Genomic DNA, 250033 nt, shown 5'->3' on the forward strand with positions numbered 1-250033 from the left:
TTAAATCTAGAGAGACAACTCTAGTGCAATGCCAAGGAGAATTGTTATGTTCAACATTTTTATCAATAACTTAAACAAAAAAGCACAGATGGCATGCTTGTGAAATTTGTGAATGATAAAAATCTAAGAGGAACAGATAAACATTTGAATGGCAGAATTTGGATCCAAAGAGTTTTTGGCAGTCTGGAAATGTTGGGCTATATCTAAACTTTCTCAGTAAGCAGAGTGAGGGGAAGTGTGAGGGGACCAGAGTATACTTGGAAGAATCAAAAGTTCTCCTGTGATGCTTGGTTGTTTTTGTTTTTATCATTTTAAAGAAAATTCCATTTATTCCTATGCTCGCTAGTGTTTTTAAAATTTTTTTTTAAGTTTTTTATTTTCAAAATATATACATAGTTTTCAGCATTCACTCTTGCAAAACTATGTGTTCCAAATTTTTTCTTCTTCCCTTCTCCTTCCCCCTCTCCTAGATGGCAAGTAATCCAATATATGCTAAACATGTGCAATTCTTCTATACATATTTCCACAATTACGCTACACAAGAAAAATCAGATCAAAAAAGGAAAAAAAAATGAAAAAGAAAACAAACAACAACAATAAAGGTGAAAATACTAGTGATCCACACTCAGTCCTTACAGTCCTCTCTCTGGGTGTAGATGGCTCTTTCCATCAGAAGATCATTGGAACTGGCCTGAATCACCTCATTGTTGAAAAGAACCATGTTCATCAGAATTGGATCATTGTATAATCTTGTTGTTGCCTTGTATAATGGTCTCCTGGTTCTGCTCATTTTACTTAGCATTAGTTCATGTGAGTCTCCTCAGGCCTCTCTGAAATCATCCTGCTGGTCGTTTGTAACAGAACAATAATATTCCATTATATTCATGTACCACAACTCATTCAACCATTCTCCAACTGATGGGCGTCCACTCAGGTTCCAGTTTCTTGCAACTACAAAAAGGGCTGCTACAAACATTTTTTCACATGTGGATCCTTTTCCCTTCTTCAAGATTTCTTTGGGATACAGACCAAGTATAGACACTGCTGAATCAAAGGGGATGCACATTTGATAGCCCTTTGGGCATAGTTCCATATTGTTCTCCAGAATGGCTGGATCAGTTCACAACTCCACTAACAATGTATTAGTACTGAGATGCTTGTCTTGAACCATGAGACTGGGGACTACTGACCTAGAAGGCCCAGTACTCTATCCCTCTGTGACTTTGGGGAGGCCCAACTTCAGCTACCTCAGAGCCCTGAATTGGGAATCAGGAGAAATAGGTTCTCTTCCCTTTTCTAAAGAGAAAACTGAACTTTGTCTCTCTTTTTCCTCCTTTGTAAAAGGAGGTAAGTAAACAAGTTGCTCATCCCCTGGCAGAGAGGTAATTGACTGGAATAAGACACATCTTTAGGACTTAGATCAGATGATCTTCAAGGGACCAGCTCTGACATGATCTTTGAAGAGTTTTCCCCCCTAAACAGACTTCTTAAATTTCAAATGTGAAGAAACCACTAATTTTAGCACTTAGTGAGAATAGTTAATTTAAATAAGAAGCCACCAAATGTCCCACTTCTTAACAATGGAGGCAGCTTCCTCATTATAATCTAGTTTGTCTCCTCAGAGTGATACAATAGTAATAACTTAATTATTAATGATATCTACCACCCCTCCATGCCCATCTTCCATTCCTAGCAATTTAGCAATGCCTTTCAAATCACTTGCCCCAACTACAGTTTGTAGTGCTTATTCTGGGTGCAAATATTAATGATTATGTACATCAGCCATCCCAACAGCTGTACTTTGTTCCATCTTGGCTATGCTTCCTTATTGTAATGCCCTAGGTCTCCCTTCTTTCCTTACTCCATCCCCCTCAAATAGGAAAATGCATGGTTCAGGTAAGTTGTTTCTGACAAAGTCTGATTAATAACTTCTCTTTCGCTCTTTAGATCATAGAGGGTGAAGATGGGAGTGGAGATGGGGAGGAAGAAGGCACTACTGACCCAGGTCGTCAAATCACCCCTCTCCACAATCCTTGCCAATGAGCTCTGTCCATCTCTGTCTCCCTTTCTTGATCTGTGTCTGTTTCTCTTTCTCCCTCTACTTCTTCCCTTCTTTCTCTCCCCTCTTTTTCTCTCACTTTATCTCTTCCTTCCTTCCTATCACTTCTTCCCTCTTCCTTTCTTTTTCTTCCTCCCTTCTTCCTCTTCCTTGCAGACTCATTAAGATAATTATTACTGAATTGTTGAATTTCTTTTTGCCCAAGGTGACATAGCAGGTGACGTTACTAAGTTATCCTATAGGCACAGAATCTCAGAGTTGGATGGGGACCTCATGCCCACCTTTTCTAATCCTTGGGTAATATGACCCACATAAAATCAAAGAACCTCAAAGTTGTAAAGGAATCTCAAATACTATCTAGTTTGAACTGTTAACTGAGCAAAAATCCCCTGAACAAAAGTCCAGATAGTCATCCAGTCTCCCCTTAAAAAACCTAGTGATGGAGAATATATTACCTCCACTAATGATCTGTAGGCTTAATAGAAGGCCTGTATGGCCTTAGAGGGTCCCTGATCAATTTTTTTTAGTCTTAGTGACACTAGAATACATAGGTATACTAAGTAGATCAAAAACGAATGTGAAATTGAGCTTATGTGAATTAAGAGACTGAGACAGGAAACAAAATGCCTTGAGAGTAAGGTTACAGGGAAAGACAACAAGTCTTCAGGAAAAAAGTGCACACCTGAAGAAAAATTTTGAAAAAAAAAAAAAAAAAAAGGGACGAATAAAGGCCTGAGAACAGACAGCAAGCTGATGGGAAGAGACTATGGACTCTGGAAGTGGGAAATTGTCTCAGTATTCTGGAAATATTAACTAAAATAGGGGTAGAAAGTGAGAGGGATTAGGGAATAGGTGCAGGGGACAATAAAGGAGGGAGACAACGGGGAAAAATTGGAGAAATTCTAAAAAATAGAAAGGATCGAAGATAGTAACTTGGACAAACACAGAGGAAAAACCTTATAATGAAGATCTGTAGAGACAGAGAAAAAAAGAGATTAAAATGTGACTGGCACTTTCTGTGAGGGAAAGCAAGCTTGGGGCCAGTAATCAAGGCAAATAAGACAATGGGCAGTGTGTGAGGTCTGAGCATGAGACTGATGAGGTTAAGGACCTTGACGTTCAATATTCTTACCTGCTGTTTTCTGCAAAAGGTTGATTGTTTCAAGGGAGCTTGAACAGAATAGGGGAATAAATAGCTAGGAACTCAGCTTTCCAGTTGCGATTGTGGTTTTTCCATTGTTACTACCAGTTCAAAGCATTTGTCTCTGTGCTGTATTCTAAAGGTAGGCTCAAGTTCTCTTACATTATTTAAATTGTGATGACAAAATGCATATACTTATATCTTTTCTCCAAGGATGAAATATCTTGAAAAGAAGTGAGTTTCTTGATAGAAAATGAAAAGCTAGAAACTCCCAAGGGTGCCTTAGATGGTCTAGGATCTTAGAGGTCATCTAATTTATCATAAGATCATAGATCTATAGGTAAAGGGATCCCAAAAGCTATCTACCTCAATCCCTTCATTTTACAAATGAAGAAACATCCATTTGGATTAAGTAAATGCCCCAAGATTATACAGGTGGCATAAGGTAGGACTTAAATTCTGGAGTTAGTGCTGCTTCCATAGTACCAGACTAACTCCCAAATTCTTTCATTTTAGAAATGGAGAAACTGAGATCCATAGAGTTGACTCATTCCTGGTCACGTAATGATAGAACTCGGATTATCTCCTAATCTAAGAATTTTTCCAGTATCACAGAATGCCCATCAGAGCAAGGATTTTATGAGATAATTCACCCTCCCATTATAAATGGTTAGTTCTGATTCTAGCCATGATTGTAACACTCCTCTTACTTGCTCAGAGTGAGTAATAATTTACTTCTTATTTCATTAATTATACTACCATGGGATGGGATCAATAGTAATAGTAACTGGCATTTACATAATTTTCTAAGCTTTAAAAAGCACTTTACCAATATTTTATTCTCAAAATAATCTGGCAGGTGGGTGTTATTATTCCCCCATTTTATAAATGGGGAAAGTGAGGCAGATTGACATTAATTGCTCAATATCAGCAATAAGTGTCTGAGGCCAGATTTGTGCTCAAGTTTTCTTCATTCCAGTCCGGCTACATGCACTGAGCTACCTATTTTCTTTTTTTCTAATTACATGTAAAGACAATTATCAACATTTTTCTATAAAATTCAAAATTTAAATACAAAATGAGAAAAGAAAAAACCCTGCTATATACACAGAAGAACACGAGAGGATTCAATATAAAGCAATTAATTTCCCTTTTGAGAAAATCTATATAATAAATACTACACATTGTTTTCAGAGCTGCCCAGCTTTTCTTTTCTTGCCTTTAACATTCATTTTCAAAAATTTTTGAGGCCCAAATTTTTTTCCCTTCTTTCCTTCCCTCCCCCTCCCTAAAATATTAAGCAATTTGATATAGATTATATGTGTAGAATCATGTAACACTCATTTCAATATTAGTCATGTTTTGAAAGAAACAGAAAAAGGGGAAAAAAAAACCCAAAAATTAAAATGAAAACAGTATGCTTCAATCTACATTCAGACTCTATCAGTTCTTTCTATGGTCCTAGGTAGCCTTTCTCATCATGAATCTTTTGAATTCGTTGTCTTGGATCATTGTCAAGCTAAGTAAGTCATTCATAGTTAATCACCACATAGTATTGCTGTTACTATGTACAATGTTCAGATTCTGCTCATTTTACTCTGTATTAGTTTATGTAAGGCTTTCCAGATCTCCGATTGATGGTATCTTCTAAATTTCCAATTTTTTGCTACCACAAAAAAAACAAAAAAAACAAAAAAAAACCTGCTACAAATATTTTTGTACATGTAGGTGTTTTTCCTTTTTTTATGCTCTGTTTGGGATACAGACTTACGTAGTACTGGTATTTCTGCATCAAAGGATACACACAGTTTGATTAAACTTTGGACATAGTTCAATATTTGAGCCATCTATTTTCAAAAAGAGGATCAGATGTATGGTAAGTGTTTGAGAAGCCAGTGGTAGTTAGTTACTGTAGCTGCTATAATTGAGAGTCTTAAACTAAAACAAGACTAAAACTAGACTTTCCATTTTGAGAGAAGTGATGATGAAATGATAGTTTTTGCCTCTTCTTTTTCCTCCCACTGTCCTGAAAAAATCAATTCACATTAATTTGTTCAATTAATATTGAAGAGTCAGCTTAAGATAAAAGCATGGTAGACTACAACAATTTCTGATTTGCAGTTGTTTCATTATTGGAAATAAATGGTATCATATAGAGGAGGCCACTGACTGACACAGTATATACAAAGAAAGAAAACTAAGGTAATGGGCTCCCTGTTAGAGAGTTCTTCTATCTGAGGGCTCTGGAGCAAAATGAAAAAAAAATCTTAATTGATTTATATTCCATAATTTCCCAAAACAGAGTAATAGCATAAATTTAGTTTTTCCCTTAGGCAAAAACAATGATCTTGAAAGTAGTTTCTGTCTAGAATGGGGGTGGGAGAGCTAAAAAAAGTGACATCTGGGTCATAAGTACTCCATTGTTCTACTCTAGGGAGTCTAGAAGGTGCCCCAAAATGGGAAGGTGGGCACTAGAGAGTAATTCATAATCAGTGGGAGGGGAAAGGGAGTGGCTAGAAATAAATTGCAATACCCATATTCCAGAGAGAGAGAGAGAGAGAATAAAAATTCTAATCCTTCTCAGAAGGATCCTTTCTTCACTTTATACAAATAACTTTTCACAAACACACTGGTGCATTCACATCTAGAATACCTTACTAATACCATATTCTAAATTCTCTTAAAAATAGATCCCAAATATCTAGTAATAACATGAGCTCTCTGTGTGTCTCTGCTCTGTCTGTCTCTGTCTCTTATCTCTCTCTCTGTCTCTCTCTCTTACAATATGTAGGTTTAAGTGTATGAGCAGCATTTTTTAAAAATTCATTTTAAAGCATTTCATTTGTTTCCCTGTACAATGCAAACTCCTCAAAAACAGACAATTTTGTTTTTTCTTTTTGTATTTCCCAGAGCCTGTCATATAGTAGAGACTTAAGGAAAGCATGCTGAAAAAAAATATGAGAAGGTTCTTCTCTTCCTCTCTTTCCATCTCAGCCCCCAACACCGAACACTGCTCCCAATCTTCTCTATAGAGGTGAAATATCATAGTACGCAATCTTTCATATAATGGCAGACTTTCCAATATGTTGGTTAATCATATTCAATTTTTTTATCATAAAAGATTACTCTATGAGGGAAGTTACATTGGGAAATGCAAGTGATAAAAAACAAGATCACAATGAAAAACATTTTTTAAAACACAAAAGAATTTGAAAAAAAAGGGGGGAAATTCTTATTGAATTAAGTTTCCCTTTCTTTTACTTATATTTTGTTATCAGTTGAATTTTCTACAAAAGAGATCCCAGATGACCAGATCTGCTACCAGCACAATCATCTCAACTTGAATCTCTGGGGGAATCCTAGAAACCAACCAGTTACCTTGGTGTCCTTGGGGCTCTATAGAACTCCTTGTTATCTTCTTTTTTTCTTATTTTCTATTCAGGGTCTGAGTTTTCTCAATTCCTTTCAGTCATCATTCTGAAGAAGGATAAAAAACTGTAACTTTGGGATCAGTATTTTGAGCCACAGAAAGGCCATTATTAATTTTATGCCTTTCTAATTTTTGAATAAGCCATTTTTCTCATCAGTTTTTCCTTTTCTCCAGATGATTCCCCCTGAATATGCCTTTCTCTGTAGTTCTCTTCTTCCAATCTGTAATGGAGGATCTATTTCTTTCTCACAGAATCCTCCATCAGCCAAGCAGCCTCCTTTTTTTCCCTTATATTTCTCCTCTCAGCTTTTTCTTTGAATCTATGAAACTCATTTTATATTCTGAACATCAATCATCATATTGCCTTGCAATTTTCACCCTTTCTTTTCAGAAGGCCTCCTGATATTGAAGTGTGTAGTTTCATGGAGCATTGAACATCCATCTTTTATGGGCCCTGATTCTTCCTCTAATATAAATCAGTAGAGGCCACCCAAACATTATTAGGCACAGGTCCTTCTACAAACAACCTTCCTCTGCTAAGTTTCAGATCCGGAAGGCATTGGGCTCAGCTAATAGTGACAATTTTTTTACAGATTTGGGAACATTAATGCAACATCATAACATATGAGAGACACTGTAGAGATACACATGTCTTTTTATGATGAACAAGCTACTTCTCTATGATATGTAGACTTTTATAATTTTTAGGAATTTCCCAATCAATTTATCAATAAGTACTTATTAAATACCTGATATGATATTATATCATATATGCCAGGCACTATACTAAGTTTTGGGAATAAAAGGACAAAAATGAAATATCTCTAACATTAAGGAGCTTATATTCTATTGTGTGCATAAATAAGTACATATAAAATAATTTAATTTGGGGGAGTGCGCCAGCAATTGGCAGCCTCTGTTGTCAGAAGTATAGATATCCAATGGATCTGTGGATGCATTTCTGAGGATCTGTGAAGTTGGATGGGAAATTATTACATCTTCATTTCACTAACATCTAACTGAATTTTAGCGTTTTCTTCCATTTTTTGAAAACATTTTTCTGAGAAGTCAATAAGTCTTAACAGGGTGCCAGAGGGTTCTGTGACACAGGAAAAAACTTAAACATACCTGTATCAATCTACACTAAAGAATTTTTATTAATTAGATAGCATGAAGTCTGCAGACCAAGATCTTTGGTCTTTAAATTCTCCAAAATCTGCCTTCTTCTATACTATATGGGCAGCTTTGTGACCCAGTATATAAAGTGCTGGGGTGAGAGTCAGGAAGACTTGAGTTCCTAACCTGTCTTAAGCACTCACTAGCTATGTATATTAACCTCTGTTTTCTTCGGTTTTCTCATCTGTAAAATGGAGATAATAACAAGCAGCTACCTCTCAGGGTTGCTGTGAGAATGAAATGAGATAATATTTGTAAAATGTTTGGCATACTACTTGTTATATAATATGCTAGGTGGTGCCATGGATAGAGTTCTGGGCCTGGAGTCAGGAATACTCATGTTTGTGAATTCAAATCTAACTTCAGATACTTCCTAATTATGTGACCCTGGACAAGTCACTTAACCCTTTTTGCCTCAGTTTCCTCATCTGTAAAAGGAGCTGGAGAAGGAAATGTCAAACAATTTCAGTGTCCTTGCCAAGAAAATCACAAAAGAAGTCATGAAGAATCAGACATGACTGAAAAATGACTGAATATTTTTAATTTTTTGTTTATTTAATGTTATATAATATAATAATATTTGTTATTATTTGCCTGTATTAATTGTTGAGATACTAATTGCCTATATATAGCTCTTTTTCTATGAGAATGAGGACCAAGAATGATTTAACTTATTTTCCAAAAAGGAGACAGATGAATTTGTTGGACATGGCTTCAAAAAAGCTATGTTGATTTTTTCTGAGGTAAGTTCAAAGACTAAATTTGACCCAGTTGGAAAATCATTCTAGTTTTTGGTCATTGTTACAAATGTTGCTTTATATTTTACTGAAAATTGAAAAATGAGTTTATTTTTTAAGAACTTCTTTTCCTCTTCCCCTCATCTCATGTCAGCTGAATGGCTTCTATCACTATCTCCTTCTTCATTTGTGTCTTATATAATGAAGTGATCCTTCTTCTTGCCAAGGCAAACTTTTTTACAATCATTCACAAGCAATCCCATTTTATCCTTCTTCTCCACAGACTGCCAGCTATATCATCCCCACTCTGTCACTTACCTTCAGTTTCTCTGTCTATTGGTTCCTTGCTTACTTGCCAACAAACATACCCATGTTTTCCCTCCTCAAAAATCCCATCTAACCCAACTAGCTATCATCTAGTTTCTCTCCTCTCTTTTGGGGGTCACCACCTTGAGAAAGCCATCTACAATCAGCGCCTCCACTTCCTTTTCTCTCATTTTCTTAACTCTCTATGGTCTGGGTCCTGATCTCATCATTCAATCAAAAGTGCTCTTTTCAAAGTTATTAGCATTCTCTTATCAAATGCCTTTTCTTCCACCTTCATCCTTGGCTTCTTAAGCCCTTAATAGTCATTCTCTTTAGTGACACTATTCTCTCCTGGCTCTTCTACCAATAAGACCATTCCTTCTTATTTTTCCTTGCTGGATCTTCATCTAGATGTCACTAACCATAAATGTTCCACAGGGCTTTGCCCTAGACCTTTTCCTCTTTTTATATTTTTTCATAACAATGTAAAACATAAATACAAATAAAACCTTTTCTCCTTTTGTATTTTTCACTTGGTGATCTCAACAACTTCCATGAATTCTATAATCTTCTCCATGCTGATGACATTCACACCTATGTATCCATAATGTCTGCTGACCAGTAAGTATTAAATGTCTGAGGCCTGGATGTAAACTCAGGTTCTCTTAATTCCAGGGCTGGTGATCTATCCATTGTGCCATCTAGCTGCCTCTGATCTCTATTCTCTCATCTCTTACAAGGAGAAGGATCACTCCATTATATGAAACATATCTAAAAATGGATGTCCCATAGACATGTTCAACTTAACATGTCCAAAATTGATTAATTAATATATTTTATTCCTTGACTGATTGCCTCATCTCATTAAAAAAACAATAGTTAAAGCTTTTCATTGTCCTATCTGCAATCTTTGTGTTAATGGAAAGGAGGACCTGTGCATGAACTTCAAAGCACATGACTTGAATATAGATTTTTATGCTGTGAATAAATTTCCAGAGTTGCTAATAAAAAAACATTGCTAATATTGTATTTAAGCTTTGTGGTAGATGAAATTGTAGTTTTCAATGACATTAAATTGGGTGATGTTTTAGAAATTCTACTTTTTAATTTGTATCTAAACAATTTTGAGAGGCAGCATTATGTAACGGACAGAAATCTAGCCTAAAATTTAGAAAGCATTGGGTTCCTGTCCTGCTTCCAATACATAGTGGTTCTGTGACTCTGGGCAAGTTCCTTAACTCTCTGTATACTAAGCAACTCTGAGACTATAATTTGTATAATATTTATCTCCATAGGTAGAATGATTTTCCTTACTAGGAGTTACCTGTTAAAATCACATGTCAAATAAAAAACTAAATAATTTGATGCTTGTATTAGAAGAATTAGATACATGTCCTCTTGCAAGTAGAAATGTTAATATTATTCTTTGTGCTTTGGCTTTGTACTTTGTTCATTATCTTTTGCTAGGGATAGGTTTAAAGAGAACTTAGATTTGTTGATTAGTTATTGCCATACGGACCAGTTCAGGATCAATTATTGGGCAAGTGTCCACTAACACTTAGTTGATCAATTGCATTAAATAAGCAAAACTATTCAGTCATTTTTATATTATTAAAAATTATTTTTTATTTTAGCCAATTCATTCTGGTAGGCCCAAGGAGATGAATTTTTTTGTGTAACCAGCAGGTGTCTCTATGGGACAAAGTTTAACTGGACAAAGTTTTTTTTTTTTTTTTTTTTTCCTTAAAAAAAAATTCTTTCCTCCCAATAAAAATAGCAAAGAGTAGTGGGTTCTACATTTTCAAAAGCTTCATGGAATGGGGAGAAGGTGAAGTCATCTACCCCAAAATGTTAAAAAGCAAAGTCATCTCTTTCAAGTAAAGTAAAATAAACCTTTGGGATTTGATCCATCACTTGAATAAAAATTTCAGAAGATTAAGAGTTCTTTCTGGGGAAAAAAATACTGCTTCTCCCTATAGATACCCTTCTGCCCATGCTCATGCAAAAATATATGGGCCTTGTGGGACAAGAATTCATTTCCAGTGCATAAACTTCTGTAGCAGAAAGTCAGTGCTAACTCTTCTTACAGTGGTTCTCACTAGAATCAATAGCATAGAATGTCTGCCCTATTCTGTGGGTCCTGATTGGGAACTGAATGGGAGTCTGACACTTGTCCAAAACTTGCTTAAGACTTCTGATATTTGAAGTGGAAAGTTTAAAGGCCTTGAGAACCATCTGTTTATTTTGCTTCTCCATATTCTATCCCTGCTTTAAATGAAACCAACAGAAGGCTAAAGAACTAGCCAGACCACATTTTCATAGCCCTTTACAGAAGGACCTTCTGGGAGACCCAATTTAAAGTTGGCTTTCTGCCTACATGGAGAGTCATTACAGAACTACCTACTTAAACAGAATCTCTGTATTTTTAATAGAACTTCAGTAATGCTATCCAGATCTTATCACAATAAATTCCCAATAGAATTTACTTCCAAGAAAAAGTTTGAATCTGCAGATAAATTTGCATGCTTTCTGTCTGTCATCAGAAAATGAAAACAATGTAATGTAAAAGTTTAAATTGTTAGAGCTGATAAAAAGTCTAGAATCTCATTTTTTTTTGTAGTTAAAGACCTTAAGAACACCTATTTTACTTCTTCCAAATGGACTCTGTCCTGCTCTGTTTTTAAATGTTTGACATTTAAAATGATCTAGCTGCTCAATTTCAAAACTAGGGTGACCTGGGTAATATTGTTAAGTTGAATTTGCGGATTAATTTTAGAATGGGTTACTTGTATACTTTTCCTTTTACCTATTATCTATTGTTGAGAGAGTAGCAGCCTTATCAAACTAACTTGATCTAATAGGTAGAGGATTGGACCAGATGTATCAGAAAGCCACCTCTGACACTTTTTAGCTGTGAGACCTTAGACACTTAAAAATAGAGATGAATTTGCATTAAATTTTTAAAAATTAGAACTATGATTTCATCATTGTGGGAAGGTTTTGGTGAAGAACTTTCTCTATTCTAAAATTTATAGCCTTAGAGAATGGCTCAAGGGTCTTAAACCCAAGGCTGGTGGGATGTATGTGGTCTACAACATTCCCCAATATGACTTGAACCCAATTAAAATGTAATCAGGAAATATTTAACAAATTATTTTAAAAATAAATTAAAATTTCTAAATCAGTATGTGGCTTTTAGAGATCCTTATAAATGTTTTAGTGGCTCTCTGTTTCTATTTGAGTTTGATCCCACTAGTCTCCAAGACATTCCATGTTTAAAGGATTATCTGTCCAGGGTCAGATAGCCAGTTAGCATGCAGAATAGATGAGATTCAAACTCAGGTCTCCTGCACTCTGATGTCATTCTCTACCATCTTATGTTGTTTCTTCATAGTTCTAGAAGTAGAAGGAAACTCAGAGGCCAATAAATGTATCATGTTATAGATGAAGAAATTGAGATTAGGTCTTCTTATTCTTCCCTCAACCCTGCCTTACTATGTTGCCAGTAAATCAGGAAAGTGGAATTTGAGCTATGGTTCTTGACTCAAGAGCCAGGGTTGTTTCTATTATATACCACCTTTATTAGCCTGAGTTCTTTTACCTGTAAGATAGGAACAACAACACTTCCAGAGTTATTGTTAGGTTCAGGTAAACTAATGTATGTAAAGTGCTTTGGGGAGACAGAGACAGAGACAGAGACAGAGAGGTAGCACACATACAGAAATACAAACACACACAGAGTACAACAGAGACAGAGACAGAGAGAAACAGAAAGAGACAGAAAAAAGTGGAAGCATTTTTAAAAATGCACAGAGGGATACAGAAGGAAGCACAAACAAACAAGGAAATTTTTAAAGTAATGGGTCCAATTTATCATACATATATATGTATATTTAAAGCAAGTTTTATGGGAGGAGAAACTCATGGTTTCATATATAATCCTCTTTTGTGTTTTACTTGGCATATGGAAATGTCCAGTGGTTTTTGGTATTTGTTAAGTTCAAATTTTAAAACTAAAAAACCCCACCCCTAATAGCCTTTGTAAATGTTGAAGTAAAAGATAAATGTCAGTGATTATTTTTATGATTGTTTGGAACACATGAGACATTGGATCAGAGATCAGTAATGACATGCTGGGTGCTAATATATGTTCCCAGAGGGCAGGATCACTGTGGTCCTGCTGGCTCCCAGCTCACCATGAGTCTTGGGGTACAAAGTAACCTGGAGTCAAATGAGCATATTTGAGGTCAACCCCATACTGTGTTTTGCATCATTAACAAGCTTAACCATAAGGGAGAAGGACGGACTGCAAGACAGAGCTTCAATGCTAACTGTTAAAACTACAAACACTTTATTCCATTTTCTTTATTATTTTAACTAAATTGCCTAGTGAGGGAACATTGCTTTGATTTCTTTATTGTCTTAATTTTATTTATTTTACATCTAGTATAAAGCAAACTCCTTTAGAGCAAAGATGGTCATTTTGTAAACAGTCTCTACCTCTAGGTAGATATTTTAGAAAAAAGGGTGAATTAGGTTCCTAGGGAAGCTACAGTTTGTCCAAAAATCCCTCCAGGATTACCCTGTGGTTCTGGCGCATTGTCATACCAATTTCTGAGTCTGAATCCTGAGGGAGTAGGGTGGTTTTGCCTAAAATGTTCTTAGAGGAGTGGACAGAGTGCCAATTTGGAACCAGATCTAAATCAGAATCCTGCCTCAGGCATCTTAAATTTTTAAGTCACTTATGACTTCTATCAGGTTCAGCTTTTCCTTGTCTGTAAAATGGGAATAATAATGGGAATAATAATATTTGCTTTATAGGATGCTATAAGGGTCAAATGAGATTATTCCTATGTGTGTATATGTATGTAAACATATATATGTATATGTGTGTGTGTGTATGAGAGAGAGATCACTTTGAAAATCTTAAAGAATTATATAAATACTAACCACTATTATGTTACTTTTCAGAAAGTTTGTCAGTTCTTATCTTCCATCCTTTCTCTACAAGACTTTGCAAAGACAAGAAAGAGGAAGGGAGATGTAATTAATTTGGTTTATCTATGGTAATGGAAGATAACAAAATTCCAAAGCTAGAAGATCCATTAGAGAAAATCTAGCTTGAATCCCTTTATAATCAGGAATATTTTAAACCCACAATTAATCTTTTGGTTTCTTTGTTAGCCAAAAGTTTCACTTTCCTTTCTTACCAAGCCCCTTTCCCTCCACCAACAAGAGAGACTATCACAAAGAATAATTTGAATATATTCCCTTTAGGCTGTCCCTCCCCACCACTATAGTTTGGTGCTGAGAGCAGTGGCCAAAAAGTGCCCATTTCTTCTCCTCAGTACAATATCAAAAATTCAACCTACTTTTGTGTCTAGGGTTTCTTAGGAATAGTAGACAAGAGACATTGTATTTGAGAATTAAGACAGTTTATTGTTTGATTGACCAACATGCTAAGTCTTCATTTTTTTTTTACACAGTTTTATGGAAAGTCAATATGGCCACTTGTACCTCCTGAGCCAGTAAGAGACGGACATACCACCATCAGAGCTTCCAACGGCCAGCCACGTTACAGGGGAGGATTGGGAGGAAGGAAATGAGGGAAGGAGGCAAGAGGATAGTGAAGGAAAAAGATGACTCAAAGCTCCTCAGTACACACATCAAGATGTAGACTAATGTCCATGCTATGGAAACGATGACTTGATGCTTATGTAGCACTACCCAGATGGTGCCCTGGCTCCCTCTCCTGAGGCTGACTTAGTGAGACTCAGCCACATTAATTTGCTTAAAGTGGGTTCAGAGTCGGGTGAATTTGTACATCAAGACCCAAGATGGCTGGAATCTAGAAGTATCTTACTAGAAAACAAATTTATCCAAATCTTAGACATCCACACGCTTCAAGGTTGCTTTTCATTTGGATACCATTAAGAAATTTCGGTCATTGGCCAATACTGAGGGTCCGCTAATCTTTTTATCCACCTTCAGGGATATCAGAATGATCATGGAAAGCCATCTTCTTTTGGAGTGGAGTCCAAATCTCTCTTGTATTATCTCCCAACTTATGAACATACTGGGTATAATCTGTTTCCTACTTATCAAGTTGAATAAAGAAATGACTATAAGACTTTATTTCCACCTATTACCCCAAGCATAAAGGCTCTAAAATATGTATTCTATAAATAATCCACATGTAGACATACCATCTATATATAAATGTAGAGCCCCAATTATACACATATAAATGGGCCCTGGATGAAGAATAAGGAGCCCTGGCTTTTGAGACCAGAACAATATCTGACTTATATAACTTTGGGCAGGTCACTTTATTCTTCTTAATTTTCCTATCTGTGAAATAGGGAGAATTAAAATTCCTATCTCCTCTTATCTTGTAGAAATGCATCAAGAATAATTAAGAGACAGGAAAACATTTTCATTCTTTGGGGAAAAGGTAGTCTAGAAATCTAAGATTTTGTGGCTACCATTTAGCTATTCTTAGAGACTATGTATTGACATTGTGTCTTTTGATAATATCCTTCTCCTATTTTCCTAGCCTAGTTTTCAATGTTTTAGTCAGTCATTTAAGATGATACTACTTTCTTTTCCCCTCTACTTCTCATCTTATAGGATAAGACATAAAAGGTCTGTCTATTACATAATAAAACCTTTCAATGGATGAAGTTTCTTTCTTTATGGTATGCTTTTAACTTAACTATTTAGAAATCATCTGTTTTTAATTCCAGGCCAGTGTGGATGAACTACAAGGAGAATATCATTCAAAGACTTAATAGTTCTGAGTTTTTTTTGTTTTTTTTTTCCTGGAGTCTCATTTCATTTCCCATACATGTCCTGGAACGATGGAATCTCAGTGTAGGAAGGTACCTTAGAGAATACTGAGCATCCTACCTGAAGGTTGAATCTCCTCTTTGGGGTCTGATTTATATTGAATACATCAGAGTGAGGAGATGTATGTTAGCATAAGCATTTATGTGGCTTTATGCCCTGGGGTGGTGCTAAGATAGGAATTTCTGCTTAATGTTCATTAAAGAATCTTGTGACATGATGGAGGGAACAGAGTGGCTGGCTTAGGGGTGAAAATGATGGTGGTGAAGCCATTCAAAGAAAAGGTTATAAGCTTACTGGATACCCGAGGTGATCAGGTGCTCCCCAGTTGGAGTACATGACTGTAGTTTTGATGTTTGGACTACTGACTCACTTTCTGATGCTACCTTCGACAGGTTTCCCCAACTATGCTCTCTTGTATGTTCCATTAGATAATCTGATTTTGATTCTGGTTTGGTCCCCCAAAACACTTCTTTAAACCTTGCAATCTTGGAACTATTGTTGATCCTGATTCCCTGTGAAGTTCAACTTAGCCATCCTGGAACCCAAATATTGAGGACCAGCTGAAGACCCTGTCCAACCTGGAACTTCTTTTCTCAGTCCTTATGAGGGGCAATCACTGCAATCACTAACTCGATTGAGGTCATCTCTACAAAGGTATCAACTTTGCCCTTCTCTATCCTATTTGGATTTAGCATTTGTAAACCATTCTTTCTCGGGATATTGCGGGGTTTCTCCTGAGGCTTTCTTCTGGGGAACAGATCCACTTTCTTCTTGAACCAAGTATGGTCCAGATCCCGAGATAAAGTCAAGAGATCACTGAGGTAGAATTAAACCCCAGGGTGTTCTCAATCAAGGATCCACTCTGGTTCTCCAAGCAAGAGCATGGTGATGCTACCTGGTTAGGATGGGAGAAGAAGGAGAAATGCACTTTTGTGAAGGAGGTTTGATTGCTGGAATAGTCCATGAGAAAGGAATTATGCAAGGAGGGTGTAGAGAAAGGAAAAGGTCATGGAATGGCAATCCATAAGACAGGAAGAAATAAAGGCCCTAACCTTTAAAGGAGCATTCAAATAGGAGTTAGGAATTAGGGAGGGAGAGAAGGGAAGGGTACAGGAAAGAGAAAGGGAATTGCTGTGTACACACCTGGAAAACCATGGCTGGCTGCAGGCAACACTAAGACAAGCTATATCTTCCACTGTGCACCAAGCATAGTTCCTCTATGGCTACTAATGGAAACAGGTTCCCGTTTCCTTGATTTTGTGCACGCGTGAAGGGAAGTGTCTTTTTCTCGGCTTGTTTTACAGGAATGTCACAAGAGAAAAAAATGCTACTCTAAGATGCAAAAAGAATCCATACATTCATTCATTGAACACACAGTGGAGATCACTGCAAATCTGTCCGAGACAGAGGTCACAAGTACTTCACTGCAAATAAAAGACCATACATTGTAACCCAGGGACATGAACTCCTTTAAGGTATTGTGAGGTAACTAAGCGATCTTCCACCAAGCACCACTGTAAAGTGTGCGGCATGCGTATGCATGGAGCCACATCCACACACGTGCATCCACACACACATATGTACATATTATATATATATGCATATATAATGTGGAGATATTCTCATGTGCTATATTTTTCCTCTAGTTGAACACATCGATGCATTGGTTTATTGATGGCAAGACAATTCACAAGTTATCTGACAACTATTAATTACCTCTTATTTTGACAGCAGTAGCACTTTTCATTTTCCAAGACTGTCATCACAAAGCAAATCCAACTTGATAACAGTAGGAGAAACAAAAATATACATTGTGTGTGCACGCATGCACACGTGCATGTACGTGTGTGGGGCATATACACAATCTAACTATGTATATATACTTATGTACACACATATATAAAAATTAAGCACGTGACACATCTTATTTTGGTGAGCACATTGATCTTTGTCCTTTGGGGAGAGGAACTCATGGGAAGTCTGTGAACCCTCCTCCTCACCGGAAGGGAAATTTCGCTTCCAAGATCAGCCCCTATGCACCAGTACCGAACGCTGAAATGATGGGGGCAGACCTCTCAGGACAAATGTTAGAGGGTCCTCCAGAGTTCTCCTCTGCTTGGTAACTGTTGGGTGCCATTTTGGATTGGTTTCTGAGAAGTTCATTTCACATATGTTTTCATTCAGACATCTAACTCTTCTGGAGGGATTCTTAAAGAAATCCAATTAGCCCGCCTAAAAGGTTGCCATGATGTTTTCCCTCTTTTTCCCATCTCCCAGTGAAAATGCCTGAAGTGATTCTACATCAGGACCGTTTGGGGGGGTTACAGTTTCTAGTTTTGTATACAGTCAGATTTCTTTAAGGCTGAATTTTCATTTTTCCTTGGCCTTGGTTTCATGGGCCCATCTCTAGTGGGCATGGCTGGCCCAAGGGGTAATATTAGTTAGCTTATAAAAGACATTTCCGAAGGTGTTACGATGGTCTTGGGGACTAAGCCTTTCTCAGGAGTGAATCGAAAATGGCAAGCACAGCTCTCCCTGACATCTTGGTGGATGTCACCAGCACCACTCCCCCTACGCAGGCCACCTGAGGACCCTGCAGCTCAACCATACCATAAAGTGACAACAGTGTAAAACCTTGATATTCATGACAGTGTGTGCGTATAGCTCATGTTTATACTACACAAGTGGAATGAAAAAACATCAAGAAATAATGTTTTTGTAGAACTGTACCCAACAATATTAGCAACTAAAGGTCTAAAAACATTTATTCCTATAGTAGTTCTGCAGATACCATGCCCTCCCCACCCCCCCCACCCCAAAATTATGTATGGAATAATACTGTATGATACACAATAATGAGCTTGGGACACACTTCATCCCACTGATCTTGAGTTCACCAATCATCCAGAACTCACATAGAAAGCAAGTGTTGTACACTGCTCAACATCAAACATTTTCTTTTCTTTCTGCACATCCCTTAGAATGGATCCGAATATACATGTATATCAGTTTGGCAGCTAGGTCAGGAAAATGTTCAGGCTCGTGGAGATTTTCTGCGGCCTGTAAAATTTACATTGGTCCCACCCACATTTGCCAAGATAACTGCTTTCTCCCAGTGTCCACCTACTCCTTAAATCCAACCTGTGTCCCATTTAACAATATATACTCCAGACTCCCCCGGTAGGTTTTCAGGGGGGTGGAATGGAGGGGCAATAGAAAGTTGATTTTGATCCTGTTAGGCCTGCTGCCAGATTTCCCATGGACCATCAAAGCAGCTTTTCCTCAAGGCTCAGGGCTTAGAGCCCAGGCCCCTTTCAATAGCTGATATACATGTATATAAATATATATGGCCACAGAAGAGGAGTAAAGACATAATTACAGCTGTACTTGGCAGCATGCTTTTTTTAGAGTCAGTGTTTGGTTTTAACCACTTGAAGTCTGTACTAAGGGGACATGTTCTGGGTCAGATTGCCCGGGGTCAGAGCTTAATCAAGTTGCCTGGTTTTATTTATTTATAATGGATAGGATGGGGTGGGGAGGGAGGGAGGGAGGGAAGGAAGGAGAGGTTAAGGAGTTTGGGAAGAAGTAAGATGTTGGGGGCAGGGAGAAGAAGTCAAGTGATATAGGAAGGATAAAATGTGGAAGGGGGAAAATCTTCTCTATAAGTTTACAAATATACAAAAACAAAAGGCCCAACCTCTTTCAAATAAAAATGACTACATTTTCATCTGGCAAAAAGTTGTATACACATGATTTAAATTTTTTTAATTTTAACAGTTTTTGGCAATCTTAATAAAGTACAATATATTACAACCAAACCAAAAAACAGTTGTTTAAGTAACAGCTGTTAAGAGTGACATGAGCCCAAACCCCTCCCCTCCCCCTCCCCAATCCCACCCCACCCACAATTGACAGAGAGAAAAAAAAAATCCTCCCATCTTGATAAACTTTTTTTTTTTTTCTTTTAGGAAGCTAACCAATAGGAAGCAACACAACAAGCGGGTAGTGTCAAATGAAGCTGACCAATCCAGGGCTGTGTATTAGCAGGAGCATCCGCCTTCACTAGCTGGGGGCTCTTGTGGTTTGTCCAACTTGATGTCAATCACTGTGGGTGATTCCATGCTAAGGAAGAATGTATCTCACCAAAAAGAAACTACATCATTTCACCCTGCATCTTGAAAATAACGATCCATTCCCATCTTCCCCAGAGACTTGTTTCTAATGACGTCTTGCTTTGCAAATATTTTTCTTTGGAAATACACTTACCTTCTTTGCAATTAATAGATTAGTACATAATTAAACATAATTCATACATGAAAGAAGGGCCTTATAACACGAGTAGGGAGGGCTAGAAGGCACCTCAGCAGTCACCTAACCCCTGGTGCGGGAGAAAGAAATCCTCACCACACACCTTCTTTCTTTTCTGTTTTTTGCTGAGGCAATTGGGGTTAAGTGACTTGCCCAAGGTCATATAGCCAGGAAATGCTAAGTGTCTGAGGCCAGATTTGAACTCGGGTCCTCCTGACTCCGGGGCTGGTGTTCGAGCCACTGAGCCACCCAGCTGTCCCACACCTTCTTTCTAAGGAAACTCAGCAACATTGAAACAAATAGATACAAGTATTTTGTACTCTTGTTTTTCCTCCTACTTTTCTGAATGTTCTTTTCTGTCTTGTTTGCTAGATTATTATCCATTTTTCATACCTAAAAGTGAATATTTCTCTAGCACTCTGTCCTAGGACTGGATGGTTCTCAGTCCACATTCTTTCTCATAATGATCTAATCTGATCTCTCTCCTTCCTTCCTTTCTTTCTTCCTTCCTCCTTTTTTCTTTCCTTCCTTCCTTTTTCCTTCCTTCCTTTTTCCTTCCTTCCTTCCTCCTTTCCTTCCTTTTTCCTTCCTCCTTTCCTTCCTTCCTCCTTTCCTTCTTTCCTTCCTTCCTCCTTTTTTTTCCTTTCTTCCTTCCTTCTTCCTTCCTCCCTCCCTCCTTCCTTCCTTCCTTCCTTCCTTCCTTCCTTCTTTCCTTCCTTCCTCCCTCCCTTCCTTCTTCCCTCCCTTCCTTCTTCCTTCCTTCCTTCCTTTCTCCCTCCCTCCCTTCCTTCCTTCCTCCCTCCCTCCTTCCTTCCTTCCTTCCTCCCTTCCTTCCTTCCTTCCTCTTTTCCTTCCTCCCTTCCTTCCTTCCTCCCTCCCTTCCTCCTTCCTTCCTTCCTTCCTTCCTTCCTTCCTTCCTTCCTTCCTTCCTTCCTTCCTTCCTTGTGGTAGTAGTAGTGGTAAGTCTCAGTAATCCTATCTATGCAGCTAACACCCAAATCTACATCTCCAATGTTGTGCAATCTCATTTTCACATAGCCAACTGCCTGATGCGCATCTGCATCTGGATGTCTTTTGAGATCTCAAACTCAACATATCCAAAAAGAACTGATTCTTTCTGCTCTCTAGAGTTCTCTAAATTGGAGCTGGAGTACCTCAAATTAAAAGATTCCTGCAGATTGTACTTCAGATTCGAGGACCTCATGTAAATACTAAATGACTTAACCACTTGACCACTCTGGCTTATTATTTAACCAGCCTTCTCCATTCCTAAGGCCTTCATATTCACCCAACCTCAGCCACACACAGGGGGTGGCCATACTTTGATAACTCTTGTCAGCCATAATTGTGCTACCTCTAATCTTGAATTCTGAAATTCCTCTTTTATGATCATAATCTCCAATCCTTTCTTTTCTCTTTCAACTTCAAACCTCCTAAACTCCTCCTTTGCTTCTGATCCCTCCATTCCTCTCTATTCTCCCCATCCATCAAACACATTCTGACTTTACTTTCTTATAATAGACCAATTTAGTACTTAAATTCCTTCTCCCCCATTTTTTCTTTCTTTTTTTTCCTTCCTTCTTTCGTTCTTTTTTTTTTTTAACCACTACAATATTTTACCACCTAGTAAACCAGGCGTTTGCTGGTAAATATTTAATAATGATACACATTATTATAACAGAGAAAATGTGTTCAAGACATACTTTTCAGTTTAATCTGTATTATTAGTATTTTCTTTATCATGTTAAATTTAGACAATCCACAAAACAATATATTAAGTCCTAAAATGTAGCACTGGATAATTTCTGAGGTGTCAATGCTCATACTAAAAATTTAACAATTGCTTTAAAGACCTAGTCTGAGCTGGCTCAGACTAACCTTGAATCCTGATTCATTGCTATTATCTGCTTTCTCCACTCCTATTCCCATATTGCTATACCACACCAGAGGAAGTCATGCAACTGGACCAAGAGGACCCATTACAAATTCATTTTATTCGAATTTCAATGGATCCTCACTGCCACAGGGCCATCCTTTTACTCCCTGTGGTTATATAGTTCTATCACACTCTCTCCCCATGCCTCCTATATTTTCTTCTTCTTTCTCTGCCTCAACAGATGGCTTCACTTCCTATTTTATTGAAAAAAAAATCGAGGTTATTTAATCTTGATTTGCCTTATTTCAAATATTCCACACCTCAAAATCCTCTTATTCTTCAGCTATTTTGAACTTCTCTGTCAATCTCTGAGGAAGAGGTGGGCTCCTTCCCTTGCTTCTTTTTCTTTTCCCTTCTACTTCTACTTGTGTCCTTGATCTCAGTTCTCTTCCATATTCTAAAAAGTTTGCTCAAATAACCTTCCCTTTCTTTTCAATTTCTTCTTTCTCATTGCTTGTGTACAAACAAAGCTCTCATTACTCCATCCTTAAAAATATTTACTTAACCTTTCATTCCCTCTAATCAACATTCTATATCTTTTTTTGTTTGTTTGTTTACATTTTATTGATAAGCTCACAGGAAGACATATCTGCCCTTGTGGCCTCCACTTCTGCACCACCGCTCAGTTCTCAATTATCTGTAAACAAGTTTCTGTTTACTACTTTATCCAAGGTTACCAATGCCAAATTCATTTTTTTTCTAAGACTTTAATCATCTTAGCTTTTTTTTTTTTTTAATTTTTTTGAAAATTGGGGTTAAGGAACTTGCCTAGGATCACACAGATGGTAAATGCCTGAGGCTGCATTTGAATACAAATCCTTCTGACTGCAGCATTCTATTTGCTGTACCACCCAGCTGCCCCTCTTTACTTTTAACAATGATTGCTATCCCTTCTTCCCTCATATTTCCATTTCCCTGAACTGCCAAGACTCTGCTCTCTTTTTTCTTCCTCCTTCTGCTTATCTGACTTACCACTCTCAGTATCCCAGATCATTATCTTCCATTCACTAATCCTGGTTGTCCTTCAAGGCTCTGTTCTTGGCTCTTTTTATGTCTTATTCTATAATCTCTCCTTTGGTGATCTAATTAGTTCCCATGGGTTCACAGATTCTTTCTATTCAGATGACTTTCAAATATGTATATCTAGACAATAATATCATAACTGAAGTTCTCTATTACCGGCTTCCTACTGGACATGTCCATCTGAAGTTCAAGATGGCACCTCAAACTCAATACATTTAAAATGAACCTCATTGTCTTTCCCTTAAGCCCTCTCCTCCTCCAAGGTTTTATATTTCTGCCAAAGAATGGTGGTGTAGTAATGGCCAAAGCTAGGTTGGTTCATGATCTACTGATAAGTAAAACTGGTAGAAACTGAGTTCATCATCCTCTCTTCTCTGATTTTCTCCCTTTATAGTCTTCTTCCCCACAAGACACACCGACACACAATACACACACACCCCTTCTCATCTTCCCAACAAGAAATTATGTTCAGATTGAAATTATCTACCCTCTCCTAAGTCCATATCATTGTTCATCCCTGTCTCTTCTTCCTCATTCTTCCATATTTAATCATTTTGCCAAATCTTGTTGATTTTTGCCTCCATTACAGCTTCCATAATTCATCTTCCTTTCTCTTTAGCCCTAGGCCAAACTAACTAATGCTAGGTATACTCTGAACTTGATACTTCATGCCATTTTAATTAAAGTTAGAAAGCATTTTACAAATAATATCTTATTTGATTTTCACAAAGAACCTGGGAGATCAGTTTTATTATTACTCTAATTTTACAGATGAGTCAACTGAGGCAGGCAAGTGACTTGCTTAGGGTCAGACAGCTAGTAAAGTATCTGAAGTCAGTTTTGAATTCAGTTCCTTCATACTTCAGGTCTGAAGCTCTCTGAACTACGATGTCACCACCCCTCACCAGAGCCACTATAATATATAGTTTTGTAATTCTCCCCTTTCTTTGCCTCCAGCTTCTCCCTTCTTCAATTCCTCTTTCACATCTATGCCAAAATAGTTATCCCAAAGCACAAATACATTCCAATAAAAAGAGCTTTAGATATGGGGTTCCTCTGTTACTCACATTTCACCTCTATAGATCTGAGATCTTCATCTGTCAATTGAAGGGGTTGAACTTGATGGTTCCGAGGTCCTGCTAGTTCCAAATCTATGTTTCTACATAAATCTGACAATATTACTCTTCTTCAAAAGACTCCAGTTCTACCATTCTATTGCTTTGGAGGGGCAGAATATCCTCAATTCTTTAGCCTCTCCTTCCTTTTACAATTGGATTAAACATTCTAGCCAAACTGACAAGTATTAACCTTACCCTGAACTTGACATCTCAAAGTTGAGAGACATTTGCATCAAGCTTCCTAGTCTGGTACACACTTCTTCATCTCTTCCTCTCATGATTCTTACCTGTCTTCAAGACTTGCCTCCTCTGTGAAACCTTCCCTCATCCCTCTCCTCTCTCAGTTACTAAGTGCTCTCTCTTTCATCAAATTATCTTGTTTTTGTTTATTTCTTTATTCCTCTACCTACTTAGTTACCTCTGTATATTTATCATCCCCATATCTATCTTCATCAGCGTCTTTATGTCTGTCTATATCATCATGATCTCTATCATGTCTATGTATCACTATCACATCTGTCTGTCTATCTATCTATGTCTACTTACCTCTATCTAAGCATTTTATCCCTCCAGGAAAACATAAGATCTCTGAGGGCAGGAAATGTTCTGCACTTTTTGATCTTCATATCCCTAGCAAATTGTAGACTCAATGAATATTTGTTGAATTGAATTAAGCATCAAGCCTGCTTGCCCAGCCATGGGACCACAGTACCTGCTTATTTTGTTGTCCAAGGGAGATAATTGAATGCCTCTAATATAGATCTTCTCACAATAATTCACTATAATTCAAGTTTTCTCAATGTATAATAATAGTAATGATAATAGTTATGTAGTGCTTTAAGGTTTGTGAAGCTCCCCAATATGCCTGCAATCCTATTTTGTGAAAAAGTTCAGTCCCGACAGCCTTGCCTGGTTTTTAAAAATATTTCAGTGTAAAGAAAAAAGCTAATTAGGGGTGGGTGGCAGAGATAATTTTTTAGATTCTGTGGAGGTGATTCAGAGTTAGCCTAAAGTCCAATGTATCTTTGGCTTCTCCTAAGGTTCTTTGTTTCTATTGTAGCACAACTTGGAGATCACTAGGATGGGAATAGCTGGGGGCTTTGAAGATGAATAGGTTAATCTAGAGAAGATTTCTTTTCTTGGCGGAAATGAAGATAATAGACTGGCAAATACTTTTCTACTAAGCAGGAACTGAATGATGAACCTTACTAATCATCTAAACTCTGAACTTGAGGAATGTTAATTTTTTTTTTTTTACTTTAATATGAGTAGAATCAAAGCCTTAAAAAACACCACTGGATGGAATCATTTGAACTTGAACAAAGCTAATATATTTTCTGAAAGTTCTGTATTGAATCATTACAAAACTAGAACAAAATATTCCACAAATTGAACCCAAACTAAGCTGATATTGATTTAACTTGAGTCTTTGCTATTAATTCCAACAACCTAGAGGCTATTATAGTACTTAGGTGACAGAATATTTTGCCCTCTTTACTTCCCTCTTTCTCTTCTCCCTCCTCCCATTTCCTACTCAATAATAAAAGGGGTTTCTGATGGAGCAGAAAATCAGGACTTCATTTGGAAAGCCTCACCCTATTTCTCGCCCCCCCTCCTCCCGCCTCCTGCCCATCTATACATTACTTCTTAGTAGGAACAGTAGAAACTAGCTAGCTAGGTTAGGCACTCAATACAATGGAAAGAATAATTCAGGGATTTTTCTATTTTAATGTCTCAGGATTGAGTTTAATGATATTGCACAGAGAAGTGTGAAGTTGGTCATGGGAAATAATGTGCAAATAGTCACACTAAATGATAATGATTTTAATTAATAGGAGAGCTTGGTGCTTCTATTCTTTCTCAGCCCTCTGTATTTTTGTTGTTCAGTTGTGTCCAATTCTTCATGGCCCCATTTGGGGTTTTCTTGCCAAAGTTACAGGAATGGTTTGCCATTTCCTTCTCCTACTCATTTTACAGATGAAGAATTGAGGCAAGCAGGATTAAGTGGCTGGATAAGAACTCAGGAAGAGGAGTTTTTTTTTTTTTTTTTGATTCCGGGGCTGGCACTATATCCAGTGCACCTCTTAGATATTCTACCCAATTTGGTTTAGGGAACTGTGAAAAGCACATTGGAATTGAACAAACTTTTTGTTCACAACCTTCTTCAGTCTCTTACTATTTGTGTGACTCTGAACAAAGTAACTGCACATGTCTGAGCTTTAGCTTTCTCATCTTACAAATGAGATTGATCCTTGGAGGAAACTTACAATTCTAAATTATGATTCTATGATCTTTCTACCATCCTCCTCATCTATCAGTTCGTATGGAAGCAAACAATGTTATTGGTTGATAAATTTTTTAATGGAATAAAATCTTTGACCTAGGAATACCATGGTTTAGGGAAATGGCATCCAACTCAACCAGAAGTGAGGGCCTTTGACTTAGAAAAAGACATACTGGCATCTGTATGCTATTGTATTTTTATTTATTTTGCTACATATTTCAGAATCAATTTTCATCTAGTTCTAGAAATACTTGGGAGTGAAAATACCATGAGGGTGTTTGATAACTCTGGGGTAGCATTGGGGTCCTGGCTCTAGAGGTAGGAAGGTCTCAGTTCAAAACCTGCCTCAGATATGTAATGCCTGAACGACCTTGGGTAACTTACTGGATCTCCCTAAGCCTTAGTTTCCCTCTTGATAAAATGAGGAGGTGGTGTACAGACAGTTTAACATTCCTACCATTCTAGCTCTTATGAGATTTGACCATGAAGGCTGAGCTCAGGCTCTGTTAAATATTACCTATTGTTTTTCTTACCTTGTCCTCATTTCTGGCAAGGAAAAGAATTCCCAATCGTTAAATCTCAGTCCCTTTGTTTCGTTCTCTTATCTCTCTCTCTCTCTCTCTCTCTCTCTCTCTCTCTCTCTCTCTCTCTCTCTCTCTCTCTCTCTCTCTCTCTCTCTCTCTCTCTCTCTCTCTCTCTCTCTCTCTCTCTCTCTCTCTCTCTCTCTCTCTCTCTCTCTCTCTCTCTCTCTCTCTCTCTCTCTCTCTCTCTCTCTCTCTCTCTCTCTCTCTCTCTCTCTCTCTCTCTCTCTCTCTCTCTCTCTCTCTCTCTCTCTCTCTCTCTCTCTCTCTCTCTCTCTCTCTCTCTCTCTCTCTCTCTCTCTCTCTCTCTCTCTCTCTCTCTCTCTCTCTCTCTCTCTCTCTCTCTCTCTCTCTCTCTCTCTCTCTCTCTCTCTCTCTCTCTCTCTCTCTCTCTCTCTCTCTCTCTCTCTCTCTCTCTCTCTCTCTCTCTCTCTCTCTCTCTCTCTCTCTCTCTCTCTTATCTTATAAACTTTAAGCAGCTGTTCACCACCCTACCCTTCAATTATATTTCTTTTCCCTCACTATTCTCTCTTCTGTGCCCATTTAACTATCAGAGAATCTGAGAATATCTACATCAGAAGGGATCAGCTGAGGGCCATTAGTCTGGTGATTCTGCCTCCATATAGACATAATCAAATCTAGTCTGTGCCTAATCTACTATTAAGCAGATGTCACCACTCTCCTTAGCATCCCAAAGGGAGGGAGGCAGTGTGATTTAGTGGATAATGTTGAAGCTAGAATAAAGAACTGAGTTCACATTTTGCCTCAGAAACTCACTAGCTATTCGAACTAGGCAAGTCATTTAACCTCTCCTCTCTGCCTCGATTTCCCTATTTATGAAATAGCACCTAGTTCACTGGGATATGGGAAGGATTGATTAAGATAATATTTGAGGAAGATTTTGAAAACTTTAAAGTGCTATAAAAATGTTAGTTACTATTGCTACTGCTACTACTACTACTATTATTGCTGCTACTACTATTACTATTATTACTATTGCTGCTGTTGCTGTTATTACTACTGTGACTGCTACTGTTATTACTATTGCTGCTGCTGTTGCTACTACTATTACTACCACTGTTGCTACTGCTACTGCTTCTATTACTACTGCTGCTGCTGGCTATTACTACAAGTATTGCAGCTGCTATTATTGCTTCTATTACTACTATTATTACTACTGCTGCTATTATTATTATTGCTGCTTCTGCTGCTACTACTACTGCTAGTATTACTACTGTGGCTTCTACTATTGCTTCTTTTGCTACTCCTCTTCCTCCTCCTACTACTTCTGCTGATGCTATTATTACTATTATTGCTACTTTTGCTGCTGCTACTATTACTATTGTGGCTGCTACTATTGCTTCTATTGTTACTACTATTACTGCTGCTGCTGCTGGCTATTACTACAAGTATTGCAGCTGCTATTATTGCTTCTATTACTACTATTATTACTACTGCTGCTATTATTATTATTGCTGCTTCTGCTGCTACTACTACTGCTACTATTACTACTGTGGCTGCTACTATTGCTTCTATTGCTACTCCTCCTCCTCCTACTACTACTTCTGCTGATGCTATTATTATTATTGCTACTTCTGCTGCTGCTACTATTACTACTATGGCTGCTACTATTGCTTCTATTGCTACTCCTCCTCCTCCTCCTACTTCTTCTGCTGCTATTATTACTATTATTGCTACTTCTGCTGCTGCTACTATTACTATTGTGGCTGCTACTATTGCTTCTATTGCTACTACTACTACTACTACTACTACTACTACTACTACTACTACTTCAGCTGCTGCTATTATTATTACTGCTACTTCTGCTATTGCTGCTACTATTACTACTGTGGCTGCTACTATTGCTTCTATTGCTACTACTATTACTGCTGCTGCTGCTACCATCACTACTGTGTTTGCTGCTATTGCTTCTATTGCTACTACTACTGCTGCTGCTGCTGCTATTATTATTGTTGCTACTTCTGCTGTTGCTACTATTACTACTGTGGCTGCTACTATTGCTACTATTATTACTATTACTGCTGCTGCTGTTGCTGCTCCTATTGCTGCTACTACTACAAAAATACTGGTTTGGGGTCTCAAAGTTCTCATCATTTGGAAGTTCTGTATTATAGATCAAAGACTTTTAGACTAGAAGTGACTCAGGAGTATTTGAACCCACACTCTAAAAAGAACTCCTGTCCCTATTATTACGTATTTGAGAAGTGGTCATCCACCTTGTGTTTGAAGACCTCCAATGAGGTGAGGTCCTCTTCCTCTAAAGGCAGACTACTAGATTTCTGTATAACTCTGTTAAGAGATTTCTCCCTGACAACAAGCATCAGTTGGCCTATTGGAAATGACCATTCCTTGCTCCTGGTTCTCTTCTCTCAGGAGATAAGGAGAACAAACCTAACCCTTGCTCTTTAAGTACTTGAAAAGAGCTATAATATTGATACCCTTGGAGCCATGGTGGGAGAACCACAAAAATTTTCTAAAAAAAATTCCGAGTTCCTTCAACTAATCCTTAATGGCAAGTTCTCAAAGCCCTTCACTGCCCTCCAGTTGATACTGAATCCAAATTCCTCTTGTTATCATTTTAAGCTTCTCCCTTCTCTGCCTAATATATGTCTTTTCCCTCCTTACTCATAGCTGACATATACTGTAGTTTACATTCACCATCTGACTGGAGCTTAAAAATAACTGTTAGGCAGATAGGGGGTAATTTGCCCATTTTATACATGAGGGAAACTAAAGTTCAGAGAGATTTCTCAAGGCCTTAAAGCTACAAAATGTCCAAGATAGGATTCAAACTTAGGTTTTCCAGACTCCAAATCCTACTTTCTATACACTATTATTGTTCAATCATATCTGAATCTTTATGACCCAATTTGGCGTTTTCTTGGCTGAAATACTAGAGTAGTTTGCCACTTCCTTCTCCAGCTCATTTGACAGATGAGGAAACTGAGGCAAACAGGACAAATTGACTTATTCAGGGTCATACAGCTGGGTTTGAACTCAGGTTTTCCTGACTTCAGGCCTGGCCCTCTATTTAATGCATCACCTTGAGGCCCAGATTGATAAGTATGGTAAAATGAAAAGAGTCCTGAACTATCAGCAAAAAGCCTTGGTTACTAATCCCAGTTCTCTCACTAACCAGCTACATGACATTGGTCAAATCACTTTCCCTTTTTCTGGATTTTAATTTCCTCACCTGTAAAATGAGGGGAGGAGATTAGATAATTTTTAAAGTTCCTTTTCAGTCTAAAAATCTATGAATTTATACAACTTCTTTTCTTTAAGAAAAAAATAAAGACCTATGCTTTGACAGCAGCAGCAGCAATTTGCTCATATGCTACTATACTTTATATCCTAGGACTTTCATCTTCTTTGCTTTTTTCTTGATTTTCCCCTATGTCTTTATGGCTCTGGAACCATAGATTAAGGATTCATCACTGCCAATGGTTATAATGGTAAGGCTGCTTTTCATAGATAACTTTGGAACTATAAGATGCTATAGACATGTGAAATAAATGAGTGTAAAGTCCCTACATGCTAGTAGCTTTGAAAATATATGGCTTATAATTTGGTGGGGATGGATAATAGATGGAGAGAAAAGGGTTCTATCCTTCTGATTACATGTAATGTCTCTGATAGAGAGAATAGCCTGCAAACTAAGGCAGATTGGTAGCATAGTGAGTGGATAGATCATTGGATCTGGAAGATCTGAGTTCAAATACAGTTTCAGTTATTTACTAGCTGTGGAACCACTGGAAATTCATTTAACCTTAGTTTCTTCAACCATAAAAAGATAAGATAATAGCACTAGATCCCAAGGTTGTTTTGTTGTAAGATAATATTTGCTTATTCTTCTTCCCTACAAAAGGCTACTTATTAAAAGGAAAGGGGCTTGTGTTCTAAAGATTCTATCTTTTCTACCTGTATTTTTAAAATATGTCCCCTATAGGATACTGTCCAAGGGGCTTTAAGTCCCTGGTAACACAGATAACTTAGAATCAAAGCCATTAAAGTTGGAAGGAACTTCGGAGCTTATCTATTCTAATCTCATTTTATAGATATGAAAATTGAAATTTAGCAGTCAAGTGATTTGCCCCTATGTGTTATGGAAAGGAGGATATTATTGGCATTAAAACTGTGAGCATTCGTTTATTAGAATAGATTAGAGAACCCACAGAAATAAAGACACTGCCTTATTGTAAGATCACAGATTTATTTTTTTTTATTTTTAAGTCTCTCTCATCTCTCTCTCTTCTCTCCCTCTCTCTCTTTCTCCCTCCCTCCCCTCTCTACCTCTTTCTCTCCCTCTCTCTCCTTTTTTCCCTGTCCCTCTCTTTCTTCCTCCCTTTCCCCTCTCTCTTTCCCTCCTTCCACCCTCCCCCCCTCTCTCTCTCGGCTGAAAAGCATACAAAAAGTTTCTTTCCACTGAATATCTCCTGCATGAGACAATTGCGGGGCCAGCTGCCTTTCCTGCCTATTCCTAGTTCTGATTATAAGAATGTGATGCTGTGGGCATCATTATTTACAAATGTACTCCCATATACAACTGCAGATTCATTGAATTGTTCTGTTTTAAAAGACTAGGTTTTCACGAAGTGCTGTCTTTTCCATTTCAGGCATTCTACCCCTCCTCCTCCTACCTGTATGTAGAATTCTAGTTTCCAGCTCACTTAAGGAATTGCTGGAAGCACTTGGCATCTTCCAATCCAATGAGAGCCATGATGGCTAGGTTCAATTAAAAAGACAGTGGCTCCTTTTCAAGAAATCTATTTTAATTAGGAGAGAAACATTAGCTGGCTTTGGGGAAAATGCCACATCAGCATTTCCATTTTTTCCCTCTATTCTTTAAGGGTTGGTTGGCAGAGCCCACAAGTTGAACTGATTCAATATCTTGGGGCTCTTAAGACATTGCAACCCAAAGAAAGGGTTCTAGTACTGTTATATTAGAGATGTAGGAATGACATTCTGGATTTCATGATTCTAAAGGAATAGAAAAGGAGAGCACTTGCTTAACGGTACTACTCCAAAGGCTATTTTGCTCTATTTTTTTGGCAAGGTTGCACTTAAAACTTTCCAAAGAATTCTGCCCTTAAAAAAAGCCACTTTGGGGGATAATTTTTGACTTTTTCAATAACATATATTAAGATTTCTAATATAAGATGCATTTCTAACTCAGCTACTTAACTACATATGTGTCCTTGGGCAATTAAAAGCAGCTTGATTAGTGGAAAGAAGTTAATGAATTTGGAAATGAGAAACTCTGGGCTTGAATCCTGCCTTATATATTAAATTGCTGAGTGAGTAATATATATTACTTCATGGCCAATATTTTGGCCTTTCCAAATTTAACCAGGTTAGTCTCAATATGATACACGGTCCACCGATGAACCCAAACTTAAACTTTTTCCAGCTTGGAAATAATTTCTAGAGTCCCATTTAGCAGAGTCTTCAAGACACCAAGTATCCTCAATACCCAGGTTCTAATCCCACTTCGTCCATTTAGTAGCTATATGATCCTAAGTAAGTCAACCTCACTGGATCTCCATTTCTACATCTATAAAAATAAGGGAGTTAGACTCAATAGCTTCTAAAATTTCTGCTGGTTATAAGTCTATAATTTTATGGTTTATACTGCAATGAAGCAAATATTTAGTACCTCTGAAGAATATAACCAAAGAGAATCATAATTTGCTTCCATCTTAGATCAGACTCCTTGATAACATTGAAAAAGAAAACTCCCAAGGCTCCTTTATTCCTAAATTTGAAATGATTCTTCTAAGCCAGTCCAGCCAGTCCAACCATGTGGAATGATCCTACAGAGAGCAGGAAGACCAAGGAAGAGATCTTGGTTCTTTCAGGCCACTAGATTCCACTAGGGATATTCCTTCCTAGAATGCACTAGGTAGCATTTTTTTATGTACAGCATTTAAGCATCTTTTATTTATGCATTAATGTATTCACTCATCCTTCCAATGTGTAAAAGCCTATAACAGGTCTAAGAGAGAGACAAAGTTGAATAAGAACTGGATCTGGCCTTAGGGAGCTTGAAATTATATTTTCCAAAATGAAATTATTTCCCTTTAACTGGTGGAATTAAAGGGCTTGGAACTGAAAGAAGTTCTAAATTTAGATATTCTCTGGTCCAAGCTTCTCATTTTACAAATAAGCATCATTAGGTCTAACCAGATTCAGTTCAAGGTCACAAAGGTGATAAAATTCATCAAGTCATAAGATCCTAGATCTAGAGTCAGAAGGAATCTTTTGGTCCATCCACATTTTGGTCCGTTCTATATAGTCTACCATCCAATGACACTGGCCTCCTTGTTATTATTCCTACAAAATATACTCCATCTCCATATTCTGGCCATTTTTTCTGGCTATCCATCATATCTGAGATGTTTTCCCTTATCTCTGCCTCCTAACTTCCCTGGCTTCCTTCTTTCAAGTCCCAATCAAAATCTTATCTTTTAAAGAAGATTTTTCCAGATTTCTTTCATGCTAATACATTTCCTTTGAGAGTGTTTCCATTTTTTTTCCTTTTTATATGTTGTTTTTACACATTTATTATCATATTGTTTCTCTCATTAGACTGTGAGCTCCTTGAGGAGAAAAGGTACTGTTTTTTTCTTTTGTTTTGTTCACTTATTTTAGTATTCCCATTGCTTAGCACAATGCCTAGAACATAGTAGATACTTCATAATTGTGTCTTGACTAGTTCCATGCCGCCATTTTATGAATGAGGAGGCTAAAGCCTAAATTGGTTATTGTTTGATTTTCATTCCTGAATGTCATCCCAGACCAGCTAAGTAACTTATTCAGTTACTTACTTAAGCTAGTTACTTAAGTTACAGGACAGAGCTTAGATTATGAATTATGAATTTGTGGCTCTAAGATTTTTTTCCTTACTGCATGCTCCTTATTTTTGTTTGTTGGTTAGTTTTATTTCTTCTTTTTCTTTTTCTTTGCTAGAAGAAATAGCTTGTCAGAAAAAAGCAGAGGAAAAAGTCAGAAATGAAAGTGATATAAAAACAAAAGATAGTAATACAATTTAAAATCTATTTTATAATCTTAAAGCGTTCCCTAGGATCAGGGAGATGCTGAGTCAGATTGGACTAGTTTGGAAGAGTCAATAGTTAAATCTCAGTGTAAGCATTTATACCTCAGAAATTGGTAAAAAGCTACAATTTAGGGCTTGACATATTATTTATTGATTTGCTTTCTTAGGAAAGTGATGGAGAATATAATAATAACACAAATTAAACTTAATAAGTAGGCTTTTTCCTACCTGGAGAGCTGCTTGTTAAAGTATAATTTCAAGCTTCCTAAGGCCAGAACCAGCTTTTATTCAACTTTATATCCCCTTTAGGCCTGTCATAGAATTGGATAATATTGGATGGTTGAATTAATACATTAACACATAAATAAAAGATGCTTAAATGCTGTACATAAAAATGCTACTTAGTACCTTCCAAGAAGGAATAATAATGGTTTGAAAGAACAAGACCTCTTCATTGGTCTTCCTGCTCCCTGTAAAATCATTCCATTCATTATACATTTTATGGTATATTCAAGCATACTTGTTCATGTTCATACAGTCTCATGTGTTGGGGATAAGACTATTCCATAATCAACCCTCTATCCATTGTATCATGCTACCTCTCAACAATGAGCACTACCTTCTCTCTTTGCCCTATTTTGACTGATTATGCCTTATGCCTCACACAGCTGTCAAGTAGAAATATTACTTTTCTTCTAGGATATTATTTAAGTATCCTCTTCCTTATTTTTCTCAACTATTGACTGTCTGTAGAAGGAGTGGATTGATTCATTGGAAGTGTGCATGAAGGATATTTGCAAGCACATCAAAGAATGGCTTTCATAGGCCAGTCCACCCATGCTTTATGCCATTGACAATGATTCCCTCATACCAGAGAATGCACAGCAAAACGAAAGAAGACAGAGAGGAATGGAAAATAAAATAAGGATTTAGAGGTAAAAGCTTGTGTCTTATAACTCCAAATTGATTGTCATTGCACCCCAATAGAGCACAGTAGAGAGTCAAAAAGTAGGACCATGGAGAGTGCCCAGAGGGTGGGGTGTCCATATTCTTATGAAGCAGAGATTTAAAAACACTAGTTTAGGAACATTAGGTGGTATGTCACAGTGGGCAGGTGGTCAAGTGGTTAGAATACTATACTTGGAATCAGGAAGACATGAATTCAAATCTTGCCTAAGACACATGTATAATGTCCTTGGGCTTCAGTTTCTTCATATATAAAATGGAGATAATAGTAGCACCTAGTGTGCTATCTATGATAAAGATAAAAGGAAGTTAGACATCTCGTTTGCAAATCTTGAGATGCTATATAAATATCAGCTATTATTATCACTCAGAGAATCAACCTTTTGATCGATCTGACACTGATTTTGCTTAGGGCAAGTTTCAGGGTATAAAATACAATACAGGGTCAGATGGGGTTGACCACAGGAACACAAGATCACAGATTTAGGGCTGAAGCAGACTTCAGAAGCAATCACTCCAACTCCTTCATTTTGCAGGGGAGGACATGCAGGCTCAAAAAGGGTAAATGATCTGTTCCAGGACTCACAAATAGCAAATATCAGAGGTAAGATCATAAGGCTTTTCTTGTTTCCTGCTAGAGGCTCCTCCCCTCCTGGGAAAATGTAAAATTCCTTTTCCTTCATTCTCTACCCCCTTGTCATACTGATAAGATGGGACAGTTGCTGGCAGTTTCTCCCGAGAGGACCTCTTTCCCTGAAGCTCTTTTGCTCAACCATCAAACACAATGGCTTGGGTCTAGGCCAGAGATCAAAGAGCCCCATGCTAATGGTATTGATCATGCTGCTAAACAGCCAACTTATAAAACTCTCTGTCAGGGAAAGAAGGCTGAAGAAGCTGTGATAACCTTCTAGACCTCATCTGAAACACAAATTCCTAGCCTTAGGTGATTTCTCCAGTGCCAGGCAAATGAGAGGAAGCGCCTTAATGTAAGAGATAGAGGATCAGACTTAGTTGAGTTGCAGGGAAGATCTGAGTCCAAATCTTGACTTGGATAGACATCAGCTACGTGACCATTGAACTTCTCTTGGCTTTAGTTCCCCTACCTCCATCAGTCTCATTTGTCTCATCTGTAAAATGGGATGATAATAGTACCTATCTCAGCCAGATTATCGTGAGGATCAAAGGAATTATATAAAGACTTTTTAAAGGTCAGCAATTATGTTCCATAGGGCTTCTAGTTAGGAATCATAGTAAGACAGTGTGATCTATCAGAAAAGGTTAAACTTGGAATCTATTCTAACTTCTGTCATGAGTGAACTGTGTGGTGGTAGGTAAATCATTTGCTTTCCCTGGGCTTCAGCTTTCTCATCTACAAAGTGTGGGGAGTGGTCTAAAATTCAAGGGTTTCTCATCTCTTTTTTTTGTCCTGGTCTTCCTGGACAGTCTAGTAAAGTCTATGGTCCTCTTCTCAGAATAACACTTTTAAAACATAAAATAAAAACATAGGATTACAAAGGAAACCAAAGATTAGTGAAAGTAAAGATACTAGTTTTCCACATCCAAGTTCACGAATGCTGGTTATTCATGAATTCCAGGTTGAGAATCCTTAGCCTAAATGGTCTTTATGATCCTTTCTAGCCCCAGTATTCTGATTTCTTAATCTCATGAGGAATTCAAATGTTTTTTATTCCTATTCCTTCTTTCTCCAGTGTATTCTCCTATGGAATCTGGAATTTTGAGACTGGAAGTAACTTCTATGGATTATTTAATCCATCCTTTAGACAATTATAATTTTCAAAGCCCATTAGAGGAACAATTTCCATAACTCCTTAAAGAATCCACACTAATATTAACAAACTTGATATGAATCCTGCCTCACACTTATTATCTGTGTGATACTAGACAAGTTATTTTAGCCTCAGTTTGCTCCTCTGTAAAATTGGGATAATAGTAACACATCTCACAAGGTTGTCATGAAGATCAGATGAAATAATGTCTATGAAGTGCTTTTTAAACAAAGAACTATATAAATGCTGGCTATTGTTTTTCATTATTATGTAAGAGCCAATTTCCATTTTTACATGATAATAAAAGAAGAAGAGTCCCAGATAACATGTGCCTTCTTCTTTTCCATCCTTCTTCTTCTTGTACAAGACCTTGGAAATAGCTTTCTGCTGGTTGGCTGAGAAACAATTTATCCCTGGGAAGTAAGTACAAGAGAATGCTTGTTTCATTTATTTTACTAACCATGCATTTCCATGGAGCACTGTGGTTTGACAAAGGCCATCAAAAATTTGATAAATGTTTTGTGATGTACTTAGTGATAAGGCTCTTTGTAGGGAATACCAAGAATGGATTAAAGGGTCTCAGTTTCTTTTCCTTGCAGAAAAAGTCTGAGCTTTCTTCCTGTGCAGACAGATATATTTTAGAGTTATATAGCTCACTCAGGATCCTAGGTTCTGGTTCACAAGCCACTGGGAGGGGGCCTGAGATTGCAAGAAGATCAGTACCATGATTTTGGTATGATTCCTTTGGATATGATAAACAGGCACTACTTTTAACATTTTTATCCTGATTTGTGATTTCTTTGGTGTCCTGAACTCCCCATTAAAGAACCTTCTTCTACAAATAATGAACTAACCTCTGCTCTGTCATATAAATCTTAAGAAAAATTCTTGTGGCATTTTAGAAGATTAAATGATTTGCCCAGGATGACATAGACAGTTTGGATTGGAGGGAAAACTTGAATACAGCTCATCCTAACTCTGCACACTTTTCATTAGCTACTATTTTATATTCCTCTGTATATATTAATAAGACATGAAATTTATAGGGTTATTTGAAAAGAGGAAAGCCCACTAAAACCAAACTCTAGATATATCTGGATTGTTTTGTTCTAAAAGGTTTTTGCTTTAATGAGTACATTGCTAGAAATTGCTTTCCCATTCTACAAGAGTTAGATATAAGAGGGAGACAATCCTAGACTTTCCATAGCTATCTAGCAAAAGAAAAGAAGTTTTAAATCTATTATGAGGAAGAAACAAATCATATTTGTGAGACTGGATTAGATTGGATACCCAAGCCAGGCTTGGGCATTTATGTCTATTTGTATGCCAGTAATTGTTTTGGTGGGCCACTTGGGAGTTTAAGTGGATTTCTATAATGGGAGGTGTCACTTGGAGAGGAACAGGTATGATGATTTAAAGGATTTAAAAGAGATAGTTTTCACATATTAGAACAGGAGAGGATACTTTCCCACCCTCTCTTTGATAGTACAAATGACATACACTTTGGTCCCTTAGTCATTCAGAGTGACTATTACATGGATTAGAATTAGAGAAGGAATTATACAGGATTATTCCTTGTATCAAATTTGTGGCACTTATATCAGCAGGGTACTATTACCATGCTGAGACATATGGTAGCAGGTTATATGGAGATCTCTGTCCAAATAGAATTTTACTAATGTAATAGAATCTTGAATGTGTAGGATTCAAATCCAATCCCTACCCCCAGAAGGACAGAGCTTGCAGTTTTACTCCATTGTCTATGTTTTTTCAACTTTCTCTTTTCCCAATATATCTAGCTTTCATTTTCCAAGAAGACCGACTCACTGGTTCCAGGAAAAGGATACTCCCTTCTTTGCTTTTTTCCTGAACGTTCTCCATTCCAGGTAGAGCTGATGCGACACGTCGGAATAGCTGGGAATTAGGGATAGGGGATAAGGGAGAAACACAACATGAAAGGCATCAGAATGAATGTTGTCTTTTCCTCCTTCCCTTCCTCCCTCCCTCCCTCCCCTTGCCTTCCTCATGGTGTTTTCCATCCACTTTCTGGGAGCTGTAGCCTTTCACAGCAATGTGGGAGATTGGTAGCCAGGGACAACGAGAGGCTTGTCATGGAAATGGGAAACTTGAGAATAAAGAGGGTTATGGTTGCTGAGGTCCATACAAGGGCTGACTCTGTAGTCAGGAAAAAGAATTTGGCAAGACCAGACTCCTTCTCAAAGGACTGTAAATCCCAGGAATAGAGAACTAAAATTCTGTCCTATGTACTGAGGTATTAAATTTGAGTCAGATCCATTGTTATCACAAAGTCTAGTCATGTCTAGAAATATGCATAAACCATGTTATCATATAATTATAGCATGATAAAAATGTGTGCATGTATGTGCATGAACATCTCTAGACCTCAATGTACTGCAAAACTGAATGATGAAAGTACAGGAAGTCCATCAGGAAGGGCACACAGGAGTTCCAATAGGTACCAGAAACATCTTTACTTACTGAAAATTTAAAACAATAACAACAACGAGGAGATATTGATACTCATATAATGATACAAAAGGTTCCTGTTCTCTTTCTGGGGATTTGTGGAGTCTAACACAATAGGATTTTGAAAGACTGCATGGTACAATTAATAGAAAGCTAGCCTTAGAGTATGGAACACTGAAATCCCAATCCTGCCTGTGACACATACTAACTGTGAGATTGACCAAATCACTAACCTTTATAATACCTCCAACCAATTTTGCAGGGTTAGAATTATAGATCAGTTGCTGATCTGTCCTAGTGATGAAATTTTCCACTGTATGAGTTCCTTACCCTGATGGAATCCCAGCTTTTGATTTCCCCCAAATCACAGGATTTAGAGCTAGGAGGGGACCTGAAGCTGGTATTCTTATCCAACTTCTTTAATTTGAGATTCAATACTTTAAAAAAAAATGCTAGGCTGTCTTGCTAGATTAGATTATGGGGTGTATGGGAATGAGTCTTGAACTAGGAGCCAGAAAATCTGCTTCTGGTACTGGCTCCACCTCTTAATATCTATATGATCTTCACTGGGTCACTTAAGATGTTTCAAAACTTCAATGTCCTTGGCTGTCAAAAGGACACAGCAGTACATTAACTTACCACACAAGGGATTTCTAAGTATTGAATGAGATCATAGGATCATAGATTTAGAGCTGAAAGGAATATAGGAAACCATCTGGCCCAAACAGCTCATTTTGCAGATGAAGCAACAGAGTTCTGAGAGTTTATGACTTGCCCCAAATCACAATTAGTAACCAAAAAATCAGGATTTGAACCCAGTTCTTCAACTCCAAATTCAGCACTCATGACTAAACTATGCTGATATCTCTATAGTTTTACTAAACAAAATAAAATTTAGAAGCTTCTTTAAGGAAAGAATGACCAAAAAAATCCATACTAAATTGAATTAAGGAGACTGGTATAGATGTTCTTTTAGTTCCTTTTACCTCTAATGAGTTAACCAAGCTTAGTATAGTTTTTAATAAATTCTTGAATACTAGGAAAGTCCTAAGATGTGGCAGCTGTCTATATCTCTGGAGTTTCCTTGAAAAACTATTTTTTCTTTTAACATAATAAATGGTCAACCTGGAGAAGTACACTTGACCTCTAGTCTAAGTTTTCTTGGATTTATTTTTTTTTTTATTTAGTGAAGAAAACAGCCTTTTTTATCAGCTTTGTCATTTGCTCACATAAATGTTAATTTGTTAGCAAATGCTCACATTTTCTTTTTTAACAATGTTGCTGTTGCATATGGTAAACAATCCTAACTTTATTTGTTTGATATGATAGTTGCATGAGATATAATAAGAGTTTAATTGCTAGACATTAATAGACTAGATTCATAGAGCTGGGAGGAAGCTGGGAAATTCTCTTATCCAAAACTTCCCTGAACTGATGAAGGTGACCATGAAACTAAAAAAGACTTAAAACCCCATGAAGTCTCAGGATGTTTTTAAATGTTTAAAATAAAATACATGAAATTACAAAGGAAATCAACCATATTGAAATATAGTTATTCGATTTTTTAAAAAATCCACTAAGTTTATAGGACTAAAATTAAGAATCCTCCAATTCCCCATCCCCTAACCTCCTTCTGTCAGATATAGATAAGATAACTGATGTTCATTTGGAAGAAACAACTAGAAGTTGCAAATATAGTTAGGAACCAGTATATTTATTATGAATATTTATCATGCCAAGGTTCAGCTCCTGTGTTTAAGAGGACTCTTCTGTATGTTCTGGGAGCTGATATTTTAAATGGCATTTTTCCATTTAAGAAAATGGAGTGATTCTGTTTCTTGACATGATTTATTGTTTCAAGGAGAAGCAGATACTGTTGGAAACTAATGGAAATTATTGACTCCGGGCATACTGCTAAATCATTTGCATAACTGCCAGCACGGAGATGCACAAGTTTTATATTCACACCCATTCTCTTCCTCTCCACCCCACCCCCCACTACTGTCATTGAACAAAATGAAATGTAATGGAGATAAGTATAAAGTCTTACAATTGGGTTCAAAAAATAAACTTCACAAGTACAAGATGAAGGAAAATCTAGCTAGGAATAGTTTGTTTGAAAAAGATCTGGGGGGATTTAATGGATTATAAGCTCAATATGAGATTCAATAGTGTATTGCACAGATCACCTTTCCAAAAAATATTATTTTAGGCTTCATTTAGGAAGGCATACCTTCTAGAAATAAGTAGGTGATAGTCATCCTGTACTCAGCCAGACTGTATCTGATATATTGATTGCCTAGTTCTGGGTACAACACTTTAGGAAGGATACTGGTAAGGTAAAGAGTATCCAGAGAAAGATGGTAGAGGTCTTGAGATCATGTCGTATGAAGACTGGTTCAGGGAAATGGTTCTACTCAGTGGAGGGAGGAAAATTTAGGGAGACATGATCAGCTGGCTCAGTGTGAAGACAAAAACAAAACTATTTTGATTCTCTTTAAAAAACAAAAAGAGAAAATCTTTTCTATTGGTTCCTTTCCTATCTGTAGTTTTAAAATAACTTCCTTGAAACGTAAATGTTCAATGTGAGCACTTATTGTGAAATGCCTTGTAAACACCTCTATAAAGAAGCTGCAAACCAATGTCAATTGCACCAAGAAGTCCTGAAGTACAGGATTTTGTTATCCATTACCAGGATGAAAGCAGCATAGGGGAGTGGAAGAGGAACTAAAATAAGTACTTCACTAAAATAAGTCAGATCAAACAGGATCCAATCCTGGTTCTGACAGTTATTCCTTATCTGATCTTGAACAAAGGAATGGTATTTCCAGCTCTCAGCTTGCTTTTTCTGTAAATGAGGGGTTGGACTTTGGTACTTTTAGTTTTAGGAGCTGATATTTTAAATGGTATGTTTGCACTTAAGAAAATGAATGTTCTGCTGGACACATGATAATGTTTTGGTTTTTGACTTTTATTTTCCTATTCTGTCTTTCTTTTTCTATTTTGTTTTTTCTTATTTTGTATTTAGTTTTAAATAAATAAGAATAAATACATTTTTAAAAGAAAATGGAATGATTCTGTATCTTGAGATACAGAGGTTCCTTCAACACCAATATTCTATGATTCTATAATATTGCCATCATGATAGTGGTATAGTGTGGTATATCTGTCTACAAATCTCAGCTCAGATTTTTATGTTGGGCCTCAGTTTCATTATCTGTAAAAGGGATTTGGACTAAGTGATTTGTAATGTTCCTTCTAGCTTTGTATCTATGATTTGATGAATCAAAAAGGAATTGAGTCTGGTGACATTATTAGGAAGAACAGTTTTAATAGGTATACTGTGAAATAGGATACAGTAAGTGCAAAGTGAGTGTTTGGACCATCTAGTGACAAAGAAAGCTCCTTCTTCTTTTTTCTAATGCATCAATTTAAACCTCTTTTGAGCTGTTAAAGGAACTCAACACTCAATGAAATATCTGAGAGTGCAGTTAGGATGAGCAATTTCGTCTAATGGGGCTTAAGGCTATTTGTTAAATATGGACTGAAGAAGGACCCTAAGTACTATCTAAAAATAGGATGCTGTCTTCTGGAAAAGCATCATAGAAGCTCAGAACGGGACCACAGTCCAACTAGGGGCCATCTAGTCCAACTTATATCCAAGAAAAAAATTTCTTTGACAACTACAACAACAAAAACTCAGGGCCACTGAATCTCTTAAATCTTTTTCTCCAAGCTCTCAATATTTTTCCCCCTCAGTATTTCAATAGTGCTTTCAAACAGAGGTCTCAGAGCCTTGAACCCTGGACAACTGTCCCACTCCTATGAATTTATACCTTATATATTTAAATCACAATTTACTTGAATTCTGAATGGCAATGTCCTTTGTTTCAATAGTATGATTCTTTTCCTATTTTTGACAACTGTCCTTGAGGGCACTGTGTATATGAACAGAAGGTTCAAACCTACCCTGAATGGTGACTTTTGTGACACTCACAAAAGCCTGCATTATTGGGCATGGGATTTTGCCATTACTCACAAAATCACAGGATATGAAGTTGGAAGGGGCCTTTGAGATCTAGTTAAATTCCATAAACTACAACATTACCAATAAAAAGTCCTTAAAATACCACTGATGAAATAACTTTATTTCACTTTTGGCTCTTATAGCATTCCTTGGCTTTCAGTCCTTGAATTCAACCTCTCCATTGTTGAGAGGGTGTAGATAAATTTGACTCCTGGTTAGGGTTAGAATTAGGATTAGGATATGCAGTTAGGGTTAGGGTTAGCATTAGCAAGTCTCTATGCTACTGCTCTAAATATTAGTCAGGTCAATTCTCTGTAGTATTCCCACACTATACCTTCATAATATCTACCTCCCCATCTTTGTTTCCATACCCGCTCCTATTTACTTTTCATCCATATCTAGCTAACTATTTTTTGAGGTTTAAGTAGACTTTCATCCTTTCATGAAGTACCATTCCCCCTTAACTGCTTCAACCCACAGGGATCCTTTTCTTTTATAAACTCCTTATCATGGAATTTAGAGTTTGCACTACTCATTTCAGGCATGCAGTTATAGAATGTTTTGTATGGTTCTCTATCTTATGTGAATTTTTCCCCATTGTGTTAGCTTGGCACAGTAAACAAGAGTGTTAGGTTTGGAATCAGGAAGACCTGAATTCAAATGTCACTTTTGATATAAACTAACCTATGTGCCTCAAAAATCCTATTAAGTTATAAATGATGAAAGGTGTTAACAATTTGCAACTTTTCTATGCTGATGAAATCATAACTCCTTTATGTCTTTTCAAATAGTTCTTCAGTGACAAGGAATTTAACTCATATTTCTTTGTTCCTACTCAAAGAATAGCACAGAATTGAGTACTTAGGAGATAGTCATTGAATTGATTGGAATTGACTGACTTCTTCCTACCTTAGGAAAAAAATTATTTCTAATAAATTCTATCTTCCTCACAGCAAATAAAAATCACTAGGTCAACACCCCTTGAGAGTAAACTCTTGTCAACAGGATCATCTTCAAGCCCAAAGGACAAGTGAATAAAATGGGGTGGATGGAGATATGCCATTGCAATATATGGGCTATGGCTGGCATCTGATATTAGCTGGAAGAGCTCTCATAACAGTTACACCTTCTATCCTGTGATTGTCTTTTCTTTGATCAACCTTGTAAGTTGGATTCATACCTTATATGGATATTTTAGTTTATTTCTGTCATTTGACAGCACTTCTGTCTAATGTATGACATTAGTCCTATAAACCTCAATTGAGTTATATATGTGGTCTAAGTGATTATGTTGGACCTGAAGTCATAGATGTCTTACCTGCTTTACATTGTATCCTGTCTTGGCACTGGTTTCAATAAACATGACACTCAGTTCTTTGGCGCGCTGTTCCCCTTCTTCAATTGTTATCTGCCTACAGACAACATAAGAAAGGGAAATCACATGTGGCCCACCACAGTTCAACATACTGGGGGAAGAATTTGATGTCTCCAGAGGCTATGGCAGGAGACCATTAGAGTGGCAAGTAGCAAAATGGGCAGAGCAGATTGGATACCAATCAGGATTCTTTCATTAAACTAATGGGACAACATCAGAACCTTGGACAGTTATCCTGGTATTGTGAAGCATCTGTTTTATGATGCCATTTTGTGCTAGTCCATGAGTGGAAGATAGTAATAAACTCCTAACCTTCATGCCATCTTTGCATGAGTCTCTTAGTCTCCACAGATTTATCTTTCCTGGTAATCTGATGGACATTTTCACAGCTTGCAGGTAAAGATGGGTGGGACTGTGATTTTAGGTGTTGGAGTTGAATAAATTTCATTTAGCTTGATTGACAAAAATTGGAGATTTTGGGGTGGGAATCTCTATGCTCCCAAGTAAATTTATTCAGATTGTATGCAAATTAGCATTCCACCTTGTAGTAAGAACTCTTTATTTCTTTTCTTCCTTCCTTCCTTCCTTCCTTCCTTCCTTCCTTCCTTCCTTCCTTCCTTTCTTTCTTTCTTCCTTTCTTTCTTCCTTCCTTCTTTTCTTTCTTTCTTTCTTTCTTTTTCTTTCTTTCTTTCTTTCTTTCTTTCTTTCTTTCTTTTTCTTTCTTTCTTTCTTTCTTTCTTTCTTTCTTTCTTTCTTTCTTCCTTCTTCCTTCCTTCCTTCCTTCCTTCCTTCCTTTCTCTGTCTCTCTCTCTCTTTCTTTCTTTCTCTCTATCTCTCTGTTTCTCTCTTTTTCTTTATTTATTTTCTTTCTGTCTGTCTTTCCTTCTTCCTTCCTTCCTTTTTTCTTTTTTTAAAAATGCCTGTGGTGATATTGAGCTTTTCCCAGGAGAACCAATACAGTGCCTTAGAGTCCTTTTTCTGCTGCTACCACATCCTTATTTTCTGACTTTTAAATACAGCTGCTGTTTTTATGAAGCCCTAAGGAAAATGTACACTTGTGATCTCTTGTCAGAGAATGTAGAAACCCCACAATTTAATTCCACTCACAGTTCTCTCCTGGTTTATGGCACACAATTCTATGTTCACACCTGAGTAAGCATTGGTAATGAACATGTCGATTCTGCCTTGAACTAAAGTAGAAGTATCCCATGAAATCCCCTAAGTTGGGATAGATTGGAAAAGGACTACACTTTTGTGTTTTGTAGAGTTAGAAACCTTTCTTCATTTCGAAGGCCTGTGACAGGCAGATGAGTCCAGAAATAAGGTTAGTCAGAAGTTGGAGAAGTCCAATTTGGAACTTTTGGGGGAGCTATTTAGCCAGTCTGGCAACAGAGGAGTTAAGGATACAAGTTTTGGCTTTTACAGAATAAAATTACTACTAGACTGCAAATGCTATGAGGTTTAAAACGTCTTTTATTTAAATTTTGTATCTCCTTTAGTGTCTAGTATAGTGCTTTGCAAATGGCACAGCTGAATAAATAGCCATTGAATGAATGGATTAAGTGAATGAAATCCATTATTTGAAGAATTAAACATACATATATACAGAGCATTAAAGAACTCCTAGTTTTCTAGGAGTATAAGTAAAATAAGGCTAAAGTTAAGTGTGAGCTTGAGTGATGCACATATCTGAGAAGAGTTGATATGCAATAGCCTGGCATACATCAGTCCACACATTGGGAAATGTGGGAAGGAATATGCCAAGTGGATGGAGTGCTGGCATTTATTAGCATCCCATTAAATGTCTGAAAATATCCACAACAACTGCAATAAGGAGGAACACTTCAAATGTTCACGAAGCAGGGCCCCTAGGAATTCTCAAAACAGCAATGTCCAGTCTTGACCCAGAAAATAAACTTATGCTCACAGCAGCCTTCCCTTTTTCTGCTTAGTCATGTGTAGACACCAGGAGCTTCAATTCTGATTCATTTTAGGTGTGATTCCTGAGGTTTCAAGTTTAGTTTAAGTTTCTCCACCTTTTGGAGCTTCTCCCCTCACTCTCTTACCTCTTATCTGCTAGGTCTGTTTTGTTGCCCACCAGCATGATGATGACATCACTTCCTCTTTCTGTCCTAACATCATCAATCCACTTGGAGGTCTGTTGGAAGGAGTTGAGATCTGAGGGTGGAAAGCAGAAACAGAACTGAAGATAAGTATGAAAGAAAGAAAGGAGGGGAAATATCTAAGGAAAGGAAAAAAGAGAATAATACAAAAGAAAGACAGAAACAGAGAAGAAGCACTTGAGGTATAAAGATATTCCAGTAATAGAAGAAAAAATATGTCTTTTTTCAACATGGATGAGAAAGAGAAAAAAGAGAGCAGTATTAAGCAGTACCATTAACCATTAACTACTAATAGTGCATCTTAGATCCTTCCCGAGATCTAAACCTAGTTTACAATGTGGTGATAATAATGAAGTTACAATATGGCAATAAGATGAATTTATCATCCCACCAGCATGAATAAATTTAAGTCTCTTTCAGGGACATTTTGGGTACATTTTTCTGAAATGTTAGTGAATAATTTCACTTTGTCAGAAATGATTAATTTCTCTGGAAGTTATTTTTATTTAACGTTTGCTAGTGAATCACTATTTTTTTGCTTTTATAGACAAGTGATTTCATGGATCCAGATGTGATTATCCATATGATGACTGGGAGTATTAGCTGTTTTAGTAAGTCCCATATTGTGGGTCTTATTTTATTTCTTTGCAAGCTCAAATTTACTAAGAGACCTATTTCTAATCTATTTGCTGTTCCTCATGTTACTTCATCTCCTCTCTCTGGGAATTTGTACTGACAATCCCCCATACCTGGAATACCCTTCCTCCTTATCTCCACCTCACAGAAATCTTGGCTTTTTTTGAAACTTAGCTCAAGTGTCATCTGCTGTAGGAAGGCCTTTCCTGGTTCTTCCAAGCTGCTGTTGTTTTCCTTTCTCTAGATTTTCTATATGTATCTTGTATGTCGATTTATATATATGATATCTCTACTCTTTTGAACTCATAAGCTTCTTAGAGGCAGGGACTGTTGTTTATTTTTTCTTTATAATTTCTTTTTATTCTCAGGTTTAGCACAGTGTTCAGCACACGGTAAGCACTTTATTGGCTGATTGACTAAATGTTGCAAAAAATAACTTGCTTCCAATTCCTTGGTGTTGGACTTGGGCAGCTGCTTTCTCTGCATAACACTGGTGGGTATTTTTGTTCCAATGCCTTACATATTTCCATAAAGAAGGGAAATTCTAGCCTGTGTTCTTCCAGCCTTGACCTAGGTGCTGGCTTTCTTTTTTGTGCACTGTGTATCTTATTTGCAGGAGCAGCTGCAGCTAGGAAAGGTCAGCTCTGTGTGCAGAAACAAAGCCCTTTTCCCTCCATACTCTCTCTCTTTACTTCATTTACTTCCAGATTTACTTCAAGAAGGAAGCCTAATTCAGTGCAAAATAAAGCACCTGCCCACACTCAGTATTTCTATCATCTTCACAAACACCTGTAAAATTATCGATAGCCATCTTTAACATAATGAGTCTTGATAAATCACTTAGAGCAATAGAAAATTCCTCATGGAATTAGGATGAATAAACTCATCTAGAGTTCTTAACCACTTTTATGTTGTAGACCTGGCAGGCTGGTGAAACCTATGAACCTCTTCTCAAAATAATATTTTTAAATGTATGAAATAAAGTACAAAGAAAACCAATTCTATATAAATGCATTCATCAATTTAAAAAAAAATGTTCATGAACCCTAGGTTAAGAATACAAACAAAATATACATATCTATGTTCATGCCCTGAGCATCAAAATATTTCTGAAAAATAATAGTACTAATTTTTTTCATCTACTTCCATCTCTCCCTAATACATCATAAGCAATATGTAACCTGGGCACATGTAGGAAATAAATTGCAATATGTGCTTGGTATTTAAATGCAGTCTCCAGACTCCTACTGCTCAGCAAATGTACCAGGTGTTGCTGAGTGATCCCTAACACTGCCTTCTGCCAGGGTTCCATTCCTTGCAGAAACATAACCATGCAATGCCACAACGACTACATAAAAGCCATGGTCACCCCTAGTTGTGGGAGGCAGAGAATTTAAATTTTCCCCTTCACTATACAGCTAAGACACCATTTTGCCTGAAACACTGGCATGATATCTGCTTTGTAAAATCACCCATGCTGCACTCACTTGTGATGTCATACACCACCACTGCCACAGTGGAGTCACGGATGTAACTGGGGATTAGGCTGCGGAATCTCTCCTGGCCAGCAGTGTCCCAAAGTTGCAATCGAACCTGCCAAGGGGACAGAGACAAAAAAGGAGGGAGGAAAAGGAGAAGAAGCAGAGACAATAGTATTAATTCTTTGTTTCCCCAGTGTCTAACCCAGAGTAGCCTAACCACATAGTAGGGGCTCACTAAACTTCTGGTGGATTCCTGGAAAGGGATTGCATGAAGCATAACTAGCCTGGAAAGGGAATTAACAAAAGTATTATCACTTGTGGTAATACACTTTTGGAAGGGAGAGAAAGATTCCCAACTATTGCCACTGTGACTGCTATAATAGCTAGCACTTGTATTAACACCTTTAGGTCTGCAAAGTCTGCAAAGTACTTTACAATTACTATCCTATTTGATCTTAATAACCTTGTAAAAATGATATGACTGTACTCATTTTATAGATGAGTAAACTGAGGCAAAAAGATTAAGTGACTTGATGGGGTCCTTACAACTAGTAGGTAAATGTCTAAAGCAAGATTTGAATTCAGGTCTTCTGATTCTAAATTCCAATCCCTATTCACTGTGCCCATTCACTCACTATGAAAGGGCAGCAAGAGAAGCTCAGTGCATCTCTTTTCCTCGTTCTATTCTGTCTTAGGAGTCAGTGTGACCGTGCAATCTCATTAACTTGGACACAGACTCCTTTTTCCTAGATTCTTCTGAATTAGGGAGAAAAATTATCTTAGTTCTGAAATGTGGCACTTACCGTACGATCCTCCAAATACATGGTTTTTGATAAGAAGTCAATCCCAATGGTGGCCTGTAAGAAGGTAAAGAAAGGAGCAAGGTGAAAAAGAGCAAAAGCTTTAAAAACCACAAGAGAACTAATTATTGGGCAAAAATTTAGTAGTTATGAATGTGTTGAAGAAAAAAGAAAAAAGGAGGAGGAGAAGGAAGAGAAGAAGAAGGAGGAGAAGATGAAGGAGGAAAAGGAGAAAGAGAAGGAGAAGGAAGAAGAAGAGGAAAAGGAGAAGAAGAAGAAAGAAGAGGAGGAAGAGGAAGAGAAAAAGGAAGAGGAAAGAACCCAGAGATCAGTTGTGGATATTAATATCTCTTTATATTTACAATTTATAGGGAACAGAAGAGAAAATAGCAGTAGCATGCTGTATAGAACAGACAGCAGTCTGAATCCCTCTTTTGCACCATGTGATCTTCATCTGATCACTGATCCTTTAATATTAATTTTCCCCAACTAACAAGCTTTTGTTTTCTTTTAACCCTTATCCTATTTCTGGGGAGGAAAAACAAAACAAAACAAAACTTTAATAAACATGCATAGTCAAGCAAAAGAAATTATTACATTGACCATGTCCATGCCTCATTTTGTAGCTTGAGTCTCTCACTCCTCTAGGACAGAGTTAGCTAATTATATCATTGATCCTCTGGAATCATGGTTGGACATTGTAGTGATCAGAGTTTCTAAAGGTTTTTAAAGGTTGTTTGCCTTTACCATATTGTTATTATTGTAAAAATTGTTCTCCTGGTTCTGCTCACTTCATTCTGCATCATACAAGTCTTCCAAAGTTTTTCCAAAACCAATCTTTTTATCAGTTCTCATAGCACAAAAATATTATATTACATTCAAATACCAAACTTATCCAATCATTCCTCAAGTGACAGGCATGCTCTTATTTTTTGGTAATGTTCCATTACAAAAAAAGTTGCTAAAAACATAAAACTGTGCATGAGTCTTTTTCTAACTTATTTGATCTCTTTAGGAAACATGGACCTAATAATGGTATCACTAAGTCAAAGAATATCATCTTTCCAATTGCTTTGATGAATTCTCTTCTTAATGAACTGGAATTTATTCTCCCCGTCCCCAACAGAATAATAATAGCATTATCAGAATCAATTGAAATGTCTTAGTTGGTCTTTGAGTGTAGACACTGGACTGGGCAGTGTGACAGAGCAAAAAGGACTTGGTAGAAAACTTGGACTTTTCATCTTAGCTCTGCCATTTTTTAATCTAACATATATATTTAATATAACATAATAGATCCCTAAAATTCCCCAAGCCTTAGATTTCCCATCTGTAAAATGGGACTAACAGCATTCACACAAGCATACACACACACAGGGTTTCGATAAGTAAAATACCTTTTACAAACTGTAACGTATTATATAAATAAATTAATATTCCCACTTTCAAAGTATAGACACACACCTGTTATATTTTAAATTCAATGGCCCCAACTTGCAATGACATGAATTTATCCTATTCTGATACTACCTTTAAAAAAAAGTAGAACGAATGACCTTTGTGACAAGTGAATCTCTTCCTCTATTCTCTTCCTTTTTTGGGACCTGAACAGAGAAGAGATACTAATATCCACAACTGATCTCTGGGTCACTCCCTCTCAGTGTCCAAATTTTTCATCTAAAACCTGTGGTGGTCAATGGTAGAGGCCCAGTCTCAACCCAAGAAAGGGCATGTAGAGTCTTCTCATTGATCCCTGCCCACAGAACACTTCATATCATTCTTTTTCCTTTTCTTGGACTGATCTGAATTCCTGCTTTCATTTGATCATAGGCACATATATATAAAGCCATTTTATTTTATTTTATTTTTGCTGAGGCAATTGGAGTTAGTGGCTTGTCCAGGATTACACAGCTAGAAGTGTTAAGTGTCTGAGACCAGATTTGAAATCAGTTCCTCCTGACTTCAGGGCTGGTGAGCTATCCATTGTACCATTTTATTTTAATTACTTAATTAATTATTATTATTTTCTAAAAGCTTTTTATTTTCAAAATATATGCATGGATAATTTTTCAACATTGACCCTTTCATAGCCTTGTGTTTCAGATATTTCCCTCCTTCCCCCAGCCTCTTCCCAGATGGTAAGCAATCCAATATATATTACACATATTAAATATATGTTAAATCCAATATGTATAAACATATTTATATAATTCTCATGTTGCACAAGAAAAATCAGATCAAAAAAGAAAGAAAATGAGTAAGAAAACAAAATGCTAATAAACAACATCAAAAAGAGTGAGAATGATATGTTGTGATCCACATTCAGTTCCCACAGTCTTTCCTCTAGGTTTAGATGTTTCTTCATCACAAGATCATTGGAACTAAGCCATTTGGTTTTTAAACAAAATTTTCTTCAGATGATAAATTGAGATGCACTAACATAAGGGGTCAGAAAATAATTATTCAACACAAAAAACAACTTTATCTTCATTATAAAGCATGCATTATGAAAGTATCAATGGTGAATGACTTACCCAATAGTATAATAGAAGGGAAGGAACATTAGCTTAGAGTCAAAGGACAGAGGCAAATTTAGTGTGCTTTCCTGGGCTTCAATTTTTCCAAGACTAGATGACCTGGACCAAGATCCCTTCCAGCTCTAGATTTATGGTTTTTCATGAGTAGAAACTAAAACTTAACTAAGTGGGATGATGATTCCTAATTACCTCAAAGGCAAGTAGAAAAGGAATAAGCATTTATATGATATTTAATATGTGCATAATTGCAATAGCTCAAAAGAAACATGAGATGTGCAGATTTAGAGACATTTCCACTTCATATGAACTATTTGTACCCAACCTGTGCTAGAGCCTGGCAGCCACAGCTTGGACACACTATACCTTGACCCCAACATAGTAATATCATTTTAGATTTCTTTGAAAACAAAGGACAACAACCAACTACTCTGGGACAGGCACCATGCTAAGTGTTCTAAAATGTCTCCTTTTATCCTCACAATAACTATGCAATATGATTCTGTCATTATCTTTATTTTACAGATGAGTAAAATGAGGCAAACAGCAATTAAGTGACTTGCCCAGAGTCAGAAAACTAGTAAGTGTCTGAGAATGGATTTAAATTCAGATCTTCTTAAAAGCTCTAGCCACTGTATCACTTTGCTGATTCAAGTTTGGCAAGTGTATTTAATTGAACTCTTGAGTTCCACCCAAGAAGCTAGAAGAGGTGGTCCAAAAACCCACACTGAGCAATTCTTTGGGGGGTTCAGTCCAGTAATGGAGCAGATAATGAGGGGCCAACTCTTTTTCCTTGGCTCCTCATGGAAAAAAAATCAATGGAAAAATCAAGCAAGAAGATCTGACAGCTAGATTGATATGTGTGTTAGCAAGCTAAGCTCCAACTTCTATTATATACTTTTAATTAGTTGTCCTTTTATACTATTTACTTTTTCTCTCATAAATAAATAAATAATAGCTAGTGTTTATATAATGTTTTAATGTTTGAAAAGCACTTTACAAATATTTGATCCTATTGACAATTCTGAGAGATTGATGCTATTATTATTTTTATTTTTACAGAAAAAGAGACTAAGGACACAAGTAGACTTACAAGTGTGTCTGGGGCAAGAAGAGAAAGAGTTTTTGTTGTTAGTGTTATTGTTCAATCATGTCTGGCTTTTCATGACCTCATTAGTGTTTTCTGGGAGTGGTTTACTATTTCCTTCTCCGGTTCATTTTACAGATCAGGAACTAGGCAAACGGTTAAGTGACTTACTCAGAGTTATAGAACTAGTAAGTGTCTGAGGCCAGATTTGAACTTGACTCTTCATAACGCCAGACTTGGTGCTCTATCCATTGGGCCACCTAGCTGCCCCATAAGAAAGAGTAGTAGTCTGTTAAGTGACAGAAACATTTCATAGTGGCAGTAGAATGGTGTGTTTAATGAGAAGTGTGTGGCAGAAAACTGCTTCAGTCCAGCCAAGCTGACATAAAGGATAAGGTTTCCAACAGGAAACTATTAGTCAAGACAGTTTTCCCCTTGGGAAGGGATAGAAAGTAGACCATATTTCCTGGGAACTGGAAAATGGTAGGCACAGAATTTCCCCAAAGGGAGTAATTCCATGGAAATGACAATCTAATAGCTTTAGCTCATCTCTGGTCAGTCAGAAGTCAGTAGAATTAGGTGATCTCTGAGAGCTGAAATTCTATTCATCCACAAATCTATGGATTGTTTTATGTCTTCGACTATAGAGTGACAGATAGTTTTAGATATTTTGTCTCTCTGGCAAGGAGATTTTGCTCAGTGTGTGTTAGAATTCTCCCTTTTATCCTACTCAGTCCTGTCCCTTTCCCCCAGAGATCTCTGAGGCATCTCCCTTCCTCTTTCATTTCTTGGTAGATGAATAGAGATGAAGACAATATATTATTCTCAGTTTGCAAAAGAGCCCTGGAGAACAGAATGCTATGACCTTTAAATCACAGAGGCAGCATAGGCTAGTGGATAGAGAAGATATTATTGGGGCCATGTTACAGTATTAACTTTTTTGGAAGTCTGAACCTGTGATTTCTTTTATGTAAGGAATTCTTGATATAGAATCACTGCGAATCAACAACTCTCTAACGTGGATTTAAATCTTATTCAGACATATACTAGTTTATCCCATGAAACCCTGGGTATTTCTCTAAACATAAATATTTTTTTCTCAATAGTATTTTATTTTCCAATTACATGTAAAGATAGTTTTCAACATTCATTTTTGTAAGACATGTTTCAAATTTTTCTCCCTCTCTCCCTTACCTCCCCCCTCCAAGATAGCAAGCAATCTGATATAGGTTAAACATGCGCAATTAGGATATAAATTATATAAGAATGTTAAATCTCTATTGGCAGAGGAAAATTCCTCTGCCAATGAAATCTCAGATTCATAGCATGAGACAGGCTGGGTTTGGAGTTAGGAAGATGAGTTCAAGTCTAGCCTTGGATACATACTAGCTGTGTGATTCTGAGAAAACTAATTTTTCAGTGTTCTAGGGATTCCTCTAGAAATGTCACTTAGAGAGTTGTTGATTTGCAGTTGTTCTGTATCAACAATTCCCAGTTCTTGACAATGTAGAAGAAATGACAGGTTCAGACTTCCAAAAAAGTGAATTCCTTTAGCATGGCCCCAATACTACAAGATAGTCATTTTATCTCTCAGTTTCTGGAATTTTTTCTGGCTGTCCCTCATGCTTTTTTTTTTCTCATCTCTGCCTCTGGTTTCTCTGAACACCTTAAAGTCCAAAATAAAATGACATTTTCCATAAAGAAGTGTTTCCTGATACCTCATAATTCTAGTGCCTTCCCTTTCTTAATCACCTTCTATTTATCCTGCACATGACTTATTTGCACAAATTAGATTATAAGCTTCTCAAAGATAGGGACTGATTTTGGGATTTTTTTCTATTCTTATCACTTAGCACAGTGCTTAGCATATAGCAGTCACTTAATAAATACTTATTGCCTGACTGATGGCCCTTTAGGAAGGACAAGAGACTTCTTCCACACCTTTATTTGTGGGCATTTTTTCTTTTTCTTAAATCTTGTGCCTTGTTCTCTCCTTTTTACTCTGTACCCTACTTTTTGTTTATTTTTTATTAAAGCCTTTAATTTTCTAAACATATGCATACTTTTCAGCATTCACTCTTTTAAAAATTTATTATTATTATTATAACTTTTTATTTGCAAGATATATGCATAGGTAATTTTTCAGCATTGACAACTGCAAATCCTTTTGTTTCAACTTTTTCCCTCCTTCCCCCACCCCTTCCCCAGATGGCAGGTTGACCAATACATGTTAAATATGTTAAAGTATAAGTTAAATACAATATAAGTATACATGTCCAAACAGTTAATTTGCTGCACAAAAAGAGTCAGACTTTGAAATAGTGTACAATTAGCCTGTTAAGGAAATCAAAAATGCAGGTGGATAAAAATAGAGGGATTGGGAATTCTTGAGCATTCACTCTTGCAAAACCTTGTGTTCCATTTTTTTTCTCTCTCCCTTCTTCTCCCTCCCTCCCTTAGATGGCAAGTATTCCAATATATGTTTAATACGTGCAATTCTTCTTTACATGTTTTCACAATTACCATGCTGCACAAGAAAAATCAGATCAAAAAGGAAAAAATGAGAAAGAAAAACAATGTAAGCAAACAACAACAAAAAGTGAAAGTACTAGGTTGTTATTCACATTCAGTCCCTACAATCCTCTCTGTGATATAGATGGCACTCCTTATCACAAGACCACTGGAATTAGCCTGAATCATCTCACTATAGGAAAGAGTCACATCCATCAGAATTGATCACCATATAATTTTGCAGTTGCTTTTGTATACTTCTATCTTCTCCTCCTCCTCTCAGTTTGTCTGATTCTCTTTTCCTGGGATTATAGTCACAAAACTGGCAGCTCCCAGAAGTTTGGCCAAGCCCAACATCACACAAGTGCATCCAGAGATCAGATGCCAAAAAAAACATTCAGAGGCTTTGGTCTTTAGTCTGTGTGCTGGCTGTGAGCCCAAACTCACCCACCGAGTCAGCTTGAGATGAGGAGCAGAAAATGGTCTGAGGGATTTAGAAAGAAAGCAAGAAAACAACTTATTGTCAGTCCCCACCTAGTGATTCTTTAGGGCATTAGTATATTTAAAGACATATAGGTCAGCCTCAGACACTTCTTTCCCAGACTGTATAACAGTGTTTGCTAAGGCAGTTATGTAGTGCAGGAGAAAACAAGCTGTGTTCATGGTTGGAAGAGCCCTGAATCCTGGCTGAACCCCTTGCCATCCATGTGACCTGGCCACCTCATTTCTCTAGTGCTCTGCTTCCTCATTTTTAAAATCAAGAGTTTTGGAAAAGATGGCTGCTGAAGTCCCTTTTATCTCCATCTCTATGATCCTTAGATTTTTTTGTGTGTCACGGTGGCCATCTCTAGGGTGGGATGTGGGAAGGAAAAGAAAAAAAGGGGAAAAAGGGGAAAAATTTACATGATATTATATATTTAAAAAGAAAAATAAATTGTACAAAATAGATTTGTAGTTTCATGTACAATTATCTTTTTTATTATGCTGCGTTTATGAAAATGTTTGTTTTATTCTATAAATTAAAAATAAAATAAAGTTTGAGAGTATTCCCACTTTTTATCACTAGCTCTGTATGCTCATATAAATACATAGTTTAGAACCAAACACAGTATAGTATGCAAATGAGTAGAGTAGTGGATTTGGAGCCAGGAGACTGAGTTCAAATTTGACCTCAGACATTTACTGTTGTTGTTCAGTCTTTTCAATTGTAGCTGATTCTCCATGGTCCTGTTTTGGGTTTTCTTGGCAAAGACATTGGAGATGTTTGTCATTTCCTTCTCCAGCTCATTTTACAGATTAGGAAACTGGACAGGGTCATCGGATTAGGCTTCTTGATCTGGGCAAGTCACTTTGTCTCAGCTTTCTCATATGTAAAATGGGGATAATAATGACTACTTCCCAGTGTTGCTGTGAAGTTCAAATTAGGTAATCTATATGATATGCTTTGCAAACCTTAAAGTGCTACATAGATGTTAGCTATCATCATTATTATTACTGTAATATGAATCTGACCATAAGGCAATATGATGGAGGAGAAAGAATACTGGACTTGAAGGGAGAGGGTAAAAAAAAAAAAACTGAGTTTCTTGGCTCAAAGACCCGAATCCAGGTCTTGGAGCTTCAAATTCAATGCTCCAAATCTACTGACTCATTTATTAGATGTGTGACTTTGGGCAAGTTGTTTAAGGTCTCCAAGTCATCTGTAAAATGGGGACAACATGGCTCGTCATGGAGTCTGGGATGAGAAAGCTATATAAATATGAGATTTATTATTATTGTTATTATCAGGAAGCATAGTAGTTATGGAAGTGATTTCAGAGTCATGAAGAGCTGAGTTCAATGGTTCTATGACAGATCAATTCATCCCACCTTTTTGGCAATTACCTAAGAACTCTATAAGAACAAATAGGGACCAGAGTGCATTTAATTGAGGGAGTTCCCTACATAAATAAAACCACAAATATGAATCCCTTCCCTCACCCCAAATCTGAAAGTGAATTGAAGTTCCTATATACTTCCAACTGGGATTCATGCGGCACCTTGTTCCCAAGGCATTTGAAGCATGCACTCAAAAGCTAAACAACAGTTTCTGCTTCCCCCTCTCCTGCTTGCAATTCCTTAACTTCAGATGCCATCCCCAGACCCTACAGACCAGAAGGCCTGTTCCTTCAGTCCAAGTGCCAGCATGTGTCGATGAATGTGAGAAGAAGCCCACATCCTGCCTGCTTTTTTACTCTGCTAATTCCATGGCTATTAGCCCACAATCTGTCAGCCTGATGATCTTAAGGGGAAGTTCATTTTCATTTTAAAAGAAAAATGTGCTAGCTCTTTATGGCTGGCCTAAGGATGGGAATGTTTTTGCAGGTCACTAGCTGGGTGCTTGGTAACAAGCTAAAGGGTTCTATTCATTTAGTATCATCAACATCCCCAAATCACAGGGAACAAAAACTGCTTCCTGGAAACTGGGCCATGCAGCCCGGAGCTGCAATCATTACTGGGAATGTCAGGGACATTATGGCATGCTCAGAGATTTCACACTACAACTATTAAATCCTCTTCCTTGAAGATTGCAACTCCTCCATGGTTTAACTATCAGTTGGTCTGTTAACAAACATTTATTATAAACATAGGGTCAGTCAAGCACTGTGCTAATCTATAGTGTGGTTAGGAAAAAAAAGGAAAAGAAAAAAGAAAAAAAATCCCTGCCCTGAAGGAGCTTACATTCTTTTTAAAAAAATTATTATTATAGCTTTTTATTTACAAAACATATGCATGAGTAATTTTTCAGCATTGACCCTTGCAAAACCTTCTTTTCCAACTTTTCCCCTCCTTCCCCTCATTCCCTCCCCTAGATGGCAGGTAGTCCAATATATGTTAAAGTATATGTTAAATACAATACATGTGTACATATTTATACAGTTATCTTGCTAGGAGCTTACATTCTAATGGAAATGATGTCTCTACACTTGACTAGGCTGGTCCTTAGCTGTCACACACAGTCTATTTGCTGGGCTCTCCAGTTTGGTGGTGTGAGAAATACTGAGAAATTAGGTTTCTACAGAAAGTTGTAGGTTTCAAGGTAATGTAAGACACCACCTGAAAGTACCATTGACCAAAAGATTTCCAGAATGTGGGAAATTAAGGAAAGTTATACTTCCACAGAACAATTAAGTTTCAATTTCTCAGAAGCCTTGAGCAAACAAGGAATTGGGGAGCTAGAAAGGGACAGATGGACTCAGCCAATCAGAAAATGTCTTAATGGGTTTGAGAAAACCACAAACTTAAAATTATACCAGATTCAACTCAAACTAATTGGGGTCAGTGATCTGACTTGACCAAATTGCTACTGCTTAATAGGCTAGTTGAATATTAAACAATACATCTTGTAGGAGGACTTTTCTGCCATTTTTCAACACCAGATGTATGATGAGGGAGGGGGGACATACTTATATATATTTAGGGGGAAACAATATAGTGGGTGTATCAAAAAGACTGTAACCTGGAAGGGAACAAATCAATCTGGTCTCTGCACCAAAATGTAAAGTTTCTACTATTTCTATGCTCAGGGCTCCCTCTTTCTGAAGAGAAGGGGAGCTCATTTCTGGACAGAAACATTAAGATGATTCCTTAAGATTCTTCTTTAATAAATTTTTTTTAATCTCTTATTTTCCATGTCAAGTGTGTTTCTAAAGTAGGATCCTCTGGAGCTTTATGCCCTGGGTCTTTGAGAACCCAAAGTCAGTTCTATGCCATGGTAAAGCCTTGAGGATAGGGTTTTGGTGAAAGAAAGGTATAAGATTATACAATATAGTATAGATTATGTTAAATATGATAATATAATAAATATAATTAAATGTAACAATACATATATAAACAGTATAATAATATATATTTAATTGAGCAATAACCTGGTATTAGAAAGCTGGCTTCAAGGTCTGGAAGACCTCTGACCTATCCCAGTTCGGTTGCTCAGCTTCAATATCCCAGGCATTGTTTAAGACCATGAAGTTGTAAAGAAAGGGCTGACCTATTTTTGCATAGGGAACTTCCTCACTGGGAATTGCCCACACATATGAAATCACAAGCCCAAACCAAATATATAACATAGAGAAATTATATATAACATATGCAAAAACTTACACAGATATATATCTATAGGAGAAGCAATCTGGTATAGTGTAAATAAGACAATCCACTTCAGAGTAAAAATGACCTATGTTCAAAGTCTCTGATCCTGACCAAATCTCTTTATTGCTGTTGTTCTTCACTCATTTCAGTAGCATCCAGCTCTTTGTGATCTTGTTTGGAGTTTTCTTGGCAGAGACACTGGACTTCTCCAGTTCATTTTACAGATAGGGAAACTGAGACAAACTGGATGAAGTGACCTGGTCAGAAATAAGTGTCTGAGGGGCACTCATGAAAATGAGTCTTTCTGACTCCAGACCTGGCCCTCTATCCACCTAAATGCCAAGTCACTTAATTGGCATTAATGAATTAATTGATTGATTCATGAGTATTTATAGGGCACCTATCAGTATGTGTTAGATGGTAAGGGATACAAGCATAAGGATCTCTAACCTAATGGATCTCACAATCTAATGGGAGAATTGAGTAATGTACAAACATTACTATGTCAGGCAAAATGTAACATATTCTATCAAAAAAGGTTTAAATCAAATGCTCTGAATGTTCAGATGACAGAGAGACCATATATGCATGAGGGAATTATGGAAGGTTTTACAAAGAGATGATATCTGAGCTGGTCTTAAAGGAGAAATAAGATTACAGAAACTGAGGATGTGAGGAAGGTAATGCAGATAAAAGTGGTACTCAGAGAAGCCCACATAAGAAAGAGAATATTAGATTTCTTCTACTTTCTTCTAGATTTCATGTTTGGGACTACAATATGGTTACATTTAGAATCAGAGAATGATAAAGCTGGGAAGGTAATGTGAACCAACGCAAGAAACACCAAAATAAACCATTTCAATTTTATTTGGTAAGCAATGAAGAGTTAAATATTTCCGAGCAGAGTGGCACACTGGATAGAATTTCAGCCCTGGAAGAAGAAGACTCATCTTCCTCAGTTTACATCTAACCTCAGACACTAGCTGTGTGACCCTGGGCAAGTCACTTAACCCAGTCTGCCTCAATTTTCTCATCTGAAAAATGAGCTGGAGAAGAAAGTGGCAAACCACTTCAGTATCTTTGCCAAAAACCCCACATGAGGTCACAAAGAATCAGACATGACTGTGAAATGACTGAGTGAGTGGGATTAGAGCTATGATTTCAGAAGGTGAACAGGAGGGTTTGAAGTGGTGGGGGGGGGAAGAGTGGAGAAACTAGAGATGTGGTGACTGGTTAGGAGGCTGTTTCAACAATCTATGTCAGAGCTAATGGACCAGGAGGAAACAGTAAAAATGGAAAGGAAGAAGGAGATGCAAGAGAAATTTCAAAATTAAGAATCAGCAAGACTTGAGAACTAATTGGACAAGAGAGGCAGGAACAGGAGTGAAGAAGGCATGGAGGAGAAGCAAGGGAAAGAAAAAAGTTTGTAGAATGTTGTTTAACTGGATGGATGGTCATATTACCAGAAAGAGGGAAACAAGAGAAGGAACTGTTAACCCTTTCATGGAGATCCCAAGAAGAGACTTCCTAAAGTAGGGAGAGTTCTATGACTTCCCCATTTGTACAGATGTGGAACAGGAGCACAAAATGATGAAATGACTATGTACGTTACCAGATCAAAGTATTGATCTGGAAATAAGGAGACCCAAGTTTGAATCCTGCCTGTTTCACTTGCTAATTCTGTCTTACTAGCAAAGCTTGATGAACACTGGTCAGGCATGCAGTGGAAAGGGTTTTTGTTCAGATATGGATTGAAATAGATAATCTTTTAAGTCTTTTCCAAATCTGTGATTTTGTATGGCTTCTCAGAGTCTCTGTTTCTCCATCTGTAAAACTGGGATAGCAATACTTGTGCTACCAACTTCACAAGGTTGTTGGGAATAAACTTCTCTCACCTTCCACGGTTACATAAATGCCAGCTATAATTCTAGCTTTTGTATACAATAGCGTAGATTTAGAGCTATAAGAGACTTTGGAGAAAATCTAGTATAACCCCCAGATTTTGTAAATGAGGAACCTGAGGCCCTTAGAGATTAAGTTTTTCATTCAGGGTTACACAGGCAACAAGAAGCAGAGCCACATTTTCCAGCTCCAAATTCAGCGATCTCTCTACGGTTCCATCCTCCTTCTCACTGAACTCAGCAATGTCAAGGATGCTTTTCCCTGATAACATTCTGTAAATCTGAGTGATACAATAAAATGGCAAAGATGAATCTGGAACCTTCTATTCACGATCCCAGTCCTGGACTTCATTCATCTGGTTCTATTGATCTGAAAAGGCAATTAAAAACCCAGAGGCTCTCATGAAGTACTCTGAATGCCAATGAAATCTGGCAAAGAATAGGAAAATCATGCACGGAAGTGATAAAAGTCCTGGAAAAATATCCAGGCAGATAGAATTCCTTCCTATACAAAAGAGGAAACCATTGGCAGGAGCAAATTCCCATAAAACTGGATTTAATTTATGAGAGATGTTCACCCCTTTAGGATATAACATAGACAGTTATGATATTGGAAATTCAGGAAAAGATTTGTGAGTTGATGAGACTACAAGTACATCTCAGTTGAGAAAAAAAGGATAATTAGAGGATGAAGCTGATTCTGAGAGATAACAGATTTTAGCATCACTTTGCAAGAAGCCATTTTCCTAAGACAATAAATGAATGGATAATGAAGAATTTATTAAGTACTTAATGTAGGCAAAGCACTGTGCTAAATAGTGGGGATACCAGAAGAAAAATACACCAAATATTGTTGTGCATTAGAAGGAGTATATGTGTGTGTGTGTCTGCACATGCACGTGTGTGTGCATGTGTTGTGTAGGGCCAGGCTTGCTAGAGCTAGCCTGGCAAAAATAAAAATAAAAATGCTAACCTCAAAACATTTAGAAAGCTGGAAAAATGTTGGTGCTCATGTGAAAAGTTACTTTAATTCTCATAATGGAGAGAGAAAATGGAACAGGGGGTGGAGAGTTGGGAGACTTGAGGAGGAGCTTGTTAGTAAGTAAGAAGAGGTGGTTGGTGGGGAAGAAATTAAGGGAAAAGGTGGTTGAACCCCAGAAAGCTATACCTTGATACAAGATGACATTTTAAAAACTGAAGCAGTTAATTGCCACCTCTTGGGAAGTTCCACAAAAACACTTGTGTTCCCATTAAGTCATTATCTAGCTTACCCACATCTTGAAGGGGTCTATTGGAAATAGAGGGAAGAGGAGGGACTCATTTCTGTGAAGACAGAGCATGGTCTGAAGTATTTAAAATGACAAAGGGCTGGCTGAGCAACTTTAGTAGGGTCAGGAGGCAATCTGAATCCAATGATTCCTTATCATTGCTTGAGCAGATGCCACTGCAAATCCAGGACAAACCATTTATATAAAATAGAGTAGAGATTTATAAAGAAAAAAAAGAATCAAGATCATATATGGATGGATAAAATGAAATAATATTTGTAAAGCAATGAGCAAAACTTAAAATCCTATATAAGCACACACCATTATTATTATTACTATTATTACTGTTACCATTGATGTCATTGCTGTGTGGATGAGTCAAGTTAAAAAAGACTAAGAGAAAAACATACCAGGATAACTCTCCAGCCCTGGTCCCCATTACTTCCATAAGCATGAAAAACATTTTATCTTTGCACTCTCCAGCAAGAGTTCTTCTGATTTAGCTTAATTTAAAAAGCATTTATGGAATGTTCACTATGTAGAGAACCCTGTTTTCAATGTGCATGTATGTATGTGCATGTATGTGTGAGTGTGAGTGAGAACATAGCTCTTTGATCTCATGGAGAAAGAAAAGAAGAAATGTTTACAAGAAACTAAAAACTAAATACGGAAGAGGATAATGAGTTCTATTGTATCTCAGAGGAAGGAGAGGCTCTTCCTAGTAAGGTCTGGTCAGGATGATAGCATTTTAAAAAGATCTTGAGGAATGGATTGGTTTGCAAATGGGAAAGAGAAACCTTGCCTCTGTTTTATGTAAAAGAGTTGACCGATTCTTAGCCCTTTTTAAAAAAAAATATGGACCCCCTTGGAGGCAGTCTGGTGAAGCCTGTGGATGCCTTCTCAGAATAATCTTGTTAAATGCATAAAATAAAATACCTACCATGTTCCAGGCACTGTACTAAATACTCTTTATAAATATTTCATTTGGTCCCCAGAGCCTATGAGAGAAGTACTATTATCATTCCCATTTCTTAGTTGAGGAAACTGAGAGCAAATAATAAAGTGATTTGCTCAGGGTCACATAGTTGGTAAGTACTTGAGGCAGCCTTTAAACTCAGGTCTTCTGCACTCTATCCACTGCATAATTGGATAATTATCAATTTAAAAAATACATGGTCCCCAGAGTAAGAGTCCATATTTCAACAGGAAAAAAGTCTAATTTGACTAAGGTCAAGAACATACAAGAGACAATGGGTATAGAGGAGAGAAGTGAGTCTGGGAGTCAGAAATATGAGTTCAAGTTTCATCTGATACATATTGGCTGTATGGCAATGGAAGTGTGAGATAAAGCTAGATAGATATTGTTGTGAGACTGTGAAAGGTCTAAACTGTAAGGCTGAAGAGGTTGGACTTCATTCAGTGGCTAGAAGGAAGCCTTGGAAGATCTGTAAGCATTTGAGTTAGATATATTATTCATCAGGAAGACTCATCTGGGAACTGTTTGAAAAATGACTTGGAGGGGGAGAGGATACTATTGTCAGGGAGTTGGGTTCAGGGTTTGTAATTGTTTATCCTTCATTTTCAAAGATGACTGTGACATTAGGGAGGTGGTACCGTGACATGCAAATGAAATGGATTTGAGGGAGGGAGGCTGGGCAAAGTCACCTGCCTCACTTATTCCTCCAGAGCCGTCTGGGTCCAATGGCCAGATATGGATCAGAACACCTGGAGATGGCCCTGGATGCAGTGGACTGAGAGGCTATTATAACAACCAAAGGAAAAGCATTCCCAGCTCAAAAGCAGAGTACTTTGCATCCTGAGGTCTTCCAACAAAGGCAGCAGGATACAGAAAATCCATGGTCAGATATACCTACCATTTCAGAAGTCCTGGTTATCAGTTGGCTGGGTGATCCTCTCTGCATCTTTCTCCTCCTATATTCTATAATGAAGAATCTTCCTTGATCTTTTTCATGAGGCTATAAAGGGTCAATTTCTTTAACTCTTAAGGATCAATGATTCCATCAATGTGGCTTCTACCTCCACTGAAACAAATCTCAATCCCTGCTCACTTTAGTAGAGGGTCTTATGTTGCCAATGGAAGAAAAATCATCTCTCTGCAATTAATGTTTTGGGGATAATAACTTTTCCAAATATCACTAAGATGCTTCTGAGATAAGGCACAGTCTGTCCTTGAGTACCTAGGTGGTGTAGTAGATAGAGAGCTAAACCTGAAATTATGAAGATCTAAGTTCAAATGTAGCTTCAGCTATCTTCTAATTGTGTGACCCTGAGCTTATAATTTAACCACCCTCTGTTTCCTTGACTGTTAAAAGGGAATAGTAATAGTATCTACCTTCCAGGGTTGTTGTGAGAATAAAATGAGGAAATGTTTGCAGAAAGAACTTGGCATATAGTCCCTGGCAGATAATAAGTGCTTAGCAAATACTTGTTTTCTTTCTTCCCCAGATTCTGGTTTGAGGAGAAACTTTGAAACCCAGCAATGCTTTTTTTGTCCTTTTTACTTTTTCATGCTTAGAAGGGATATTGAACATGAAAAATGGTAGACATTTAGCTTGAAATAAAATGCAAGGTAGAATTCCAATCCCTCTATTTTTGTCCTCCTGCATTTTAGATTTCCTTCACAGGCTAATTGTACACTATTTCAAAGTCCGATTCTTTTTATACAGTAAAATAACTGTTTGGACATGTATACTTACATTGTATTTAATTTATAATTTAACATATTTAATATGTATTGGTCAACCTGCCATTGGAGGGAGGGGATGGAGGAAGGAGGGGAAAAGATGGAACAAAAGGTTTGGCAATTATCAATGCTGTAAGATTGCCCATGTATATAACTTGTAAATAAAAAGCTATAACAAAAAAAAAGAAATAAAATTCAAGGCATTTTAGCCCGATCATCTGTTTTCCACCTACATATAAATACACACAGGTAAATTTCATTACAGCCTATTAAGCCATCAACAAATTAATTATGCAACACACATGCCAATATGTGCATTATGCCTGTAGAATGTGCATGATGAGGCATATTGGATATATTGCCTATACATGAAAGCCTAAATTAAGCACAAAAATCCCCAAGGAAAAAAAAATCTTTTTGTAAATTATATGACAAAGTCTTCTCTGTAATAAATGTTTGTTATAATGTAATATAATTTTACATCTGTATTCTAAAAAGCCACGGTGATGAAATCTGCAGTGGGAATCTGCATGGCAATTTGCATATATTGATTTTGAATTCTTTCTCCATCAGAAATGAAAACCAATCACAATGTATTTGTTTTGTTTCCACCCCATCCCACTCCCACCCTGGTCCAGAACCTGTCAAATGCTTAGCCAAAGGCACCGGCAAGTGGTTAGAAGCAGACTGCTAGGAACAAACCCATTACAATAAGGTTTCTGTTTGTGCTTTTTGCACAGACCATCAGATGGAAGTATCAGGGCAAATCCATGCAAATTAGCATGCAAATGAGGCTGGCAAAACTTAATAAGGTTTCATATTGGCAAGTGAGCAATTCTGGGGGAGGGGAGAGGAATCTTGGAAAGACTTCACACTCTGTGAGCATGCAGGGACCACGGTTTGTCCTTGCTCTGGGCACTGCTAAAGAGCAGAAGGAAACCTGACATGGGGACAGGAGATGTCAAAGTAATTGGATTCTTTCTCCAACCTTAGGCAGTCATACCATTTGCTTTTCCTGACTCCACCTGTTCCTGGTGGCTAGTAATAAAACCTCTTGCATTCTGTACCGTGCTTGGAGCTGCCTCAACTCATTGAATTTCATTAAAATCCGCTGGAAAGTAGGTGAGGCATTTAGAAATCTTTATCAGTTGATCTTTTATTTCAAGATGGCAGATTGAAGCATAAATCAAACATAAGGTGTATCTTGATGCCCTTTAACAGGGTGCCAAATGTCATAAGCATCCGTCAAAGGTTATCGTGGGGAAAATAGACACACCAAATGCCAAACAGTCTAGACTATTAGCACTTTCCGCCATTTTTATACATAAGGACATAGAAGTACCAAAAGGTCGAGTGCCTTTGGCTCAAAGATGTTTGGAATTCTGGAGCTTGCCGTGGATCCCGCAGGGAGGGACAGCTCTAGCATGAGAAGACAAGCCTTATTTCAGAGTACAGTGCTCTTTGTGAAAGATTAAGAGATGAATGGTGAAGATGAAAAAAAATAGCAATTATTGACTGTCTACTATATACTAAGCATTGTCATAAGGGATTTACACATATTTGTAAATATTGTTCCTCACAACAGCCCTATGAAGTGGGTGTTATTATTATCTGTATTTTATAATTAAGGAAATTGAGACAGAAGTTAAATGACTATCCCAGGATCACACAGCTATTAAGTGTCTGAGGCTGGATTTGAACTCACATCTTCCTGACTATAACCTCAGAGCTCTAGTCACTGTACTATCTAGCTGCCCCCAAATGATCTTGCATCTATTTTATATACAGGTCTCAACTAATAGAATATAAGCTTCTTAAGGATGGGGGCATCCTTAAGTGACTCTGGAGTCACTTTTGTCTCTGTATTCCTAGAACTCCACACAGTACTTGGAATATAGTAAGCACTTAATAAATGCTTGTGGATTACTCAAATTCTGAATCCTTTGTCATTGCATCATTTGAATCCTTCACTATATCCCCTTGTTTTGCCAATGAAACAAAACAATAAATCGTTTTTATTGACCCATCAAAATATTTGGGGATTAAGTACCTTGGCTGCTTTCCCTAAAGGCAAGTCTTTGCTGGCATGCCACAGGACCCTTCCCTGCCATGTCCTGTTCTGTATTTTTTATCAATGATTTCTATGAAGAAATGGATTATATATTTATTAAATTGGCACATGATTCAAAAGTGGGAAGACTAATATTTTGGATAAGTGAGTAAATATTCAAAAAGATCTAAATAAGCAAAAGGTAGAACCTAACAAGATAACATTTAATAAGAGATGAACATAAACTCTTTTATTTATATATTTTAAAAGAGTTGCTAATGATAGGAGAGACCTATTGTAATAATTATTTCATTATTAGAAATTATAGATGTCATTGATTATAAGATTGTTATGAATCATGTAGCGTAATGGCCAAAAGTTTGGGTCTTTTACAGTTTTAACTTTCCTTTCTTAATTTTTCTTATTATTAAAAATAGGTCTTTAAAGCTGTTTATAAATATATGAAGAGTCTTCATAGAGCTCAGGGATTCCATTTTGCTTGGCCCCAGAGGGCAGAGCACTTAATTATACAGTTTCCTGTTACTCTGAGTTTGTGGTTTGAAGTGTGGGGAAATGAACTGGGATGCTATCAATTTGTTGTTGTTGTTCTTTGTCCTTTATTCTCAAAAACAGCCATGACATCAGAGAGATGTTGCTATGACATACAAAAGAACAATTTAAGTGATAGAGGGTTATGCAATGTCACCTGCCTCACTTTCTTCTCTGATCTGGATTCAATGGCAAGATATAGATCAGGATGATTGGAGATGGCTCCGGAGACAGTGAGACCTTGGCCCTTTTGAGCGAAGGTCTTTAGCAGGTCTTAGTTTGACTGGGGCAATTCTCATTCAGTGGTTAAGGCTAGATAAGAAATGAGTCAAAGAATGGCCTTTTTTACTTAGTAAAAAAGTTTTGGGGGGGGCAAACCCTCATAGTTTCTGGTCAATCAATGAGAGCCAGAATGATCTGGGTTTAAGGCACATTCTTTAAGAAAACAATCTAGCCCATGAACCCCAATATATATTGCAAGATTTAAATGATTAAAAATTGTAGAAACAATTAAATAACAAAAGAGATAGAACATTTTTCTTTGAGTCAGTGAGACCCAAGTTCAAATCTGGCCTTAGACAATTATTAGCTGTGTGATCGCTTGCTTCAAGTTCCTCAAATGGAAAAATACAGATAAACAGGCCCTATTTTTCATGATTTTAGTGGAGATGAAATGAGATATTATCTTAAAGCACTTAGCATAGTGTCTGGCATGTAGTAGGTGTTGGCTATACAAATGTTTAATCTGTTTTTTCTCCTCTTGTAAGGCCCTCAATCCAATCTATATCATTCCAAACCATAGTAATGGTAATACTTTTCTTCATCTTTTTTCTGCTTTTGCCATCTTAAGAAGAAGCATATTATAATGGGAAAGATTGCTGGCCTTGCAGTCAGCAGACGAGTTAAAATCCTATCTTAGCCATTTTCTTGCTTTTAAAAATGGGCTAATTACCTAGAATCTCAGAACCCAGCTTTGCTAATTTCTAAAATGAAGATGATAATACTTGTTCTATCTTCATCATGGGGTTATTTTGAGGAAAATGTCATGTAAACCTAGAAATGCTCATAATCACATGTGAGTTGGTTTATTTTTAAACTGTTTTGAGAATGAAAGAAAGAGAGAGAAAGATTTAGAATGAGGATAGAGATAGAAAGCCTTGATGTGACTCAGGGATAGATTAGAGAACTTTCAAAGGGAAGAAAGAGGGCATTTCTTATTTGAATTGTCTTGTAGTGTCTTGTCTTTTCCCCACCCTTCATTTCCCACAGACACAATGTACATGAAATGTAACAAAAAGGTAATTGAGTTTATTATTTACTTTTAACCTGATTGTCTGATTCTTTCAGACTTCTGGAAGATCAATGTGCAGGGCTTAATCTGTAGAGAGGAGGAGAAAATGATCCTTCCTTTTACTAAGAGGTAGGGAGGGTAGGGGCAGAATCTTATATACATTGTCAAATGTGGTCACTGTTATTGAACAATCAGTTCCAGAATGGGGGTAAAAGCTCTAGTTGGGATCTCATTTGGTTTGATTTGGTTTTAGTTTTGCAAAGACACTGGAGTGACTTGCTATTCCCTTCTCTAGCTCAGTTTACAGATGAGGAAATTGAGGCAAATATGATTAAGTGACTTGCCAAGGATCACACATCTAGGACATATCTGAGGCCAGATTTAAAGTAAGATCCTCCTGACTTGAGGACCGGCACTCTATCTAATATGCCATTTAGCTCCTCTAGTTGCAGTAGGAAAAGAAAATGGAGGTATCCAGAAATGATTTTGATTTTAAAACAAAAACAAAATAAAAGGCATCTTATATATCTTACAAGTGTAGCAAGAGAAACTGGAATACTGACTCATCACTCTTCTTGCAGGTTGAAATTCCTTTTAACATGATAAAATATGCCAAAGCATTCTGGGATGCTTTCCTCCATCCTTCTTTCTTCTCTTCTGTTTGGGTGGGGTGATTAGCAGAACTTGGCATCCTCATTTAATTACCCATTTTGCCTGTTCCCAAACTGCCACCATCTGCCAGCAGCCTGAGGTAACACCTTTCTACCACCTGTCTAACAGGAAAGGTACTTAGTGTTAAACCTGTTACATCAAAGAAACCTCAAACTAAACAAAACACAAGGCAAAAAATTTGTTTTCCTCATACTCATCAATCATTGAACAAATAATAATAGTTAATATTTATGTAGCACTTTAAGTCTATTTGACAAATGAGGAAACAGGTCAACAGATATTAAATGACCTGGGCAAGGTCACACAGCTAGTAAGATAGGATTTGAATTCAGGTTCTCCTGAGTCCAGAATCCCCTGTTCTTTCCAGTGAGTCTAAGCAACTACTGTTTACTCCAACTACTGTTTACTGAGCAGACCACTGCTTATGGTAACTTATCACTTAATTGAATTCTACAAGGTTTGTTAACTGCATATTAGCATATTTAATGGATACTGGTAGCTAACCCAATAATATCAATTTCACAAAAAGGAGTCATTTCCTAAAAGCAATATGTTTTTGGGGGGCTGCACTTAAAAAACCAAGAGTCAGGTCATGGCAGAGCTTAGGGAGGGTGGACCTCTCAAAAAGGCAAAATGGTCTTCTCAGTATTTCACCAAATCATTGATAGTATGGCCATCACATGTCAGAAAACTATGGTTAGTATAGATAGGGGTGGAAACTGTCTGCCAAGGTAGCAATTATTCATGCAGATTATTAGGCTGAAAGATCCCAGGGTTGCTACAGAGGTTAAATGAGAAGCAGTGTTAAGTGGTAGATAAGATATTAGACTTGGAATCCAAAAGACACTGTTCAAATCTTACCTAAGATATTTACCATTTGTATTACATTGGGAAAGTAACTTACCTTTATGTATCCTGTTTCCTCATATTGGGGTCAAATAATCATATCATCACATTATGAAATATGAGATTATCATATTATGAAACACAATAGGTAGTACAGTAGATAGAGCATTGGGAATCAGGAAGACTTGAGTTCAAATTCCATCTCAGCTACTAATGTGTGATTCTGGATAAGTCACTTAACCTCTGAAAGTTTCAATTTCCTCATCAATAAAATGAGGATAATAGCACCTACTTCACAGGCTTGTTTTGAAGATCAAAGAAGATAGTATTTGTAAAGCACTTTGCAAACTTTAAAACAGTACATAAACGCTAGCTGCAATTCTTATTCTTGTTGTTGTTTTTGTTGTTACTATTATTCTGAACTGGAAAGAACCTTAGAGATCCCCTACTATAACCTGCTCATTTTGTAGATTAGGAAGCTCAGGTCTCAGACAACTTATGTGACTTGTTCAAACTCACAACTGATAAACAGCAGACCAAAATTCAAACTGAGATCCCTGACTCTAATCCCAGTGCCAGTTATTACACTCTGCTATGAAGGGAGACATAGAAGAGGGAGGATAGGACAAGCCTGGAAGACTTTGCTGATAAAAAAGATGGGGGAGAGAGGTAGGGGAGAAACTCAATGCTTTGATTATAAATGCAGAGAGGAGACTAAATTGGGAAGTGTGAGAAACACCAGTGAGAATCCAAAAATAACCCAGAATATCCCAGAAAGGTTGGCAATTGAACAGGAACCACAAAAGAGGTTTGACCTGGAAATATCTGAGTGATATTCTCTTGGGCAGAGGTAGGGATGGGAGAATTTGAGCTGCAAAAAACCTTTCAAGGTCAGAAAGGCATGAACAAACTGATGACTTAAAACCACAACTTAACTATCTCATGAGAAAAAAGTATGTTTTTAATGTGTACATGATGCATGTATGTGAAGGATAAGAAGTTCTAAATGAGAACTAATTATGAAAGGCCATCAACATCTGTATGTGTAAACTGATTTTTTCGTCATAGAGTTGATTAAGCATAAAATGAAAAGAACAAAGTGGTTATTTCAGTAATACCATTCTCAGACAATGTCTCTATAAGATATCTCTTAATGGCTTGTATCCTAAATCTCTTCTCAATCTCCTCCTAACACCCTGACACATACACACAGTGACAGGAGATCAGGGACAGCTATTTTTATTTCTGCCCTGTTAGAACATGATGATAATAAAGGCCAAGGACACAGTTTTGTTCCTCTATGATCCAGTTAGCCTCACGTAGAGAAAATCTTGTTTTTAATCTGTAGACTGTGCTCATTACCATGGCTGCCCATCACACAAACCCATCAAAAGGTACAAACCAGATGAGCATGTGGAATGCTCAGAACAAATCCACCTGTGACTTAGGGGAAGCCAGTTCTATTATCCTAATCATCTACCATCTATGTTCTAGATCAAGTATCATTTTCATCTACCAAGGGCCATACATCATGACTATATTCTCCCTTGGTAAAGGGAGGCTTGATGAAAACCTATATGATTTGTCTAGGATCTGATAGTCTATAAATAGGCAAGAAATAACAGGACTCTGATTCTCATCTCAGTCTAAGGGTTGTTTTTAATTTTTTTTGGGGGGGGAGAATATTGAAATTACTCTTTATGTATCATATTGTGATATGGTTTATTTTTTCCCCTTTCTTGAAAATGATACTTGTCCTACCAGGATTTTTGCTAATTCTTTTCATCATGATGAATTTTATTGTCTGTGACACAAAACCAGTTATGTACCATTGGTCGTGCTAGATAAGACTACTATCCAGTCTATGCATAAGCTGTAGGTTTTTAGGTATATCAGGAAAGCCTTCTCTCCCAAAATGACTTCTCTCACTGGCTAGCCAATGAGGATTACAATTCCCTCACTAAGGAGAATCTGACTAATTAATGCAAAATTTTGGAGATAAGAGATTATGTCCTATTTTTCTATGGAGTTCTGAGCATAAGGGAACTTCTAAGAGTTAAATATGTGATGATGGAAGAAGCTGGGGAAGGGAATGTAAAAGGGACTAATTTTGAATAAGAGAGATTGAGGAGAACACATAGCACCTTGCTAGGAGGACCTACATCTTTTTTCTCCTGGTGCCTGGGAAGAACAACTCAGACAATTGACAGACTGATGAAGAGAATCTTCACTCCAACTCCTAACATTTCCCTGCTGTGATAATGGGGTAGATACATGAAAAAGCAAATATTTAAGAAAGCTGAAGCCCCCTTAGTTGAACAAATAAGTGTTTGTTATTCCATCAAGGGAATTCTAGCAGCTAGAAATGCAGACATGGATTTTCTAGAGGAGGTTTTGCTGTAAGTAGCAAACCCTAGCAAATGTCTTTGCCAGCTCATTGTGGGTCATGGGGAAGGAGGGATGAAACATGGGAATTCTAGGTTTTTGATTTGCTGAGCCTGAAATAAGGAAGACTGTGTTTGTTGAATGCACTAATGCTATTTGCTTTTATTCATTCCCTGCTAAAGGTGATTTAAGAGTTGTATGTAAGTTTGCCTGTATATAAAGTTCATACAGAAACGTAACAGGAATAAGCCAAAGGGAAGAGGATGGATAATGCCTGAGCCATAATCTAACTGATTAATTCACACTAAACCTTAGATCAAGGGATCTTCATCTGGAGTCCTTGAATTTGGACTTTTTTGAAATTTGAATTTTTAAATTATTTTATTTAAAATTTTTTATTATCATTATTTTCTTTTTATATTTATTATGCAAAATAAATATATTTATAATAATAATAAAATTATTATATTTTAATATAATTAGTTTCCTTTGTTATCTTAGGTTTTTGTGCATTTAAAAATTATTTTGAAAATGGATCTATAGGTTTCATTAGAACTCCTGTCCTAAACTAACATGTGAATTTGGGACACTACTTATAAAGAAGACAAACCACAATAACTTCCACAGAGTCTATGGAAAGAACTGGGAGTTGTAACTGATACCTCAAGAAAGAGACACATTCACACACACACACACACACACACACACACACACACACACACACACAGTCAAAGAGAGATGGAGAGAGAGAAAGACAGAGAAAGAAAAGAGAGGGAGGTGGAGAGACATGGAAAGAGACAAAAGAAAAAGAGAGAAAAGAGATGAAAAGACCAGAGAGACAAAAGAAAGAGTAAGAAGAAACAAGACAGACAAAAGTAGAGAAATAGAGAGAGACGTGGAGACAGAAGAAAAAGAGAGAAAAAAAAGAGAGGAAAAAGAGATAAAGAGAAAGGAGAGACAGAAGAAAAAGGATAGACAGAGAAACAAACAGAGTGAGAGAAACAGAAAAAGAAACACAGATATAAGATGAGAGATGGAGAGAAAGACAGAGAAGAGATAAAGAGACAAGGAAGAAAGAAGAAAGGGAAAGAAGAGACAGAGAGACAAACAGTGTAAGATAGAAACAGAGAGAGAGGGACACATAGACAAAGAGAGATGGAGAGAAAGACAGACAGAGAAAGAGAGATGGAGACAAGAGAAAGAGAGAGAAGAAAAGGAGAGGAAAAAGATAAAGATACAGGAGAGACAGAAGAAAGAAAAAGGAGAGAGAGAAATGAGAAGAAAGAGACAAAAAGACAGACACACAGACAGAGCTTTGGAGAGGAAAACAGAGTTAGAAAAAGGGAGAGAGATGGAGAAAGAGAAGAAGAAAGAGAATAAAAAGAGATAGAAGACAGAAGAAAGAGAAAGAAGAGGAAGAAAGAAAAAAGAGATGAAGGGAGAGAGGAGAGAAAAAGAAAGGAAAAGACATAGAAAGTGACATATAAAAGAAAGAGAGAAAGAAGAGAGAGTTACTTGTGTGAAGAGGAGGGAGGAAAGACTACTGAAATGAGAGGAGTTAGCTAGATAGTTAAATTAAGATAAACTTCACCTTCAGTAATTTGCTTCTGGCCTGCTGCACTTACAGTTCTACCTAGACATTTGATGATAAAAGCAGTTCCAGAAAGAACCCAGATTTCCCGATCCAGAATCCCAGTCTCAAGCTAAATGGACAGAATCATAGTCATAGATCATAAGACCTTAAAGGAGAGAGATGATTGAGCCCAAACTAGGACTTTTACAATGAAACTGAAGCTCAGGGAAGTTGTTATCTCCCCAGTATCGCATAATCATTTAGTGGCAAAGGCAGACACAAGAAAGAACTCAGATCTTCCTGAAGCAGATCTCCAGTACCCAGCTTGGTATTGCTGTACTGGAAAACAGAGGAAGGATGAGTCGACCTTTTTTATTTCAGCAATGCTCCGCCTAATAGAACTCAGCTGCAGGAAATCACTGCAGTGACCAAAGCAGGAATGCTAAAGGGAGAAAAAAGCAAGGCGAGATATTTTTAATAGGAGCTTAGAAGCAATAAGAACTTTAACAATGCAGCACATCAGGACACGGCAATAAACAGAAAGCCTCCCTGATATAGAGACCTGGACATGTACACATCATCCTTGCCTGGGTGATAATAATATCTAGCATTTTTATAGCACTTTATGGTTTGCAGAGTGCTTTACATTTGCTAATTCATTTACAATGATCTTGCCATTGTTATTATCATTATCTCCATTTTACAGATGGAGAAACTGAATCCGGGAGAAGTTTAAGTGCCTCGCCCAGGCTAACACAGCTACTAAGTTGACTGAAGCAGAATTTGGACTCAGGTCTTTCTGACACCAAGTTCTGTGTATTATTCACTCTGCCGCCTAGCTACCTCATCATAAGTTATAGGCTCTCATTGAAATGTAGGATGTGAGAGATTAATCATTTGGATGATGTTACAGAGAATGAAAATTAGACTTAAAGTAGTAGAATAATATACCTCAAGTTTAAAGTAAGTTAGGACAATTGATGTATTTTTCTGAGGCAATGACTTGCCCAGGATCACACAGCAAATGTTTAAGGGCAAATTTGAACTTAGGTCCTCCTGACTCCAGGGACAGTGCTTTATCCATCGTAACCCCTAGCTGCCCTGAAAATTAGTATTCTAAAGAATTTTGGAGTCAGGGGATCTGAATTCAAATTTTACTCTTACTGTTTTTGGGTTCTGTGATCTTAGACAAATTGTTTCATTTTCCTGAACCTTAGTTTGTTCATCTTTGAAATGAAGAGATTGCATTAAATAAGTTGATCTAGAATGAGTACTCTCTCCACTATGGCATGTTGTATCTCTAGGGTAGTCATATCTCCCTCGACAGGCTACTGCACATCTGGGCAGACTAGAGGGACGATCATTGTCTTCCTATCAAGCATAAAGCATGATTCAGGCTGATTTCATTTCTGTTCTTGTTGAGTTTACCTGGAAGAAAAGTATGACTAGATGAAAAGTTTTTGTGGGCAGTACATTTTCTCCCCATTTATCTAGAGAAGATGTTTCTATCTGAACTCAAGTCTTCTCAACTTCCCACTGAATTTTTCCTCAGCTACCCCCATCACAGAGAATGTGGCCAAAGGTGCTTAGAAAGCCAGGAAACAAAAAAAGCACAAAGAATAGAAGAGCTGGTGATGGAGGAAATAATATGGAAACTGAGATTATGGATTATATATGACTTGTTGGTCACAGAGTGAGCTTCATTTTTTGTTTTTTTGTTTTCCCAAAGCCTTATAAACTTATGTAAAAAGGCACCCCCTTTTCTGTGGTTCCTAAGAGAATTCATTAACAGTAGAATACATCATACAGAATTAGAAAAAGAAAACTTCCACACTAATTATGAAGCTAATAGCCTATTATTGAAGGAACTCCATCTGTGACCAAGAAGAAAGATCACACTAGAGCAGAGATTCTTAACCATTTCTGTGTCATAAGCTCCTTGGCAGTTTGGTGAAGTCTATGGATCTCTCCTCAGAAAAATGTTTTCAAAGGTATAAAATAAAATTGATAGGACTTCAAAGGAAACTAATTCTGTTGAAATGCAGTTATTCACTTAATTATTTCTGAATTCTTTTTGGTTTTGTTTTTAATTTTCAAGTTTTTTATTTTTCAAATATATGTAAAAGATAGTTTTCGACATTCATTTTTGTAAGACTTTGTGTTTCAAATTTTTCTCTCTCCCTCCCTTACCTTCCCTCTTCCCAAGATAGCAACCTTCTGATATAAGTTAAACATGTGCAATTCTTTTAAACATATTTCCATTTTTGTCATATTGTACAAGAAAAATCAGATCAAAAAAGAAAAAAAGTATTCACTTATTTGTTTAAAGACAAGTTCATGGGTACCCCTGCAAAAAGAGAAACATTACTTCTCAACTTTCTATCATCAAACAGTAAGCTTATGGATTCTACATTAAGGGACTGTGAAAATAGTGGGACACAGTTTCTCAACTTTGTGACATCAATCAATTAAACAGTAACATTCTTCCATCGACTTCAATTCTCACCACTATGGAAATCTACAGTAAACATCTCCCTTGATAGGCTACTGCACATATGTCCTGCTAGGACCTCAAATATAATTTATCCAATATGTCATCTTATTCATTCTGATCTCCCTAATTTATGTCCATGACCTCACCATTTTCCTACTTATTGAATTTAGAGGAAACTCTGAAGTCACATTTTTTAATTCTTTTCTTTCCCCTAATTATCACATCTATTTACAGAGCCACAGAAATTATGGCCTTATAGGAGTACAAAAACAGTAATATACTGAAGCACAGAAAATTCACATATAATTTTCAGAGTTCTTCAAGTGAATGGAGAGGGGCTCAGAAGGTATTGTCTAACATACAACTGCCACAGACTTTGTGTAAAGTCATTATTGCACAAGATTTTCAGGAATCGCTATTCTCCACTCTATGCCATAATTCTCACCACTCATATCTTTATTTTTCTTGCCTGAAATGCTGCACATCCTTCTAAACATAGCTCTGAGCCAGAAATGAGAGGTAAAGGCCCTTCAATGCCCCAAATAGCTGCTACAAAGTCCCTGAGACAAATGGCAGGCAATTTGCTCCTTAAATCTCTGCTTATAACTTTACTCTTGTTTAGCACAAATGTTTTTATGTACCGGAGAATATGGTTGTCTAGACCATAGCTTATTAAAAGCAGTAACTAGAATACAGGTAGGGCTATTATAGATAGGCAACTGGCATTAGGAAAAGCAATAGCTTGAGCAAGGAAGAAGACAGGAAAAAACTATTATATTTCATGTGTCAAAAATAAGATGTTCTTAATGATCATCCTAAATCTTTAAAAAAAGAATGGAAATTATGTTGGCTCCAAATCACTAATAATTAAAGAAATGCAAATTAAAGCAACTCTGAGATTCTAATTCATATCTCTCCTATAAGCTAATATGACAATTGTTGGAGGAACTATGGGGAAACAGGCATATATTGTTAAATTGATCCAGACATTCTGGAAAGCAATTTGGAATCATGCTTCAAAAGTCACTCAACCATACCCTTTGGCCCAATGATACCACTCCTAGTTTATATCTATCTATCTATCTATCTATCATCTATCTATATCCCAAAGAAATCAAGGAAAGAAGAGGGACCGCTATGCTTAAAATTATTTATAGCAGCTTTTTTTTTTATATAAGAGCAAAGAATTGAAAACTCTATTGAGGAATTACTAAACAAATTATGGCATACAATACAGAAGACTATTGTACCACAAATAAAATAAAATAAAATAAATAGATGGTTATAGAGATATCTGGGAAGACCTGTATGAACTAATGCAGAGTGAAGTAAATAAAACCAGAATAATCATTTATCATAACAAAACATTTTAAAGAAAAACAACTTTGAAAGACTTAACAATGATGATCAGTGCAATGACCAAATGAGTTAATGAGTTGGTTCTGGAGGACTGAGAGTGGAGTGTGTTATCTACCTTTAGAGTGAAGTGATAGAATCAAAGTACAAAATAATATTACTTTTTCAGATACAGCCATTTGTTTTGCTTTACTATGCATACTTGTTACATAGGCTTCCTCCTGACAATGCAGAGTATTAAGAGGATAAGGAAGAAAATAAATATGCTAAAAAATATACATTTTATTAAGTATGAGTTAAGTTCAGAATAAGAATAAATATATGTTTAAAAATATGTTCAGGGTCTTCTGTTTAAAAAATCACTAAAATGTATAAAATATTTTAGAATTTAGAATCCATAATTAAAATAATACATATTTTAGTGTTTCACTTATCTGGAAAATTCACTTCTGTGAATCAGATAAATGCTTGATAAAATATGTAATATTGTATTATAAGAAAGAAGTCTTATAGACCATTGGATAATCATTATGGACCCAAAATGTTCTTCATGAAAACCACTCACTTTAGAGATCACTTCATCCAAACTCATGCCTCAAAACAAGATGACACCTAATCCACTACAGAGAAATATGTGTTTATCTTGGTTTTGAATATCTCTAAGGAAAAAAATTCCACCATTTTCCTTGAGCACATGTTGGGGTTTAAGAAGAAAAGTTTCCTGAATGACAGAGAATTTAGAATTTTTGTTTTTTATTACATAGTAAGAGACAAATCACTTACATACTTATAAATATAAATAATATATAACATATAATTCTATATAATATATATAAATATAAATAACAAAACATAAAAGACTAGCATAGCATCACATGATATATGGCAATATGATTTTGAGCATCATTTAAATGTATTTTTATTCTAATATCATGATATAATATAATTTCTGATAACATGTGATACAATGTAATATAACAGAATGTAATATAATATAATATATGACTTAATATAAGATATAATATGACATAATATGTATAGCATGGTACAATATAAGATATTATGATATGATGAAATGTAATATAACAGTATAATTATGTATATAGTTATTTATAACATAGTATAATTATGTTATAAAAATGATTTAATATGAGATATATTAATATATACATAAGATATATATATAATATACACAATATATTATGAAGTGACATTAACATAATAGAATATTGAGTAATAACGGTTCATGCTCATCTTATACTTCCCAGTGACCAAGTACTTTCCATGCCTTACCTCATTTGAAGGGGGAAAGGACCTTACCTGGTATGTATTGTCAAAGCTGTCATACATGAACCGCGTGATCAGAGATGTCTTCCCAACTGTAAAAGAAGATGACATTTCAGCTAAAGCATTCCAAAGCTAAGTTTTTTTTTTTTTTAAACACCTTTTCAGTCAAAGAAATGTCAGTTCTTGCTGGGACTAAATAGCAGAAAGCACTGAAGTAATGAATCAAAAGATGAAAACCCAAAATATCTATCCCACCTTTGTCACAATTCAGATCATTTAGAGGAAAAACTCTAAAGAGATATCAAATTTTTTCCTAAAAATCTCTACTGACAGAGAAACTCTCATAAGGGAATTGGCCTCCCATTAAAATCTTAACTTTTTTTCCAAAAAAATCCTCAATCTAGAAGAAATTTCAAAGGTTCATGAACATCTAGTTTGACAGCCAACCAAGTCATAGTATTTTTGAGCTCAAAGAATAATTTTACCTTTTCATTTTACAAAAGAGAAAACTCAGTTCTCAAAAAGTGAGATGGTCCTACAGATAGAGAGCTAAGTATCAAAACCAAAATTCAAACCCAGGGCCTTAAACTCCAAAGATAGTGTTACTTCCATTATAACATAGATTCTCCAACTTTTTTTGCCCTTTATACAGTATTCTTTGATGCCAAGAATCGCAGCACACTGAATGTTTAAGTTAATGTCATAGTATATACTTCCCTTCAAAAATATTAACCATTTTATTGAGTTTTTCCATGAGTTTAAAGTATGTGGTATTCTGAGGATAGAGTATGTTGTATAATAGACAAGTTTTGTTTATGTTGTGAATATTATATGTATAATACTATATGTTTTAGGTATATATGATGCATGTTAAGCAAAATTATTGATAAATTTCTCTTATCTAATATAACAAAATATCCTAAATTTCATAAAATATTCCTAATAAAATGCAACACAGCCTTTGGAACCACTTTTAAACAATCACCCACAAACTTGTCCAGAAAAAATAACTGATTTTGGTAGAAATGTGGAAAAGAATTCTGCTTTTATTTAACTTACTTTTATTTAACAACAACAGAACTCAAGTCCACAACTTTTTTCAAGATGGATCCAAATTTTCTTTGTGGGATGGAGTGGGTATTGGAGAAGGGAGGATTGATGTCTTGCTTGACAAAAAAATAGTTCCGTTTCTCAGGGAGCTCACAGACAAAGGGAAACAACATGCAAGCAACTATATACAAATAATATATTTGCAGGAAAAATTGAGGGTAATCTCACAGGGAAAATATAGAGAATTTTCTTCATTTTCTTCCCTCTTCTATCCATTGCTTTATTCTCATTAGTCTCAGGGCCTAAATTCATTTGCACAACACTCTCAAGGTCCACACCAAGCAGGCTGAAGAATAGGGAAAAGGCAAGAATACTGGCTCTGGAATCAAAAGAACTGAGTTCTAATTTGAATCCCATAATTTCTATCTCTGTGACCTTGGACAAATCATCAAATCATTCTAGGCCCATTTCCTTACTTTTAAAATAAATAGGAGCTAATCTAAATCATCTGTAAGGTTCTTGCCAATTTTAAATCGGGTTCTACAAATAAATGCTTTCCTGAAATCTGATTTGAGGGAGTTGTTCAATCATGTCTGACTCTTCATGACCCCATATGGGGTTTTCTTGGCAAAGATACTGAATGGTTTGCCATTTCCTTCTCTAATGCAATTTTATGGATTAATAATCTGAGGCAAACAGGGTTAAGTGACTTGTTCAGGGTCACACAACTAGGAACTGCCTGAGGCCAGATTTGAATTTAGGAAGCCAATTCTAGGCTTGTTGTTTTGTGCATTATGACACCACTTAGCTGCCTACATGGCCTTATCAATGCACTTAATATCACAGTGATCTAGAAAATTTAAGTTATATAGAAGGTGCTTGTCTTTATCATTGGAGGAAGTTTCCCAAACCTGATGAAATCTGGACTAAAAAATGAAATAGACTATTCTTGAAAAATCAACTCAAGTAGTATTTTTAATGTTTATGTATAACACAAATATATGTATACATATGTATATAAAGCTTTTTGTTTGTACAAGGGGGTTCCAAAAGTCTTAGTGAAATTTTATGCTATTAAAGCTTTATGTTATTAACATTTAAAACTGCACTTAGATTTTGGTGACACTATATGATATATTCATATTGGCTTGGAAATATTTTTCCTTAATTGATCATAATGTGGAACCAAGTTTTTTTTTTATTGTTTCATTATTCCAACACTGGAATCTTTAAGGAAGATGCATAGATTTCCCACAAGAAGTCCTCAGTATTCAATGAGAAAAGAAAAAAAAAAGTATGTAGGAAAAATGTTTGCTTTATAGACTACGAATCCATATGAACCAAGATGTCTCTTGGGAAGCCCATAAGGAATTGATTGTCCTATCAAAGTACAGACTATGGTTGGTGGAATTAGATGATGATTTATCTCTGCTGTGCAGGCTGGCTAAGGACCAAGGAGACCAGGAGATGGTTATTGCTGAATTTCTACAGGCCTGGAATGACTCAGCAGGAGAAGGATTATTGTAAATCTCCTGAGACAGATCAGAGCAAGCCTTAGAGGAGAACCTCACTACATCCTGCAGGGACATTTCATGGGGGTGGAAATGGGATATTAGGTCATCTCTCTAAACCCACTCCTAAAGGACAAATGTGGGTTATTAGAATAGTGATTATGCTATGAGGTAACCAGAAGTAATATCTAGGGTCTCCTTCTCTGTCGTAGGGATAATGAAAATTTTTTTTTTTCCCTAGGCTGGAATAAGACTCTAGTTTTATGGCTGACAGATATACTTAATAAAGTCGGAATTACGGCTTGGTGCTTCAGACAATGATCTTGTCTCATCGCTTACCTTTTGTTCTGACTCAAATTCATTTGCATGCTAAACCAGAAAGGATCTTGGGAATTTCTAACCCTAAGTGAGATAGAAAAGGGCTGCTATCTTCACCCAGCCTTGGGTGTAAACTAGAAAAGACTTAATCTTAGCCTGAGGGAACTGTCTGACTTTTGTTAACTAAAAGTGGTGGCTGTCTAAAGAGCCTGCTCTTATCTGCAAGCGGTTTTCTAGCTACTATACCCAGATGGCTGACAGATGGAATTGAACCTCAAAGCTGGATGCCCAGCAGAGACTACCTGCCCAGCAATGCCCACAAGTAACACCAGCTGAGACTAAGCACTCCTCAGTCACCAGTAAAGAAGAAACCATGGGGAGCTTTTATTGTGTATAGCAGAAGCGTCAGTGTGATGACATCACCCAAAACCATCAGTGATCTGTAGCATGACACTGTTTCTCCTCCACAAAAATGTTCTGGTGACACATACATGTACCTTGTATATCATCCCTGTACATGCTTCCTTACGCTTCCCACCGTGGCACATATATCTGTGGAAGAGTGTGCCCCAGGTTTTGGAGGAAGGGGAGCGCTATTACTATTTTTTTTTTACTATGTTATTTCATTAAATATCTATATTTTGAATTAAGTGCAACCCCTTTCTAACTGGGGCAGGGGAGAACAAATTCATCACAAGTGGCTCATGCACTGTGGTTTTGAAGATCTGAGAACCTCTAGAATAGCTTGAACATAGGGGTCACTATTCTGAATTCACTATCCATGTGTGAGAGGGGGCACAGCCTAGATTTTTTATCCACATGCATTTTTTTTTGTCTGACATATCCTCCAGAGATGCTTTCATATAAGGGTATGAATTTCCTTTCAGAAATGATGCCTTGCCTATGAAAATGTCATCGAGTTTAGTATATGAAAATTGCTGCCTTTCATTTACAATGCAATGGCCTGTGGAAACATTTCATGTAATTCTAAAGTGAATCATAAATAGATTATATTTATATAACACCTTAAGGTTCACTAGGCACTTCACGGGCACCATCTCACAATGCCTCAAGGTAGGCAGTATGAGTTTTATTCTTTCTCTTTTATGGATAGAAAAATAGGCTCAAAGAGATTAAGATGCATTCAAAGTCACAGAGTTACTAAGTGGCTGACCCAAGATTAAAGTCCTAAGATTCTAGTGTTTTCTAACATTGAAACCAATGTTTTTTCTACTCTAAGTCTCATTTTCCACATTATATGATTGGCAGGAGATTGGATCTATGCAAGACTAAAAGGGTCTGTTAATCTGTTACCTCCATGTTGCAAAAATAGCACATTATGCTACTAGAATTTTCAGGTCATCTAGGGAACTGATGAAAGTACAAAAGCTGCTGGTAGACCAGTGGTTTGGTGACTGTATACTGATCATTGTTTGGCTCTATAAAGTGGAAAAGCAGAATGTCTTTATTAGAGAATTATTTAAAGGGAGAGATTAATAGTGACTGGGAGACACAGAATGGCAGTATCCACATGACTGGTTGGTATGTTTATTATGGTGTTGAAGGAATTTTTTTCAAGATTTTGGATTGGGTTAGGCTTGTAATTAGGTGGAATAACAGATAGAATGTTATGATGGATAGAGTCAGTCAGTCAACTAGAATTTATTAAGCACCTACTATGTACCAAACACCATGCTAAATCTGGGGATACAAAGGAAAAGAATATAACATAAAGTCCCTGCTTTCCTGTTTATAAACATGAGTTTATAATTTAATGAAGAAGATAATAATGGAAGACCCAATGCAGTCATTTGTAGAAATAAGATATGTGCAGAATAAATTGGGGAGTCTTGGAGAGAAGGAACTAAAACTAAGGGCAATTGGGAAAGTTTCTTGCCGAAGAGTAGGACTTCAGCTGAGACCTAAAAAAACTGAGGAAGCCAAAGGACAGAGATGAGCATTCTAATTAAAGAAAATACTTTGACTAGGGAGTTGCAGTTGTTGTTATTGTTGCTATTATTTGTCCTTCTCAAAGGGGACCATGACATCAGGGAGGTGATGCCATGACCTGCAAGTGAATTGAATTTAAGGGAGGGAGGTTGTGCAAAGTTACTTTATCCTCCAGAGCCATCTGGGTCCAGTAGTGAGATATAGATCAGAATAATTGGGGATGACTATGGTTGTAGTGGAAGACCTTAACCTTTTCAAGCTAAGGTTGGAGTTGGAGTATTATGTGGGAGGAATGACAAGGAGGCTAGTGTCATTAGTAGAGAATGGTAAAATGTAAAAACATTGGAAAAGTAGGAAGGGACCAGGTGACAAAGGCTTTGAATATAGATAAAGAATTTAAATTTAGAATAAGGAAGACCTGAGTTTGAATCCTGCCTCAGACATTTACTAGGTCTATGACCCTAGACATTTTTTTTTTTACTTCTGTTTTCTCATCTATAAAATGGGAGCAATAATAGCATTTACCTCACAATTTGTGAGGTTCAAATTGGCTAAGGTATGTAAAATTCCTTGCAAATTTTAAAGTTTTATCTAAATGTTAACTATAATTATTCTTATTAATCAGGTTGTTTCTTTGTCTACACGTTCAATATGTACTGGTATAGAAAAAAAGCAGAGTGAAGCCATGAAGCCCAAGTCGATCAGCTGCCTTGCTGTCTAGACAGACAGCACTGTCTTTTTGAATGGTAGCAGTCAAGTTTGATCCCAGCTCCCACCCCTAGAGAAGCAGGCTGCTTTCGGAGGCAGCACTAAGTATTTGTAACTCAGACAACAGAAATGGATCTTTCCGCTTGGGAAAGCCAAAATTGGTGAAGGAAGAAACAATAGAAATATTTGCAGATGTATTTAGAAAAATGTTGCATGGAACTGAGATGGATTAAGAATACTTCCCAGACAAATATTCTCTTTGGGGGTGGGGTGGGGTATATATATATATATAAAATAAAACTGTCAAGCTCTTGTACCCCAGAATATCTCATCCACTGGCTTGACACAGTATGAGGTTTTATCACTATAGCTTTATCCCAAAGGAACAAGGCATTATATCTCCAGGGGTCCTCAGTTTAAATGCAAATATGTCTGGAAGAGGTAAGCTATTAAGCCATTATCATCCATTAATACCTTATGATGAATCTATTTATGAGATTGCTTTCCAACAGGACAGCTTAGCTGAGGGCAGGCCTTTGAGAAAACAGGAAATAAAAGAAAGGGGAACTAAGATATAATGCAGAATCCTTAATTTGGAATTGAGAGACCTGAGTTAAAACTCAATCTCTGTCACTTATTACTTCTGTAAACTCAACCAAGTCATGTACCACAGTTTCTTTATTTGAAAAATAAGATTAGGAGGAGGGGAGAGATTGGATTTAATGGCTTATAGGGCCCTTCCAGCTCTAAATCTATGATAACAGAATTCATCATATACAGGTGAAGAAACTGGAGCCAATGGAGATTGTAACTTGCTCAGGGTTCTACAGCCAGTGCCTGGAACTCAATTCTTCCTAACTCCAAGATCAATGTTCTAGAACTACCTACCCATTTCTAATAAAACTCCACTTTGTCAAATAGATTTGCTGTTTATAGGATTTAGAATAAGGAAGACCTGGGTTTGAATCCTGCCTCAAACATTTACTAGGTCTGTGACCCTAGACAAATCTTTTTTTTTTTTGACTTCTGTTTCCTCATCTATAAAATGTGAACAATAATAGCATCTACCTCACAATTTGTGAGGTTCAAATTGATCTATTGCTCTATTATCAAGATCAATGTTCTAGAGCTACCTACCCATTTCTAATAAAACTCTACTTTGTCAAGTAGACTTGATGTTTATAGGATTTTTATAAAGCTTTGAGATATGGAAATCTCACTTGATCAGGAGACTGAGTGTTCCTAATCAACCATTTGGACATGTCCTCGGGAACAACAACTCTGACAAGAAAGTCATCCTCATTTAACATCCACTTAATTCTAAAGGAGTAACAGAATTTTTCTGAAGATTTTTCCTTGGTAAAACTGGAGATAAATGATTAGTGAAAAGTGAAAGGTGTAGCATATAGGATAGAAGGGATGATGAAAGAAAAAAATGAAATTCAACTCAATTCTGGGTGAAGGGGAATGATGAAACCATGAATAGTAAATAAATAGATATAAACTTGGAAGAACTAAATCTATCATAATTGTTCATCACATAACCTCGCTGTTACTATGTACAATGTTCTGATTCTGCTCACTTATTTCAGCACGAGTTCATGTAAATCTTTCTAGACTTTTCTGAAATCAGACTGTTCATCTTTTCTTATTGAATAATAATATTCTATTACATTTACATACCATAACTTATTTTTAGCCATTCCCCAACTGATGGGCATCCACTCAGTTTCTAGTTTCTTGCCCCTACAAAAAGAGCTGCTACAAACATTTTTGCACATGTGGGTCCTTTTCCTCTTTTATGATCTCTTTGGGATACAGGCCCAGTAGTGGTATTCAGAATTAAAGGATATGCAGAGTTTTATATTGCCATCCGCATCTAGAGAGAAAACTATGGACCCTGAATGTGGATCAAAGCAGAGTATTTTCATCTTTTGTTGTTGTTGTTGTCGGTTTGTTTAATTTTTCTTTCTCATGGTTTTTTTTTTCCCTTTTGGTCTGATTTTTCTGCACAGCACAACAAATATGGAAATATGTTTTAAAAAATTGTATATGCATAACCTGTATCAGATTGCTTGATGTCTTGAGGAGAAAAGAGGTGAGAGAAGGAGGGTTAAAAAAATTGGAACATAAAATCTTACAAAAATGAGTGTTGAAGGCTATATTTACATATAATTGGAAAAATAAAATATTATTGAGAAAAAAAGATTTGGGTTTAAAGTATTTGTTAGCAGTATGAACTTCTTTAGGCTCGCAATTTCTCATCTATAAAGTGAGGGGACTGGATTAGATGTTCTCTGAAGGTCTTTCCTATTCTAAATCTATGATTCTTTGGTCCTTCCCTTCCTTAAAGACTTAGCTCAGATGCCCCTTCCTTGGCCTTCCCTACTAAAACTAAGGCCTCCTTTTTCAAATCTCTCATGCCACTTGGTTGGAATTTTTCCTAGTCATATACACACATATTCATACACACACACATACATATGCGTGTGTGCACACACACACAAAGACTAAGACAGAGAGAGAGAGAGAGAGAACGCACTAAATTCATATCATAGTGATTTGGAAATTTGCCTGAACCCTCCTAGTGGGTTGTAAACTCTTAGAAGGCAGAGACCATGTCTTGCTTCATTGCATTTATCTATGCTACTTCATTTATCTTTGCATTCTGAGCACCTGACATTATATATTATACATAGTAAGAGCATGATAAATGTTGCTGAGTTAATTGAATTGAACCAGGATGGGGGAATGAGGATTATAATATAGATTGCAAAATCTCATCCACTAGAAAATATCTACTAGCATTTATAAAATAAAAATCTATTATCAAGAACACATAGTCATAACCTGTGATGTTAACTCCTCAACATTCACTGAATTGGTTATAAAACTACCCATCTATTTATATAATATACATATATGCTGGAACTACATATACACCAGGACTATATATGCACATACATATATACTAGAACTAAATGTATTTGTGTTTAATTATATGTATGTACATGTATACATATATATATAGTAGGAGGCTCAATAGAAACCCAACTAGGCTCAATTAAATTTTTTTCTATGCTCTGCTTTTAAAATAAAGAGTTAAATATCAAGAAAGTGAGTTAACATACAAATCAACAAAATTCAAAGAATATCCGGGAGGCATTGTACAATTAATCCAACACCTCCTGCATCTCTACCTTAGGTTCCAATTGATTATCATTGATACTCAAAAGTACAAACTCCTCAATCAGAAAAAAAGAATTAAATTATTTCTGTTATAGGCAAGAAAGGGAATTTCATGCATTTCTGAAAGAATTTCAACCACAAGTATGAAATGAAAAGGATTTCCTTGGTAATCTTCAGAAAAAATATTGAATTTTCCATTTTTCCCAAATCATTCATATTAACTGAAGTTTTGCTAAAGACACATTAAGTTGCTCTTGTATCATATCATACCTCCCATTTGAAAAGGCCACCTTAGTTTGCATTTGCCAACCAAGTAGAAAGAGACAAAGGTAGTATTTATGAAAGAAATTCAGCAGAGACAATGAATGAGATTAGTCAGGAAACCCCAAATTTTATTAAACATAGAATAGATCTACAGGAACATTGCAAACCCTGTCATTCTCTTCATATTTCTTTCTCGTAGAAGTATGTCTCTTTGGGATTATTGCCAATAACAAATTATTCTGTTACCTTCACTCACAGACATGGGGAAAGAGTGCACATGGCTGCAGATGATTGGGGATGGTCTTTCTATGTAAGAATAGAGCTGATGAACATTTTTATAGCTCAGAAGATTTTTTTAATAGGCCATTTATAAGGTTAAGTGGAGTAGGTTAAGGAACCTGTATTATATATATATATATATATATAATATATATATATATATTATATATATATATAATATATATATATAATTTAAAACAAAACAAAACAAAAACAACCCATTGATATTTAAGCCTAATAAGCTTAAGGCTTTCAAAAGTATACCAGAAACTACTAGAGGTATAACTAGGACAGGGCAGCAAGAGCTCTGTCCCAGGATGGGGAATTTAAGGGCAGTGATAGCTTATACTCCTGTGAGAAAGAAATAAGTAGTAGTATCAGGTGTTATGTGAAAGTGGGGGAGTGAAAAGTGTGGGTGGGAGCATTCTCGTTGGCTAGGGACTACTTCGACTCTGAGCTTGTGAGGTTGAGACAAATGAAAAACATTGAGAAACGGGATTTCTGGGTAATTAATAATAAATTCATTATTTAGGCTAGCTAATACCAAAGACAAAAACATGGAGAGCTTGAAAGCCTCAAATATTTTTTCGAAAGGGAATACCTTTGACAAGTGAAAATCAACCCTAATTGGGATACATTTAATGAGGAGGTGGGCTAGAAGTCTTTAGCTCCTGGGAACATGGTGCAATCATGAAATCCATAAACTTCCAGTCATTTGGCCAAGGACAGTCTTCATTCATATCACTCTGTTTTGTTTTGTTTTTTCTTCATGAGCTGGGACATCCTAAACTCTAATGGATGGGGATAAAGGCAGGATCTCTTTTCTGCAAGGTAATAACAGATCCAGACTAAATTCTGTTTACACTCTAACAGGGGAGATCTGCTAGCTGTATGGGATCCTACCCAAGATTGAACAGCATAGTCCCCAAAGGATAAGGATAATCTCAATTAGCCATGTCCTTCAGAGGCTCACCTTCCATGAGTGCTGAATCTCAATGAGCAAATAGAAAAAGAAAATTCCTGGATTCTAATTTAATAATTTCTTTCAAGGTCCTTCTGGCAGTGGCTAGGAAGAGAAAGCAGATGCTGTAGCTGTTAGAAATCTGATCTCTAGTCTGTAATCAGAGAAAGGGAGGGCTGTCCTGACCTTGGGAACCGGCAATCTGGTCCTCCAAGTAGCTATACCATATATGGGCAGCCCAGATTCCCAGGTGACAATGGTGAGTGAAGGCAGTTAGGAAAAGAGAGTTGGTGGACCATCTATTGCCCATAAATCACTTTAATCTGGTACAGATCCTTGCTCCCCCTAGAAGAGATTGGGGTTGCCCGACCTGGCATAAGTGAGCTTGGAGTCAGAATCAATCAGGAAAGACTGAATGTCATCCCTACCCATCCCCATTCAAGCTGTTGACCTAAATTATGACATTAGGGGTCAGGACAGAACCACAGTGCCCTTTGAATGATCCTGGGCCAAATCTCAGAATATTAGATTTCAACAACCTAGCTGAAATTCTGCTGGCTTGGGCTTCCAAAAATCAGGATTTTAGTTCTTGCTCTGACACTAAGTCCAGTCCTCTTTTCTCCTCTGTAAAATGAGGAGGCTGAGTAAGATAGTATTTACCATCCCATCCAGCTCTAACAGACTGTGGAGTCTCTGTGACTCTACTTCAGCTCAGCCTTCAATAAGAGTTCGAATGAGCCTTCCTTTGTGATCCTGAGCAAGCCATTTCCTTTCTCTAGGAGAAATTTCAGTTTCTTTCTCTATAAAATGAAGACTTGAACTGGATGATCCTAAAGTTCTCTTCTAGATAGAACATTTTGTTATGACACTTCAAAGATTTTAGGAGGGCTGGCTTTAAGTCCTCTCCCAGTCCTCTTCCCCAAAGCAATTGTTTCCTCTTTAGAATGGCTACTAATCTGCAACCCTAACCCTTGGTAATCAAGCTTCTCAAAGCAAGAAGAATTAACTAACCTTTGAATCTACTTATTGGAAATAATTAATGAAAATGGACTACTTCCTTTTCTCTTCCAAAATCTTCAGAGATGGAGATCGATGCCCTAAACATTAAATTCCTGAACAAAACTGTATCCACCTGAGGCTGTCTCTCTTAGTTCATATGCTAAGCTAGGTGTATTGTGATTCAGTCAATTAATCAATCAGTCAATAATCATTTATTCAGGTTTTACTATGAACTAGGAACTACGCTGATGCTAGGGTTACAAATAAAAAAGTGAGACAGTCCCTACCTTCAGGGAGATTACATTCTATCCCAGGCACAAAAAAGTCATGGATCTGAGAAAAGTCTGAGAAAAGTCAACTTATTTTCTCTTAAGTCTGATTTCTAACCCTATCCTGCTATACAAACCAGAACTGGAGAAGCATCTTAAATGATGTGTTATTCCTATGCCTTCATGTCCTTTCTGTTTGTGACTTACTTAGTATTTGCATAATAATCAGTGTGTGCAAAGTACTTCTCAGGCATTGATTATCTTTCACAATATGCCTGTGAGTCACAATTATGATATTATGCCATGTTATTAATATCATCATTAAGGATGCTATTTTACAGAAGGAAAATGACAAGATATGCAGGGTGATAGCAGCTCCAAGACAGATGGATTATTTTCTGGAAGTAGGAAGAAGTAGGGCTTTAGTAGGGGGAACAGGGACCCTTTCCTGAAAATGAACTTTTGTTTCAACTTACAATTATCAGGGAGGACAGTTGAGAGAGACCCATGAGCCCTGGAAGAAGCAGATGGTTGATACAGAAGAACCAGGGAGAGAGACAGAGAAAGAGGGATAGTCAGATGTGAAAAAATAACATATGCTAACTCATCTTTTTCTCTCAAATCCCTCTCTGGCATCTTCACCCAAGAAGGGAGCATCAAAAGTTGCTTTCCTCTCCCTGAATTACTGCCTTTCACAAGCTTATAGATTTAGAGATGAAAAGGACCTCTGTGATCATTCAATTCAACACCCCTCATTTTATAGATGAGAAAAGCAAGTCCCAGAGAAGTTAAATGACTAAACCAAATTCATGCATGTAATGGAAAGCTGATCTGGGATCTGAACATAGATTCTTTGACTTCCAAATCCAACATTCTTCCCACTGTACCATGCTACTTCCCAATCCCTAGGGTTTCTCCAATGGCATTCCTTTCTTTACTACTCTAGTTTAAAATCACAATGAACCAATAAACTTTGTTCCACATGAGGTAATTGTGAAATGTAAAATACACACTGCAACATGTCAAAAATTCAGGACTATTTTCCTACTTACAAAGGCAGAAATCCTTTGAAGCTTAAGTCCATGTTCTTCATGAATTGCTATCAACTCATGTCAAAGCTCATTAGAACTTAGCTGGACTAGGATTCAGATGACAGAACACAGTCTATTCCTGAATTCATATAGAAAGATTTTTCAACATGGTGGGGCCTGCTAATGCTCTCTGGTAAGCTAGATGGTATAGTGAATAGACTTCTCCCCTTAATCAGGAAGATCTGAATTCAAATCTGGACTTTGACATTTACTAGCTGTATGATCCCAAGCAAGTCACTTTACCCTGTTTGCCTCAGTTTCCTCAAATATCAAATGATCTGGAAGAGGAAATGACAAACCACTGTAGAATTTCTGCCAGTAAAACCCCAGATGGGGTCATGAAGAGTTGGACATGACTGAAAATAACTAAACAATAACAAGAAGCTAATGCTCCCACTTTGTTAGCATAAATTTAGAGAATTTGGGGCCACTTTTGCATGAGGAAAGGCAATGGAGCAAGATTTTTAATAGAGAATAAATGATCCATAAAAGAAATGAAGAACCAGTAGAGTAACAGATTCTTTGTCTAGGAGCAGGTCTAAAGACTTAAATAAATACCATTCAAGTGCTCCCTGATACCATCCCTATTTAGCTTGTCCATACGTGGATATCAAGATCACATCAGGACCACATCACATGGTCCCGGGTTGTTATAGCTAGCACCTTTTCCCTGATGCTCTCATTTTTGCTCTCTGAAGAAGTGAAGGAAGTGATTGATTATATCTCTAGTTCTGCTTTCTTGCTTATTATGTAAAAAAAAATAGCATGTAAGATAAATTCTGGAAGGGGTATAGTGGATAAAGAACTGGTCTCAAGTGTCAGGAAGATCTGAATTCTAATCTTGCTACTGACTGAGTGATCCTGTTTTCACTTAACCTTTAAATAATCTAGGAATTTCACTAAGGCTATAGTTGTAGGTCAAGTAGGAAAATACATTGATATAGGGAGTTTTTTCAGCAGGAATTCATTTTAGCAGTAAAATCACATGGTTTTTTATTTTTGTTTTATCACCACTACTATCCCTCCAAAAAAAAAATGAGAGAAAAAATACAGCATATAGCCTTCAATATTATAACAAGGTATAATGGAAAAATCCTTGGACATGGGTCCTTGCTAGATATCTGTGAGACAGTACTTTACTTCTGTATTTTACTTTCTTCTTCTGTAAAATGTGAAAAATAATACTTTCCATATCTATCTTATAGGCTGGTTGTGGTTCTAACCCTGAGAGTATCATATCATGGAATATGAATGATTATTTCTATTAGACTTTGAGAGTCACCTGACCTCTCTGGATGGGTCCAGCATATTTTAGAAGGGAATGTTAATGCCAGTGCATTTCTTCTCTTATCACTTATTTCTCCTATATATAACTTGTTTAGCTTGCCTTATTTATATATACATACATATTTGTTTGCATATTGTCTCCCCACTAGATTGGAAACCCCTTGAGGGTAGACTGTCTTTTTCCTTTTTGTATTCTTAGAATGCCTGGAACAAAATAAGTTCCAATTGATTCCCTTGTGTTTTTCATGGTGATTATCTCTAGCGAAATCTCTACAATTTTTATATTTTTTGGTAGATTTATATCCTTTTCTCTAGGCCAATAATCTTTCTGTTAATTTCCAAGACACCAGGGACTTCTTGTAACCCCAGCCAGCAATATTACAAGGAGTTTTTCACCAGTTGTATCTCAGATATATACTGTGACTTCTCTGATTCCTCATTTCATATAGTATCAAGTCTAACTTCCTTTGCTTGTTTTTTTGGGCCCTCCATAATCTGGATCCACCCTGTAAAATGATTTGAACTCCTCAATCAACAAAGAAAATTTTAATTATGTTTATTACATTGTGTTTACTGGGCAGGGAAATAGGTTCATACCTATTTATAAAGAGTATAACTACAAACATAGACCAAACCAATGTGGTGAGCCAGTTAACACAAATATTCTATGAGCTTTATAGGTGCTCCAGTAAATGGAAGGAATTAGCTTTCCAAGAAGGCCTAATCAGATGTAGCTCTAGCATTCTATAAGCCTTATAGTTCCTCCAATAAGTGATGGAAATGGCTCTAGTTCTTTTAAGCTTCATATTCCCTCTAAAGTGAGAGGAATAGATTTCCCTTGTTTGGATGATACTAGTGAATCTTCAGGCCTGAGGTATTTGAAATTTTTATCTGAACACAAAGGCCAATGTTTAAAGTGTGCTATCTGGGGTCCTCAAACTTTTTAAATAGGGGGCCAGTTCACTGTCCCTCAGACTGTTGGAGAGCCGGACTATAGTAAAAACAAAAACTTTGTTTTGTGGGCCTTTAAATAAAGAAACTTCATAGCCCTGGGTGAGGGGGATAATCGTCCTCAGCTGCTGCATCTGGCCCTTGGGCCGTAGTTTGAGGACCCCTCACTAGCAAATATAGAAGACCAAAAGATATTAGTCAAGATATTTAGATAATTAGTAGATAATTAGTCAAGGAATATATACAATTATTGGAAGAACTAAAAGTAACTAGCTTTTAATTCTTGAAATTTAATTATTTGGAATTCTCCAAATCACTAATGAGATGAGAAATTCAAATCACAACTCTGAGGCTTCTCCTCACACCTAGCAAATTTAGAAAGACGATAAAAGACAGAAATAGGCAATATTGGAGGGGTTGTGGCAAGTTAGGCAAACTAATACACTGATGGTGGAGCTATGAGTTGGTTTAAACATTTTTAGAAATGTTAAATGTTTAAAGGCTAATGTTAAATTTGGAATTATTTAAAGCACTGGAAATACTTGAGTCATTTGACTCAGATATTCTATGGCTAAGTACCTAAATTGTGGTACATGGATGTAATGGAAAATTATTATTATGATTTAAGAAATAATGAATATAATGAATACAGAAAAAAACATAGGATATCTTATATGAACTGATATAACGTGAATTAAATAGAACAAGGAAAAATATATATACATATATATGTAACATGGAAGAACAACAAAATAATCAATACTGAATTTTGCTTAATTTTATAATTTTTATAATTTGCTCCAAATTTAGCCCCAAAGAAGAAATATCAGAAGACATTTCCTACTTCTTCACAGATATTAAGATATTGTTTTCCTTGCTCTTATTAATTCACTTTGTATTAGTTTATCCTTCCTATGTTTCTTTGTATTCATCATATTCATTATGACTATGTGACAATTTTCCATTACATTTAGGTAATATGATTTGTTTATCCATTCCCCAATTAATGAGACATAAAGTATCAAGCTATTTGAAAATATTGAAAAATACTCCATTGATTAATTTTGCTGAACTATTTCTGCCCCCTCCCATTTTATTCTTTGTTAGAATTCTCTGTAAGGAGGAGGAATACATCAAGAAATGTATATAATGTAAAAGCCAAAGATATGTACAAATATTTAATTTTTTAAAATAATAAAATGTGAGTACTTGATTCCTGTGAGATGTGGATAAGGCTATGTTAATTGTGAGCCCTAAGTCTAGTACTTCTCCCTAATTGTACTTTCCAGAAAAACATTGGTCCTGCCTCCCCTGTAGGGAAAAGTCTGGAGAAAGTCATAGGAATGATGGCTCAAAATGCATGAATTCATGTACCCTTTACTTATCATCAAGGAGAAATCTTTGAATATCAGAGATACCTGCATAGAGAGCCATGGTTATTTAAAATGCAAAAAAAAAAAAAATTCCTTTCAAATAAGGCCAAGTTTGTTTGAGGTTTAAATAACCTTTCCTTGAAAGTGAGTGGTCCCTAAAGCTGTTTACTTCTGTTCTTGGAGGCAAGAGGCTACACTTGAGGATCTCTCAAGGTTCCTTTTATTTATAGGAATCTCTAGTTACTTATGAGGTCCTCTCTAGATTTTTTTAAACAAAGGGTTACATCATTATCAACCTGAAACTCATTTATAATAAGAGCTCCCAGGAGAATGAAATTGAGATGTTCCCTAGCACACTGGTTCAGTATGACAGGCATGGTTTTATTAAAAACTCAGAGGCAAATCATCACAGTTCTTTTGTTTGTTCTCTGTTCATTGTTTAATAGCTTTATTGGAAACCTCTGGCTGTTTAGATTCAGGAAGCATGAAAACAGATAAACAGGAAAAAATGTTCTCTGAATCAGATTTAGAACTAAAAGGATCCTTGGAGATAATCTAGTCCCCAAATCTAGGTTGTAGGTGTAGGTTGTGACTCCATATGGGGTCATACAACTGAATATGAGAATTGTGAAATTATGATTTATTATCAGTAAATGTTTAATTGGTATACTTATTTTATATATGTATATCCCCTGAGTCATGTAAAAATGTCTTGGGCAAAAATGGGTTGCAAATGGAAAAAGTTCAGAAGCTCTGATTTTAGTAAGATCTTTATCCAAAGATTCATAAATCTAGAGTCAGAAGGAACCCCAGTGTTCTTTTAAATAAACCTGCTTATTTTATAGATGAAAAAACTAAGACTTGGATAAGCTCACATAAGCAGTGAGTGTTACAGTTAGGATATGAAGTCAGTTCCTCTGACTTCAGAGGTCCTATCTACCACACTATTCTGCATTTACAGATGAAGATCTAGACTCAAGAAACATAAGGTGACATGGCTAAGGTTATAGAGGGAGGGTGTCAAAAAACTAGATTTGAAACCAGGTCTTCTAATGACAAATCCTTGGATCTTTCTATAATTCTTTGCTGCTTCTTCTTCCTTCCATTCCAAACAGTTCAAGAAGGATCAATCAAATCTACCAATGAAATAAACAATTATTTATTGAGCATCTTCTATGTGGCTAATACTGCACTGGATCTAAGACATAGACCTTATCCTTAAGAAGATTACATTTTTTAAAATGATAATAATAATACCTTTTTATTTTTCCAAATACATGCAAAGAATAGTTTTCAACATTTACCCTTGTAAAACCTTGTATTTCAAATTTTTCTCCCTCCCCTAGATAGCAAGGTTAACCAATTTTCCTAAACATATTTCCACATTTGCCATGCTGCATGAAAAAAAATCAGCTCAAAAGAGGAAAAAAACATGAGAAAGAAAAAAGAAAACAAACAATAACAACAACAACAAATGTGAAAATACTTTGCTTTTATTCACATTCACTTTCCAATACAAGTCTATTGGAATTGCCTTGACTCATTTCGATTACATTCAATTTTGGAAGTACAAAAAAGTCTTAGATCATGGGGTACTGAATGTCAGGGCACTAGAACTATGGTCTGGAGTAATCAGAGAAGGCTTCATAGAAGAGGTGGGACATGAACTGTGCCACAAAAGATAGCCATGATTGAAACTAATGTTTGTCTAAGAGAACAACTTGAGTAAAGGCATCAAGATGTGCATTAAGAAAGCTAGGTGGTATAGTAAATAGAGTATAAGACTTGGAAGACTCATTTTCCTAAATTCAAAGCTGGCCTCAAACACTGGCTTTGTGACTGTGAACAAATCACTTAACTTTGCCTCAGTTTCTTCATCTCTAAAATGAATTGGAAAAAGAAATGAATTGAAAAAGGAAATGACAAACTACTCCAGTATTATGCCAAGAAAACATTACAAAGTCATGACTCTTTGTTATATGACTTAACAACAACAGATATAAGAAAGGTCTGTGTATGGAAAGTAAGGAAATCAATTTATCATAGTAAAGAGGGCATTCTTGGTTTTTCACTTTTCTCAATAAAGTTATTTGGTATGTGCCACCAAATATATTTATATTTACTTATTCATCTTTTCCTTTTTTTTTTTTTTTTTTTGCTGAAACAGTTGGGGTTAAGTGACTTGCCCAGTTACATAGCTAGGAAGTATTCGAGTCTGGATTTGAACTCAGATCTTCCTGACTTCTGGGCTGGTATTTTACCCACTGAGCCATCTGCTCCCTTTATTTACTTATTCATAAGTAATTTATATGTGCTACTACACTAATAATGATATATATTGTGAAACACACAAAACTAGACTATTTAAAAAGGTAAAATAAAGCCAAAAATAGTTGAATCTAGAGTCACTAAGGAGTTTACTGAATAGAGTTGTTTAGTTTTATTTTGTTTTAATTGAGTAGTAGTTTATGTGATCAGACTTGTACTTTTGGAAAAATAACTGGTAGTTGTATACAGGTTGAATCTGAGAAGAGAAGTACCAACATCCCATGCGTAGCCATGAGAACAGTGGTGAGAATATGCAGATTGGAAAGGTAGGGAGATAATAGGTAAAGGAGTAGTTATGGTGGGCACCAGTCCATAATAGGTATTCAGTGGACAGTGGGTTTACAACCTTCTGATCAACTGAACAATAAGTCTCTGGGTCATTGCTATAGCCACCATTGGACACATACAATTTTGGAAACCACTGCTACAGGCAAAGGGGAATCACTGAAGATCTTTGATTAGGAGAATAACCTGAGAAAAAATGGAGATTAAGAAAAATTAATCTGACAATAGGTTTATACTAAGTAGCTGGAGAAATGACTGGAGGTGTAGGAGGTTACTAAGGTAATTAGGGCATGAAATAATCCCGTTAGGGTGGTAGCAGTGGGAATGAAGGAGAAAAGGAAAAATGTTTTTAAAGAAATGGCAGTATTTGATGACTGTGGCTTCAGCAAATGAAGGAAAAGAAAGAATATAACAGGATCTAAAGGTTTTTGACCTGATGTTCAAACAGTTATTGTATATGGAGAGAAATAAGATAAGTAGGGAAGGGAACAAGGAGGAAGATGAGCATATTTTGGAACAGATTGAGTTTGAGGGAACAGACATATATTTAAGTGAAGATAATATTTCAGTATTTTAAACTGAACATGTCTCAAAATTATCTTCTGAATTTCTTCTAAAATTCCTATTACTGTCAAGGATACTACTATATTCTTAGTTACCCAGGTTTGAAATCTTGGTGTCATCTTTAAATCCTCATTCTTACTTACTTGAATATTCAGTCAGTTGTCAAATTTTGTCATTTCTTTCTCTAAGCATCTCTCACATGCATGCCCTTCTCTTCATTCATATAACTACTACCCTAGTTCAGTCACTTATCACTTCTTATCCAGATGATTGTTACTGCAATCATCTTTTAATTGATCTTTTCAGACTGAAATCTTTCCCTATTTAAATTCATCTTCCACACAGCTGCCAAAGTGATTTTTCTTAGGTTGGGTCTGACCATGCTATCCTTTTTCCTTTTCCCTACTGCCAATCAGTGTCAGTATACATACACACACACACACACACACACACACACACACACACACACACATGCACACACATACAATGTATATGTTATATAGAATGTGTACATATGTATGTGTTTACATACATACATATGTAGCCCCTTCTTTGACATTTATAGCTGTTTACAGCTCAACCCTTCCTACTACTCTCTTCCACAAATTCTATCATCTATCCACATTGGCTTACTTGCTATTCTCATACATAACACTCCATCTTCTGGCTTGTACTGATTCCCGATGCCTAAAATGCTCTCTCCTAACATTTGTCTCTCAGAATCCCTAACTTCCTTTATAACTCAAGGGCTATCACCTCTGAAAGGTGTTTCAGATCCCATCCCATCCTCACCCCCAACCTGAAGTTGATATTGCCACAATGTTACCTTCTGTCTACACTGTAGTTAGTTTGTATGTTCAAATTTATATGAGCAGCCTTTCCTATGGAGTGTAAGTTCTTTGAGGGCAGGGAATGTTTTTATTTTTTCTTTGTTTCCAGAGCTTAACACAATGCTTTGAGCTGAACTGCTCAAATTTTGGTGGTTGTTGTTGAATGATTTCGGCCATGTCCAACTCAGTGTGATCTTCTTTGGCATTTTCTTACCATTTCCTTCTCCAGTTCATTTTACAGATAAGAAAACTGAGGAAAACAGGATTAAGTGACTTGTCCAGGATCTTACAGCTAATAAGTGTCTGAAGCTGTTTTTGAATTCAGGAGGATGAGACCTTCTGTCCCCAGGCTCAATGCTTTATCCACTGTGTCACCTAAGTACCCACAGTTGCTCATAAGTACCTAATAAATGTTTGTGGATTGATTGTGTGTTGACTGATTGCCCCCATGTCGTCCAGCTACAAAATGTCCGTAGAACATTTTTGTCTAAATCTGTGGTTTCTTGAACTTAGGTCTTCTTGACTCAAGGCCATCTCTCTTTCTATTGTGCCTTCTCTTATCTCCTTGACAAATATACCTTCTCCTATAGTTTCAGCTACTTCTTAAATAGCTGACATATAAATATGTGTATAGAGAGAGTAGATGGTTTTCTTCTGAATGTTTGAGCCTCAGTATTTTTTAGGAAATAGTGATTTACGAAAGGTCACATAAATGAGAGAAGCAGGATTCAAACTCAGGTTTTCTGACTCCAAATTCAGTGTTCTTTCTACCACCCCATGATGTTCTTTGGCAATCTTCTTACCCAACTCAATGACTCTATCATAATCTTTGGTTACAAATCTTTTCTCTCTCCTCAAATCTTCAACTACAGCTCCATTCTCTCTATTTTTTGAATATGAACTTAGACTCTACTTCAATGAGAAGATAGAGCTCATGAGCACTCTTAACTTCCATCCTCAGTATCTCAAAGCTTCTGTGCCTTCAACCATCTTGGTCTTCTTTTAGCCCTCTGTCTCCATTTGTTTCTTGCTAAAGTAAATCTGTCTATTCTTCTTCCTACACAAGAGCATTGTACTTCTGATCATTCTTTCTTATGACTCTTCAGTCTTTCCTTCTCCACTGATCCCTTCTTATTGGCCTACCAGAAATCTCAGTTCATCTCCATCCTAAAATAAGCCTTTCCTTGATCCTTCTACCTAGCCCAATGACCATTCATTATTCATTCTCCACTTTGGCACCAACTTAAAAAGAAAGCCAATATTGTCAACTTCCATTGAACTCAATGCTCCTTTTTCTTCTCAACCTCTTTTAATCTATCTTCCATTCACATTTAAAGTGTTTTTTTAAACATCTGATGACTTCTTTATCACCATTTCTAGTGATCTTTGCTTATTCCTTCCCTCTTTGACTTCTTTGCAATTTTACCATACTTTCCTTTTATATGTTCTCTAATCTCTTAGCTTCTGCAAGACCACTCTCTTTGATATCACCTTGTCTCTCTATTCACTCTTTCTGAAACCTTTGGAGGTGGCAACTGATCTTCCGCCTACCTCTTAAATGCTGGTGTTTCCTAAGACTTTATTCTCAGCTCTTGTAAAAATAACTAGTTTTTCCATGATTCGCAAAATGCTGTACATATGGTATCTTACTTGGTCTTCACAAAACCCTGTGAAATACGTGTGATTATTATTTCCATCTAGTAAAAAGAACAGAGATCTAGAGATATTAAATGACTTGCTCCTTGTTATCCAATTAGGAAAAATCTGAAGATTTGAACTCAGGTCGTCTTGGCTCCAAGGCCAAGGCCTCTTTCTACTGTTCCACCCAGATCCTGCTTATCTTCTTGGCAAATATACCTTCTTCTACGGTTTTAGCTACTTCTCAGATAGCTGACACGTAATAATGGGAATTTCTTTCACACAATCTCAAGCAGTTAAAACTATGTAAAATAGAATGAGCCACCTCAGGAAAGAGTACAGAGCACTTTAACTGGATGCCCTCAAGCAAAGGTTTCAGTAACCTTTTGGGGTCAATTGTGGAGGAAGTATTCTTTAGCTAACTGGTGGCTACTGAGGTCTCTTCTAGCCCTGAAATTCTGTCCCAGATTTTAGGCATGGGTAATTAGGAGCATTTGCTTATGTGCATGAGAGCTCTATTGCTAATTCTTGTTGACTCTCTCCTCTATCTTGTAGTCACAGTGCCAAGGACACAGAACAATTTGAATGCTTAAAAAAAACTTTTATTGATAGTTTTTTCCCTTATCTCCCTTTCATTTTCAAATATGTCTAAACCTTTCACTTCTACCTAAAGAAGAATCCTTCAAAACAAAGAATAAGAGAAAAAAAGAGGGTAATAAAGCAGTTCAGCAAAAACTAAATTGCACATCAATTCCTCAGTCTAACAGTGTGGACAATATTCTGTACTCATAGTCCCCAACCTCCTCAAAGAAGAGAATTCTATTTTTACCTGTCTTCTTTGGGGACAAACTTGATCATTATAATTACACAATGGAACTTGAGTACCATATGACTTAAACATTGACAAAGTATTACTGTAGACTGTGATTTATGCCCTGAGAGAGTTAGTTGCCTATCAGTATTCAAATCCAACTTGCTTTGTTGCTTAAAGAATCTAAGATTTAGGTGTGAACAGGACTCAAAGGTAACTAGAGGGCATAATGGATAGAGCACTAGACTAGGAGTCAGAAAGATCTGAGTTCAAATCTTACCTTAGACATTTCCTAGCTGTTTGACTCTGGTAACTCACTTAGCCCTGCTTGCCTCAGTTTCTTATTTGTTAAATGATCTGGAGAAGGGAATGGCTAATTTGCCATATTTGCCAAAAAAAAAAAAATCCCAAATGGGATCATGAAAAGTGGGACCCAAATGAACAACACAACAACAATGGAACCCAAGGTCATTTTGTCCAACACTCTCCTTTTATAGACAAGTCAACCTAGGTTAGAGGGGTGAAGCATTTTGTCCAAATACATCCAGGTAAGAAATGGCCATCACACTGTGAATTCAGGTTCTCTAACTTGAAGAAGCTAATTAATAGGAGACTAAAACAATAGTGTCCTGGGTCTGGAGTCAAGAGGTCCTCAGTTCAAATATGGCCCTCACACACTTCCTAACTGTGTGACTCTGTACAACTCACCTAATTTCAATCTTCTCAACTATAAAATGGAAATTGTAATAGTACCTAAGATTAAATGACTTAATATTGGTAAAGCACTCAGCACAGTGCATGGAAAATACTAGGTATTTAATAATTGCTTGCTCCTTTCTTTCTTCTGACTCCCAAATTAAGCCTTAATCCACTTTTTCAAGGCTGGTTATTATACCTGCCACAAATCTCTTCTCATTCCAGTTCCTCTTTCTTTAGCTGTCAAAGTATCTTCCTAAAGCTCAGGCCTGACCATTGTCACCTTCCTATTCAGTAAACTCCAGTGACTTTCTATCACCTCTCAAATCATTTATAAATTCCTCTGGGATTTAAAGCTTCTCTTAACTTGCCCCTTCCACCTTTCCAGTCTTCTTATCCTTAAACTCCTTTCTAGTACTCTGATAAAAAGATAGCTGGCTCCTTGATGTTCTTCAAACAAGACATTTTATCTCTGGACACTCACTAACATCCTGCCATGTCTCCACTCCAGAGTTGGAGTGGTCCTCCAGAGAATGGAGAGTCCTCCATTCCTCCATATTCTGGCTTCTCTGGCTTCTTTCTAGTCCCAATTTTGGGAAACCCTGAGGATTTTCCCCTCCCAGATTGCTTTTTTTAAAAACTAAATAAAATAAATCATTTTCTACCTCATTTCTAACCTAGCCTTAATCACTGAATGGGCTTTGCCTTAGTCAAACTGAGAACTTGTTAAAGACCTTAGCTTAAATTTGGAACCATGCCCCGTATCTCTACTGGATCTGTATCTCATAGAGATCATAAAAACGGGGAAAGGATCTACATGTGCAAAAATGTCTATAGCAGCTCCTTTTGTGGCAGCAAGGAACTAGAAACTGAGTGGATGCCCATCAATTGGGGAATGGCTAAATAAGTAATAGTACAGGAATGTTATGAAATATTATTGTTTTTTAAGTCATTTCTTACAAATGATTTCAGAAAGGTCTAGAGAGATTTACATGAACTGATGTTAAGTGAAGTTAGTAGAACCAAAAGAACATCGTATATAACAACAGCAAGATTGTGTGATGATCAATTGTGATGGACTTGGCTCTTCAACAATGAGGTGATTCAAGGAGGTTTGATAGACTTGTGATGGAAAGAGTCATCCATACTCAGAGAAGAAATGATGGAGACTAAATATGGATCAAAGCATAGTATCTCACTTTTTTTAGGGGAGGTGTTGTTTATTTTATGAGTTTTAAAATTTTTCTTTCTTATGGTCCCCCCTCCCAACTTTGATCTGTTTTTTCTTGTGCAGCATAATGAATATAGATTTAGACTATTTGCATGGTTAACCCATAGTGGATTGTTTGCTATGTAGGGGAAGGAGAAGGGGGAGAGGGAGAAAAAATTGAAACATAAGATTTTGCAAGGGTGAATGATGAAAACTATGTATTTAGAAAAATAAAAGACTGTTTTTTAAAATTAGTTTTAAAAGACCAAGATCTACATCCAGGGCCATCTCCAGTTGTCCTGATCTATATCTTACCACTGAATACAGTTGGCTCTAGAGGAAAAAGTGAGGCAGATGATCTTGCACAGATCTTCTTTAGTTAACTCCAATTCACTTGCATATCATGGCACCACTTCCCCAAAGTCATGGTCTGCTTGGAGAATTAAGGACAAACAACAACAACAAATCCCACCTTAATTCTAAGCCTCATGTTTAAACTGTACTGGATTACTTGCTGTCTACGGGAGTGGAAAAGGAAAAGGGAGAGAGAAAAATTTGGAACACAAGATTTTGCAAGAGTGAATATTGACAACTATTTTTGCATGTATTTTGAAAAATAAAAAAACTATTATCATTTTTTTTAAAAAGTAAAGTCCTTTGCAAACCTTAAAAAAAAAATTCTAGTGCCTTCCCTCTGTTACTCATTTCCCATTAATCCTTTTTATAGATTATCTGTGTGTTGTTGCCTCTACTATTAAAATGTGAATTCATTGAGGAAAGAGAATGCTTTTCTTTGTCTCTTGAATGCTTAGGACAGTGATGGGCATGAAGTAGGGTGTTTAATAAATGTTTATTGATTAACTAAGCCCTGCCTAGAAGCACAAAGCAAGAACCCCTAATTTTTTCCCTCTACTAATATTATTTAGTCAATACCCAGATTTCCCTCTGCATACCTTAAATCAAATATTTTTGCAAAAAGACTTGTAGTTTCATCTGACCAATAAGTGAAAGACACCTCTTTATAGGACATGAGATCATAGGCTTTAGAACTGGAAAGGTTTTTAAGAGTGTTTCTATAGTTTTACAGCTGAGGAAACTGAGGCCCAAGGGAGAGCCTCGACATGTACAGAACCACATAGAAATGAACATTGTTGGAATGAGATGCTTCCAATCCCCTTCAGAGGCCTTTAAGATGAAATTTTTCAGCCAGCATATTGCTTTTGTTTGATATCCTTCTGACTGAAAATCCCACGTGTGCTCAGCAGGACCAGAAAACTCAACAAAGTCTATTCCATTCTCTCCCCGCCCCCACGACTATTCTATTTATTTTCTGACCCAATTATTTGGAATTAAACAATATGTTTATTCCCTAGAGCCCCAGGAAACTGCCTGCAACTTGGCTTTGAAGTCCTAACATCACTGCTGCCTCACTGTATGACCTAGGAGGAAATCAATTAACCTCCTCGGGCCTCAGCTTTCCCACCTGTAAAACAAGGAATTATTAGTCTGGTTATTACGGGATGTGCCTATGCCCTGCAGGGATGGTAGGAGTTCTTGCAAATTAAAATGATTTCCAATGTAAGCAGCCATATTCTGATGGCTATTACAGCATCCCAACACTGATCACCCTGGGTACCAGTTAAGGTTCTCAGACAGAACTTAAAGATGCTTACTTATAAAATACTATATCATCTTTTCAGTTATTACAAATTGCAACACAGTTACTATGAATCTTTAGAATACTTTTTTTCTGTTGATTTTGCTCTGGTCAGAATATAAATACTGAGGGCAGGAATTGATTTTCTTTTTTTTTTTTTTTGTCTTTCCATCCCCCCCAATACAATGCCTTCCACTTGAGTAGTACTTAATAACTATTTTCTAAATTCAATTGTTGAAATCTATTACTAAAGCAAAAGTAAAGTCTATGAGGAGAATTGAGTGATAGTAAGAGAAGTAGGTATATCCAAAAGATTCAGAAAATAGTACCCATCCACAGGTTAAAACAATTAAAAAGCCATGATAATAATGATGACTTACATCTTTAGAAGTTAGGTAGCAAAATTGATAGAATGCTGGACCTACAGTCAGGAAGATCAGAGTTCAAATCTAGCCCCAAATATTTACTAGATGTGTGACCCTGAGAAGATCACATAATTCAGTTTTCCTCAGTTTCCTCATTTGTCAAATGAACTGGAGAAGAAAATGGCAAACTTACAAAGCACTTTCATATTTGTTAATCTCATTTAGACTTTATGATAATCTAGTAAAGCAGACAAGGCAGATACTATTATTTGTCCCCATTTTACAGATGAATTTATTGAGTTTCAGAGAAGTTAAGTGAATTGCCAAAAATTTCATATACTTTTTCTCCACTCCATTACTACCTGAGCTATACCTAGGCAGCTTGTATGCTGGAATTGGAGGAGGTAGGGGAATCATCCAGAAAATAAGAAAAAGTTCAAGTACAATTCATTGGTTGGTGGAGATGTGTTGTGTGTAATGTGGGTCTGAAAAGGCAAAGAAAAGAACAATGGAGAAATTCTCCCCAGCTTGCAATTAATAGCTCCCAATTTTAGTATCCTTATTCACTGGGCACTAAATTGTTTCTTACCTACTTTTGCAGGACTTCAATTCAATGTAAGTAAATTTAATGCCCTGTAGCAAGGATTCAGCCAGCTCACCTTAGTTATAGCTCCATGCCATAATGAGATACCAGAATAGGAATTTAATGGAAGTCACAGACTTAGTAAGCAGTGGTTCTGATACCTATGCTCAGGTGTAGAGGCAATTTTGTATAGGGAGTCAGCCTCAAAAATGAGAATGATCTAGATTCAAGTCCTGCATGGTACATACTATTTGTGTGATTCCAGGGGATTCACACATCTTAGAGTGGTCCTTTAAGATGGGAAGATCCTTTAAGATGACAATTACATTGTCATAATAATCGCTAACACATAATACTGTGGGGCCATATGTGTTCATCTGGATTATTTGTGCATAACTTGTGGTACAGTCTTTCAAACTTGTATTGTTTGTTTTTGTTGTTGTTGTTTTGGCAATGCAGTTGGGGTTAAGTGATTTGCCCAGGCTCATATAGCTTGGAAATGTTAAATATCTGAGGTCACATTTGAGCTCAGGTCTTCTTGACTCCACGGCTGGTGCTCTATCCACTGCACCGTCTAGGTGCCCCTTTATTGCTCTCATCAGCTACAGCTGGATACACTGTACCTTGATCCCAACATAGTGATGTCACTTTGGTCCTCTTTGAGAATGAAGATAACAACCGTGTGCTGGATACTGTGTTTAAAACTTTATAATTGCTATCTCATTCAATCCTCACAATAATCTTGGGAGGTAGATACTATTATTATCCCCAATTTACAGATGAGGTTAGCTGACTTCCTAGCAAGTGTCCGAGGCTAGATTTAAATTCAGACTCTCCTGACTTCAGATCCAGGGTACTATCCCCTGTACCACCTAGCTATCCATAAAAAGGTCCTTTATCAGACATTTTATATACTAATGAAATAATGAGTCTAGTTCAAAAAAGGGAAAAAAGTGCCAGGTATTGTGTTAGTTCCTAGGGATACAATGATAGAATAAATAATCAAAAACAAAAATTCCAGCATCTGCCCTTAAGGACCTTTTATTGTAATTGTGGGATACAATAGACATGCAGATAAGTAGATACAGAGGAAAATATGTGTGTATATATTTTTTATATATATGTATTATATATATATATGAAAATATATGTATGCATGCACATTGCACATATATATACAAAAGATATAGATATGCGTGTGTACATATATACATATATATGTGTGGGGAGATGCTGGACCTTAGAGAGAAGGAAAGAAAAGGTACCCTATCATTGAACAGTATTAGCTGATAAAAGGATGGTTTACAGAGGGAAAACGTGTAATCTCTTTCTCAAAGAGCTTGACAAATAGCCGGGATCTCAACTTTTTTTTCTGAGATATCAGCAATGTGATTCTGTTTGAAAGCTGGAAACAAGCCAGATAACTTCTTGTGGTCCCCTTCAGTCTTTAGAGTCCATGCTTCTATTGTAAAACTAACAAAGTGAAAATGAACCATTTTCCCAGCCTCTCTTTAATCAATGCCGTTTGATCGGGGCATGATGACTACAAACAACACAGATCGATGCATGGAAAAGGAAGCCATTACTTGGGCTGAAATGTGCTTTTTATGCCCCCTCTGGGCTTCCTCGGGTCTGAATGCACCTTCACTGGGAGGGATGAAGTATCTACCCACAGCCCCCGGCACCTTCACTCATCTTCCGTAGCCAAGGTCACTAGGGAAAGGCTGGGCTGTCCAAGTCAAGGGCTGCCTTTCATCTTGAAAGCACAGCACTTTGGGGACTACTTTCTGTCGTCTCTGAGCGAAGCAAGGGTTCATTTCAGGAAAATAATTCTGTGCTTTCTGTACCACATAAACCTCTTTCCTGACCCAACTCCCCCAACTCCTCCCTGCGGAGAAGAAGCAGAGCTGGATCTATCTCGGCCATCCAGGATTGGATCGTCCTTTCAGCAAAGAGGGGGTGGGGGTATTCATCTCCTTCAATCTTCCCTATTACCTTGGGAATTTCCCGAAGGGCAAAATGCACCATCTCTCTTGTCTTTTTCACTCTCTCTTTTCTGGCTTCAGCTGAGCTCATGCCCATTTCACATGTACCCTTGTTCACACATTGGAAGAGAGGTAGGTGAATGAATAAATGAATGAGAAAACATTATTAAATGTCTCTGGGGAGACAAATACAAACAATCAAGGAAGTTACATCTTGGGTGGACATAGATACAGAAAGATCCCATGAATTTCTATTATGTACAAGGTGGTTGTTGTTTTTTTTGTTGTTTTTTTAAGTATCGTTATTGTTGTTCACTGGTATCTGACTGTGTGACCCTATTTGGGGTTTTCTTGACAAAGATACTGGAAAGGTTTGCCATTTCCTTTTCCAGTTCATTTCATAGATGAGGAAACTGAAGCAAAAAGGGTTAAGTGACTGGCCCAAGGTCACCCCGCTAGTATCTGAGGCTAGCTGTGAACTCACTAAGAGGAGTCTTCCTAATTGCATTTCTGGCACTCTATCCACCCCATTACCTAGCTAATCTTATTAAAGTATGTATTAAATTTAACTACATAGTTCCAATATTGTCCTATCACCACCTCTTCTGAACTTCCTTCTGATCTCTTTTATGTATTTCATTTTTCATTAATGCTCTTTTTTTATTTTCTTTTTTCTCAGGTAGGGTAGTACTCCTTCCTACCTTCCTACTCCCATGTCTAATTCTCCCTTTATTAAATAATAACAATAATCATAAAAGTTCTGCCTTGTAACAAATACAGAGTCAAGCAAAATAAATCAATAAATTGGTTTGTCCAATCTGTACCTCTATGTTTTTATGTAATTCTTAAAAGTAGCTTTTTTGGGGGGGAGTATTTCTTAGGTGCCTATTCTGAGGCAGGTACAGAGCAAAATGCTTTATCTTCACAAAGGAAGTAGATGCTATTATTATCCCCATTTTACAGGTGAGGAAACTGAGACAGGTAAAGCTGAAATGAATTGCTTTGGCTCAGAGTCGGTTTGTCAGAAGTGGAAATCAGGACTTCCAGACTTTGAGACTATGTAGTATATTAATTAACTTATTGGCTGGGTGTCCTTTAACTTCTTGTGTATGAGTTTTCTTCTCTGTAAATTGAGGCTATCATCATGACTTCAAAAGAATAATAGTAAAACCTGCTTGCCACCACTTGGCAGAAATGCAGCTATGTAGTATGATAGATAGTTTCATCAGGGACCTCCAATTTAAAATTTATCATCAGACACAACCTGACTGTGTGTTCTGTCTCCCTCAGTTTCTTCACATGTAAAATGGGGTTAATAGTAGTCCCTATTTCCCAATATTCTGGTAAAACACTTTGCTCAGTGCCTGGCACAGAGGGGGCTATTTTTTAATAGCAATAATCTAGAGGTACAGAATGAGCCATGACCAATGTGTTGATTTATTTTGCTTGACTATGTTTATTTTTTCCAAGGGAGGACTTTTATCATTATTAATAATATGATTATTTTTAGTGCCAAGAGAGTTAAAGGGAGTAGAAAAAATGGCATCTACCCTCCACCCCAACAAAAAAAAGAGAAAAAAGGAAAAAAAATAAAAGAAAGAGCATCAATGAAAAATTAAAGACAATACATAGAAGAGATCAGAAGGAAGCTCAGAAGAGACAGAGACAAATAGGGCCATGTTAAATTTCGTTAAATCTAATATATATTAAATAAAACAACCCCCCCACCAATACAAAATAAGAACTTTATATTATAGAGATTCATGATATCATATACAATCCCTTTTTTCTTTATTGTATAAAATAATATTTGTGTTTGTAGCTGTTTGTCTTTGATAACACACAAAAAAACAATTAATCTTTTTAAAGATGGAATTGAACTGGATAACTTTCAGCCAATCTATTGGTTTTTCTTCCTCATTTTAAGTCATCTGCAAATTTGATGAGCATGCTAGCTATGTCTTAATCCAAGACAATGAGAAATTATTAGACAGCCCAAAGCAAAGCAAAGTTGGAAAGCTCCACAGAAGACTTCTCTTCCCTTTCACATTGAACTGGATAATTAAGGTTCTTTCCATTTGTAAATTCTATGATTCTATGAACATTGACCTGAAATAAATTAGGCTGCAAGAATTTTAATAATGGAGAAAAAAGAGTTGGGTTGAATTAAAGAGATGGTGTGTTGTAATATAAAGAGCGCCTAACTTGGAAACAGAAGATCTGAAGTCCAATATTTATGAGCTTGGTAATCTTGGGCCAGTCAATTCATTTTTCTGAGCTTGAATTTCCTTTTGAGAGAAAGGGGATAATGGCATCTGATATTACCAATCAACCTTTTCAGACTTGCTTTAAAGATCCATCGAGATAGTTTATATAAAGGTCTTTGTGAGCATGATATTCAATAACTTGACCCTTAACTTTTGCTGTTGTTTAATCAGTTAGTCATGTCCAATTCTTCATTATCCCATTTGGAATTATCTTAGCAAAGATACCAGAGTGGTTTATTATTTCTTTCTCCAGCTCATTTTAAAAGTCAGGAAACTGAGACAAACAGGGTTAAGTGACAGTGCCCAGAGTCAAGTAGTTAGTAACAAGGAGGAGGAGAAAGAAGAGGAGGAGGAGGAGAAGGCTGAAACTGAACCCGGCTTTCCTGACTCCAGACTCAGCATTCTATCCATTGTTACCACCTAGCTTCTCTTGACCCATGATTACTCTGTGACATTCCTGCTCTAAGCCAAAATCAAAAACTTTGAATGCTACAAAGTCATTTTTCCCTACTTCTCCTCCTCTTCTTGTTCTTTTTCCCTTTCCTCCCTTTTCTCTTCTTCTTCTCCTTGTCCTTCTTCTCTTCTTCCTCCTTTAGTTCCTTCTCTTTTTCCTCCTTTGCCTTTTTTTTCCTTCTTTTTTTGCAGTTACCTTTTTTTTTTTAATCTTAATTTTTTTAATTTTAATTTTGCTAGTTCTCTACCTCCTGGGAAGAAGGCAAGAAATATGATGCACATTAATGTTCCATTTCTATTCACCTGAAAATCAAATTCAAATTTGCTGAAGCTTACAATTCTAGGAGACTTAGAAGTCCTGTACTTCTACTTCCGTGTAGTCTGCCAATACACTTTAAATAAAGTTTTTAAAAATATAGACAATACTTCCTCAGGCCTTTTTCTAGTCTACCTACTCTGTACCACCCTCTGCTCAGTACTCACTTAGCAATTAAAAAAAAAAAAAAAAGAAAAAAGTTTAAAACCTCATTTAAAAGCCATCCCCTTGAAGGCAAAGATGGTAATTAAGAAATGATGTAAAGCTATTCATTGGGCACTTTAATTAAATATGCTAATTCCCTTAGAGTTTTCTCCATTTTAGTAAACTGGATTAACTATTCTCCATTGGGGGATTTGGGGGCTAATTTGGCTTATAGGGAAGATTGCTGGGGGGGAGGGAACATCAGAATTGTGATTGGACACTCAGTTTGGCCTGGAAATACTTCTTATCCCATAAGATCATGGATGCAAAGTATATCTGGCCAGTGCCTTTTCCTTATGACCACAGTGTAGTCCTGTAAGATCTGTCTCAATGCCCTTTCCCAAACTTCCTCTCCTAACCAGAATGCTTTTTTCATTCCGATAATACCCAATCTTCCCCCATTCCTCCTTTTTAAGGGTCACTGATCCAAGGAAGGTTTCCCAGATGCAGTGGGAATCTCACCTAAAGTCATAAATCATTTAAATTAGAAGGGGTTTTAGAGATTATTTAATTTTATACATTCATTGTACAGATGAGGAAGTTAAATGGTTTGCCCAAAGTCACACAAGCAAGACTGGAACTCAAATTCTGACCTAGTCTTAATGATGTAAAAAAAATCTAGTGTCTTCTGTCTCAGGACCAGAAGAGTCAAATTTGAAGGCTTATCACTAGAACCAAATGATGGATTTTTTAATTTCAGTCACAGACACTCCATTGACAAAGGCATGGCAGGGTTTCCATTTGTACTGGTTCAGAAAGTAGTTCAGGAAGCTTTTCCTAACTTTCTTAATTCTAGTGCTTTCCCTCTGTTAACAAATTCCTACTTAATCTCTTTGTAGCTTGTTTTATGTGTATTTGTTTGCATGTTGTCTCTCCTATTAAATTGTAAACTCCTTGAGGACAAGGACTGTCTTGCACTTTTTTTTTTTAATCTCTGAACTTAGCACCTTGAACAAGTGAATTAATCTCTCTCAGGCTTAGTTTTAGCATCTGTAAAATGGAGATAATTGTAGTATCTACCTTCACAGAGTTGCAATGTGGATCAAATGTGATTAAGGTCTGCAAAGTGCTTTGTAAGTGTTATTATTATTATATCTTTAGAATAAAGAGGTTGAACTAGAAGATCTCTAAGGTGACTTCTACCTTCAAAATTCTAAAACTCCTTGTGCCTTATTTGGATGAATCTGGATCTCAAGGGAAAAGGAGATGCTGTAAATATTACAGCCAAAGGGCTGAGAATCTGGGTCAGATCTCTGGTGCCTCAGGAGCAGGACAGGGAAGGTCTGAATAAGAGAAAGAACTTTCTTTTTTTTTCCTTCTCCATGCTTTGAAATGCTGTGTTTCTTTCGATCCCTTTCTGCAGAAAGAATAGAAATTGTAGAAAGAGGAAAGGATAGAGTCAGAATTTCCATTTATGCTTCCATTTAGCTTTGAGGACTTGGGCAAATCAGTCATTCACTCCTTAGAACCTCTGTTGCTTCCTCCATGAAACAAAGAAATTGGACCCAAATCCCTAAAATGACTTACAGTTCTAACCATCTCTTAATTTCTTTTCTTCCTTTCTACCTTTTCATACTAATCTCTAGACATCTTTTACAAAGGACCCACTTCTCAGTTATGATTGTTTTAAATACACCTGCTTTTTTGTCACACACAAAAGGCATCTAATGAGGTTATGTGAAATGTGAATTTTAGGCAGCTAGGTGGCAGAGTGGATAGAGGGAACGTCTTAGTGTCAGCTTCAAATCTAGCTGAGCTCAAATCTAGCTTCACACACTTTATGACTATGGCAAGTCACTTAAGCCCTCTGTGCCTCAGTTTCTTCCTAAAATGAGGAACTAACTTAATGGGTGGATTCTAAGCATTTCCAACACTTTAACTATGAGATTCTGATTTCATGATCAAACAATAGGGAGAAAGATGTATTGAATAAAAGAAAAATATTTTATCAGAGCCATAGAATTATGGATTTAGAAAGGGTTCCCAAGTAAATTGTTTCAAATGACACAAATAATTAGTGGCAGAACCAGGGCTAGAATATCTCTTAATTAATTCTCATTCTCTCTCTCTCTCTTTCTCTCTCTCTCTCTCTCTCTCTCTCTCTCTCTCTCTCTCTCTCTCTCTCTCTCTTTCTCTCTCTCTCTCTCTCTCTCTCTCTCTTTCCTTCCTCTCTCTCCCACTCTCTCCTTTTTCCTTTCCCTCTCCCCCTTTCCACAGCTAGTAAGTATCTGAGGCTACATTTCAACTGAGATCATCCTGACTTTATCCACTGTCCATCTAGTTGCCCCAAATCTCCTAATTCTCAATCTACCATACCTTCTCACTAAGAAGAAGGAGTGAGATTGATGTGAGAGGTAGGTCTGGATCTGAGCCCTTTTTCTGCAGCTTACTAGCCATGTGAGCTTGAATAAGGCCTGCTTCTCTCTCAGGCTTGGTTGTTTCAGAATAACTATTTTAGCTATCCCCTACTTATAAGAGAAGTGCTTTGAGCTGCTATTAAAATACAGTATAAGCAGAAGAGTATGATCTGCTTCAAAGCTGGAAGAAGGTGATTCACAGAATTTCACTTACTCCTGGTTTCCCTAAGGTGCCATACTCAGCTTGGCTTTCACAAGGAAGGTGGGCCTGGTTTGTACACAGTCAGGTTGATAATGGCTGTAGGTGGCTGCCTACATGCTGTGCTCTGAGAAGCCATGAAATTCTCACCCACCCCCAAATGCCTCCCCCAGCAGCTTGCCACAGTGACTGAAATTTCCACCATTAGTCACTTCTCTAGGCTAAGGCTTTGAGGGTTCCTGTTAGAGTGAAAATGTTACCCCAGAAAATGGCTTCCCTACCATTTCTGTGTGTGCTGATAAAGTCTGTGGACCCCTTCTTAGAACACTGATTTTAAAAGCCTGGAATAAAATACAAAGGATTACAAAGGAAATCAATTATATTGAAATACAATGCTCTAAATTTATTTAAATTCAAATTTGTAATATAGTAATATATGCGCTTCTTCAGCAACATGTCAAATAACAAGATAATACATGTAAAATATAAGCAAGTTAAAGAGTATAATAGCTTTTCAAAATAGTGATGAGCATAAATGATATTTTGAGATATCTGTGACACTGTGATGTGATTTGAAAATATCTGTAATTTCCATTGGTGATAATGTCACAGGTATTGCTCTTCCTATTTCAGTTTGTTATTCATAATTGAAAGGAATGATAAGTTTCAGGTGAACGTTACTGAAACTAAAAATGTAATTTTTTTCTCATCCAAGTTCCACAGACTCCCTGAAATGTATTCAAAACTCCTTTTGTGGATCTCAGGTTAAGAATCTCACCCCTGGAGGAGTAATGCCATAAGCCATTATCAGTCATTAACACCCTTGCAGGAATTCATTTTATCAGGTAGCCTGGTTCTGCAGGGGGGGAAAAAGGCTGCATCGTAGAAAGAACCAGAAATTTACATCGGAAAACATGGGTTTGAGGCTTGGCTCTCCTTGTCCAAAGCCCACTTCTGCCTGATTGTGGTGTGGAGGCTACATTGGATTCCTCAAAGATCTGGCAGCTAGAAAAGCTTTGAGCATGAGCTTAATGATGGACCATATGATAGGATCATGGATTGAGAGCTAAAAAATATCTCAGGAACCATTTAACCCACTCTCTATTTTATAGTTGATAAAACAGACCGAGGAAACTAAAATGATTTGCCGAGGGTTATAAAAACAGGCAAGACCACAGGCAGGATTTCAAGGGAAGTTCTCTGACCCCTGAGCTCATGTCATCTTTTCACTGTATCCTGCTGACTGTATGTGTTCAACCCCAGGACCAAAATAGATAAATTTCAAGAGGTTAAATCACCAGAGCTTGGTGATAGCAAGTGATAATTATTTCATTTATAAAGCCATGGTGGGATTGCCTTATGGGCTGGTAGGGGGACCCCCCATATCAGTCAAATCACAGATGCTTGAATTATTAAAGTAAACATTGTACTATTATTCTGCATTGGCATTAAGATTCATTACTAGGACTTTTAGCAATCCAGATAAATATAGCAAACCATTCACACCTAGGGCAAAGAGACATAAGCACACATTTTATTGAGGGGCCTTAACTCTCTTAAAGCGGGTGGGGGGGGAGGGGTAGGAGGGAGGAAGAGCTCAGCTGAGCTGATTTGTCCACATTTGGTAGCTTCCTATTTTAACTAATTATTCTTGTTAATGAGGTACTAAGCTTGGTGCTTTCTACAATGCCCTCTAAATTTGGCACCTTGGGGCAAAGTCCCAGTCAGGCTTCCTTTCACTCTTCCCCCACCCTGATTCAAGCATTAGAAATATAAAATAGCAGGAAGGAAAGTGGCCCCTGTCTTCTTACTTTCTACTAGGGGATTAAAAATTAGAAAAGCAAGCACAAGATAATTGGAGAAGAGAAAGAAACAAAAACAACCAGGGAGATGAGGACAAGTTTCCTGGAGAGAGTGGCAGTCAAGTTGAGCCTTGAAAGAAGTGAAGGATTCCAAAAGAGGCAGGTGAGGATAAAGTATATTTGAAGCACTAGCGATGGCTTGTACATAGAAGGCTGAGTTCAGGCAATATGAGTAGGCTAGTTTGTCTGGAACACAAAAATATCCTACCTTATGTACAAATTTACATATATTATCTTAACTCATCTTCATCTCGAATGACCAGAGAGGCACATGCTAGTAGCCCCATTTTATGGACCAAGAAACCATTAGAGTTTAAGTGCCTGTTCCAAGCATTGTTAGTGAGTTTGAACTCAGGTCTTCCTGACTCCAGTACATATTGTTCACTCACTCCAAGACCTGGCTGCCTTTCACTGAGATCAGTAGAGTAATTATGTGAAGGGGAAAAAAAAAAGTCTGGAAGAGTTAGGAAGAGGTAGGCAGAAAAGGGCTTTAAATGTCAAGCTGAAGAACCATGATACTTTTTTAGTTACCCCAAATAAGATGCTTCTTTTCTTCTCAAATCAACTCAGATACAAGATGTGACACAACAAAATGAAAGTCATTCATAGAATGACACAGCATGTTGATTTCTCTGTCTCAAATATCTACTTCAATCTGTCCACCACTCAGTGCCTAAACGATTTTCCTAAAGCCCAGGTCTGACCATGTCACCCTCTTCCCTCAATAAATGGTGACTGACTATTACCTTCAGAATAAAATAAAAAATCTCCTATTTGGTATCTGAACTTCTTCGTACTGTGTTTACTTCCCATTTTTCCAGTCTTACACTGTACTTCACTCCATAAACTCTATAAGCGTACTGGTCTATTTGTAGTTCCCCCAAAAGGATGTTCTCTCTCTCTCATTTCATTGTACCTATGTACTCATTGTCCCCAGTGCCTGGAATATTCTGCTCTTGTCCTTCATCTCTTGGTTTCTGGCTTTCTTTCTATCTCCAGTCAAATTCTACTTTCTGCAAGGTATCTTTCTCAATGCCTCCTGTTGCTAGTGCCTACCCCTGAGATTACTCTTATCTACTCTGTATAAACCTCGTATGTGACTAGTTATTTACATGGTATCTCTACCATGAGAACATTAATTCTATTTGGAGAACCTTCCTTCTCTACTTCCTTCTCTCCTTCCTTCCTTCTCTCCTTTGCTCCTTCCTTCCCTCTATCCCTCCATTCCTTCTTTCCTCCTTCCTTCCTCCCTCTCTTTCTTTTTTTCCTCCTCCTTTTTTTCCTCTCTCCCTTCCCCTTTCCTTCTTTCTTTGTTTACTAGTATTTAGTAAATATTTATTTACATAGTATTACACAATGCCTCACACTTAGGGATTTTTGACTGTGACTAGCATCTTCCTATTTATCAATTTTTTTTTCCTGAGTTGTTCATAACCAAGTACAGTTCTCCACATTGAATGACCTTGACTGAGTACAGAGGAACCATATTAATTCCCTAATCCTGGAAACTATGTTTCTCTTAAGGTCACTCAAGACAGAATTAGTCCTTGCTTCATGTTGAACTTGAGAAACAGTGTGGTACAGTGTTAAGAGTTTTGGCTTTGGAAAAAGTACCTGGGTTCAAAACCTGTCTCTGGTAGATACCATTTATGTAACTTGGAGAAGTGACAACCTCTAGGGAACTTCAGTTTCCTCATCTATAGAATGAAGGGATTGAACTAACTGTCCTTTCCAGCTCTAAATCTATGCTCCTGTGATGGGACAAAACAGAAACAATCTAAGTATCAACTAGACTATGTTCATTTAAGTATATTAATGGTATTTCAGCATCTCCTGAGTTGTACAATGTAACCAATTTTTGTAGTACTAATAATTGTTCTTTATCTCATGTTTCCTTATCTCATTGTATATGCCTTATATATTCCTTATCTTATTCTAAACATATATATAATATATTATGGATAATATTAGCACCTACTCAACAGTGTTGTAATGTCAAAAATATGTGTGTGTGTTTATATGAACATGTACATGTATATATGCTATGTGTATGTATATGTGGAGGGCAAAAGTATCAGTTATGTTTAAAAGCATGTATATATATGTGTGTGTGTGTGTGTGTGTGTGTGTGTGTGTGTGTGTGTGTAGTTTGTTCTTATGAGTTGCTATGTGCAAAGTCATTCATCACCTCTTGGCTAAGTTTTAATTGGGCTTTTAATATTGAAAGTAATGAGTAGACAAAGGTTTAATGCCTCAAGCCATACTCACACAGATAATATTATGAATTTGGGAGAAAGATTGGAAATGGTTCCCTCAGATTGGGACTTATTCTTGTGTTAGAAAATGAGCTCCAGCTCAGTCTTTCATGCTTCCCTAAACAAGGAATCTGAAATGCATCCAATCTAGAGCTTCTAGGATACCACCTTCCAACACCCAGGTGCCAGCTTACCTACTGCCAAATCATTGCTATCATCCTGATGAGGAGTATAATGATGATGAAAAGTCATTCCTGTCATTTCCACACTCCTGGTTTTTAATATATATTACACTAGCAGAGGAAGAAAGGCATTTTGCCTTTCCTGATAATGATATTCTCTCTCTCTCTCTCTCTCTCTCTCTCTCTTTTTTTTGAAAGAAGGCATAGAAATAGTTTAGTCTATCAATCCTTACTCATAGTCATCAGCATCTTGAATACGGGGTAAAGGTACAGGTAATGCTTAAAAGGGGATTGGAGCTCTGATACTTGAAAAAAATTAATTGAATTTCTTATCAATGTTCACATATTTCTCCTGTAGTTTGAGAGCCTTGGAAGTGACAGACTTTAAAAGATGATTTTAGTGGGAGGAAGTGGATTAATGTAGTAGCCTGTTGCCAATGGATAAGTAACACATTGACCTGGTCTCTGCAACCAAAGGCTTCAAAGACCCCTCCCCCCATTTCTGATTTGTAGAAAGTGAGTACATCATCAAGAACATACCTATCAACTTTGTGATTTGTGGCACCAATTTACCAATCAGCAGCTTCCCGCTATTAAAAAAAGCAAACAAAGCATAGAAAAAAAAGATAGATAGATGATAGATAGATAGATAGATAGATAGATAGATAGATAGATAGATAGAGACAGGCAGATGAATAATATGTGTATAGCACTCTAAGGTTTCCAAAACATCTCATTTGATCCTCATTATTACCTTGTTACTACCTTAGATGCTATTATTATCTCCATTTTATACATGAGGAAAAAGAATGAGAGAGGTTGTTACCTGTTTAAATCAAGTGTTTTATAAAGAATAATAGATCTGAAGTTAGAAGGAACTTCAGATACCATAGTCCAATTCCTTATTTTACATATGAGGAAATTGAGGCTCAGAGAATATAAGTCCTATAAGTAGTCAGTATTTAAAGTAGGACTTGAATCCAGGCTTTGTAGACTCCAAGTCTAGCCCTGAATCCTCTATCCTAGCTGACATAGCACTGCATTTACTAGGAAAGACTTTTTCATATGAAGAAAGAGAATTTCTTTCTTTCTGATCCTAAGAGGATTTACCTGTATTTTTTAAATAAAAAAAAGAGACTCTTTGAGAATTGTGTGGAAAAGCATTAGAAATCAGGAGACTTGGGTTTGGCTTCCAACTCTATCACGCATTAATTGTATGACTCTGGGCAAGTCACATTCCTTTTATAGGTCTCCATTTCTTTATCTGTAGAATTAGGGAGTTGGGTGAGATAAAGAATAAGAACTTTTTTGTGTGTCTTGGACTTCTTTGATAGTCAAATGAAGTCTAAGGTCCCTTCTTTAAATAATGTTTCAAAATATTGCTACATGCAGCTCTTTTGTGATGACAAAGAATTGGAAATTGAGGAGATGCCTATCAGTTGGGGAATGGCTGAACAAGCTGTGGTATTTGAAGATAATGGAATACAACTGTGCTATAAGAAATGATGAGAAGATAAATTTCAGAAAAGCCTAGAAAGACTTACACGAACTGATGCTGAGTAAAGTAAGCAGAACTAGAGAACACTGTACACAGTAATAGCAAGATTATGTGATGATCAACTATGATAAACTTAGCTGTTTTCAGCAATACAATGAGCCAAGACAATTCCAATAAACTTTGGATGGAAAATACCATCTACATCCAGAGAGAAAACTATGGAGGCTGAATGCAGATTGAAGGATTTTCCCTTTTATTTTTTTTTTTTGTTTGTTTTTTCTTTCCTGTGGTTTTTCCTTTTTGTTCTGATTCTTCTTTCACAACATGTTAATGAGGAAATATGTTTAACATGATTGTGCATGTAAAATTTATATCAGATTGCTTGCTGTCTTGGGGAGGGGGGAAGGAAGGAAGGGAGAGAGAAAAATTTGGAACTCAAAATCTTACAAAAATAAATGTTGAAAACTATCTTTACATGTAATCAGAAAAAATAAAATATACTAAATATAAATAAAATAATGCTAAATTTCAGTTAAAGGTTAGAAAAATAAAGTTTAAAAGTTTTTTTTTCTCATCCAAGTTCATGGACCCCCTAAATTATATCTATGGATCTCAGGTTCAGATGATTTCTAAGATCCCTTCTAGCTCTGGGTTCCAAGTTTCAATGATTCTGTTTGTCTTTCCTATCAAAGAGTTAATTAGGGAAAACTGTGGAAAACACCCCATCCCAAGGACCTTAGATAGAAGCCAATAGATTGTCCAGTGGGTATGATTTGAGAGACCCAAAGGATATGCTGCCCCAAAATACTTCCCCTAAAGTATTCCCAACCTTCTCTCATCAGTTCTGAATACCTTTTTAGGGATGTCTGCATTTAACTCAATAAATTGATATGCTGTCTTAGAAGGAAAGCATTTCAGCAGTGGCATTCATTAGATCATTTTAGAGATTCAAAGAGCCCAGAGTTGGAAGGATCTCAGAGATAGTAGTCGGATATAACATAACAAGTCCTACATTTGGAATAAGGAGATTTGTGACTTGTCTAAAATCATACAGAAAGTAAATAATCCACCAGGACAAGAACCCACATTTCTAAATTTCCTGGACTAGGATTTTTCCACTTCCTATGACTACTTTAAAAAATCAATTTTGTTATGTTTTTATATGGTTCTTACATCCCATTTACTCTTTTCTTGACTCCAAAGAAACACTTTTTTTCTTTATTTTTATTTTTTATTTCAAGTATACATATATTGGATTTAACATATATTTCTACCATGTTTAACATGTATTGGACTACTTGCCATCTACGAGAGGGCATGGGGAAAGGTGGGGGGAAATTGGAACACAAGATTTTGCAAGAGCTAATATTGAAGAATTGTCCATGCATATGTTTTGAAAAATAAAAAGCCTTAATAAAGAAAAAAAACCCAAATTTTAATTTCATTAAATACTTGTCAATTACTTTTTAAATTCATTTTTCTATAAAATTTTGAATTCCAAATTTCTCCCTCTCTATTCCCTCTCCTCGCTAAAATGGTAAGCAATTTGATATAGATTGTTATATATGTATAGTCATGTAAAACATTCCCATATTCGACATGCTGTAAAATAAGAATCAGAATAAAAGGAAAACAAATTTTAAAAAATAAAGTGATTTGCATTCAGACTTCATCAGTTTTTCTCCAGATGTGAATGGCATTTTCTATCATGACTCTTTTGGAATTGTTTTGGTTCATTGCATTGTTGAGAAGAGATAAGTCAATCATAGTTAATCATCGCACAATGTTGCTAATACTGTGTACAATGTTCTCCTAGTTCTGCTTCTTTCATTTAGTATCAGTACATTTATGTCTTTCCAGGTTTTTTGAAAACCTCCTGTGTTCACCATAACTTTTTAAACACTTTTTAATAGTTTATTATTTTTCCAATTACATGTTTAAAGATTGTTTTCAGCATTCATTTTTATAAAATTTTGAGTTCCATTCTTCTTCTCTTCTTTGCCCCTCCCCAACATTACCAAGCAATCTGATATAGATTATATATGTACATTGATTTTTAATATATTTCCATATGAGTAATTTTGGGAAAGAAAAATCAGAACAAAAGAGAAAAACCATAAGAAAGGAAAAAACAAAACAAAAGAAGAAAAAGATGAAAATACTAAATTCGATCCACATTTAGTCTCCATAGTACTCTCACTGGATATGGATAGCATTTTCCATCCAAAGTTTATTAGAATTGTCTTGGATCACTGAATTGCTGAAAAGAGCTAAGTAAAACCATTCTTTAAAACAAACAAAAAAAAATAGTAAAACATATCTGATATATTCAGCTCAGTGGAGTTAAATTCAAATAGAAATGGAGCCAGCAATCTGTACCCAAATATCCTTGTGGGCAGCATATTGGCTTAGTTTTAAAATGTAATGTTACCTATGCTTTATTATATTTTAATTAATTTTGCTAAGTATTTCTGAATTACATTTTAATCTGTTTTGATTGTACTTAGGAATATTGTAAATGGCATGTCCCAATGGGCTACATGTTGATATCTTTGAGTTAGTGAATAGGCCTATTATTAATCATTAGAGCCAGTGTTAGGAAAATTATAGAGATGCTAAGTTTCTAGTAGCCATCTGTCCCTATTCTTCAGTAATTTTTTGCCCTCTATGGTATCCTTTTCTCCAACACTCCAAGAGTCCAAAACACTCATGCTTTCATAGTTTCAGTGATAAAACCCTGTTTCCAAGGAAAAGATCTGATAAGCTTATTCACATTGAGTGATGACATGTGTTAACCTATTCATAGGTATTTGGATTTTAAAAGGACAGAATTTAAGCCAATAAAATAGTTAACTGAATAAACAAATAGAAAAAGAAGGGAAAGGAAGGAGGGAAGGAAGAAGGGCAGGAAGGGGGGAAAGGGGTGGGGGAAGGAAGAAAGGAAGGAAGAAAAGAAGGAAGGAAGGAGGCATTTTGGGAAGAAAGAAAGGAAGGAGGGAAGGAAGGAAGAAAAAAGAACAGGAGAAAAAAAGAAGAGAGAGAAAAAAGAATGAAAGAAGAAAGGATGGATTAATTGTGTACAGGAATAAGCCAGGAGGCTTATTTCCTCATTTGTAAAATGAGAAAAGCAGAACAGATAATCTTTAAGGTCCCTTCTATCTCCCTATGATCTTTATCATATTTTATTATGTATCATTTCCTAGAACTGTTTCCTTTTCCTTTTGTGTCATTCTCAAAATGTATCTTATTTAAATTGTGCATTATTCTCAGTAACTAGATAGTTAACTCTAATGGTTTGACCTCAATGTCTACTGAATTGAATTCTTACCATTTTAATAGCTTAAAAGGTGGTAGCATTTATATAACACTATAATGCATGCGATAACTATTTATTAAATTAAACTATTTGGAAAAAATACAAGTATCATGAGACTGACAGTGATCTTCCACTATTTTGACAGGCAAGAATTCCCCTGTACGCCTATATCTTGTTCTTCCCTCAGGAAGCAGAGACCTATCATAAAGCCATCTTTGTGAGGATCCAATGAGATGATATAATAAAGTCCTCCATAAATTCTAGCTATTATTATCATTATCTCTTTTGTAGAACAATCCACAAGGTCTGAGGGGTTCCCAGAGAACATAGGAACACAGCTTTAGAGTTGGAAGGGATCTCACTGACTATCTGGCCCAATCCCTTCATTTTACAGAGGAAGAGACTGAGGTCCATGGAGAAGGGAGATTAAATGACTTACCTAGAGTCAAACAGATAGCATAAGCATCAGAGTTAGGATTTGTTGTTGTTGTTTAGTTATGTCTGACCCTTCATATAATCCCATCTTGGGTTCTTGGCAAAGATATGGAGTACTTTGTCATTTCCTTCTCTGGCTCATTTTACAGAGAAGGAAACTGAGACGAACAGATGAGGAAACTGAAGATAGACTTGCCCAGGATCATCAAGATAATAAGTTTCTGAGGCCAGATTTGAACTTAAGAAGATGAGACTTCTTCACAACAGGTCCAGCATTCTGTCATCACTGTGCCATCTAGCTGTCCACAGAGGATTAAATAGTAATAATAGCTAGCATTTATATAGTGTTTTAAGATTTACAAAAAACTTTGCAAATTTTACCTCATTTAATCTTTATCTCAGCTTTGGGAGAATCTCTTATTATTATATTTTGCAGATGAGGAAACTAAGGTTTTCACTTTATTGGAAGTCATACAACTAGTAAATATCTGAGACAGGATTAGAACTCAGATTTTCCCAAATTTAGGTGCAGTACCCTATCCACCATACCACTTAAATTTAAACTAAATCTTCTGACTATGGAGCTAAGGCTTTTTGTACTCTGCCTAGTTTTATCCCACTGTCTCATTTGTTTATCTCTCTCTGAAACTCAAATGATGTAAAATAGATGAGTAACAGTCTTACTTATCAGTCTTAAAACAAAGACTCTTTACAATCATTCTCAGCAGTGTCTTCCTTGCCTCATAACAGTCCAAGTTTTCTTAGCAATTTCTGTAATAAAATTATCATCTTGCTTATACAATGCTGGTCCATACTAGGATTTGGGTTGCTGGTTTGTAGTTTTTTTCTTTCTTTTAAGTTCCCCTCTGAGTACAAAAGCAAACATGCAGATTCAGACTCAAATAGATATCTTTTGTTCACTTTTTGGTCAGGTGATTTCTTGTCTTTTTAGTAATTAGCCAGACTGCCATTTGAACTCCCACTATTCCCCCAGGCAGATGTCTGCCTTGGCCTCCAAGAGGGCATTGAAAGTCACTGTCAATCAAGCAGTTTCCCTGTGGCAGAGATTAGCTTCTCAGGTCCAACTCTCTAATGGGACTCTAGTTCTACACGCTCCCCAAAGGTTTTTTTTTTTTTTTTTAAATCAACAAAGGGTTGGGCAGAGCTGTCCAAATGAGTGTCTAATTTGGAGGGGAGGAAGTGCCTATTTTCATTGGGAGCTGGCAGCATATTGTGACCCATAGAGACTTCAAGTCCCATTTCCCTCTTGATGAGGTAAGTCGGCTGGATTCACGCTTGCTGAAATAGCACCTATAATTTTTCATCCTATTCTTCTAACAATGGTGAGTCCCACTATTCAGAGTGTCTAATCTCCTTTTATCTCCATAGCTGTCTGTTTACACAGCACCTTTCACTGTGGTACCCAGGGCTTTGACAAGATGTAATTTTACCAGGAAACAGTCTTTTTAAAAGTGTTGAGTTTAATTCCTCTTAAGATTGGGTTTCTATAAAAGTTCCTAATGTTCTCCCCTCCCCCACTCCAACAACAGCAGGTGACTGATTTCTAGAATGGAAATTTCCTATGTCTACAAAATCCCTCCCCAAACTAAATCAAAGGTGTGGCTGCCAATCCTAGACAAATAGAATGTGACGTTCAATGATCAGGGTAGAACCTGAACAGTGACATTCAACATAAGATCAAAAACCTAAAATAGCTCCCCATTGCTTGGCCCATCAAGTTTAAGTTATGAAATGAGGCCCTTGACATCCATCCCAACCTATTTTTTAAACCTCTTTATTCACTACTCTCCAACATGTACTGTCCAGTGCAGTCTGATCATCTCCCTAAAATGAAGAACTCACTATTAGGCTGAGCTTTTGGTCAGAAGATAAATAGTTTATTTATTCTGAATTCTGGAGAAAGACAAATCAGTGCATTTGGTGGAGTTGAGGCTGCAGGGGTGGGGAAGAAGACAGTTTCTTGACTCAAAGGAAAAAAAAATTATTATAGGGACAGGGAAAAATATTATCTGTTGGAATCAAACATCAAGCAACTGGATGACCTTGGATAGAAAAGCCTACATTTATGAATGATTACAAAAAGTGTTTCCTTGCATAATCTAATTTGATTTTGATAACCATCCTATGATGAAGTGGATGGTTATAACAGTTCTATTTTGCAGATGAGGGAAATGAGCTTCAGAAAAGTCAACTGCATTGCCATTGATGGCACAACTTATTAGTAATAGAGCCAGAATTGAAACCCAGGTATCTCTGGCTCCAAATCCAAAAGTCATATAACAGACTAAGTGGAAAGGAGACAGAGTTTGTAATCAAGAAAGAGAGAAAGGATACAAGGTATTATCCTGAAACTTATTTTACAAAATATCAGAGCTGAAAGGAACCTTAGTTCTTCTAAGAACTAAACCTATCTGGGAGGAAGGAAACAGGTCTATTCAAAGGTTATGGTACTTGTTATATTTCTCTATTTCACACAATACACTAAGATATAAATTCTTTTTTTAAAAGATACAAATTATTTTTTTAAAAAAATTTATTAAAGCTTTTTATTTACAAAGCATATGCATGGGTAATTTTTCCAATATTGACCCTTGCATAATCTTTTGTTGCAAATTTTCCCCTCCTGTCCCCTACCCCCACCCCTAGCTGGCAGGTAGTCCAATACATGTTAAATATGTTGAAATACATGTTAGATCCAATATATGTATACATATTTATACAGTTATCTTGTTGTTCAAGAAAAATCAAATAAAGAAGGAAGAAAAAGAAAAACTGAGAAAGAAAATAAAATGCAAGCAAATAACAACAGAGAGAGTGAGAATGATGTGTTGTGTTCCACACTCTGTTCCCATTGTTCTCTTTCTGGGTGTAGATGGCTCTCTTCATCACTGAGCAAGTGGAACTAGTTTGAATCATCTCAATGTTGAAGAAAGCCATTTCTGTCAGAATAGATCATTGTATAGTCTTGTTGTTGCTGTGTATAATAATCTCCTGGTTCTGCTCATTTCACTTAGCATCAATTCATGTAGGCCTCTCTAAGCCTCTCTAAAATCATCCTGCTGGTTGTTTTTTACAGAACAATAGTATTCTATAATATTCATATACCCTAATTGATTCAGCCATTCTCCAATTGATAGGTATCTCTTCAGTTTCCAGGTTCTTGCCACTACAAAGAGGGCTGGCACAAACATTTTTGCACATGTGCACTTTCCCTCCTTTAAGATCTCTTTGGGATATAATCCCAGTAGAAACACTGCTGGATCAAAGGGTATGCACAGTTTGATAACTTTTTGAGTATAGTTCCAAATTGCTCTTCAGAATGGTTGGATCCATTCACATTTCCACCAACAATGTATCAGTGTCCCAGTTTTCCCACATCCCCTCCAACATTCGTCATTATCTTTCCCTGTCATTTTAGCCAATCTGACAGATGTGTAGAGGTATCTCAGAGTTGTCTTAACTTGCATTTCTCTGATCAATAGTAATTTGGAGCACCTTTTCATGTGGTTACAAATAGTTTCAATTTCTTCATCTGAAAATTGCCTGTTCATATCCTTTGACCATTTATCAATTGGAGAATGGCTTGAACTATTATAAATTTGAGTCATTCCTCTATATGTTTTAGAAATTAGGCCTTTATCAGATCCTTTGGATGTAAAAATGTTTTCCCAGTTTATTGCTTCCCTTCTAATCTTATCTGCATTAGTTTTGTTTGTACAAAAACTTTTTAACTTAATATAATCAAAATTATCTATTTTATAATCAATAATAGTCTCTAGTTCTTCTTTGGTCACAAATTCCTTCCTCCTCCATAAATCTGAGAGGTAAACTATGCTATGTGCTTTAATTTGTTTATAATATCATTCTTTATGTCTAGATTATGAACCTATTTCAATCTTATCTTGGTATACAGTGTTAGGTATGGGTCTATGCCTACTTTCTGCCATACTAGTTTCCAATTTTCCCAGTTTTTGTCGGATAGTGAATTCTTTTCCCAAAAGTGGGGCCTTTGGATTTGTCAAATACTAGATTGTTAAAGTTATTGGCTATTTTGTTCTGTGAACCTAACCTATTCCACTGACCAACTAGTGTATTTCTTAGCCAGTACCAAATGGTTTTAATGACCACTGCTTTATAATATAGTTTTAGGTCTGGTACAGGTAGGCCACCTTCATTTACTTTTCTCTTCATTAATTGCTTTAACATTTTTGACCTTTTGTTCTTCCAGATGAATTTTGTTGTTATTTTTTCTAGTTCAGTAAAATAGTTTCTTGGGAGTTTGATTGGCATAGCACTAAATAAATAGATTGGTTTAGGGAGTATTGTCATTTTTATTATATATTTTTTGGCCTATCCAAGAGCATTTGATAGTTTTCCGATTGCTTAGATCTGACTTTATTTGTGTGGAAAGTGTTTTGTGGTTTTACTTATATAGTTCCTGACTTTCCCTTGGCAGATAGATTCCCAAATATTTTATACTATTGATGGTTATTTAGAATGGAATTTCTCTTTGTATCTATTGCTGTTGGATTTTGTTAGTGGTATATAAAAATGCTGATGATTTATATGGATTTATTTTGTATCATGCAACTTTGCTAAAGTTGTGCATTATATCTAATAGCTTTTTAGTTGATTCTCTGAGGTTCTCTAAGTATACCATCACATCATCTGCAAAGAGTGATAATTTGGTTTCCTCATTACCTACTCTATTTCCTTTCATCTTTTTTTTCTTCTCTTATTGCCAAGGCTAGCATTTCTAATACAATATTGAATAGCAATGGTGATAGTGGGCAACCTTGTTTCACCCCTGATCTTATTGGGAATGCTTCTAGTTTATCTCCATTACATATGATGCTTGCTGATAGTTTTAAATAGATGCTACTGACTATTTTAAGAAAAGTCCATTTATTTCTATATTTTGTAGTGTTTTTAATAGGAATGGGTGTTGGATTTTATCAAATGTTTTTTCTGCATCTATTGAGATATTTATATGACTTTTGTTAATGTGGTTATTGATATAGTCAATTATGCTAATATTGAACCAGCCCTGCATTCCTGATATAAATCCTACTTGGTCATGGTGTATTATCCTGAGGATGATTATCTGTAATCTCTTTGCTAATATTTTATTTAAGATTTTTGCATCAATATTCATTAGGGAGATTGGTCTATAATTGTCGTTCTCTGTCCTCATCCTACCTGGTTTAGGTATTAATATCATGTCTATGTCATAAAAGGAATTCGGTAGGAGTCCTTCATTCCCTTTTTAAAAAAGTAGTTTACATAGTATTGGAGTTAATTGTCCTTTAAATATTGGTAGAATTCACATGTAAATCCTACTGGTCCTGGGGATTTTTTCTTAGAGAGTTGATTAATACCTTGTTCCATTTCATTTTTTAAAATGGGACTATTTAAATAATTTATTTCCTCTTCTGTTAATCTGGGCAATCTATATTTTTGTAGGTATTCATCCATTTCACTTAGGTTGTCAAATTTATTGGCATAAAGTTGAGCAAAGTAACTCCTGATAATTGCTCTAGTTTCCTCTTCATTGCTGGCTAGTTCTCCCTTTTCATTTTTTAGACTAACGATTTGATTTTCCTCTTTCCTTTTTTAATCAAATTAACTAAAGGTTTATCTGTTTTGTTGGTTTTTTAATAAAACCAACTCTTAGTTTTCTTTATTAATTCAATCTTTTTTAGTTTCAATTTTATTGATCTCTCCTTTTATTTATAGAATTTCAAGTTTGGTATTTGATTGGGTGTTTTTTAATTTGTTCTTTTTCTAGCTTTTTTTAGTTTCAAGCCCAATTTATTGATCTTCTCTTTCTCTATTTTATCCAAGTAAGCATCTAGAGATATGAAATTTCCTCTTATTACTGGTTTGGCTGCATCCCACAAATTTTGGTATGTTGTCTCATTATTGTCATTCTCTTGGATGAAATTATTGATTGTGTCTATATAGGATTTGCTGTTTTACCCATTCATTCTTTAGGATGAGATTAGTTTCCAATTTTTTTTTTTGGTCTATTTTCCCCGATCCTTTATTGAATGTAATTTTTATTGCATAAGATATAACTTCTTGAGGAGAAGAACCATATACTTTAAAAATCAATCAGCCAGCCAATGAGCATTTCTTAAGCATCTGCTAGGTGCCAGGCACTGTGCGCTAAGTGCTAGGTATACAAAGAAAAATAAAGGACAGCTCCTATTCTCAATAAACCTTTATTAAGTATTCACTATATGCCAGGCACTGTGCAAGGAATACAGATATATGCAAATAGACAGTTCCTGCCTTCAAGGAGCTACCAGTCTAATAGGGGAGACAATGTACAAAAGTCTATACAAATAAGCTAAATATAGGATAATAGAAAATAAATAACAGAGGGAAAGCACCTAAGAGGAATTGGGAAAGACTTTCTGTTGTCATTGTGGTTGTTTAATAGTTCAATCATGTCTGGCTCTTCATGACCCCATTTGTAGTTTTTGTGGCAAAGATACTGGAGTAGTTTGCCATTTCCTTTTCTAGTTTGAAGAAGTGAAGGCAGACAGAGTTAAGGATCATAGGTAACAAGATTGGATTTGAACTCAGGTTCTCCTGAGTGACATTTTATCCACTATGCCATGTAGTTCCCCATATATTGCATACATATATACAAACATATTGCTGGATTATACATGTTTGTAATGTATTTTGCTTTCTCAAGGGGGCCATGAGATGGAAGAGAGAAAATCTAGAGCTGAAAACTAAATGAAACTGAATTTTGAAAAAGAATATATTCAGTTTTCAAGTCTGAGGTAAATTTGAGCTACCTATTCAGCAGGCTCACAAAGGGACTTTCCCTGGCTAGGTAAGACAAAGGGACTTTACCTGGGGCAGGGAAATGAAAGAGAGAGGGAATGAGGAGTAGGGATGTTTGAATATAAGGGGCTTTTTGAATGTTTTATCCTTCTTATATTTGTTCATAAATTCTTGAGAGACCTTTGTCATCCTATAACTGGAAAAAAATTCATCCTAGCATAATGAGGAAATTCCCAAGCCAGCCATAATTATATGTCTCTCATCTCTCCTCCTGACTCTCCACCTTATTCTTACATGGGTATTAATTCTATTTTTTATTTTGTTAATATTTTCATTTTTATAGATTATGTTTAGCCTGAAGGTTCTCTTTGAACTTCTTTTTATGTATTGTTTCTCTCAATAGAATGAAAACTCCTTGAGGGAAAATACTGATTATTTACTTATATCTGTATCCCTTGCACAATGTCTGGCATATCTATAAGTATTTAATAAATGCATTACCTAATTGCTGAATTTTATTTGCATAACAGAGAAGCATGGTGCCAATTTGGAGTGCTAGATGTGGCATTGGGAGTTCAAATCCCTGTGCTGATATTTACTGCCTGTGTGATCTTGGGCAAGTCACTTAATTGACCTCCTAGGATTTGAAAAGTGAACAATTTTTACTATTCTGATTTCTAAGCCTCTTTTAGTATTAAATCATATAAAACCATAAGCCTTGGACTTGGGAGTAAAAGACTTGAGCTCCTGTATTTATTAGGGGTCAGACCTTGAAAGTAAGTTAGCCTTCTGTACTTAAATTTTTTCACTTGTAAAATGGGCATAGTGTTGTCTGCACTACCTTTCTCATATAGTTATTATAAATGAATATGGCTACTATTGTTATTATTATTGTTTTCAGAATACAAAAGCTTTTTTATCTAGTCCCTGCTTCCTTTCCCTCTAACATTCCTAGATCTTTCATTTCTTTTGCTCACAGTATAAGCCTTTAGCTCTTATTCATTCTCCTCCAGTGACCACAGAATGGCCTGAGACATGTCCAACCTGGAACGATGATTGATTGGACTATGCTTAGATGTGACTGCAGGCTATAAGGTCAGGTCCAGTGATAGTTGCCCAAGATGGGCCATTTCCAGTTTGACTTTGCAAAAAAAAATCTGCCAAGCTACTACTCTCCCTATATAAGCTCTAGTTCCAAACCTGAACTTAGAGTTGATTGGTGAGACTCCGTTATATCTACCTGGTCCCAGTCATGTGACCACATCTTCTTCCTGCCCTAACTTACATTACATATGAATTCCTCCTTCTCCTTCTCCTCTCTTCCCTCCCTTCCAGCACTCCTTCTGGGAATAGTAATTAAATCAATATCATCATTGCTTCTGGAAAGGGCATGTCAGTTGTTGCCCCTTGTCTTCTTCCCTCTCCATAACTTAACTCTTACTCTCCCTATCAGAAACAAGCTCATGAATTGAGCACATAATAGAACCCTAATAAGTGTCTGTTGTCTTGTTGTCTTGAAGTCAGGGACTGTTTCTCTTTGTGTTTGTAAGCTATATACAAGAAAATTGGAAATAAATAACAAAGGGAAAGAGTTAGAATGAAAAGGAATTGGGAAAGACTTCCTGTTGTCATTGTGGTTGTTTAATATATCAGTCATGTCTGACTCTATATAAGTATTTCCTAGCATAGTGCCTGATATAAACACTGAATAAATGTTTTTCATTAATCAATCTTTGCATTTATAACTATGCACACTGAGTCCCTGTAGTTGCTCAGTCTTTCTACGATCTTTTATTATCACCTAAATACTAAATTTCTCCATGCTATTGCTTCCTCACAGTAAGGCCAAAGGAAAAAAATGCCTTTCTCCCTCCCACTCTATCAGTAGTTGCCTGAGGAGGTCACCCCATTTGATTCTTCCCTTGAGACCCCAGGAAAATGGAAGGGCCAGAAAAAACAGGGAATTGCTTTTTTCCAGGAATTGTCCTGAATTTTGATCTCTTCAGCTGTCTTCTCCAGGGAGTGAATTTCCTTTCTTTTGATATTTTGGGTGGGTGATGATAGCAATGATCAGCAGATCCTTTGATGCTTACAAAATGATCTAGATCTAGACTTTCACTAGCTTTTAATATTACTTTTACTATAGCAGCAGCTGATTTTGCTTCAATTCATTTCAATTCAGCAAGCATTTATTAAGTGCCTGCTAGGTGCCAGGCACTTATTCACTGTCACAAGGATACAAAAAACACCCCAAACCCAACAGCAAAAAGTCCTTGTCTCCCAAGGTGCTTATATACTAATGAATTGTCTCATTCCAGATCTTTAGATCAAAGTGTCAGCAATGCAAGGGCCTCAGGAACCATCCAGTTCAACCTTCTTATTTTACAGGTAGTGAAACTGAGGCCCAAAGAACTGATGAGGATTGTCCAAGGCCTCATTAAATTGGAGCCAATGCTGGGTCTGGAGTCAAGAAAACCGGAGTTCAAATCCAGACTCAGATGCTTACTAACTGCGTAATCTCGAGCAAGTTACTAACTCTTTGTTTCCTCAGCTTCCTCATCTATAGAAAATAGGGCAAATAATGGCACATACCTGAGGATCGAATGAGATAATATTTGTAAAGAGCTCAGTGAGGTGCTTGACACAGAGTAGCACATAGTAATGCTGCTATTATTATTATTATAATAAGAAGTTGATAATAGTTTTAGGTCTCCTAATGCTCAGGTCCAAGCTCTTTCATTTAAAGCATACGGCCTCTTTCCAAAGGAAAAAGAAATATTTCTCCTAAGGCTGATTAAGCTACCACAGTGAGCTGCAAGATAAGCTACATAGACTCTGGGTCAAACCTTAGAGGTCATTTAAACCAAGTCCTAATTATACAGTTGAGAGAACTGAGGTCGTCAGAAGTTAAATGACTCACCTAAATTCACACAAGCAGTACATGGCTGAGCTAGGAAAACCAGGTTTTCTGAGTCCAGGGCTGCTACTGCACCCTTCAGAGAGAGGAAGAAGTCCTTCTAAAAGTGGGACAGGTTCTTACTTCAGTGAGGTAGTTGATGAATCATCTCTCATAGATGCAAAGACCAAATGGCCTCTGAGAGCATCTCTGGGGCTTTCATATAGAAAGACATAAAGGAGCTGTCAGCGAAGAGGAAAACTTGAGCTGATCAGCTGGCTCCCTTGAGAGCCCAAACTTTGCTTCAACAGAAGCCACCTGGTCCCAGCTGCTCAGAAGACCCCTACCCTTTTCCCAGCCACAAGGAGGCAAAAAGCCCTTCATCCCCCATGTGGTGGCTCCAGTAGGGTTCACTGTTGGGAAGCAGCAGTACAGAGGTCTCCCCTCCACAGTCCCAGCAGCTGCTGCCTCACCATCACAGGTGCTTCCTATGTATTAACCATCAGGTGAGGAACCAGAAACACCCCCCCCTCCTTTCCCCCTTGATTACTTCCTGCAGTCTGACTTTTCTCTAATGGTACTTCAGAAAGACATGCTGGGATTGCTCTGCAACCCACAACAACTATCCCTGGCCGCCACAGGGACGCCAGCTCCACATGGGAAAGGAGGCTGCCTAGCAATTAATCATTCCCCAGTAGCCAATCTGTCACTCCCCACCTGGGAGGTGACTGTAGTCTTCTCTTTTCAATAAGGTGCTAGTGCTGTGACCTCTATGGTCCTTCCCAACCTACACCTTCCTTGTCCAATTTGTCTTCCTCCTGGTGATTTTTCTCCTTTCTTCCTATAAAGTCAGAATTCATTAGAATGCCAGATTGCCAACACAAACTAAAAACCACCATTCTCACAACTAAGGACTCATGCCATGAAACCAAAACTTTGGGAACTTTCTAAAATCTTATAATTTCTCCACTCTCCATGGTAATACTTAGTTAAAAGAGATGTAAGTATCAGGATAAACCACAATCAGGCAGCAGTGGGGTGATCATGTTTATTAAAGTAGGAAAGATATGTGAGTAAACAAAGACCCTTGAATTTCTCGGTCTATATAGCAATAGTCTATTAAGCCAAATCTGTCTACAATAAGTATAACTAAATTTTATCTATACTTCATAGAATCAAAGATTTAAGGCTGGGAGGGATGTTAGTGATGACAGGATTTAAAGCTAGAAAGGAGCCTTAGAGTTCATCTAACTCAATCTCCTCATTTCAAATTAAATTTTATTTTATTTTCAGATCTACATTTTCTCTCTTCTTCTGTTAGAAACACATATGATGAAGCAAAAAAAAAAAATTCCTACATCAGTCACATCCAAAAGACCTGACTTAATCTCTACTCTGAGGTAATAAAGTACTTCTCTATCAGGAAATGGAATGTTTCATCTGGAATTCTCTCCAATTCTCTGGTCATTGTCCAACTGCTTCATATAACAAATGAGAAAACTGAGACCCAAAGAGGCGAAGTAATTTACTCAGGATCAAAATTTCTGTGACAAAGATAGACATATGTTAGGTAATCGAGATTAAGTGATTTGCTCTGGATCACTTAGCTAGCTAGTATTCAGGAGCAGAATTGAACTCAGGTCCTCCTGACTCTATCCACAGACCACATCAGCAAAATCAAAAAGCACATTAACCGTATCTGAGAGCATATGAAGCATTTCCTATCTTTAGTCTCTAGCCTTTGTGGTGGAGAGGGAGAGACAGGTTCATATCTCTTGTCTGAGCCATCCTTGGTCATTATGATGGCATAACACTCCATTGGGTTTTAGTGTTCTTCCCATTTACTTTGTTGTCATCTGTTTGCAAATTGTTTTCTTGCTAACTGTTAATTTACAGAAGAGGAAAAAACAGGCCCAGGGAAGGGAAAGATCCTTACTGAGATCATGGCAGAATTTTAATCCATTTCCTCTGACTTGAACATAATCTTTTTCTCATGCTGCCTCTGAGGAGCAGTTCAGATTTGCTCTGGCTGTAACATAATTACAAATAATCTCTCCATCATGCCCCTGTCATTTCACCGTCACCCCTAAGAAAAATATATATGAGAAACATTACAAATTAGGAAAGCGTCTGGGCACAAATCAGAAAGCTTGGTCTTTACCTGAAGTTCTGGTTATAGCCACACAATCTTGGAGATGTTTTTGGTATATCAATTTTATCCCTTTTGAAAAATAATGGGAAAATGAGAAGGTTTTCTCTATTTCTCTTTGCCTCTCTCTGCCTCTCTGTCTCTCTCTGTCTTGTCTCTATTTTTCTTTGTTTCCCTCTCTCACGCTATTTGTTTCTCTTTATCTTTCTCTGTCCCTCTGTATATCTCTCTTCCCTCTTCTTCATTATCTTTCCCTTCCCTGTTCTCACCCTCTCTTTCTTTCTCTCTTTTCTCCCTGCCTTCCCTCTCCCCCTTCTTCCCTCTTCATTTCTTCTTCCTTCCTTACTTCTCTTTTCCTTCTCTCCCATTTTCCCCCTATATCTCTTTTCCCTTTCTCTTCTTTCCTTCTCCCTCTCTTTTCCTCCCTTCTCTCTGTCTCTATGTATACCTTTCCCTTTCTTTTTCTTTGCTTCCTCCCATTTATTCCAAGATCACACAGTTAATTAGTGGCAGAGTCAATACTAAACTTTGACTTTTAAAACAGTGCCCTTTGCTAGCATTCTGAGTAAGAGAGAAAATCCAGGAAAAAGCAAGCCCCAATTTCCCTAAGAAGCTTGATGGACAAGATTGGATGAATGCTATCCTAGATATACTAAAATACAGAAACTGTTGACTGGCAAGGAAGCTGTAGCATAAAGGTCATACAAGTTCTCTGTTTGACTATACAGCCTATGAGCTGAATAGCATCTGGGGACATTGAATGGAATCATGGAAAATCTAGTGACCTGAGGGTCAGAGACATCTAGGTTTTATACCCAGTTTTTCTAATATTCTGGAAATGTATGATCTTGGGAAAGTTATTTTACCTTTATGAACATTTAGTTTTCCTACTTTTAAAATGGGTACTATGACATTTTTGTTATTTGCCTCATAGTTTCCTTGTGAGGAAAGAACTTTGTAAGCTGGAAAACATAATATAAATCTTGGTTATTTGAACCACAAGTGAGTTCTTGCATAAAAAGTGAATGGCTTTTTGTAGTCATGAGTTAAACAAAAAAAGAGTATGTCCAATGCCTCCTTCTTAAAACAGGAAGTGAGGATTAGAATGACTCTTTATAGAATTATATAGATAGTGGACATAATGTTACATATATTGGTAGCTATGGTCTTTATATCAGATGGTTTTGCTTAAATCTAACTCCTTATTCTAAGGCAAATAGTATTTTGAGATAGATGGTTTCTTTCCCAAGAAATGACAATCATAAAGACAAAATGCATCACTAGAATATTTTTTTAAAAGAAGATTCATTTCATCTTGTACTTATAGAAAGAAAAATTTAAATAGAAAGCTTTCAAATCCTAAAAGTAAGAGGTAACCAGGTAAATTCTCTGGGATCAGAGAATTTAAAACTAGAATCAGATTGGATTTAATTCTTTTAAAAATCTGATTCATTTTCACTGGTTTATTAAATGCTTTCTTTATGCATGCAATGGAATGGCTAGACAATAGGAACAAACCAGTAGGTTGGGCTAAAATGAAATACCTATAGGAACTGATGAGGTTAGATGGAACAGAAAGTCCAAGGATGAATTTATATCTCCTGAGATTACTTGACAGATTTGAAGAATATATATAGAAATTGTGTCAAATTATTGCAAAATTGGCAAATAAAACACTTTTGTCAGAAAACTACCATGTTGGTGGACCTTAAAGAATGAGAAGCTTCATGGAAACTGGATGAACACTGTCAAGGATGCTTAAGAAGAGATTCCCTTTTGGGTAAGGATTGTACCAGATAATCTCTCAAGTTCCTCTTTCAAATCAGCAGTTCTGTGATTAAATAGAAGATAATTTGGGACAGAAACCAAAATTATCTGACCCATTGATATATCCATTTTGCATTTATTATCTCTGTCATAGTCACTCTGTTAACTCTTTGAAAGCAGGAGTTACTTTCTTAGTCTCCATCCTCATCCCATACTTAGCTCCCAGGCTCATGCCACATTCATCTTGCTCGATGCTGTCTGGGGGAGAAATGGAGAAGGGCATGTGGTTATGCTATGGAAAAGTTCTGTTTGAAATCCTAAAAGGATATGATCTCTAAGTGAAGTTATTGAAAGCACGAAATTTCAAATGAGACTGAGGGACTTGGCTGGAGAACTTCAATCAAGTCTTTATCTCACTGTTGAGATGTTATTTGTCCTTTGTTCCTATAAAGGACTATGATATCAAGGAGGTGAATGCAAAGTCATACAAGTGAATTGGATTAAAATAGGGGAGGAGTGTGCAGAATCACTAGCCTCAATTTTTCTTCCAGAGCCATTTGGATCCAATGGCCAGATATAGATCAGGATGACTGAAGATGGCCCTGGATGCAATGGGAAATTTTGGCTTTTTTAAGTTCTCTGTTTGACTGAAGCAATGTCCATGCAGTGGTCAAGACTAGGTTATAATCGAGCTCATTTGGGTCCATTGGTAAGATATAGATGAGGATACTATTGAGTTGAGGAGTTAGGGGAAGGAGGAGAGTGGACCTTGGGGAGCCCTTGCTTACAATTCTCTGGGTACCAGAACAAAGGCAGTTCTTGGTAATGGAAATAAGCAACTTGTTATATCTTTAAAGTACTTCCAATGGGATTTTTAAAACTCCAGTTGTCAACAGGAGGCAGGGAGCACCACTGTTGCTGCTCCCTGGGGGCATGGGACAACATGCCTCTGTGTACAGAGGGGATGGAGATGGAAGAGAGTCTGCATTATGTATTGGTTAACAATAATCAGTGCTAACATTCATAATGCTGTAAGGTTTGCAAGTCACTTGGCTTCCTGGTGTCCCAGGTTCTATAAGTGAAGGATGGTGGAAGGGAAAGAATAAGAATTTACTAAGTGCTTACTATGTGACAGGCACTTTGCTAAGTACTTTATTATCTTATTTGGTCCTCACAACAACCTTGCAAAGTAGGTGCTGTTATTATTCTCATTTTATAATTGAAACAAACAGAGGTTAAATTACGTGCTCAGAATCACACAGCTAGTTAAGTGCCAGAGGCTAGATTTGAACTCTAGTTTAGCTACTCTTAGTGAATACCATTGGCTTCAGAGTCAGGTCTTGATGCAATGTTGATTATCAGTGAGGTGGGTCATCAATAGCCTCAATCTCCCTTTTTTGTGGTATCCTTCTTATGCTTTGTAGAAGCTATTCCAGCTTCTTTCCAATGTCCTGGTCCCTTAGCAGAAACAACCTAGTAGGGAGTTACTAACACCTTTGAATGGATTTCTTTAGTCATCATATCATAGTCATTAAGTCCTTAATGGCCATATTATGATGACTCAAAAGAAATCATTACATGGGCATGGCTGGTATAATAGAAGTAGCACTGGCTCTAAAACTACCTGGGTTCAAATCTTGCCACTAAAGCTTACTAATCATGTGATCTTGAGCAAATTATCTAAATTCTTTGGACCCCAGTTTCCTCATCTGTAAAATATGAGGGTTGGACTATATGGCTTCTAAAATTTCTTCCCAGCAATTCCCTTTAGGAACAATAACAACATATAAATAATAATCCTACATAAAACCCCCACTTGGATGCCTCATTATAACATAAAAGGGACCTTGGGTTCTCGAAATCTGTGTCAGAAAATCTGGTGTGTCCTCCTTGAGCTGGAAAGGTTTTGAGCAGGAACCAATGGATTGTGTATTTGACATATGAGGCTAAGATCATCTGATTTCAGGGTGATGAATTCTGGCATCATGGCAACTCAGAAGATTAACAGGTACAGAGGGTTTGTGATCCATAGTAGTAGAGAGTATGACCACAGTGATAAAATCACAGATCCCTTCTAGAGCAATAATAGAAACAGCAACAAGACAAAGGAAATAATAATAATAATATATAATTTATTTGCCATAATTTTTCAAAAAAGTAAACAGTGGCCTATAAGGTCATAATACATAATAGTAATATTTTAAAGTTGCAAAGTACTTAACATGTATTACCTTATTTGATTACCCTAAGAAGTTGATATTGTTATTATTTATATTTTACAGAAAAAGAAAATTGAGACTTAAAGAAGATGAATTATTTGATTAGGGTCACACAGTTTTAAGTGACTGAAATAGGATTAAAATTCAAATATTTTTGTGAGTCCAGTACTGTCTGTATTCATTACCTAGTGGTATAGAAAATTAAAAGTCAGCCTCAAAATCAGAAAAACCTGAGTTCATGTCTTGCCTGTGAAACACACTGGCATTTACAAGTCACTTAACTTTCTAACTCTGGTTCCTTGCTTTGATAAGCATTCATAATGCTTTGATAAGATCACAAATTCTGTTGCTTTTTTAAAAAAAATTAAATAATTGTATTATTTCTTTCTGAAATGTTTGTAGCTTTCTTTCTTTTGCTGAGGCAATTGGAGTTAAGTGACTTATCTAGATTCACATACCTAGGAAGTGTTAGATGTCCAAGGTCAAATTTGAACCCAGGTCCTCCTGTTTTTAGGCCTGGTACTCTATCCACTGTTCCATCTAGCTGCCTCTATACTTGTAGTTTTCAAAAAGGAATCCTATGAATGAAGATGCTATCCATATCCAAAGAAAGAACTGATAAACAGAATTATGTATATGGTATGGTTTCATTCAAACACGCACACACACATTTGCCTAATGGTAGCCTTTTCTAGGGTGAAGTGAAAAGGGAGGGAGAAAAAAACTACATAGCAGAGAACAAAAGAAAACTTAGTAGGAAGCACAGCCAAGTAAGGTAGCTTTGAAGATGATGTGTAGTGTCTATTAATTAATTTTTCAAAAAAGTAAACAATGTGAAATGGAAATTCATGGTTTCATATTGAATCCTCTTTTTATGTTGGGCTGTGTACATGGAAATGTTCTTTTTCTGTCTTTTTGCATTTAAGTTCAAAATGAATTAAAAAATTTAAAAATAAAGAAAATGAAGATGATAAATAAAGAACTTATCAATAGCAACAACAAAGAAACAAAGAGAGAGCAATCTGCAAGAGGAAATTTTTGATATAAGAATTTCATCCAAAAAAAAAAAAAGAATTTCATCCATAGTAGAATCAAAGGTGGGAAGGAAATTTGAGTAGGGTAGGTGACATTAAGGTGACTATTGACTGACATCTAAGACTGACCCTTGACTACTGTTCTTGCAGGATGTAGAGCAGGGGATAAAGCTGCTCTTTCAGTCAACTGGAGTAGCTCAGAACTACTCTTCTTGGGGCTTCCTCAGCTAACTGTTACAGTGACTCTAAGGCGAGAAAAGAATAAAATTGATCTAGGACAGAGCAAAAGAAATGTATTTCAAGAAGAGGGTTTTTGTTTTTTTTAGCTACCCAGGTATTAGGAAATAACATTGCTTTCCTTGTAGCTGTTTATTCGTGAAACAAAAGCTTAAATTTGACAAAACTTAAATCTCTCCTTTACCCATCTCTTCTTACCCATGACATAGAAGAGTCAAATGGTTTGCTAATAGAAGGGTTTTGTTTGAAATCCTAAACTCAGAGAAGGCATCCATTTTATTGTAGAAGTAGGATAGTGGCCTGTATGGTAGAAAATGGTCCTGAATGACAGCACATTAGAAAATATAGGTTTTGATCCAGCCTTTGCTTTTTTCTAACTATGTGACTTCTGATAAGTCACTTAATTTTTCTGAGCCTCAGTTTGTACACCTCTAAAATGGAAGTAGCCATTTCTTCCCTACCTGCCTTATAGGTCTGACATGGAAAATAAAATTATACACTGTATTTGAAATGATATAATTCTGTATTTTAACATTGTTTCTACAGATGGAAGGTGTTATTATTCCTGCCTAAAGGAAGCAGAAAGCTATTCTTCACCCTCTCCTTGCCCACTAAATGTTTATGTATGAGGGAATGGAAAAGGAAGGAGAAGGCAAGGAAACGAGGAGGAGGCAAATGAAGAGAGGAAGAGAGAAAAAGGAAAAATGGAGGAGAAAGAAATAGAAAAGGAGAGAAAAAAGAAAAGAAGAAAAGAGAGAATAGAGATGGAGAAAAGGAAAAGCAGAATAAGAGAAAAAGAAAGGAAGAAAATGGTAGGAATGATAAGGGGAGTTGGAAGATAGAGAGGAATAGAGAAGTAGAAGGAAAGAAAGAGAGAGGAATAGAGGTGGAGAGATGTGGGAAAATATGTCTTTGCAGAGTCATAATAGTGCTCTCTGTGAGACATGATAAAGAGCTATATGTGTTGATAAATACATATGCATTTATATGTATATATACAGAAATCAGAACCGAGAGCCAAAAGTGAAAGAACGTTCAAACAAGAGATCAAAAGAAGTCCAGAACTCAGGCAGCCGGAAAGGGAGGACAGTGAAAGGGAGAGGTTAATTAGCTTGCTAGAAGCTAGGGCTCAGAATCCACCTGCTACTCAGAATCCCTGGAGCTAGGCCAGGGAGGCAGCTCAGCTTGATAAAGGAGAATGAAACATCCAACCTGTGAAGAGTCCTGGCTCACCTTGGGCTAGGCATAGAATCAAGAACTAGAGGACTGTGAACTACTCAGGAAAGAGCAGAAGCAAGGAAAAGAAAGACCTTGGCCAGCGACAAGCTGCTTTTGGGTGCCTGCACACAGATAGCCAGAACCTAAGGGTCTAAGGAGAAAATAAATTTCCAACTGGACAAAGCTAGACCCAGTAGCTTCTCTGTGTACCCAGAATCATCAATCTTCATTAAACTTGCACTATGATAGGCTCTTCTCCACAGTGTCGAAAACAAAGTAATGAGTTTTTCCCCTAGAATATTACTAGTCAGAGAATGTATCTACCCTTGATGGATTAACTAAAAGGAGAAAGATTCACAGACAATTAATAAATGCCTACTATATGTGAAGGATTGTGCTATGGGGGTTGCAGAGATGCAAAAATGAATAAAAAACAGTTTCAGCTTTTCAAGTCCAGCGGGAGGGGAGACGTAACATAATTATAAATAACTTTAATTCAAAATTTAATCACAATCACAGAGTTCAAAAGAACAGAAGTCAATTAATAAAGACAGCAGGATGGTATAAGGAAATAACTCTTGATTTAGAATTAGGAGAGCTTGATTGGATGATCACTTTTCACATGCTATAGTAGGAGCGTCTTTTGTAGATGGGAAAGTTAGATGGTTCCATGAATGGAGCACTGGACTTGGAATAAGAAAGACTCATCTTCCTGAGTTCAAATACAGTCTCAAATGCTTACTAGATGTGTGACCCTGTGCAATTCGCTTACCTCTGTTTGCAACAGTTTACTCAAAATGAACTGGAGAAGGAGATGGCAAACTATTATGATATCTTTGCCAAGAAAATCCCCCAAATGGGGCCAGAAATGAATAAAAAGACTGATATGGATAGGTTGGATTAGCTGGTTTCTAATCCATTCTTTGATTCTGTGCTTCTGGTCTCAACTCTGTTACTTATCACATGTGTGTGACTTGAACATGTTTTTTCCCCTCTCTAAGTCCTAATTAATTCTTCTGTTAAATTACAAGGTTGGACTAGATCTGAAGTATTTAACTTAGCATTTCAGAATGTCCAAACTTGATTGTGGAAGAGAGAGAATGACATCTTTATTTTAAATATCACTCTCACTGAAATTCAGCATTGCTTCTATTAAAAATTTTAAAAAGAAATCATTCTAAGAAGGGATTCATCCATAGCTTCACCAGATTTCCAGTGGAAGTTCATAACACATACACACAAAAGCTTAAGAATCTCGGGGTAGAAGATCTCTTAAGTTGCTTCCAGCTTTAAAATCCCATGACATTCTCACCAGACCACTAGGCCTGTCTATCACATCTACAATAAGTAGAAAATGTCTGTTATATCTGAGTGCCTGCACTTAGCCAGAACCTAAGAGTCTAAGGGGAAAATAATTTTCCAACTAGACAAAGCTAAACAAAATTGCATATATATTTATCCATACACAACTAGATTTAGCTTGAAAATCTTTAGTGACAAAGCAGCATATTCCCTTTTTTGAACAGATAAATTTGCTAAAAAATTATGATTATTAGAATATGAAGAGAGCATTTTAAAAAAAGATATAAAGTACTAGATGTAATGAGAGGTAGTGTAGTACAATGGAAAGAGATCTGTCTCTGGAGTTCAAGGTTCTGGGTTCAAATCCTGCCTTTGATACTACCTGTGTGATCTTGGGCAAGTAATTTAACTTCTTGAGGACTAAGCCTCCTCATCCATAAAATTAGACTAGAGAAGGTCCCTTACATCTCTAGGTCTATTACTTTATTTTATAATTCTACCCTAAGAGTGAGGAAGAAGGCAATATTCCTAGCTGATAGGGGCAGAGATGAAATGGAATGAGAGGTCTCTGAGATTCTAGACAAAGGAAAAAGCCTATCATGGCAGCAGAAAAGGTGGATTTGTTGCTCCTTTCCACTCCCTGGGCTATGGGCCTAAAAGGTCAGATTGCTGGAACTATCTGAATGTCCCTTATTTCTCTTCTCCCATGATTCAAAATAAACAGGTAAAACTCAGTCCTGGGAGATTCCTAGCATTGCCAAGTATTCATGAGAAAAGCATGAATCTATCCCTCTTCCCCCAAGAATGGAGTAAAAAAAAGGAGAGTTTCTGTTGTTTAGAACTTTTCACACATCATCATGCACTTCTTTACTTATCCCCTGGGCTGCTAGGATTTTGGAAACATGCCCATTATGCTCTTTTATCCACAGTCACGGGAGACTAGAAAACCACAGAGGATCTATACATTCACATGGCCCATTAACTTCCACCTCCTCCCTGCAAACCTTTTAAGATATTCTCTAGTTTAGACTTTTTCCCTAATTCACATCTCTCCTCCCTATACTCCATACATATTTAATTTCCCCATTGGTGTTTTAGGGTGTTAATTAAAACAATTACCTTTAAGGTACATTCCCTTTGACCCAAGGATCTCACTGTTAAATCCCAATAAGGTGAAAGTTGAAGAAATATTCCATAGTCATTAAAATATTCCTTGAAGTATTTTCTATGTAGCAAAGAATTAGAATAAAATAGATATCCATAAATTGGGAAATGGCAAAAAATAGTCATGGTCCAATAATGGTATATTAGTGTGTAGGGAAAAAAAACGATGAATATGGAGAATTCAGAGAAGCATGAGAATATATATGAATTGATGCAAAGTGAATTAAGCAGAAGGATGAAAACAATATGCACAATGACTACAATGATGTAAACAGAAAGGGCAAAAAAAAAGAATGCTATGTTATTATAATGAACCCAGAGAAGAGTCTGTTCATCCTTTTCCCTCCCTTGCAGAGAGATTGGGCTTTGGTTATGTAATCTTCAGTCTAGTCCCATGTAAATCTATCCTTCATACAACTACTAAAATAATCTCCCCAAAGTGAAAATCTGACCACGAAACTCCTCTCCTCAAGAATATTCACTGGCTCTAAGTTGTTTTTTTGGATAAAATATAAATTCTTCAGAGTGGCATTTACAGCCCTTCAAAAACTCAGCATTCTTTCTGCTTTGTCCCAGGCTTTGGATAGTCCTCTATCTTTGGAATTTACTCCGTCCTTGCCTTGGCTCTTAAAATCCTCATTTTCCCTTTATGACTCAGCTTCTCAAATGCCACCTCTTATCAGTGTGCTCTTCTCCCTCAAATTGTTTTTTACTTGCTCATTTGGGTACAAATCACATTTTAGAATCAAATCTTCTTGAAGCTCTTTTTTCATTTTGTCTTTCTATCTCCAACTGAACATTTATAAGTGTTGTAATCATGGCTATTTTATGGAGTATTACAAGTACAGAAATTTCCTTTACCTATGAAGATAGAACAATTGTCTGAAATTTACATTTTTCGAAATTAAAGCTTTTTATTTTCAAAACATAGGCATGGATAATTTTTCAACATTAATCCTTGAACAACCTTGTGTTCCAATTTCCACCCCCTTCCCTCCCACCTGCTCCCCTAGCTAGCAAATATCCAATATATGTTAAACATGGTAAAACCATATGCTAAATCCAATATATGCATATGTATTTATAAAATTATCTGGCTGCACAAGAAAAATTAAATTAAAAAGGAAAACCGTGAGAAAGAAAAGAAAATGCAAGCAAACAACAACAAAAGAAGTTAAAGTGCTATGTTGTGATCCACACTCAGTTCCCACAGTCCTCTCTCTGCGTGTAATTGGCTCTCTCCATCACAAGATCATTGGAACTGAATCATCTCATTGTTGAAAAGAACTATGTCCATCAGAATTGATCACCGTATAATCTTGTTGTTGCCATGTTGTTACATGTTGCCATGTACAAAAGATCTTATGTTTCTGCTCATGTCAGTCTCTCCAGGCCTCTCTGAAATCATCTTGCTGATTGTTTCTTATAGAACAATAATATTCCATAGCATTCATATATCATAACTTATTCAGTCATTCTCCAATTGATGGGTATCCAGTCAGTTTCCAGTTTCTTGCCACTACAAAAAGGGCTGCCACAAACATTTTTGCACATATGAGTCCCTGAAATTTACCTTCTTAAAGAGATGCTTGGGGCACTGAGGTTAAATTATTTGTCCATAGTCAATTAGTCAACAACATTTATTAAGCTCCTACTATGTGCCAGGCACTGGGATACAAAGAAAATCTAAATAAATAAATAAACAACCAATAAATAAAACCAAACAGTCCCTAAATATTCATATTCTGATGGGAGATAACAGACAAATGACTATGTACACATTATACATATATATTTGTGTAATTGTGTATGCATATATACATGTAATATATATGTATGTTGGTATATGTATATGTGTATTACATGTTTATAGATTTATAGCTAGAAGGGATCTTGGAAATATGTAGTCATAACCTCTCGTTTTACAGATAAAGAAAAACAGGATAAAATTTGAACCCAGATCCTCTGCCTCATAAGTCCAGCAACTTCATATTTCACTATTATAATATCATAAAAGAAATCAAATAAAATCTGACCCTCTTTTCAATTCTTCTTAAGCTTTGATTTTTACAGTAGTTTGTGTCAGAGTAACTTGTATATTAGAGATAGATGTTAAGTAAAAAAGGGGGCAGAAGATGGGCTGAATATAACTGGAAGCTAGGGGATAACATTGATCTCTGGAGAAAAGACCATTCATTGCAAGCTTTTATATTGCTAAAAATGTTTCTGGGTCAATCAATGTTAAAAAAAGTAAAACAACCTACACACACAGGCTATTATTGATTGATTTGTATTTTTAAATGCTGCCATTTACCAAAATAGTGTCCAAGAATTGTACACTCTCAGATTTGGAAAGGACGTTAGGGGTCATCTGATTCAACCTTCCATCCAAAGCTGCTATTCCAATGAAAGTATCTCCATATCCAGGCTGTGCTTTAAGACTTCCAATAATGGAGCATTCCTCACCTCACCCATTCCATTTTTGGATGGCTCTTGATTATAGGAAGTTTATCTTTTATTTGTTTATTTATTTATTGGCTAAAATCTGCCCCAGTGTAGCATTTATTCACTGGTCCTAATTCTACCCCTTCTCTCCCTCCCATCCAAGGAAAATAAATTATTCCTCCTCTATGTTGTAGCCCTTTCAATGCCTTGAAGCCAACTATTTTCTCCTCCTGATCCTTTCTTCTCCAGATTAAACATCCCCAGTTCCTTAAGCTGAGTCTCGTATGGTATGGTTTTTTTTTTTTTAAATCCTTTTACAGTTTTGGTCCTCCTCTTCTGGATAGATTTGAAGTTGTCTTTTCTCAATGTAGCCCCAGTCTCATTGTGTTCTGACCAGGAGAGGGTGCATTAGAGCCATCATTTCCCTCACTCTGGACATAATTCATCTACGAGTTCCATTGTGAACTCTGGACACAAAGCTTTTAGAAGTAAGATAGAACTCCAATTAGTAAGATCTTAGTTAAGACCTTAACATTCCACTACTACCTTTATAATACAGGGATTAATCATATAGCTAATATAGTAACCAACCTATCAATGACCATTTCATCACTAATGAATGTTTCTTTTTCTTCTAATGGGTTGAAAAAGGCAGATTCAAACATAAGGTAATGTCCTTCTAAAGATTACATATGGGCAACCCCAATTAAGGAAGTACATTTATGATCACTTTTATGTAACAAAAGCACACAGACTTATTAGAGTGCAATATCTATAAGGATAAGAACTGTGTCTTATTTAAACATTGCCTCTCTTGCATTACAATGTTGTACCTACAACCATGCTAAGTAAATGTTCCTTACATTATTGAATAATAAAGTATTGACAGGTAGAGATCCTGTTAGATTTGCTTTAATGAATGAAAAGATCATGAAAATCAGCACCAGCACTGTCTGGCTACAAATGGCTATTGTTATACTTGAGTGGTAGATTTATAGAATGTCAGCTTTGGGAAAACTTCAGAATGTCTTGTTTGTGCCCCCCCACCATTTTACAGATTAAGAAACTGGACCCAGAGAACTAAAGTGATGTGGCCAAGGTCAACAAATTAGTGAGTAGCAGAAGTAGGATTAGAATCTAGGTCTGCTAGAAAACAGTTTACTTAAACAACTTAGACATTCCTCCCCTATTATCCATTTTGTACATATTATTAATTAGCCTAGCAATTTCTCTTCTTATAAACAGCACACAGGCAATACTCTTTGTTGAATGATCAGTATATCTGATAAAGTATTATCATATGTATATCATAAAGTATCATAAATGAGATTTCACTACCTCTATAAACATATCCAATTTCAGAATCTTCCCTTCTCAAGATTTTTTACCCTTTTTTGATAATGAAGATACAAGCCTGCTTGCTGCTTCTCAGTAGAGTCCCTAGAGATTTGGGCACAACTTCTTTTATGAGGGAACAGATGTGTTCCTGTTGTGTAAGCTCCCTTCCTACAATCCACAGAGAGAGCTTTCAGCTCTAATCTTACCAGGCTCATGAAATGACTTTTATTGGTGTCCTATTCCACATGCTCCCTGAGACTGAAGAGTATAATTTGAGGGGTTCACTGCCCATTTGGCTTTGGGCTCTCCTGGCCCAGTGGCTATTCCATTGGCCCTTGTATTGTGCATTTGAAACATCACTTTTTATGAACATCTCTGAGATTTTCAGAGTACCAGGATGGGGACGGGATGTTCTGCAGCCAAGACTATGAATGAGCTTGATAATCATAATCACTGGCATTTATATAGATAGCATGTTAAGATTTTCAGAATGCTTTACAAACATTTTTTTTCATTTGATCCCTACAGAAACTTTGTAAAGTAGTTGCTATTACCATCCCCCATTTTACAGATGAGGAAGCTGAAGTTCAGAGAAGTTAAAGTAAATCAGATCTTCCTGATTTCACGCTCAGTATTCTATCCAATACACAATACCACCTCTGATTTTGTGCATAAATGGATGTGTCCATGTTTTAGAGAGACAGTTAATTGAATAGATATAGGGGGAAAGTGATATAGAAAGGCAGAGAGGTATACCCAATGCTAGTGACAGAACTAGGCAGAGAAAAGAGTTTGGGAAAAAAGCTGAGAGAAGCTTAGTGAAAGCAGACAAGGAAGGACAGAAGTGTGCTGAACTAACAATACAAATCGGAGAAATGAGGACTTATGTTTTGGTTGGGCTGGAATTGTCATTAAAACCAAGGCTGACATTTCTTATAATAGTGAGTCTTATATCTCTAGGTCTTCATATTTCTAAAGAACCACTAGCCTTTGAGAATAAGTGGCTCAATCCATAGATGTTGGGTTTTACTTGTGATCTATAATGTTTGACACAAGTTGTACAAATGGAGGACTTCTCTGGTATTTCATCTTGTCCAAAGCAGACCTTATAGTAGCTTTGCCATCAAAATGATGCATCACAAAGCCAGACATTTGTTGAATTGTTTAATCTGAGTCAATATGTAAAAAGTCTTCTTGCTAAGGAGGCATTTAATAGCCATCATCTTCCTGCTTTATACAAGGCTCAGAATATAATTCTCACTTGTTAGATTAATTGTTGCAGTCAAGAAGACTGATTACTACTAATGGTGACAAAAGGAGTAAGATCCAAGGAACTTTGCCCCTTCCAGTAATGTTGGAGGTGATGAAAAACTACCAAGAAGATATGAAGCCCCTATCTTCCCTTTCTTTCACCCTATTCAACCACAGCATCCATACCTAGGCATTCATAAAACTTTCTGTAACTTTACATTGGTAGACATCACCTTGACTTGTCACTGAAGAATTAAGGCCTCAGCACAAGATAAAAGGAACAGATTCTTTGTGAGTTGAGAAGAAAAAGAGCTGAAAATTGGGGAAAACCTGGAAAACATGATTGGAAATTGAGACTTGACTCTGACACTAGCTAGCTATGGGATTTGGGGTATATCATATCACTTTCCAAACCTCAGTTTCTATAACTGTAAAATCAGGAGGTTAGACTGCATGATCTAAATTTCCTTGCAATTTTAACATCCCATAGAAAATAAGTTCAAATTGCAATTCTTTGGAGGTTTGGGAGAATTGAGAGTGGTGGTAATTCAGCACCATGACCCTGGACAGCAGTCATGGTGAATGGATGCCTGTATGTGATTAAGGAAAGCAGAAGAGTTTGGGGATTTATGCTCCATTAGGGACCTGAGGAAGGTGAGGGGGGTTAATTTGATTTCTGTTCATTACATTACCCTCCTGTAGGGAGGACAGACTGGCAAGACATTTTGGGAGTAGCAATTAATAGTAATTCTAATCTATATGGTGAATTAGAAAGCACTTTCCTGCCAAGAACCCCAATATTTTGTCTCTATGCTCAAGGTTCCATCCATTATGCTAAAATGCCCCTCAGATGTTGTGTGGGGTGTGGCACATTACCTCCCTGAGACCTCATTTCCTTATTTGTCCCATGATAAAACCACAGTCATACATTTGTCAAGGGTGTGGAGAGAATTAATGAATTAAGAGTTAGGGAATAACTTCCAGATTCTAGTGTGGTATTCTTTTAAAGTCATCTAAAAATAAACAGCTAATTTAAGAGAGGTGGGTTTTTTCCCCTCCTAAAAAGAAACTCTGATTAGGGCTATGCTTTACACAGCCTTCTGAAACACAGGGTGTGTGGGAAGGTGGAATAAAAAAAATTCAACCCACACATCTCCCTATTTGTGATCTATTCCAGTATCTGTGTATGAATACTTCAAGGGGTGGCAGTCCCAGAGATAGAGTCTGGAACTTAAAGGATTAGGTGAGATTTTCTTTATGAGAAGTGATGATAGATCTTCAGGAAAATATTCTATCAGTTCTTCCTAGGCATAGCCAGGAGTAGGAGCAAAAAGATAGTAATCAAAAGTAACGTGTGTGTGTGTGTGTGTGTGTGTGTGTGTGTGTGAAAAGAGGTCATATTGAAAGACATTGTTAGTATGACTCTTTAGAACTGCATATATATTTTAATTCCAGAAAATCCAATTTTCTTCATATGTTTGTTTTGTCCTAAATTGATTCATATAATTAGGAAAATTCAAATTTAAATCTTCCACCAGAAATTTACTAGCTGTATGATCCTGGGCAAATCACTATTTCCCCTCTCAGCCTTAGTTTTCTCATTTGTAATATTGGAACAACATTAGCACTTACATCCCAAGGTTGTTATAAGAAGCAAATGAGGAAACACAAGCAATGTGCTTTGTAAATCTTAAGAAGCAACAAATTTCTAGCCATTGTTGATATTATTATTGTTATTACATAATGAAGAGTCAAGTTCCTTGAGAACAATATGAAAGAGACATATTTTTCACTTCATTTCAATTCTATAAACAGTTATTAAGAATCATATTATATGCAATGTTAGATAGTGGGGATATAAAACATAAAACTGCCTTGCAAGAGTCTATATTCTAGTGAATGTACATAGAATGTACATTCTAGTATATGTACATTGACATAATTATAAGCTGATTTGAAGATAGAAAGGGCATTGACTGGAAAAGTCAGGAGGAGTTTCATGGAGGAAACAGCACCTGAGCAGAGCTAGAAAAAAGATAAAGATTCTTAGAAACAAAGATGACGAAAGAGCACACTTCTAGCATGAAGAGTTATGTACCAACATAAAAATTGGATGTTGACTTGGGAGCAGAGCTAGACCCCAGTGGGTGACCAGGTAGCTCCATAATATACAGAGTGCCAGGCTTGAAGTTAGAAACACACATCTTCCCGAGTTCAAGTTTGCCCTCAAACACTTATTAGCTATGTGGTCCTGGTAAACTCACTAAACCCTGTTTACCTCAGTTTCCTCATCTGTAAAATTAACTGGAGAAGGAAATTGCAATTCTAATATCTTTGCAAAAAAATGGGGTCATGACTTCAAATGACGGAACAATAACAGTTATCCAGTTTGACTGGAATTTAGTGTGACAGGAAATAATGAGAAAGGTTGACTAGGCAGATTAGAGGCATTAAACATTAGTCTGAGATTTGTGGGGAGAGAGATCCTTCTAGAATTTAGCTTGTTCCTCCAGAAGGCTTTCTCAACTACTCTAGTCTTTGCTGAGTAGACTTTCCAATGAAACAGGTATGGTGCACACACCATATAACTACAGAATTAATTTACACACTGTTGTGTGAAAATACAGTATCTGTGAAATCAGAGGATTTGAGTTCAAATACCAGCTTCAGTGCTTATCAACTTTGTGATTTTCATCAAATCTAGTAGCCTCATTTTCCCTATTGATTAAAGGAAGGGATTGAAACAGATGATCTTGGAGGTCCTTTCCAGCTCTCAATGCTGTAATGTACTGTTTTTGGTAAGTTTAAATTTTTTAGTCTTGTTTTCAGAACTAGGATCCAACATTTGAGAATCCTAAGAAAAATCTAAAAAGTTATTCTTTCCCTGTCTTCAAAAATAAAAATGACCAGAAAATGCTAGAAAATTTGAGCTTTTACTGTAAAACAACATAATTGATCACAAAATAAATATTTAAATATCAGAGAATGGTATTTTCTGAAATTAAATATATGTACATTTATAAAAAGTAATGATTTAAAATATTCTCTATTCTATCCACTTGCATCCACATAGCTCCTTAAACAGCTGCCAATCTAGCCTACCACTATTCCTTTCTTTGCTTATTTCCATAGTTTATGGGTTCTTGATGAGATGTGGTAATTTTTTTATACTTATTTTACATACAAAACCTAACACCAGATTGGACATATAGAATACTCTTAGTAACTCTTCTAGTTGACAGACTCCACTTTCCTCCCATTCACCTAATTCTATTCTGATTTTTTTCAACCAGCCTCCCCTCCTCAGATCAAAGTTCCCCCTAAGAGGGAGAGGTGAACACTTAGTCAACTTGAACCTTTGCAAGAATCCAGTTCTTTCCTTTTCAGTTTTTTTTTTTTTAATTTTGATTATTTCATGGTTGGGAGCCAAAACTTCAAAAGAAGTACTGAAAGCTTTGGTGGAAATCCTGTTTAGGTCTCCTAGTCTCTTCTCTGGGAAACTCAGCAACTAGGACACTCTGTTCTGTTTGGCATATATGAAAAGAAAAATGTAGCTTTGTAAAAATAAAAAAAATTAAAAGAAAGAAACAAGAAAGGAAGCAAGCAAAGGAAAAAACCTCTTCTAATAAAGACTTTAAAATGACATACAAATATATCTGTATTGTTCAACTAAGTCAATGAGATATTTTAATCTTTTCCATACTGTGAAGTTCTCAGGGAGACTGCTGATGGGGAAATAGAGGAAGATCATGGAGATTAATTAAATATTTTTTCTGCTGATAAAATATTTCCTTTTCTAAACAGGTTTGCTTGCATAGAAATACACAAATATCACTACCTTTTCATAAATACATACAGATGCTAGAAGGAAGGGGTCCATTGGGTCCATTGTCCTATGTTTAAAGGGCAAAGTTGGTTAATGTTAAGAAGTCTTATGCTGGAATTCAGAAGCCTTGCATTCTACTTCTTCCTCTGACCCTCATTTGCTTCATGGTCTCATCTATGCATTAGGTCATAATGTCTTCATCTGTAAAGTGGAGTAAGAGATTCCAATTAAACGGTTAATTTCTCATGTTAACTTAAAAATAATAAAGACAACCTACTTTTCTCTTTTAAAATTCCCATCTAGTGACGAGGTGAGAGAGTCTTCTGTGAATGCAATAAATAAATTGCTTCTGATATTAGAAATTCTTTACAATCCAATAATCCTCTTCTGTGACCTGTGTGAGTTTGGAGACTGGACCATCTGGATAAATATGCAAGAGGAGAGCCCAACGGGACCTCTCTACAGCTCAGCATCCAGCACTGATGGCCTTCCTTAATTAGGATTTACTGAGAAGCTTTCTGGTGATGATGCCCTGTTTTCCATTTCCTACAGATCCAATTAGTGAAGAAAGATGTGTTTGACAGAGCCATCTGAAAATGGTTTCTTTGTCTTCCCTTTGTAGTCAAGCAAATACAAGATAAGGACAGAAAAGGATATTTAGCTCTTGCTGAAGATCCCAACATTTTTCAGCAAGGGAGAGGTTACCGAATGGAAAAATCACCTATGGAATGGGAAGCCACACCAGAATTTATCTAATCAACCTATTCCAGAAACACCTGTTTGAGGAATGTCAAAGGCATAGAGTCTCAACCTACGAAGAAAACAACTATTTTCTAATAATAATAATAATACTTTCTATTTCTACAGCATAAATGGTTCTGAACTACTGATGTATATCAACTTACTGAATACTTACAAGGTAAGTGTGGGTAGAAGGCTGGGTAAGTGTGATTATAACCCTTATTTTATAAATAAGAAAATTGACACTCAGAGAGATTAAGTGATTTACATAAATCACACAGTTAATATGCAACAAGGTCAAATGAAGGTAGAATAAGAGCTGTAAGAAATTTTTTTTTTCATTTTATGGGGGAGAAACTGAAACATCAAGAGACTGAATAAACTGACCAAGGTCACATAGGTAGGAAGTATCAGAGATGGGATCTGAAAATTCAAGAATTTTAGTTCTTTCCTCTGTACCATTTTAGTATCCAGAAGAAAGGACAGGTAGTTGGTGCAGCTGATAAGAATCAAGAGGACTTGAGTCCAAATGTAGCCTTACTGTGTGAATCTGAGCAAGTCACTTAACCTTGTTTGCCTCAGTTTCTTCATCTGTAAAATGAGCTGGGAAGGAAATGGTAAACAACTCTATTATTTCTGCCAAGAAAACCCCAAATGGGGTCACGAGGATTTGGATACAAGTGAACAACAAATCCAGAAGTTCAAAATTCAAATCTGAAGTCAGGTGTCAACTCTCAATCTGGTTCTCTCCCACAGCCCAATTTCCAGCTCTTCCCCACCTAAATATGGAGGAGGACATGATCTGTTTTTCTAGTTTATCTTCCTTTCCTGCTTTTCCTCTCTATGATTGCTCACTTCTTGACTTTCCCATTAGTCATCTTGTTCCTTCCCCACCCCTCACCCCAAGCAGAAGAAATAAAAGCAGCTTCAATGTTAGCTCCAGGGTAATGGCAGGAAAATTTGGTGAGGCATGAGGATGAAATTCACAGCTATAATGAGGTCCTGGAAATATAAATGAGATAATGGATGCAAAGTGCTTTACAAAGTACTATATAAATGTCAGCTATTGATATTGCTATTGCCTGTAGGTTGCAATGCTTTCTCCTTTCTCCATGATGCCAATCCCTAGGTGGTCATTCTTTTGATTCATTAAGCTCTTGGAACACTCCAAAGCTAAAGACCAACTAACTGAAGCTTTACAAACTTGCATTCTTCAAAGGATCAAATTGGAGAGAGTTCTGACCTTTTGATAACCACTGGGTCCCTTTTCTACCTATTATGATTCTTGCTTAGTTTTTTTTTTATTTGACTTTTCTGCTCTTCCACCTATCCACTATTCTGTAACCATGTATTTCCCCATATCTTCTCTTCTTCACCTTAAAAAAGGTCATTATATGATATGCATTCTTATCCTATCATCATTCTGCACACTCTACAGCTCATGAGGGCTTTCTTAAAATGGGACACTCATAAATGAAGAGAGACATCAGTGAGGAAAGACAAAAGAGGTAAGAGTCACAAAACAAGCCAAATATCTCTTTTATCAGCACTTATTTTTTCAAGGTTCCCTTATTTAGAATATAAATCAGAACTGAGCAGTCTTCTGTGTTGTGTTTAGTTCATTTGTCTTATAGAATAGGCACTCTGAAGTGATATAATAATGGATTCCTAGAGCTACGAAAATACAACATGACTCTGAAAGAAATTGGAAGTAACAACCACAGGATGGAAATGCTACTCTAAAAAAAACTAGCTCATTCTCCTTGGTTCTTGTTATGTATATGTCTTTCTACAAGTCTTTCAACCTGTCTCTTCTCCCTTTCTTGCTTTTATTTCAATATTATCAATTTGCCTCTGTTTCACCCCATATCTTTATTTCTCCCTTTCCCTTAGTGCCCTTTTTCTTTCCATTAACTTAGATAAGGAAAGAAATATCTCAAATAATTTTTAAAAGATATACTTGGTTCTGTAAAACATATGCCACTCATTTTATTCAGTAAAAGCAAATTAGTCAAACTTTTTTTAGAAATAAAAAAATGATCAATTTATGTGACTTTTCCTAAAAGGAAGGAATTGGATGATTTTGGATTAAATTCTGAATCTTGTTAATATAATCCTAGATACCCAAACCCCCAAAATCTCAGTCACAGGGAGTCTCAAAGGTCATCTGGTCCAATCCAAAATTAAATATCTATCATATCTTCAGAAGTTGACCAGCCCTAGATTAAAGTTTTCCAGTAAGTGGGAATTCATTGCCTCTCAAAACAATCCATTTCACTTTGGAACATCTCTAAGTGTCAGGGAATTTTTTTCTTCACCTAAAGTCAGAATATGCCTTTCTTCAGTTTTCACTGATTGCTTCTATCTCTGCTTTCTAGGACCAAGGCATGAAAAACTTAATGCTTCTTCCATATGATAATATTCCAAATGCTTGAAGACAGCTATTATGATGCTCCCCTTCACCAACTCTTCTCTTCTTCACATTAAACATCCTCAGTGCCTTTATCTGGTAATTATCTGGCATGGACTTGTATCCTATCACCATTCTGATCACTAATCAGTCAATGGCTTTCCTAAAATGGGACACCCAGAACTGAGCATTCTTGGATTTCTACAACTGATGTACTGAATACTATTCTTTTATCATAGAATAATATCACTTAAAGTTAAAGGTGACTCTGAGAAATAATTTAATCTTAAACCCCTCTTTATTTCCTATATAACATGGTAAACATTTATGGAACACATACTATCTACCAGGCACGGTGCTAAGTGCTTGGGATACAAATAAGAAAAAGATAATCTCTACCCTAAAGGAGCTTACCTTCTAATGGGGGAAGAAAACAAACAAAAAATAAATCAAAAGGCAAGTGGGAGCAGCAGGGAGAAGATACTGGCTTTGGAGGCATCATGATGGTGGAGTAGAATCTAAAGGAGGTAGCTGGTGAGAAATAAAGACTTGACTGAGTCTTCTGACCTCTATTTAAATAGAAGCTTTGGAAATATTTTTCCTTACCCTCCAAAGAGAGGGTCAGAATCAACCAAAGGTAATGATGACATATGAGTACTAAAGCTGATGCAATCTTCTTGAAAATGAATTTCCTAGGGATGGAAAACTATTTCAGCAACTCCTGTATCTTTGTCAAGAAAACCCTAAATGGGTTCAAGAATGCTGAAAGACAAATCTCTGTCCCTCTCTCTGTTTTTTCCTCTCTCTCTCTCTCTCTCTCTCTCTCTCTCTCTCTCTCTCTCTCTCTCTCTCTCTCTCTCTCTCTCTCTCTGTCCCTCTGTCTCTCTGTCTCTGTCTCTGTGTATCTCTATCTCTGTCTCTCTGTCTCTATTTCTTTCTCTCTGTCTCTTTTTGTCTCTGTCTTTTTGTCTCTCTCTCTCTCTGTATCTCTGTCTCTTTCTTCTTCTCTCTGCCTCTTTTCTGTCTCTGTATTTCCCTCTTTCTCCCTCCACATATACATATATATGCATGTATAATATATATAATATATATGCATGTATAATACACATATATGCACACACATAAAAATACATATTTGTTGCTGTTCAGTCATTTTAGTCATGTTTGATTCTTTTTTTTTTTAACTAAGAGACCCAAGAAGGCAGGACTTCCCCCAACTCCACAGAACCTTGCTGCAATTAATCTGACAATGCCTCAATGAGACCCAGGGGTGTTGATTAAAAATATTCTTTAATTATAGATGGAGTATAATTAGGAATCTTTTCTATCCAGAGAGCCCAGTGCAGCATCATTCTCTGGTAAGGGAACATCCAACAAGGCCTAGTAAAACCTCAAAGGCATAGCCAGACTCTGAGAGGCTGGAATGGAAAAAAAAAAAAAAAGATTAGGAAAAGTCAGGAAGGGTGAAATTTGAGCTGTGTGTGGATCACAAGGAGTTCTTGAGAATAAGAATGGATGTCAGAGAAGAAAGAGACCATCACTCAATCCCCTAACTTGACTGAGGATGATGCTGAAGTTTAGATAGCTGGGGCAACTTGTGCAGATTTATATAGCAAGTTAGTAGGAAAGCCAGGGTTTGAAACCATATTTTCTTCCATATTATTAAATAGTATCCATGTGAGAATGCAGGATTGCTCCAGTGTGAAGGGCTGGTGAAACCTCAAGAAGGCAAGCTTCTTGTTAGACAATTTGGTAATATGTTTGGCAGAATACCTTAGCTGGAGACAAGAGGACCCAAATTCAAATCCTGCTTTGGACTCTTACTAGTTGTATGATTCTGGGCAAATCACTCTAACCATTTCCTCCTCTGCAAGAAGGAGATAAAAATATCATATTTCCCAGAGTCATCATAAGAATCAAATGAGATAATATTTATAAAGTACTTTGCAACTATAAGGTGCTGCATTTTATTATTATTTATTGTTGTTACTGTTGTTACTGTTATTCATTTGAGTCAAGCGATCTCCTCAGCCTAATTTTCCTTTAATAGTTGCCTCTTCCCTCTCTCCCCCATTCCTTAGTCTACCCTGTTGTCATTCTAGACACAAAGTTGTGAGAAGCATCAGAATGTCTTTAAAACTCACTTCTCCATATTTATGCATTCTACATCATGGCACCCAGTGTCCAAGTCTGTAACATTCTTTCCACATTCACACTCTACTGACAAACTTCTATGTTCCAAATCCATGCCTTGTTTTTATCAAAACTTATCTCATGTCCATTCCATTGTCTTTTCCCAAGGTATCATCTAATAATTCAAATCAAGGTATTAGTGGTTAATAACAAAAAATGCCTCTCCCCCTTCTCTTGACAGAGGGCATCTGACTACTTATTTCTAAAAATGAAATCTTGTTATTTAAAGGAATGATACAATAACAGTAGAATTCTAGATGCCAATTCAGCCCACTGAAAAAGAAAAGTTCAGGTGCAGGGAAATTTTTCACAGTGTCCTTCAAAGCTCATCATGTAATCAAGTGCCCATTGCCTATGTATAAAGCCCGATCTGTCTATACAACTCCTTAGTACATATAAATATAATAAATAAAATGACATATGAAAAATAATAAATAAAAAACATATAATAAAAATAATAAATATAAATAAAATTAATAACCAAACAAGCACTTAATAAGCATTTGTTGTACACAGAGTATTACAATAAGCACTGGGGAAGTTTATACAGGATGTAACCTGTATCCTTATAGAGATAACAGTCTAATGGGAGAATCCAACACAAAATATAAGTAGCAATAGAAATACACACAATGTATGTATAAAAAAGATATAGACAAGATAAACTGGAAATAACCAACAGAAGGAAGGCACTGGAAGTAAGATCAATAAAGGCTTTCATGGAAGGCAGGATTTTGTTGTTGTTTGTCCTTTGTTCTCAAAGAAGACCATAACATGAGGGAGGGGATGACTTGACTTGCAAGTGAATTGGACTGAAATGAGGGAGGGCTGTGCAAGGTCACTTGCCTTACTTTCCTCTCCAGAGCCATCTGGATCCATCGGCAAGATATAGATCAGGATGATTGGAGACAGGCCTGAATGAAATGGGAGACCTTGATCTTTTTTAAGCTAAGGTCTTCAACAGGTGTCAGTTTGACTGAAAAAAAAAATAATTGCTCTATACAGTCACACTGAATCAATCAGGGCCTCACTATTACCAACTGGGGGTTGGTCTGAAACTTATTGTTGGCCAATCAATGAGAGCCAGGGTGATTTGTGTTTAAGGCATGATCCTTAAGAAAGAAATTAAGCAGGGCTTAAACCCCAAGATATCTTGGGAAATTTCAGTGAACAAAAGAAAAAAATGGAGGAGGATTTTAGTTGGGACTTAAAGGAAGTTTGGGAAGCTAGGAGGTTGGAACAAGGAGGGAGAGCATTTCATGCATGGAGAACAACCAGTGACAATAGATAAGAGTTAGAAGAAGGAGGATCTTATCTGAGAAAACCTGGGTGATTTGGAAAACAGTGTGATGCCCTTGGCAGTAATCATAAAGTTCAGAAACAAGGAGGATTTAGGACAAACCATGAGTTCAGTTTTGGATGTGTTAGATTTAAAGATGTCTTTGGAACATCCAGTTAGAGATGTCTCATAAGCAGCTATAGATTCAAATTTGAAAGTTTAATAGTTACTTGTGTCTAAGACAGAATTAGAACTCGGTTCTCCTTGATTCCAAGTCTAGAACTCTATCCACTGCATCACCCAGTGAGAAATTATGAGTACTATAATAAAAGCTTCCTTGGAGAGTCCATATAGTATTGAAAGGATACTATTCAACCAGCAAGGTTTCATGCCTGAACACATGCTATCTTTCTTTTGGTAAGATCTAAACTCATAGATTTAAATCATCAGGGACTTTAGGGTCATTTAATTCAAGCTTTCATTTTTCAGGTGAATAAAGTGAGGTCCAGAGAAAGGAAGGGATTAACATAAGGAGCTAGCCACTAGGCTAGTTATCCTTGGATATGAGGGCTTAGATAAGTGCTTTGGAGGTTATATTGTGAGATGGACCTACAACCCTCAAGATAAAACCTTGATGAGAAGAGGAATGGAAAAGAGTTTTCTAGTGTTACTTTTTATAACTTATACAATCTGCTCTGTTCCTCAATTCTAGAACTTTTGAGTGGACTGAGTCTTAAAAAGCATGCTATTGACCTAGAAGCATTTAAATAGCAATTGAAAATGTACCCCCTACCCAGTACAATTGTTTATGGCAAGACTGGGGAACATTATTCTTTTTCTTCTTTTTTAAAGTAAGAAACTACTGATCCATGGAGAGAAAGTTAAAAAAAAAAACCACACACCTATAATACAATTCATTTTGTTTGTGTAGAGAGCAATGTAAATTGTCTTATTGCTTTTTGTTAAAAAAAAAATTAGAATGAGTACCACAAAGTTCCAGATAATAAATAATATATATATAAATACAATTCAAATATTGACTATAACATATATGCTGTTTATATTGATTTATGTAATATATGTAATAATATAATAATCTTTATCTGTACCTGCTGGGATCCTCTCTTCCTAAATTCAAATCTGATGTCAGGCACTAACTGTGTGATTGGGGGCAAGTTGCTTTGCCCTGTCTGACTCAATTTCCTCATATATGAAATGAGCTTAAGAATGAAATGGCAAACCACTTAAGTATCTTTGCCAAGAAAATACAAATGAAGTTACAAAAGAGTCAAACATGATGGAACAACCAGACAAACTCAGATTAATACTTGAGAGTTGAGACTTTATCACCAGTTGAAACTTTTTTTTTAACCACAGGAGCTTATAAAGACTATATAACATTAAGCTGGGGAGGAATTGTGAGTTGTATCAGTGGAAGGAGTCTTTCTACCAGTGAAATCCATATCTTTCAAAATATTAGAAGACAGATCTATTTAGGCATTTTCCCAAGTTGGGAATATCTGCCATTTTCATAGCATAGCCTATGAGAACTCCCAAAGTCAATTCTATGCCACATAAAGCATGGAGGAAGATTTAAGTGTAGAACAAATATAATGTTAGCAACTAATACTTCTATGGCACTTTTCCAAAATGAGTAACCGTTATTATATTGTTTCCAATTTTATTTAAAGATTTTTCTGGCATATCTCCAGGAAGAGGACAATGAGCCAAAAAAGGGACAATCACTGTTTTTTTTTTTTTTTGGGGGGGGGATGAGAGAAGTAGGAGGGGGGATTATTAAATTCGGTCCAGTCAAGGAAAGACCTAGGTTATTGGTTATACCGATTTGAGATGTAATAATCCTGAACCTCTTTCATTCCTGCTAGGCTTTTATATAAGCTACTCCACTTGGAGAAGGGTGGGGGGCATCAGGACTGTAAAGCTTGCCTTCCTCACCTTTGCCTCCTTGAATCTTAATCCCTTTCAAGGCTTATTTTTCTTTTTTCCCCACATTTTTTTATTATAGATTTTTATTTACAAGATATATGCATGGGTAATTTTTCAGCATTGAACCTTGCAAAACCTTCTGTTCCAACTTTTCCCCTCCTTCCTCCCACCCTCTCCCCCAGATGGCAGGCAAACCAATACATGTTAAATATGTTAATGTATATGTTAAATACAATATATGTATACATATCCATACAATTATTTTGCTGCCTTTGAAATAAGGTAAAATTAATCTGAGAAGGAAATCAAAAATACAGGCGGATAAAAACAGAGGGATTGAAAATGCTATATAGCGCTTCACATTCATTTCCCAGAGTTTTTTTCACTGGGTGTAGCTGGTTCTCTTCAGTATTGAACGAATGGAACTGATTTGGTTCATCTCACTGATGAAGAGAGCCACATTCATCAGAATTGATCATCATATAGTATTGTTGCTGAAGTTTATAATGATCTTCTGGCCCTGCTCATTTCACTCAGCATCAGTTCATGTAAGTCTCTCCAGGCCTTTCTGAAATCATCCTGCTGGTCATTTCTTACAAAACAATAATATTCCATAACATTCATATACCACAATTTATTCAGCCATTCTCCAATTGATGGGTATCCATTCAATTTCCAGTTTTTAGCCACTACAAAAAGGGCTGTCAAGGCTTATTTTTCCTCCCTACAAGAGACCTCTCTTGATTACCATAGTTATCTGTAAGTTGGATTCACATGCAAATCAAAATATCACCTTTCTGATGTCATTGGTCCTCTTTGAGAATGAAGAAGAAACGACAACAACAATTTATGAGTTATTATTGCCTTCCACCAAAATTGTGCCAGTGGTGCAATAGTGGATAGAAAGCTAGACGATCAGGGTTCAAGTGCTTTGACACATACTATCTATGTGACCCTAAAACTCTCAGGGCTCTAGTTAATTCTCATAATATAAACTGCAGATAAGATGCCAACTGCATTGGTAGAGGGAATTTCCTTACCTGAACATTCCCTATACCAGTGAAATAATTGATCTAATTCCTGTTATTTTGTACATGTATTTTGTTGTTCAGTCATGTCTGACTTTTCATGCCCTATTTGGGGTTTTCTTGGCAAAGATACTGGAATGGTTGACAATTTCCTTCTCCAATTCATTTTACAAATAAGGAAATTGAGGTACACAGAGTTAAGGGATCACATAGCTAATCTGTGTCTGAGGTCAGATTTGAACTCAGGAAGATGAGTTTTCCTGAATTTAAGCCCAGTGCTCTGTGCACTATGGCACCATCTAGCTGACCTGTAACATATTTTTTTTTTACTTACCTGGGAACATGTTGGATCTTCTCCAGGCCAACCCTCAGTATATATTATTCCCCACCTCTCTTTGATAAAAGTAAGCTCCTTGAGGACAGAAACAGTCTCATTTTACTATCTGTATTCACAAGGCTGAGCACAAAGCCAAATATATAACATGTCTCTAATGAAGTGATGCTGGATTTCACAGCCCAACCTGCAAGGTTAGTCCTGATTTTATTCCTAGTTTTATAATCCCCATTCTGCAGCTGAGGAAACTATGGTCCATAGAGGATTTAACCATTGGTGACAGGATTAGTACATATCAACTGCAGGATTCAAAACAAGACTCTGTTGACTTCAGGTCTGGTGTTCTTTCCATCAGAAAGAATGCAAATATAAGTATTCTGTCTTTGCTTTTAAAAGGGAGGAAGGAAAGAAGGGACAAATAGATAAGTAGAAGGATCAGCAGGCACCCATAATACCAAGAGACTCAGAGATGGTGACAGACGACACAGAAGGAATCTAAATTACTCTATTTATACATTTTTTGGAACCTATGGACACCAGAGTCCATTATCCCCTTCTCTTATAACTTGGAACTTGAAATGATAACTGTCTCTCCATCATCCTACATCTCTTAATAACTAGAAAACAATTTTTGCTTTCACTTTTAAACTTCAAAATTTATTTGAGAAATAAAGGTTTATTTTCCTATGGATTTCTGAAGGTTTTCCACATTTAAAAAGGAAAGAATTAGACTTTGGAAATTTCCTACAGAACCTCAGAGGGCTGCGTCAATCTGCCCCCTGTGCCAATGAATCCCTTTGATATTCAAAAACTGTCAGAATGTTTTATCTCAGTTGGGAGATAAGAGCTGAGCCATTCCACAAAATGTTTGAAAGTTATATTCAATCTAACATTTATTTCATTATTCCAAACCCTTCCACAAATTAAATACAGTTGTTTTTGTACTTTTTCTTTTTAGCTGGATCTTGATGAGGATAATGCGAAAATAAACTTTGGGGGAAAAAACAAAGCAAAATAAATATTTACTTTCAGAGATAAAAGAGTTTAGCTGTCTTCATAACTCTACAATAAAAATAATAATGCTACCATTTATATTGGACTTACTAAGAACCAGGCCTTGTATTAAGCACTTTATAATTCTGATTCTCACAACAATCCAGGAAGATATTATTTTCATGCCCTAGGTGATATTCATAGGTGATATTACTGGGGCAAACAGTTAAGTGACATGACAAGGGACACACAACTAGTGAATTCTGAAGCCAGATTTGAATTTAGATGTTCTGGACTCAATCCACTGAGCCACCCATTATCAACATCTAAGAGAGGTAACCTTCAGAAGAAAAATTATTCTCTAGGCTATTGCAGTCCTCTCTACAAATGTTGTGCTCAGGATGATGCTCTCTGTCACCAGAAGCATCCCTGATTGTATCCTGGCTGTTAAAATCTCTTTGGAGCTGGGAGTTTTTCTCACTCAATCTGTAAGATTGCCTTATCTCCAAAAGCCTTGGCTATGTTCTTAGGAGGCACTGGCCTGTATCAGAGATGATGGAATAAAGGTCAGGTATAAAAGAGATGGAATCAAAATCCTTCAATCTCTTTAGGAGTAAGATAACTGTAGCAGAGGACAGAAAGAAGGAGGATGCTAACAGGAAAGGGAGAGGGAGGCAAAAGGAGGGAAATGAGCTAAGAAGCAACAGGATTACAAATCCAAAGGGGGAGACTTGAACAAAGAAGAGCAAGCTGATAGAGCCAGCCACCAAGGCCCTGACAGTAAATGGAAGTGTGGAGAACACTAATGTCTAATTAAAAACCATGCTAGCTCCCCTGCGGAGCCTTGCCTGCCTCACAGGGCCAATGAGCTGTGCTTGGGTGGCTCCTAAGGCAGTCTTTAGGAGGGATGTGCAAGACGAGCAGTGCAGTGTTCATTCAGCCAGCGTAGGTCTGCTCTAGGGTTTTCCAGGGGCTCACAACCAAGAGGGAGGGAAAGCAGAGAAGGAAGAGCACAGAATCTGTGGTTGTAAGTTATAAAACCAAGTGAGTATGTGTACCATACTCTGGGTATGTAATCCTGTTGATGGGAATTCAGCTTGTGGGAGCCAACAAACAGTAAGGGAAATCAGTAACTGTTGGTTATTGTTGTTTGGAGGAGAACTAGCTGGGAATTGTGGCACAAGCCTGTAAAGCCTGCTCCAGGGAAGCTGAGGAGGATGGATGCCTGGAGTGCAGGAGTTCTGAAGGCAACTGGGATATCCATAATTAGTCTGGCATCAAACTAGTGAGTCCCATAATCAGAGAGTATATGAGGAGAACCAGGCTGCCTAAGGAGAGACAAACTGGCTCAAGTTAGAAGAAATAGAGCACAGTGGCTATTGAGTGCCAGCCTTGGAGTCAGGAAGTCTCAACTTCCTGATTTCAAATCTGACCCTGCACAAGTCATTTAGCTCTGTTTGCCTCAGTTTCCTCATCTGTTAAATGGCTAGAAAAGGAAATGGCAAACCATTCTAATATCACTGCCAAGAAAAACCCAAATAGTGTCAGGAAGATTTAGACATGAGTAGACAACATCATTAGATTTAAGTTAAATGGTTCTCCTCCACCTTTCCCCAAGTTCTGGTGCCCTATTCATATTGCCCCATGGTCCAGGCAACTGAGTTGACCAATATATTATGATCCAGAATTCTCAGAGACTTCTTTCTAGCCTCCTTCCCTACCCAAAGCTTGTCATGTCTGATCAATGGTTCCCATCTCCATCTCCTAGATTGTAGAGGTGGAAACAAATAATTACCATCCATCTCCACAGGATCATAGGATTTAAGCAGGAAAAATTTTAGAATCTAAGAATATGTGGAAAGGTAAGCTGCCCTGGTTTGAGGCTTTACTGGAAATCAGTATTAAATAGAGGAAAAAATAGTACTCACATATAAAGAATAATAGAAGCAGTGTGGTTTAGCAGACAAAAAATGCTAGAATTGGAATCAGGAACACCTTAGGTTTAAATTATATCTGTGATACTTGTTAATTATCACTGGACTTCTCTGAAACTCTGTTTCTTTATCTATTAAGTGAGAAGGATAATATCTGTACTTTTTAGGGTTGTTGTGAAGTTCAGATGAGATAATGCATAGAAAGCATGCTTTGCTCATCTTAACCAACAGTATCAATGTTAGTTGTTAAAAAGTGTTTTCCTCATATTTTTTCACCACTTTGAGGTAAGTATGGAAGCTAGCTTGTTACAGGAGAAATCATGCTGGATCTGCAGAATACTGCTTGCCTCCTATCTGTGGGACCATGGCAAAGTCAGCTTGTTACAGGAGAAATCATGCTGGATCTGCAGAATACTGCTTGCCTCCTATCTGTGGGACCATGGCAAAGTCAGAATCTCTCTGCATCTCAGCTTCCTCATGAAGAAAATGAAAGGGTTTGACTAGATGATGTCCAAGTATTAGCCTGTGCCTTAGTTCTTAAAAATATGAATCTTGCCTATTTCAGAGAGAAGTTCAAGGAAGGTAGGTGACTTATTCACAGTCATATGGCTATCTTGTGCCAGGTCATGCAATTCTCAATCCAGTTCTCTTTCCATGATACTATTCTTCTATTCAGTTCTCCAGCATCCTCACCAAGTTGTTGAGAATGTGCACTCTTTTTCTGAATTATTTTTTCCTCTCTCTCTCTCCACTGACCATTTGATAGCAAAATGTAGTGGTGGTAAGTACCCACTAGGACCTGCAAAGGATGTGTACTTGAGAATGGCTTTCTGTCCAATTGAATGGACCCATTTCCGAATTCAGCTGAGTAGGGATCTTTGTGGAGGGTATAACTGGAGGAGGAACATTGACACAAGTCAATTGGGTTTGCTTTTTTTTCTTCCAAGGGCCCTTTTTGTTGGGAAAGTAAAAACCTAATGGCAGTTATGTATTATACATGTAGAACAGTCTGCCACGGTCGCCTAGCAACCAGCTGCAAGTATGTCAGCTAGGAAAGGGACCAGTAAGAGCAACTGGGACCTTGGCACTGGGCCCCAGGTGTGTGGTGGTATAGTCACAGAGCACCAGGGCATCTTCCAGCCTTTCCTAGGAATCATGAGTAAAAATGAAATCATGGGTAAAAAAATAAAGGATATGGGGGAAGGGGAAGAGTTTCGTGTATGTGTATAGGGAAGAGAGAGACAGACAGGCAGAGAGTGAGAGACAGAGATAGAGACAGAGAAAGACAGAGATAAAGACAGAAACAGAGATTTTAAGAAGTGAAGGTCATCAGGTTGAAGGTGGAAAGCAAAGTTATAGTTGTACATACATATAATTATATAATCCCTATTACTAGGGAGGCTGAGGCTGATGAATTGCTTAAAGTCAGGAGTCCAGAACTGTCAACTGGGGTCAGCACTAAGGCCAGCACCAATAGGGTGCCCCCAAGAGCAAAGAGCTACTGAATGCCTAAAATCAGAATCCAATCAAATAAAAAAACAGAACAGATGAAAGCCCCCTCCCAAATAATATTGGGATTGGATGATAAATTACTAGTCTGCATCCAACCTGGGAGAGTAAGAACTCTAATCCCCCCAAAACAAACAAAACTCCAAGTCTATGAAGGGGTGATGGTAGGCCCTAGGATAACAAAGTCGAAAGAAAAGCAGTTTCTGCCCTCAAGGAGTTTATAATCTATCTGGAAAAAGAAGAGAAGCACAAAGAAAGAACACAAGAATTAAAGTGCCTGCTATTTGCTAGACACTATGCCAAGTGCTTTACAAATATTATATCATTTGAGCCTCACAAGAACCTGGGAGATAAAGTGTTATTATCTTAATTTTACAGATGAGGAAACTGAGGTATCAGAGGTGGAATGACTTGTCCAGAATCACACAGCTAGTATCTGAGGTTAGATTCCAACTCAGGTTTTCTTGACTCTAGGCCCAGGGCTTTATCCACTACACCACCTAGTGATCTCTGAGAAGGGAGAATCAATATAGTGAGAACCAAGAAGGGGTTTAGATCCTCAGTAACAGAGGAAATCATTGACTAAAGATATGGAAGGCACACAAAAGAGACATGAATCATTCCTAAGGGAAAGTTAGTGCAGCTGGAAGATTCAAAAAGACCTCTTGTAGAAGGTAGTGCTTAAGCGGAGCCTTGAGGGTAATTGGGAATTGTACCAAAGCAGGTATGGTGTGAGAAGTATGGGCGACAACCAATGAATTATTGGCTTATTGACTTCTATGGCTGTGGATTAATAACCCCTAAAGTGGAAAAAACCAACAACGACATTTATATGAAATGTTAAAGTTTGCACAGTACTTATCTTACATTATCGATTTAGAGCTCCACAAAAATTCTGTATGATTAAATACTCCAAAGAAACTTCCTACCTCAATGGTATAGCTTCTGAGGAATGTTAAGTCCATCAAATTATCCTGAATACTCTAAAGTGCTAAATGAATGAAAGTCATTGTTACTCTATCTTTTGTCCTGATTGTTAAGAGAGCAGGCACTACCTGGGGCTCCAACATGCTCACTTTATGCTTGGGCTTCTAACCTCTCAACAATTGACAGCATGGACACATTATTGACTTCTTAAAATCTTTAAGTCTCAGATCATGGAGTTCACTGTCCCTGAAATGAAACCAGTAGTTTAAAGGGCCAGAAAAACACAGATTTAGAGTTGGAAAATATCTTAGAAATTATTCTAATCCCAGGTCCTCATTTTTTTCAGGAATTTTATCCAAGACCATCAGGATTATAAAAGATCCGGGATTCAAATTCAGTCCTTTTACTCTGAATCCAATACTTCCACTATACTATTATTTCCTCAATTTAGCCAGATTGGAAAAAATCAGGAATACTGATCCCATAAGTAGAATTCCCTTCAACACTATATGAATTCATCCCACTCTTGGTTGATTCTTGCCAGGTTATTAATGACAAAACCACAGAAATTCTTTTCCATCATCTGGACAGACATGGATAAGGATGCTACACTATCTGCCCAAAATGATATCCAGTTCTTTTCTTAATCTGCTAGTAAGGACTAGTTTTCTTAAGGATTTCTTGAACTTTCTCTGATCTCATAGAAAGCCCTCCCTTATCTGAAATGCACTTTCCTTTCTTACAATTCCCTTTTCTATCCCCCCTGGGAAGCTCTAAGACACAACTCCACCCTGTGCAGAAAGCCTCAGCTGTCTCTGCAGCTAAGGCTATTGCCGGAGGCTTCATATCCCTGACCTGTAAGTGAGTTTCCTCCAGAGCTGTGTAGGAGAAAATGGATCTGGCCCAATTAAGTCAAGGACACTTGCTCTATGCTCCATCCACTTTAGCAACCTCTGCCCACAGACTTAACATTTCCATCCATCTTAGCACAAATTGGGCCTTGGACTCTCTGGGTAGAGGCAGTAAGGTTTTGTGTTTCTCTGGGAAATGGTTTGAAACTGATTTGAACCTTTTTAATCACCACTGCTTTAAACAGCCCAGGAAACATCATCTGGTACTGCCCCTTCCACCGCTATCCCAAATCAGTTTTTTGTTTTGTTTTTTTCACACTGTGACCATTTTTTCCCCTTAATTGAAAGAGGTTAAAAAAAAAATCTGAGCTCTCTGAAATCTCTTAAGTTATTCAGGATATCCTGGAGTTTCCTATGACAGCTGACAATTTAAGAACCAAAACTAGCTGTGTGACCCCTGACAATTCATTTAAAGTCCCTGACCCCCAGATTCCTTATCTGGAAAATAATAATAGCACCTGCTATGAAGTTCAGTAGATAGAATGTATATAAAGCACTAAAGCAGTACACATCTGTTAGCTATTAGCTATTAAAAAAATTTTAACCCTTCGGGATGGGAGATCTTTCTAATGTATACCACCCCTCCTTTTTAAACAGCATAATTTTCTTTCTGATTGATTTATCATTTATAATTTATTTGTAGTATTGTTTTTTTAGAATAATACTGCAATTATATCGGTACTATATTTGTATATTATACATAATTATGTTATAATTATATTATATACTAGATGCACATATAATGTATTTTTGTTGTAGTTTAATTGTTTTCAACCATGTTCAATGCTTTGTGATCTCTTTGGGGATTTTCTTGACAAAGATAGTGGAATAATTTGTGATTTTCTTTTCCAACTCCAGAGGAGGAAACTGAGGCAAACATGGTAAAGGGACTTGCCTAGGGTTACCCAGAGAGTAAGTATCTAAAGACTCAAACGCTATCTACTGCATTACCTAGCTGCTCCTATATAATACGTTACATCTTGCATATAATTTTGTGCATATAATCTACAGTCCAGTATGTATCACATATAATTTTTTATAATTTATTATATATGTATATAGAACATATTATACATAATTATATTATGATTATATTCTACACTATATACATATCATATTATATAATTTTCTTATATGGCAATGTACATTATCAGTAATTATGATTTTATTGTAAACTATATTATATAAAATGCATTATACAGTTTATATGTAATTGTATTGTGACTTTATTATATACCATATGCATATATAATGTATTTTATATAGATGGGCAGGTAGGTGGTATAATAAATAAAACACTGCAACTGAAGTCAGGAAGACTAATCTTGAGTATACACATACATGAAGAGAATACCTCTTCAGATACTTACTAGCTATGTGATTCTGGGCAAGTCATTTTACCCTGTTAAGCTCAGTTTCCTCATGTGTAAATGAGCTGAAGAAGAAAATGGCAAACTACTCCAGTAGCTCTACCAAAGGAACCCCAAAAAGGATTGCCAAGTTGGACATTAGTGAACAACAATAATATATTATTTATAATTTTATTCCATACCATAGATAATAGACTATGTCTTATATATAGCTACAATTTTATTGGGGCTATATGTATATAGCCCATGTAGAATCCTGCACATCACACAAATTTTTTCTATATATAATATGCACATATTTCATAATAAATTATTATATGTTGATATAGTACATGGTGCACTATAAGACACTGTATTAGGCAATAATGTATGTATATACATTGCATGTAATTATTTTATTATAGGTCACATATATATAACCCATATAGAATATTGTACATTATATATAATTATATTGTGATTTTCTTATATTACATGTAATACATAATTTTATTATATACTATAACACATATATCATTTATAATTATAATTCTATCACAGATTGGATATATAGAGGATATATTATATATGAAATAATTATTTATAATAGACTAAATTATATAAGATATATTGCATATGATACAATTGTATTATGATTTTATTTAGTATTGGTATATGTTATAAAATATGTCTCATTTTGTTATACTCTATATGCAAAATAATATTATATATAATTATAATCTACCTATATAAATATATTTTACTTTGTATATATTTATATTGTAATTTTATTTATACTATGTAATTAAAATTTTATTATGTGCTACATATCTATATTCTGTGTTACATATAATTATATTACAAATGATAAATATCATTTATAATTAACCAGCTTTCATATTGCAAAGCATAATCCAGTGATGCTCTTGGAAGTTTAATGAAGTAAGCAGAACTCAGAATTAAAGTTTTACTGAGTCACTGACTGACTGTCAGCCTGGAATGCTTCTTACAGAATATCTAATCCGATGTCCTTCATAGATGTAGATCCTGAGGCCTTCGGAACTAATTTGTCTGGAAATCTCCTTCTTAAATATTCTCAGACTACTGCTATTTTTTAGCTCCTGGATCTTTTTTAAAATTTAATTTAATTTTTTGTTTTGTTTTTCAGATTTTGTTGTGAGAATATCAGTGTATCTGCTTGGAGCAACAACCTTCCCCCACTCTTTTCTCACTTTTGTTGTTCTTTCATTACCCAATTTTGGGATATTCTTAGCAGAGATACTGGAATGCTTTGCCATTTCCTTCCCCAGCTCATTTGACAGATAAGGCAGCAGGGATCCTCAAACTTTTTAAATAGGGAGCCAGTTCACTGTCCCTCAGACTGTTGGAGGTCCGGACTATAGTAAAAACCAAAACTTTGTTTTGTGGGTCTTTAAATAAAGAAACTTCATAGCCCTGGGTGAGGGGGATAAACGTCCTCAGCTACAGCATCTGGCCGGTGGGCCGTAGTTTGAGGACCCTTGATGCCTGGTTAAGTGACTTGCCCAGAGTCACACAGCTAGTGAGTGTCTGAGGGCACATTTGAGCTCAGGTCTTCCTGATTCTAGGCCCAGTGCTCTATCCACTGTACTACCTAAATGTTCTTCTAATCCTTCATGCATTTGAAAAACAGGTAACTGTGCTTAGAACTACGTGTAAAGTAAAAGAAAATGGTTCTGATTGAGGCCCTGAGGAGTTCACCTGAGAAAATTCCATGAGCTTTAGCAGGTCATTTTGTTCTTAGATAATTGAGATAACGCCTGGAGAGCTTGAGAAAACATAGGCCTGTGTAGGCAGACATGCAAAGGAGCAGGCCCAGATGTTAGAACAATAAATAAATAAGCCAATGACCCAGCCTTACAAGCTGCAGTATGAACTCATTCTGATATCAGTCTTAATCTCTTGCAGACTGCTGGTCTATATTTACTGAACTCCGGGTTAATTACTTGGTTAATCAATTAAATCCAACAAATATTTTAAAAGTCTCTACTACCAGGTGTAAAACATTGCTGGCAGTATAGAAATAAAAATTTTAAAATAGCCTTCAAACTTAAAAATTTTAAAAATACCTTCAAAAAGGGCAACTGGGTGAAGTGATAGAGCACTGGATCTGGAACTAGGAAGATTCTTCTTCCTGAGTTCAAATCCATCCTCTGATACTTAATAAATTTGTGATGCTGGATAAGTCATTTAATACTGTTTGCTCAGTTCTTTCGTCTGTATGGAACTGGAGAAAAATAATGGCAAACCACGCCTGCATCTTTGCCAAGAAAACCAAAGGGTCACAAAGAGTTGGACTGTGATTGAAGACTCAACAATAAATCCCTCTGGAGACAGTACCTTCCATTTCCCAGAATCTACGAGTATTCTGATAGTTGCTATGTAGTACAAAGTGGAACTATTACCCACAGTCCTTTTATTTCCTTTCCTTTGTGGGATGGTTCCCCTCTCTTACATTTTTTCAATCGGGACTTCTGTTCAAGGAGATGAACACTGCCATTGTGCTAATCTCACTGTATATCCCCTTTGGGTAGAGAATGGAGTAGTTGAAGTAGTCATAGAAGCAAAAGGGTCACAATGAAACCATGAAAATACACAGAAAATAACAGAAGTAAGTTCAAAAGGAGACACAGATAAGTAGAGCAGTGTTGCTACTACAGAGTTAAATTATATATATATATAATATATATTTTTAATTAGCTGAACATATTAGAGATATAGGGCTTAAAATACAATTTTTTATGTATAAGAGATGCTCAAGTTTGTTGTTTAAGGCTGTGTTTTTTTTTTTTTTAAACTACCCATTAGGGGCAGCTAGGTGGCGCAGTGGATAGAGCACCAACCCTGAAGTCAAAAGGACCTGAGTTCAAATCTGGATCTCAGACACTTAACATTTCCTAGCTGTGTGACCCTACACAAGTCACTTAACCCCAACTGCCTCAGCAAAAAAACCCCCCAAAACCCTACATATTAAAAGAAATCCAAGCCATTCCCATCTTACGTAGTTCCCAAAACCAAACTTTAGCCCCACAACAAATTTGCTATACTAAAGATGTATCTCTAATCCCAATTTTATAAATTCTTTAAAAATAATAAAATTTTTCCTTCTAAAGAAACATTTTTTCCCAGGAAAAATTATGATTATATCTCAGGATCCTTGACTGCCTCTCCACATTGGCATGTGGCATTGACTGCCACATGGCATTTGGCTTGACATGATAAGTTTGACTTTCTGTTTATTTCCTTCTAGGTACGGTGCCTATAATTTGGATAAGCTGCCACCAGATGGATAGCAGTGTGTTTTTATTACCTAGTCTCATGGTCCAAAGAGCTAAGCATTCACCAACATGGTTAATTGAAAAATATAGATTAACATTCTCTTAACTCAATTACACTTTTTTTCTATAAAAGGAACTTTTAATTAAGACACTATGACATCAATATTAACTAATCACAAATTATTACACTTTAAAAGGTGACACACAATTCAGAGGAAATTGTAAAAGCAATCTGGAAATATTAAGAGAAGAAATGCAACACAAAGGTGCAATTAGGTATCTAGATGTTCCTTAACAGTTGTGAATCTAAATTCTCTTTGCTCTTCTGCTTTAAACAGAAGCCTCTCTTCTGTGGTATTTTAGGTCTCAAAAGCCTCTAAGAACAAAGTTAAAATTCCCTTATAGCCTTTCTTCAAGCCCTAAAAAGCGGGCCTTGCATTTGATTATGTTCACTTAATCCCAGAAAAAAACAGTCCCTGAACACTGATTCGGGCCTCCAGTATCTTCTCCCTTCCTAGGCCCTGACCAGAAAGGGGGAAAAAAAATCATGACTTCATATGTCTTATAGTTAGTAATATAACATTCCTATGACAGGCCTTTTTCAATCAGATTTGCCTCCACTTGAACATTTCTCTTAAATTTAGGATTTTGTCCTTTGAAGTCCCCAAATGCTATTATTTCTCATTTGAATCAAATGGCCACCCGGTAGTAGCAGCCATGTCAGCATAAGGTATGATAGTGCTCTTTAAAATATTACTTTTTCTAAAGGGGAATAGAGTTAGAGAAAACAAGGAAAATGAGAAATTAATTTTTAAAAAAACTCATTTAAGCAGAGCCCCAAAAGGCTGAGTATAGAACAATGTTTCCTGTTGCCAGATCTATGCCATATCCCTCTCTAAATGCTTCCCCCGAAATCTGAAAAATTAAGTCACTTAATGAAATACTACAGTATCTAAACAACCAAGTTGTTTGTGTGGAAGATTACATGAAAGTATAATGTGGATCTTTTCACTTTTGATATTTGTCACCACCCACTTTTAATGAATTTTGGTATTCTACCTGTAGCTGTTTCATCTTCTAGTATTTATTCACTTTTGTGGATCCATCCATTCATCTATACATCCATCCAATACCTATTAATCATCCACTATGTACCCAATGCTCTGGTAGGGATATAGTGATGTGTAAAACAAGCTCATATTTTCAGAGATAAACACTCTAGTGTAAGAGATCTTAACAATTTTTTGCATATAATGAACCATATTGTAAAATCTACAAATCCCTTTCCAGCATAATATTTTTAAAAGCATAAAAATCAAATACATAAGATTGCAAAGGAAAGAAATGTATTGCATATATTGCATTGAACCAATTATACTCAAACATATTGAAACAAAATGGGAAAAAATTTTTAAAAGTTCACAGATCCTAAGGTAAAAATGCCATCTCTATTGGCAACAAACGCTAAGGCATGAACTGACTTTAACATAACTAAAGAAAACTAAGAGCAAAGTTATCTGACATACTTAACTATACACATAATTGTTATTTTGCTATGTAGTAATTTGGTTTAAATGGTAAACAATTCCTGTAAATAGGCACCATATGACTATAATTAGTTTTACTTTTACAGAGAGAAACCACGTTTAAAGTTTTCCTCGTTTTGTTTTGTCTGTTTTCTAGTATCAATAATGTCAGTTTTAACTAATACAGTTTAATTTTTATTACACACACATTAAAATGAAAAGTTCTTTTTGACTTCTCATATGCTTACATATTCCCTTCACCTTCTCCCATCACTCAAAGATTCAGTGATAAGGACTCTGAACCATTTAAATAACCCTTAGAAACAGTCTAAGACTAAGAAGCTCCCAACAATAAGCCTCCAAAAACCAAAGTTAAATTCCTGAGTTCAAATCCAGCTTCTGCCTCTAGTTCTGTGATCCTGAACAAAAACTTTATCTGGTTTGCCTCAGTTTCCTCATCTATAAAATGAACTGGAGAAGGAAATATAAAAGTACTCCAGGATCTTTGTCAAGAAAATCCCAAATGAGGTCATGAAGAGTTGGACATATATGAAATGACCCAACAAGAATCAAAATTAAACCAGTTCCATTCTTCTAGTTGTATTCATCCATCTTAGGGAAAGGGGTAGAAATGACAGAGCCCTTCCTAGACACTCTAAATTAAGGTGATATTGTATAGTGGAAAGAGCACTGACTCTGGGATCAAAGGACTTTGGTTCAAATTCTACTGTGATTAATACCTTGGTAGGCAAGTCCTTCAACTTCCCCAAGGCCTCAGTTCTCTCATCTTGAAAATTAGAGGGTTGGATTAGATGGCTTCTAGAGTCCCCCTAAGCTCTATATCAATGATCCTGCAACTAAATAGGTTTATCTTGAGTCTCAGTGTAATCAGACTTCAACTAAAATAAATAAGATCTGTAATGCAAATGACTAAGATATCTTTTTCTATTTTACCAATTCGACAGCAAAAGTACTTGAGTGCCCAAAATGGGGTAGTGAAACACCATTCCAGACCTCAAAAAGAGCAATAGAGCAGAAGCATTTGGTTAGGTAGTAAACCTAAATTTTTCCTGACTTACTTTTTTTTGGCCAGTGTCTGTCAAGTTTATTCTTTTTGAGGTGAAAAAGAAGCACTGAAGAAGGATTATATGGAACACATAGCAAACTTGTGTAGTTTTAGAGAGTATATTGAATCTAGTTCTCCTTGGTGATACTCATTTTCCAGGCAGAGCTTAAATGAAACTTCCCTAGATAGGCACAAGGGGAAAAGTCTGAGAAATTAAGCTGTATGGCACACACTTATTGTCATTTGGTAGAATACTTGAAGGCATCCTTTTTGGATTTATATTTATATATATATTTTATATATAACATTTTATATAAACATTTATAATGTTTCAATTAATGAGATCAACAACTATCCAAAAGGGTTTAACCTAACAATCCACATAAATAAACTGAGTGGATGAGAAATGCCTCTTGTCATGACCGATATGCAACTTGATGAACAGACAATTTAGCTGCTTCATCAGAACATATATATTGGACAATTATCTATGGACTGCAATTAGGATCCAGAATTGATTGGGAGGAAAAGAGCAAATCAGGTTTAATTTGGTAAATTGTATAGGGCTTTCAATAATCCCAAAATGTTTCCTTGAAACAAAACAAAACCTTTTCAAAATCAATAGTTTCCTACTGATGTTATATGACTATGAATCCAGGATCATCTCTGATGAATCAAGAATCAAAATTTCAGATGTCTCAAAGGTCAATGCAAAAGACTTATATTGGCTGTAACTAAGTTGTTGAATATTGCTGATGTCAAATTGTGCACAATAAATGACATACAATATATTATCCATGAAAAGTTACAATGAGAAAGGGAAGTTGGCTTGGACATGTATCAAGATCAAGATAACAGACAGTTGACCAAAGTGTTGCACTGGTACCCAGAGAATGTTAAAAGACTCTGAGAAAGGCTTCCAGTACACTTATAGATACTTTAAGGAGAATTTATGAGGGGACATGGACAAGAATCACATAGTATAAAAAGGTCTGAATAAATTGTGATCTACACCAGTGGTGTCAAACTCAAAAATAAGATCCCTGTAGACATATTAACTTAGAAAAGCATAATTAAATGTTATCTATATTGTGCTGTATTTTTTATCGTGTCAAATATTTCCCAAATATACCTTAATCTGGTTCTAGCACTAAATTTGGTACTTCTGATACACTGTAACAGATGGAGCACCCACAATGGTGGGGTTATAGATTCATAGAAGTATATTTTGATTAAGTTCTTCCTCTTCATTCCCAGAAATTTAACAGTGCATGAAGACTACACCTTTGGAAGTAACCAAATTCTTCTTCACTACAGACTAAATACAAGAGGTATAAATATAAGCAGAAGATACTTCATGGCAGAACTTCCAATCATGGAAGAAGTCAGAATGGACTCTCAAAAACGAAAGAGTTTCCTTTTTGGGAAATTCTTAAAAGTCAGAGGGCCCTCATCATCTATAGGCTGCAACAGATTATCCCATGAATTCCTTCTAGCTCTGGTATTCTGTTAGCTAATCAGTATGATCATTAGCCATTCCTGAAGGCTCAGGGACTGACTGAGTGACCTCTCAAGGTCAAAGATAAGCCTGTGCTCCTAAACCTTCAACACTATCTTTATAACAACACTTTTGTCATTCGTAGTCCCTTTCTCATAGAGATCTTCAAATTTGTCAGCGGACATTACCATGCTCCTATGGAGCAAATGAACAAAGAATCTTTCCTCATTTTTGGAGAAAGAGCACAAAGAAAAAGTTCTGGGACTTTCAGATCAAATGGATATTTAGGAGGATGGATACTAAAATGGGATGCCTTTTGGAAAATGTTTTAAAATATTATTGCTAAAATGTGTCTCAATACAAAAAATTAGCAGACAGGAGAGGAGGTCAATTTTTACCCTAAATTGGCCTCTTTCCATTAATTAGTTACCACCTCATCAATTAGTCAATATTGATTAGACACCTACTGTGTGCCAAGTACTGTGTGAGATGCTGGCAATATAAATACAGAAATAAAACCCTCCTGGACCTCAGGGAGCTTATATTTTATTGGGAGCAACAATGTATATACATATAATTACAAAAAAGAGATAGAAGATAGATATAAGGTAATATGAAGGGAAGAGACACACTTGGAAAACTAGGAAAGGATTTATTCATGGGGCACACTAGGAATTCTGAGAGGATTGCTCTTCTAGTAGGATAGTTACCCCATTCAGGAAGAATTAGACACCAATTTTCAAATATTCTCAGAAATCAAACCAAGTAGTTCAAGAACTACAAAAGGATTTATGACTCTATCCTCAGAGAAAAGACAAATTAAATCTTTGATGTCACAAGGTCATATACCATTTATTACCAAATGACAATATCTGCTAGATTGTGAATTTCTTGATCTTATATTTACCCAGAACAATTCACTACATATAGGAAGTAATCATTAAATAAATATTGATGGAATGAATGATTCAATGTTGACTCATTGTAAAATAAAAATGGCTAATACCATTGCCTATTTAGAGAAGGAAACCATATGAATGGCAGCTACATGGCATTGGCCCTGGACTCAGGAGGACTTCCATTTAAATTTTAACACAAACACAGTAGCTGAACAAGTCACTTAACCCTGTCTGCCTCAGTTTTCTCATCTGTACAATGAACTGGAGAAGGAAATGGCAAACTACTTCAGTATCTTTGCCAAGAAAACCCCAAGTGGGATCACAAAAGTTCTGACAAGACTGAAACCACTCAAGACTAACACCACCTGGATGGCTAATCTGGTAGCTCTCCACAAAGCAATTTATTATATTCATTGACTAACCATTTCCTTAGTCCTTGTGGCCTGATTTCCTTTAGGAATTCAAGGTGCCACAGTCAGATAATTTGTTTGACTCTCAAGATTTTGACTCTGCATCTATCTTGTCCCTTCCCATAAAGTTATCAATCAAGTTATTCATTTCCATCTTGGGTTGTAGGACAGATAAAATGAAGTCTCCATGATGTCATTGGGTTTCACTAGAATATTCTTGAATGTTGGGAGAGCAAAATGAGTCATTAAGCTATTAAGCTATTTCCTCACACCCCCCCCCTTTTAATATCATATGATCACTCTGCTTCTCACTGAAGGAAGAGTTTTTTGGGGTTCCCTCTATCTGAGGTAAATACTGTCTCCTCTTTTTTTCAGTGTCTTTATCCTTTACTGATTATAAACAAGGAATAAGGTATATTACTCTGTCTAAATCTTGTTTGTTTACATGCTATCTCCCGCATGACCTTGTAAGTATCGTGAAAATAATGATTGTTTTCTACTTTTCTTTGAACCCCCCAGTTCTTAGCACCCCCAGTGCTTAGGACAGAACCTGGTTCATAATTGATGTCTAAAAATGATGTTGACTGACTGACCCTTCCAGACATTATTAAGCACTTTATGAATAACTCAATATATCTGATTAACTTGATCATTCCAGGCTTTATCATCCAACTGGACTATCCAATCCCTTCATTGTTCCTCTTATTCCCAGTTACCAGGGTTCAAAACTTAAACTTGTAAGAAAGAATTTAAAATAATTGGCCAAAATAGAAATTTTGTGACTTGTGGATTTATGATCCCCTCATTAGTATCAATCATGAACATCAATTTAATTCAACAAACATTTATTGATCTCTCATTGTGGACAAGGCAAGATGCATAAATGAGATCTATTTATGATAAATGGAATGATTCCTTTTCTCCATTTCTATTCACAAACAGGAAAGTGCCAGAATCCACACAGAATAGAAAAAAAAGTCAAGCTTGGATATCAATTTGCACAATAAGTATTTTCTCACTTTTCTCTCTATGGAATCCTATTTCCTAGTGACAGACATGGTTATTTCTCAGTTTATGGTATCATAGATTTAGAGTAAGAAGGGACCTTAGAGATCAGCCCTGCATCTCATTTTATAGAAAGGAAACTGAAGTCCTGAGAGGTTAAAGGGATGGGAGGCAATGAGAAGAAATAAGCATTTATTAAGGGCCTACTATGTGCTAGGCACTGTGCTAAGTGATTTATAAATATTTCATTTGATTCTCACAAACATCTTGGGAGGTAGGAAAGTTATAATGGGGATTAATCCCTACTTTACAGATAAGGAAACTGAAGCAGACAGAAATTAAGGGATTTGTCCAGATTTGAGTTCACATTTAAACTCAAATTTCCTGAATTACAGGGCTAGCACTCTAAACTTTGCCACTTAGCTGCTTTTCTCAAAGTATTAATTGGCAATAAGTGACAGAGATGGGATTCAAATATGAGTCTTAGGACTATAAATACAGTCTTTTTCTTAATCTATACCATGCTGCTTCTAATATATATAAAATGATCACTATACAATATAATTTGCATTCCATTATTTTTATTATGGAAAATTTAGCTATGGATAGAATAGAGCAATTTAAGAGCAGGAAGTGTTCTCCTTGATTTTGTATAAAAAGCATCCTATAACTCCCTTCTCACCTCCAATTCAAGGAATTTCTTCTTCCTCCCAACTTCTGCTCAGGTACCTCTTCCTATACAAGGGCTTTCTTTGTATATGTTTCTTCTTTAAATCATGTTTCAATTATTTTGTATATTGTTTGCCTTTATAGAAGCATATATATATATAGTCATGCACACATCAATGCAAATACATATGTGTCTGTATACATGTACATACATATACACCTGTATACACATATATACATAGGTAGATATCCCTTTGAGCTTACTATTTTAGCATTTGTTCTTTCTACCCCCATGCCTCACACGATATTTTATACATAGATAGACACTTAATAGCTTACTCTGAATCCAAATGAATTATTGGAATGAATTTCTTCATTTATAATGTTCTGAGAGGGGGTGAGTTATCCAAGGCCATACATACAGCTATTTAATAGCACAGCCAGAACTAAATTCTGACATTCCTGGTCTCTAGCATCTCAGTTCAGTGTTTTCTCCAGTATCCCCGATTTCTTTGTTTACATCTCTGAGAGGTCTTTAATGTTCTGTCCTCTTCATTCCCCATCTCCCAGCCAAGTAATTAACATGTAAAAGAAGTAAGGAACCTATTTCAAGGCACCCCAGTATTGAAGAAGTGCTTTTGAAGTGCAAATAATCCTCTTCTAAATTTTTTTCTAATTTGACAAGTTAGTCAATTTTCTTTAAACCTGGTCCTGGAGAGTGAAAATTCTTTAAAAATTGTATTATGTTTTAAATAGTTTTCCTAATTGAAAAAAGTTCTTTTTTTTCATTCATTTTGGGTTTTTCCCCTCCCTCAATTTTCTCTTAATTTCTAGTCTTTCATTTTCTTCTTGTGGCTTTCCTTATCTTCCCTGCCTCTCTTGGACGCTGTCCTTTTTCCAAGTCAAGGTCACCTAAAGGCCCCAATATTTGGTACCAACTAGTGAGCTACCAGAGTGGGAATTGGGAGATATGAACTCCAGTTCTTGTTGGCTCTGTTCACTTGACCTTGTGACTTGAACAAGTCACTTTTCTGGGTCTCAATTTCTTAACTTGGAAATTAAGGGCATTAAAATCTTTAAACCCCTTACTCAACTAACATTTTAAACTCTTTAATATTCAATAATCTAAGTAATTTACAAAGCTTCATCCCATGCCATGGACTGCTGAACTAAGATGAAAATTTTCTTTCACATTCAGATTAAAATCTAAATCTTCTCCCTTAGGATATTTTTGGAGCCATACTGCAATATAGGGACCATATTTAGAGCTGGAAAGAATCTTAGAGGCTCCTGAGGAAACTGAGGTTCAGAAAGAGTGACTTGCCCAACATCATAAAGCTATCCAGTTAAGGATTTGAACCCACATTTTATTTTATTTCTAATATAGCACTCTCTTCCCAGCAGCACATTGCTTCCCTTGGATATTTGTCTAATACAGACAGAAATTCTCCTTTCTGTAATAGCCTAGACCAGGGATCCCGGATGAATGGAGCAGATATCAAGCTGGAGAGAACCTATACATTTACTCCCAATGAGAGAATAGGAGAGCCCAACTCAGTGAAAATATTGTCTGGGGGGTGATGAACAATTCTATTCACGGAGCTCCTGTCCCTTGAGTAGATGAGTTCTCCCTTAGAAATATCCAAGGAGAAAACACCCAAGTTCTACAGATACCATTTGAAGTCTACTCCGGAGTTTCAACCTGCCTGTGCTCAGACTTTTAAATGCATCTAGGAACCTGGGAGGATGGCAGTCTCTCAGCCCTAAGGCCGCAAACTGCCACACCCACTCTCAGAGCTGTCAGTGTGCTAGGTCCCTCACACAGGCACAAAATATCAAACAACATATCAAGAAAGAAGAAAACTGGATCAGTCTAAAAGGGTAAGAGTGACTGAGATAAGATGTGGAGTTCTGGGAGAGGTTGGGGGTGAGAGACACACCTTTCACATAGTTCCTGGATACTCTTAGTTGAAAGGGGACCAGTGGCTCTATCTTGGGCAGGAGTCTATAAATTCCCTGTAAATGCAGATACACCCTAAGATCCAGCTTCCAAATGCTGTGGGTCCTTCACCTTCGTTTCTCAGACGTCAGGAACCAAATGGAAAACCAAACTAAACACTCCTTCCACCCTGAGTTCCCCCTCAAAAAGGGTCCTCAAGGAGGAGAGATGGAAGGAAACCTAGAAATGCACTAGCTTAACTCCTGAAATTTACAGATGAAGAAAGATGACCAGAAGGATTGTCACCCAAGGTCACACAGCTTAGGAGGACCTAGAACTGAAACCAAGAGCCCCTAAATCTCAGGTCAGTGCTCTTTTTACACACCCCTCCCCCACTCCTACCCCCACTACCTCTTGCTCCCTTTTTCTTGCTTGTGGCTCCTGAAACTGCCCTTGTCATCCTCCAGTAGAAAATTGGCTCTTATAGGCCAAAAGCCAAATAGAGGGGCAGTTCCTCCTGTGGCATAGCCGGCAGGAGAAGCAGCAGGTTCAGCTGATGATCCTTAGTCAGGTCTAGTGGACTGGCTGCTCTCTTTCCTTCTCCCTCTTCCACCCTGCCCCCTCCCCTGGAGATGTTTTCTCCTCTGTTATTTATGATGAGAGGTGGCAGGGAGGAATGACATGCTCACACACTTGGTGGAAGGACCAGGGTGTGTCTCCTCCTTTCTTTGCAGAACCAAAGCAGCGCAAATCTCTTGGGAGTAGTCTGATTCTCCCCACCTGATGCCTCCCCTCTCCCCCCACCTAAAAAAAAAAAAAACAAACCCTCTCCTCCTCCAACCTTTCTCAAGGCAACTGAGAAGCTTGAGAGATAAAAAACAATAAATCTCGTCATCACTTAAAACCCCCTCCCTTTCAACCCCCAGCCAACAAGCACAAGGATAAGAGAAATGGCCAATACTAGAACCTTCCATGCCCAATTTGAGGTGAGAGAGGCAAGAGATTAATATTGAAACTACTTTCTAAACCTCAGTCTCTCCAGTCTTCCGAGAGGAACGGAAAGATTAGCAAGTTTCGTGGGGTTCCCCCCTTCTCTTTCCCTGCAACCAATTTTGACTGGGGTAGGGGTTAATATTCTTTTCCTTTTGCCTGTGCAGCTTCCTCCCATGCCTTGAAGCAGCCACGCTTGAAATCCCGGTGGTGCTGGGCAGAGGAGGTAGAGGTGGCCAGTTACACACTCCCCACCTTTCCACGTCGGGGCACATCACCAACCATTTTAGTCTCTGACACGCCGCCCTCCCCCCTCCCCGCATGCCAAAAGCGGTCACCCCTGAGCCCAAGCCCTAGTGAATGAATAAAAGGCAATCTGATCTGGCTGCCCCAAGCCCACTCCCTCCCCAGTTCGAGCAGAGCCGATTCCAGAGCGCTGCAAAAGCTGCCGCACTATGCAAAGACATCAGCAGGTCTAGAGTCCATTTCCAGCCTCCAGCCTCAGTCAGTCGCCCGGTTGAAGCCTCTCCCTGCCCTCCCTCCGTCTGCCCCTACCTCCATGACCACCCTCGTGCCCAGGGGCCACTCTTAGCGTTTTATTTCCTTTGTGTGTGGGAAGAGGGGGACCGGGGTAAGGTGCAGGGTGGGGGTGGGGGGAACCCAAGGATGAAGGGAAGGTGTGCTCTACAACTGCAGGGAGGTTGAGGAATGGAAGGGAGTGGGAGGGAATCCAAAGTGGTACCAGACTTAGCTTCCAACCCTGGCAAATAAACCAGGTACTCACCGCTTTGCTCCCCCAGGAAGACCAATTTGAATTTTCTCAATGGGTTCCCAAAATCTCCTCCTGCGGACATGGTGTTGGCTCTGAGGTGTGGGAAGAGGCGAAAGAGCAGGAGCGAGAGGAGGAAGGAGAGGAGAAGGAGCAAAGGGAAGAGAAGGAGTAGATAGGGGTGGACTGCAAAGAAGAGGAGAGAAGAGAGGAGAAGGAGGAGGATGGAGAAGAGAGGGAGGCTACGAACTGGAAGGGGGAAGGGCTGGCTGCAAGCGTTCCTGGCTCTGCAGCTTCCCCCTGGTCCCCTGACTCGGGCTGCGTTTTGGAAGGAGGAGGAGAAGGAGGAGGAGGTGGTAGTTGCGGAAGAAGGGGTGGAGGAGAATGCGGAGGACGATTCAGGATGCCGCCCGCGCGGGCTGCAGAGCCAGAAGGGAGGGCGCGAGATTTCGGAGCGCCGACGGTCAGAGCGGAGGGATGCGGATGCTGAGGCAGTGTGATCTCGGCGAGCCGGGGGTTGGAGCTTCTCCCCTCCCCACCTCCAGCGCCTGCGCCCTGTCGGCTCTCTCGCATCCTCTCTGATGTCATGCAGGACCGACAAGCCAATGCAGTGCTGCAGAGAGGCTTTGCCTAATGCATCTGAAAGGAACAGTGGATGGCTGGGGTCACTGTCTCACCAGCCGCCCCTGCTGCTGCCCCTGCTCCAGGAGGCAATACGCCTCGGACGACGGAGCTAACAGACTGCCCCGATCCTTAACCCCCTTTCTGCCTTGATCCCATCCTCCCCTTTTTGGACCTAGGAAAAGATGAGAGTGGGATAGAGATATTTATTTCTGACAATGTCAAGCTAAATCTATGCGCATTACTCCAGATCAAAGGGGAAGAAGCATATGAATTACACAACAATATATACACTACAGCTGAGTCCATCTAGGAGAGAAAATGGAGTGAGAGAGAGACTGAGGGGAAGAGGTCGTTCCTTCCCACTCTAGACATCTCCAGCCTCCACCCTTTTCTCTACACAATGCTGAGAAAAGAAAAGGTCACTAGTTTGAAGTATACTGTACAACAGCCCCCACACCAGAAACATTTTTTATCTAAATTTCAAATATTGGAAGCATGAAAAGTAGAGAATGGACAGGGGATAAGTGCTAAACAGTATACAGTAGAAAACAACTCCACTACCCTACAATGTGGCTCACACACAATTCTATCATCTTTCAGAAAATAATTTGAATTGGGGTTCCTGAATCCCAGAGTTCAGAGCCTAAGAGATCAAAAACTGATATGGTCCTCTGTCTCTTGCTGCTGGATAGGGATGCTCCTAACCCTGCCTAGAGAGAGAAGGCTGAGACAGTGTTTGTCTTTCAAGGTCCCTAGAGGAGATTAAAACATCTTCTTTAATTGTCAGAGTGACATCTGATGAGCCATCAATCCCCAGATGATACTTCTCCTTGTGTCCTTAATCTCTCCTGACCACCTTGTTCTTTGATGTCCTGCTTTCTCAGGGGCATTGAAAACCTCCAATGAAAGAATCCAGGTTTAGGAAGAACAAATTAACAAGAGGAAAAGGAAACTTCTCTGGAAGAATTTTCTCCATATCTTAGAGTGATTGGCCTGTTCCTTCTCAGAGTTCCTTTCAGATTATAACACACAAATCAAGGAACTAGAAAAAGACCATTGAAGCAATCTTTCATCTGCTGGAGGTAAGAGACCAAGTCACATTCAATATGGACTCAAAAACATACTGGTTGAAAAGTGTTTGTTTTAATGAAATAACATTGCCACCCATCTCCTTCTTACTTCTGTGCCTCCTCAAAGATACACAATGCTTTCTACAAGGTCCCTAGACCCTCTTATTGCAGAATAAATACTTTCATATTTCAGGGGATTTGTGATAGCAACAATATTGGCAGGTCTTTTACTTTCTATGCTCTTACTTTGTACAGTTCTAGTCCATTTTCTCCTATAGATCCCCTAAAAAGATTTCCATGATGGGCTATCGGTCTTTAGGTGTTTTAAATCTGTTTTGTGTTATAGAATTCTTGGGCAGTCTGGTAAAACCTATCTCTTCTCAGAATGATATTTTTATGTATATAAAATAAAATGCATAGCATTCTGAAGGAAATCAATTATATGGAAACATAGTTATCATACCATAGTTTGGTGAAAAACTCCTGCTCTAGATTCTTTTTTCTTTCACATTTCTTAGGTAACAATTGAGAACAACTGTTCATCTGTTGTTTCTTGCTTATACCACACATGACCAGCCCACCTTCTTATCTATTCACACATTTCTCCAAAAATATTCCTTATGGTACTTGCACAGAGATTATCTTTGGAAAAACCCACTTGCACATACGATGCCCTTTGAGTTACCTGAAATTTTGATTCTTTGGAGATCATGTAGGTCTAACATTCACAATCATGCACCATTGCCAATAGAACATGTAGTCTGCTTGTTTGTTCTTTCAAGATTAGCTTTTGTGCCAGGAAATAGCTTCTGATTGTTAATAGCTCTGTTCTATTCATTTTTCATTCAGTAAGCTTTGTCAGCAGGCATTTATTAAGCACCTACTATGTACTGGAGATTGTGCTAAGCATTAGACCCATTTAGTTAGGTTAGCATATTTGAGCAACAATGCATTTCATAGAGAAGACCCTATAATATTCTGAAACTTGATATTATCTGCAAACAAGAGCATCTGGAGAAATTCACTATCCATGTGGAATCCCTTTTCTATTTGAAGACTGAACTTTGGTGAGAAACTTTGATGAATATACTTCTTCCAGTGTTGTTCCTCTCTTGCATACAAGAGAGTAAGGGAACAATGTTAGCTCTGTGACAGCATTTATTAAGGAATCTTGTATGGTCATAATATACAAGGGAGATTTTCTGTTGAAGGAAATTCTTTAAGGTTCGAATTTGCTCTAGAGCAGAATAATTTTTGTTGTAAGCAACAAACAATAAATATAGCAGAACCTTGTATATTTTACTCCTTTCTGTCAGTTATGAGACTATAACATGTGGTCTCCTGAAAGCATCATTTGTGAAACTCTTGACTATTGCTCTCATGTTTTTATCAAGGATAACCTTGATGTGTGGCCCTCATTCTCATAAACATTTTATAAAGATAAGAAAGTAGGAACACAGGTTAGGAGTTATTGATGTTTTCTCATTCACTTTTTTGAGAGAAATAATAATGTCCATGATTTTTATTCCCATTTTTTTGATATCTTCTCCTCTCTGAGATATCTTATAAAATAATTCCTCAATGCTGCCAAGATTCTGTCACTTCCAGCATGAATTTGTTCTGCATGTACTTAGTATGGCCCAATTAATCTTTTCAACTTTATTTTCAAAAGTATGATTTCAACTTCTTTATATATTGCACTAGGCACCAGGATGATAGGATACAAATATGATGATTGTCCAAAAAATGGTGTTATAGAAACATTGGCAGATTTCTTTCATTTTCTGTTGGTTTTATACCAATACACTGCCAGGCAGTATATATTTTCTCATTTCCTATTTTCATCCATTCATTCCATCAACAAGCATTTATTCAGTTCCTATACTCCCAGGAACACCAAATTCAACCAATCTAACTTTCTTATTATTATTCTGTTTCAGGTCCAAATAACTGTCTATATGTAATGATGCCCTAAATATACATACTGATTTTTTAACCCAATAGACTGATCATCCAACTCTAGATCACAATCTGGACAGTAGACATTACTATTTATCTCAAAAAACAGTGGTGATATGCATGGTGGATTCAAGTAAACTATAGCACATTGTCAATGATTTTGTGCTCCATTGTCCTTTACTGAAGATATGACATAATGTTCAAAGGAAAACATAATTAAAATATTTCAGAACACTGATCAACGCCATAACCAATCACGAATTCAGAATTGCTTCAGCATGTTTCCCATGTTTTGTCAGGAAGGTGGCAGATTATAGGTTCAGAATAAGGCATATAGTTTTGAGATGTTGCCATTGTGTTGATTACTTTTGCTTAACTATATTTTTGTTATGAGGGATGATTCTAATGGGGAGCATGTTATATGAGGAAGTAATAACTGAGAAGTCATGGTAATGAAAGAAAAAGGAGAAATTTCTTTTTAAAAAGAAACATAAGAAATGTCATTGAGGGGAAAATAGCTATAAAAAAGCTGCTTAAGGGTAAAGGAGTGGAGAGAACTTTTCAGTAAACCAAAATCATGACACTTATTATTAAAATGGATTCTTTATCTTCACCTGTATGTAGGTTCAGTTCTGGATACCACTATTTTAGAAGAATACTAATAAGTTGGAGTAAGTCCAGGAAAGAATAGAGAGACAGAGAGATAGATAAGTGAAAGGATAGATAGGTAGACATATATGATAGAAATTTCCCTCTTCCCATTGAACAATTCAAAAATTTTAGAACATATATATATTATATATATACATACATATATGTTATATATATTACACATACACACATATTATTATATATGCTATATTATTTGCATATAATTATAATATATTATACATATACATATATTCCAGCAAAAGCAACTGCTACATTATTCATGTTCAAAATATGTTTTTACTTATAGTTTCTGTCCACCACTTCTCTGGCAGGAGATGTGTCTTATTTCATATTTAGCCCTTTGAAATTGTAGTTTCTCTTTCTATGGATCAGGATTCTAAAGTCTTTCAAAATAATTTTTTCTATAATTTGTGATCATTTTCTATTTCTGGTCATTTCTCTCTTTCTCATTTCATACAAGTCTTCCTAGGTTCCTCTGAAACGGTCTCATTCATCATTTCTTATGGTACAATATTATTCTAATAGATTCATATTTTGCTTAGCCATTTCCCAGTTGATGAGCACTCTCTTATTTTCCAGTTCTTTGCCACCAAGAGAAGGGTTGCTATAAATATTTTTATACATATAAGATCTTTTCTTCTTTCTTTAATTTCCTTAGAGTATAGACCCAGTAGTCACATAGCTAGGTCACAGGGTATGGACAGCTTAATATCTTTATGGGCATAACTCCAAATTGCTTTCCAGAATGGCTGGGCAAATTCACAGCTTCAGTAACAGTGCATCAGTGTGCCTGTCTTCCTACAGCCCATTCAACATTCATCATTTTTTTCATTTGTCATCTTTGTCTACTGATAGGCAGCAGGTTGAACTACAGAGATGCTTTAATTTGCATTTCGTTAATTATTAGTGCTTTGGAATGTTTTTAATAGTTATTGACAATTTGAATTCTTCTTTACAAAACTGTCTGTTCATATTCATAGGTTATTTATCTACGAAAAAGCTTGCATTCTAACAAGAGAAGACAACACATAAAGGAGTCCTCCCAGAGGGACAGGGAGAAAAGGGGTACCTGAATAAGGGCATAATCTCTATAAAGTGTTGTAAAAACCTAGGCTTTACCAAAATAAAGTAAAAGGTCACTAGAATAGCCTGAAAGATTAGGGAACTTGACATGGCACAAGAGATTTTAAAAATAAGCTATGAATTGATTGAAAAGATTAGATTAAAAGACTGATTGAAGAGGCTAGAGATATTTAGGCTAGAAAAGAGAAAATCAGAGATGGGACAGGATTTTTTTGTTTGTTGTTCAGTTGTTTTCAGCTATTTCTGACATTTGGTGACACTTCTTGGGTGATTTTCTTGGCAAAGATACTAAAGTAGTTTGCCATTTCCTTTTTCAGTTCATTTTACAGATGAGAAAACAGAGGCAAACAGTTAAATAGTTAAATAAATGTAGGAGGCCATATTTGAATTCAGGAGGATGAGTCTTCCTGACTCCAAGCCTGGCATTCTATCCACTGTACCACCTAGCTATCTTAAATATTTAAATAATTTTAAAATTAATGTTTAAATATTAAATAAATAAAAATTCCTGTCATGTGAAGGAAGGCTAAGAGTAATAAGACACAGATCTAGGAGTAATAGACAGAAATGATAGAAGCAGGTTTTGATTCAATATAAGACTATAGATGACATCTGCTATTATTTTCCCATGCAACCACAAATATTGCTTCTATTACTTTTTAGAGGCAGCTAGATGACACAATGGATAGAGTGCTAGGTTTGGAATCAGGAAGTTCAAATATGGAGTCCTGAGTTCAAATCTGTCCTCTGGCACTTGCTAGCTGTGTGACTCTGGGCAAGCCATTTAATTAACTCTATTTGCCTCAGTTTCCTCATCAGTAAAATGAGCTAGAGAAAGAAATGGCAAACCACTCTAGTATCTCTGCCAACAAAGCCTCAAATGGGATCATGAAGAGTTGGACACAATTGAAATTACTCAAGAACTCTCCTCTCCCACCATTTCTGTTATCCTTAGTTATCCTCCTTAGCCTTAGCTCATTCTGAGCCTTAGACATTCATGCCATTTTTAAAGCATTGTGATATTCTTTTGAATGCATCATCTGTTATATAACTTTTCTTCCATCTTCTGTAATACTCAGATGGATTTGTGATTTCCTTCATTTGAATGTTCTTTCTAATAATTCAACTGTCACTCTCCATGCCTGCCTATCCTGTGTGATTGAATCCTGTTCTCCTTTACCACAAAGGGTCCACCCACTAAACCTATCGCCTCCCTCCAAAAATCCCTGGGATTCTAGTATTCTGGATATCGATGTTAACTTTCATCCTTCTTCTTTTCTTTGTTGATGACCTTTATTCCTATTCTTGTAGTTCCTTATTGGTTATATGTTACATCTTGCTCTCAGTCCTCATGTCCTCCATTGCTCTATGTGTGATTCATTTTAAATTCTTTGGATACTGCTGTATTCTTCATCTTGCTGCCAGACAACAACAGTAGCAGAATGTTGGTATTAAAAAAGATGGTTCTTTGTTTCCATGGGAAACTTGGGGTCATTAAAAGAGCTTTGCAATGTGCTAAACTCAATCCAGTCTGCTCTCCTCCTATTCAACTCTGAGTCCAATTTCAACATGTCTGTTTTAGAAATCTTAAAGCTGGTTAGTTTTTTGTATATCTACATTGTTCTCTTCAGATGGCTCCCATTTTTCATCATCTTATGAATTGTTTCCCTTTATATATTCAAAATTTTATTCTTGGAAATTTTATATGCCTCCCAGATTGTTTTCCTCTCTAAATCCCTTGTAATGCTACCTATCCTTAATAGGATCAAAGGATTATAAAGATAGAAATCATCTACAAATAAGGAAATCAAAACCCAGAGATTTTAAATTACTTTTCAAAAGTCACATAGGTAAACATCACAATTGAGATTTGAATTCATGCCCTTCCAAATTTAATTCTACTATCTTGTAAACCCTAGGAGGATACACGAGTCATAGAGATTATTGATAAAGGATTCCAATATTACCCTAGTCCATTGCATTTGAAGCCAAAACAGCCAGTATATGCTTAATTAACGATGATTAAATTAAATTAAAAGTGAAAGTTATTGTGTTGCCCAAAGTGTTCTTTCCATTTCATCACACCTACTATGTATGTCATAATATATCTAACACTACTTTTTTTCTATATTCTCTATCACTCTTTTAAAAAGAAGTTTTGGGTTCTCATAATTTTTACTCCAGCAAAGTAGTGAGAATTAGATGCAGGGTAGAATTTCCTCTCATTATTTCCTCCACCTTTTCAAGGGTAAAATTCTCAAAAAGGCAAGTTAAGAACTTATTCATTGCTCTTCTTTGGTAAAGAGCTCCAGATGTCTGAATAACTGAAACCCCCAATTACTACTATATCATGCATCTATGTCAGGCTTGTGATCTGTTTCCTGAACTCTTCACTGTTTACTGTTTCTGTCCAGGTGGTCTATAATTCATTCAGTGACAAAATCACATCTGTTTCTTCCTCCATTGCTATTCACCATGTTTTCTACCATGATTTCTACTCTTTTTGTTGGATTTCCTCACTTGAGTATAGATTCTTAATATATACTGCTACCTTATTCCAATTTTTTTCCAATCTAATTTCGTCAGAAAAGGTATATCAACCAATAATCTCATTATAACTATCTATTTCATTCCATTATGCCTTAGATATTTAAAAGGTCAAATCTGCCTCTGCACACTTTGGGCATTTCTTTGTTATATAATATTTCATGCTATGGCACTTGGATTTTCTTTTTTGTAAATTTCCTCATTGCTATTCTTCCTCTTTCATTGTAGTTTATTCTCTATGGCATTTAGCTTGATGCATATAATGTTTTTTTTTTCCTTTCCAACACTTCTTGCAATATATAAGACAAATACTTCCTTAAAAATCTTCAATGATTGTACTCATTTCTTGGTTAGGAATTTGTAATTCCTATATTTTTAGTCAAATAATCCATTTTTAGACACCATCTTCTTTTTTCAATTGCTAACTTCTTGATAGTCTGAACATTTGCAGTCAAGTCCAAGAGTCTTTTAGAGGAAGAATCAGAAGTCAAATTCTGATAATCCCAGAAGAAACCCTGATGATCCCAAGAATAAACTGAGAGGCAGTATGGTACAATGGACAGCACCAATGGTTTCTGGAGTTAGAGAATGTCAGTTCAAATCTTCTCTCTTCCATTTCTCACTTTTGTGATATTGAATCAATCATAGTTTCTTGATCTGTAAAAGCAGATTGGATTGTATTAAAAAGGCTTTTAAATTACCTTCCAAATTTAGTTCTATTATCTTCTAAACCCTAGGAGGATACATGAATCATAGAGATTATTCATAAAGGATTCCAATATTACGGTAGTCCATTGCATTTGAGGCCAAAACAACCAGTATATACTTAATTAATGTTGATTAAATTAAATTAAAAATGAAAGTTATTGTGTTGCCCAAACCAATTATGTTTAATATGAAAAAGTGTATGACCCTACTGAGTACTATTCCTCTATCTTTTCCAAGTCTTTAAGCCTAAGAGACATCGAACTGCTATGTTAGTGGTTCTCCAATGTTTTTATTAGGTCATTTTTAGTAATGTGTGACTCTATGTGATCCTAGTGGGGTTTTATTGGCAAAGATACTAGAGAAATGCATTTCCTTCCCAGTTCATTTTACAGATGAGGAAACTGAGGCAAACAGTGGGCAAGTGATTTGTCTAGGGTCACACAGCTAGTTAAAGTGTCTGAGGCTGTATTTGAAGTCAGATGCTCCTGACTCCAGGCCCAACACTGTGCCACTTAGCTGCCATTTCCCCAATGAGACATCATTAATCATCTTGTGGCATCTACCCGCAGGTATAATAGTGTCTGTCAGATGTAAAGAACTTTTCCAGAACTTGCCTTAAAATTTCATTGAGTGCCTACCATCTTACTCCAAGTGATGAACAATTATAACTATAATCTGCTATTTAAAAAAAATCTATGACACCAGGAACTCTGGTAAACTCCTTTAAACTTTAAGGTTTACAAAGCTTCCTCCTCTTAATCATGTTCTGCAGTAGAGTATACTACAAGTGTTATTATCCTCATTTTACAGATAAGGAAACTGAGGCTCAGAGAAGTAATATGCCCATGGTTACATCACTACATAATGTCAGAACTAGGACTTTAAATCCGGGTCTCCGTTTCTATGTTCAGTATCTGGACCAATTCAATTCTAAATCAGGGTAAAACATTGGAAAAGTGAAGTGACAAGGTGACATGCAGCAGAAGACTCATTAGGGTGAACCTTAAATGTTACCAGCAATGAAAATATTGATGAAAGGAAGATTCAGAAATGAGTGGAAGGAGGATTCATTCAACTCACAGACAAATCCAGAGAGCATATAAGAGCTATTGTTGGCAGGAACCTATCCATGGTAATGAGACATACTTAAACACACAAGTGCTGAGGGCAGCTAAATAATATTCTCATCAATAAATGACTTCAACTCTTTGGAAAACATTTTAAAGAATCATAATCACAGACTTTTATAATTAAAAGGTAGCTCAATGATTATCTAACCCAATTCAAACTCAAAAAGGAATCCTCACCATAATATGCTTGACAGGAAATCATCCACCTTCTGCTGAATGAAGGGGAACACAAATATACATCTTAACCATTTTGAGCAATTCTAATTGTTACAAATAATTTCCTGATAGCAAGCATATGCTTATTTATTTGCCGCTTATAGCCATTGCTCCTAGAGTTCAACAAAAACAAACCCTCTATTTCTTTTTCCACATGGCAGTCCATCAAATTTTTGAAGATAGCTATCCTGTACCCTCTGAATCTTTTCTTCTCCAGGCTAAACATCTCAACTTCTTTCAGCTAATTTAGATATGACATTGTTCCAAAGTCCTTTCCTATCTGGATTATTTCTCTTAAAAGATTTCCAGTTTATCAATGTCCTTTCAGTGTCAAACACCATCTTCTTCACTTGCTATTCACCTCCCACATCATTTTCCCTTCTATATACTTTGCCTTAAATGTTCAACAGTAAGAAAGGCACAGCCTATGATCTTGTGGTCTTCAGGATCTTGCTCAAGATTGGTAATCATTATCAATACTTTCTGGGGTCTATTTTAAGAGTGTCTTTTGTATTCATGTAAATAGCTAGAGGCCAGTAGTCATTCTTTTTTGACAAGATCTTGAAGGATCTCTAATGTTTTGAAAGCATGCCCCAGGAAGACAACAGACTTCTTTTTTTGTTGTGATCAGATTGATAAATAGCTATCTCAGTGGCATCTGAGCAGGAAGCCACTGGTCATTATTTTTCTTCTCTTCATCCTCTGATCCTTGCTGGAAGATCTATTATCTGATAGATTCTATTGCTTAACTTAATCATTTCTCAGAGGACAAGGAACTGCTTTGCCCCAACTTCATTGTGTCTAATAACTTCAAGTGTGAAGGGACATCTCCTGGGACCCTCCATCTTCTTTCTAGATAAGAGACTAAGCTATACATAGAACATAGAAAACACAGTCACTTGGCTGTAGTAGAAATGTGTACATCATTATTTTCAATACAAGCCATTGAAAATTGTTGTCTGCTCTTCATACTAGAGCTGAGTTCAAATGCAACCTCAGTCACTTACTGGCTATATGACCACAGGCAAGTCATTTAACCCTGTTTGCCTCAGTTTCCTCATTTATAAAATGAGTTGGAGAAGGAAATGACAAACCACCCCAATATCTTTGTCAAGAAAGCCCCAAATGGGTCACAAAAAATAGGACATGACTGAACAAGAAATTATTTTTAATTACATATATGTGTTTACACATCACCTTAAAAATACTTTGTTAAAACTTTCACAGCCTTTTAACAATATGATAGGCATACCCAAAGTTCTTTGATTTGTGTCAAAAATATATATAATTTTCCTTTTCTCACCAACAATCAATCCATAAACATTGATTAAATGCTTATTGTAAGCCAGGCTCTATGCAAAATTCAAGCAATTAAAAAAAAGGCAAAAATATTTTTATTTCCTATCCTTAAAAAATCTGCATTGTTGTTTGGAAGACAACATGTAATATGCAAGATATAGAAAATATATGGAAGGTAGCAATGGAGGGGAAAGCTCTAGCACATGTGTGGTACCAAGAATGGCCCTTTGCCAAGTCTTGATGGAAGCCAAGGATTTTAAAAGGCAGTGGTAAGGAGACAGAGCAAGGCATAGGGGACAGTGGATGAAAATATAGACATGTGTTTTAGAAAAAATAGGTAGGCCAGAGCAGATGGATAATAAAGTGCTTGGAAGCAATCAATGTACAAGAAGATTGTAAAGTTTTAAATTCAAAACAAAGAAATTTATATTTAATCCTGAAAGTAATGAAGAACTATTGGAATTTACTGAATAGGTTTATGAACATAGTCAAAACTGAGCTTTAGGAAAAGCATTTGGGAATGTTGTAGGAATTGAATTGGAGTAGGAGAAACTTGAGATAGTAAAACTAATGAGAAGCCTATTGGACTAATACAGGTGAGATAAGAACCTATGGTAGTGTATGGCAGTAGAGAGAAGGAAACAAACAAGAGATCTAATAAAGGTAGAAATGACAAGATTTGACAAATGACTGGGATCCATTTGATTAATGAATTTGTTATTGTCACTAGTTTACCCCTTTTAAATTTACTCTTTGTTGTCTGTTTTGCCTTGTCAAGCGCTTCTCACTTTTATTCCTTTCTCTCTGGTCTTGACTCCCTTTTCCTTTTTTTCTCCCTTCTCCTTTACCAAAATTCTTCTCCTCCAACTTACTCTCAAGTTCCCCAAACTATTCTTTCTCCAAATTCAATCTCTGACCTTCTTCACAAATCCAACTTCCCCCAAAAAACCACATTCACAATTTCTTCCTCCATTTATTCACCTTAAGTCCATGTCTCTTCCACTATTCTTTTGCCTCAACTTTCTCCTTAAAGGTCAGAAATAGAAGCCAATTTTTTTCTATACTTTTAATCCAAAGATTGTTCTTCTTGATAAAGAAAGCAGAGGCAAAGTAAGAGAGTTGAATAGTCTTGTCTTCTCTCTTATTCATTATCATAGCACTTTCTGCTCTGTATAATGCATTTATCCCTCCTTTGATCTTTTTTCTTGCTCTCAACATGGGTTTTAAAGAAGGTTCTTTTTGTTGTCCTTAGCATTCATTACTAGCTTTTGCTTGTTCTGAGTTTCAGCACTTCTATTATCATTCATACATTTTTATAGTGATTTTGACAATTGACTTAATAATAAATCCTTCCTCAAAGGCCCCTGGTGGCAGAGCCCCACAGTGTAGCAAAAGCTTGTTTAGCCACAACACTTATCCAAAAGGGCTGGCAACAAGTAAAATAGAGACACATAGGTCTTGTTTTCCAACAGATATGAAGAGAAAGGGAAAAATTCCAGTCACTTACGGAGAATTTTCTTTATTTGTGTTTCTGACATTTAGCAGAATCTGTGCTCAAAATGTAGGTCAGCTTTCATATCAAAAGAGGAACTCCAAAAAAGTGTCCTATCCTTCCAGGTCATGGATTATCTCTTTCTAGAGGTCTTCAAGGAAAAGTTAGATGATCAGTTATTGGGTATGCTGCAGAGGGGGTTATTGATAGCTACATATTGGACCATTTGTCTAGTGAGCTACCTTTAAACTTTTAGGAATATCTTTCTACTCTTGAGATTTGAAGGGAAAATAAAATATTAGAAAGAATAGATGAATCACTAGGAGAATCCAGAGGAAAATGAATTTGAAGTGACAAAAGTGACAATTTGAACTTGTCAAGTTAATGAAAATCAGTGGGATAAGACATAATTGAAATATGTCTATAGAAGGAAAATCATTATTCAAAAAGAACCCATTGGATAAAAAAGAATACAAAAAATATATTGATATATAAAAATCCATGAATTAGATGGAACTACCATGGCAGAGTATTTGATTGAAGATCAATGAAGGGAGGAAAAAGAAGCAATATTGTGTTGTGAGTATATCATAAACTTCCTGGACAAAAGGAAATAATAGAAGATGAGTAAACTACTGATCTTGACTTATATTCCTGGGGAAATTCTGGATGTTTTATTAAAGATATAGTTACATCTAGCAAGAAAACACTGGTCACAAAAATCCATAATAGCTTCATCAAAAATAGGCATGCCAGACTTAACTATTTCCTTTTTAACAACATTACTACTGGAATTATGCCCCCAAAGTTATCAAACTGTGCATACTCTTTGATCCAGCAGTGCTACTACTGGGTTTATATCCCAAAGAGATACTAAAGAAGGGAAAGGGATCTGTATTGCCAAAATGTTTGTGGCAGCCCTGTTTGTAGTAGTTAGAAGCTGGAAAATGAATGCATGCCCATCAATTGGAGAATGGTTGGGTAAATTGTGGTATATGAATACTATGGAATATTATTGTTCTGTGAGGAATGACCAGCAGGATGAATACAGAGAGGACTGGCGAGACTTACATGAACTGATGCTAAGTGAAATGAGCAGAACCAGGAGATCATTATATACCTCAACAACGATACTGTTTGAGGATGTATTCTGATGGAAGTGGATTTCTTTGACAAAGAGACCTAACTCAGTTTCAATGGATCAAGGACGTACAGAAGCAGCTACACCCAAAGAAAGGACACTGGGAAATGAATGTAAACTATTTGCATTTTTGTTTTTCTTCCTGGGTTATTTTTACCTTCTGAATCCAATTCTTCCTGTACAACAAGAGAACTGTTCGGTTCTGCAAACATATATGTATCTAGGATATACTGTAACCTATTTAACATATAAAGGACTGCTTGCCATCTGGGGGAGAGGGTGGAGGGAGGGAGGGAGGGAAAAAATCGGAACAGAAGTGGATGCAAGGGATAATGTTGTAAAAAAAATTACCCTGGGATGGGTTCTGTCAATAAAAAAATTAATATATATATATACATACATATATATATACATATACATATATATGTATATATATATATATATATATATATATATATATATATATAGAATAGGGACCAGTTCTTAGGACATTGAAATTAAAAAAATAAAAAACAAACAAACAAAAAACATTACTGGAAGAAGGTCAAAGGAATTCTGTTTACCTAAATTGTAGCTAAGAATTTTACAAAGCCTTTTTTATTATTCTTTTGAATAAGATGGAGAGATACAAGTTAGACAGTAGTACAGTTTGGTGGCTTTGGAACAGGTTGAATGTCTGTACCCAAAGAATAATCATTACCAGATCAATGTCAACCAAGACAATGATAATGTGGCCTTGGTAGAAAATAGAAGCTATCCATTGTAAACTCCCTTCCCTTATCTGAAGAAACTTTCTCAAAACCCCTCTACATCATTAACCTTTCTCTTCCACTTCATTTGTAATTAATGGTTTTTCCCCTTCGTGAAACCAATTGCCTAACTTGTACATTTCTCCTATCCCTTCCCATCACCCCCAAGAGTGTGGTCTTTCCAAAAATCTTTCTCTTATTCATCTACAAACTCACTTTATCTTTATTGTCTGCTGCCTATAGACATGTGAAGGCCTCATCATTCCTTAAAATTTTTTTAGCTGGCTCTGCTATCCCCTTAAGTTATTATCTTATACCTCTGTGGTTTTCAAACATTTTCAGAGACTTGTTCAGTCTGGTTTTTTTTAACATCTCTCTATATGTAGAAGTAAATGCGGATTTATTTATGTGTCAATTATATGTAGTCATTATTATATGACAAAAATGTACATAAAATAGAAATCTCAAAGGATGAGATAAAATGAACTAAATATTTTAAATAACTTATTTGTCAATGGCACATTTTTTTTTGCTTTAGCTAAATTGTTATTAATAATATTTTAGTTAGAGCAATGTGATTGGGGTAGTCAAATGGTACAGTAGATTGAGTACCAGCCTAAAGTCAGGAGCATCTGAGTTCAAATCTAATCTTAGATACTTAACACTTCCTAGCTGTGTAACTTAAGGCAAGTCATTTAACCCCAATTATCAGAGTGAGAGTGAGAGAGAGAGAGAGAGAGAGAGAGGAGGGAGATAGGGAGAGCATAATGTGATTGAAAGTGCTTCATTTTTTAAAAAAAATATTGGTTTAACACTTCATAAGAGCAATTTGAAGGTCTGATTCTAAGTTCAGTTTGTTTTGATAATTGATTTTTATAACTGACTTAACTGAAAAAAAAATCTCACTAAGATAAGCAGATCTAAATGAAAAAAATTCAGTTTGGCTATACTTCCTAAATCATGCATCTCATTTTTTCAATCCCATCCACCAATTATGAAATTTTTTGCTAAAATTTGGTTAGTAAATTTACATCTTTCTATCAAGTCTATGACTTGCTTTTGTAAACATTTAAAAAGTGTTGTATTTTCATTCTTTTAACATCTGAAACATTGAAACCCACTATCTGGAAGATCTTTAAACAGGTTAGAAAATTGGTTTCCAAGTTTTTTAAGTGTATAGAGATAAAATTCTTTTTAATAGTTAAAAAGAATACACATAATTTTCACCAACAAAGACTTAATTCTTAAAATGTCTTGTTGATCATGATGGCTCAATACTCTTATTAGCTAATATCTCAAACATAATATACACTTGAGAGATAGGTCCAGTGTTAACAATATTAGGTATAAATCTACATCTCAAATAGTCTTGTTGATAATTCTGAATTATTTTTGTCTGACTTGTCAGCTCTGATTATCTTATTGTTTTTACTACTATGAGTTACAAAGAGACTGAACAAAGAGAATGGGGGACAGCTTTATCATTTTCTTGTTATTCTTTTGTACTCTGTTAATATCATCTTCAGTTTAAGGTTTCTTTGAAGTTTAGTTTTAAACCACTTATTTTTTGTGGCCATTAGTTTAGTCAAAACTAAGCAAAACAATCCATAAATCCACTTAACTGGATACATATAAACTATAATAATACAGGGTTTAATGGCCACTTGTTAGGTCATCTCTAGGAAAGTATCCCTGTGCTACTTAACATTTTCAACAAAGACTTGGAAAAGATATTTTTGGCAGATGTCATAGTTGCAGATGACAGGAAACCAGGAAGGATAGTTAACACACCAGATGACAAAATCAGGAATCAAGAAGATCTTGACAGGATAGAATTGGGGCCAAAATGAATAAGATGAAATTTAATAGAGACAAATTTAAAGTCTCATGTTTGGATTCAAATTATCAACTTCATAAGCATAATATGGTGGAAAATCACAGGATTTCACTAGACTACAAGTGCAATATGAATCATCATTATAATAAGGAAGCCAATAAAGTCAGTGCAATCTTACTTTTACATTAAAGCAAGTATAGTGTCCAGGATTAGGGATATAATCGTTTTCTTGTACTCTGCCTGATAAAAATACATCTAGAATATTATGTTTAGCTTTGGATATCATGCTCTGGGAAAGACCATTTTAAGAAACCCGAAAGTACCAAGGAGGATATCCAAGATACTGAAGTACCTTGATACCATTTCACATGAGAAGTTATTTAAGAAACTGGTCATGTTTAGCTTGGGTGAAGGACCTTTGCAGATGAAATGATAGCTATCTCCAAGTACAATGATTCCATTATTCAAAAATCTTCAGTAGCTCCCTACCTGTTCTAAGATAAAATAAAAATTCCTCAAATTGACCTTTAAAAAGCTTTCCACAATCTAGCTCTTATCTACTTTTTGAAACTGCTACCATGTTACTCTTCTTCAGGGAAACAAGGTTGATCATTGTAAATGAATCAGAATTTTCAGTATTATTTTCATTTGTATTATTGTAGTCATTTTCCACATTTTTATCCTGGTTCTGCTGAGTCTGCTTATACAGGTCTTCCTATGCTTCTCTGAATCTTTCATATCTAACATAGAATACATATTTTAGTTGGTATTCAATTATATTTTTGCACCATGATAATTTTTATATATATTTTAGAATTCTTTTACATTCATATACCATAATTTATTGAACTATTCCATGATATAAAGCCCAACTTCTTAAACTATAGGTCATGAGCCCATATGGGGCTTGTAACTGAATATGGAGAGTCACAAAATTATGATTTATTATCAGTAAATGTTTAATGTGTATATCTGTTTTATATAACTATATACCCAGGATCACACAAAAGTTTCTTGGGCAAAAAGTGTTGCTAGTGAGAAAAGAAACTTTGATATTGATTATTAGTTCACTGAAATAATTAGTGTTATTTTTCTTTATAATGTTGTTATTCTATAAATTGCCCTTTTTGTTCTGGTCATATCACTCTATATAAGTCCATACAAGTCTAATTAGGTGTCTCTGCAGTTATCCATTTTATCATTTCTTATGCACAAAATTATATTCATAAATCATAATTTGTTTAGCCAATTGGCTATTGGTGAACACCTTTTTAGTTTCTAGTTCTACAAAAAGAGACATTATAAATATTTTCTTCATATGTGTCCCTTTATTCTTTTTTTGATCTCTTTGGGGCTTCATAATGTAGTGCCTAATCAAAGGACATGCGTAGGTTAGGGACTTTTGGGACATAGTTTCAAATTGCTTTCCAAAGTAGCTGAACAAATTCATAGCTCCATCAAATGATTTGGTTTTACAAACTCATACCTCTGCCTCTACTCAGACAAATCCTCTCTGATTATAGACCAGGTTCTCTCTCTCATATCTTAAACCTTTACTTAATTACTGCTTTTCCTTCCATTTTCTCGTATTTTCAAAGAGACCACAAGATGCCTGCTTTGCTTCCAGAAAATCTTGTATTACTTCAGTTTGCAGTTAAATTTTTTGTAGCATATTCCTCTTTATGATACACCATAACATGAAATTGGATGATACCTTGGATGGTATTTGTGAAACTGTAGATCTAACAGTAATTCCCAGGTATTGTTAATTGTAAAAATCTATTTTTAAACAATTATATTCTACTGTGATGTTACATGGTTGTGAATCATAGATCATCCTCATCTTAGCTATGTCACCATTGCAGAAGACTCAAAGGAATATGGAACTTAGTGGATATAAGTAGGCTAAAATACATGGTACCAATAATGATTTGTGTATAAACATAGTAAAAAGAAATCATCAAAGACATTTATAAGTAAGATAAGTCAGTCATGTATACTTATACCCAAGTGCTGTACTCATATGCACAAAATATTAAAAGACCCAGAAAAGGTTTCCCGGTGTGTTAGACAGGTAGTCTATGAAAAATTTATGGAATGGAATGGAATAGGATAGAATACTATTGTAATGTAAAACAAGGGACAGTTTTAGAGAATCCTGAGAAGACTTATATAGTTTATCTAATAATAGTTAATACAAGAGGAAGTGAATAAAACCAGATAAGCAGGAACATTTTGAAAACAAAGAACTTTAAAAGACTTAAGAATTCTGAGTGATTCAGTGACCAATTATGATTCCAGAAGAATGACAAAGCATGCTACCCACCTCTTGACAGAGAAGTGATAGATTCAAGATACAAAATGAGACTTACATTTTTGGGCATAACCAATGTGGAAGTTTGTTTTATTTGACTATGAAATTTTAATACAAAGGGGTTATTTGTCTCTGAATCTTTGCAGTTTGGGAGAGAGAAAATAAATTCATTTTATTGAAAAGAGTAAAATTACAAAACAAAAAGTAACTGCAGAAGAACATGAATAAGTTTCATTCAGGATGAGAAAGTATGAATGAACTATGATCTGTACTAGTTGGAGAAATATTCATACTAATGAGATAATAGATAATAATTCTGTATGTGGCAACCTAAGTACATCTTTATTATTCCAGTACGTGGAGCTATACAAACCTTTGGAAGTCATACAATATAGCCTTATGACAACCATGTTATTTCTGCCCATAATTATGAAAATAAGAATGTCTTCTTCTTCATTGTTTGAAAAAAAGTCTGTGCTTGATATTTCCTGACTGCTTTTTTGCATTCTTCTTGGATGACCCAGTATTGATAATTTTGAAAATTAGAATAAATGATCTCTAAAGTCTACACTAGTTCTAGAACTTGATTCTATGAAGAAATTGATTTGTGGGAAATTTTACCCTCAGTACACTCAGAGATGACTAATTGCATACCTTCAAGAAATATAGGAAAGTATATATATAGGAGGAAAAATAAACCTATAATGTTGAGAATTAGACCAAGGGCCTGGGCTATTAGTGACTAAAGATCTACATCTCAATAGCAGGGATCAGGCAAGATCTTAGCAAAGGGACAGACTGCAGAATAGGTAGTTAGGCAGCAAGTTTAAGTTTAATCAATGTCAGCAGAGGTGAGGTTCATGGAAGGAAGAAAGCAAAGAGTTCTAAGTCTTTGGATCAGGGAGGGTGAGTCAATAAACTGAAGCTATTCAGTACAACTGATCATTCCCAGTGAGAAAAGAAACTTTGATATTGATTATTAGTTCACTGAAATAATTAGAGTTATATTTCTTTATAATGTTGTTATTATATAAATTGCCCTTTTTGTTCTGGTCATATCACTCTATATAAGTCCATACAAGTCTAATTAGCTGTCTCTGCAATTATCCATTTTATCATTTCTTATGCACAAAATTACATTCATAAATCATAATTGTTCTGAAGGAACCAATAGCCCCCAAGCTACTTTGCTATGACCACCCCTTAAAAGGCATTCACTTTATTTAAGAGACCTTACCCACTAAGTTCTTGCTGTGGTAGTTTGTCCTAGGTTCTCAAAGAGGACATGTGATGACATGTGATGTCTTAACTTGCTAGTGAATTGGATTTAAGTGAGGTAGAGCTGGGCAAAGTCATCAACCCCATTCTTTCCTCCAAATCCATTTGGCTCCAGTGGCATGATATGAATTCAGATGGAAATAGCTCTGGATGCAGTGGGAAAACTTGGCCTTTTTAAGCAGGTTTTTCCCAGGTCTCCTTTCCCAAGTCTCAGTTTTACTTAGACAACACTCATTCAGTGATTAAGGATAAGTTAAGAAGAGACAAAAAAATGGCCTCTTTTACCTAGTCCATTAAAAAAAAATCAATCTATGAGGGAAAAACCTTCTGGGTTTCTGACTAAAACAGAAACAATTGCTATTTACACTCAGTATGAGCCATCAGAATCCAAATAATAACTAGATCAGTGACTGAGGCTTAATCTTCCTTCCCACCAAGTGCTTTCAGCAGCATCATAAGGTGGGAAGACCAGGTTTTCCAGTCTGATTTCATATTCTTTGGTAAAGTTTATCTCCCAAAGTGAAACAGTCTGAAGTTTAGAGCATAGACTCAAAGCTATTGATGCAAGCAATTCTCAGATCAACCAAATTAAATTTAGTTTAACTTCTCCTTTAAACATCTCACTACCTAACTAGAGTTATTATTATTAAAGAATGATCCCATTATTTATTATTAAATCTAAAAGATGCCTCTAAGACCACATATTCAAAGGATCATAGGAAGGGACCTTAATGACATTTTTGGTCTAAACCTCTCATTTTACATATGAGAAAACTAAATCTTAAAGAAGGGAAGTTGCCTCAGGTCACACGGAGATTTCTTGTACTTAGGGTACTACAATTTACATATCCTGACTCCATTCCAAATGATGCAGCACATACATGAATGAATATGGTACACAGAATCACCCAGGTTGTTCCAAGTAATGAATTCCATGTCTCTGCAGATGCTTGGTGAATCAGTGCCATCTGGTCATACTCACTTTTTCTTTATTACTCTGGCTTTAGTAACAGTTCTACTGATTGGACAAGACAAGGGCATTTGGCTTATTTAGTACCATAAGCAGCTAGGGAACTGGAGATGCCAAAGCAGCTGAGCCCACCTAACCTTTGAACATCTGGAAGAGAGGACAAACAACAACAGCAATTGGAGAGAGGTCCTAGAAGCAAGATCAGCCAAACTGAAACTAGAGATATTAGATGAGAAAAAAGGAGCAAGGAGACTGAGTAGGTTTAATGATGGGACTTATCATAATTTGGCCAAATTTGGGAGATCTTAAGGTTATGATCACATACACAAAGAGAAGCAGGAAATTGTAATAATTAACTAGTTAATTTGGGCCTGAATTATGACCTGAAATTGATGTAAATAAAAATGACATTTTCCTCTAAATCCTGGATTTATTGGGAAAGCTTCAAATGTTTTTCATTGTATATAAAGCTAACATTTAGTTTTAGGTATATCCTTTTAATCACATAAAAAAGTTTTTCTTTGCTGATTCAAATTCTGTCTTTGATCCTATAACCTGTTCTCTCCTCTCTCAATGATGACTTCATCTCTTAATTTATGGAGAAACTCAAGGACATGTCAGGTAAATTTCTTCAGTTGTCTTCTTTCACTCCTGTAATCTACTATATCTCCTATTATCTACTATAGTCACTGAGGAAGAGGTGGTCCTTCTCCTTGCTAGGAGAATCTAAAATTGCTAAAATTAATTTTTGTATCTATACTTATTGTTTCTGCTTCTGTCATTCTTTATGATCTTATTCTATTAATCATTATTTCTCTCATATATCTCTAGTCTTTTTCTCTCTATTGTTTCTGGTACCTTCTCATTTTATATATCTCCTCATCTCTCCATATTAAAATACACATGTACCTGTGCACAAACACACATACACACACAGATACATTACTTTCCTTGATCTTGACATTCCTCCTTTACATTATTAAATGTCTCTCCTTTCCTTCACTATCAAAATTCTTGAAAGAGTAATAAAATTATTTTCTCCTTATCAACTTATTTGCTCTTCCACCTCTTTTAATCTAAATTCCATTCCTGCTGCTTAATTGAAACAACTTTTTCTAATATCACTAATGACTTTAATATAAAATTCACTTGTTTTTAAAAATTTGTCTTTGATTTTTTAAAATTCTCTTCATTATTTGAAGTTACATCTTGATACTCTCTTCTCCCTTGAATTCCATGATAGTGGGACTCTATGGTTCTTTTTTTTTTCCTTCTGCTAGTCCTCTGTCTCTTTTGTCAACTTCCCAACTTTCATTCTCCTCTTTAATATGGGTATTCCTCAAAGTCCTTCCCTTGTTTGTCATCTCTTCTTTCTTTATATTGTCTACCTTAACTATCTCATTCACTTTCATAATCTCTTTTAGTCACCTTTGAAGATGGCTCCCAATTCTACATTTGCATTTTTAATCTTATCTCAGAACTCAGTTCTATAGTTCCAGTGGCCTACTGGGTAGCTTTACTTAGGTATCTTACTAACATTTCATCTTGATCTCTAGATGTCCAGGTGAAATCATCACCCTTCCTCCCAAAAGAAAAACTTTGCCTTCCTCTAAATTCTCCATTCCTTGATTGGTAAATACCATTTCTTGATTTTGGAGTTGATAACTCCATCATTTCCTTGATATTACAACTTGAAACAATATATTGTATATATTTAAAGTTTTATTGATTCCCTTTGGCTTTTTATCATATTTATTTCTGAAAATACTCCCCTCCCTGCTCCCTGCCACGGGGGGAGATTTCCTTTGGTATCATAGTTGTCTTTGTTTTTTGAAGATTCCCAATAGTTCGGCAAAATTAGCCAACATAATGACTATGTTTGACAAGCTATACCCCATCGACTCTCACTGCTTCAATGAAACAAGGAAAGAGCATTTTTGTATCACTTCCCTTAAAGCTTAGTCATTACAATTGTACAACATTGAGTTTCATGTTATTGCTTTTTTGTTTACATTTTTTGCAGTCATTATATATGTTGTCTTCTAGTTCTGCTTTCTGTATAAATTAACTTTTCTCATATTTCTCTGAATTCTTGCAGTTCCCTTTGACAGTTTCCTCTCTGACACCCTACATATCTAATTAGTTGCCAAATTCTGTTGATTCTATAACCAGAGTATCTCTAGAACTTCTTCCTCATACTCTTATTTTTTCTGCTAATTCCCTAAATAAATACCTAGTTCAATTACTCACGACTCTTCTTGCCTAGATTACTTTAATAATCTCCTGGGTTTTTTTATTCTAGACAATTCTCTTTACAACTTTTGTAATACTGCCTGAGTGATCTTTCATATAAATATAGGATCTCTGATCAGAAAGGACTTTAGAGGTCATCTGGCATAGCACATATCCAAGCAGAAACTCTTTCCATAGCATCTCTTTCCTACAGATTTGCTTTCCAGTCTCATCTCATATTACCGCCCTTCATGTACTCTATGTCCCATCCAAATTGTACAATTCTTATTGTTTCTTCTTATCCTGCCCTCTCCCATTTCCCTGCTGTTGCCCACATCATTCCCACCTGCCTAGAATGCAACCCCCCACTCTGTTTTCATATGTTGACATTTCTTTCCTTTTTTCAGGTAAAATTTAGGATCTACCTCTTGCATGAAGACTACTTTGATCCCTCATGTAAACAAGATCTTTCACTCCTCAAATGTATTGTGTCAATTTGCCTGGATTTTTTAAGGCACTTATCACATTCTCTCTTCAATCATTGTTAATTTTCTAATAGAATGTGGTCCATGAGATTGTAAACTCTGTAAAAATAGGGTCTGCATCATGTCTATCTTTGTATTCCTGGCATCTAGCATAGTCCCTTGAATACAGTAGGAACTAATAGGTGTTTGTCGGTTGAAAGGTAATGGTAATTTTAATGAAAAGGAAACATATCTAAATCATACTTCAAATTTGTTATATCATTAAGTACAACTTTGTGAGATAGGTAATATAAGTATTATTATCTACATTTTGCAGATGAGGAAACCATATCAGACAGGTTAAGTGATTTGTCTAATACTGAAAAGTCATCTATTCTATGTAATCAAACCTTTTGTTGACACAAGCTGTGCCTTAGGTTTCTGTATTCCAAGAGGAAGTGAAATTAAGACTTTTAGGAAAGTATTTTATTCTTTTTCCATCTCATCCCTGACCTTCAGCCAAGGCTAAGTAAGGAACCTGGAAGAATTATCTTGGATCCATTTTAGGCTTAATCTAAATCTGTGAGTGACTCTGATTCCATCAATTATAAACTTGGAATGAAGAACAGGGATGGATGCATTCTGAGCAGAGGTAGAAGGATGGAGAAATTGGCCTGTTTCCATTACATCATTTGAAGCAAATCCCACAAATAATCTGTCATCTCATGTGCAGATAATATAAGTGACTTTTGGATCATCCAAAATACTTCCTTCCTCTTAGTTGGAATAATTCAATGCAAACAAACAAGTATTTATTAAGTACCCACTATTTACCAGGTACTTTATTAGGTACCAAGTATTATAAAAACAAAAAAAAAAAAAAACTGAAAAAGTCCTTGTCCAAAAGGGATTTACATTTGGGGAGAAAGGGAGAGAAGAAATAAAGTATGTATGCAGAGAAGTAAACACAATGAACACACAATGATACAAAAAATTTCCAGAGAAAACAATCAAACTGTGGGGTGGAGGAAAATTAGGGAAGGTTGTGCTGAGGAAGTGACATTTGAGCTGTGCTTTGCAATAAGTTAGAGATTCTACTAGGCAAAAATGAGACTATAAAGAGATGCCATAAAATGATGTGGCTAAAAGAGCATTTCTCACTCACTGAGAAAGTGCTTAGACTTGAATGGGTATCTGGGTATGTAGCAGAGTGTCCTGTCCTTGGAGCAAGCATCAGACAGAACAGAAAGCTCAATCAGACAAAGCCCTGGAAATTCTCCTACTAGGTAGTGGTAGAAGATAAAGACAGGTTCTATTTTGCCTGAAGCAGAGCCTGAGGTCATGATCTGCACTCTCACTGCACTTCCTTTTGTTTCTCTTTTCAGTAGGAAGCAGGCAGGCAATCAGTCAGTCAACAAACATTTAGTTAGTGCTAAACAGGAGTTAGGCACAGTCCTAAGAGATGGAAAGACAGAGCTATAAGCTAAAGGAGAAACACTTTTTGCCTCAGGGAATGAAGGATTCCTAGACTTTCCTCAAAATGGAGGATCTGAAAGAATTTCTCAATGGAACTAGGGGCAAAGGGATGTTCCAGGGTGAGAATCCTGGGGGATTAGGGAACTTCCATGGTAGTGAAATCTGCAGAGTCAGAAGCAAAATCACAAGAGGAATGAAGCAGTCTGTTCATCTCAGGAGGGTAATTTTTTGGTAAACTAGTTCTCAGAGGGAAAAGGCTCTGTTTCCCCTTAGGTGAGATCATTCTCTCCTAGATGAGATTTTATTCTACTCTCAAGTCATCAAATTCCCTGATTATCTTTTCTTTAATAAATGTTTGGTGGAAGGGGAATCGAACTGATTGACTGTTACCTTCCCAACTTGGTGGAATTATTCTTCTCCAAAGGAATTAGGAAAAATGTCTTTCATCTTTATGTTTATTGGAAATAGGACGGCTAGATGGAACTGTGGATAGAGTGCCAAGTCAGGAGTCAGAAAGGCATTTTCAAATCTGGCCTCAGTCAGTGATGGGCTATGTTACTCTGGCCAAATCACTTAAGCCTGTTTGTGTCAGTTTCCTCATCTGTAAAATAAACCAGAGAAGGAAATGGCAAACCACTCCAATGTCTTTGCCAAGAAAATCCCAAATGGGGTTATGAAGAGTTGGATATGATTGAACAGCAACATATTGGAAATATCTGATTGTAATAGATAGGTATAATTCTTTCTTCAAACCCCTTTTGAAGATAGAAGAGTGGAGTGATCTTCCAAATACAGCCATCTTCCTACTCTCCACAAAGGTTGTTGTTGATCTTCATGAGGATCTAGCAATAGAGAATGAAAAGAAGTGGTTAAAGAACTAGGGAGAGTGGTAATCTGAAAACCTAAAGAGAAAAGAATATCAAAGAGTGGAAGTGGTCAACAATGTCGAAAGCTGCAGGTAGTTCACAGAGAATGAGGCTTGAGAAAAGACCATTGGATTTGTCAACTAAAAGATCATTGGTAGTTTTGGAGAGAGCAGTTTGGGTGGAATAATGATGAGGTTGGGAGCTAGATTGTAAGAGGTTAAGAAAAGAGAGAGAGGAGAGCAAATCAATGCCCTTCTTGAGAAGGATGATAGTTGGTGAGGATGGAAGGATCAAATTGGGGGAGGTTAGGAGGGGTATGAGAGCAGCAAGAATTGATGGGGTAGGAAAGATATTAAGAGGAGACTCTAAAGTATCATAGTTACAGGATCAAGGTTCAGATTCTGACTCAAAATTTACTGTGTGTGACTTTTGGTAAGTGAATTAATCTCCTAGGGCCATAATATCTTAAGTGACATTTGGGGTCCTTTACACCTCTAAGTTTGTGTTCCTATGATCCTAAAGTCTTTTTGTAAGAGGAAGCAACCTTGAAGTAGAACCTTGAAGGATGGTGAAGATTCTTTAAAAACTATGAAAATAGAAAGCATCCCAGGAGTGGTAGTTTATCCAAAGGGCCAGGGATAAGTCATGTAATTTAATGTTTGAAAGTAGCAATTAGATCAGTTTATCTAGAATATAGAGTATATGAAAGAAACTATTGTAAACAAAGTGGAAATGGTAGGTAAGGAGCCAGAACGTGGAGGATTTTAAATGCCTAAGAGAACAATTTTCCTTTTATCCTAGAGGCAATAGAAGGGGGGAGTCAGAGCAAAATTAGAGGAGGATTATTTTGGCAGCTATGGGGATTCATTGGAGGTGGAAGAGGGGATATTGATTGGAGGATTCAGGTGATGAAGGTTTGATCTAGGATGGTAACTCATAGGTAGAGAGAACGGTATGGATGTGACAACGTTCGTTGCCCAGGTGCAATCATCAAGATCTGGTAACTGATTAGATATGGTTGGTGAGGGAGGAGACAGAGAAGAATCAGGAATGTCTCTATGGTTGAGAAACTGAGTAACTGTCTACTCATTATGGCTGTCCTCCCACCTCCTTTCTTAACTTTACAAAGCTAATGTCTTCAACTTTTCCCTCTGTCATGACCAAAATGACTTAGGAAGAAAGATGGTTATATGAACCATCATAAAGTAAGGCAATTTTGCTGGAATATGGGAAGCAGTATCTAGAGATTAATATTATGGAAGTTTTTTCTGTTGTATATTATTGTCAAGAATTTGAATGGAGATAAAGAACACATTCTTATCAAATATAAGAGTGATACAAATGATTATTGGATGAGTGGGAGCACTAGCTAACATATGTGATGATAGAGTGGCCAAATCAGGTTTCAAATCGGTCACAATAGACTGGACAGATAGAAAAAAATTTTGTAATAAAACAAACTTTGATAGACATAAACATCCTGTGTTAGGTTCAAAAAAATTCAACTGAACAAGTACAGGATAGAGGAAGATACTGCTAGATAACAGTTCATAAAACATAACAAAAAACTCTGGGAGTTTTAATATCCTGAAATCCCAATATCAGTACTGAGACATGGCAGCCAAAAAGGTTATTGCAATAAAATGCATTAATAGAAGTATAGTGTTAAGAATGAAGAAGTGTCTTGTGGTAAACCTATCAAATAGCTTCTGGATTATTGTGTTAAATTCTAAGGGTACATTTTAATAAGCTGGATCATGTCCTGGGGAGAGCAACCAGTTATAGGAACTAATGATGTTTAATTTGAAGAAAATATGTAGAGTAAAATATAGGCCAGAGAACATAAGTCCAATCTTCAGAGCTTTGAAAGGTTATCATGTTAGAGAAATTCTAGTTGGGTTCTGCTTGGCTTCAGTAGGATCAATTGCTGGATGTTCTGGAGCACGAGATGGAGGAGGAAAATCTGAATAATTAGGACTTCCTTCCTTGTGAGCTTCTTCAACAACAGTAGTCATAAAGTAGACATTATTACTAGATATTATAGAGTGTATTAGCAATTTGGATAGAGATTGGGCGATTTTTCAGATACTTGGTACTCCAAGAGTCATGAATGAATCTCCAATATAATACATTTGAACTAAGTTTGTTAGTTTTAGGGGGGAAAATATGTTTTTGAGTGAAGCAACCTCACACAACAGTTAGTTTCAAAGAAATAATGAATTGACTTCATAGGAACAATGTCAGACTCTTGGACAACTAAATTTTGGTCTATAAAAGTTTTGAGTAGCTCTTTACAGTGGCCTGGGTGCCTAGGAGTGTGTTACAGTCACCTCAAATTGATTTGAGAGGGCCACTTGTTAAATTTCAATGTGATGGTGACAGCAATATTGTAATGCTGACCGACTATAAAAGACTTAGTCATTATAATTAATACAGTGATCGTTATTTGCTTGCTTTTTTCTTCTTTCTCATTTTTTCCTTTTTTATGTGTTTTTTTTCTTGAGCAGCATGATAAATATGGAAATGTGTATAAAAGAATTGTACATGTTTAACATATATTGGATTACTTATTATCTAGGGAAGGGTATTGGGGAGAAAGGAGAAAAAAATGGAACACAAGGTTTTGCAAGTGTGAATGTTAAAAACTATCTTTGCATGTATTCTGAAAATAAAAAGCTATTATTTTTTAAAAGATCATACAATGATACATGGCAATTCCAAAGCACTGGTGATAAAAAATTCCACTTCCACCAAGAACTGATGAACTCTGAGTACATATTGAAATATATTTTTTCTCACTTTATTTTTCTTACTTGCTTTCTTTTTTTGCAGCATGACCAATATGGAAATATGCTTTGCATGACTTCACATGTATAAAGGCTATCATAAGGTTTGCTTTTTCAATGGGTAGGGGAGGGGATAGATAAGAAGAAAAAATTTGGAACTCAAAATTTTAAAGGTAAAAATAGATACATAAATGAATGCATGAATGAATGATTTTTTTAAAATTTAGGGTGAGCATTTAATCAAAGAAATCAGTGAGCTAAAAAATCAGAGCTTGGCTAGTTTTATTGAATTAAAGTAATAGAGAAAAAGTTAATAAGGCAGTTTGAACTTAAAATTATAATGTGTTTATGGAAAGCCAATTGTTACACATTTACTAGCATTGCCTACTCTTTCCATCTAGTTCAACTTTTCATTTTAAAGAGAAGACTGAAATAAAGAGAAGTAAATGGTATAGCTAAAAGCACATACAAGGCACATTAAGGACATAATTTGAACTCAAGTCTTCTATCTCCAGACCCAGTATACTTTCCTATCTACAATAGAGAATCAAGGCTCTAGAACTCAGATAGTTCATGAATCTCTCCAGGGTGAGGGGGGATAAGTAAGACTAAGGCAGTAAGTAAGGGGAATGTAGAATTCTGGGTTTCTTGCTGCTGCTGATCTCAAAGAAGATCTAGCCCAGTGGTTCTTCATTTTTATAGTGTCAGAGACCCTCTAAGGCAGTCAAGTGAATCAATCTACAGACCCTTCTCGGAAGAATATGTTTAAATGCATAAAAAAATGGATAGGATCACAGTGGAAACCAATTATCATGAAATACAATTATCATTTTTTTTCCTGAAAAGTTCACTGATCCTCAGATTAAGAATCCCTGATTCCTGAATAAAGAAACATGAAAAGAAGTCACTGCCTTTGAGGAGAGCAGTTTGATTGTGGGTTTTGCCCTTTCCTCCTATGGCCTGGAAAGAAGCAAAGCTTGCAACTGTGGAAGAGGGAGAGGTTAACTCTGAAGATTGGGGATCATGTTAATGAAAGAGCTGTTGGACCAGAAAGAGAAATTCAGATTCAAATTTCTGACAGCTCCTTCACAACAGAAACTGTATTTTGCCTCTTTTTTGCATCCTCAGTCCTTTGCACAATGGCTGACACATAGTAGGCACTTAATCAATGCTTATTGATCAATTAATTGATGATTGTGTGATTATGGGCAAGAGACTTCTCTTCTGGATAGCAGTTTCATCATGTATAAATTGGAGACAACTATAGTATCTACCTTATAGGGTTATTTTGAAGATTGAATATATGGAAAAAAAAGTTTTGCAAATTTTTAAGTGCTAAGGTATAAATGCCAGCTATTAATAATATGAGGTCTATTGGTATCTAACCATTGTGGGTTGAGTTTTATTCTGTGCAGGTATTCCTACAGTAGAATATCATATCAGGCCTGTGATGGAAGTGATGCCCCCTTTTGATCTTCCCAAGAATGTTTCTACCTTCATTGGGGGCCTGATGAACTAGAGTTATCATTAAAAAAAATACTTTAAAATTGATCCTCAAATTCCCACCTGGTGATTCAGACAATAGGATGTACTAATCCTTAGAAAGGTAAATCCTGCCATCTAGTGGCAGAGTGCAGAAGAACCTGGAAACATACTAATAAATTGACTACAGAAAAGGACCTTTGAGAACATAATCTCATTTTACAGATGAGCAAAGTGACCTCAGACACTTTCTAGCTGTGTGACCCTGGGCAAGTCACCTAGCCCTGTTTGCCTCAGTTTCTTCATCTGTTAAATCAGCTGGAGAAGGAACTGGCAAACCACTCTAGTATCTTTGCCAAGAAAACCCCAGAATAGGGTCACAAAGAGTCATACCACTGAAAAGACTGAACAATAACAATAAAAATGAATACCGAAGCCAAGTGAAGGCCAGACTTTGTCCAGGGTCCCAAAAGTAGTAAAGTATCTAAGGTGGACTAGGAACGCAAATCCTTTGGCTTCACATCATTCACCAACCTGTAAGATGTCTTCATCATTTTTACTTAAATCGGGGATTCTTGACCTTTTTTTAAAAAAAAATATTATAAATGCCTTTGGCAGTCTGGTGAAGCCATTTGGGTTCCTTGTCAGAACAGCATAAAACACATTGTATCACACAATTTACATTGATTCTACTGAAATAGTTAGGGACAACGAGGTGGAACAATGGATAGAGCACCATCCCTAAAGTCAGAAGGACATAAGTTCAAATCTCACCTCAGACAATTAGTAGCTGTATGACCCTGGACATATCACTTAATCTTGATTGCCTAAAAAAGGAAGGAAAAGAAATACAGCTATCAATTTAAAAAATTAAAATTAAATTAATTTTAAAATACAGTTATCATTTAAAATAACAAAAACAAGATGAGGGACCTGCAAATCAAAAACTTCCCATTTAAAGAGACTCTGAAAACCATAATCTAGAGCCTTGGACTAGTAGATTTCTAATTCAAACAAACTGAAAACTTTCAAGTTCCTAAACTTATCCTAGGATCTTAATATTCAAAGCTGGAAAGGATCCAAAATGTTATTCAATACAATCCTTCTCATTTCCCAGACATAGGAAACAATGGGATTCAAACCTAAGCCATGAGATCATAGATCAAAGATTTTCATTTTTTAATAATTTTTTTAATTTTTAAAATATATGTGAAGTTAGTTTTCAACATTCAGCCTTGCAAAACCTTGTATTCCAAGTTTTTTTCTCCCTCCTTTTTCCCACCTCCTCTCCTATTCAGCAAGTAATCTAATATAGGTTAAATGTGTAATTCTTCTATAGATATTTCCACATTTATCATGCTGTAGAGGAAAAATCAGATGAAAAAGAAAAAAAAATGAGAAAGGAAAAAAAGCATAAAAACAACCAAAAAAAGTGAAGATACTATTTTGTGATCTACTCAATCCCCACAGTTCTCTCTACCACAAGTCTATTAGAATTAGCCCCATCACCTCATTTTTGAAAAGAGTCACGAGCATCAGAGTTGATCATCACACAGTCTTATTGTTGCCGTGTACAGTGTTCTCTTGGTTAAGATTTCCATTTTACAGAGGAAGAAACTGTCAATAGATAATCAACCTCAGAGTTTGAGTTCGAATCCCAGCGCCCTTCCCTTTCTCCTTCACCATTGCCTCCTTCAGGTGTCACATTTATTCTTTGTGTAGTACTACACTAGATTTGTTTAAGAAAAGGGAGAGAGGGAATGGACAAGCAACTTTGGAAACATTCATCGAGTAAAGGAAAAGTCTGTATTTGGAGGCTGGTAAGCAGATGAAAAAAACAAATGAGCTAAAGCTGCAGCAAGAGGATTTAGGCTAAAGCCTGGGATAGGTTTCCAAGACATGACATGGAGTCCTGCCCTGGGTAACATTTAAAGTCTACCAGCCACCATCTGGGATAGCTTAGGTGGAGCAGAAGCCATGTTTCATTTTAATTAACTGAGGAGAGAGCAGGAAAAGTCTGATATAGTTTCTCTGCAATCATGTAATAGATTGGGGGTGGAGGTGCAAGGCAGGCCCTGACTTACAAATGGGCTCGAATCCAAAAGTTCATTTCTAAGTCAGCTCTTTGGAACTCAGACAGCATTTTCTTATAACAATACTGTTATGTGAAGTGATCAGGTTCCTAACTGACCCCTACAAGCCAATTTAACTCATCTGGCCCCGAATTATAGCTTAAAGTCTGGCTAATAGAAAAGAATAGTGCTTCTGGAGTCCAGAGGACTGAGTTCAAGTTGTTGAATAAGGGGGTAGATTTGGAGCTGAAAGAACATCAAGTCCAGCCCTTTTCATTTTGCTTTTCAGGAAACGGAAGCAGAGAAAATTTAAGTGTCCAAGGTCAATATCTAGTAAATGTAGATGCTCCCAAATAATTCTAACACTTAAGACCAAGAGCAAGTTGATTAAGTTACAAGGGCCATCCCAAAGAATATGTGTGGGGATGAGTTTGCACCCTTCCAGGAGGGCACACAGTTTTTGGCCCTTTGCCTTGGACATTCACATCAGAAGCTAGTGGTTGGTACCTGGTACCTTTGGATGGAGGGGAAGGTATTAAGGAACATTTGCATGAGCCAGGGGGAACTCCTGCTCTTTCTATGAAGTCTCCCTGTTGGATCAGAGCCCACTGGATCTCCTTCAGATTTCTAGGGAGCTATGAAGAGCAGTTAAGTCACCTCATCATCGATGGCAGCTTTAATACATGCTTACCTCTGTCACTTAGAGACTAGACTTCAAGTCCCTGGCCCCCTCTTCTTTTCTTTCAGTTTAGAAAGATGGGAGAGAAATGCCCACTCTAACTCATGGGGTTATTATAACAAAATCGTTATAATTGTAAGCTATTGTTACTTAAAAGAAATCTTAAAGGTTATCTGAGTTCCTATTAGGTAAACTCATTTTATAGATGAGGAAACTGAGGCAGACAGATTCTCTGAGACACAGAGAATTTAAGTGACTGATCTACCATCATTTAGGTAACAAGTGACAGGATTTGAACCCAGATTCTCCTTCTTCCCATATCTAGGGCTCTTACCAAGACAAGCAACCTGAAGGGCATCCTCCCTTGGAGCAGAGAGTACCCCTCCACACAGGATGGGGGTGAGGATGAGGAGAGGGCAGAGCAAGGACATCCTCTTTTGCCAGTGATCCCAGGATAACAGCCCCATGGGCAGAAAGCTAGGGATATCACAAGGCAACCTCGGAGGAAGTGGCTCTAGGAGAGAGGAAGCAGACCATATGGTGTCTTACTACTGTAATTAATTATTCTTGGGAACTAGGTGCTAAATACGGTTCATTGCTTTTTCACACTTAGCACCTGAGAAATTTGATTAGAAGGCTGAGGCAGAGTGGGTAATCCTGTATCTGTGTGTATGTGTGTATGTCGCTGTAAGGCAACCCCTTCAACAACTCAACAACTCTAAAAATATGAAGTGATGTTAGAACTGGTAAGAACTTTAGGGATCGAGTTCATAAAGAAAGGTTCGTATAATTCTTATTGAATCTGAGTCTGAATTTAGTTGAAGTCCTATATAACTCAAATACTATCCAGGGGTCCTCAAACTATGGCCCACGGCCAGATGCGGCAGCTGAGGACGTTTATCCCCTTCACCCAGGGCTATGAAGTTTCTTTATTTAAAGGCCCACAAAACAAAGTTTTAGTTTTTACTATAGTCTGGCCCTCCAACAGTCTGAGGAACAGTGAACTGGCCTCCTATTTAAAAAGTTTGAGGACCCCTACATAGACCCTAGTAAATGTCTGTTTATATTTGAATTCAGGGCTAGTGCTCTATAACTATTGCGCTAACCCCAAATGCCATGGACTTATTGACTGACACAGAGATAGAAGAGAACTTAGAGAACCCCTTGTTTGATCCCTTTATTTTATGGAGAAAAAATTAGAATTAGGGACAATGCAGGATCAATATCCCAGATATCCTCCTTGACAGACCATTGTTTTTGAAATTTGGCCTTCTTAAACACGTTCATTCTTGAACACAGCTCCTGATCTCATGATTCAGAACAAGCAGGTGAGTGAAAAGAGAAGTATCTTCTGGGATGCCTTTGCTCTCCAAGTTCATCCATCCCAATTCAGCAGACTTTCTTAAGGGGGTCCGAACAGGAGCCTGTCTCTGAACTTTGAGAATCCATTGCCCTAGTGAATCCTCCCCCTCTCTTTGCCTGTGACAATAGAAACACTTGGTAGTGAGCCACCTGCTAGTGGCTGCTGGGGATCTAATTCTGACCAGAGGAATAGATCCCTTCAAATGAGAGGATGATAATGATACAAGGAGACTGAGATGCAGTTGCATTCTCTGGTTTCCCTCCTTTTCCCTCTTGCCTCTAATTTATTTCATTCCCAATTCACAGGCAACATCTGTAAAGGCTGATTTCCAATTCCTTCAAGTGTGGTATGATTCATAGCTGGGGGGCTTCTGGAGAACTGACCTGCCCTTTAATGGTACAGTTCCCTTTTGCCCTTTACAGGCTTTCTGGGTTCCACACTTAGGCGTGGTCCTCAACAGGTAGGTAGTAGGGGCTCCCTCTCCACCTCCAGGATGAGAATGGGCCTTCCCATAGGCTCTGCCCTTACTCCCCCTCTCCCAGAGAACTTAACACCAAAGCTAATCACTTTTCCAGAAGAAATTTGAGGATTTACTCCTCCTATTGAGGAGACTAGGAAGCATGGTGGGAGGAATATGCTGACCTTGGCCTGGATCTATCCTCACTTGCCACTTACTCTCTTTATGATTGAACCCTTTCCCTATCTGGGAAAGAGAGAAAATGAGATTTCCTTGGATCCCATCTAAGATCTTTTACTTTTTCCTTTCTCCCTCTGTCCTATGTTCTTTATTTCTCTTTTAATGATTTTTTTTACCTCATTATCCTTCCTTTATCTGATTATAGTATAGATGCTTTTGTTCTTTAGTCATGTCTGACTCTTTGTGATCTTATTTAGAGTTTTCTTGGCAAAGATACTGGGGTGGTTTGCCATTTCTTTCTCCATCTCATTTTATAGATGAGGAAATTGAGGCAGACAGGATTAAATGACATAGTTATTTGACCCTAGTGATGTACTGCATACCTGTTGTCTGCCCAGAGATACTTTTTACTATGCAGGCCTCTGAGTAACGAGCCTTTGGGGAATTAATATCTCTTGAAGTCATCTACCAAGACAAAAAGAGTTTGGAATTTCCATCAGTGGAAGGTATATCATATCAATCAAAGTACCAATTCTTGAAGAGATAAAATTTTAATATTCATTATTGTATCGATTAGATAGTGACATAAACCAATTAGATTGTGCCCATTTTATTCAGAGGAGGGAAGCATGTATATAAAAGATAGCTAGAGTAACTAATGGATTTTCACACTTGAAAGGAATTCTATCAATCTCTATGTTTAACCTTTTGTAGCCTATTTATAGTTAGTGCAATCAAAGGTGGTTGGAGATTGCTTACCCTAAATTAGAAAATCCAGTTTCTTTTGTCTACCCGGTGTATAATTGCAAAGCCCTTAATAGCCATGGGCCATCTTAGTATTTATCGGGCTATTGTCTGGATAGAGTCACCCTTCTGGGACCTATCAAGCATACAGCTTAATTTCCACTGGACAAATAAAGATGGCCACCCACTAAGTGGCAGAGAAGCAGTTATACATGTCTCTTTGTATCTTTCTAATAGGAGTAATTACATCCATGTGGATTATATATTATTCTATAAAGACTTCAGCTGAATCAACTGAGTATGAAGATTTATCTAAGTTCCTGAAACCTAACTCCCAAAAAGTATTTCATGTTCTCATTTATTAATTAAAAAGCTAATGAATGGAACATCTTATATTTCTCTTGGAAAAAAAATTTAACAAATCAAAATAACTGACTAGAATTAATTCCTTTACATTTGTGTGGTGCTTAATTATTTTTTTTCCTCAATAGAGAAATGTTTTCCATTTCAATCTCATTAAGATGTCTTTCTTACCAGAATTTTCTAGCCATATCAGTTCCTGAGAAAAGCCATCCAGGAAACTATTTCACTTCTTGAAAGTCATCTTTCCTACATTCCCCACTGACTTTTTGCATTTGAAACTCTTGGAGACATTTCCAGACCCTAGGGAGTGAAACTCAAACTAAACAGTCAAAGCTTTGGAAATGAGTTTCAAATTATTGACAAAGGATCAACCGATCAGTCAACAAACACTGAAAACCTACTATGTGTTCAGTGCAATGTTGAGGTATTTGAATTAGTTATTGATTTCAATTATTCCTGATTTTTTTTTTGGCCACAGACCAGTGAGAATAATTGAATTGTGAAAATTTCAAGATATCTAGATATCCTTGGGCAATGAATTGCTTCGGATAGCCAAGTTTTCTGGATGTCTCACTCTCCCTGGGGAGGACAAAGGGTTTTCATTTTCATTTTGAACGGGAATTTTTATAAACTATATTATAGACATCCTTATCTTCTTAAACAGTTTGCTAAATCTATTTCACCTTTTTCTAAATGGCTCAGGGTCATCATAATAAATATCAGTTGTTGGAATGGATTCTAATATAAAATGCCCTTAGGGACCATGGCAGGGGGAGTAAGAAGAAAGTTGTTTGGTTCTAAAATATACCTAGGATGCTGCTTTTCAGAGTTTGTAATTTTCTATTTTTTTTCCTTTCCTGTCAGCTATCAATATAGCAGCTAAGAATTCAAGACCTGGAGTCAGGGAGACCTGAGTTCAAATTTGACCACCTCAGCATGCCTCAATTTGCTCAATTGTAAAATGAGAATAATCATAACACTTGCCTTCCAGGTTTTGTGAGGACCTAATGAAATAATGCTTGCAAAGCCCCTAAAGTGCTATACAAATACTAGCTATTATTATTCCCACTCCTACCAATGGACCTGCCTATAGCAGTCCACTTTCCTCTCATAATTTACTATTTTTTTTATCTGCTATCACCTTGGAAACTGAATAACCAAGGCTTATTAGAACTAAGTGTAATTACCAGGCTTATTAGAACTAAGTGTAAAACATGAATAATCTTTAAGTGGAATTCTGAGGAAACCACTTCTGAGGAAAGGGCATGAACTTTATTGCATAGATATTGATTTTTGGTAGTTCTTGAGCTGTGTGTGTGTGTGTGTTTTCTTTCTACATTTACTTCTTGATACATGACTACTTTCTGGCTAAGATAGTGAAGTTGCCAGTTGTGAAATATTATAGCTCTTGACATAATGAGCATTTTATAGTAAAGTTTGAGGAGTATTTTCTTTCCTCCTACCTCCAAAAAATACTGTCACCTCTTATCATGAGATAAGCTTCTTATACCCATTTTACAGAGAAATTAGGTTGGGATGTATTCTATAAGCTCCAGTGGCAACTCATCTTTCTAGAGCCAATCTTATACTTGGAGTCAGAGGAGAGAAGCAGTTCTTGTTCCATTGATGAGGTCCCAGGAAGATTAGATTGTGGCTAGCAGAGAGAAACTGAAGCACTGATAAAAATTATTTCCTGGGGCAGATAGGATGAAGGCTCCGATAATCAGTTTAGTTCTGTGGTCCCATCCTCAGTGGAGGAAATCCAGTCAGAAATCCAAGTTATGTCAAGTCCCGGAAGTTAAACTCTCCTTTTAAAACAGCTTATGGCCCAAGGCTTGGACACTGTACTCCTTTGGGTCAGTCCCTCCCATCACTCTGTCTTGTGGTGTCTTTTTTCTTACCCCTTCCTCATGCCATATGGTGTCTCTTTTCTCAGATCCCACTTCTCTTTTAGGGTGCTAAGACTCGGGATTTGGCTTGCCAACTAGGGGTATGCTTTGACCTTGTGGAGTGTTTCCTTTTACCTGGTAAATAGCACATTCCACTAGGGAACTTGCCCTTTCCATAAAACTCTTAAGTTCTCCCAACTTGATTTCATATTTACTGTTCCTGGTATGTGTGTGTATGAGTGTGTGTGTGTGTAAATATATATATTGTTGGCCAATCAATGACAGCCAGAGAAACTTGGGTTTAAGGCATGATCCTTTAGAAAGAAATTTAATTGATAAACTCTACTATAGCTTGGGAAGTTTTAGTAATTACACACACACACACACACACACACACACACATACATGTATATATGTATGTATATGTGGAATGCCACAGGTAAGGATATGATACCCTATGTAAGAAGGAAGGAGGGAAAGAGAGAGGGAAGGAAGGAAAGAAGGAAGGAAGGAAGGAAAGAAGGAAGGAGGGAAGGAAAGGAGGGAGGGAGGGAGAGAAGGAAAGAAGGAGGGAAGGAAGAAGGAAGGGTGGGAGGGAAGGAGGCAGGAAGGGAGATAAGGAAGATGGAAAAGGGAGGGAGAGAAGAAGAATGAAAGTTGTGGTGTTCAACTGATCAAATTTTTGTGTATTTTTTTTTTGTAATTAGCCGTTTTCTTTATCAGCTGAAGGCAGCATACAAAGGAGTTAAGTTAAATTGCAACAGAAAAACAGAGGTAATCTGCAGAGCCAATTTCCACCCCTGAAATCTGTGGCTTCTTCTCTGTACTCAAACATGTTAGAATTGTGCAGTGGGTGCAAATAATTAAAAGGCTTTTGAATTTCTCATGAGAACCATTGGCAATTAATGGAAATCTTTAACTATGAAATCAACATTCATTTGTTGGTCTGGAAGGGTTCTTGCAAAGTAAGAGTGGCACTCAGTTTAATGTACAGGAGGGTGCCTCATCAGAATTGTTTAGAATCTTTTTGAAAAGTCTGTGTAGGAAATAAGGAAAGACTCCCTGACTTAAGTCAAGCAGCTAGGTCTTGGAGTCAGGAAGACCTGAATTCAAATCCAGTCATAGACACAAATTGTGTGACCCTGGACAAGTGGCCTAACCTCTTTTTGCCTCAGTTTCCTCATCTGTAAAGTGGGAATAATAATAGCATCTCCTTCCCATGGTTTGAGGATCAAATGTGATCATTAATTATAAGGTACTTAGCATAGTGCCTGACTCATAGTAAGCAGTATATAAATGTTAGCTATTATTATAATTAAATATTTGTAAAGCACTTACTATAAATAAATATTGAGTTCCTTCCTATTCTGGAGAGCCCTTCATTTCCTAATAACATATACAAGGATGTTAATTGTTACAGTTTGCATTTAGACCACTAAATGGGAATACTACCTCACAAGGTATCACCAGGTGGTGATAAGTGCTATAAGAAAGAAAGAAAAAAGATGAGACTTCACCAATGCATTTTAACAATCTGACTTTTAGTAGTCATATTTGTTTCTCTCTCTAGCTCTTTCCATATGGCAGGAAGTTCATCCAGGATCTTAGGATCATAGAGCTGGAAGGGACCTAAGTCCAAACCTCTCATGTTATACATAAGGGAATGGAGCTGCAGGGAGATTCAATGGAATGTCTCAGGTTTCATAAGTATTAATGTCAAGGGTGGAATTTGTACACAGACCCTTTGTTAATGATATCTGTGCTTCTCATCCTTTCCTCTTCAAGTTTATTCATCTATTATATATCAAATATAAACAATAAAAAGGTGGAAAGGGGAAGAATATGTATTTACAGTATCATGAATAGACAGTAGATGGATAGAATTATCCTGAAATCAAGAATAATATTACTTTAAAAAAAAGAATAATACTATTGCTAAATAGGAAATTGGGATAGCTTCTTGCCCATAATGATGATGAGAAGCCCAATCCAGAAGCATGATATGATGGATCCTAAGACATCATATCTTAAGGAAGGAAGGAAGGAAGGAAGCAAGGAAAGAATTCTAAAGGAAGGAAGGAAGGAAGGAAGGAAGGAAGGAAGGAAGGAAGGAAGGAAGGAAGGAAGGAAGGAAGGAAGGAAGGAGAGAGGGAGGGAGGGAGGGAAGGAGGAAGGAAAAGAAGAAGGAAGAGGAAGGGAGAGAAGGAGGAAGAAAGGGAAGGAGGGAGAAAGAAAGGAATGAAGGGAGGGGGAAATAGAGAGGGAAGAAGGAAGGAAAGGAGGGAGGGAGTAAGGAAACTCAGTGATGTTTTCTTCTAGTCCTCTCATCCAATAGATGGAAAAAGCAAAATGCCATGATGAGCATTCTATTTAATATGCTGATTATTTGTCTCCTGCCCAGAAAAGCAAACATTGGATGTAGTCATTGAAAAGGCCCATTTGAGGCCAGAATAAGTACTTGAAATTTCAGGGAAAATAAAAGGGAGAGATAATCTCTGGGACATAATCAGATACTTTGTACTAATGAAAAACACTTAAAAGACACATAGAAATATAAACTGGATGAGGTCATGGTGTATGTATTTATAGAGGAATATCAAATCAGGCCCCAGGCATTCCCTTCTTGTATCACTTTTACAACTATGATCTTAGTTTCCCTGTCTGAGTGTGGACAAGTCTTAAATCTGGCAGATGGAATGCAGGAGTGGAGGGGAAGGGGTTACATTTTGGGAACAGAAACTGACATTTTATTAACTTAACAACAGAAAAGCACTCATGTATGCCTAGCATAGTATCCTGAACATTTTATTTTTGTTGGTGATAATGAAAGAATCTCTTTTATCCTAATTCTAAGTCTCTGTATGTAACTTTAAGTATTTATTTCTCTCATATCTAATAAGAAGTCTTCCAATTCTGCAAAATAGGAACAAGATAGACATGATTTTAAACATGTTTATAATTACAAATATGTTTGAAGATAATGACAAATCTATATTACATTTTATGGTGGCAAACTCTTTTTTAATGCTACTCTTTTTTGAGGTTACTATCCCTCAAATAAATCACTTGATTTAACATTTCAAATTTGCTCCATTTCTTCATTTTTCTATGTAGCCTGATGCTTGGAAAAAGAACCTTTGCAGGGCAGATTCAGTTTCCTGGTCTGGTCCAAAGAAGATTTGAAATGGCGTAGCTTTATAAAAATGTTCTCCTTTCTTCTCTCACTCTAGAGAAGAAGTCATTTCTTCTAAATGAAAATGGGATTGGAATGAACTGAAGTGTCAGGTAAAGCAGGGAAGAGGAAGGAAACTAGACACCTCTCTTGCTCCACAGCAGGGTCTTGTTCTTTGGTTTGAAGTGAATTCTTAGAACATCAGACACAAATAAGATCATGTAAGTACAAAAATTGATCTCGACATTAAAACTTCATATTTGGGCAATTCATCATGAAGAATTATCTGTGGTTCTGCTGCATTCCATCAGTGAGAATGATGAAGAACAAATAGTTAGCATGAGGTCCATTTTATGCCTGTTTTTAAATGACTTCTACTGGATATTAGAAGCCCTCTGAGGGACTAGTCACTTTGCCATCTTGAGTGTCTGGTTGAGTTGGCTAAGAGTAAATCAGGAGAGTGTGAAGTCACTGAGAATGGCTCCACTGAGCAGTGGAGGCTCCAACATTTCCTGAAGATAAGAGGAGCTGATAAGAAGCCACTCTGCACTCACTTGTTCCTAGTTCCATCCATTGTCCCTACTTCAACACAATTTCCTTTTTCTTTTTTAGCGTTGGAACTTAGTGCATCCCAACAGCCTATAACAGCCAAAATATTAAGTCCCAAGAGACTATATGCAAAAGAATCAACCTATTCCTTTCTTTATCTCTTTCAGAAGAGGAAATAACCACTCTTGTATTACCAGCAAAATGTTTCTCCACATAGTCCCTGGCTCCCGGATGAGAAGGAAAGTCAATGTTCTGTATTCTGGGTGGATACAGTCTCCAATTATACCTTATCTTGCAATTCTGTTCCTTGGGAGCCTAAAATCTATTTCTCTGGATATGGAATGTCCTAAGTAGAAAATTCTGGGCAGCTCCTGAGAAGTAACTGGTTGACAGACACTCTGCTGAGGTCAGAGTTCTGAATAAAGGGCTAGTCCTTGCTCCATGTCCAATGGAAACTGTAGAATCCTTGGCCATGGGTTATATGGTGTACAGATCAAATAAACATTTACAGAGCTCAAGTAAGTGAGAGTAAGTTTTTGAAAAATAAAAAAGGGTCTTTTTTTTCTCCTCTCCTTCCCAGTTACAAAAAAAGGAAAACTATTAACTTTTGTAAATACCAGTTTTGGGGGAGCTGGGATTGTGAGAGGGAAGCAGCTTGGAGTCCAGTTCTTTTGGAGGTCATAGCTGGAGTAAATGAAGAATACTAAATCAATCCAGATGCTTTTTCCTGCACATTATACTCTTTGTTTTTCTTCACTCTCCAGCTGATGAAAATGAGCAGCAATAAGCCTAGTCCTTTGTAGCCCATTTGTAGTCCCAAGTAACTGCCGAGAGAAAAGAGAAAAGGCATTATAGAGAAAAGCTGTTTGCTTTTATGGAAAGTCCCTTTCACTAGTTCCAATGGTCTGAGGTGTGGGAGATGCTCATCATAGGTTTAGTTCTGGAAAGCACCTACAGGTCATTTCATCCAAACTTCTCATTTCAGTTAAAAAAAACTGAGCTAAGTCAGAAAGGTTCAATAAGTCACTTAGATTTAACATGGCATGATAGTTATAATATAGTAGTTAACACCTATATTGCCTTTTAGAGTCTGCAAAATATATTATCTTATTTGATGCTCACAACAATTCTGTAAGGCAGGTCATTTTACAGAGGAAGAAACTGAGGCTGCCAGAAGTTGTGACATCATCATCATCATAGTATTTCTATAGCAGCTTAAGGTTTACTAAATACTTTATAAACTCATTATTTCAGTTTTTACAAATAGAGAAACTGAGGCTGCCAGAGATGAAGTGACATTATTATCATCATCGTAGTATTTATATCACACTTTAAGGTTAACAAAATATTTTATAAAGTCTCTTCTTATCCTGAGGTAGGTGCCGTATTATTATCATTTCCATTTTTACAAATGGAGAAATTGAGGCTGACAGATGTTAAGTGATATCATCATCATCACCATCATAGTATTTATATCACATTTTAAGGTTTACAAAATACTTTACAAGTTTCTCATCTTGTTCTTGTTCTGATAGCACTTGGGAGGTGAATGTCATTATTCCCTTTTTACAGATGGAGAAACTGAAGCATGTTTATGAACAAAGTTAAATGTTTTATCCTCTGCCACATTGTCTAAGAACAAATAGGAACTCAGCATTGCAAGTTCTTGTTCTTTCTACTTTACCATCAAGCTGTCTGGATTTAATCTCAATCCTTTGACTTCAAATACAAAACTCTTTTCCAGTGCACCCACTTTCCTTAGAAGTCCAGAGCTAATGTGAGAAAACTCCAGAGGACAGCAAACTCTTTTCCACAGGTCTTTATATGGAAATAAGTAATTTAGTTTTCTAAGTGGTCCTGATTCCTGAGATCAGTGGATTTTTTTTCACGTTTACTTCAGAGGTATTTTCTGCCTACATCTTTTCAATTACATCCTCTGTTCTTGACCTTGAACCCTAGGATTACAGAATCATGGGCATCTCAGGGAATCTAATCTCCCTCAGCCGCAGTTTCCCCACCTTTAAAATGAGAGGGGTTGTCTAGATGCCCTTTTAAGGTCCCTTTCAGTTTTAAATCTTATAATCCTTCTCTCCCTTTTCTGTACCCTAACCAAAACTAAAAAAACAAACAAACAAACAAACAAAAAAAAACTATCAAGACAGATTCATTTTCTTTAAGCCTGTTGCATCTGATTGTGCAGTAGATGGAGCACTGGATCTGGAGTGTTTGGCTTGAATTCAAATCTGACCACAGATAGTTACTAGCTGTGTGACCCTGGATAAATCACTTAACCTGTTTCTGCCCATGGCATATCATAATAGCACTAGCTTATAGGGTGTTGTGAGGATCACATAAGATAATATTTGTAAAATGTTTAGCACAGTGCCTGGCACAAAGTAGGTGCTTTTAAAATGCTTATTCCCTTCCCACCTTCTACCTTCATTTATACAATAGTCACATCTGGAAAAATCCTTCCCCACACCATCTGTGTAGGCATCCCTCTGCTTCTGTCACCTGTTGCGAAGAGCATCATTGTCATAATAAGCGCAGGCTCCTTTCTTCCCTAAGCACAGCTTGTTCCATCGGATGCAGGTGTAATCAATAGTAAGGCCATACAAGGCTGGAGAGGGCAACCAGGCTATTAGAGGAAGAGGAAGGAAAAATTTTCAGAAAATTAGGAAATGCCAGGTTAAATATTTGCTGTAAGAGGGAAGGAATCTTGGTAACCCCAGGCTCTCCCAGGTGACTCCAAATGCAGTTAGTTTTGTAGTACATTCTTTTTTTGAAGCAAAAGGGAGCACCACAGAATGCTCTGTTTCCCAAGGGAATCTCTCTAAAGACAAATATCTTTTCATGAACTGTGGTTTTCTCTTGCAGCAGAAGAGAGAAATAGACTAGGGACACATCCATTCAACACACAATGAGACATGGAGGTTGGGTTAAGTGCCAATCGAAAGATCTGAAAACATTGTTAAAGCCACACTTTTAACAAATGGGATTTAGAAATTTTCTTTCTGCCAGGAGCTCAAACCCTTTTTGAAGCCTTCTGGCACCTGTTGTGGGAACATCCCTGTAAGACTTCGGAGGGGGCAAGATCTTGTCTCACCGTTTTATTGATCGTTGTTGGGTATTTAAAGAGTGCCTGAGAAAGACCTCAAAACTCATCAGCTTTGAATCACAGAATTCTGGAATATAAGAACAGGAAGGCCTACTCTCTCATTTTTCAGATGAGCAAACTAAGGCTCAGAGAAATGAAAATATTTATCAAGAGAGAATTCGTGTCACTTGCTCCTTTGGTCCAATAATCTTTCCATAATTATACATTGGAGAATTATTTTGTATTAGTTTACAGACACATCCTGTATCTGTAAAAGGCTTAGTGCCTTAATGCTGTTATTATTTTTGGGGGTGAGACAATTTTTACAATAAGACTTTTGGGATATCTCATATCTACAAACTAAATATAAAATAACAAGCTTAAAATTACATTAAGACTTTTGGGACACTGTAGAGGACCAGGAGGTAAGAATCCATTCCAGGTCTTGAATATTACAGTAACTTGGCTCACCAAAACTCCTTTTTTTTTTTTTAATCAAAATAGCAAAGACTGCTTGTCAATATAATAAATTAATAATCTAGCGACTGAAGCAAAATGTAAACACTACTTTTTGGATTAAAGGCAAACATTTGAATTTAGGACAGGAAAAACAGTCCATTTGAGAGAAAGATACTTGAGACAATGGTATGATAAACTTTACTCTGTATCTCAACTATTTGCATCTCTGTCCAATTAACCAAGATCTGGGACTTAATTGTTTACATCTCAGTAGATCTTATTTGTTAGAGAAAACTATAGGAACTTCAGATTATACTTTGTAGCAAGTCGATGAGCATTTGAGGTATATATAATTGTCTCTCTGATCAATAAATTTTTTAAAAAATTTTTTATTTAATAATTACTTTATATTGACACTCGTTTCTGTTCCAATTTTTTTCCCCCTCCCTCCCTCCACCCCCTCCCCTAGATGGCAAGCAGTCCTTTATATGTTGGATATGTTGCAGTATATCCTAGATACAATATATGTTTGCAGAACCGAACAGTTCTCTTGTTGCAATAGGGAGAATTGGATTCAGAAGGTATAAATAACCCGGGAATAAAAACAAAAATGCAGATAGTTCACATTGGTTTCCCAGTGTTCTTTCTTTGGGTGTAGCTGCTTTTGTCCGTCATTTATCAATTGAAACTCAGGTCTCTTTGTCAAAGAAATCCACTTCCATCAAAATATGTCCTCATACAATATCGTTGTCGAAGTGTATAATGATCTCCTGGTTCTGCTCATTTCACTTAGCATCAGTTCATGTAAGGCTCGCCAGTCCTCTCTGTATTCATCCTGCTGGTCATTTCTTACAGAACAATAATATTCCATAACATTCATATACCACAATTTACCGAGCCATTCTCCAATTGATGGGCATCCATTCATTTTCCAGTTTCTGGCCACTACAAACAGGGCTGCTACAAACATTTTGGCACATACAGGTCCCTTTCCCTTCTTTAGTATTTCTTTGGGATATAAGCCCAATAGAAACACTGCTGGATCAAAGGGTATGCACAATTTGATAATTTTTGGGGCATAATTCCAGATTGCTCTGATCAATAACTTTTGAAGAGTTCATATTCAAGACTCTCTCCGCTTGGCCCTGGTTAAATTCACGCCCTTAATTCACTATAGGAGCTGCTTTCCAACAGTACACCATATTTTTTTGATATACATATATGTGTATATATTGTTTCCTCTAATAGACTGTAGGTTCCTTGATGGAAGAAGACTATTACTTCTCTCTGTATACTCAGGACCCACCTTAGTGCCTAGCATATAGCAAGTACTTAAGAAATTTTGATCAATTTTGTAGGCAGTGACAACTGAAGTATGCTGGGTTAGTTAATTCAGTGATCAGAATTACACAAACTCTGTCCAACACAAAATAAAGCTGGAAACTTGCAATAATGGGAGACTGTAGCTAAAAATTTAATAATACAGAGAACATATTCACTCCCCTTTTAGTAATAATGAAATGACATACAAATTGGCATCCTTTAAAAGATAGTCATATGGTTATGTCCAGTCAGAGTACTGCAGACTCTGTTGAGTTGTCCTAAATAGAACTAAATAGATCAGATGTAATTGGAGAAAGCTGTTCTGAGACTGATTTAAGTAAATTAACAAGAATCTGGTTCTGTTCTCTGGCCCTCCCCCACATTACCATGCTCACTACTATGTTTCTGGGAGAGGGAAATTAGCAAGAATAGAGAATCATAATCTCTACCTTGCTCCATTTAAAACTAAGTCCAGATGGGAAAAATTTCTATCAGCATGCACTGGGAAGTAATTTTAAACCTGCCCAAGTTTAAAAATACTAAGCTTTTTTAATATGTTAGACCCAAGTTACATTCTTTGGTGATGAGTACAATCCTGCCAAGCTTGAACTTTATAACTTTGGTCACTTTAAGTTATCTGAGCTCAAATTTAGGGGGAAAAAAGGAAGAAAAAACATAAAAAACCCAAACCTTCTCAAAGCGTGTAGCCACAGAAAAGGTCATTTTTTCCAAGTTCACTGGAGGTAACAAGGACTCAACTTATTTAGCTCAGATTTAAACTGCCTTTTAAGTTATGTCAAGAATGGAAATTTTCAATCTCCACAGGGAGTTTTTGAATAAAGTTTAATTGAATGAAAATGAGGAATTGTAATGAAATCAGGTCTTCTGTTCTGATGGTTGTTTTGATTCCAGACCATATACAATGTGCACTTTACTTTGGTCTCTGATAAGGTAAGAGAGAAACTAGTTGGTCCACCAGACAAAGGGGAAGACAAAATGTAATGATGTGGAAAGAAATCTGGATTCCACAACACTGCTTTGAGCTATGACCATTCCTAATTAGTCCTATTCTCCCAAAAAGCCCTAAAAAGAATGTTCTTTCCTTCTTATTCTTTTTAGATAGTCCTATCTTTTTCTTTCTTATCCTTAAGACACTGCCTTATATGGTCCTCCTGTTAATCTCATAAAATATTTCACCATCAGGGGCAGCGAGGTGGTTCAGTGGATAGAGCATCAGTCCTGAAGTCAGGAGGACCTGAGTTCAAATCTGATCTCAGACACTTAATACTTCCTAGTTGTGTGACCCTGGGCAAGTCACTTAACCCAAATTGCTCAATTAAGAAAAAAAAAAAAAAGATTGAAATCATTTAGTTCAAACCCCCTCAAATAACTCCCATCTTCTCATTATCTCTTCATTGATCCTGTCCTTACAGAATTAGAATAGGTTTCTTTCTATTCTTTAACTAACCCTTTCACTCTAAACCCTCTATGTCTTCAAACATATCCAGGTCTCTATCTTTGAAGACTTCTAGCACCTGGGACAGAGTCTTGCACAAAGTATACATGAACTTACTAAATATTTCTTGAATTGAATTGATTTGATCCTTCTTAGCTTTTTACGACCAAACTTGTTGAACCTATGTGATCTATAGCTGCTACTTCCACTTTCTATTCATCCATTCCTTTCTTAACTATATGCAAGTTCAATACTTCCCACTCTTATTTCTATCATAACTACTTTTTCAAAACTTTTGTGACTTTCTTCTTACCAAATTTTACCAAATCTTTCTTACACTTTATTTTCCTTGTGGTACAGAACCCAGACCTAGGTTTGAATCCCTGTTCTACAAATTATTTATTAATAAACTTCAATTTTTATGTAAAAAGAAAACATTGGACTAGATTAATGGTTTCAGAATCAAATAGAAACAGATCCCTATGGGTGGCATGAACATGTATATTGTATTATATTTTTATTTATTTTGGTAAACATTTTTCAATTGCATTTTAATCTGATTTGGGTTGCACATGGGAGTTTTATAGGCTGTGATTTTGACATCTTTTGACTAAGTGACCTCTAAGACCTCGTCTAGCCTTAAATCCATGATCCTATGGATTGTCATTTGATAGAGTGGCCACTCTCTTCCAACAAATCATAATACTCCCCCTTTTTGTTTTCTTTGATTTTTTTTCCTATGTATAAGCCTAATACTGGTTTAGCATACCAGGGTATGCATACTTCTGGATAGAGTTCAAATTGTTTTCCAGAATGGCTAGACCAATTCATATCCTTGCTAACAGAATAGTAGCATACCTATTTTTCCCACAACTCTGCCAACATGTATGATTTTCCTCTTCTATCATCTTTGACAATCTGATAGCTATATGGTAGAATCTCAGAGTCAATTTAATTTACATTTTTCTAATCAAGAGTGATATAGAGCAATTTCCATATGATTAATCCATCATAATTATTTCCACATAATTATTCCATATAATAATTATTGAGAGTTTACCTGTCTTCCATCTTCCTTTGAAAACTGTTCAGATCCATGACCTTTTATCTATTGATGTTCCTTTGTTTCCCACAATCAATACCTCCTGCTTTTCTTCCTCTCTCTGACCATTCCTTTCTGTCAATTTTGCTTGTACTTCTACTTTCTTTTCTTACCTATAAATATCTCCATAGGGTAGCTATGGGTATCTATGCTCAGTTCTCCGCTATTTTTTCTTCAAATTCCCTCCCTTTTATATAGGCTCTTTTTTTCAATATTCCTGTAGACAATTATTTTGTTCTTCCTCTAATGTTTTTAGATCAGATATTCTTAACCTGGGGTCAGTTATAAAGTGTTATTTTTTTTTTTTGTTTCTGTGATAACTGTTTCGACATAAATTTCTCTCATTAATGTAGGAACTCAATGCCATATTTAATATATTTGAATACCTCTCACATATTTTAAAATATGATATTTATGCTGTCATTGTATTTTAGATATTCTGCTGTCAATTTTCAGATTTGGAGTTCACTACCTTTTTTTTTTTTTTGAAGACTATTATTTTTTGTTAATTTTAAACATCTTTTAATTTTAAAAATTAATTTCAACTTAATTATAATACATTTTAAACAATTGAATTCTGATTTAATTTTTTTCTCTTCTTGAAAACCTTATCAACTTTGTGTGTGTGTGTGTGTGTGTGTATGTGTGTGTGTGATCTCAATGATCAGAGGTAAGAGGTTTAAAGTATAATATTATTTTGTTAAGTTCTGATTGTTCAGCCTGTCTGGAATTCTTCTCCAACTGCTTTCAGGGATCTTTTTAATTGTGGGGTTTTGTTCATAAATTCTTTGAGGTTTTGTTGATTTTTGAAAGAACTTCTGTCTTCAAATGATACACTAAAGTTTGCAGTATATATAATTTTGAGTTCTAATCCTATGCCTGTAAGACGAGTATATTTTTGTCTAGTTTTTGTCTTTCTCATATTGTAATTGAGATGTCTGATGATATTCCAATTCTTTTCATGGGCAATTTCTCTTTTCTTTCTTCACACTTAAAGAAGTCTTTTTTTGCCTTTATAATTTTGAAATTTAATAATTATTTGCCTTGGAGACTTGCATTGAAGACTTCTTTATGCTGAGGGCCAATGAATTCTTTGAACTTGCATAGTGGTGTCTATTCTTGTCCATTCTGGGAAGTTTTCTCTAATTAGTTCCTCAAATATAGTGTCTGGCTTTTTCTTTTTTCTTTTTTTTTTCTGTCTTCATACCTCCCTGGGAGTTCAATGACTCTACAATTCAAACATCTTGCTCAATCTTTTATTTTGCCCTGTATATCCATTAGTTGCATTTTAATTTCTTTTATAATCTAGACTTGTTCTTTAGTTGATTTTTATCATCCATTAAGCTTTGTTTCACTAAAGTTATTCTGTTATTTACTGCTTTCATTGATGTTTTTAGTAAGTCTATTACTTCACATTTTTAAACAAGTTTGTTTTTATCTCCTCCTACATATCCCTTTTTCTGCCATTAGTCTTCCTTTAATGTATTCATTAGCTGATTTATTTTTTCCTCTGTGTTTCTTCTACTATTCTTTAGCATGGATTTCTGCAGAAATTGTATCCCTACAATCTTTTGTTACAGAATACTGTTACAGTATTCTGTAATACTTTATGTCATTGCCATTTTTTTCTGTGAATTTCTCTTGTTAGATAAGTTTTACTTTTTATTTTTATTGTGTCAGGGATTTTCCTCCTTTTCATTTCTCATTTCTATTTCTGTCTCTGTCTCCTCCCTGGGTGTCTGTCTCCCTCCCTCCCATTCCCACTCGTATTTTCTTCTCCCCTCCCCTCTTCCCCTCCCTTCTTTCCTCTGTCCCTAGTCTGTCTGTCTCTTTCTTTTTATCACTCTGTTTCTGGCTGTTTCTCTCTTTGTCTCTGTCTTTGACTGTGTCTATTTGAGTCTGTCTTTCTCTGTGTGTCACTCTCTTTCCCCATAGGAGAAAAAGTGGTCACTGGGATATCATGCTAAAAGCATTCTTTTTGTAGGCTTCTCCCTTGAGAGTCTGTGCATTGATTCTCCCTCACTATCTCCTTTCTCTCCTTCCAAGTTTATTCTTTCTCCTTCTCAGGTCAACAACAGACATGGAAACTGTTGTTTCTCTTTTTCTCTGAACCTCACTGAATTCTACTTTAATTTTTGTGTTATTTCCCATTTACTTTGCCCCTTTATGGCATTCTAGACTAGAGTTGTAAGTCTGGGGGTCTCAAAGCTCCAGAGTACAACTAGAACCAGATGAAATGTAATTTCTACCTGATTTTAAAGTGTTAATAAAAAAAGAAACATATAAACATGTGTGGTGCTTCAAGCCACTACATAATCTTCAGGGAACTTTATGGATAATTTAATCACTCCCATTTCTAAGTGAGTTTGACAGCACTGGTCTAGACCAAGGCTTTTTAAACCTTTTCCACTTGTGATCCTTTTTTGCCTGAGAAATTTTTTGTGACCCCAGGCATAAAGGTTTGTAAAATAGTTATACAAATCAATCATTTACTGATAATGGCATGATTTTACGACCCCCAAATTCAGTTATAAGACTTCATATTAGATCATAACCTATAGTTTAAGAAGATTTGGTCTAAAAAGTCCTTCTAATTTCCCAAGTTTACTCTTTCTCAAGACAAACTGTTTCATATTTACCAAAACAGACCTATAAATTATATAAACATAAACATAAAACACTTTATATAAAAATAAAGTCAGATCTAAATAACTGAAGGAATATTTATTGTACATGGGTATATAAAGCCAATATAATTTTTAAATGACAGTTTTATCTAACTAATCTATTTATTCAATGTCATTTCAATTAAATTACTAAAAATATTATCTTACTGAGTTAGAAAAAATAATGACAAAATTCATTCGGAAGAACAAAAGATCAGTAACCAGAGGAAAAAAGCTATAACAGAAGTAGATTCAGCATTGTAAGACCTTAAACTATATCATAAAGTGAGAACATTGTTGAGGTATAAAATGATAATTTTGATCATTTAAATTAAAATTTTTTCCTGTATAAATAAAGCCTATGTAAGTCAAGAAAAGAAGGAATTCAGAAAATCAGGGAAAACTTTAATAGACAATCTCAGATAGGATGTGATTGGGCTGGACTGTTGCTGTGGTATAGGAAATGATGAATTGACTGATTTAGAAAAACAAGGAAAAACTTGGGCGATGAAGGAAGATGCTATCTATGTGTAAATATCTGCATGTTTATGGATATCTGTGTATATGTATATATGTCCATGCTTAATTATAGCCTTCTTTTGGGTGGGGCCTTAAGAAGGGGAAAAATAAAGTAAAAGGTACACAGCAAAGAAAAAAAGAAAAATTACAAGGAAGCAAAGAAAAATTGAATGGTTTTGAAAACAAGATGCAGTATTTATTATATAAGCTTTCTTGAAACAGAAATTTATTGTTCTATATGAAATCCTCTCATGTTCTGCTGTGTACATGGCAATCATTTTTTTCTTTTCTCATTTTGTGTTTATGTTTAAAATACATCTTTAAAAAATTACACAAAAAAGACAAACTGCTCTTCCTTAGAAAATTCCACTTAATAAATGCCAATGGCATCTTTTTACCTCCAGGATCAGATAGAAAATCTTTCCTTTAGCCTCTGAAGCCTTTCACAATATGACCTCCTTTGGTGTTTTCAATCTTACACTTTGTTGCTTTTCTTCCTACAACATATTCCATATACCAACTTTGGTGTCTTCTTACTTGCTATTTCCTCTGTCTCAGATTCCTTCCATGACATGAGGATATGTCTCCTGGCTTCCTTTAAGACTTACTTAGAATTCCTTTTTGGTGTCCCCTCACTGCTAGTACATCCCCTCTAAGATCACTACCATCATTTATTGTATCCATTAGAATGCAAGCTTCTTAAGAGCACAGACTTTGTTTTCTTTCTTTTTATCTTCAATATCTAAATGCCTTTCACATAGTAAGTGCTTAATAAATGTTTCTTGGGCAATTCCAAAAGACTTGTGATAGAAAGTGCCATCTGCATCCAGAGAGAGAACAATGGAGACTGAATGTGGATCAAAGTATAGTATTTTCACCTTTTTATTGTTTGTTTACTTGTTTTTTCTCTTTTGATCTGATTTTTCTTGTGCAACATGAAAAATTTGTTTAGAATAATTGCACACGATGTCTTGCTTGCTGTTTTGGGAAGAGGAAAGGGGGAGAGAGGGAGAAAAATTTGGAACACAATGTTTTGAATAGGTGAATGTTGAAAACTGTCTTTCCATATATTTGAAAAGATAAAGATATTAAAAAGATATAAGTAAAAAAAATGCTTCTTGGCTAACTAGAAATCCTTTCCTTCCCCTAATTCTCACTCATTTCTGTAATCTTTCTAGCCATAAACAATCAGTGCCCTTGAAGTCTATTTCCATGACATCAGAGATGGAATTCAGTTAGATGATCTTGCAAAGGTGTCAAGGAAATGGTCATATACTACTGACAACTCTCTGGATGTGGTCCAAACCAGATTAAAATATAATTAAGGAATAATTACCAAAAATATAATAGAACACAGATAATGCTAACATGAATTTTTTTAAGTCAAGATGTTACTGGTAAGGATATTTATAGTTTAGTGTCCCTCCTTCCCATACCCTCATTTTCTATTTGAATATGTCATCCTTGAGCTAGAGAACCAAGCTCTCCCCATGACTCTTGAGCCTGCCATATATCCTAGTTGTTCTTGGAAGGAAGGACCAATGCCTGTTATAGTAGAGCCAGTAATCAAACTGGAAAGGACAATGAAAGTCTGTGTAAGTATGTCCTAAATTCAAGGAGCACCATCACAGATCCCTTTATCTGTCAAGAGCCTGAAGAGCATCATGCACCAGAGACATTCCCAGTTGTTCCTATCCTTCCTGTCCTGCTTCAAAGATATCTGCCAATGTTCCTGCTAGGGGTAGGGGTGGGGAAAAAGTGCTGCCTTAAATATCCTTCCCTAATTGTCTCTCCTCCCTCTCCATTTTCTCACCCTTAGGTTTCCCAAGTTAAACCACAAAGCCTCTCCTTGTATGGGTGAAAACATGACAAATAAAAACATTGGGCTTTGTATGATTTTAGTCTCCTACAACAAAGCTTTTTAAACTATGGGCCATGACCTCATATCGGATCATATAACTGAATGTGGGGTGTTGCAAAAATTTAGCAACAGTAAAAGGTTTCTGAAAGCAGTGACCAAAAATTAACTCAAAATCAAATGCATAATCAAACTGAAGTGTTTCCAGCTGTGTCTGTCTAAGTTGCATTGCTGGACTTTACTGCAACCTTGGTTCTCAACACACAACATGCTCACTTTGCACTGTGCATGCACAAATGCTTGGCTTAGATTTGAGATGGGACCACATAAAAAGTTGCTGGTTGAAAGGAATAACAAATGGAAAAATTCTGAGAAGCTCTATTCTATAATGCACTTAATCCCTGGAATCCTTGCAACCAAATAGAATAGCTTTATTCAGGGTAATTGCTGCCTACTTATGTTTATATCTGTGTCTTTGTCTATGACTTTTATCTATGTCTGCATCTTCAACTATGTCTATGTCTGTCTATGTCTATGGATATGTCTATATCTTATTTCCTCACCATATTCTGTAGTCTATGGCAATGACTTCCTTGTTTTTCCTCACATACAACAAACCATCTCCCAAACTCCAAGTATCTCTCCTACAGATCCTACATGCGTAGAACTCCTTCCTACCTTATTTTTGCCTCTTGGTTTCCCTAGTTTCCTTCCAGTATCAGTTAATCTTACCTTTTACAAAAAAAAGTCTTTCTTTTTTATTAATTATTCATTAGCTATAATTAGTAAAATTATGTCTCTAAAACTTTTCACTCATCACAGCAATCCCTGTGAATGCTAATGCCTTCCCTCTAAGAATTATCTCCAAGTAATCCTGAATATACTCTTTTTGTACTCAGCTGTTTGCATATTATGTCCTATGAGCTCCTTTCTTTTCTTTGTAATCCTCAATACTTGGCTCAGCAGCTAACACATAGTACACATTTAATAGATGATTAACTGACAATATGAATGAGATACTCAGATACTTACCCAACAATCTCATCAGCAAGAATTGAACTCCTATAGCAAATGACTTTTCTTCCTGATTCACTACCCTATGGAGAAAAACCAAGAGTTAGATCTGGAAGAATGTAAATCTGTGTCTTTCACTTGTGTGCTTAGAGCTGACATCATACGAGTCAGAATTTGTCTCTCTATGGCAAACTCTGCCAAGGAAGTTTGCAATAGGACATTGTTTTACTAGAGTCTTTTCTTAAATCACATATGGGTCCAAGCAAAATCCCTCTTGGAGCAACTATGCATGGAGAAAAGAGAGAAGCTGGACATGGAAAGGGACAAATAACCTACTTAACACAGCTGATCTGAATAATCTTGTCAAGCCAAGTCTCATTCTGTGACCCCATTTGAGGTTTTCTTGGCAGAGATACTGGAGTGGGCTCTCATTTCTTTCTCCAGCTCATTTTACAGATGAGGAAACTGAGACAAACAGGATTACCAGGTTAGAATGTGTTTGAGCCCAGATTAGAATCCAGGTATTACTGATTCCAGGTCTGGCATTCTATCCACTGTACCACCTACCTGACCAATCTATATAAAAAAGATGTGGCAAATCCCTAATGAGATAAAATATGTCAAATACTTTATAACAATAAATTGTCATACCTTTCTCTCAATTCAGTGAATGCCAGTGACTCCCTATCACATTCAGGATCAAATATAAAATCATTTATTTCATATTTAAAGCACAAATTAAATCTACAGTTTACCCAGAAAACAGAGGAATAATTCCCACATTGTTTTGTCATCTATGTTCATCATGGTAAAAGTAGAACCCTCTATCTCTATCTATTCATAGCTTTTAACTGCCTGCTTAAATGATGACATGGAAGTTGTCTCCATTCTTAAATCCTAACCTTTATAAAAGCAACTCTTTTATATTCTTGTTTGTTTGTTTGTTTCTACTTTAGTGTAATAAATGTTTGGTTTATGAATAAATTAATATAAAATGCATACATGCATAAATGAATGAATGGAAGAATGAATGAATGAAGCTCTCATTAGCCTGGTGTAATGGAAAGAGTTATAGATTCGCAGGATTCCAGCTCTCTAACATTTATTACTTATGTGACCCTGAAAAAATCAGCTCATCTTTCAGGGCTTCCATTACTTTTCCGGAAAATACAGATTGGGCTAAATTAATTTTAAGGTCCTGTAAGGCTCTAAATGTATAATTCAATGATCCATTATCATAATTATACCACCTTTATTTTGAGAATTAAAAATCTTTGGTGTGAACTAGTTAAAGTAAAACTAATTTAGATCTGTGCACTTGAATGTCCATGGAGGACAGAGATAAAAGGCTTCTACCGATAATCCTCAAACATCATTTAAATGATTAGTTTAAGCCTTCCTGTCCCCATAAAATATATACAGAAGTGCTAACTCATGGCAAAATGGATTAATTTGCTATTTCACTTTTCTATCCACCCTTTAAGAGAGTTTCTGGCAAGATGGCAACTAAAGCCAACAGGAGAAAGGTAAGTGTTTGTGAACAGTGATGATAAATCTCTAAAGATGATCAGATTCTGCATGTTTGTTTCTGTTTGGGGGCAGGGAGAGCTAGAAAGCAGAGGAAAGAGACATACAAATATTTTGTATAAATTTGTTGGGGTAGAATAGATTTAGTAACTAAGTCATAGCAGAGCTATAGATTTCAATTCAAAATAAAGAAGAGCCTTCAAGCCAATGAAGCTGTTCCAAAGTAGGACAGGAGAGGCAAATGGACAGATGTCTTTGGAGATTAGAAGAACTTGGTTTTAAATCTTGCCTTGATATATACTGGTTTTATGAATGTCATTTAATTTCTCAGGTCCACGGAAGCTCTCTAAGATAGGGGTAAAGAACCTTTTTTTTCTGCCAAGGATCATTTGAATATTTATAACATAATTCATGGGTCATACAAAATTATCAATTTATAGAACTCAATCAGGGGGAGAGTGTGATACCTAGCTTTCAGCTCATCATCACCTGTGGTTGCCTTGATAGGGCCAGACCAAATGAGATTGCAGGTCTTATATGGCCTGTGGTCCAGATGTTCCCCACCTCTACTCTAAGACCATTACAGAGAAGTGGCTGATTCACATTGGCAGAGGAAGTGATAATATCACCTGTCCAATCAAAAAAAAAAAATAACAAAAATGGAAAGGGCTGCTTAGCAAGCTAAGGAAGTCTCCCCATTAAGATTTACATGAACTAATGCTGAGTGAAATGAGCAGAATCAAGAGAACATAGGACACAGAAACAAGATGATTATGTGATGATCAACTGTAATAGATTTAACTCTTTTCAGCAATCCAAGACAATTCCAAAAAATGAGGTGGAAAATATCATCCACATCCAAAGAGAGAGCTATGAAGACTGCATTTTGAAACATAATATTTTCAGCTTTTTATTTGCTTGTATGTTTGCTTTTTCTTTCTTGTGGTATTTTCTCTTTTGGTCTTATTTTTCTTGCATAACATGATAAATTTGGAAATATGTTTAAAAGGATTGCACATATTCAACTTTTATCAGATCACTTGCTATCTTGAGGAGGAGAGGTAAGAGAGGAGAAAGAAAAAAAATTAGGAATACAAAGTTACAAAAATGAATGTGAAAATTATCTTTACATGTATTTGGAAAAATAAAATTCTATTGAGAAAAAAAGAAAAGTCTCTTCATTGAAGGTACCCAAGGGATGAGAGGCATCTTGGTGTGTTGAAGAGAGAGCTACTCCTGGGATCAGGAAGACAGGTTCAAGTTTGCCCTCTTCCACTATCTTTTCCTTTGCCCCATAATCAATGAGGAGTTAGTCTCTACCCATCTAATTAGATGATAACTAACTAATAGAGATCCTATTCCCAAGAGGATCTATCCCTTCCCTTCCAGCAGACTGTCCTGCTCTATCATCCCTGTTATTGTTGCTTACTCAATCATGACCCTGTAGACAAAAGCATAACACCATCCATGGAGTTTTTTTGGCAAACACACTGGAGTGATTTACCATTTCTTTCTCCAGCTCATTTCACGGATAGGAAAACTGAAGCAAACAGGGTAAAGTGACCTGTTCAAGTTCCCAAAGCTAGTAAGTATCTGGAGCCACATTTGAACTTGGGTCTTCCTGACTCTAGGTCTGGTGCTCTATTCACAGTGCCACCTAGCAGTTCCTATCATCTCCTATCACCCCTACTCTCTATCACCCTACTCTTCAATCTCTCCCTATTGACTGCTTCTCTATAACCTATAAACATATTCATATCTACTCCATGATCAAAAAGCCCTCACTTGACCATGATATTTATCCTATATTTCTTCTATTATCCCATTCTATTCCACTATCATCCTAAAGCTCCTCTCTTTTGTAGCTAAATTGCTTAAGAGAGGCAGCTACTATTAGGTTTAATTATTTTAAATTAATCATTAACTAAATTAATTAAAACATATTTTTTTCCTTTCCTCTCATTTTTTTTTCTTTTCCTTCTTTGCACTCTGGCTTCTGACCTCATACAACTGAAACTATTCTCCCCAAAGTTATCAATGAGCTCTTAATTGCCAAAATCTAATATCCTCTTTTCAGTCCTCATCCTTCTGGACCTCTCTGCAGCTTGTGACACTATTGTTTACCCTTCTCCTTGATACTCTCTCCACTCCAGGGGATTCCAAAAGTCTACCTTGAGGGTCTTCCCCTCCCAGTTTTATTTATTATTTATTTAAATGGGGGGGGGGGCTAGGTAAAAGAAGAGATTCTTTGCCTCATTTGCTACCTAACCTTAATCACTGAATGGATACAGCCTCAGATAAACTGAGATCTGTTGAAGACCTTAACTTAAAAAGACTAAAGTCTCCTACTGAATCCAGGGCCATTTCCATCATCTTGATCTGTATCTTATCCCTGGACCCAGATGGCTCTGGAAGGGAAAATGGGGCAGGTGACACTGCACCTCCCTTACTCCCTTAAATCTAATTCACTTGTATGTCACGGCATCATCTCCCTGATGTCATGGTCCCCTTTGGGAATGAAGGACAAACAACAACAATAAGAAGTTCATCAAGATATTAAATCAAAGACAACTCTGAGATACTACTACACACCTGTCAGATTGGCTAAGATGACAGGAAAAAATAATGATGAATGTTGGAGGGGATGTGGGAAAACTGGGACACTGATCCATTGTTGGTGGAGTTGTGAATGAATCCAACCATTCTGGAGAGCAATCTGGAATTATGCCCAAAAAGTTATCAAATTGTGCATACCCTTTGATCCAGCAGTGTTTCTATTGGGCTTATCTCCCAAAGAAATACTAAAGAAGGGAAAGGGACCTGTATGTGCCAAAATGTTTGTGGCAGCCCTGTTTGTAGTGGCTAGAAACTGGAAATTGAATGGATGCCCATCAATTGGAGAATGGCTGGGTAAATTGTGGTATATGAATGTTATGGAATATTATTGTTCTGTAAGAAATGACCAGCAGTATGAATACAGAGAGGCTTGGAGAGACTTACATGAACTGATGCTGAGTGAAATGAGCAGAACCAGGAGATCATTATACACTTCGACAACAATACTGTATGAGGATGTATTCTGATGGAAGTGGATTTCTTTGACAAAGAGACCTAACTCAGTTTCAATTGATAAATGATAGACAGAAGCAGCTACATCCAAAGAAAGAACATTGGGAAAGGAATGTGAACTATTTGCATTTTTGTTTTTCTTCCCGGGTTATTTTTACCTCCTGAATCCAATTCTCCCTGTGCAACAAGAGAACTGTTCAGTTCTGCAAACATATATTGTATCTAGGATATACTGCAACATATCTAACATATATAGGACTGCTTGCCATCTAGGGGAGGGGTGGAGGGAGGGAGGGGAAAAATCAGAACAGAAGTGAGTGCAAGGGATAATGTTGTAAAAAAAAAAATTACCCTGGCATGGATTCTGTCAATATAAAGTCATTATAAAGAAATAAAATATAAAAAAGATATTAAATGAAATTAATACTTTTGAGACACACACATATAAAAGAAATTAAATCACCCACTTTCAGCTTTATCGGAGATGTTGTGGAGAATAGTCATACTTAAGGTAGGAATTGTAATAATAATAATAACAAGCATTTATATAGCGGCTACATGTGCCAGGCACTTTACAAATATCATCTCTTCTGATTGTTACAACAACCCTAGAAGGTAGGTACTGTTATTAGCTTCATTTACAGATGAGGAAACTTAGATAAACAGATGGTAAGTGGCTTACTCAGGGCCACACAACTAATAAGTATCTGAAGCTGGATTTGAACTTAGATCTTCAGGGTAGCTAGATGGCACAGTCGATCCCTGAAGTAAGGAGTAGCTGAGTTCAAATGTGATCTTTTGTTTAGTTGTGTGACCCTAGGCAAGTCCCTTAACCCCTAATGCCTCTCAAAAAAAAATGCCATAAATGAATGAATGAATTCAAATCTTTCTGACTTTATCTGCTGAGCCATCTAACTGCCTCTGGTATCCTAGTTCTTCTAGTTCTAAGGACTAGGATTTTGTGCTTTATCGAAAAGAAGAGGCATATTATTAGAAAAAATAGCTTTCTATTTTAGTGCAGCAAAATTTGACTATGAAGCTAGATTCAAGGGTCAAGTTGGAATCAGGGGAAACTATCCCCTTTGGAAACTTTCCAAGAAATACTGAGAGGCTATAGAACCATAGAACAGAATACCTGAGCTAGTTAGATGTTAGGGATCCTCCTTAGTATAAACAATTTCATTTTACAGATGAGAAAAGTAAGGGTTACAGATATAAAGAAACTAGTCGTGCAGATACTAAGTAGCACAGACAAACTGTATCCTAAAAACTTAATGTTCCTTCCTTATCCTGGGAAGGAAAAGGACTTGATCTAGTTTGATTCAGAAGAAAATCTAAACATTGGAAAATGTAAGTGAGATTTTAAAAAATCCCAATAAAAGCTATTTTGAAAATATTGCTAAGAAACAGAGAAAGGGAAGAAAGGCATTGAGGGAAGGAGCTGAATTGTTTGAACTAGGATGAGGTCACACTAGGGTCATCCCTGGAAAACAGCATTTTAGAAGCATTTCAGTTCCAACAGAAACCTGACTCCTCCCCCCCCCCTTTTTTTTTGTCTCTTTAGCTGGACTGTTCTTTTCCTTGCTTAAGGATTTAATGCCCATTCTTCTCCCAAGTTTGGCTCATGAGGCCTTACCCTGGGGTGATTTCCGGATTTTCTTTACCACTCTGGTTTGGGTTACAGCTTTCCTGCCTCTGACTCTCTCCTAAATTTTGGGCTGCCCTTTCAGTTACATTTTACCCTCCCTTTCCCCTTTTCTTCCCAGTCATTATCTCTATGAGACGTTCACACTGTTTTTTTTTTTTTCTAAGTACTTAACTCTCAGACCTAATTTATTTGCCAAGAGAATCACTTTATTTTCTGAATACTTAATCCCACACATTTCTTAATCCAAAATCGGGGCTGGAGAGCAGGTGAGATTCTGCTTTATTATATTGTTTCAGTTGTATTGTTTCATCTCTTCCCAATCCCATTTGGAATTTTCTTGGCAAAGATACAGAAACAGTTCGCCATTTCCTTCTCCAATTCATTTCACAGATGGGGAAACTGAGGCAAACAGGGTTAAGTGACTTGTCTAAGATCACATAGCTAGTAAATGTCTGAGCCTGGATTTGAATTCAGGAAGATGTCTGATTCCAAGTCCAGTGCACTGTGCACTATGACATCCCTTAGCTGCCCTGAGATTCTGCTGTACGGACTGTCAAAGAGAAGAATGAATGAGAGAGAGAATGGTGTAATGGATGAGGTCTGGACCTAGAGAGAGGAAGATCTCATTCAAATCCTATCTCCCCTACTTTAAATATATGAGTTCTGTAACAATGGGCAATTTTTAATTACCCTCAGTCTTAGGCAGCTCTCTAAAACTTAACCATGAAGTTAAAGTTGGGTTGAAATCTCCATTATAGGAACAAAGATCCAAAGCTGGAAGAGACCTCAACGTCCATCCAGTCCAAGCCCCTTCATTTCACAGTTAAGAAAAATAAAGCTCAGCAAACTAGATGGCATAGAGGTTTAGAGATTTGTAAGAGAAATTATGAAGAACAGAGTTCAAATCCTGCCTCTGACACTTAGTAGCTATATGATCCTGGTCAATTTCCTTAATTTCCTTTAGCCTCAGTTTACTCTTCAGAAAAATGGGAACATCAGTGCACTTTTGAGGATTAAATATGTTAACATATGTAAAATGATTTGCAAATCACAAATATATAATATATTATGACTATATAACATATAGAGTTATTATTATATTTTACATATTGTATATTATATATAATACAAATATACACTATATGTTGTCTATTATTGTTATTGTGTCATTATTGTTAAGTTACTTGTCCAAGGTTATTCAGGTATTAAGAATCAGAGTCAGGCTTTGTACTTTGGTTTCTGAGTCAGTGTTCTTTCCATAGTTACCCATCCACCTCTGCATCAGGGTGAGGAGAACTTTGTAAAAACAAGAAATAGAAGAAACAAGAGAAGAAGTATAAAGAAAGTGTAAGTTTAAAGAAAGGCCCAGGAAAGAAAAGAACAGTCCTACAAGAAGCTTCCTTCAAAGTTCCTAGATTCATTTACCTTAAAACCATCATGTAGAGAGGATTGTGGGAAATGCAGGCAATCAATGAAACAAATGAGATGAGGAAAATGGTGGGGAGCAGAAAGTGAGCACAAGGAATTGGACATGATCCCGTCTTTGCTGAAGAGATGTTATCCAAGATACAGGAGCAGTTCCAATAGGTCTTGATGCATGGATGAAAACAAAAACAAAAACAAAAAACAAAGTCTATTATTAGTTCAAACATCAAATATATTTGCAAATAAATGCATCAGTTCTTTCATGAATTAGTTATTCTTTGATGATTCCCACACTGGAGTAACCAAGAATTTTGCCCTTCACTGCATGTACTGGTAAGAGCAAAGGTGAATTTTTATTTCAGTCAACAAGTATTTGGTACCTACTATGTGTCAGGTGCTGTGCTAAATACTGGGGGTACAAAGAAAGTAAAAAAAAAAAGTCACTTCCAGCAGTGAGTTCACAGTCTAATAAGAAAACAATATTCAACTATGGTCTGGATGATTTAAATGTATCTATAAATCACCAGTTCTTTATTCAGCACATTATGCTACAGAGACCTGCCTCTATTAGTAATAGGTAGAGCCTTCAAAAGTCAGGGGGACCTAAGACATTGCATTTTGTAGTTCTTGTAAATTCCAGGGAATGAACACTATTTTAAAGATGTTGGAGAATGTCTTGGCAAGGCAGATGTTATGTAGATGGTGACTCTAAGAAAAAGCAAAATTCTCATGATATGAAGGAAAAAAGGAAAGATGGAAGGAAGAAGGAAGGAATGAAGAAATAAAGGAATGAAGGGAGGGAGAAAGAAAAGAAAAAGGAATGAAGAAGTGAATGAATGAAGAAAAATGAGAAAGAGAA

At 36.5% G+C, this 250033-nt stretch overlaps 2 protein-coding genes across 2 annotated transcripts in view; both read right to left on the minus strand.

The window, feature by feature from the left end:
• Window positions 1-14262: 14262 nt before the first annotated feature.
• On the minus strand, window positions 14263-186256 carry RAB6B (RAB6B, member RAS oncogene family). The gene is made up of 8 exons (XM_051985577.1): window positions 186164-186256; window positions 80375-80433; window positions 49709-49762; window positions 48912-49017; window positions 46732-46843; window positions 44609-44702; window positions 38624-38690; window positions 14263-19803 (listed from the first exon to the last, which is right to left on the minus strand). Exons 1-8 carry the CDS (start codon window positions 186231-186233, stop codon window positions 19739-19741), a joined length of 627 nt encoding a protein of 208 aa, XP_051841537.1. The 5' UTR covers window positions 186234-186256; the 3' UTR covers window positions 14263-19738.
• Window positions 186257-226844: 40588 nt separating this feature from the next.
• SLCO2A1 (solute carrier organic anion transporter family member 2A1) overlaps window positions 226845-250033 on the minus strand; it is a 146101-nt gene continuing 122912 nt past the window's right edge. The window contains exons 11-14 of the mRNA XM_051985578.1: window positions 249175-249338; window positions 241524-241588; window positions 230526-230649; window positions 226845-228835 (exon numbers count right to left, since the gene is read on the minus strand). Of these exons, the coding sequence (XP_051841538.1) occupies window positions 228715-228835; window positions 230526-230649; window positions 241524-241588; window positions 249175-249338 (474 nt within the window). The 3' untranslated portion in view covers window positions 226845-228714. The remainder of the gene's footprint in view (window positions 228836-230525; window positions 230650-241523; window positions 241589-249174; window positions 249339-250033) is intronic.

Source organism: Antechinus flavipes, chromosome 3, assembly GCF_016432865.1.
Source record: "Antechinus flavipes isolate AdamAnt ecotype Samford, QLD, Australia chromosome 3, AdamAnt_v2, whole genome shotgun sequence".
NCBI lineage: Eukaryota > Metazoa > Chordata > Mammalia > Dasyuromorphia > Dasyuridae > Antechinus > Antechinus flavipes.

Bases quoted from the DNA above. Each gene is read 5' to 3' on its own strand.
- RAB6B (XM_051985577.1), bottom strand. From the start codon at position 186,233: ATGTCCGCAGGAGGAGATTTTGGGAACCCATTGAGAAAATTCAAATTG. The intron at 38,691-44,608 runs GTAAGACATCTA...CCTAATTCCCAG, and splicing joins CAGGATACAATGTAAAGCAG to CTATTCCGACGTGTCGCATC. The intron at 19,804-38,623 runs GTATCCTTTTCC...AATCACCCACAG, and splicing joins GGAAAAAAGCAAAGAAGGGA to TGATTGACATCAAGTTGGAC.